The sequence below is a fragment of the Rhopalosiphum padi genome, chromosome 1, assembly GCF_020882245.1.
Source record: "Rhopalosiphum padi isolate XX-2018 chromosome 1, ASM2088224v1, whole genome shotgun sequence".
Taxonomy (NCBI): domain Eukaryota; kingdom Metazoa; phylum Arthropoda; class Insecta; order Hemiptera; family Aphididae; genus Rhopalosiphum; species Rhopalosiphum padi.
Genome location: NC_083597.1, coordinates 5,251,302 through 5,509,860, shown reverse-complemented (window position 1 = coordinate 5,509,860; position 258,559 = coordinate 5,251,302). Strand labels below are relative to the sequence as shown.

The following is a 258,559-nucleotide window of genomic DNA, read 5'->3' as shown; positions in this document are numbered from 1 at the left end:
ATAGTCCCACATGTGTCGGTCCAAACAAGACTACTATAAATATAAATATTAACATTAAAAATTAAGTTAAGATATTTTCATTTTAGAAGAAAGATACGTATATCTTGTACACACAATGACATTTTCAAATGTTATGATTTTATCGAAAATGCATCAACCTACCATATTACTACATCACTAATAACATAAATAATGCATCATAAAATATACTTTGGAAAAAAAGCTTGTCTATGTACATAAAGATAGTCTTCACTCATAATCGTTTTGTACGAAAAGATTTATCATTAAATTAAAATTAAAAACATACATTATAATGTCACTCGACACTAATTGTATAGCATAGCGGTTACTTACATTCACCATTTTTTTGATCAATTTTTAAAAATAATTTTATTTCTTATTAAATAATACCAATTAGAAAAATAATAATAATAATACCAAAATATGTAATTTAAATTGTACATAACATTAACTATATTTAATAAAATTTTACTTTTTTAAATTAAAATATTAATTTTATTTTTGTCTTCTTATTTTAGTTTGCCATGGTAAGACAATAATAAATGCTAGTAAAAGTGTGTAGACATAGACATTAATCAATTTATTATTAAGTGTATTAGGTTAGTTAAACCTAGATTAATCTATTGTTTTTAAAGAAAATTAAAATATTTTATTTATACTCTTAACAGATGCATTAATGACAGCTGATTTTGAAAGTAATTCATTTATTTCTGTGCTATTGTTAATATAATACATTGAAATATATAACGTTATTAGATAATTATTTCAAAAATATATAGGTATTATATTATATTATAGTGCTAATATATATTATTATACTTACCTATTGACTGTGAAACATATTTAATTTTCGTTTTTGATTTGTCCAAGTGAAAAAATATAATTTAATTACAATTTAGTAAAACCTAAAGGTCTAAACTAAACTAACCTAAAGGTTCACTGTTAAATTTATATGGTATCTAGAACTAAGAAGTGACCACATTTTCTTATGGCATTTAACTATGGTTATAATATTATTATATCTAATAATCGTTATTTTAGATGTATCAGCTGAAGAAAATATTGAAATAATAAATCTTCGTAAGAAAAGTATGTATATATTAGATGAAAAACTACTAATAGCATAACATTGTTCGAAATTCAGCATAGAATTGTAGTGGCTATATGTAGAAATCACATAATATGAATCTAATAAAATCAAAATACGAGTTCATAAATATAATACAATATGGATGTGACGTTGGAGATGTTAATTATTTTTTATCAATTGTTATTATCAATTTATTATTCTTAGCAATAAACAAAACGAATGATGGTAAGTCAATCTATTTTACGTTGGTCGTGATTCGTTGTGGCTATTACTTAATGCTTTACTGATAATGTAAATATATAAAGACGTAATATAGTGATATTAAATGTGTTTTGTGATTCTGGTCAAATTAAATTAAAAGAATCCAAATTTTTGATAGTCGAAAATGGCAAATTAAAACTTTTTACAAAAGTCATAAACATTTAACATAAAATACAAAAAACGAATTATGTAGATATAAAATATTACCATATTAAGTTATACATTACTTTAAAAAAATCAAATATATTATTTTAAGTCTAACCTCTAAAAGGAATACAATTACATTGGTTATATACTTATATACGTTATCAAATACCGATCACTGTGTAAATCTAGGCTGTAATATGATAAATGTAACTATTTACTAATTATAATAACTAAAAGCCAAAAAGCATAATTTTTTCTAGAGATGGTATTATAATAAATTAATAACCTGTACAACTGAGTCCTAGTGGCTATGATATAAAATGCACGTCAGAAAAAGCCAATTAATGCATACCTATCAGAAAAATAATATTATATTCATTTTTACTATGCTCCTTAGGTATATATGCATACCGTTTTTATGAATATATCAAAAAATTCAGTGAAAGACAAAGTATGTAACATTAAATTAATTGTGAATTATTTTTATAGCAAGAATTGAATTTGAAAACGTTCTGCATCAATAATGTTAACATTTATTAACACCGGACCTAATGAATTATAAACTTTAATTCTCTGTCACTGAAAAATCACTTAAATATTATAACTTACAATATTATTATTTATTTTATTTATTTATTAATTAATTAACGCCCGTTAGAGAAATATTATGACGAAGGTAAATATAAAAAAAAAATACATAATATTATTATTATTATTACAATACAGTTATTATATATAGTTGTTTACAAAATAATACACAGAACATAATGTATTTTGGATTAAGCAGTGTTGGTATTTTAGTAGACAGAACTATCCTACAAAAAGGGGTGGACTCATTTGCCAGACGCATTATACGGCCGATGGGGGCGATTGCGACAATAATTGGGGGTACGAAATGGGAAGACAAATGGGGAAATGCATGTAGAATGCCGGGGAACTCAAAATTGAACATATAGGAGAGACGATGCATCATATGTACCATAAATAATTCTCTGGAGGAATTTTATATTTATATTAGCTCTCCTATCAGCTAAGCCGCTAAGGTACAAGGACTGGGACGGTGAGCCGACGATGGGTATTATTATTACGATAAAGATATGATACTACGTGCCTATGTCTATTATAATTTCCATACAATAATAATAATAATAATATCGATATTTATCAAAGCAAATTATTATTTGAGATAATATATCCCACCAGTATTATACATTTGTGTTATGCTCTAATGTTATATTGAATCAGTGATGTTTGACGTTTGCGCCATCGTCGTATTTTATGTTATACCTAATAATGGAGTGTTTTATTGGAGTGTCAATATAAATAATAAAAAAAGCTATCATTGGAATTTTTATTTTTTTTAATTTTTAATTATTAAATTTAATATTTCTTAGACGATTTGATTAATAATACGAAACATGAATAATAAACTGTAATTTAGTAATACATTTTTTTATTTTTGAACATTAATACACATTATAATAATTTAGATACCCTTTCGGTCTACTATTATAGTTATCGGCACATCATCGCGATCCCTGTTAAAATACACAACCTTATCATTTTTTTTTCTTTCTTCTAACTTTTGATCATCACAATCATGCGGATTCTCAACATACACTCTGGTTAATTGGTCAGCTATGTACATTAGAGACCCCTTTTTTAAATTGTACATTGAATTCATAGAACTAAAGCCTAATTCTCATTCCCTGAAATATTAATGGTGTATCAACTTTAACGTGTTTTTGAACGTAAAACTCCAATAACTTGTGATCACATTCTATTATTATTTGCTCTCCGTGGATAAACTTATAAAAGTTGTGACCAACAACCCTAGACTATCACATATCATGTTACTTTTTCAGTTCAAGTTCATATAGTTTGTATCTCAGTTAATATTTTCGAAGTCAAATATACTGGTAAAGCGTACTGAAGTATAAAGTATTGTCCACAGACATTATTATTTCCTTGTTTGGGTTGATATATTGTAAAACTAGAATCTTACACAAGTCTTGTTTAACGTTTTTAAATATTTTCCTTAATGTGGTTGCACAGAAAACTGGAATTTCGTTTTAAAAATATCCTAATGGTTCAATATTATGTGTAATGTGTGTTGCATAAGGAATACATGTTTATGTAATATTATACATTTCTAAAAACTTTTTATCTTTTCTACACTTTGGTTGTGCCATTTCATTAATACGACGGATTGGTATCATACTGATACTAGTGATACTTGAAAACTCGTGACTAATGAATATTAATTTTCTAATTGCCTATTTACACTTGTCATTATTTAACTAGAGCAACTAAGAATTACTTTTTTCTAGACTTCTGTTTTTATCTTTCCCCAAAACAAATATGTCTTGATGTTTGTATTTTCTTTAAATAATTGTGAAAATGTTTTTGAAATATGTTTGTGGCTACGTTTTATAAATGGACTAAAAAAATATGCTCTGAGGGGTGTGTTAAAAGTTATCAATTTAACACTATTATATTTTAATAAAATTTGATAAAACCCTTTTTTTTGCATCCAAATTACTGTGTATAGTTACTCTCTAGTAAAACTACTCTTTTTGAATTAAATTTATTTGTAAAAAAAAATAATCACCTTACTACATTTAAAGAAAAAATATAATATTGTAAAATTAAAATAAGTTTTTCAGATGTGATTTAAAGATATATTATTATTTATTAATATGGATATAATGGTAGATTAGAATTCAAGAAAGTTATTTTTATTGTGTTAAAATATATATATTTAAGAATTAAAACTATAAGTGTTAAATAAATTCTGGTTTACCCCCATGAAACGATAGGTACTATACACAAAAATAAAAAAACAAAGACTGAACCAGTATTTTATGAGTTTATGATTGTCGATACATATTTTTATCATAATTGTTATTATCACGCTATTGATTCTGATTTTGATTATAGATTCAGAGGACAATATTTATAACATCGTAATACCTTATGACAGTAGTAAGTTATTATTGGGTTTATAGATTATTAAACTAGTGTGTAGGCAGTAGGTGAGTTATATGCAATAACATTTTGACGTAATATGAAATAAGTATGTTATAAAAAATTACTTTGATGCATGTATTTCGGATCTGTAGGAAGTTTGGATTACCAAGAGAAATTTTATCATAATTATGATTAATATACCATGTGTCCTCGGAAACAGGATACACTTATCACTCATTATCCTGTTTTTTCAATTCAGTTTAGAGGACATCAAACTATACTAATGGATCATAAATGATTAAAACCAACAATTTTTTTTTAATTCATGTATTTTGCACATGCGCAACACAACTTTAATTTTTTTAATGGTAACTCCCATTTTATATATCATTTTTGAATTAATAAATTTTTTCAAACAATTTTGATTTATCAACTTGTATTTTTTGTATTTTAAACCAAAATTAGTGAATTTGAGCTAGGTATGATTTAAAAAAAAATATGTTAAATTACAATTTTTTTTTAGTTGTATGTATTTTTTCGTTCTAAGCACCATAGTATTATATATTATACATGTATTATTAAAATAATAAATTATTTACCCAAGTAAATAATTAATTGTAAGTCATAAGAATTTATGATCCATTAATTTAGTTTGACGTCCCACAACCAGAATTGAAAAATATTTACATTATATTATTGTAATATATTATAATACCATATTAATGATTAATGAGTGATAAAGTGTTAGCATATATATTATATGTGAATCCCGTCGTTGGTAAACATGTGAGTGTGACACTCACATAGATGCGTTTTAAAGGTCAGACGTAATGTTTGTTGATTGGCTCGATTTTATTTATTAGTTATTGCCTTCAAATAATAACAAAAAAAATAAATAAATAACAAAGCTGTCTATATATCCTTGGCAGTTATTAGCGAGCAAAGTTGAACCTAACCGATACACAGTGAGTGCCGAGCTCACAGTTTATCCAGCTAAGTTTTATACGTTTATTTTGTTTTCATAATAATATGGCCTATAAACTTTTATCGTCGTTAAAGGAGACAGAGGAAGAGTTTTTGGAAGAATCGAACGATACTGAATGAGTGTTGATCCCGTCCAGTTATTTGAAAATCATTTTTTACTATAAAATTTTTATTTTTTTTTTTTATCTATTTTCTAATAATAGTAATTACAAAAAATATATTTCCGATTGGTAATGTGTAAAAATATACTTGTTTCTATGTATGATTCAACGGTTTAAGTTGATCGAATAATTAATAGCAATGGAAAAAGTGATGCGTGAATATCAAAAATTGTTTTACGTAATATAGGTTTACCAACTACGTGTTAAACTTGTAATTTGTAAGATACGCCTTTATTATATTATGAAGCTTATATAACTTTTCGATTTAGGAATTCTCAGTCAAAGTCAGTATCCAATAAATTGGTGCGGTATTAACGGTAAAAGCATTATTAAAGCATTTAGTTAACTAGTGTATCTTGCAAAGTTCTGTACCGAAATTAATTTTATATTATTAATATTACTATTTTTATATTATAAAATTTATTTTTTATTGGATTACGAATAAAAAAAGTTTTAATAATTTGTTTTTAATTAAAACTATTGGTCGGTGTTCGTGTTTTATTAGAACAACCGTTGGTAATAATAAGTAGATATAACTATTGTTCGCAATAGTATAATGTATACCTACGATAAACGTCTTACACTAGTTGTCTACTAAAATATAAATTGTCTATAATATATTACTAAAAGTTCGGTTCTAATAATTTTGCGTCCTTAACTTTCATCTGTATTTATGCTCATTTTTGGACATTCACTAACAAATTCAAGAAAATTTTGTATTGTAATATATAAAAATATATGTAATATACATGTGTTGACATTAGTGTTAAATTGTTGAAGTTACATGTTAAACTATGTAATTCCCCAAGTTGAATTTATCTACTGAAATTATAATGATTGCAAAACATTATTAATTAATAATAAAAAATTTTATGAATGTTTAAGGCCTTGTAAATGATTTTTATAAACTAAACTTGCATTGAAATTCGTAAAAAATAATTCTATATTGTTATAAATTATATGCAAATTCTACATAAAAATATATAAAATATAGGTATTATACATGTAAAATTGGAATAGCTAAGTATCTAAAAGAATTTGTTCGATTTAATTATAAGCCATACTTTTAAACTTGAAATAAATTTTATACACACATATACATATATTTTTTTTTATCGCAGTTTGTATCGGTAAGGTTTTATATTATATATATTATATATTATTGGTATAAGTAAATTACGTATATTTATATTTGTAAATACGCTTTAAAATTTGTTTAAGTGATTGGATTTTATTATTTATTGTAATATAATTGGTAATTATTAGATATCCCTTAGTTCTGCGTATTATAAAATATCATAAATCACTTAAAGCTTATTGAATAATTTATAATAGTAAACTTACAATTTTATTTGGTAAATTGACTGATATATGAAAATTTAAAGTCTTGAAATTAAGTATTCATTTGTTAGTTATTATAATTTTATTAATCTAATTATAGGACTATATAATGGATAATTTACTACGATTATATTATATTTATATTTATGTGGTGATATTAAAAAAATTATTATTTTGATAAATTTTTAGACGATTTAGCAGAGGCAGGTTTTGTATGTAAGTTTAATGGTTTATTGTTTTAAAATAAAATTGATTTTCTATTGCACGAAATTATTTATGTATCTATTTTGTATGGTGATTTTGATTAAAATATGTATGTGATATGTACGCATATAATTAAAAAATAGTACATATAACATAATATATATATGTATATAATTTATACCTAATAGTACTAATAGTATTAACTATTTTTCACTTTATATGTTTACAAACAAATATATGTTTGAGTATATTGTAAAAAAAAAATATTTAAGTTATATGTTCAAATAATGAAAATAAAAATAGCTATTGTTGTATAAATATTTAACCAATAACTAATAAGTACCCTTAATGATGCACCATAATTTTAAGAGCTGTATTTGTTGTAATATACTTAAACCATAATTAATGTTAAACAGGCTACAACTATTATATTACTTGATATAATTTAACAACAATGTTTTCATTGTTAGTGAATGTATATTTTATAGACAGTAAAAATTATAGTATGCCAACCTATATTAATTATTAACTTATAAAGGATAGCAAGACAAATACATTTGATGTGATCAATAGTATTCAATGCATCAATCAGTTATACTTAAAATGCATCATTGATCAGGTCTCTAAATACAAAATAGTATTTATAAAGTATTTAAATACCGGTATAAAGGTATTGAAATATTTCACAACACTAAAAAAAAAGTGATTGATTTTTGTGTTTACACTTCTTATAATAGCTAAAAAAATGTATTTTTAGATGAGTTTGCTTCGGATAATTACGTGCATGTATTCTCAGAAGTATGTAAGTTATTTATTATAATTAATAACGTTACGAAACAATTACAATATATTGTTAGCACATCTGAAATTTCCCTACATCATTTTAATGACAAGTCAAAATTTACTAATGAGTAAAGACTATATTATATAATATACAGAGAAGAAAATATTACATAACCATTCACTGTATTTTGAATTTATGATACCATATTAGATACGACGACAACGAAATACGGAGGACTACTGTTCCTCAATATAATCATAATATCGCCACATTAATAATATGCGTTTACATAATATAATATTTTATTTACCTTTTGTAAAAGAAAAATCTATTTTTAATAATGGACTAACTGGGCTTTTTGTAAACGAAACAATTTGTTTTATTTAATAGTTTTAATTTTAATTTGATTAATAGTCTAGAATATTGAGAAGTACTTATTTAGAAACTTATTATGTTATGCAATCGATGAAATACGTTTGAAGTCGGTTATCGAATACGATTTTGATGAAATAACCATGATTTAGGTGCCACCGGGGTATTTGGGGGTATTGGGTTCATCGGTGCTAAGTCTGAAATGGTTAAAGTTAAAGTTAAAATTGAAACTTAAACGGATATCATACTAATCATAAAATTTTCCGTACAAGAGATTTAACAAGGCCGTAATGATTATGCAGATCGTAACATTTGTTTTAATTTATCACGTCGTGCGTATAAGCATAATATGTGAGGCAATACGACGGAATATAAGATGCGACTTTATTGATGTGTACTTTATTCGAGTGTTTCACCAGTAGGTATTAATGTATTATATTATGTCGTTTGGGTTTCGTATTTTTCATATAAATAACTAGGGTATGTAAATATTGTTTTACAATTATTTTCGTATGTTTATTTGGATTATTTCGGGTATACAAAGCAATGGACCCTCAAAGTTAATAATTTTTTTTTACATTTTTATTTCTTGTAGTTGAAAGGTCACGAGAAAACAATCATCAAATTTTTTTTACACGCATAATTATTGTTGATGTTTTAAATTACTTCGTTTATATTTTTTTTCCAGTAGAAAATGAATATGTTAAATATTAAAATTTATAATTATTACCTAAATAAATCATTGTGATTAAAAAATGGAGTAAAATTTAACAATGCATCAATTAATAAAAACAATTATTGTGAACATTGTTTTGAATACTTATATTAATCTATTAAGATGATTAAATATTGATAATATTTACGATGAAAGTGTATTTTTAAAATAAATATATAGATTGATTCTTTTATCATTAAACACTTATTATTTAGTCGAATATATTTTTTTTCATGCTTTTCTCATACTGTATGACATTTTTATTTTTTTCACAATGTTTAATAGTGAAACCACTATTAGCTTTTGGTTTTAAAATGGCAACCTATATTTAAAATGTTCTAAGTTATTAGGGATATTTTTTCATGAATTTTAACGTTTGAATTATTATTTTCCGTATAAAATTTTTTAGCGAGATATAATATAGTTTTTCAAAGTTGGGTGGTTTTCAGTTTTTATAATAGTTCTTGTTTCTGAAAACCTGCAGTAGTCACATGAGTAATAAATAATAATAAGAAGTACTTACATATTTTCATATGCAATAAACTCGTTATTGACTATCGACGCAGTGATGAACTTTGTAGTTTGTAGTTACCATTTACCAACACCTCACAGCTGTAATAACCTGTGAGACGAATACTTAAAACCCTCAAACAAACCAACTTTGAGCAGCTGTAACTCACTAACGCTTAAATAAAAATAATAATCTTAACGTTAAAATTCACAAAGAAATAACCTAACAACTATTTTATGACATTTTTAATATATAGGTTGCCGTTTGAAAATCAAAAATGATAGTAATTTTACTACTAAATATACAAGAGTGAAAAAAATAAAAATGTTGTATAGTTTTAAAAAAGTATGAAACTAAAGATTTTGAAAAAAAATAGAAAAAAGTCAACACTTTTTGAAATAATGAGTGTTTAATGATAAAATAATCACCGTGTATATGCTATGCATACTATAGATTTAAAAAATTTAAGGCTTTATTTTATTTTATATATTTATTGCATAGCAATTGAAATTTTCTCGTAATCCTCATTAGGATATCATACTTTTATAAGTTGAAAATATTTTAAACCGTGATTATAACTATATTTTAACACGCTGTAATCAACTAAATAACATAATTTTTGAATTGCGTCATCAAAATGTTAGATTTAAAGTGTAGTAATGAATGTAGCAGGTATTGGTATTTTTATTTTGTGCCTGTATATACGATAAACAGTCGAAAAAATGATTCAACCTTCAACTTTGAGGGTAGTTTTGATTAGAAAATTGAATTTATAGTTTCTACTTTAAAAAAGTCAAAATTTACAATTAAATTAAAAATATTTTTATAAATACCGATTAAACAATTATTTGCTTGGTTTAAGCTTTTGTAATACAGGGTACATGAGTTAAATGTGTATAAAAATATTAAAAATGCATCGGCAAAATTTCTTTTTACAAATTACAAGTATTTTTAAGTATATTTACAAGTATATTTGAAATTTTAATACAATACTCATATTATTTAACTACAGTCGACTCTCGATAATTCAAACCTTCGATAATTCGAAGTAAATATTCGGTTCCTTGAAAACCACGCGGTAATTCGAACAAAAACAATGTATTTAGTTCATAGTGGGACTAAAATATACAGTGTATATCATTGAATTCAAATTTAACTTATCCATTAAAGATAGTAAACCGACACTATATATATATAGTAGAGTGGTACTCACTTACTTACCTGTTTTATTAATTGAATAAATACTTGTTTTGTTTTTTACTTATTATTGTACTACTGTAATATTATTATTACTTAATAATAAATATGAATTATAATCCAATAAATAGTCAGTACAATATTATAGAAACGTCAATACAAATAAAATGTGTATAATGTTTCTTGATATTTATAAAACAATTTTTATATATTTTATTTACAATTTTCCAGGCTTTGGTATAGAAGTTTCATATAATAGTATGTTTACAGCTTATTCATTTTAATAGAAAAGAACTACTAAAATGTGTGTTGATATTTTATAAACATAATATGATAGACTCGTAGCCAGGCGGGATGTTTTAGGTGTTACAATAAACCCTCCCTCCTCTCGGCGTTCTAAAATAAATATATATTCCAGAAATATATAACATGCTAAAAATGCATCAGGTTGGATTAGGATTGATTATATATTTTTCATATATTTTTTTAAAGTTTATATTCAAAAGTTAAACGTATTTTATTAGCATTACCTACCTATAATATAAAATATGATATATATTATATATACTATAAGAATTGGGAATTTTAAAATGTAAACAGTTTAAGACGTCTACTTAAGGAATGTAGTTTTTGAATTTTGCACAAACCAATTACACGTGTTTTCTTCGGATTATTGCTACTGTTAGGTATTTATACACAAGAAAATTACAATATTATTTCAGAACATTTCAATGGATATACGCTATTGAATAGTTGTAGTTCTATAATACATGAAATACGTTTTCTGCCCACAAATAGTCACAGTACGCAGGTTGTACTTTTTCGTATTATCAAAATAGAACTTATTTTTATACACCTGCAGAAAATATAAAATAATAGCGATCTCCGTACGTTTCGTGGTCCGAACAAAATGCATCCGTGTTAAATTTGGCTATCTATAGAATATATTCTAACATTGTTAACATTTTGAGGGTTTTACGAATTGGCCTCTTCCCCCTCAATCATGTCACTGATGTCAATTTTGTTTTCTTGTTTATTATATTTACTTATTGTTCTACTTTACAGATTGTAAACATTTTTTAACATTTAGCGTAACGCGTGTGGATAAATAATATTTTTGGTTTTCTGATGTGACGTATTTTCGACATATCAATTTTATACTTAACTGTCCCGTCCAGCAGCATTGCTTTTTTCACCATTTTGAAGTAGCATTTATTTTGCTGTTGAACGACCCAAATTTGATTTCCTTTTCATCCTGATTCAAAAACCAAAAACTCAAAAATCAATAGTATGAACAAAAAAACAAGTACTGTTATACGACATCAACTATTCATTAAAATACTAATTTATACTAATAACTAATAATGTTACCATCTATGAAAAAAATATATCTTTATATGTGTATTTCCCGATTATTTAAAAAATTAAAAACTCGACTTTTCTTTAACTTATAAAATCAGAAATAGGTTTAAAACCTTCTCCACGATGTACTTTTTCATGAAAAAAAAAAATGCAAGATAATTGTTTGAGTTTCAGATAGCATGAGTGAACAGAGATTTCCATTTTTACATTTATATATTTAGATTTTTGAAAACCAATATTTATTAGGAGTTTATTTACTCATTACTGCTCAGTTTAGTACTTAATTGAAAATAAATTATTTTTTTCGATTAAATTAATACATATAACTATTAATTAAATTTTATTTTTTAGAGTTTGCAATGGCTTACTGTGAACATTTCGCATATATTTTGAATTCGAAAAGTACGTATAAATATGTTATCAAAAATTAATAACTATAAAAGTAAAATAAACATTTATTAAATTTTACTTAAGATTATCACTGTTGTAGAATAAATAATTTACAATCAACACTAGCTGTGCAATTAAATACTATTTTCACGCGGTATTCACTTAGTTATTACCAAATATAAATAAAATATGATACGTTCATCCGAGAAAAATAAATTTGTTCATCTATATTCGATTTGATAAAATAGTTGTTAAAATTTTAAAATTTTACTCAAAACTAACACCTATAAATCTCTTACATTAGTCAAAACAGGTCTTGCGTAGTTTTTTAGTTTATAAGCTACAAATATATGAGCATTATTGTCTCTTGTATACGAAATATATAGAGAAGATAGAAGATTATAAATAAAGCCTCTTTTTTTTATTCTGTTCTTCAATAGGAGTACAAACTTTCGATAGTTTTTGTGATTTCCGAGATTACTAAGTGTTAACAAGTCTAAGTATTAGTATAATACTATACAAAGAAAGAAAAAAAATATGTAGGTATACATACATATATACATTATACTTGGATAGATACAAATAACTTTATATCATACGTATACATTTATTTTTATTTTTTAATGGCTAAATATGTTTTAATTGTGGACAAAATAAGCGCGTTATAATAGTATGTTCTTAAATGATCACAAAAATAAATATTTCTAATTCAATGATGATAAAAAAATCATACCGTTTAATATTTAAAAATTACATTTTTTGAAAAGTGTATTATATTGTTGTATATTTTTACCACGGAATTTAATCGAATCCAGTTATTAACACCGTAAATTACATTATTTGTGTTTTAGATAAATATGTGACGATAAATGATCAACCGAATAGCTATATACAGCATATTCCTGCAAGTTAGTTATTATATATTTATTTATTTATTATACTCGTATACCTATGTTAAGGAGAAAGTAGGAAATCGTAAATTGTACACAATGCTCAATTTTAGTGGTCAGCGTTGTCTTTTTCTCCAGAAATAAGTCACGATGACCAAATAAAAGTGGATAAAGTAAATTTAATATTGAAGTTAGTAAAGCCAAGTTTAATTGTACAAAGTAATATTATTTTTAATTTAAATAATCAAAATAAATTAAAATAGTAGTATTACGTATATACATATTTCACATTACTTATATATCATAATATACAAAAATATCGTCTCCATGTAAATTTAATATTTTTAAATTCAGCTGTTATAATTACAACTTATGAGGATTCTCGTAATCGATTTTCAAGGTTTTTTACTTGTAATTAAAATTAATCCAATGATGTGTCAAATTTCTTTGGATGAGTTGATACTAAAAAATATATTGTAGTTAAGAACTAAACATTTTTAGTGGTTCAAAAAGTGATGACAGACGGAAAAAAATTATACGCATCATTGTAAAATTAATACATTTTCCACTACGCTCATCAGAATCGAAAATAAATTACATAATATATAAATTATAACTATTATTATATTATCATTGATATTAGAAAATAAATATTAATATTTACGTTTTTTTTTTATTACAGATCTTACACCGAGGAATCCATGGGACTTTTGTACAAATACTGTTATAGATTTGGATAATCCACACGAGCGAGAGAAATATGATTAAATAAATACAAATTATATTCATTTACAAAAGTATATAAAATGTATAACGTGATGGAATTGCCCCCACGAAAGAGTATCTTGTGTTATTTATTTTTCATTATTTTATGTTACTCATCAATTTACCTTATTGTTCAGTAACACGTAATAGATTGCACGAATAAAAACTTCATGTTAATATCATTAAAAAAAATGTATAGCGTATTAAATTATAAATAATAATAGTTCCTAAAATCACATTTAAAATCCATTAGGTATATCGTGTAATACATATACTGTAATGTTATTATTATTATTATTATAATTATTATCTTAACTGTACGTATGCTTCGTAGTTCGTATACCAACCATAATGAATATAGGTATGATGTTGCGTCGAACCACAAATTATGCCACCGCGTGGTGTTGGGTTTTCTCGGGCTACGTCGGACGTTTCCGCACGTCGCCGCGTTATCGATGTGATATAGACGAGATCACGACTCTAAATACGGTCACGGTAGACTAAAGTTTACTGCCAACAGTGCCAACGGGAACTAAATCAACTCAAACAAACAAATTACAGACCGCTTAGAATCGAAAAGGACATTCATATCAACAGTAATAACACAATAACGTATAGACACGGTTCAATCGCGCGTAATTTCGTATTTGTTGTAAAAAGCCTAAACTCACGCGTAAAACGATAATGAATATTATGTAGAAGTGTGATGACATATGGTGTAATGCAGCGTTTCCCAAACTGTTTCTCTGCCGGACCCCTTCGAGATAATAAAAATGATCGCGGACCCCTCATTAAAAATAAAAATTTCCATGCACGTTATACGAATATATTAACATCAGTGTTTTCATTTTTTTTATAGATAGGTACTTTGTGTATTTTTAATTATTTCCGTTCGCGGACCCCCCCCCCCGGTATACGTGGGGACCGCTAGGGGTCCGCGGACCACAGTTTGGGAAACGCTGTAAATGAATGCCGTGATAGATCGATAGATATCTACGTTTTATCAGAAATCATATTAAACCGCACCAAACCACGTTTGGTAGGCATAGCACTTTTTTTTATTTAAAATTACAAGTGGAAATAAAAAAACTTTGCATCGCACAAGAACTGTGTTAATTTATAACATGACCCCCCAAGTGTTACCCGCACTGTACATACAAAGTACACCGCCTAATAGATCATAATATATTATTGATGTGTGCGGTATACAACCGGTGCAGACGGCGGTAAATAGAAAACACGACGGACGTCGATACGTAGACGGCGCGTCGTCGGTGATTGGCGACGACAACGAACGGGGGGGCATTACAGTGCGAAAACACCGTGAATTTTCAAACGCCAAGCGTAAATATTTGGCGAAAAAAGGCCAATCCACAAGTGTATAATATGATAGCTGGCGAATAAAGTATACGACGCACGAGCGCCGACCGACTAAAGAGTATATTAATATAGTGTGCGAAGTGAAATTAAAAACAATTGTGTGTGTGTGTGTGTGTGTAAGAGATTATTGTGAAAATTTCGCACGAGAAGCAGACGTGTAGTAACTATGAAACGATAAAAAAATAAATAGCGTTTCCGGCATAGATGATGTCAACGTGCAAAAATAGATAACGTCAAGTGATCGGCGATAAACACTTGTCGCAACATGCAAAACGATGATATTCTTAAATCGATTAAATTGATAAAAAATTATTTTTTTAAGTTTAAAGTTTTTTTTATTATCATATATTTATAAAGTAATTAGTCAAACATAATATGAATCGGTATTTTATGGTTTGATGTTTATTTTTACAAGTTTATCAATTTTAACAATGTCGTAGTAAAATACCTATATTATACCGAAAAAGTATATTATATACATAAAATATGTATTGCTAAGCGTTGAAGTCGTTAGGGAGCCTAACCCACTGGGGGGGGGGGGCGGCAATTCCCAGCACGTACGTTATAGAAATGGATGGGGGGGAGGGTCATTGCCGGTCACGTACGTCATTGGGAAGGCGGGGAGAGGGTGGCGAGGTCCAGTACGTACGTGATTGGAATGGACGGAGCTAGCGGCATCCGGGTCAGTTTGTTGTCTTGCCTGCAACTGCTTTCTTGCCTTCATCTTTTCTTTTGACTTTAACAGGTTTCTTCGGATGCGCGAATGCTGCGTCGGTAAGGGCCACCTGCTGTACACCTCCGTCCGAACCAACACCGCTGGTATGTATGGAAGAGAACAATATTACGTTACCATGGAATTTAAAAGTATATATTACTAGAATAATATGGGTTGATTTTCTTAAATAAAAATTAAATAATATTGCAGGAAACAAAAATCAAATATGTTCGTTAAACATAAACTGAATACTACTTTCGAACAATTAAGTACATGTGACTAATTGAAAATGGTAATAAGTCATGTATAATATTTAAGGCACCTTACAGTTTTAACGTTATACCTATAGCCGGACGACGCATCACGCCGAAATCGCGCGTACTCGCCGGCACATACGCCGGTCGGTCCCCAGTGCTTGAGTTGGGAGTGGACGTGGCCACGTGGGGAGACACTATGAAAAAAAAATTGGTTAATAATAATGGGTAATTAATATAATCAATCGTTAGACTGCGGTGACCACAACTAGGCCTTTTTTCTATACGACCGCTGCGATCCTAGATATTGTGAACGTGACTATTTTTCACGTTTTATTACGAGTATAATCATATAATATATAAGAAGAAGATGTCAAATCTATGAATGTTTTTTCGACAAATTTTACACTAATACACATTTAACAGTGATTGGCACAGTTGAGTTAATTGCTCATTTTTTATAGGAAATCTATAAAGAAAAATAAATTCATAACTATAGGTGCTTATAACTAATAAACTTGACTAAACGAACGTGGATATATATATTACTAAAAAAAAATTGTATAATAGACAATTATTATACGTTGAAATTTTACAAACACTAAAAAAAAAAAAAAAAAAGCACGTTATCGTAATGTGCACAATGTTTCGAACAGAGTCGTATGTCATTCAACGACGTCGCAGCCACCGAATAATCGGATCAGAATCGAATCGCACGCGTTGTCAGATCATTACAGTGGCACACGAGACGGGCAGCTCAAACGAGAGCGATACACCCGTAACGCGGAACTCTGACGAGTCACTGGAACTGTGCCGTCTGCTCACTAGATCCGACGTACGCGTGAATCGTCATTTCTGCGGAACGTAACCTGCCGTAGCTCAGCGCGTGTCGACAATGTCGAAAACGCACAGGGAAACGGGGTTTTTACGAATATACGTTCTGTTTGGGAAACTAACTTGAACACTCACGAATAATGTATTCCTACAAATGACTGTTTATCGCGTGATACGGAAATATAAAAAAAAAATAAAATAAAATACACAAATATTTAATACAGACGTGACGATCAGTGTTCCCGCAACCGGAACTCACCAAGCACTGGCAGTCTTGCGACCGAACTGTGCCAGACTTATATAAGCCACGGAACAAAGCCAAGGTCGAATTTTGTCTGTGCATACCAGAGCTTGAGCTACGAATTAGTTATGAATGAAAGCACTATTTAATAATTTTAGTAAAAGCGGTATAATGTGCAGGCAACATAAAATATGCTAAAAATCAAAAAATCTCTGACAAAAAATATAGACATCAGATGCCTTCCTTAATCGCGCAAGTCTGCCCGGGTGGGTCTTGCTACGACGGAGGGAAGACAGTGAATGTCAATGTTGGTCGTTTCACAGGGCCTTTTATACCTGGTTCTTTAGCGATAACACAGGACCGGTCCGGTGTTCTGTGGCAGATAACAAGAGACCGTCGAAACCCTAATAGTGCAATAGCCGATAATCGCACAATATAAATAAAAGTTGTTTTAAGAATAAAATAACTATAATAATAATAAGAAAAAAAATTGATTAACGATAGTAATTATTATAAGTTAATAATTCACGTTTTATTATACAAGAAGAAAATGTCAAATCTATGAGTGTTTTTTCAAACAATTTTACAATTCACTTTGTAACAGCGATTGGCCACGGTTGAGTCAATTGCTCAGCTTTTATAGGATATCTAAAAAAAAAAAATGTGTATAATGAATGAATACTAAAAGTTAAAATTTTACAAACACTAAAAAAAAAATTAACGTTTTCGTAATGTGCACAATGTTTCGAACAGAGTCGTATGTCATTCAACGACGTCGCAGCCACCGAATAATCGGATCAGAATCGAATCGCACGCGTTGTCAGATCATTACGGTGGCACACGAGACGGGCAGCTCAAACGAGAGCGATACACCCGTAACGCGGAACTCTGACGAGTCACTGGAACTGTGCCGTCTGCTCACTAGATCCGACGTACGCGCGAATCGTCATTTCTGCGGAACGTAACCTGCCATAGCTCAGCGCGTGTCGACAATGTCGAAAACGCACAGGGAAACGGGGTTTTTACGAATATACGTTCTGTTTGGGAAACTAACTTGAACACTCACGAATAATGTATTCCTACAAATGACTGTTTATCGCGCGATACGGGAATATAAAAAAAAATAAAATAAAATACAGACGTGACGATCAGTGTTCCCGCAACCGGAACTCACCAAACACTGGCAGTATTGCGACCGAACTGTGCCAGACTTATATAAGCCACGGAACAAAGCCAAGGTCGAATTTTGTTTGTGCATACCAGAGCTTGAGCTCAGGAAATGTTAGAGTTACGAATAGGCATTAATTTAATCACTATATTTAATAATTTGAGTAAAAGCGATATAATGTGCAGGCAACATAAAATATGCTAAAAATCAAAAAATCTGACTTAAAATATAGACATCAGATGCCTTCCTTAATCGCGCAAGTCTGCCCGGGTGGGTCTTGCTACGACGGAGGGAAGACAGCGAATGTCAATGCTGGTCGTTTCACAGGGCCTTTTATACCCGATTCATTAGTGATTACACAATATGCAGGACCGATAACGTGTTCTGTGACAGATAACAAGAAACCGTTGAAACCCCAATAGTGCAATCGTCGATAAACGCACAATTTAAATAAAAGTTATTATAAGAATAGAATAATTATAACAATAATAAAAATTGTAATATTAATAATAATAATAATAAGATTATAGGAATAAGAATAATAAAAAGTAAAAAAAGAATCTAGAACCTTAACCGTGCATCACCCCTCCGTGCACACCAAATGGGAAAACCCCCCCTCTCGGACAAAAAATTAAAAGTTAAAATATTAAACAATTATTTATTATGTACAAACTTTTCACGGGATTTTAATTTTTAAGACTTTTCCAGAGTTTTTTCCGACCCGTTCTTTTCGTATTCGCGTAATTTGCGTCTTTTGAAAGCCGTGCGTATATACGATTTTTTCGCCGTTTGCGTTTGTAGCGGTCGCGATCGCGGTAACGAGTAGGACCGCCGACGACAGTCCCCCGGACGTTTTTCTTCGTTCTTTTTTATTAACGCACATAGGAACGCGGACGCCGATCGACTCACGAGATATTTATTCTGCTGTTGCTTAAATTTCTACTTATATAATATACATTTGATTCGAAGTCCATTCGTCGATGTACTGTTTTTTTGATTCAATAAATTGCATTTTATCGTATTTATATATTTTTTTTCGTTCTTGGTAGCTAAACTTTTATGTCATATATCTTCAACCACGGGTTGTGCTGTATACCACAAAAGTGTTTCTCGACGACGTTTGTAGATGTATTGATGAGTTATCAATAACATGTTATATAATATCTTTATAAATCGTAATTTAAATTATAATGTCATTGGATGATGTGTAATAAATAAATAAGTGTTTCTTTATTTTAAAATATTATTTTTATACAATAAATTTAATGTTTTTTGGAGATTACGGGTGGCTGAAGGAGATGTGGGGGATTTGCACACCACAGTAATGTGACATTGAATTTTGTGTGAAACGCTCGTTCATCCAACATCCACTGAGTCCCCTTCTAGTTTTTTTCCAAATCAAGCACTGCCGGTCCCTTTGTAATTGTTACATTGTCCCGTACTATATTGTCGCGCATATTCTTATTGTTACGAACGGCGTAATATCACATGTGTTATATATAATATTGCCAATTCATATTAATACCGTCGTGGCTCATCTTAATATTATCGGCGCAGGCATTTTATGCGTTTTGGGCTATACCAAGCGCGTGCGGATGCTGTCGTTTTAAGTAGCTGTGTTCACGACTCGCGATATGAGTGAGCCGTCTCGTGCTGACAGTGGGTTATACATATTATAATATCACCACGGATGTAGTCTGATATTAGTCCGCGCTGGTGTCATAGATTTCCAAACATAATCTGACAAATCTAAAGAACTGAAAATATTTCAATAGACCTCCAATAATTAGACCTAGATAGACCATAGATATCTTCCACTGGATCGGGTTGTCAATCATATAATATTCATCGTTTCGCTCCGAAACTTTTAAATCGCTTGAACAACAACCTATGAGAAACCTTGTATGGCACTTTCAACTTTGCAAGCTTATTGGCTTGAAAAAAAATGTAATATTTTATCAACGCAATTAAATTTAAATAAGCATAAACATTATATAAATGACAAACAAAATCGTATTTAAATTTATTACGGCGCCCCGAGTATACGATATTGATACATGCACGCGTTTATTTTTAATTGATAAGTACCGTTAGAGTTAACTTTTAGTTAGAATATATTAATACAATTATTATTCTTTATGAATTTTTACCCAAGACGATTTAAATTAGTTATTGTTTTTATAGTTTCTTTATTAACCGATTATATCAATCTAATTAACAAATATTTGATTCATGTAATTTTAATTTTTGATATTTTACAAAATAGTATTTTTATATTTTTACACTAGTTTAATAACTTATGATGTTGAAGTGTTAAAGACTAACACCTAAAAATATTGTATAAAGTTTTTAGTATAAGTAACCTTATTATTACATTAAATAAGTAATATTCATTTATTTAGTTCAATTAATATACCTTCTCATTTACAGTATTCGTATCTATAATAATATGACAGTTGATGGTCGACTATAACTAAAATATTTTCATAAATTAGTCAATTTAATACAATTGTAATTAAAATCTAAAAATACCAAAAAATTGCATTTAAAACTTTTATGTTTCAGTTTGTACTTACATGACACAAATTTAAAACGTACTTGGCAATAAATTGAAAACGTTGTAAATGCAGCAACATCCGTGCCCTTACACTAGTGATGTATATTTGATATGTAAGTGGAAATAACATATCGATGTCCAGAATAGCCAGAATAGGCATATAACTAGTTTAGAATTTTAATTAAATTTGGACAAACAGTATTTTAGATGATATAATGGATTAGCGAAAAAAGAAATAACGTATTGATTTGACTGTAGTCTGTAATAGATTACAACACTTATTTTCATTTAAATAAAACAAACCAAAGAAAACACTAAAAAGTTTATTGACATTATTAACAATTAATATAATATATTATATAAGATCGGAACATAAAGAGTGGTGGTCATGGACTGTGATTATGGTGACTTTATTACTCTACTGACACGAGGGGTCGTCTCGTAACATGATTTAGTAATGCTTCACGATTCGTATCCTTATCCGCGGAACATCGAATTTCGACTTTTCCAAGAAGATACTTGTAAATTTACTTTAATGGTTAAACTAATTGTAGTTCACACTCTTCGTCCTGGCCTCAACATGATTGTGTTATTAATTATTTAATACAAATGTGTCGCCACACCATGCAATAATTATATATATATATAATATATTATTTGATTTATATACATTTTTGATATACTCGTATTATAGGGTCCGTAACAATATATTATACAATATGCTTATTTAATAAACCGTTTATTATTGGTACATCTACTCAAGTTAATTTTAACTAAGTACATCATCAAATATTTTATTTTTGAAAACTTTTAAATAATATTATTATGTTACCATATTTAAATTGTAATTGTATCACCTTGGTTTTTTGTTTGTTTGTGAGTAACTACATTTTTGTGTTATGGTCAATATAGACTATTACCATTATATTTATTTCACGTGATAAGGAATTTCGTAGTAGCACTAGCGATTTAAGTTGATCAACTTATAACTACTATGAATTATTTATACCATGCATTTTAGAACAGATTACATTCCACTATAATGATTAAAGTTCGATTATTATCAATATCTGATTAGTCAATTGTATCATGATTATAACCTATAGATGCTAAACACACTATCTATGTCCCAGTATTTATATGCACGTAACATATTATGTAAATATCATATTGCACTGTGTGTAAAATTCACTGGAAAAGAATTTTTAATTAAAAATTAATATTAATTAATACTTATTATGTATATATATTTTTTTAAATAAAATGACTAAAACAAAAATTGTATGAGAACACGTCGTATTATTCGTTTGAATAAACTCATATATTTACCATATTTGTGTAAAAATATAGAAATAAAAATATCGTCTGACAACGGTTTTAACAAATTTGTTGGTATTATAAGTATGGTTATTTAAAAATCCCGAAAATGTTTTCCTGTTCATTTTGTATACTTTGTTAATATTTTGAAAAATTGAGGAGACTGTTTGGATTTATGTTTACGAAAGTTAGAATTTAAATTTAGTAATAATTCTTTGCGATAAAATGTAACGTTAAAATACGGTTATATTTCTTTTTAATATTATGGCATAAATTGTACACTTTATTAATGTAGCTAATGCTAACCATATAAAAAAATAATTAAAACTATTTTAGTATTATATATTTATGAGACAAAAACCTTAAACTTAGTGAACGATTTAATGAATTATTACAATTCATTGTCATAAATTATAACTGGCTTCATAAAGTTTTCTGTGTAATAAAAACAGAAGATATTTACAATCTAAAACGACTTATATTAAATCGATGACACATTTTTTGTAAATTTTCCTGTAAATTACGCAAAATCTCTCAAATAAGTCTCTGAGCTAAATTTTTGAAATCCAATTAGAATTCATCAACGATGAATAACGAAAATTGTAAAATACATTTTTCCACCGCATATATTTTAAAAGAAAAAGCGTTTACCGGAGAAATAATAACATATATACTTTGTATGATATCATAATGTGTAAATCGTCATTGCGTACATTCATATTATAGTATTTATATTGTGTACTACAGGTGTACATTGTAAAACCACCTTAATCCGCTGAAATTCTTAAACTGTTACGGACGTAATATAAATGGATGTTGACCAGTACCGGATCAGCTATATCGTATTATTCGATACTAATATATTTTCTACCGACGCCAGTTACATAATGAATGAGGTAGGTAGTGGATGAGAACCATATATTTTAATATATAAACTGACTCGGTGCTCGTGCCACCGAAATTATATTCTACAATAGTAATAAAATAGTAATAGTCATAGTAATAGTATTAAATTATTATTTGGGAACACCACGTCGTGTTTGACATGATATTCGATTAGGTAAACGTCGTTTGAACGCGAATCCCACGACTATATTAATATATAATACATATATATATATACTAATATCCACTATGAATATAAATTATTGTGCTGCACGTACGCAGGGTATTCTTATTACCCACGACTTTTTTCGTTTTATTTTTTTTTTTATCCATTTTATAATGACAATATTATGATCGTATAATATGACGTAAATAATGAGAGTAATTGGTGGGCGGTACCATCAAATCATTATAATATTACCATAGCCTGCAGATACTATATCGAACAATACGACACATTATATTTGTTATCAATGGATTGTTTACGAAACTTAATGACTATATTGACTGGATGTCGGTATATTACTAACAAAAGTAAAATAATGATACTCGTATATATAGTATAATACATCGAAACGTATCCACGAGAAACACCGATGTTTATCGTTAAAACAGTTGAATAATTGTGACCTGTGCACGGTATGTACATTTAAAGCTCGCGATTTTGACCGGACATTAACTTACAAGTGCAAACGGATCCTGTGTACGCGGAATCGTATTAATATCCTTTAATATCCTTGTGATGAATTATACGCATAACTGAAATCCGGGTACACGTGCACTACGTGTACCTAACTCGGGTATCCGTGTATCTGAAATACACGTGTATTTGTAAATTTCGTTTAAAATAATCGATATATATTTAAAACTTAAAGGCTCCAAGTTAAAAATCAATAGTTGTTCTACCTATAAATTAACCATAATGTTATATATTATGTACAGTTGAACGATAAATCTCAAAACCCAATGTCACATATGAGTATATGAGTATGTAGGTGTAATAGGTGTATAAATAAATATTACACTATTTAGCATCATACAATACAGCTATATATAATTATATTATACCTCCGTTCAGCTTTTACTTCTATGTCACACAATTAACAGAGATGTACGGGATTCATCACACGAAAACAACATTCTCACCGAATTCTAAAACGTAATTTTTCACAACTGTGGAAATAGTTGGCTTAGTTTTCGGCATATTTGCAAAACAATAACAGAACACAACCACTACGGGTATCTGAAGAACAGATTGGAACAATATAACGCACAATTATTGTCAAATAGTCACATTTCACAAATTATTTTTGTGCTGTATTAAATACCTACCAACTTGAAATTATCTTTATTTCATAAGATAACATATATTATGTTAGGATTGGCGGTATTAAAATATAATCTTATCTATAATATGATGGTTGTGTATAACTAAAACAGTTGTATAAATGATTAAATTCGATAAAATTGAAATTAAAATTCCACAAATTCTAAAAAACTGCACTTAAAAGTTTTCGACTTAAAACATTTTTTATTTTTAAAGATATCGTCTTATAGTGCACAGAGAAAGTTATTTGAAATGTCAGCTTTTATTGGCACCAAGTGTCTACACTAACACATTTGAGATAGACAATCGCGTGTCTTTGGCGATATATAAAATTATTAATTTTGTAGTATTCTGGTTTGGTAGCTAACGTGTTTTAAACGTGCAACTGAAAATGGCTGCGCTAATAATTGCATAATGCATGTATATAATATTATAGTGACTGCTAATAACTTGCCGTTGGCATACGCAGTACAATATATTCAACCCGACTTGGTTTGATATAGCAGAACGAATCTAATATGTAGGTCGTGTATCTTAAACCGCAAAACGATTTCTAGTTTGAAAATAACGAAAATTATTTTCCGCATTTATATACTAATGATATAATGATAATATCGTGGGTAGGTACGCACGGCGTATCTCCTCGGGAATTATTATTTTACTACTGTGACAATAATGACTAAGAAGTCCTTTTCACGACAGCTACCCAAGTGGAAATGAACGAACTACCATATAATACATAATATAAAAATAATCAACGGTGATCTTCCTCCTACAAATGGTAAATGTGTATATGTGTGTGTGTGTGTGTGTGTGTGTGTGTGTGTGTGTGTGTGTGTAGATGATAACCGTTCCGACTCGATTCTATTGTTCGTAGGTTCATTGTTTATTGATTTTATATATTATATATTATATTGTCTCCTTTGATTCAACAGCCGTTCGTTTCAACGAACATTTTAACAGTTGATGTATTTAATAATATTACATTATCCAACAAAAAGATGCCAAAGCTTTTTATGTTTACGATAAACACTGATAGCAATATTATATATGCGTTGTTTAAGATAGGCACGACAAACAATAAACCAATTGAAAATAATAGCCTTGACAAATATTTATCTCGAATATTATATTTTATAATAAATTTGAAAAAATAAAAAAAAAAAACTAAAGAACGATAAATCCAATAGCACGAAAAATAATATTACAATGAACAATACGGACGGAGAGGCTGAAGTGTGCTGAATATCGAACACTTCACCGCAGTCGGCATTCGTCCTGTTATTTCGTTCACCTTGATACGATCCAGTGTTTTATTAATATTATACTATAAGTTTGAATGCAACGAGATAAATAATCGTATTCGAAAACCATTCGGTTTAAAGGAGTTTAAAAAAAGGTCGAAGTGCTCGTAAAAATAATTTATGAGCAAAGATTTTCAAAATGAATTGAATATGAATTGTTAATACTCCAGTGACCTTGTATGAAAATATTGCAAGTCTTGGTAAACCAATAAATCCTGTAGGTAGAAATAAATCTAAAAATAATTTCACTGTGAATAAATAAATAATAATTTAACATAAATGTTAAACTCGATATGGTTAGCGATTGAGGAAATATATTATATTATTAGTTTCACTCTCATTATAAGTTATAACACACTATATGATGTCCAAGTGTCAAATTTAAATGTAATTTGAATATAAATTTCCATGTGATTACTATTTACGATTGTCATATTAATAATATGTACTATTATATTAATCAAATAAATAAATTAATATAATATAATATTAGATACGGTACATCGATAAATGAGATTTTTATGTGGATAAAATATACGAACAACAATTTATTAACGTAATATACTAGTATGTCATACATTATAAATATAGTTTATAATTTATTCTTCGCTAATTCAAAGTTTCAACCAATAATGTAATTTTTTTCTATTATAATAAATTAACAATCGGTAAAATGTCGACATTTAGTAAATAACGGGAAATTTATGATCAAAATACATTTTTAGGTTGAGTATGAGAGTTGGTAATTCATTTAAAATATTCCAATAGAAACCCTCATATTTAAATTTCATTATTTTTTTTGGGCTTATATTTTTTAAGAGATTTGTTCATCAATTACATAATATAATAGTAGTTGTTATTGAAATTTTAAAAAGTTTGAATTATTTTTAGGGTTAAGGTCTATAAGTCTGTAATACAGAAGTAAATGTAAAATAGAAAGAAACATTTAAAAAAAGTAAAGTTAATTTAATTAATTTTATGATCAGAATTAAATAAATAAATAAATTCAATTAGTCGGAAATAACCTATAGTATAGTAAAATAAACCAGTCACCAACTCAAATACAGCCTTTTTATTACAATAATGCAAATTACAAATTATTGAATAATACGCACATCGTTAAGCTTACGGAGAAAATGCCATAGTTATTCATTTAATTTGCTTTAAATAATATTGAGTATAAAGTATATTATAAAATTCACATTTGTTCTCACGTTAGACAAAATGTATCGTATTGAATATAATATATATTTTGTGTTTAATATCGTTTTCAAATTCCATACGCGTATTGGTATGTAGGAGGCGTATGCCAGTATGCTACAATGCGGAATGTTATGACTTTATTTATTATATTACTTACTAATTTAAACATTGTATACTTATTTCACTAAAAAATCAATTTATACAAAACCAGAATATAATTTAGTGCTGTAGTAGTTGTAAGTATAATAACATATAAATCATTAAGTTAGCTCCGTTTTCAAAAAAAAGCAACAATCCAACTAAATTTAACAAATATATATAGCTTTAATTATGTATTATATTTTTGTGTGTATCGGTTCATTGTCATATTTGTATTTCACTTTTAGTATTTTAATATATTTTCTTCTGTTTCTATTTTCTTGATAAATATAATATAGCCTAATAATGTTATAACAACTTATATTATAACTTATTTCTAAATGTTTAATACCATTAAAGTAATTTATTATTTTAAATTATTTATATATTAATAAATCTAAAACTTTTAAAGACGTAAAATTATCATGGAATAAAAATTCTTTAGGTAGGCCAGTTCAAAAATTATAAAGTAGTAAAATTCAATTATTCATTCGCTTTATCTATTGAAGTGTATTATCAACCGCATATTATAAAGGGATTGATCATTAAAAAGCAATAATCATAATATTCCTGTTGAACTTACCCAATGATATCATTTATGAATAATATTAACTTTATTTAACTTGGTAAATTTTGTGGAGAGTATACCGAATGTCACAGCCTATATTATAACTAAACAGCCCCATAATGATGAACTGCCTTCCCCTAAGGTCTCAACAAAACTTTTTAAATAAAATAGCTAAAAAAAATTATTGTATTATTCTATTATTACACATATTATATAAATTATAATATATAAATATAATAATTACAGTATTAAATTATTCTAAAATATAAATAATGAACACAGCACACAGCAATGTACCTATTTTGCCCATACATTGCGCCGTCTCAGACAATTTAATATATTTTATTGTTGAGTATATTTGGTTCGATAACCCAATTATCATATTATTTAATAAATATTTATGGTTGTTGTTGAATTCATTATATTGATTTGACTACTCAAAGTTTCAAATAAATAAACACTATTAGGATTTGTTTTCATTATTATCATTTAATAATTGACCCGTTTTTAAATTGGCAGATGCGAGATAAAATAACATTTTATTAATCCGAAAAATTAAATTTCCAACGTAAATATACGATCACTCGTATTTTTTTTTCGTTTAATCGTACTTCATAGTTATATCGTTCCAAAAAAAAAAAAAAAATAAAGTAATGAGAAATCACAGCATTCAGAAAACGGTTGTGAGTGGGGATTATTTATATAATATACCACCTAATGCCTTGACGGAGTTGAAACGTGTTGCTTAGAATTCACTGACGTTATTTCGCTGCTTTTCACGTTTATCCGGGAACTACTGAGAAATTCGAAAATGACCTTTCTTAAGTACCTACCATCCGTGTTCAATTTCCAATCCATAGAGCTACAGCGTTTTACGATCCCAAAAAGTGTTTTCTGAAAAATAACTCGTAAAATGTAATAATAAAGTGCACACATCATTGTAAAAGTAAAACCAATACATTCCTCTCTTATTTTCAGAATCTAAAATGAAATGATTGAGAAATGTTCACGCGAATGTGTACATCGACTATAATATAAGAGATATCAACGATGTAGGTATGCATCACATATGATAATGCATAATGAAATATTTAAATATAATATTATATGCATTGAATAAATTATGAACACATTGTCTCCCTTCAATTTATTATAATATCAAATAATTATTTTTGCCAAGAGCGAAAAACATGTTTTATAAATATCAAGTATGTGCTGTGAGAATTATATAATATTATTCATTATTATATCAATTTTTATTACGAATATAAAGAAATTGTTTTTTTTTTTCATCAAATCTATTATATAATATTAATATATTCTGAATGTTTTAAAACAATGATGGGTAAATACATTATATTAAATTATAAATTTAATTACGTACATCATAATTAATCATTTAATTTAATCTATTTTGATTGATCAAATCAATAGCTATGTCGATGAAATCAAGCAATATATTTTTATTACATATTATTATTTATTATAACCTTATAATTTTAGTACAAATAATAAGTATGTTATATAAAGAATACTTTAAAATAATATTGATAATAATACATAATATTATATACCTAATAATTGGCACGCAGTATACAACGAATAAATAAGATACAATTAATTAATTGTATCGATCTTAATTAGAATTATATTATTAACTAATTGTTTGTACGCGATGCGGAGAATTGGTAATTACGTAGAATGGTAGGTATAAGGTACGTACTTAGAATTGTTTTCCTTCGCTTGCATTTATTTATTTTGCAATACTGCGTACGCGCACATCAATCATAGCTCTTTGCTCCTAAATCAAAGCAGGCGCGGGCTGGTGATATATTATATATACATATACATTTGTAATCCCCGTCTTGTTGCGCATTCGGCATATCAAATAAGATCGATTTGACACATCGAATTCATTTTCCAAGGAATAATTGGTTTAACCACCAATCATTTTTCTCACTGTACTTCCTTTTCTCTGACACGATTCGAAAAATTTAAATATGACATTATTGTTTATCTGGTTATATTTTTTATTTATTTCATATTCCATATACGATTTTTACGAACGTGCATACAAGACACAAATGCACTTCACGTAAAATAACTTTTCGTTATAATAATATAGGCATATGATTTTACACAACATATATTGTTCAGTTATTGACATAATTAAATTGTCGTCGTCTATCCATAGTATAGTCATTATATGTCATATTTCTTCATTAATTTTGAATAGGTTTTTTTTGCTCTTCATTTAGGTGTTTTAAATAATTAATTATTTTATAATATCTTAATTAACTAAGAAAAATATTGTTTATTTTTTCCACCTTAATTATTTTTGTTTTAAAGTTAATATAGTTTAAATTTAATTTTTTTAATTAATTTAAATAAGCGGTGATTAAAACAGACAACGTTCAATACATACTATATAGTATATACGTACTAAATGTCTTTAAAAGCACGAAATTTGATTGGTTAATAGAAATGATCAACAATTGTTCACATATCGTAGCTCGATTTATCAACATAATCATTACTTTTATCGATCAGATATACTCGATAGTTGATATGGACAAAAATTGGAAAACAATAATTCTATAATAATATAATAATAGATTAGATAAGATGGCCAAAGTTCAACAAGCTGCTAGTTCAAACTGTAAGTTTAACAAATCTACAGCAAAAACCAATTTACAATTTGTAAAGAATACTGTACAAAAAAAATAATTTATTTGTATTAGCAGTTCAAATTTCCTATGCAGGATCAAATTACTACACTGTCCATACTATAAATATGATGTTTTTTTAGATTTTAAGTGAACGATAAATTGATTTTGCATTGATGTGTGTGTGTGTGTCCTTTGAGTCTTTAACTTATACAAACAAAACGTAGTAGAAAAAAATGGTTTTAAATTTTAAAGGCGTTTTTTTGATAAAAAATTGGATCTATCATCTCTCTCTCTCTCTCTATATATATATATATATATATATTGGTTCTTTTGAGAAGGAAAAGTTTCAATTCACAGTAGATATTATTCAAAATAATTTGGAATAAAAAATAAAAAGTCAAAATGGGAATGTTTACGCAAACCCAGTTCTTGACGAAATAAATTTTGTTTGTTTGGTTTAACTCAGAAACGAATTACCTAGATATACCAACATTTTTCACCAAATGTTTGTAATAGTATTTTTTGTGTATGATAGAATTTTCAACATACTTTGAAGATTCTTCAAGCGATTTATAGACGTTTGAAAAGTGATATTTTCTTTAGATTTTTTTCCATACCCTGTTATTTCTAATATAAATAAAATTTGTTTTTTATCAAACAATATATATAAATAAGTGATAATACCCGTTCAATGTACATTGATGACCTGACTGATTTCTTTCTACGCACCTACGCACATAGTATCTGTACGGGTATAATACAATCGTTTTCAATGGTATTTAAAACGAGAATATGAGATATTACGTACGGATATGTCATTGCATAGCCGTAAGTATCAGAATAGTTGCTAAAATGAATAAATATCGTTTATACTATGTTCGGAATTCAACACGAGGCTTAAACGATGTGGCGGCCACGGCGTAGGTAGATATTTTACGTAGGCACGCGGTTTTTTTTTATAAAAGCGTTTGCACAAATTATTAATATACGTTGCACGAGGTCTGCAGAAAATAAATATTATAAATCGCCGTCAGCACGGTTTTTTTTTTTTTAAACATTATGGTGATGCGTTGTACTTGTATAATATGGTTTAGAGGAAATATTATAATCTTAAATCGCGCGTGTTATTACCTAAATTACCGTGTATATACCCGTGCAGATATAAAATAATACACGCTGGTCACATATCGACATCGGTCGGTGCACGCACTTTTTACAATTAAAACATTACGAAGTCCAGTGCCGTTGTTTTTTTTTTTTATTTGAGTACCACACACGCCAACGTTTTACCTATAATAACCTAACGTCAGGGACGACAAATGGGACCAAAGTCTCCTATACCTATTTCTATACTAAACTATATTACATCATCCCACACAGACGTTACATACGAGTACCGATTTAAACTCGACAAAGCTAGGTTTTAGTTATTGATTCTAAGTAGGGTATTAAATTCTGTGATTTGTAAAATCATATTATTCATATTTAGTGAAAGTTTAAAAGCACGATTTTATTCGGGATCTTACTAAAAACGTCTTCTATGTACGAATGTATATATTATTATCACGACAATACAATTCACTGATTGGTCCATAACAGAAAACTAATAGGATCGCATAAGGCGCCAGTAAAAACAATATTTGATAGAATATAAATCAAATCACCAATTATGTTACGGGTTTATTCATTACATTTATAATTTAAATGTGACATTAAATACAACAAAATAAAAACACTATGCATATATTTTATTGTAATTATTATTTATAAAAATACAAAGTTTTCAATTATGGCGAAAATTTAGTCAATTAGCAAATTTATAATGTAATAATAATTAATAACAATATAATACCTATACCTACAACAGAGGTTTCTGTTTTTGAAATTCCAATTCGTAAGATATAAATATATAATAATATATATACATTTTATGTTAAGGATAAATCAGCTTTTGCTGTCATGATTTATATATCCTATGGGGGATGTGCACAACGCTTTTAGTAAAAGCCCGAATTATGTTTTTCAGCGTTTATTGAGTACGATTAGTAAATCCTAGTAAAACCTAGCATTACATGCACAGTAATTGTGCTTTGTAGATAACATATAGACATTTGTGGATACGTCTGCCTGATTTAAAATTGCTACTTCATGGAGCTCAAATGAAGACAGTGACGGGTGCCCAAGAGATTTCGGTAATCTATAGTATTGTGAGCATTTATAATATATTATTATATACATGTATACTGATAAGCGGTCGTAAACTCGACAAAAAAAAATAAGGCTGATAGATATGCCAATGTCATGGTTTTTTTTATACTTACTTTCTTTTGATTACATCCCGTGTCTATGTTGATGAAAAGTGTTATAAAAAAAGAGCTTTTTCAAAACCATAAGAATAATGAGCTCAAAAAAAATAAACATAAAATACACGTCTGGTATACTGTTTACCGTTTACTACGCTCGCTAATGAGTAATAATATATTTCAGGATCTCCTCCGGGACGGTTTTTGGAGTTTAAACTGAAAAAAAAATATAATTAAACGGAATTTTGTGTGTTTTGTTTAATCAGTCTTCGCACTTTTCCCTCTAAAATTATTTAATATTAATTAATATTTCGATTAATTAAAAAAATATATTCGGTTTAAATTGTATAACGATTAACATTATAACTATTATGCGTTAGATTTCAAATATTAAAATAATTGATATTATTCTGTAGTATTACACTGATACTACATCTGTCGACTTTTACTTTTAGTTAATTATTTTTGTATCCAATTTACAATAAAATGTAAACTTTCACAACAAAAATAAATATTATCAACATTGATCTTTTGCTTCGTAGTTTTCCTATAAAAAAAAAAGTATTTGTCGTCACATTCTTTATTATTCAATTCTAACAATACGTTCAAAGTTTATAATTTTTAAATGGATGATGGAAATATGGTGTATAGTATTTTTAGGACCTTTTTTTATCGGAGGATTCAACGCCGAAACTAAACATCGAACGTAAAACAATCTGAACTACCTACCTACTTACCTAATTATTGCACATTCCCGTTCGTACAGCTAGTGACATTTTTAACTCCGCGTCGACGAGTAGAACTAATCTGATTGTTAGGTACAATTAAACTTTTCAGCGGGATAACGGTTAGCGATTGCGTACCTATAAATTATTTTGTCGAATAACAAACAATAACGACATAATATTGATATGATTGTGACAGTGGCGGACTGGCAGATCGGGAGATCGGGAAATTTCCCGATGGGCCGGTCAAATAATCGAATTATGGGGCCGGACAATTTGGTTGTACAAGTAACTAATTACAATTTTTAGATTATAATAAGAGTTTATCAGTTTTTGGTAAATTTAAAATCTATAGAATATAACATAAATAATACGTCAATACGATAATAATCGTACCTTAAATATAAATTTGCTTTTCTAAGAAACATACGAAACATAAGGTATTTATATAAATATAAATTACGCTGCCGCCTGCCGGCCGCCGTCGCCGTGTTGTTTATAATATACGATAACGATATATTATTAATTCGATGTATTATTGTTTTTAGTTGTTATATAATTTAAAAATATACTGTTTTCGTCCGCGACTAACAACACTGTCGTCTGTGATATTATATAAAATATAAATATTACTTATTACCTAGTTCATTTGTATTTTGTACTATAACTTCAGCTTTTTAAAGGTAAGTCAAATCAATTTTTAAATAATATATTATTATAATTTATTGTAAAAAAAATAAAGTTATTGTTATAAGGCCTATACATTTTAATCTATATTCAATCATTATTAAAAATTGGTTAAATGGTTTAAAATATAATAGAATTATTAGTTTTAGAGGCCTATCCTGCTATCCCCTATTAGCTATTTGAATTTTGTACCCCAACGAGTGTTGTTGTTTTGTCGTTTTTAAATTGAATTCTTCTTAATTCATATTGTTACGGTTCCCTAAGACCACATATTTTATACTTTTCTATAGTATTTGAATAAAAATGCTGATAAAAACCAAGGCTCTGCATCCAAACGTAATATTTTTAGATTATTATTAATAAATAATAATTTAACTCTACCTTTTGTTATTTATGTTATATTGTTATTCAATTATAATTTATGTATCTTAATTATAACTATAATATAAAATATAATTTTATTTACATGATAAATTACTATTGAGTTATATTATATATTGAGGTTCTTCAGTAATAAAAAGAGAAAAACTTTAAAGTTTATATAGAAAATTTCAAATATTTTTTACTCTTAAGTGTTTTATTTAAAATTATGGATAACTAAACATTATAAATAGTAAATGTTCAATATGGTTTTATTTAACACTATAAAAAGTAAAAAGAATTATGATACCTATGTAGCTTTTTAGTTTTTGTACGTCACAGAAGGAAAATATACTTTTGTTCTGGTTGACGATTACCGATTAATAATATAAAAGAAATATACCAACCTATTGATAGCAAATAGGGTGGACATCAAAGTTACAAAATTTTACATTTGCATTTTTTTCTATTCACCCTATTTTATGGTATTTAATTATCGTTAATTAATTATTAGAAATAACTATATAGAAAGATATAATAGTGGCAGTTTTTGAAAATTCATATAACATTCAATTTTAATAATTAAGGCTTGAAAATTGAGTAGAGGGTTTTAGCGTTTTACTGTATTTTAATAATCCTCATTTAACTTTTGGTTACATCAAACATCCCTAATTGTTATATTTTGTAAAAATTTTAGAACCAAATATCTACCCTGCAAATTAAAAAATTAAAAAAATTATTTTAAGAGAGCAATCATGAATATTGATGAAACAAAAAAACGTAAAGGAGGCGCGGAAAAACAACGGGATAAGAAGGCGAAATTATTAAACAAAGAAGCAAAAAGATGTGGCAACTTAAGAGACATGTTTATTAAAAAAATAAATCATAATATGGCAATGAACGAAAACGTTCTGAACGAATCAGTTACCCTCAAAAATCCAACTTTATCAATGATGAACCCAAATACAAGTACAAATGAGTTAGAATGTGAGCAGACTTCAATACAACTTATATGTAGTACTGAAACAAAACTAGACGATAATGAAGGAAGTATTGTGGATTTCCCTAATATAGACGATCCAGAAAAAATTAACCCAAATATAAGTACAAATAAGTTAGAATGTGAGCAAACTTCAATAAAACTTATATGTAGTACTGAAACAAAACAAGACAATAATCAAGAAACTATTGTGGATTTCGAAAATGCAACAAACATTATTGACAAATTCAAAAAACCAGAGAAGTATGAAGTTGATGCATTTTTTAAATTTCATCCATACCAACCTACTATTAATATTCCATTTAATCCACAAAAAGCATATAAACGTACAGACGGGATACATCGAAAATGGTTGACTTTTTCTGAAGCTGAGAGTAAATTATTCTGTTCAGTATGCATTGCATTTTGTGCGTCAACAGATAGCAACCCATTTACTTTGGGCATGAACAGTTGGAAACATGTTTATCAACGTATCGCGGAACACGAGGATACATTTTGCCATGTTAAATCAGTGGATGCTTTTCTTTATCATGAGCATAGAGCAAATATTCCACACATGTTGTTTTCATCAGCCAGGGAAATTCGACGTAAAGAAGTTATGGAACGACACCGAGTACTAGAAAGAATAATTGAAACTATTAAGTGTATCGGAAAAAATTGTATGAGTTACAGATCTCATACAAATGAATCTTCATATACTTTAGAAAATAATAATGTGAGTCATGGCAACTTTTTAGAAATATTATGTTTAATATCAAAATTTGACGATGTTTTAAGGCATCATTTAGAAAACGTAATTAATAAAAGCAAAAACAGACTTGAATCAAATTCTAGTATAACTAAAGGCAGAGGAAATCTTATCACCTTCATTTCAAAAACTACAGTTACATATATCATACAAATACTTAAATCATTAATACAAGAAAAAATTGTAGCAAACATAAAAGAAGCAGGAATATACTCCATTCAAATTGACAGCACTCAAGATGTATCAGTTAAAGATCAGCTATCAATAATTATACGCTACGTAACAGATCGAGTTGAAGAGCATCTATTATCAATGGTGGAAAGTCATTCAGGCGAGGGACGCAATTTATTTGAATTAACTGAAAAAACGTTATTATTACATGATCTTGACATAGCTAATTGCATTTCAGATAGCACAGATGGTGCATCAAACATGCAAGGTCAGTATGCAGGATTCACTACATGGCTTGAAAATAAATCTCCAGGACATATCCATACATGGTGTTACGCACACGTGCTGAATTTAGTTATGAAAGATACTAGTGAGACTAATGTGCCCTCCATTAGTTTATTTGGTCTGATAAATAAATGTGCTGTATTTTTTCGTGAATCATATCGTAGAATGGACACCTGGGTTAATCAATTAGAAAAATGTCATTCAAAACAAAATTCATTAAAACGTTTGATCAAAGCAAATTCAACACGATGGTGGTCAAAGAGTAATGCACTTAATAGAATTTTTGGCCAGTATGGAAATTCAGATACAGCACTGTTTGTAGATTTAGTTCATTCATTATATTTAATATCGTCTTCAGAAAAATTTAATAAAAACACTAGATCTGATGCTTTGACATTACTTAACAGCTTAACTAAATTTGAGATTATAATAACAGCCAATATTTATTTAAAAATATTTCAAACAACCAATCCTTTGTCCAACTATTTACAAACGTCTGGACTAGATTTTATGCAAGCTCATCGTTTAGTACGGTCGTCGATTGATACATTAAAAAAACAATCCAGATGTTTTGAAGATATATATGAAACTGCTAAAACTTTCGCAGTCATTCAAAACAGAAAGTTAGAAGAAATGGATTCTGAAGTTGAGGTAGAAACATCATTTTCGCTCACTAGATATCGTGGTAAAAAAGATAAATATAAAACTAAAACTACTGATGAATTACCAACTGACGCAGCCCAACGATATAAAATAAGTGGTTTTAATTGCATAATGGATTCTATTATTTCAAGCTTACAGGAACGATTTACTAAGCACAAGGACTTGTACACCGACATGTCATTGTTTGACCCTCGAAATTTTCCAATGAAACCTGAAAGTATTTCAGGAAAAAATATTTTTAAAAAAATAACTCAGCTTATATGTCAGCATTTGAGTGAAAATGAAAAGTCAGAGTTCGGTGATGATGAATCTCGTATGACAGAACGTATTGAAGTTTTATTACGAGATGAGTTAATAGATTTTTCACAAAAATGGCCCAATATTAAGAAAACTATTCAAGATGAATATGAACACGAAAACCTCGATAATCCAGATAAAATAATATACACTTAAGTATTCTGTAAATTAATAATTTATGGTTTTTATAGACAGTGGTGATGAAAATGATGAATCGGAGTCTGTAGTGAACGACGTATGCACTATAATTAAAAAGGAGTCTTGCAGAAATTGTTTGAGATGTTGTTTTACTTTATTACATAAGTATAATATGTATAGTAAAGCATATGTTATGCTATATAAAGCTTATAAAATATTATTAACTTTATCCATTACGCAAGTAGCTTGTGAACGATCCTTCTCAAAATTAAAGCAGGTACATTACATTTTTAAATAATAAAATAAATATAAATTTATTTATTGAATTTTGAATTGTTTATTATACTGTAAAAATGAATGCGATTTTATTTTTCAGGTGAAAACCGTTTATAGGAACAGTATGACACAGGACAACCTAGAAGCTTTTGTTTTAATGGCTACAGAAAAAAGTATTTTAAGTGATATACCATACCAAATTGTTATAGACCGTTTAGCCCAAAAAAGCAAAACACTCCATAAATTATTAATTCCTTGAGCTAATAAATAATCATTACCATGTATTTCTAAAATGTTTTATTTATCTTCTGTTAGTATTAATTATAATTTAAATATTCAACTGAGAAAATGTCTGGTATTTCAAACGTAAGTGCTGTAATAGTGTATTAGATTAGGCCTTAGACAATATGTCAATATAATGATTAAGTAGTTCCGGCAACGCCGTCGAAAAGACCTTAGACAATGGTTTATGGGCGATGGGCCGCTTGAAAAAAAATTCCCGGGCCGCTCTGAAGGAGCCAGTCCGCCCCTGGATTGTGACTAAATGTGCCACAACGTTGCAACACTTAGTTTATCATACCACTTTTAAAATTAAAATAAAATTACATTTTACGTTTCTCAATTATTAGTCGCATACCTATCAGTCTATAGTTCAAAAATAATTATTCATGAAAAATAAAACGTGTTTTTAGTATTTCGTATACGTGCAATATTATGGTTATATCAAAACTTTGCATAAATAATTTAAAATAAACATTTTCCTTGGAATATATTTTTATTATATTCTGTATTTTATTGGAGTTTGCTTAGGTTGATTTTAAATCGAATGGAGCCATTTTCTATGGATACCTTCCTAGTAATACTTGAGAGATATAATACATTTTTGTGATTGTCTGCTAAACGTTTTATGGTTATTATACTTGCTGTTCTATATTGTGTATAGTTTGGGCATAACACGATTACGTAGGTAGTATTTACGTTATGATTGTTTGTGTACGTTAGTAGTTTATGTTTTTTATGCCGTTACACATATTGAAAGCAGTGTTTTCCTATATTATATACCTACATGATATATCGGAATATATTTTTGATTAATTTCAGTGACTGGCCAATGGATGACGATCTCCGGACCATTCGAAGTATAGACACTCAACGTTATACTTACCCGAATCACACGAATTTTTTGCAAACCTAATTGCTCTTTTAGGTATAACTATATATATATATATGAAAAAAAATACTTCGACAACAGTTTGTTATAAAACAGCGTTAATCGTGATGATTATTATGTAAACAATACTGTGAACCATTGCAGCAGTCGGCACCTGTTTGCTACTGAAACAGTAGTTGATAATTAATATTGTAACACGGAAATATGTAAAACGACTGTCGTTACAATGCGACAAAATTAAATAAAAACAACAAAAGATAATATTGTAATTTTTTTTTATTATATGGATATACATTATTATAATGATTTTACAAAACAAAACAAAAAATAAAAATAAAAACAAAAACAAAACCATAATAAATTGACCCAATCGAAACATCGGGGCAAGTTACCGGGAAAAGCAAGTTGGACACTGTGTGTTATACATGTTATATAATATATTTATATATATTATTAAAATAAAATAATAAAGACAGACAAATCTTTTCTTAAACATTAAAATGAAATAATCATAATTTTTTTCTCAAGAAAAATTTGATTTAGGGTATTTGGGTAAAAAAGTGTTAATATTTTATAATAGATTTGTCCAACATTACTACATTTAAAAAATACGTAGTATACAAAAAAAAAATATATATTAGAAAAACGTACAAAATTCATAAAAAATAGGAGTGATGAAAAAAATGCACACAAATAATATATTTAGCATAGGCTATTTTTTTTTTTTAGCATTTATCTAAACTAGGTATACTACAAAAGAATATTTTATCATTTATTTTCCATCTCTATTATAGTAAATAATTAGGTAATTACGTTTATTTTAATTTTTTTTTTTTTAATATAAAGTTAACAAAAAGCAAAATTATTGAACTCAAGTCTCACTTTCCCTTCCAGCTGGCAATATGATATTATATTTTGTGTCTTTGAAATTAAAATATGTATTTTATATTGCATACATAAAAAACAAAATAAAAATAAATAAATAAAATAAATTAATAAAACAAACTAAAAAACGCTAGATAAAAGTTGTCAAAAAAAAAATAAATATAAATGATGTATGAATATAATAATAATAAATAAAAATCCCAGGTAAATAAAAAAAAAAACCAACTAATAAAATAAAAACCAAAAACAATTTAACATTTTTTTATTTTATTTTTATTTTTAACAAGATGTAAGTTACTTTTTTTATTTTTCTGGACAAGAGATCAATACGATCGACATTATTTAAAAACGTTTTACATAATTAATTAGACCATAAAGAAAATAATAAACAAACCAAACATATAGGTATCTGTTTTTACAATCATTCTTATTGATCATATCACAGTCCTGCCTATTTAAATATAAAAGAAAAAATTATATAACAAATTTCTGAATATGTGTGTGTATTTGGATTTTACAGAAATAAAATATCTGTTCAAAAAACACAATAATTATTAGCTTATAGATCCTACAACAACAGCACAATGGTAATCGTTGTTTATAACAAATTGTGGTAAAATATTAGTTAAACAAATTATACAATAAATTTTACTAAAGTTTGTCAAACAGTTTATAAAATAAATAACATAAATGGTTATTATTATATTTGATGTTTTGAAAAAAAAAAAAACAATAATAGTCATAATACTAAAACTAATTAAATAACAAAACTAAAACATGAACTCGAAGAATGATTATTTTTTGATTACAATGTTGTAATGATTAATGAAAAAGTGGGATTACCTATGTTTTATAAATTTTTAACCGTTAAATTAAATATGCGTTTGGCTTGCAGCAAATAGCTTATTTAATAAATCATTTGTATGGAAGAAAATATTGAGCCATAGGAAATAAAAAACCGTATAGGTACAAGTTTCAATTATTATTATTATTATTATCATCATCATTCGAACTGTAAGAGGAACGAGAATAATAAAACTTAAGATTATTGATCAATTAAAAAAATTATGGGAAAAACAAAACAATTTATTTACACAGAGAAGTAATTGCACTATTAAGAAATAAAAAACGAAATATATTAAGTGGTAACCGACCCTTACAGAAAACCGGACAAGTTATTGTAATTATTATAAATTTACATGAAAAAAAAAAGAAAAAGAAAAATATATATAGCCATTTTCATCCCATAAAAAGAGTAAAAGAAAAGATAAACGAGTCAACAATTCAATTAAACGAGCATTACGCAGTTAAAAAATAAAAGATGTACAAAATACTGTATCACAGCCAAATACATGTATGTCAGAATGGCCAGCGAAATAAAAACAAGTAATTACATAATATTAAAATTTGTAATAAAATTATAAAAGATTGTATTATTTTTAAAGAAAAATTAAAATTATTTCCCTACCGCAAAAACCACACAAGCCAAAACACTAAATGACAAACAGACATTATTATATTATATAAACACCGATGAACACTTAAAGTATAATGCTTTTTTTTCTTAGCATTTAATAGACAAAAAAGTTTAAAAAAAATACAACTATTTATTTATTTTTGTTATCTCAAAATAACTAAATCTAATTTTGAATAATATTTGTAATTTTAATTTTAATAATATATAAAATATCAGTTTGTCAGCATAAAAAGAAAAATTATTATTTTAAAAGTGGAAAATCTTTACTGTTAAAATTGTTTAATTGTTATAGTAATGAGCAATAGAAAAGAAAAGAAAAATAATTATCTACTTTTAATATTTGTATTATTAAATATGGCTCCTGTGCTTAGGAACATAATGGGCTAATGATAATTTGACTAGAAACTAGTAAAATCTGACTGCCAAAATATTTTAAAAATTATTTTTTTTTGTTTTTTTTTTTAAAAATTTTTTTTTTTTACATATTATCAATAAACCTAATGTATATAATGAAAAAATTCGCTATAAATAATTTATATATTTTAGGTGCGATTAAAAAACTTATCGATTCATAATAAAAATTACACTAAATTTTTCCCCCAAAAAAAGAAAACACAACAATTTGCCTAAACCATAATTATTTTGTTTTTTCTTATGTACATAGTGAAATTTATCATTACTCTCTAAATCAAGTGCAAGAAAACGCAGTATCATCTATTATTATAGTATAAATCACCATTCTTAAAAATGTATTATTATTTTATTATTTATTATCTTTTTTTATTTTTATTGAAAAATGTATAGTATATATTTTAACTTAAGTACAATGTATTTAAATTGCTTGTTTTTTGATTTTATCTTCTCAGCTTAACGTTACCAAATCAAATGACAATGAAAACTGAGGTACGATGTAAAGGAAAAGGAGGGCCAAATAATTGTTAAATACTGTGATATTGTTATATTGTATGTCGGTTAAATCGGTAGCACTGATGTCAAATGTTAAAAGGTAGAATGCCTTCGAATTTTTATATTAATTGTTTGCTTAACATCAATTATTGATATGATTTGATAAATTCAAACTTGATACTAATGTGACGTATACATAATGAACAGCACGAGACATTTACGTATAAATGATACATAATCATTCGGAACACAACTGGAGATAATTTAACAGTGACCAAAGGACTTTGAAAACATTTCTATCTAATTATTTTTAGAACATACATACAAATGCTACCGACCAATTCAAAAATATTAGTAATTCAAAGACAATTTATTAAAACCTTATATTACAGTTAATATATTTTTTTAAATCATTGATAATTTTAAACTTCCGGAACATTGTCAATTTCAATGGAAAAATAAGGGGTAAAGGGGCAGAAGACCTGCGTCAAGCATGCCTCAAAAATTGAGGTATTTTATAAAACCGATCGGGTTCCTAAGGGTATAGTAGAGTATATTAAAAATATAGAGAATTATTATAAAAAATAAAGGTAGGTTTTTAAAAACTAAATACTATCAATATCAAAAAACAAATAACGAAACATTAAAAACTTTTGAAACTAAATAACATTCAACAAACGTTATTCATTTTTTTTTTATTTAAAAAAAGGTAATACAAATTTTGATGAGAAAACACCAGTTTTCAGTTTTGTGTAGTTTTAAATATTATTTTCTTCTTATTTTTAACTTTTAACGTTTTAGAATTGGTAACTAGGCTAAGACGTAACGAAGCTGCCTAAAAAATATAAAAAAGAAGTAGAAAAATATATTTAATATCGTATTCTTTTTATTTCATATTGTAATTTAAAACTTAGGCGAAAAACCAGGAAAAGGGCACACCTATTGTTTGCATGGATGCATGCATACATTTAATTTACGAAACATTGCACATTGATAATTAATTAATTTATTAAAGAGTTTCGATTGCTATAGGTAACACCTGTGGTCCACGTCCGCAATATCGATTAGATATATTGGTTATTCTATACAATATTGCCCCCAAAAATATAAATAATTAATAATAAGATAATATTAAGAACAAAAATCATGGGAAAATAAAAGGTTTACATACCAAACTGATTTAACTTGCAAATTAATAATGTCAATATTTAATTTATTTATATATTTTATATATAAATATGTATATATGTATATATACATATAATATATTATTATATATATATATTAAATGTGTATATAAAAAAACCATTTTATCAAAACAAAAAAAAAAAAACAAAATTAAAACAATATCTATAAAAATGTATGATAAAAAGGTGGCAGTAGTCGAAACAATTTGTCTAAAAATAATAAACTTTAAAATAAAATAAAAACAAAACTCTTAAGTTAGGTTATTAAACAAAAAAATAAAATAAAATATTTTTGGAAGTTGCATATTATCTAAGTATAAAGAGAAAAACCAACAGTTGAAAAACAATAAAAATAAAATGAAAAATAGTTCTAACGAAACAAATCTAAGTTCTTTGGAAGGTTTGTGTAGTACTAATACAATTCGTTTGTAGTACTAATACAATTCGTTTTTGCTCGGTGTAAAGAGCCCTATCCATTGTGTTTACCCTGAATTATTTAAATAGTCCTAAAGAATAATTACAATAAAAAAAAAAAAACCATCAATTTCCCTAAGTCAGTAAAGGCTTAATTGTGTAATAAAGGTAGATTAAAAAAAATTGTAAAAAACAGTTCTCGCATTAAAAAACGACAGATTTTAAAAAGACTATTCAAAAACATTAAAAATTTTTTTATATCATTTGTATAAACATGCGTAAGAATAATAAAATAAAATAAAAAAAACAAAACAAATAAGTGGATTAATAAAATGTGACTACTCGTTTTGGAATCTTACGTTATGACCAACGGAATGGCACAGTTCTTGGACGTTCTGCGCCTTCTTTAACTAACGGCTTGTGAAATTCCCGGCCCGGTCTTGAGTGGATCGTTGCCCAGCATAGTTCGCAATAGTACTGAAAACATATGCATTTTTTTAAGAATTAAAATTACTCGTATGAATCTTAAAATTCCGAATAGAGTTGACCATATTATATTATAAATTATAATAAATAATGTTCAATAATGTAATGTAAAATAAAAATTTAAATATATATGAAAAGAAAAATAATTATACCTTGACGTATATAAATTAAATATATTCTATATACATTTAAAATATTAATTTTGATGTTCTTAACACGGTACAGTACGGGGCTTAATAACTTACAAAACGTTTTAAAAGTTTGAAAAGTTTAATTAATGTCTTCAAATCGTTTTGAAATTTACACTTCCAAACTTTATATGAATACATGTGTATATATATATATATGTATGTATAAAATAAATTTAACAAATCAAACCAAAATCAAAATAATAATACCAAACTAATAGAATTATTTTGACTCACGGCTCGCTTACTTGTAAACAAGTGACGTTGGCGCAAAAGAATGGTGCGAACTTGCCACCACATCTTTGTCCTTGGCACTCGTCGCACATCTGATCATCAAGTACGTACGGTTTAACTTCAACCTTGGCAAAATCATGTATATTAATAACCAAGTAAATAAAATCGTTAGATAACAGTTACGACGATAGTAAAGGTGGGAAACCACGCAAATTAATATCATAGATATATATGTAATACTGAACAGGGTACCTGCAAAGATCTTTAACTGTGGCGTATTTGAGGGTGTACATGATGGGCGGGACTCTTGTTCCTTTTATGATTTAGGTCTTGGCTTTCTTTAAGTATTTATAACAGTGTTATACGAATAATAATAATGTTAGAAGAAACATCTAATAAGTTAATCAATATGATGTGTTTTCCGTTTCGCTGTATATTAAAACATTTAGATTACCAACCCCTGACTCATAATCGATCTACAACAGACCATTGGGTACACGCTATACCAGAAGTAGACCGGAGAAGTTTCACCCCACTGCGTGGTAGGTTTAGTTGTTAAGCAGGTGACTATGCTATAGTCCAAATAGTAGAATATGATATATATTAATTATTATAACTAAGTGTATATTTTTCTCACAACGTCGATAGTTTATATTGCAGTAGAAATTTAAATTATTTAATTTTAATACGTATATGTTACACTTGATAAAAATTCAAAGTAACAACCATGACGCTGCTCTGGGGACATATTGTATAGTAGGACGACATTAAACTTTGCACCAACCCAATTACAGTATATAATTCATTTTAATTTCAAGCGACAATCGCGGTTCGGAACACCTCAAAACCTAACCTAACCTCTTATTTAGTAAATTTGTTCTACGCGTTGCGCTATCCATAGGATGGAAACAATACTCACTCTCTTGTCGATATCTCCATGCTGGAGCTGTACGAAACGGGCGCTAATAGCGGCAATATAGCTCTGTTGGTTGCTAAACGCTACTCGGCCAGCTCCTTTCGGATACTTAAGCTCTGGATCGGTATCTATACCAGCATAACACACTCCACCGTACAATCTGTCCATAATCATAGCCAATTCGACTAGAAATAAAAATATGATAGTGTCAAAAAAAAAAAAAAAACTAATTGTGAACCGCATACATAGGGTAATACTAAAATAATAGGGATCGAGTGTGGTGTTACACAATTTCAAATTTTTCGTATGCGTCGTGATAAAATAATATAATATTACATATATTATATATTATATATTTATTTAAAGTAGTAATATTTCTTCAGTGTTTATTTTGTATCAAAACTTACCGGCTTTCAACGGTCTGGGTACGCCACCCACGAACACAGTTTTTCGGGGATCTAACGGCATGGATGCGTCCAACACAAAATCAGCATCGGAAAGACGCCAAGGCCTAATTTGCACTGGTTTGTCTTTGATGGTCGGCGAAGACACGCACAAGTATAATTTGTCGTCATCCTGAATGCATGCATCGATCAATTGCTGTACCGAAGACTCGTCCTGCAGAAATATTTCGCGTAAGAAATATCCAAACGAACAATTGTTATAGGTATAGCTGATAGGTAAGTATATAATGTAATATACGACGATGATACAGTATAACTATATACTATATATACTATGCCATGATATATTGAAATTTGCCGTTTTGCAAAAAAATATTAACACAAAAACCATATATCTCTCTGCCACTTTTTCCTTTCGTTGTATTTTTAGTATGGCCGTGAAACGGGCGGGAAAATTTAAGTATTGGGCCAATTGGCAGTTGGCCAAATAATTTAAACACACACACAAACACAAAACGAATCAAATATATAAACGGAGAAGAGGGAAACGAGGATTTTTTTTTTTTAAACACCTTCAAGTTTTTAAAAAATAATTAATCAACGAGTTTATTTGTTTGTTTGTTTAATTAATTTTTTTTTTTTTTTATTTAATTCAATAATACAACATAAATGAGATTTTAAAGTAACTTTTTCCGTAGGGACAGACTTCTTAATTATTCACATATACAATTTAAGAGAATCAAAATTTAAATTTAATTTAACTTTAACGAATACGTTATAATTATAATCAAGAGTTGATATTTAATTTTTATTTTAAAAACATTTTTTTTCCATATACTTTTGACTTATATTAATCTTGTTTTTATAATTTTAAAAAACTTTTATAGGTCAATTTTGTTGGTTTGTTAAGTACTTGTAAAATAATTTAAGATATATTGCAACATTTACCTTGTACGACGATGGTTAAAACAGCCTATTTTATAAGTTATATAGACTTTATAGTGAGAGTAAGAAACATTAAAAAGTTTAAAAATAAGTACAAAGTTTAAAAACAAGAACTTCATATTTTTTAAAATTAAGGTCATGAGTCTAATTTTGTGTAATACATATAAGAATTACAATAAAAACGATATCTTCAAAAAACGTATTGATATCCAAGAGAAATTTATAAATTATTGAATAAAACTAATAATTAATTAGATTTTATACACTGCTGATAAATAAATAATCAAGTATTTCTTCTTAACAATAGATTGTTTATACGAGTAGACGGGTATCAATAACTGTCAAATTAATATTCCATACAATTATCTTATTATATGCGTATGTCATTCAACAACCGTAAATAAGATTTTCTTAAGGTTAATTTAAAGTAAAAAATAATTATTATTCTTGTGAGACGATTCTCATCTTTATACATTCATTAATTTAATACCATTTAGTTCAGATGAACCATAGTCTAAACAGTTAAATATAGTATTATAATATTTATTATATAACTAAAATATAATATAATTTATTAAATTACATTTAATCTGTTAAGTGACGGAAAGGTTTTTCTGTTTTTCAGGTGGTCTATTTAATATGTTTTATAATCTTATTTTGAAATTTTATCGATTGTAAATTATAACAATTACGTTAAATTAGAATATTATGAACACGACTTAAGACTTAAAAATCAGATAAATTATTCTAGTTAGTAGTTTGAAAAACAATATATTAGAAATACGTTAAGGAAATAATCAAAGAGTGCGTTTTTAGAATACTTGTATTAAATATTTGATTAAATACAATAAATACCTGAAATAAAAGAAAAGCGTATCCTTTTGGCGGAAAATAAGACTTGCTCTCAGCTTTGTGAGGCCAGTCGACCACCAGTTGACCGAATCTGCGGAAACTAGCCGTGATTTCATCTAGAAAATAAATGTAAAACGCAAATTAGCTTTTATCGACAAAAATATTGAAATAAAAATCCAATTAAATACAAATTTAATTTTTAAAAATTGGTGGCAAGGTATGAACTACGTTTAAACGAACCTTCGTCGATATCGGGTGGCAAACCGCCTACAAACACTTTCCTGGAAAACCTTTCGCTGCTTTCCGATCCTTGACTGTGGGGCGATGACCGAGATGGCGATGTCAGAGCTTGCACGGATGTATCGATCAAATGCGAACCAGGGTCGTCCAACAATCCCGTTTGATCTTCGAGTGTTTGAAAGAAAGGCGATTTACCTGGAAACGAAAATATTGATTACATTTCGTACACGCATACGTTCACGTATAATAAATTACGTATACGTAGTTAGTAAACAATTATGCTGGACATAAAAAAAAAAAAAAAAACGGGACGTTTTACGATTATAAGAGCAATCTGTTTGTCGGATATACGATGTGCCTATACCTACATTGCAGTAGTGTACGAATTGAGAGGGGGGGGGCGTGCATATATATAACACTAATCTCCGTGAGAACTGTATATAATATATAAATACTTATACGCGCACACATGAATTCATAAAAGTATTTTCGTAAGCGCAACGAGATAGAAAATGTGATCCAATTATTAGCTCAATGATGAAGGAAACGACGTATTATATTGCTATACATATCAAAAGCGCACAATAGTATTATAGGAAAGTGTATATAAAATATATATAATATATATACTTAAAAATATATACTAACCCTCGACTAAACGTATATACAAGACGTATCGGAGCACGGAATTTCATTCGCACAGCACACGGGTACGCGCGGTGGAATATTTACCTTTAGGATATATAATATTATATACCCACACCTTTAGCTATATAACGGTATATAATATGACATAATATAATACCTATAAAATATAATATTTATAGAGTTGTCGTAGTTTTCTATGCGAGACTTTTGGGGGTGTCGTCCCCTCCCCCGGGAAAAAGTTCAAATAGAAAATATTAATGATACACCCGACGTCATTCAACAACGTGCGAAGGATCAAGCGATATTTTTCTCTTTTCGCGCTCATATATACGACGCAGTGCGCGGAGAATAGGAATACATTACGTGGATTCGGATGTTGACAGGTCTCAAGGACAGAGTATAAGGGATATATTATGAGGACGACGAAGACGGGATATCATTCATTCATATATGTATATTGTATATAATATATATATATACATATATTGGTACAACAATGCGGTTGGTCCTAAATATATATAATAGTATATGTATATTCCTCGTCAACCTCTTCACAGCAGAGCTGGCGGAATAGTGTGACGAGTGAGAGATGACGTGTATAAAATATACACATATATATACGTATCGCGACGAAAAATATGATATTGCCACAAAATCAATATACGACGAACCGTATAATTTTATTAATGATCGTCTTACGTATGCGCTGCTACTCCAGTTGGTATACAAATAGGTACCGTTAAGACAATATGTATAGAACACTATATTCGACAAGACTCGAGTTGAAGTCCGGATTAAACTCGTAACACGTGTCCTGACTACGTAGAAAATAGAAGGCTTGTTTTGGAATAGTTATGTTTAGTTAATTTATTAGAGGTTTTATGATTTTAATTTCTGGATTATAATCCGGCCGCATATTTACTTGTTTACAGCTTGAGGAGGACTATAATATTATAGCTATCCAAAATAATACTTTGAATTCTGCGACAATAACAACTCGGATATTATCATTAGTCATACAAAACAATTTTTTTTTAGATAACAGTCAGTGAAACGGTGGAAATATTCGTAAAACCGCCGACGACGAGAGCTGACAATAATAATATACTGTTATTATAGTTTCTGTTTTAATGTTGTCCAAGATTAAAAACGAATCTTCTGATGATTACAATGTACAATATGGGGAACGTTTTCACGAATAATAACATTATAATAATCAACCACAATTCAATATCAACGATAAAGAAAAAAACTACACTAAAAATGTTGCCACCCCTCAAAATGTGTCACTGCTATATTATAGTGCTTGCACATATAGATACGCCACTGCGTACAATTCACTTAAGCCATGACGGCGGCACGGCACACCCCACAATCGAGTAATAAGAAATACGTCAAAACTATATACTACGCACGCATTTTAATCATCATTTGGCACACTGTTACTTCCACTACGCTTACGGCATGCCGTTACCACGTACGCATTATTTATATTGATTTCGTGTATTTTATGCGTACATTTTATTTTGATACTTGATTAATTACTTGATTAAAGTCGACCCAACAGATTTATGTTTAATTTAATTTAATATTATAAGTGACTCGCCTCTATCTCAGTAATAATAATAATAATAACGGGTAAATTACTATTGCGTAATTATTCAAGTTTAGATGGAATACGATATATATATTGTCATTTGAAAAAAAATATTCAAATGAATATAGAGTCAGCTTTTGTTCTGCAGTGTGCTTTAATTTAACGGATGGCAGAAGAATAATTATGCACATATGGGTATTAATAGTGCTTGTGTCCTACTACGATCGTTCGGTCGCCTTATGATATTATGATATACCTACTTTCAACGTGAAATAATACAGCGCAGGTCACCGTGTTATTCATATAAGGCTAACATAGAAAAAAAAAATGAGAGAACACGGTTACCCCTTTTCTGCATATAAATACACACAAAGCTCAGACTACTATAAATGTTTACCTGCGGTCTCTTATACGGAATTTCGCGACGTACACAAATCTTCTCTCTCTGTTTCTTTCTTTCTTTCTATCTATCTATATATTTATTATTTATATATATATATATATATATACGACCCTTGGCCCGAGTCCACAATGTCGCCTCAGGTTTTTTTTTTACCTTTTAAAGTGTTAAATCGTTTTGACGGGTGTTTTTGACGATGATTTTAAATTCTCTTTGGCGAGCGTCTTCTGCTCTATCTACATCCATTCTATACGCGCTGCACACAAAAGGACCGTATATTTGAATTTTAAATCGTAAACTTTCGCTTAAATCGATTTCGAAATTTTTATACATCTTAAAGTGAATCCCACTCATTGTAATATATACTATATATATTTTATGTTGTACTCGTATTGTGCATTGTATTTTACGTGAGTATATCGGGTTTGATGATGTAATTTTTCGTACTTATAATATAGGCATTAGGCATGGAATTCAGAGGAGCACAACTGTTGATGTGGCTGACTACTACCGCTGCAGTATAATATTTTAATTACATATCTAATAACCTATAATTTTATCTAGTTAGAGATTTCTTTTGTGTCTTACACGAAATATATAAATGTGTACAATCATATTTTCACCACAATTAAAAAATATATATATACCTATCTCCTTCTATACTTATACTCATACAAAAAGTAAAAATAAAAACGAAAAACCATTTCATTTCGAGGCTCGATAATATAAAGTATAGTAATATAATATGTAAATACGTGACACATCACAGTGCATTACACTCATCTGTTTACCAATGTTTTACGTTACAATGATAACGTGCGAACCGGGTCATTATAGATTGTGCGCATACGGCATTTAAGCGCTTTATATTTTCGCAATATAACCAAACCGAAAAAACTACACATAAAGTACGACTATATATATATATATAGTATACATTATTTGTACAATATGTAAACCATGTCCCAGACAGATGTTACATAATGTTCAGAAATAATTTTCATTTTCAAATCCCATTCGAATACTTTCGAGGAATTGTATTCCAATGCGTTCGATACTTTACACTTTAATATACATTATACAGTAAGCAGAAGGTATACACAATCTTCACGAGTTGTTTTGAGGGTCCTTACATAAAAAAAAAATTGATAATAAAGGGGAAAAAAATCTAAACATTTATGATAGTGCAAAATTATTATTCCATAAAAGATAAAATAAATAAATAAATATATTTTATGTATATATACATTATATTACAAGAAGACAATTAAATGCTCGATATACAATGTTTGCAATTGCCTAGTTCTATAACGGTTAAAAAAAATGTTAATTATTTCATTAAAAAAAATAAATAAAAAGCAATAAAAATAGAATATATAAAAATATTATCTTATTTATAGGTATATACTGTATACATACCTAAAATTAAAACCTACTTAAAGAAAAAGGTCAAAATTGTTCTTTATTTACGTTCAGATTGAACTCGAAGTAAATATTTCACAATAAATATTTATTATTTCATTAAGACGGAATTAGTTCTTTTTTTCGTCTCGCATCCGCATTATTATCGACGCAGCGGAAGGACAAAAATGTCTTCAAAAGATTCTTTTATTATAAAAAAAAAAAAAACACCATACAATGCCAGGTCAGCAGCAGTGGCGGCAGCATGGAAGCGTCAGTAGCGCGTGGAAAAAATTTAAAAGAAAGAAAAAAGTTTATTATATACTACGAAAACGATTGCTTCCGGTTCGGATATTATATAGCCGGATAATGCCGTATATCCAGGAGTTACAATGCTGCGCACTCATTACGGGGAAATAAGACGTTTTCTACGATGGACTTTTATTCACAGCCAACCCATATTCTAGCAGGGGTTTCCTCTCTACCGTATACTTATGTCGCAAGTTTTACGCATCAACCGTTAAGGTCATGCGTTTATAATTGTCAGTGTATTATTAACAGTAGGCGAGTTGCATCCAGGAGTATCTTATTTTAAATAGCCTAGTCGCGTCTCCGATTTTAATATCATAAGTTATATATTACATTATCAGTTATTATCACACATTTAAATAAAACAACCTATAGGTACATTTTTAATGTAATTAATAAATACAAATGTATCATATTTTATATTAAGAAATTATATTATATATTTTAAGTAGAACCCAAAATGGAAAGCGAATTAGTGTACCGGACTATAGTATGTACCTAATATGTATATATTTTTTAATTTATTATTATTATTTGAATTGCTCACAAAGTATTTTAAATTAAATGTACGTGATGCGTTCATCGCTGTAGTAACATTATATAGTTGCTGCGTTGTTTCCGGGCGTATGTATACTGCAACTTTTCCAATATGCATTGAAATTGACCAATAACAATGATAATAAATTAAATCTAATATTATATTCATATTTATATATGATATAAAAATATTATAATTAAAAGCAGATCGGCGAAATAATTTTTTTTTTTTTTGTTAAAACGTACCTACAATATAGAATAGGTCACTATTAAGTGTTTCGACATCAATGCACAAACATATTATTTATATTACAGTTACAGTTCGAAACGTAATAGGTACCCGTTAGCTATATTATATTGTATCAACACAGAAATATCATTATTGATTTTAGAGGTAAAAGTATGTGTAATCCTGTTTTTGACACTGAACAGCGTTATATAATATCTATTAATTACTTTTATGGAAAAAAATAATTATTATTTTAAGTGTAATGCAATTTTAAAACAATTGTAGACACACTGCTTATTTTATTTTGTAGATGTAATTTTCGAGTAGAATAATGTTAAACGTTAAAACAATGATCTATATACATATATATAGTCGAGGCGGAGAGTTTTTAATAAGTGGACGCGTAATAACAATTTACAATTCAACAATAGAATTTTAGTTCGAACTAATTAATTTCGAAGTCATTTTTAATACGGTAACAACAAAATAATAATAATATTGTTATGATCTCCGATGTAAATATATTGTATTACCTAGTACAAAATGCACTTATGTACCTACTAAGAAATTGTAGCTGCATCACTGATTCAAATTCAATCGACCGCACCGTGTATTCAAAAATTTTGAATCCATATAATACCGACTTACGTCCCCTTACGATCATTATAATATATAATGTATATCATACATTTTCGTATATAAGATGACCCACGAATATATATACGTCGTATTATATATATATAAGTGTTATTTTAAAGCACTGTGAGTAATAATAACGTAAACTCCATTACATAACACCACTTTATATTAGCAGTGAACCGTCAAGGGACATTCCGTTATATATTTTATAATATTTTGAACGTGATTAATTTAAAACGCGGTTATTTTTTTATATATATTTATAGGTAGGTAAGTATATATATATATATATACCCGTTGGAGTAATGAATTTTTCAAGCTCAAGATTTTACGACGTAATATCGCACACAGCGGCTGCAAACGTTTTAATCGAATTTGTATTACTCCTATCCGTAGACAAACTCAGAACATATATATATATATATAAATAAGCGACGCGTAATATATATAGTTGAGTATAAAACGCGCGTATTTGCCCGATAAAATATTAAGTACGTTCGTGGAGTGAATTATTATAACGTAATATTTATTTTTACACGTTTCGTTGCAGAGTACGTAATATAATATACGAACTGCGATTATAATCTCAGCGCGTCACTGCATATATAATATATATATATATATATATATATATGTATATGTATATACATGAATGTTGTAGCCAGAGGTATATATAATTTCAATAGTCCGCGTAGCCACCATGTACAACGCGTACATTGTATAGTATTATATACGATTATACAATTATTATGCACGCCGTACACCAGTGTACGATCGGGGAAAAGAAAATGCTGGACAGATTCCGTACATAAGGGTAGAATAAAACATAATATACATACACTATTTGTACACTTATTCACGAGATACAAGTGTACGAAACTTGTGCATAATAATGTAACCCATGTACGCGATGCACCTATATACAGACTGGTAAGGCGATAAAAACATAAAAAAGATATGAGGTATGTGGTATAATAGGTATATACACAAAAAGAAATATGTATAATAATACAAGAATGATTACATATTATCAGGCACTTTTTACAGCTGATAACGTAAAGGATGAAAAAATAACCGACTGACGTGTTATACCTGATGTGTTATAATTAAATGTGTGTATAAATAAATATACATAGAAATAGATATAGATATACGCACACCGGGTTATCCGTTTAACGTGAGATGTTCGTTCTTTAATTTTTAATTATTGTTTCAGTTTTTTATTGAAAGCACGCATCTTTTATTTCATTTTTAGGCAGAGCATATAATATTCAGAGTATTTCTATCTATATAAATCAAAATCTAGACGAGAAGTTTATTAGTTATAAATATTAAAACCGGAGTAGCGTGGTACAGGAATACTCCGTAAAATGCTGTTCCACTATGTTCTCCTCGTCTAAGCTTAAGACACTAATAATTAATAAACTTCGTGCTTAGAATTTTAATATAAAGCAAAGATTATATTTTTTGAAACGACATACAATAATTATGTAACAAAAATATTTTCAAAACGTAAGTATTTACTGAAATAATGAGTGTTTCGCGTTAAATAGATCACCTCGTATATATATAGAGAGAGAGAGAGAAGAGAGGAAGAGAGACAAACAGGGACGATCGCGTAAAGCTTCCGATTTTATTTTTTCCTACAAAAAGCTAATTCACATGCAGGCGACTGTGGAAGCTGCAGTGAGCCAGCGCAGGCAGACACGCGCTTGCGAGAGGAATGCAGAGGAAGAGCGCAGCCGATCGGGTCGTCTCCGGTCTCGTTTCGCCACCACCACCACCACCACCACCATCACCACTACCACCCTCCGACCGCAAAAGGCCGCCGACAACGACCAACCCACTCGCGCAAAAGCAGTCTACCGCCGCCGCCGACGTGCGCGCGGCCGTCAAAGACGACGGTATTGCGTGTGACCCACTCACGCGCGCGCACACCCCCTCCGACGGCCAGACGTAGCACCAGAGGTCAATGACACACGCACGTGCGTATGTATACTCTCTGCCACTGACGCGGCAACCCACACCACCCACACCGACTTCGTCACACCCCTGCACCCTCCCGATGGTGATGGAGCACGTGCCGCTGACGATCGTTTTCCCTCTCACTCGCGGCGCGCTCACTCTCTCTCGCTCTCTCGCGCGCAGAGACAAGCGCACACGCACACACACACACACAAGTCGCGTGTGGATGTATATATAACGTGTGTACTATGTCAACGCATCGTTAGTACCTGTGCCGAACACATACGCACACACACACACACACACACACACACACATACACAAGACTTTCCGGAAGAATAATACTCGCCATATATTATTATAACATGGGTACATTACTAATTAAAACGTAAAAAATTAGATTCAAGCACCGAAGACCACCTTTTGTATAGCTGTGGATTTTTAAACGGTTCAAGTGTTTTATCTTTTAAACCGTATAACCATTGTACCGTTTAAATTTCATATTCCGCAGCAGAATATTTTTACCGAAAACATCATTAATGAAACAGATATCGTCAATCATATAGAGCATAATATATACTGATGGATTTTCATAAGCGATTCGAGTCGAGAGACAGGGTAAAATATATTATGTATAAATGGCGATAATGATATTATACCCCCCATTACGCATTTTTGCAGAACGACGGATCATCTCGGCTTTGATCGATTTTGATGTATATATAATGAATCATAATATTAGGTATTGCTAGTTCAACATACCGTGAAAACAACAAAATGTTGAGAAAAATATATTGTCTCAAACACAAAATTAAAAAATATTGGTCTCCCTTATTACAATAAAACAAAGTACCTACATGGAAACATTTAATTTTTCCGGGAAAGTATATACATTATGGAATATATGCTAAATATATAGTGTTTACATTTAGGTAAGTACCTATATATAGAATCGATTTTATCAATAACAAAAATATGTACCAACAAAATAAGCGCGTTACGTAAATATAACATTACTGGCGTGTACACGTGGCCCAAAGTCGACCGAGCATTAAACAGCTATAAGTATACCTATTTTAAGTCATACCCCCGTGTAACGGCATGTGACTAACTTGTCAGAAACGTATATACCCTTCCACGGAGTAGAAAAAAGGGTCACTCATGACATGAAAACTAATTTCCAAAATCCTAACTATGTAGTTAGTTACAAGTGATAATAATTCTAAAAACGGATTGAAATTTAATTTTATGTTAATCTAATTAGATTTAAAAATTGTAATAATCAACTTAAATCTTTCAAAGAAATCTTAAGTTGACTAGTTTATCAATAATTTGTTACATGAAGGTAACAAATAGAAATTCATTTTTAGAATAATTATTATCGTTTATTATCACTGGTATACATGAATATACGTCGAAAATATGTTATCATGTCATAATCGAAACGAGATAAGTTATCTTTTATCAAAAACGTACATTTTGAATATCTAGAAAATAAAAAAAATTTTCACTCCGTAATATATTACGTATCCATTGGGGTAAAGTTTATTTAATTTTTTTTCGGTATACCACAAAATTTTAGTACAAAGACGGCTTGAACGTAACTCGCTCGAGAATTATGTCATAGAGATCGGTCGAGTTATTTTCAAGATATGCGCACGGCATGGCGTGCGCTTCTGAGGATCTTGGCGTAGTATTAATTTAAATAGTTTTGGTTTTTACTATACACAAAGTCGTTTAATCGTTCAACAACAAAGGGAGAGAAAATATATTTTACCGTCGGTAGTTTTTCGGCAATAACAATCAACGGTTTCTTTGATATACTTGCTGTATAAAAGTTTTCTACGAAATCCCCCGGATAATCCCTTTGCAGTAAAACGTTTGAAGACACCACGGAGGATTTCAGTAAAATTATTCTCGTTTTTAATAATAACTATAAAAATATTGCCACACAGTTCGGTAAACAATTCGCAATGAAAAGTTTTTCACTAGAACCGTTATCAACCGCAGACACGGTGTCACAATCGTAAATTATCGTTTTATTATGGTTATATATGCGTATACATTCAATAATTTATTCGTAATAGAAATCATAATAAATTAATGTCAGACTCGGTTAACTAAAATGAAAAAAAAAAACGGCAAATTAATTAACATGAGTTATTGTGTTCAACGATATGGTAACTTTCATAAAATATGCGAATGAAACAACAACAAATATAATGTTAATATACATTTTATATACAGGGTTATTTTTGTTAAATCGCATTTTGTGGTCAATTTGTGAAAGAAATTTGTTCATAACTTTTTTTCTGAAAATTTCGTTTTAAAATATATCAAATATTGAACAAACAATTAATTGTAATTTTAAACGTTTAATTTTTTTAAAATTGCAGCTTGTTGCAAATATTGCAGAACATATAGATACCCCTAACGATGAACGAACTTTTTGATATTCCATATACTATAATGTAATAAGCACTATAAGTTATGGTTATACATTAAAGATACATGATATAAATAAAATCGGTACAAACAATATGTAGTGAAATAATTTTTAATAACCAACCATTCAATATAATATATAAATATGTATACATATAAAAATATTTCGTTTTTGTCAAAAACATGAAAAATGATCGTAAAAAAAATGTGTTTCGCGTGAAAAAAAGAGCGCGCTACAATAATAGTCTCGCATGAACGACTATGCGCGGTGATGGTGTGTTCTTGCATCATAAATATTTTTATATAGTATTATCTGTTTATTGTACGAGAAAAACGTCAAACTGTTATATATGTCTTTTAGGAATAGCGTGGGCCAACAGAAAATGCCGAACGCGCATACTATCAAGAGAAGATCGAGCACAACAATCTTTAACCCCACGGATAAAGGTGTCTTCTGCATGTGTCGTATGTATGAGATATTATCGCTATTATTATAACTCTGTAACTTAGCCGAGCAATTTTCAAACCTTTATATACAAATAAGGAGAAAAAATGCGTATTTAAAATGCCTGGTGTATAGCGGACTTGCTCGCCTTCCTATAAACTCGTGTACCTATATAATAATAATGTAATATTATAATGTACCTATTGTAAAATCAGGTGCTAACCGATGTTGACAATATTGTTAATACGGCCAAACAAAGCGCTTTTCGTTAAATAAAAAAAAAACTTCCAGTACTTAAAACACACCCGCGCCGAAAATGTTGCTGTTCTTATGGTTATTATTTTTTTTTTTTATGATTAGTGATCAGGTTCAGGTGTTTATACTCGGAACGACCCATCATAAATCCAATTCACTGCTGTTTATGAAATTCGGTTACATTAATTTTATCGAACAGTGTATATATAGGTATATACACGCGGCGCTCTACTATGCTATTACAAAGACGCCTAGCGAGAAATAATTAAAAGAAAAAACATTAATCTTCCGACAGAGAAGAGAAGATTATATTATATTAAACGGAAGAAAATTAAACGATCACGCCATTTTCAGACGAATAAACTTTAAAAAAAATTCTAAAATTATCAGAGAATTGAAAAGAACTCGCACAAGGTTATAATACTATATATTATGTATCGTAAATATTCCGAGAACGATTAAGGATACACGTTGGGAAAATGAAAAATGCGATAATTAACCAAACTATTAATTAAAATAAAAAAGTTTTGCCAATAGTGATTTAATTGATTATACATTTCATTTGCCCCTCACTATTTGTCATTAGGTAAATTAAGCGCCATATAAAAAAAAATATTTTATCGTTTGATTCGTTCACCATTAAATTAATAAATTATTAAACTCACGAATGTACATAAATTCTACCTATACATTTTTGTACATAGAAAAAAAAAATTTAATGTCCCTCTAACGCAAACATCACATCTAAATACCAACTCATTATTAATAATATTTATATTTACATGTTATTATTTCTGCCAGCAAAAAAAGTAATGAATATGTGGTGGCGGCGCTTCCGTGCAGTGTATATACGCTGGATACTTAGAAACAATATTAATAAAAATATTATCACTATATGAGGCTGATGGTATTTCCTTTTCCTGTCATCCGAGATAATACATCAACCTAAACTTCGCTAAGTACCAGCATTCCCATTTGCATAATTGCTGGTACGTCGTTTGTGAAAGTTCAGACACTAACGACGCCATTACAGGGTTTGCAAGCATTAAAATGGCCGCTACACACACAAAAATTCTTGGACTCACAGATCGAGTGGTGGTTGGAGGGGATAATGGGGGATGATGTGTATATAGTTCGTTTTGTTTTCTTTTGATAACGTGCTAAATGTTCATCAAAGCAGACATGTTTTTTGTGCACATATATTAAAATGATCGGGAACAAAAAAATGTACCTACATCTGAGTAACATTTTAATCATATGGTAATATGCATTTGACAAATTAGATCGTCAAGGCGCACATAATAATACATAAAGTTATATGATTTTTAAGTCACGAAACGCGTAGTAGTTCATTAATCAAAGTAGTATTGTGTACGTTTGTGATTCGAATAACATAATACTTATAACAGTTGAAAACGTACAATTTTTGAAACGTTTCATTTATTTAAAAATCGAAACGTTTTAATACACAAACTACCTACATGAAAAATGCGATAATTTATATCTACTGTAAATTAAATGATAAACGAACGCTTTTACATAAACAAGTAATAGTATAGTATATTATATCATTATTACATGAATACTGTATGCTCTAACAAAATCATTCGAACTCCGTCGAGTTATCGAGAAACATTAATATATAAGTGAATAGTTTTGAAATGGTATTAAAACGAAGAGTTAAAATGTAGGTCAAACAGTTCTTATTACAGGACCCTCTTAATGACAGTGGCCTGCAAACAGTAGAAATTAGACCCAAAAGTTAAAAGTAACAACCCATTATCGAGTGTTTTGGGTTTCATAATATATATACCCAACATTATATAATATACGGCGCAGCACACACAACATGTGTACACATCATACCATTGCGATCAACACATATATCACGCTGTTATAGTTTCTTGTTTGTCTCCGCGAGTACCGAGCTAATAGCACACAATATATGTTATACATTAATGGTAATAATAATAAACGATAATTTATAATAAATAAATGAAAAGTAGAAATAATAAGCGTATTTAGCTGTGCTCATCGCCTGGCATCGCGGTCACTAGGATGATGCTGTTACACATATTCGTATATAAATCCAAAAAGCAATCATTGACATAAATCTCGTACCTATAACACGCGACCGAAAAAGTCAAATTATAAAATGCATTTTAAGTACTTGACGGTGCGCATATATGAATATATGATATATAGACATTATATTAAACGTGTGTATAAGCGCATACGTTATACTTGTAATTATATTATAATACAGTTGATTTATGTAGTAATAATGTATATTTTCTCAAGTTTTGCGAGCGCTGTATATTGCGGTCGTGAAATACATAAACACTTTTGAAGTCTATTTTTTTTTTAATAAACGACACGATAAATAATAAAAACTTTAAAAGCTCGCGTAAAGACACACAGAATTAAAAAGGACCACCGAATTTCCGGTTTTTAAGCTCCCGTCGTCTTCGTCGTAGGAGGTACGCGTACACACACATACATAAAAGTCGAGAGTTAAGTCTTAAAACCCTAAACTTAAAATCGACTCGACTACGTGCATATATATATATATATATATATATATATTATAAATCGGCATGGATTTTCTAAATATTGTAGTTTTTGTTTCGTCTATATCGCACCGGAGCTTACATAAGTTTTACAGACAGTATTTGCGTGGTTCGTCCTCCCGGTGGAGAAAAAACGATGATATACTTATAGGTAGTAAGTCTTGTCATAGGATATCAAAACGTTCCAAACAGTTAAGGGAATTGTAAATAATATATAGACTTTCCAAATACATAATGATTAATTGAAAACACTCTATTTTTTAGGTTACTGTTTATTACTTTTTGTTTTTTGTCGACAAAAAATATTGTCGGATACATGTAAAAAAAAAATCAAGTTCTTACATTATTTATATTGATTTGGTGAGTCGACTTTTTTAAGTCAACCATTATTTTTTATTTCATATACTGACAATGTTACCATACAATCGTGTATCGCATCCAGTAATCAGAGTTTAGATACAAGCTGAGTGGTAGAGATGTCTCGTGATTTGTCTTTTTTGGCGTTTCACTTCTTAGCTCATCTTAACTCTATATAAATGAGCATAAACGATACGCGATTATTAGAAGAATACCTATATTCTATATTCGTTCAAACGTTTCGAAAAAAAAAAAAATATTTTTGGAATTATTAAATAATCAATAATAGAGTCTTCGCGTTTATACTGTATATAAAAGGCTTTACGAGGGAATATTTTCGTGCGACTAATGAGCGTGACGATATAATAAATTAACAACGGTTGGATGCGTACGCGCCATTACACTATTATTTATTTTGTTTTTTTTTTCATTCACCCTTCTATATAGTAATATAATTATAATACACGACCATACAGTGTATACCGTGTGGCAGCAGCAGTGACTAATAATGCACCAAAATCAGCAGAAACGAGCGAATAGCGACGATATACCGGCCGATTAATCATGAATGATTTGGCATAATTATTATGATTTTCATTCGTTTATGGCGTGTCATACATAATAGTATATATAATATTATGATGTTGTATAGCCGTGTATATCCGTAAACACGAATAACGTGAAACATTACAATATATTAACTTTTTTTCAGGACAAACAAACAGCGAATATATCGCATATAAGATATATGCACATGTTTACATTCTACCTATATAATCTCTCTCTCTATATATATACATATAATATTTATAGGTATACTTTTTTTTTTTTGGTTTTGCCGTACCCAGCAAGCTTTATCGGAGCCACTAAAAAGATGGCCTTAGCTCGATGGCATCGTGAATTCGTTTATCGTTCTGACCCCAGAAGAGGAATTTGTGCTTTTTCTAACGTCATCGTCGATAATTTATGTAATACATTTAGAGGATAATAGTACATATATACATATATATATAATGTATTATATGCGTACCTATAACCCTTAACCTTTTATTTGTATTGGCAAATTTAACGAACGGAAGACCTAGTTACGCGTTTTGCATGAATCGATCATAAATTATTCAATGTCCATGTTTACCCCTAGAATTTCGTTGTTGCGTCTTCAGTGCGCGCATTTTTTTCCACGCAGCATAAACTGCAATAATATTATAATGGTGATGAAAAAAAAAAACTGAAAAACGATGCGAATTTTATCGTACCAGTTTATGTTTATGAGACGACTCATTCGGTATGCTCGCGTGTTCGGCGAACGAAAAGGTTTTAAATATAGGTTATTCGTATCGCCGCGGTATCGAGCGCGCGCGATGGTGATTTTATCACGCAATATACCTTCGGATGTATACAATATTATATTATAAATACATACAATTTACATACATATATTGTGTTTGCTTTTTTTTCCCCAGAACGTTTTCAAATAGTTTATTCACTTTAATTCTCTTTACATTTTACATAATACATATTCCCGAACGCAATTGTTAGTTTACGATCGGATACTACGGTTTGAAAATAGACATTTTCCCAGTTCGATTTGGTTACTATTATTATTATTATAAATCACTCACCAATAAACATAACACACACATACACACAACATATATATATATATATAACAACTGTAATAGTAACATGCTCGGTAATTGTCAGGATTTAACGCACAAACTAAGTAAACTTAATTTCGTTTCAATTACACACTGTTGATGAACAAATGTTTTACTTATGTGTATATATGCAATGAGTATTAAAAACATAAATATATGTTGTAGTTACACTATGGTGCTACGTTATAGAAATCCGTGATGATGGTTTATATTAAGAATTTTAATTTAAAGTTTTTATACGAAATCAATATCAGATCTACGGCAAATAATGCCATTTTTAGAGTTATTTTATGCGAGTGATGGACTTCACAGCATTTTGTAGCACAGTATCACATCATCATACAGCAACTGTATATCTTATAAATATATAGTCTACGGATATATACACGACGGTTATAATATGGTGGGTTGACATGTTATCCGAATATATTATATAATATTATACATACCGTCATAATATATCTTTGATACACCTATGAGTTGTCAAACTTTGGTAAGTTTGTGATGTACACGCACCTACCTATATAGTACGTATTTATTTGATGGATATATCGAGGTGCAGATACAATTTAATACATAAATATATATATAGTATATACTCGTGAAAGATTCATTAATAACTTTAAAGTTGCCGAAGCAACAAAACGCAAGAGAAGTTTTCATTTTCGTACAGTATCTACCTAATATATATATAGTATAGATTCTATATATATAAGACGATTTAACAAGTATGCTCACCTCCATTTTCTCTTTTCTCTTTAATAATGATTTTATTAAAATTATAATTTTTGGAATTTTTAATAGTATACTTAAAAATAATATTTTCAAATGGGTTCTTATAGATTTTTTTTATAGAATTTAATAAGGTGATACCGACCTATTTTTTTATGTTAGTTAATATTGTAACGATAATATAGAAATTCGAACGATAAATTTTTGACTTTTGAATAATTTGAATAAGTGTACCTAAGATTATTATTCTATACAAACTTATACTAATTAATTTTATTCTATTATTAACATTAGGTATATAATTTGTAAATATTATCATATATAAGTATAATTTTACTTTATACCTACATTTTAATTACTCAAATTCTTTAAATTTTGATTTGAATACATCAAAATGTTTATTAAAAGAAATATCTTTTTAATAATTGACAGTAAGTAAAAGAGTTCTTATTTGAAAATGTAGGTTTTTATAAAAACTTTACTATTTAAAAACATGTCAATAAATATGCTTAAAAATAGAAGGTGAGCATGCTTGACAAATTACCCTGTATATAATTATATTATTATATTATATCACTTTTGGCGTTTCTAAGTGATTATAAAAATATTTACAATTCATGATAAATATTATTGTATTTATTATTCGTGCGCTAGTAAAAACAAGCAAATGTTTTTCTTCCATAAAATGTTTACAATTTGTTGTTGTAATATGTTTTAATATATATATATTCACATCGACTTCTTATTTATGCGTACCTCAGTGGACCCAAGGCACGAAATAAAAGAAAAGTTTTATAGTTCACGTTAAAGTACCTATGTATTTACATTGAGTATATATAATATATAAACTTATTTATCTACCTACTTTAACAAACAGTATTTGTATTTATTTTTGTTTCCTAACGAAAATTTCCTTACGTTTATTTCAACAGAGATTAAACGTCTGGTACCTACTAACCGAAATATATGTTGGACACAAGCTGCTCATATCACAACACATGATATAATTATTTTTTTCATTAAATTAATCCACAATACCGAAACACTATATGATTTATACAATAGAAGTATAAGAATTTATTTTTCGTTTAACAGCTATGGAATAATCAATTGGACCAAGGCCCAAGGCATAACTCCTATTCAAATACGAGTGAAATACCTGACTTTAGTACTTTACATATAATTAGCTACGTATATTTAAAATACGACAACTAATAATTGTAAATCAGTTTTTCTATGCATTTCTGAATTTCTAAAATAGTAATTATGTATATGTTACAGTATTCGTACTTTTACCGTTACATATGTATACGTATATTATTCTGTCTGTAAATCAATAGAGTATTACAAAATAATTATTTACCTATATTTACTTTACATAGTCTATCTATACATATTATACAGCGATGAGATTTGTATAGTTTTCACATAGACTATACATACTCATTTATACCAATACCGAATTTAAATACATCATCATGATAAATCTTGTACTAAAGGTATGACGTGTGAATAAAAATGGTCGAGCTGCAGTGTTAATAATGAGCAGAAACGTATACAATTATTATTATGAACAGTGTAGATAATGAGAATATATTATACCTTCAGGGTATTTTATTTTGTTATATAATCATATTTTATATGCATTTTTTACGGTAGTAAAAAAATAAAATAAAAACCTTTTCGTATAAAATATGTATTAACCCGAACTGTTTATATATATATATATACATGATTTTGGGAAATCTTAACAGGAAATTCTGAAAAACAGACATTTTGAACAAGATATTAATTTTATTATTTTAAGCGACGGCAGAGGTCGAGTAAATAATGGCATGGCGGTTAGAGAATCGGTTAAAAAGAATGACATTGGTTAAAGAAACTTAATATAAAATATGATTGGTGGGCTAACATTCTCGACCGGACCACTGCTGTCGTTCTCTAAGCTTCGCGTTAATTCTTACTATATTCGACGCCTATCAATTTTAATCAAACGTCAGTTACTGCTGCAGCGAGTCTTTCTTTTAGATATAATTTATTTAACGATTAAAATTAAGAAGACGTCACACAAGATTTGTTGTCTTAATCTGCCGTTTACGAGTATAACGACGACGACGTTTCCTAATGACATTTTGTAAAATAAATCGATTCATCAAGAAGACGCATCAAAAGAACACAAAGATTCAGTGATTATTGCCACTATGGGTTTTTTTTCTTCTCTCGGCGATATTTCGAAGCTAACGCGCGAACTCGTGATATCTACGCGTTTATTGTGTAAAAACAAATTAAAGACAGCGTAAATACAGCGAACAAATACCAGACCCATTGCGTTCCAACTTAACGTCGTGTTTTAGGTGTGATCAAACAACGGATAATACGCCCAGATAGGTAGGGCTGGTTGACCAGGACCACTGCTTGGTTACACCAGTCAATTCCTATACTATAATTAGATCATTCGGTTGTAAGACCCACTCGGTTATACGCATTAAGTGTAGACAAATCGAACGCCGTACACTACGAATAATATTATAATACGAGGTAACTATAGCAACGGTGTACATGTTAAAAGTGTTATAGACCAATATATACACAAAGTTGAATATATTAACACAATATTGGTACCTATGAACAATTTAAATATATACTTAATAAACACAATAATCCGGTATATAATCCTTATGTGGTTATAGTGGTATACATTTACGCATATACATTATAAATACGTATAGGTACTAAAATTCAGTGATATAAATATACACTATATCTGACTAATAAATGTTGTTATCATTTATCAGCGGACTAGTGTAAATCACATACACTGGGCGATTCATTTATCGGACAACAATCGTTATTTCAAAACCTATTAACGTTTTTGATAAAAAAGATTTTACGTCGAAAGAAAACAATTTTATTTTAAAATGACAACGTACATTTTTAATTTCATAGTCTGAAGTAGAAAATTTTTTTGGAGTATTTTGATATATAAAGATCGAAATCCTGACGAGTGGGGTGTATGGGTTATAAATATAGTTTTGGTAAGCGGATCAGAGAGGTACGAGAATACCCCGGAAAATATTGGTGTATCATCAGTATATTAATTATAGTTATAGATAGTCAGTAACACTTTTCAAATCGAGTTAAAAGAGAGGTCATTGAGGATTAAAATAATCGTATTACATCGCGAATTATAGAAACTATATATGGTTACTGATTTCAATCAATTAAAATGCTGCACATTAATATACCTATATATATAAATAAGGTATAGGTCCACATACGCAAATTTGGTTTAAGATATAAACACTGTAATGATAAATGTATTAAAATTAAAATAACTAACCAAAACCAAATTAAAAGTATATACAAAATACGCATTCACACAAATATTATGTTTATATATTTATACATATAATATACTAAAAATAGTCGTACTGGCATTATATTTACGAAATGTGTGTAATATGGTTTTGTATAAACTTCAGTTGCAGATTAAATGTACCAATACGGTGAAAGATAATCAGACATTCGATGGGCTATAAAAACTTTGAAATAATAATAATATTTAAAGTTCTCGATTTCGTCAAATTTAGTGCATGATGAACAACAACACATAATATAGGCGAGCACGCCTGCGTCTTCATATCGCGCATTGATTACAACTTACTGCAAACCCAAACCAATAGAACAGACGAACGTTTTACGCGGTATATGCACTAAACACATAATCGTACTAACGCCACACCACAAATACAAAGTACACATACACTACCGAAAACGTTTGTCGGAGATCATCACCATTTCGTATTACTATAATATAATATAATATAATGTGTAGGGGAAATGTTATTAATTAAAATTATGAAAAATTGTGTAATTATTGAAGGGGAAAATGCGGAGAGAACGTTTGGTGAATTATCATGTATGTATAAACGTTGGACAGCAACTGTGAGAGCAATCATAATACATATTATTATCGCTACGTGTAAAAATTCGGCGTTCACAGTTGGAGAGGGTCGCACCGTATTCAGATTTGTTTCGCGAAGAAAACTATCGTTTTTCGTGCGTCCGATGTCGTTTGTCACCCGTGAAGGCCCGAGTAAACACGCGCCGACCACCCACCCATCCTTCGTGATCCATCGGTTCAGCGGATATTCGTAAGTACACAATACACAGTAGTATATGTATATATATACGCGTCTATACGTAGGTACATAGGTCCCTACTACGGAACAACAATAACAACAATTGGCGTGTGCCGCGTCCCCCGAGTCAGTGGTTAGACGGAAGAGTGTCGAAAAATAAACGATTGTTCGGGGGTCAAGACTCGAGAGTGTATTTTCGTTGGACGTATTATAGTGCACGTACATTTTTTATTCGCGGCACGTCCGCAGAAATTGTTCGGCGATTCACTACTGTCAAAACTGAACAGGATATATATATATTGAAACACAACATATGTATAAGCGCGAGAGCGCATGTGTACGTGTGTACAGTGTAGAGAGCCGTCGCATCGACGTCAATGGAAAATGATAATATTATTATTTCTTCGTAAAACCTCGTCGCACACAATATACAACTAAAGTGTTAATAAAACTTATACGTATATAAAACTATATTATATAATAATATATAGAATACACACACATACATACGACGCATAACATTCGTCTATCACACGGAATATAGAAATTGTGTTATTTTCGAGATGGAAAAACTACGTACCAACACATCACATAGTATATATGTACTGTACTATACGCACCATCATGCCCGTCAGAATAAATACCAATAGAAATATTAAATTCGGTAAACCAATATTATTCTAACGGAGGGATGAAAAATAAAATATAATAATAAAAATAACGCATTACACAATTCCGCATTATTAACAAAACGCATACGCGAATATTTTACGTATCATATTATCAAAATATTTTCAAAATAATACATCTAAAAACCGCTTAGGAACAAAATAAAAATGAAAAAAATCCACTTCTTACGTTTCCGGTACACCGATGAAGTCCGTCCGTACCGAACATTCGTATTATATATATATAAAAAAAAAAAAAAAAAAACGAACCCAGCAATAGTGATAATACATTTACGACACAATTTTATTCAATGGACGAGGTGGCGATGAAAGCGGTACGGAGGTGGCGATGGTATATGGAAGAACGAGAAAGAGATGAAAAACAGATACACTATAGGTCTTTGATACGAATTTCCGTCACCGCTGGAGTCGTATACACAGCATATACACAAATACTTTATATATATTCGGAAGCGGGCGCGCGTAAATCGAGAGCCGTTAATCTTGCCCCGAAAAGGAGACGCCCTTTAATTTGTTTTAGTAGATCGCGTCGCCCGGGGTTTGAAGGATGGGGAAAGACTTGTCTCTAAATAGACCCGAGATAAATCGTTTGTCGTATATGCGGCGGGCCACGAAAAACCGGATAAGACGTCGACGACACATCACAGAAGAGATTTTTTTTTTTTAATATCGGAAAATACATCGTCGGAATACACCTGCGCAAGATCGAAAATAATTCCTTCGTCGGTTCTGCAGTTACATAATATAATACATAAATGTGTATATAGTTTTACCAGCCAAAAACGCTATTTGTTTATACAAATCCTATAACCTCGTTTTATACGCTCTTATCGTCTAACCTGATACATATACGAACTACTATAATGCACATGATAAACTTTTTTTTGTTTTTAACTTTGTGTCGATTTTTTATATTATTTTGTTTATTATCTACGAGTGAAAACGAACGACCCTTTAATCTATGTATGTATGAGTATTAAATATATATCGATCGCTTTGACGGGTTAACGGAGTTTTAATATAATAACAATAATACGATTTTCTTTGGAAAAATACTTTCAATTCTAGGGGCGTTACATCCGATACTTTTGTATCTATATAATCAACTTAAATGGCTGGAGATTTAGTTAAAACTGTTAGTTTCACGTTCTAAGTGTAAAACATTTGTTTTTGTGACGTGGGGGGGGGGGGTACTTGGCGAATGATTAATAATGATGTATAGCTTTATTTCTTGACAAATTACAATAATTTGCTGGTGTAACTTTAAAAGTGTATATCAATGGTTCTAACAGCCACGAGTGTGCATTTTATTAGTTTTAATTTAAATTAAGCTTATAACGACTGTAAGATATACTGTATACAGTGAGAAAGTAAATGTCAAAAAGTTTACAATAAGGCAAGCTATTTAGGCGCCACGTATAATATATTAAGTAGATATCAGACAAAGTTAATATTCATATTTATAATAATTTAATTTCTCCAAAAAGTCTTTGAACTTATATACGAATAATGTTAATCCATTCGAGTTTGATTGATTAGATAATATAGTGTTAATTAAGTACTTATTTTATTATTGAGTACTATACTCTTACCACAATGAAATTTATATTAAAACAAAGAACTATAGCTGTACTGTAAAATGTACCTGTTTAAGCTGCAGGTTCCTGTAACGATTGTCCTAAATTTGAACTCAATGATAAGTCAATGTATACAAAATACCCAATTACGAAGAATTTAAACTTTTTACCTCTCAAAACACCTAGATAAACCTTCCAACAAAACCTACCATCAGTGTTAAAATTTTTTTCTAATAATAAACATTTACGAATTTAATGTGTATATCATATAGGAGATCGAACAAAATCGTATACAAATTTAATTATAATTAAACAATATTAATACAAATAATATTAGGGTCAAATTTCAATGAAGGTTTTTGTCTTTTTGTGTTGCGGTTGAATATTTACAAAAAAAACCTTTTCAGATTTACATCCGTATTGTTATTACTGAGTTGGTTTTGTCAGACAAGGTAATAAAATTAATAGTAGAAAAAAAATAATAAAAAATATACCAGACTCGGGGGGGTTGTTTGGTGCGAGTCTCGTCCATAGTAGTTACCCGCAGCCATCCAAGATGAAAAAATTTACAATTTTAATGGCCAAGTACCACTCGAGACGTATTCAACGAAAAAGGGTGGGAAACTCGCAGAAATCATGATACGTATCTCTACGGACGAGACGACGATGTAAACGAGAGAAGAGCAGACGTTGTTTTAAAACAAAACTATATATAATATACACACATAATATATACCTAGTGCATTTTTCAATACCCAGTCGACGTCATTAAGACGGCGGCAAAAGCTGTAGCTGTATATCCTATATATATATATATATTATATTTTGTGCTACACAACCGTACACACGCGCGAGAATTATAGATACGAAACCGGCAAAACTTGGAACACCGTTTGTATAATCGCCATGCAGATCATTTATCAAATCCCAACATTTCCATGGTTTCACTTTAAACCTTTTGTCTTACTCAGCTCTCACTATAGACACGAACGACGGGTATATACGGCGGCGTGGCGGCGGGTGGGCTCTAAAAGCCATTAGTTAACGCGGTAGGGTCTGTTTTTTTTTTCACATTTTTTTCTTTTATTTTTTTCCCCGTTGATGTTGTTGTTATTCCATCTCCTACGCCGCAGACAGACGACACTTGGGCGCAGCAGCATCAATTGTACATTTGTACTTGAACCCACACACCCGCGAAAGAGAGCGTATACTGTATACAATATAATACGATATATAGGCACCTCTCGAAATCGAAAACGAACCTTTTGTTTCCCGGATGAATCGATTTTTTAAAATTACTCGACAGAAATGTCCGCCATTATATTCGCGTAACATTCGCGCGCGAAAAACTCGGTCGTTCATATAGTGGAGCTACATATATATATATATATATATATATATATATATATCTTGTATAGGTGCAGACACATTAACTGTAAGCGTGCGCGCACACACACACACACACACACATATTATATATAGGACGCAGATACAATGGGGACGCATACGTTTTGTCCAGCCCGGTAGGGTGGACGCGCGTAGTTATATACAGATATAGCAAATGTATAGTACTGCTACTATACTACCACAGTATAGTCGGTGCGAATAATAACAGAGATTTATTATTAGAAAAAGAAATAAAGTACGAAACAACCAAATGGCATTATTCGAAACATTGTTCTCTCTCGCTTACCTTGTCTCTATACGGTATGTCTCTCTCTCTCCCTCTCTCTTTCTGCCTCCGTCGTATACTAAAAATAGAGAAACGACGACAACGTGTACTGCGGTAACTACATGTATTTATGTTTCAGTAGTATAAGGTGCAGAGTGACAATAAGCGTGTATCTTCAACACGTATATATATATATATATATATACACGTGAAAGCACACTCGTGGAAACAAAACATGAAAAAGCTGAAGAAAAACTAAATAGGAAAAAAGTCTACCCCCGCAATCGAGTTATACGACCTATTTTGTACGCCAACACACACACACCGGCGCACGTACACACACGTCGGTTTTTTCCAGCGGTTATAATTAAATTCCTGTGGGGACGGAGGTCCCCAGGGACCGGGCCGCCAGACGTTTACGACGGGGCGGCGATAGTGGCGAACGTTCAAAAAGCTCCGCCGAGTAATTTTTAACGTGCGTACAACTGGATGGAAAGAGATTTAAACGGGGAGACGGAGAGACGGAGAGGGAGTGGGAGTGAGAAGCATAGACCTGGCAGAGAAACGAGGGGGAGTAGACACTGCGTTTCACGGGCTTCTGACCCCGCGCGAAAACTGTGTCACGAACGCCGTCGACGCCACGTACGGTTTACGCCGCGCGCACTATCGACTTTTCCGATACGATTTTATAACTATTTTGTATATGCCGTGTTTTTTAACCACCATGTTTGTTTGTTGCGAATCATTGTTCTAATAATAAATTATTATAACATAGATGATATAGCATAGGTAAGCCATCACGTGGTGGCCGTGATGTCTGAACGAATAAATAATACAAGACTATAATGCCGGGTTCCGTAAACGACGGGCCCGGATTGAGCTGGCGAGCTACAGAGAGAATCTCGGTGCGCCAGTTTATGAGTGTTTCGTCGTAATTGATTTTTTTTTTTAGAATACTGATAAATTTGGAAAAATATTTATAGAACATATTATAATTGAATTGAATTATTAAACCGTAATATAAAACTCGGTAGTCCGATACCTTACCCATTATCCGGCATTGACAAACGATCACTAAACGTTTAATTAATCAATAGCGAGTTAATGATCCCTAAGACATGATTTAGTGCTCGTGTTGATCGGTTCATTAAATTTTAGTGAACCGTTAAAATAATATAATTTTTTTATGAAAAAAGATTATAATAAAATCAAAAACCGAATGATGTGTTCTCGGATTGCCTCTCCTCCAACATAGGTTTTTTTTTAGTGGCATATTATTTTTATATTCGAGACGAATTATTTACTACGCGGATGATATCTCGTAACACCATAATACCAACTGTGTATATATAAATGCGCAAATATTATGATAAAATTATTAAAAATTTCGATTTACTTTTTTTCTTGCCGATAATACGTGTTTTACTGTCTGCTTGAAATAGTATTTTAATACACAGATAACATGATACATTACATTCCTTCGATGAGTTTACTTTACAAAAATTCCACAAATTCATATTTATCATTTTTGAGTTTCTGACGTTGGTAAAAGATACCAACAAGTACGAGCTAAGAGTTCCAGGTTAGAGTACTACAACTTATTAATTATTAGACGATGGAAAATTAAAATTATTATTTAATATACACAGTTTTTTTGTTTTGAAAAAAATGTGTGTTTTATTCATATTAAAGCATTGTAAATATTCGACGAAATTATAATACATATAGGAAAAAATTATAGCATGTATATTAATAGACGAGTGTATACAACAGAGTTATCATACAGATAAAAAAAATTAAAAATGTGAATATCATAGTTTATATCAACCGATTTTCAAATAGTATTACCTACAATTGAAACTAGATTTATTGTAATCATTTATTTTTTTAAATTATTTAATGAAGATTAATGGAGTTATTCTTTATGTATGATTTTGGAGTTATTAGAGATAAGTATAACCTAAATATGAAGAGTTATGCTTATGAGTTATGACTAATTAGCTGTAGCTTATTATTATGATGGAATATCGGATTTTTATATTATATTTAGTTTCATGCTTTATCGTTCAATAATCGACTGTATAATAATGAAAAGAAGAGTGGTATAGTTAATTGAAGATTTATTGTAAAACAAGTATATTGTAGAATAATATAAATATATTAGAATAAAAAAAAAGTTCAATATAATTTTGTAAGGAATTAAGTAACGTAACTAAATAGACTGACCGTCAGTCACTGACGTGATGGTGTCAGGATTCAGCTGGGAACAAAATGCATCTGAAATTGGTACTCTTATCGTTAACTGTATATTCTTTTCCTGACCTTCCTGTGCCAGGTTATCACATAAATATATATTAGAAAGCACATTTTCCAAATCTTCTCTTGGCTATTATACATTATTTGTAATAAATACAGTATTCATACAATAGATGTCTCGGTGAATATATAATATATTTTCCATTTATATTAATATATAAAAATTAATCATTTCATTGGTAACTTAAATCATATAACTCTTATACTTTCATTCTATATTGACGATTACAACATAGTTACATTATATATGAATTGTTTCACAAATTTTCCACCTGTTATAAGCTAAACTATAAATTATAAAGTTGGTTATTGCAAGCGTAGGCTAGTACAACCCGTTCAATCATAAGTTCATTTATTCGAGTATATAGTTTCTGTCCACCATTCTGTTAAATTCGTGAGTCCGTAACATAATAATATTACACCTACGCCACGCCCGAATAATTCTGTTAACGTAGAACACTCATCATTTCAAAAACTATTAACGTTATACAAAACATAATTTTTAAGTAAAGTACCTATTTACGATTATAAATTACAACATACATTTTTAATGGCATATTCCAAAACAGAATATGTTTTCTAGTATTTCTCGAATATTTATGTTTAATAATCAAAAGCGTATACCACAAAATGTTAGTATATTAAAGTGAGTACTCGTTATTATTATCTAAACATTAAATACATATATTTAATTAATGACTCGTTTAAATTCGATTTACGTTCATTGAATACTTCGAAAAAATTTTACCTATTAAAAATAGAGAAAATGATAATATTTTTTAGAATAACAACAGATGAGATCAAAATCAAATTACCCAGTAATAGTTGGTTCATAAATTCATTACACTTTTCAATATGTTTTAGTTTTGATAGCAACTATACTATACATAGCAAGTTTAAGTACAAATAATCGACATTTTAATCTTTTCATTAAAACCATTAAAGGTTTTTCAGTTTGCTTTAAAAACAATAGTCAATAATGTAAAAAAAAAAAAAAAAAAAATACAATCGCGAAAATAATTATTTGCCAACCTATTAGACCTAACCATTATTGCTTATAGTTGATCCAGTTGTTAGAATTGCATTTACGTTAATTCTATTATGTATTTAACCCATAGAAAATCTAATCAAATATAAGTATATAAAGTACGTTTCAACTTCGTCAAGTACAATGCTTACACATTTTATACGTTGTAAATCTAGTACAAGCATTATTCTTAGAATATATACGAGTATATTCTAAAAATCAATGATATAAGTAACAAAACAACGGACCATGGACATTATACATAGTTGCCTACATCATACATAATCAAATTAATCACGTAATTATTTAATAAACACCAAAATATAATCATTCAAATGAAAAACAATCAGTTAAAACCACATCCAGCATGTGTATTATGTAATGGAAACAATTCGGAATGCTGTAAGTGAGTGTAGGTATAATAAAATATTTAGATTTAATTAATTAACTGCTGTGATGAAAAAAAAATACCATATTTTTATAAAACGTGTAGTGTGTATAAAAAACCATGTTGTATTGTGTATTATTATTTCAGCAAGTTTTGTCACATAAAATGGAACGTCAGTGAACCGTTGCTATTGGCAATGGCCGATTTTTTTTCCTAGTTAAATAAAGAACTCCCATGTTGTTTGAACAGTTATTTTTTCGAAACTCTGAATACTTGCGTCACTATTTGGTGGGTCCCGTTTGCTTTTATGACAAATGAAAAGAGTAAAGTACGTTAAATATATTTTTCAAAATAAACTGTACGTACACTAATGGATGGTGGTTTTAAAAAAAAATAAAATAATAATAATAATAATGATAAAAAAAAATAATAACGCCGAAAAAATGTGATTGTTCTCTACCCTTACACTTTAGAGTATTTGATTACTTAACTGTATTTATTATTTTCTGTATTCGAATATAAAATATCAAATGGAAAAATAAATTATGATTCATGAAACAACACTACCACACTTAACCTAATAAAATATTATTTACGTTTAGTATAATATGAGCTAAACCGTACAAATGTATTTTCGTATATTATATTATAAATGTATACAAATAATTTTTCACCACAAAATTCGTCAAGTTTTAGGCGTGGAGAATTGTTTTTCTATTAATAAATTGATCATTCATATAGTGTTAATGTATGCAATTGACCGCGATCACGATGTGTATTTATATGTTAAAGACACGAATAAATAGAAAAATATTTTTCATCATAAAAGATAATAAGAGACGAAAATCTCCCGTGTCGTATAATATCAAGACAAGAACACGCATGCGCATATATTATAATAATATCATGTGAATAGCTGGCTTAATTCGGTTAAAATGAATGGAGCACCTACCTAATATACATAACAATATGTTAATATGACAGCATTTTACGTACGGCTGTAACTTTAGAATATTGCCTAGGCTTGAAATCGATTTTAAATATTAAAATAAATAATTAGAAGAAACTCTAAACGATGAAAAATCTATAAAAATCTTAAATTTTTTCACACAAATTAAAATGTTGAACAATCTTAGACAACCCCAATATCAATATGTATATACACATAAAAACGTGTACCCTTTAGATTTAATTTTTTAACACGATGTAGCATTTACACAAGTCTAATAACCTTAGATGTTGCAAAGGCTTTTCTTTCTTTTAAATAAAATATTTACATACAGTTAGAAATATTTTAAGAAATAAAATGTAACATAAAAATTGATTTTTTTTTATGATATTCAAAACGTATATTTAAATATAAACAAATTTAAGTCAATATTTCTTATAAACTTAATCGTTCTACATTTTTTATAAATAAATCGATTTAAAATGTAAACAAATAATTAATTAAAATTTAAAATTAGCTTATTTTAGGCATACTATTCATCCAGAGTAGATATTAAGTTATAATAACTAATTTTTCGTTGTTTTTTTGGCCCGTTCCATAATAACAGTTTGTTTTTGAACGTATGAAACTCGCGAAAGATGACTATGTCATGTATGTACATATTTAAATATGTATCGTAAAAATGTAAGTAATTTTTTGTTGAAAGAAAAAAAAAATTATGTTTAAAATCAAAATACAAATCAGACGAAAATTAAATCGATATTATGCAATAATATAAAACACATAAGATTATAAAATCATTGAACTATTTTAAATTTTAATCAGAAAAAAACTAATATTGATAACCGAAATTAAATTAAAATCGAATAATTTTGTTCAAATTAAATTTAATATATATATCCGGATTTCAAAACAATAAATAATACTGGGAGAACAAAATAGATTAGATTTTGTGCTCCGACTCTATAAACAAGAGAAAACAGACATTCTACTAATCAAAGCAACAAACCGTTTCTTTCTAAATATATATAAATATATTTTTTACTCTATTTAAGATTATGCATCTCTTTAAACATACAGTGTTTCGGGTATTAATAAGTCTAGACTTATAAGGACATAAAACTCGTATACAGCATTGTGTGGTAATGTATTTTTAATGTGAAATATTAGATAATTTGTATAATTTTTTAAAGTTTATTTTACTTACTAAAAGTACCGTTAAATTTATGACAATTTGAGAAATGAACGCGTCATGTTTAAATATTAACTTACAGTATAAAAATGTTTAAAACGATTTTATGCATCATAACATCATACACAAAAATAAAATTAGTTCAAAGTTAACGATAAATCGAATTTCACAACATTACAGAAATAACTAAATTCAAATATTAGAATTCAATATTTTTGAATGTTGTAGCTAAATAAATTTATAATAAAAGTTATGAAAGAGAATTAAATATATGGTTATCATAAAATATATTTATTAAGGTATTTTAATTTGTTTGATTTAATAAATATTTATAAAGAATTTAACAAGGTCGGGTAAGAGAAATATGTCTTATTCAACTATTAATTTAAAAACTAAATGTTCATCCCATTTTTATAGTGGTTATATTAAAGAGTTAGAATCAAAATACGATTTATAAAAAAATATAAGCTAATTGGTTTTTTTTTTATTTTCTAATATTTTGAAATTATTGAAACAATTTTTACTTTATGAACTGTTGAACTATACATTTATTTAAAAAAAAAAATAGTAAACGAAATGTCATCAACTACACAAATTGTTCAATTAGTTTATAGAATTTCACAGCGTGTATCTTGCTGACATTCACTTATATACATCGATAAATTTAGAGAGAAAATACTTCCATTAGATACAACTTGGGATGTGGTCGGATTGAGTTTGCTCTGCTGGAGCGTGATGAATTTTATTTTTTATACATTTTTTTTTCTGGTAATGGGTCGTATAACGTGACGGCTACGGAAACGCCCAAACGCACAAAGTTCACTATAGTGTAAATACAGTGGTTGAGAGAGTGATAGAGTGAGGTAGGAGTGATAAGAGAGTGAGGGTGCGAGTTCAACGAATAATATCTCTTTCTACTATTTACACTATACTTCCGTTAGCTTCTTTTCTTCTCTTTCCGAGACCAGACAACAATTCGATGAAGAGAGCAAAATATAGACAGTTTTCATTTGAACTTACATAATCGACCAGCATGATGCAGCAGTCGTCAGAAGGGACAAAAACTAAAAAATGAATATTCTTGATGACAGCATAGAAGATAAGACAATGAATGTTAAGATTCACGTGATTGATTGTAGTCGAAAATGTATATAGGTATAATGTATATTCGTACAGAGTATGGCAACACTAAACAATATATTCTTCATCGCCACGTGATAATTTATTATAAATGTATAACGTTAAATATGGATCCGTTTTTAAAAAGTGTGAATTAAAATAATTAGTAACTACCTATATTAACTATATGTACTTTTTTTAGCATAATATTCAATATGAATAGTATGATCCCAAGCACTGACACAATCCATATGACATACATGATGAAATAATTAAATTAAATTAATGCTACAATAATTAAATAAAAAACAATTTTTTATTTTAGGTATATAGATTTTTTAAAACTGATTGCAATTATGTACTAAAAAAAATAATGACAATAGTAATAAATAAATACCGACATTGTAAAATTAATTTAATATTTAAAATTAAACAGAAATATTTTATTAAAAAAGAAGGCGTTATGTCATAAAGTTATAAAAAAGTTCCATGCAAATTTAAAATGTCAAAATTAAAGGTGCCCCTCCTCCTTTTCATTTTAATTTAGTTTGCCCGTTCTTGGTGTGGTTTCCTGTGTCTGCCTGGTAGCTTTAATGATTGCGCCTGGTTGCGTCTACTCAAAAACAGTCAAAGCGAATTATGAAGAAATGTTATGTGAAAAAAAGTCAACGATTAAAAAGAAGAACGAGATTTTACATGATTTTAAAGTTCACTTGTATACATATTTGTTTAAAATGTATATCGCATTTTTGAAAATTACTTTTCATGCATAAATGTATGTTGTTGACTAAAGTAAACTTAAAACAAACGCTTTGATTTTTGAATAATTAAGTAATCATGCGGTTCAATAAATAGCTGATTAATTAATAAATTCAGAACGAAAAAGTGTTGTTTTTCTGCATAAAACATAAGTAGAGTATTTTAAATTATATAATATTAAGAATGAAATGTGCTCAACATGAATTGATTTAAAAAGAATTCGTGACGCTGATAAATCAATGAAATGTTTTTGTTTTTTTATTTGTTTATATATTAAATGATTTTGATTGCAATATTGTACTTCCATCAAATAATTTTATAAATACACTTTTTTGAAAATTGTATGCTAAAAATTACAAATATACTGTTTTTATATCAATAATACAATAAGTATATTATACATTTATAACTACAGGATAGTTTTTAGTCGCAAATTATAGAACGAAAAATAATTGCAAAGAAAAATCTTGAATACGTTTTTAATCCAAATAGTTCATGTTTATTTTTTTATTATTATACCTACTCGCACTATATGAGTATAATAGCTAGTACAAATTGAAGTTAATTATAGTAGTTAAAATACAGCGATTAAGATCAAAACACGTTTTCAATATTATACTGCACAGTATAGCAAATAAATAACGTTTTGTTTTTTAAGTTAATTGTTAAAGGAAAAAGAACACAACGATAAAGCATTCAACCATTGTCCATAATATAATATCATAAACCTAGTGTTTTAAATTGTGTTTAAAAAAAAAAAAAATAAAAAATTGTCCCAACCTTTTTCAGCTAGTGGCGGCCAAGGTCATATTATATTATAATATGCCTCATCACTGTAGTGGTTGTAATATATATGACACTATTTTATACGCAATTACAATTACGCAGGTGTAGTGCGACGGCGTAAGGAATTTTTTTCATATATTTTACCATTAAAGTGTAAAACGCCGGAGAGTCTACGATACTCGGATTATAAACATATTATAATATCACAACCTGTCCCAATGCCCTCGTTTTCGCATCGGCTTCCGAAATACTGTAGCCGTTCAGGCGGCTGCTATATATTATATATTTTATACAAACGTATATATATATATATATGCATATTATTACACTATATAATATAAACACCGTCGTTTAGCGTAATAATCTCGTAAATCGGTCGAAAAGCTGCGCGCGCCCTGCTTCTTCCCCGGTAGCCGCGCCGTTTAACTGCGAATTATTGTGACTTTATCGTCCACCGACTACGCAGCTCGACCCCGCCTAGTCGCCCGATACTCGGTTGGACACGAATTTATGGCGCCCCCAGGCCATTGCCGCCGCCGGCAAACATTGCAGCTCCAAAATATACACCGAAATTCCGGCATGATAATATTAATACGTTATATGTATTATTGCATTATATTAAAATATGCACGTGTCCATATATACACCACGCTACGGGTTGACATCGGCACAACGACATTCATACGACAATATTATAGGTAGGTAAATTGTTTTTATTTTTATAAAAAAAAATAATAATAATAATGGCATAGAACACTTTGAATTGCATCAGCTGTGTTTTGCCTTTCGAATTCACTAGCCATCATCATACACCAGTGCGCGCACACACAACATTTATTAGTCTCGTCGTGATAATAATTTCTGTCGTAATAATAATAATTTAGCATGACTTTTCTACGTATAAAAATATTATTGTAATTAGCAAACTAAAAAAAAAATCATTCATATAATCATATATATATATATCCAAAGCCTAAGCTAGTGATAAACTCTCGAATAATATAATAGCTAGTATATTATGGTTAATGATTTTAATGACCAAGTTTGCAGAAAAAAAAAATAGACCAAATTAAGAATACTTCAGGCGACAATAAAACTCAACAACAATTAATTTTTCTACGACTCTTTTATAAAGATATTTTAGTATAATTGCAAAAATTGTAACTCATGCATAAAAGAAGCGTGTATTAATTTTATTTTATTATATTGTTCTAATAAAACGTGAGATACTGAAATGCCGTCTTAGATAGGACCTTTGGCCGATGCTCAAACTCTACCCGCGTACGGGTCGTATCTATAACGCGTTAAAACACGTATATACCCGGGGAGTCGCTGTTTGTCACCGTCGCCTGCACATAATATTATTGTTTCCCAATGCGATTACCTTAATTAAAATTATGCACGGCGGTATAACGTAATGATAATGTGGACACCATACAGTAGAGGTCAGAGCCCTCTAAATACAATAATTGACATATTTTTTTTTTTTTAAATGTTGTTTTAGATATAACAATATGTACACATATATAATAAAACGTTATGAAAATAACCATTCGAATAATACACGCCCAATTCCAGACAGAGTTGTTTAATGCCATTCAATTTTAATCAGCACACTATACGTAGAAACATATTTAATTACATTTTCATTTATCAATACCCGCACATAATTTCAAAGGAATTTTTTAAAACGGAAAAAATAAGCTTTGCACTGTATAGAAAAAAAAAGATGATTAAATTCTATACAAATGTATTGTTTTAATTTCAGAATTTATTGAGCGTATGTCCACGATTAAATTTAATTATACATATTTCAATGTAAAATAAAAAAAACCCTCTTATACAAATTCGCAAAACATTTTTAAAATTCAATATCTTATAAGCTGAGCTCCATTATGATTTTTAAATTTGTTAAGAATAGGAAATCCATTAAGAAGTATCTTGTAATAATACGAGTACAAACAATTAATTTTTTTGTTAGAACCACTTATTTTTACTGACAATTTTTAAGCAAATGATTTTAAGTAATAACAGTTTATGTACCTACTACCTACTAAGAATAATAGTTCTTACTTGTTTTACATAAAATATAAAACAGTTCTATTATATTTTAGTGTAGTATACTTATAATTATTATACTCTGAATTTTTTTACAAATGTATTATACAATATATTATATATTAATATTGGTTATGCAATAATTTTCATATCACAATAACCATCATCTTATATAATAGTGTAAATTTGTAATTGCAGGTATATATCGTAAATATTTTTAATTAAATCTAATTAAAATGGGTAGGTAACAAAACAGTTGAATAAACTATAGATGGTACCTGTGTAGTTAATTAACGACGAAGAATGTATATTAATAAACGCATTTTCTTTGAAATATTGTAATCTAAAAAGGGTTTCACAGGACAATTATTTTTTTTTTAACTTTTTAAAACAACGAATCCCCAATACAAAATAAAAAAAACGCACTTTATGTTAATTGAAACTGTTTTTGGTGTAAGTTTGTCACTGAATATATATTTTTTTTTAAATAGTTTCACGACGAACGGAAATTAAAAGTATGCTCGGGACAGGAAGTGTTGCTTCTCCGAGTTGTGTATATCATTAAAGCGATGTTTATCAATGTTAATTAGACGAAGGGAAAATAATTGATCATACAGAACACTTTATGGAATACAATTTATTATTATAGTAATCTACGTATTATTTACACACGACGACAACAGTTACATGGAGTCTAAAGGGGTCAGGGGGACACGGACGATAGGTCATACATAGGCAGCTATAAGTATATAATATTATGATATTATATTATTAATAGTAACTATGTAATATTATAATGTATTATGATTTCCGATCGCGGATTTTAATTACAACGAATACTCGTGGTAACACTATGTATATTCGTTGTTTTCGGTGTCATCATTGTACGATATTTCTCACACAGTGTAAATTACAATAAAATAATATTTACATCATGTCATTGCGACCCGTGTAAAACGCACAGCACAATGCTATGTTGTACATCGCATGAAAATATAATATAACATTATTGTATACATTTATATATTCAAACATGGGTAAGCACGGCTGTTAAAACCCCGCCGTATAATCAATTCATTCACGACGGTTGATTAACCACTTTGACCGTAACTAAACGGCTGTGAAACGGCAATCGTTATTAATATAATAATGGCTGATGGCATATATATTAAATAAAATGCTAGCGAATGGGAGGGTGACGGGGTAACAGCGGTGTGTCAGTACGTTTATACCAAAGCCTAGCTTTTAATAGAATAATTTAATATAATTTCTTAACGATGGAAATTCAAAATATTAAATAATAATATTATATAAAACTGGTAACGAACAGAAGCAGAGGAGGTACGTCAGAAAATCGAAGTCGCGTTCACTAGGATCCGATGATGGGCATGAGGAGGGGTTGCCGTAATCGAGCGCGACGGGGGGAGGGGAAAAATGAATAATGCATGACGGGCGACGTTTTCCCAGATTTATTCGTCTTTTTGGCGTACACGCACACACACACACAGGCGCGCATATATATAGGAGTTTATATGCACAAAAGTGTTTTGTCGGCCGACGGGTTGCGATGGGTCAAAAAGAGATTGATTCGAAAAGTCGCGTGCGTGCCACGGTTTGGTTTGGCCGGTCCGTGGAAATATATCTAAACAAATCTGTTGTCGGACGATCATCAAACGAATAATATATTACTTATTACGTTTTAGAACTCTCAACGCCTGTGCGTCAGGATTTGTTGAATAGTATAAGTTGGGTTTTTTTTTTTTTTATAAAAATATAATTTGATCAGAATACGTCATATAATATATGTATACATTATACAATGGGATTTATAATATGTTATGAGAGACGACGGGATGAGATCAGACCAACTACTAACCGCGATTTCATAGCAGTAACTTATGCAAAAGTTTTAAGTTTCCACGATTAATGTTTTTAAATTATAACAAATAATTAAAATCGTAATTTATCATCTAAATGAAGTTTTATCAAAATTTAAACTCATGATAACAGTCTATAAAAAAATAATTGTCTACATAGATTTCCAAGATTTTATAGTTTCAGTATAAACTATTCATAAGAAATCTTGTATTACATTTTCATAACTTAAAAAGAAAAAGAAAATTTGTTTTACATTTCTGTAACTATAAAGTTGTTTACATTATTTTGTGATTTTGACAAACTTCATCAAAATTTTAATTTCAAAAAAACTTACCTAGGTATTTTTATTATTTTTATACAGATATAAGAACAACTAATGATGTAAGATCTTGTAATACATTTTCAAAAATTTTGATCAAGCAAATAAATATTTTTTTATACATAGATTTATAGAAATAATACAAAAAAAACTAATACATTCGTCCCTCTGATCATAATCTAAAATAAACAGTCAAACAGTCAGAATGATCAAGTGGACGGTACCTAGATAAAGTTATTTAATTATCAGAAAAACAAAATATAGCACCGCCTTTACTTTTTTTACTAAATAATTACTTTTACAGACATAAGCATTACAAAATATTTTTAAAATTATAATTAATGTCTACATTAATCTCACACTCAAGATAATTATAAAATAATAATTTAAACTCTTTAAAAGTCAACAACGAAATGAAAAAAAAAAATGTTAAAAGGTGTAATACGATTATATTAAATTTGTATTCTGTTACTTTAATTACAGAAGTATATACAAATAATAATACTGTTTTTAATTATTATTACTATGTATATATTTATTTGAAATTCTAAACGATTATATATAATTACATTTTAAACATCATTTACTTTACTCGGTTAAAATTAATAACTGCAAATTGTTAACTTCAGTTTAGAATCACGTTGTTGTTCATGTCAAAAATAATGAAAATCCTTTTGGTAAAGATTTTTTCACCTAAGTATGCATAAGGTATTTAGATACAGTGAAGGAGTGTTTGACAAGCCTACATAATAGGTACGTTTTGCAATGGATAAAGGTTTTCTTTAACGTAAGCAGATTTTCATGGTCGTTGTATATGTGAAAAAAATGTCATGCTTGTCACAAATTTCCAACTCGGTAAAATACAAATTATATACATAAAGAAATATATAAAAGGCATTTGTATAGTATAAACACGAAACATTTTTTTTATTATTATTTTTTTGTTAAACAACATGTATAGGTAGGTGTACCTATGTAATACCTAGCTTTGGGCTACTTTTTATATTGTAATTATAACGAAAAATTAAGCAGTCATGACCTTAATAGCATAAGTACTTATATATTTCAAAAACTGATAAGATGAGTATGCAATGCAGTCAACAACGAAAGTGACTATTGAATAGATAATTTATATTAATTAAATATAATATAATAATAAGAATACTAATATATATATATATATATGTTAATATAATTATACTCATTCATAAAACAAATCAATGCTATACTATAATACTGCTAGCATAGTATATATATATACGACTAAATAGTTTAAAAAAAAAGTATGGCTAATATTTTTTTAAATTATAATTTCAAGTACTTATCGTAGAATATAACAAATATATAGGTAGGTAAAATTGAAATGAATATTTTATTGCGATAATTTTTATCGTTAGGTACTATAATGATTTAGCCAACACGGGGTGTCAATCATAATTATTATGTATGTATATGTGTATTATAAATAATGTTTGTAGGGTATATGTATATTGAAATAATACTAAATTATTTTTACCTATGGTCAATTAAAATTACATTATTTAAACAATATACGAATGTGTTTATAATTTGATTTAATTAAATCTCTCAAACTCGCGAGTGTTTCATCAAAATATTTTGCCACGTATTAAAACAAATTAAAATAATCAGCAAGCAAAAAAAAAAAAAATAATAATACTCTTCATTATAGAACTCGTCAGTCATTCAAAAATAGTTTATTAATACTTCATCATATAGATGTGGCCTTCGGTGTATAATAATACATATTCAAGACGAAAAATAAAAATAATTTAAATAAATCATTAATTGACGCATATAAAAAAAAAAAAACGAGGGAGAAAAATGCGTAGAATAAAACTCAGAGAGATGGTATAAAGATATTATGGTATATAATATAGTCGTATATTATTTTATAATAGGAGAACAATATTCGTTTAACTTGTATAGGGATTTTCAAGAGAGACAATATGTGTCAATTATAATTATATTTGACTGACGGCAGAGAAGTTCATTTTGTATCGTTAGCACGTAATAATTGAGACCTTGTCAAAAATCAACATGATTTACAACTGGAAAATCTATTTACTATAAAGCCGATGATTTGTGTTGATGATGTGCACGGATATATATGTATACAACACACTACGACATCGTCAATAAACAGGAGAAAAAGTGAAATCGTTAAAAATTGTTTATCCGACAAACTATATAAGTTTACTCAATTTTGTAGTTATATTTCTAAAAAAATACACTTACCGTGTAGGTGAGCTAGAGAGTGTAGAGTGTTCGAGTTGATAAAACCTGAAACAAAACATTATTGTTAGTCTATTATGTCAACCAATGATAAAATGATAATGAATTATAGCAAATTGTCTATACGAAAAGAATCAGTTCTCGTATATATAGTAATAATAAAACAATAATATAATAATTTAATATTGTTATTTAACAGTTAATATAAAATAATAATGTATATTGATTGTCGAAAAGGTTTAAACGTGACCTTTTTCACATTATTCGTCTGTATTTTTTTCCATTTTCTTTTTTGGATGTATGAAACACGTTTTTAAGAGAAATATTACTTACACACACTGATACGTATTATATATTGTTATAAAACGCACCTTTTTGTGCTGGCGTGTCACGTAATAAACAGTAAGTTTCGCAATGTGTTCGAACAATATAAAAGCTGTCGTGGAAAAAACGAAAGGGATTCGAAGTCTTATACGGGTATGAACGTTTTCGGCCAATACTATTGCATATCGATACACGGCGATTAAACTTTTGGTAGTAAATATAACGCAGCCACACAGGAATAATATAAAGCGTACATAATATTATATTTATAGAGTTTGTGAATTGTATTGTACCGTTTAGCGATGTATGTTTATATGCACACAGATTACATATGGTTTATCTGGAGTTGTCATTTTGACACTGAAATTATATTTAAATATGTCACATACTCGCATTTCCCGAAAATACACCACTATAGGGCCAAAGCTAAGAGGGTGTGCAACGGTCTCATGTTACCCATCACAATGGGCTTTTTAAAAGGGCGGATAGTCTTAAGTTTCCTGCGTCGTATTTCAACTTATCGAACTAAACAATTGCGTTATGATTTGTTTTATTCTTGTTTGCTAACGAATAAGTAATTGCACAAGTAAACAAGCAAATACGAACATTTTTTTTGTTTATTTTCATATTTTTGTCATATCCACAAAAAAAAAAAATAATAATAATAATAATAATAGAAATAAATAAATAACGAGACTCAGTTCTCCGTTGCTCGAACGGTCCGCAAAAGTCCGATACAGGCAAGTCATTCACCCGGTACAACATGCGAATATAAATATTATACGACGTCAAACAGCAGTCGAATGTTGTCAAAAATATTTCCTGTTTATGATGCGGACGAGTAATTGGGCACTGATATATAGTAGGAATTATAAGCCATAATATGGCGTGTGTTGTTGATACAGTCGGTTTGTTTAACATAATGTGACGTGCGGCGTTCTTGTGCACGTGTCTTAAACGACTTTAATAAAACAAAACAAATCTCGGCTATACGAGCAGAACGGCGGCAGCGGCGTCTGGACGACGACAATAACCGTACCACAACGATATAATAATAACAACGATGATAATAATTATGTAGTACTTAACACGGAAAATAAGAATAACGTTTTGGCCGACGGTATATCATCATTATATTATTATAATACTTTGATGACGCGGACGAAAGTCGGGACCGCCGCACGCGCGTAGCCCCGGCGGCCGTCATCGCAAACGGATCCGATAGGATTCAGGTACAATAACGTTCGTGTATACGGAATACCTGCGAGCACAATATTATGGCAAGCAAAGGACGGTGATTTACGACGTTTCCTCCGAAATAAATTAATCTGTATCGCGTGTGGTAATAATAATTGGAAACAACCGCTGATACGTTTCAAACATATATATAATAATACAATAATACTGCAATGCACGCATTGTATTATGCGACACGGAGAAAGTTTCCGAGTGCTTCGTAAATTATATGACATGTTTATTGTTCTCCGGGAAACTGCGAATACGCCCGTGTAATATATAATATACGCGGCGAGTCTTCTCGTGTACGATTGTTTGCGTACAAAATACTCGTTGTACACTGCACACACACACACACACACAGATCGATGACGTTTAAAAATAATAACAATAACGATGACGACCATGATGCTGATGATGATTATTTATTATTATTATTAATAATTGAATAAATCTAGTTTTTTCAGAGGAAGTCGACGCGAGTTCTAGGGATACGTGATCATAAATAATTGTTTGAATTAGTTATGCATTATCTGCGACCGCTTGATGTAGCGTTACGGACAGTATATTATTATTATTATTATTATTATTATTATTATTATTATTATTATTATTATTATTATTATTGTTGTTGTTGTTGTTGTTGTTGTTGTTGTTGTGTTGTACAGCTGCTATAGTTTCCGGTACGATCAGTAAATGTTTTACATGCATAATTAAAAACTCATCGATTTCAATTGAATCGGTTTGTCAAAAAGTCAAATGTAAAAAAAACCCCTTACACACTTAAGGCTCGAATCAATTGACTTTCTGCTACAGTGCGATCGAACAGTTATAATGTCATGCAAATATGCAATATGTTATAACATAATATTATTATATTATATAATGCAATATTGCTATAGGAAAACTTAATGCTGAATAATAACGTGTTTCGTATTTTATCCCAAATACAAAATAATGATTATTATAATTTATAATGTATTACTCATATAGCAGATTTAAATATGTATGATAGTAAAGCAAACATACAATAGTGTTATACTGTCGATAAAAGGTCGATTGATTTGTTGAGCAGTTGAAGGCAAATATAGTATGAATTATGAATACAATTTTGTTGGTGTGGTCGTATGGTTTTTATATTTAATCGCTGATTATTCATTATTATATAATTACCTCATATGAGTATAAACCAAATTTATCATAGATATAAAAAATAAAACATTAAATTTATCACGGGTTGTCAGACGAGGATCTATTGCCATAAACCATAAAGTTTAATACAACGTGGAATGTGATAACATCAAGAACAGCATTGATCACGATTTCAAATACATAAATATAAAATATAATTACAATTTTACGATGTATAATCGAGTGGACACTCGATACATTGCCTTTATTATAACATAAAATTCACTAAACTATATATCGTTTAACGTTTATATATTATTATGTACAAATTTCAATACGTCCGATTTATATATTATATGCGCATTATACGACGGTATGGTATATACGTATAGGTACAATAAGTACGTATTATATAGAACGAATTATAATATGTTACAAAAGAATTTTCAACGTTTATAGTATACATACACGGGGACTCGGTTCAATCTATACAATAATACAGCATTAGTATGTAAGTCCCAATGGTTTCGTCGTCCACTTTCAACATTTAAATCATACACGGTACGTTTGAGTCTTCTGGACGATGATGAGCTAAATTATTTGAGGTTTTATACAGAACCGGCCCCCTCCCCTTAAAAACCACAGACTGCAGACAATCCTATGTGTAACCCGACTCTATATAGGCGCTCGTTAAACGAATATGTTATTATTAACATTATTATATAATACAACGTAACACACTCGTATAGTCATATTATTAATATTATTACATATGGACGGCGAAGTGTGAAATAGAAAATAATAACGATATACGTATGTAATAAGTAATAACAAATAAGTAATAAGTGAGTATTTAATCGTTTCGCTATAATTAAAAATACATTAAACGCTTAATTGTTCAAATAGGCAGGCGGGTGAGCTTGGAAGTTATAAGAAAATATATTGAAAATATTCAATTTCTAACAAATATTTATATTATAAAAAAATCTTCTTAAAACCTAAAAAACTATCTATATTATATATTTTAGAACTCGAGTTTCTCGATTCGTTCGAGGATTATTAATATTTGTGGCACTGCATGATTAAAATTAAACTACAAACACGATTTTTTTTTTGATTTTCATTTGAAATACATTTTCATGAACGGACATAAAATAACCATTGGTCCAAGTATAGCCATTTGGATATGATATTTTTAGATTTTCTATAACGCTTATAATAAAATTATTCTAGACATTATTTCTTGTTTCCTACTTATAGCTCGCTGATCGCTTTTAATACAATTGAAATCAACTAATTTGAATCGATATAATTTCTGTACCGGTTGCGTATTGAGTATATGTATCTTTTTTAATTATTCCTAATAAAACATATAACTATCAAAACAAACATATAATTGCACAACAACCATATTATACATATATCTCTCTCTGACCAATGGGCAGAGACCGTCAACTGTAAATCGTATTACTGCAGTGATATACACATACGAATCGTGAATAGAATAATATTAAATCATTTTGCGTTTAAACACTGTACAACGCTGATAATAAATAATAATATATGTACCATTGCACCCGCCCACTATACGTATATATACTCAATACGCTGCTCACTACGCTGGTTGATTTTCACGATAGATCAATGTTTTAGTTATTTCAAAAGGAATCGTATTTTTAACTAAGTATTGTTATGCACTATTTGTAATTTTGTATAGGTACGACAAAATATCGTTTGTTTGATATTTTCGACAACTTCTAGAATGTTGAGGTTTTTGGATTCGATTTCAAGACGGGAAAAAAATACTACCTATACTAACTACAGCGTACAACGACGTCGTCAGCGGTTTATCATTTTGTCACCGAGGCATTAGCATTTACAGTCGATGACTTGTCGTTGATATACTAATATATGAAGAGTCGATAACCTCGTACTTCCTTTCTCGGGGCAATCTATATATATATATATATATATTATAATGCGTTTAATTCCATTGTTTGCTTGCGCTTGGAATTCATTTTCTGTAAATCGTTCACACTTTTCTCGAAACGAGACTACAGATAGCGTACATCGTCGATAGGCGTACGGCACACATAGATACATATGCGTACAAACGGCGTTTTAAACAACTTCAATAACAATTAAACCCGATAGTGAAGCATATGCCAGTTGTTTTTACCATCGATTATTATTTATCACCAGCTTAACTCGTTTTAATTGTCTATATGAGAATGCGCGTTAATGTTCTATACAACAGCAGTGATCACATTTACATATTATCATAGGATATTATACTGCACGTATCGAAACTGCAATGACAAATTAAAATAAATAATAACAAGATAACGCGGTAAACACCGTCACACACATAGGGTTTTTTTTAGACATGCATATTATAGTAATCATCTTGACACGATTTGTATTATCTGGGGTACAATGCCTGTGGACAATGACATTTGACTTTTTTTTATACCTTGTTTAGTTAACAGTTTGTCTCTATTGCACGAGATTATAATAATCGTTTAGCAATTATACAGCGGCTTTGAATTCACGTTCATACATGTTCTGTGTGGCTCATAAAGGTACTTACACTTGTACCTATATGCGAGATCTGAAGTTCGTTCACACATTGAAAAAAATTAAAATATTTGTTACACTTGTATTTTTATTCTATTTTTACAGCGCGAATTCGTGAAAGGTCATTTACCTTGGTTATTTATGGTGCCTATTAGATAAGTATACACATAGGAAATACATATCTAACGTATAGTACCAATAAAAGTCATAATCAGTTATCGCCAATTAATGTTTTTATAAAATTTCAGTAATATTATAAAAGTAGGTAAAGGTACCTATATGCAATATAATATAATATATAATACATTACACGCTGCTCGTCGGTTCATCGAGCTGCAATTAGGCATTAGCCACCCGACAGTTTTCTAAGCGTTTTGTTTCCACATTGCACTTATCTAGGTGAAGGCGATTAATACTATACTATACACTTCAATGGTGCGGTAAATTATCAAGTCATTTACAATAATTGCGTGGCTACACATAATCTTGACACGATATAATGTCTGCAGTATATTAGTTCTCCAAAGGCAAATAATATAATAGCAATATACGCCCGTTCGTCTGATGAATACGTCTACTGGCACGTGAACGGCAGATACAAACGATAAACTGACGCCGTGACGGGTGTGTATATATATTATAATATTGTGCTGCGACTGTGGCTAAATCTGACGGTTGTGATAAATCAACAAGGTCGGGAGCGTAATTCGTGGACACCCGAGTGGTCAAATCAGTCGAACGAAATCGCGGAAAACAAAAAAATATGACGATGAGTCTATAACGAGCGAAATGTCGAGAACAAGACCTAATGCCGTCTTCGACACACGCGGTAATAACACAATATCTTTGAAAACCGTTTCGCAGTCAGTAAATATAAATTACCTAATAAAGTAATAACCTTTAACGTGTGATACCACAACGATAGTATATGGCGGAAACTCTTCGGGCGGTAAAAAGAAAAAAAAAGAAGAGAACAAAACCATTATTTATCGATATTATAACGCGTGTGTTTACGGCGTACATAAGAATATCGTTCTTTCAATATATTCGGTTTCGCTTAGAGATATATTAATATTGCGAAATATTCTGACGGAGTAAAATAACCAGAACGCGAGCAGTGCACCTACCTACATTTCACACGTTGTAATCCGCGGTATACATAAAATAAAATTAAAAAAAAAAAAAATCATAAGCCCGCGAGTATTCAAAAACTTTCCCCGTTATTGCGGAAAGATAAGCTGTATAATATACTGTACGAAAAGATTTTAAAACAAGATTGTATAAATTAATAACAATAACAATTCTAGGTCGTTTGTGCATGCGGTTTTGCGGCCGCCCGTCGGCAACGTTTCGATATATAATAATATTATGCATATACGACGAGCGATGTCGTCTCACTATAATATTATACCCCACCACGGCCCACAATATTATTGCACGGCGCCGCGATACTCATTGTAGGTACCTACTTTAATTATTGTAAATTATTATACAGTTAATCAATATTGTGGGTCAATTTCCAAACACTCGATGCAGAATTGTTGGATTATTAAACGTTATCGTATTATTATGATTAAGTCAAAATATGAAATAACACAACGTAATTTATGCGTATAGGATCGAAGACGATTGGATCAAAAATATCATATTATATCTACACTCGCAACGGTATATTATAAATCGGTACAATTGATTTTTTCTATATACCTTTAAATATTATTATTTTCAGTAATCAAACATTATCAATTAGTTATATAAACTGAATACGTCGATTGTATAAACTCTACATAATATGTAAGCGATAGTGAATTAACTAGTTTAAAAACATCGTATATGATAGTGAAAGTAGCTAATTTACATTTTTTAACTACGTCCGACCACTTATTATAAATAAATACTATACAAATACAAAATACAAATACTCTCTGTCTAAATAATAAAATTAAAATCATATTAAATGTGACTAAAATGTTGTTGTTGTTTTTTAGGTATTTAACGAAACGATTTGTGAAAACGAGTATTTATATTAATTTAAAAAATAAAATCAAAGAAAATACATCAAACATTGAGAAAGAATATAATATTATAGCATTTAGTTTAAATAAAATTTTATATTTTAGTTCAACTATAACTAAAAGTATTACGCAGCGAGAATTTAAAATGTGTTTTTTCCTATATCTAGACAGTAGACATATACCGACTGTAAACATTAAACCTTGTCACATCAGCGCCTTAACAATTACAAATAATGATAACTAATTGGTTTTGACGGTATAATGACTAAAATGCGTGTATAACATGTACTTATATTATACCAATGTGTCTTGAAAATTTAAATATGAAGAAAAATTATGTTCCAGTCGTTGAGTAACGGTTGATTATGTGAATATATGAGAATAAAATAAAATACACACAAGTTGTCAATTATTACACTTGCAACAACGTGACGTGCACACGACTGACCTTGCACCGAATGTCCTTGGCCGAGGTACAGTTTCGTTTTTCTGCGTTCAATATAATTTATAAATATACATTTTTTTTTTTGTACAAACGCTTCAAATTTATAATGCCTCGTGTACATTGTTCTGAAAAAATGGTAATTTTTCCACTTAAAAGCCGAACAGAATGGTAAAAAAAAACCACGTAAACCGCAATAAAGAACGTATCACTTCTCCTGTATACGTACCAGTACCACCACTACTAATATTAAGAGCCTCTTTAAATAGTTATCGATCACAGCAAAATACGTATATATTAAGCGTTTTCACTAAGGTAGCATAATAACAATATACCTAATCTAAGCGCTAGGAAGGTTAATGTAGAAAAAGACGAATATTTTTAATCAGCAGCGCTTTGTAGACATGTTATAAAGATTGTACATACAAAGTGGATAGCACAATGACGATCAAACATCAGAATAACAAGGAATACGATACACAGTAGCTTGTAATACACAATTAATTCACAAAACATACTCACTACCATTTTTATTTGATAACGAATTTCTTCAAAATATGATTTTTGGAATTATTATATATATTTATAGACCATATTTTCAAATCCTCGAGAGTTTGCGCAAGTAGTATACTGCAGGTTTAATAATAATTAAAAGACTACACTTTCAAATTTTTATTTTGAATCATCCGACATGTTAAAAAAATAACCTGCTAAGTATTTTATTGTAGTAAAGGAAATCCTTTTTTGAAAAAAAGAATAGTTTGTTTCTCCACAAAATACAGTTTAAGTAATATAAAAATCTTAACAATTCGAAAACAATAAACATTGTCTTTAAGTACATATAATTAAAAATTCCAAAATATATATGTAAATTATAATTTAATATTATATATTGTACTAGTTTCAAGCAGAGTAAGCTGTACGCACATGTTTTTACATCACACGTTGAATGAAATTGAACGCGGAAGAATACTGTAAAATATCTAAGAACCATGACCAAATCGTTACTACCAGGCAGGGTTGTAGTTATAGAAACTGGCAAGAGAGCATTTGCCAAGGGCGCAATTTCATCGAGTGGCATTCTCAATTCAAATATGATAATTTACAAAAATAAAAATACATAATAAAACAATTTTTATAGTTAATAATAAAATAATAAAATAAATATAACTTGTGCTACACTCAACAGAGCGTTTTTTTTTAAATAATGAAAATTTTATATTTTTATGGTAGTAGAAAGAAAAATTGGATGAGCGGGACGCGGATTTGGTATTCTGCCAGGAGCGCTACTGGTTCTTGCTATGGCCCTGCTACCAGCTAGGGTACCTACTAAACCATACAAATTATAATATAAGAGAGCCTAGTGACAGAGGTATAACATCGTTCATATATATCTCAACCTGCAATGTTTCATAGGCATCTGACTTTCATAGATTCATTATTATAATTATTATAATTTTATTACTAAAAAATATTAAAATTATATGATATGATGCGAAAAGGTAAAATTTCTAAGGAGTTGTCTAAACCCAACACATGAGTATTTATTTAAATAGTACGCTCAGGATTTTTGGATTTTATTTATTTATTTATATATATATAGTATATACATATATATTTGTTAGGGTAAGTTGGATATTCGAAATGATATTTTAAATTACACGTGTGTGTGTGTATTATTATTTACGACACTTGGTAAAATATAATGATTACATTTATATATATTTAAAAAGACAATAATTATTGCACTTTTAGTATTTATCGACAATGCGTAATTCATATTAGTTAGTTTTAACTTGCTATATTTTCAAAGATGTATTAAGCTGAATACTGGACAAAGCCGGCTTAGTGAGATGTACTGAATTAAATTGTATATTATTTTAAACTCGATTTTAATTGATTTCCTATCCAATTAAAGTCAACAGTAGTTTGTGCGTCTTCAGTAAAGGTACACACTTAATTATATCAAAACGAGTTGGTATTGTTGATTTAAGATTATTTGTTTTGTTCCCTTGTACTCTCAAATATAGAAACGAACAATCTTTGTTTCCTAAAATGTTACCAAAAACCTATTGCAAAAACGTTAATATAAGCACTATGCATCTATATAGTGGTAAATATAATTTATAATTAAATATGAAAACATAAGAAAGAAATCACAATGTATGACAAAATTCATATACGTTAGGAACAACTTTTACCTACTCGGTAATTATGAGGTTGTTGTTTTTATTTTATTCTTTTTTTTTTAATTTCGTAATAGTTATTACATATTGCAGTGATTAGTGTTGGACGCAGGGGGACTCTGTCCCCCTATCTATGACTGGGCTAAAATGTGTCCCCTTCAACTAATTTTTCAAATGTTATGCAAGTATACTGATGCTTTGAAATTTAATCAAATAATTTCTCATCCGTTAAAAGTAATTTAGGTAATAACTTCTTTTCAAAAATATTTCTTTTTATATTTGTCAGTATTTTTAAGTTTATTTATACATCAACTTATGCTAAATGTTCCAAAAATCAAGAATAAATTATATTCGTATTTCCAATCATGATTTGAGCGAAACGAGAAAAAAATTGTTGGTTCTAAAAGTTAATTAACTATTACACGGGATGACACTGCATGGAACGCTCTAAATAAAATATGAACCATAGTACCCTTTACTATTTTGTGCTACTTTAAGACCTGCACCTTATTTGAGGCCAGTAGAGACGTTCAAATCACGTCAATTCATTAATAAAACTTTTCACTCAAGTCAGTATGGAACATGCACGCAAAATGTAATAAAACTATATATACACGCAGAGGTGAACATTAAAGTTATAACCATTATCATTTATTATATCAATGGGCATAAAAAAATTAAAAAAAAAAAAAAAAATTGTACTAAAATTAATTGGTTTGTGGAGTGCGGAACCGCGGAAAAAATGAAAATGATTTATTAATGTATACGCGAATGTGAAACTGTTGAAAACTGTAAACAAAACAAAAAAGTAAAAAGTCATATAGGCAGGCACATATATAAATGAATAATGATCGATCTTTTGAAATTCGCGAAAATGTTTTCACATATATACCCCGATACCCGTACCCGCGGCCCTTGGATCCGGAATCCAGATGGGGTTACATACTGCTGCTGTTCACGAGACAAATCTGAAGCCAATTCAGTATAATACATAAAGTTTTCCTATTGATTTTTCCCGCATTTCCATATCGCATTATGTGAAACAAGAAATACCTATATAACGTCATATTTCCGATTCAAAAACATTTGAGTATATATATATATAAATAAATCGAAACGATTGCAGATAATTGTACACTGTTCACTGTACCGCGACTGATGGGCAAACAAAATGTACATGCGAAAATGCTTACAGCGAACAAATATCAAATATCGCACAACACTATACTCACACACACACTATATTCTGCTGTATTATAGGAGGTGGTAACCGTGTCGTATTTAAACATATTATATTATTATAATATAGAGAAAAACCAACGGAATTTGATTTTAAAACGTTTCCGAGGTTATCGCTAAACCACACGTCGAAAACCACGCGGTGTCCTGGTTGTATGCGACACATCTGTATTATAACACAATGCGGCGGAGAGATAAAAATACAAAACTCTCACGGGAACACGATATTACATATGTATAATATTCCAAACAGAAAAATAAAAACAACATGATGGTTTGGGTGAAACCGGGACAAACCGTTTTTGTATTTTATTTCGACGTGGCGTAACTGCTCTACCGGGTCCGACCGGGTGTATAATATTATTATAATATGTCGTGGAATGAACACGAGATAGTGTGCGTTTTAAACCAAAGCGTCAAATTAATGTTCACTGATAACACATTATAAAGTATATTATATATCATTGCATACTCGCACAGAATGCGTAGCAAAAATATTTCTTTCAAATGAAACGTGCCGCAAACAAGTTGAAAAAAAAACCAAAATACTGTGTTAGGTATTATATCTAAAATATTTTAGGGCGTTTTCTTCAAAATAGCCACACAACACAATATTTGAATAAAAGTAACTCACTACCGTCATTATGATATTATATTATGGTACACATTTTAAGCGTATAACGCTAAAACGGTTTTTGAACATTACATTTTTTTTTTTTTTTGTTAAGCACTTAAGTACCCCGCATTACTAATAATAACGATTATTCTGCGCATAAATTATCTCGCTAATGATCCAAAAATATGAATTGGACTTAAGGAGAGAAATTTAAGCACAGACGGCAATTAACTCCGTGTGGTGTGGGTGGTAGTGGTGGGGAGCGGGGTATTTTTAAAATATTACGATACGGTAGGCAACTCCTAAAACATCCATAACGAAAAAGAACGATATTTTAAAGTATAGGTTTAGTAAATCTTTAGTATATTGTACACATTCACGGGTATGACGTCCTCTTGCTCATATTATAAGATTAATTATCATTTATCTTAATATCATTATCTTATCTACGCCCATTAATATGCATACTATAACGACTATAACGTTTTGTTTAATCTTTTTGTAACAGGACTTAGAGAAATTGAATATCGATAATAATTATATTAAGAACCTAATGCACTATAGAGTTTGAACCGGACGACGCACAATGAACACACAAAAACTGTTTGTAAGCAAAAAAAACGTGTTTTATTCGATTCTATTTCCACAGATTTGCGGGTATAATCGGTTATTCAACTAAAAATATATTTTTATTGTAATGTGCCGTGGAATAGCGTTGGTCACTAATAATATGAAATAAATTCTAAAGTCTCAAAATAGTATTATGATAGGTAGGTAGTAGGTAGTAGGTGCTAATATATTAACGCGCGCGCCTGATAAGTAATAATGCTAGTGAGTCAAATACCGAAATAATAGGTATTAAATTATAAATCCGACGACGAAAATCTGAGGCCTTTTGTAGGAGTTTTGTGTATAAATAATTATATTATGCTTGAGTATGCATTTCGTTTGCATAGCAAAACGGGTTTCCACCGGGCACCGAGAAAGTGGGAAAATTATCGCAATCATTGTGGGACGCCGGCACGCGATAATAATATTATTGCGGCCGACAACTCATGTGAACATCCTCTTTTCGATCTATTATTTACAATTGCACATTGTTGCGTTATCGTCTATGCATAGCAGATAATAAAGCAAATAATAATAACAGAATAAATAATAGTAACAATACAGTTAAAAAAAAAAGACTGAAACGCGAACGGCCGTTGTTAGAAATAGCGCGTGTTAGCCAACCACGACGTATGAATCACGCATGCCGAGTTTTTGTAACAGTTGTTCAATTCCTACTACCTAACCCCTAAAATACAGTGATAACATGGGTGACTACTATATTGTACTGGTATGCAAAGCAACCATTTCCACAATGATAGTATTTACTCCAGAAATGAATCGTCCGCATACGCTGTACAAAACCACTATTATCATAATAATAGTATTTAAACGTTATCCGGATTTTTGAGGGTGTAGAGTGAAAACGCGACCACAATAAACTAAGTTCGAAACGGACACGGGGCAGTTTTTTACAATTTTCATTGTTGGTTTTTTTAAATAAACCACGCTAAACGAACATGTAGGAGAAAAAATTTAAGATTTTCAACGAAAAAAATTCCACTGCGGTCGTTAGTTTAAAATAGAGGAATAGCGAAATTTTTTCAATACCTTTTTTACCGTGCAACACATTATGCCTGTATCATCTAAAATTGTATAACACTTATTATCTATAAAACCGCACACATAACGTGTCCGGCAAACCTTACACAAAACAATAAAGGTCAAATTTAAAAAAAAAAAAAACGACGAAAGCCGAAAGATATACAGTCCAATATCCGTTTCCAGCGTGTAAAAAGTGTTTCAGTAGATTATGATATCTTATTGCCTTTGGACAGAATAAGTCAGAATAACTCATATCCCAGTTCAAAACAAGAATATAACTGTTATTAATTGTACACGTTAACATTTATAAACGTAATGAAACTAATGAAATTATGATGATAAATAATAGTTATAACATTGACATTATTGATGTGATAAGATACTGATCCATGTTAAAAAAAAATTTACAATTCTAAAATGCTTGCTATTGCTATTGTTTGAAAATTAAAATTAAAATAAAAACCTTTCGAGGTGCCATAGATAAAATTCTTATAATTAAATTATAAGATAGGAAAATTTACTCTAATATTAAAAATAACAAACTAAAACGTTTTTGTCATATTATGTGCCAGTCACACGTGCGGGTAAACGTCCTCTTAAATTTTAATATATAATTTATCTCCATATTTATCTTGTATTAGTCACAATTATTTTTGATTAGATTATAAAAATCTAAACACTGTCAGTAATAGAATTTGATACTATATTAAAGTATATAAACTTTTGAACAAACACATCAGTAGACTTATTAAAAAATGGCTCCGCCAAACCAGAAGCCGTCCCCAGGGCCAGTCTGAAGACAGGGTAACCTATGCCGTTGTACGGAGCCAATCGGAATAAAAACAAAATTATTTGGAACTTATTGATGGTTGACAAATATATTTTAAAATAAATTAATAACAATTAATCAATTGGTCATAAAGGAAGTTGTATTAAGCGTTTAATAAAATATACATTAAAATATGTAATAATAAATGATATTTAGTAATGATAAATATGATATTATGATAAATAGAAAACGACCATAGGTAATAAGTGAAATTTCAAAATAATAACCAATAAGTTACAACATAAAAACATGCGAGTACCTATTACCATTTTAAGCACATTGTAGCTAGTATAATTCAATATTACAATAATTATTATAAGCAGCACAATTGTATGCATAGTTAATAATATAATTAGATTAAACATAAAATCAACGTTATGATATAATTAATATTTAAGGAAGATATGAACAGAGATAGGTGGTCAGTGGTGGTGTGACGCCGCGTGTTAATAAAGTATTTTACAATATTTGGTTGTTCATTTATTGTGTACGTTCGAGTGATCGACGTATACGACATAACTTATCAAATTTATCGAAATTATAAATTATAATTTATACGTTTAATAATAATTACTAATGTACATTACAATAACGGTTTCATTATGATATATATATATTATATACTTGTAGTTAATGAGGTGCATGAAAACATTACACCTGGGCACTGGGCTATAGTGTAATTATAATTTATAATAGTTATTATTATACGATTTTTATAATAATAATAATAATTGTAAACCTAGGGACTAGCGCTATAGTGGTGCGGTTACGCGGGGTGCGGTTGGTGGTTACCTCGGTGGAACACGTTGAAATTCCACGCGGCGGCGGCAGCGGCGTGCGGGTACACCAGGCTCAGGTCGCCCGGCACCGACACCATGTTGCGGTTAGCGCCGGTGTCCACGGCGGGCGCGGCGGCGGCAGTGGCGGCGGCGGTGTTGCCCTGGTGGTAGGCCCGGAACATGCTCATGGCCGACGGCGAGCGGACGGGTCGAGACGGAAAGAGCGTCGAACGAGCGGACGCCGTTTTCTCGTCAACGGGCAGGCGGGCGGACGGACGGACGGCGGTGGGTCGGACGCGAAATCCCGAACGGTCAACTATAACGCGCGCGACACATGTAGTAAAAACAAAAATAAAAACAGCGTATATAATATGGGGAAAAAAGAACGGATTTGTTTTTGAAAAAAAACACGAAACGGCGAGCGAAACCGTTAAATTAGATGTTATTATTGTTGCTGGTGTTGTCGTAGTGTCGATTACGCGTATGCGTCACGTACGCCGAGTTCGTATTATTATATTTTTAATCGAATATTTGAGGTTAAAACGTGTCTCGCGTGATATGGGCCCACCGGCACTCGGGAGATCCTTGAAAATCGATCTGGAAACGAGACGCATGCAAAACGAAGATTTCCCGAGCCGAATTCGGGGCACAAGCGACGACGGTCGGGCACGCGCGCACGCACTTACACACACACTCGCGCGCGACAACGAACAACACGATGGTGCGCCGAACTACCGTCGGTATAATACACAACAATATAGTGATAATGATAATATATTAATAAATACGACGAAAATCGACGTCGGCCTACGGACTGACTGACTGACTGACGACGTGCGGCGGCGGCGGCGGTGCAATGCGTGTGTGTAAAATACTAAAATACGTGTGCTTGCTTGCGGACTGCGGTGTGCCGATGGTGATTATGAAAAAAAAAAAAAAAACGCCGCCGCCTCCCCACCAAGACGCGCGACGTCGACGACGACGAGTGACGTAGAGCATTATCGGTCCCACCGCCGCCGCGCCCGGATAATAATAATTACTGTAGCGATGATAACGCGCGTGCTCGACCGCGTGTGTGTGTGTGTGTGTTTCGTACAACTATACGCGTGTTGTGTGTGCCCGAGCCGAACGAACGCCGGTGGCAAGCCGATCCGCAGCACTTGTTGTTTTTACTTTTCGTTATTACAATATATACATATTATATTTTTTTTTTCAATAATACACGCGTGTGTACTACGGGTACATCGCAGCTGGGCGATAATATAAAATATAATATATTATAATACGTATGCAACGCGACTACTACGAAAACGGTCGTTTGTGTGCACAGGACTATGACTAACACACAATATCGCTCGACTAATATTTAGTTTTCGACATTTTAATATGCAGTGTATTATTCGGTTGCCGCGCTATAGCGAGTCCGGTTCGGCACGGTATAACGGCGGTTCCGTAATTAATACGACCGAATGTACGATACAGAGAAAGAGAGATAGAATGTTTAACAGTGATTTATGGTCACCCATCCGCGTCCACGATGACAATAATAATTATTAACGACCTTATACGCACAGGCAGCGCTGAATCGAAACGAGATACACCTACCGTTTTGACGCAATCAAACATGTCAAAACGTGTATTTACCGCGAAAAAACGTCAAAAGCCTAAAACAGTAAAGTCATACACACTGTTTGGATTTCGAACCAAACTCCGATAGGAAAGGATGGTTTGGTTCGAATTTATGATCCGTGTACCAATATTATATTTAAAATAATAGTATTCTATTCACCATGTATTTTATGTCAACGAATTGATATTATAATAAATCGATAACCTAACGAAATTGAGTTATGTAACAATAAATATGAACAACGTAGATGAATTTTGTATTTTTTAATATTTTGATTTGGGCTAAAGTAAGAATCAGAAAAAAAACTCGGTAAAATTGTTATCAAGTTCTAGGAAATTGAATCTTTTTAAAAATTTTCTCAATTAAAATAATCCATGTTCGTTTTTGATTGAGCGTATTAAGGACGTATTTCTGGTAGTTGAGACAATCTATATCATCACATGGATAGAAAAGAAGGTCGGAAAATATGCAACGATATAGAAGCGAATAATAATAATATTATTCCAATAATAACGCGTCATTTGTATGTGCATTGCAGACAGTGCGTGCGCACTGTACAACTTGCACAAGTGTTGATGTTGTACTCGTAAGTATAATATACGATAACCTGCGTCAGTTAAAACGTTTGATTTTTTTGTATTTTTGTCGGGACGATACCGTAAAACTAAATCGACCGGATTAAACGACCACGCCGGCGACGACGTCTCCATTAAAAATAAGTAATAACTACTTTTTTTTTTTAATTCAAACATTTTTTTTTTTATATAATTAACAATGCATAACATGCAGTTAACAACCACTGTGTAAATACAGAATAAATACGTCATTGTACATAATAATATCATGGACCATAAAACACTGCAGTGTTTTGAAAGACGAAGTAATAAAATAGTCACTGATAACAATATAGTTATATTATTATAAGTAATAAAATAGATCTCTAACTCGTGATAATGAGTGCGAAGTCGATATATGCATAATTTAAACACATTTTTGTGTTTGCACATAAAACTTAGTAACTATTTTCACATATTCACGGTGAAATGTGTTTATAGGCTAATATTTAAGGTCTGTATAACCATTGAATATATATTAAATATCTCAGCTTGATATTATATATTATTAAAGTATTAACGGTAACAATAAGCCATATATATAAAAATGAAAAGTGAAAACTGATTGCAATACTCGTAAATAATTTGTAACTATAACTTTATATTAATATATACTTTTATACATGCATTTAATATTTAATGATAAAATTACTATTCATCTTTTTTTATTAAATTAATATTTATTATATAACATTAATAACTATTTTATATATTATGACCAATTTTCACATGTTTGGTTCGGCTCAAAATGTACTTGCATGTAACAAATTACATAGGTAAACAATCATTATTGTTATTAATTATTTTTAATTACTTAATACGAATGTAATATGCATTTACATAATATATATGATGTATATTGCAGGGGACTTACATTTTTTTTTATGAAAGCAATATTTAAGTATTTTTAAATTCTTTACCAAGTGATCAGTCATGCATTTACATCGAACATTCAAATTACGTGTATACTATTCAATTTTACATAAAAAAAAAATTCTTGTATTATGAAACTATACTCTAATAAGTATTTTATTTAAGTATTTTTTAGCGTAATGTAACATAACATATTTCACAGTTATTAAAATATTCTCAAAATAGATTTTAATAATGTAGATTGTATATATATTATATCGTAAGTAGATATATTATATGCTATTATGGCGAAATTATATTGATAAAAATGCACTGAAACATAAAAATATAGTACTTATATTCAACTACCTTATACATAATTGTTGCAATCAATGAGCAGAGAAATTTATTATATTTTAGTTTATTCTGCTGTAGCTAGATAATATATTTTTGTTAATTAAATAAAGGTACAGCATATTAATCATGTGATACAACAACCCAATTATTATTTCTTGCTAAAATCATAATAATCAGTATTTTAGTTGTACGTTGGTCGATTGACAAGAATATACCTTCCCTACCAACAGGTAATAATTATTAAGTAATAACTACAATAAACTGTATTTATATACGTACGAGTATGTCGTTTTAAATTATATAGAAACAAAACCATTCTGAATTTCAGACAATGTATATATATATATATGTATTTAAATGGTAGAGGATTTGGTATACGAAGAACAAGTTGTAGGTTAACTAATGGGTTTAGATAGTTTCTTAGACAGATTTTCTGAACTTGATATGGTTAACTTTCAAAACTCAATAATAGTTAAATGGTTAAAACTGCAGTGAACGGCTGTAGGTATCTAACTGAATACATTCTAAAAAAAATAACTATGCCATATTTCGGTGTAAATTTGCTTATGATGAAAAAGATTTGTGTTAATGCGCCACGGTACACCTCAAAATATAATATACATGTTTGAGTCACAATAAATTAAACAGTATCCAACGTAAACCAATTAATGCAAATTGAATTTAAATAATATAAACTGTGTTAGACATATTTTTTTAAACACAAACAAAAATGTCTGTGCATAGGTACAAAGTACTAATAATGTTTCTACAAAACGAAATTTTTTATTATTTTTATATTACGAATGCAAAATATCATAAAACATTTAAAGACATTATGCCTGTATAAATAACTGATAACAGTAAAAAATTAAACGGACTAAAAATTCAACTAGGTTTCATAAATAGTTTTATATATAGTTCATATAATAGTTTTTTTTTTTTAAAACGAAAGACCAAATTTAATATAATATGATCATAATATTGATCTATAATTTAAACTAAAATAAATACATTTAGACAGAACTTTAAAACCCATGACCACCATGAAAATATAGTAAAATGAAAAATAAAAAATTTAACTAAACAAGTTGACATTTTTTTTTCGGGAAAATCATTTTGAGCATAAATAATTTCTTCACCAAAAAAAGTTTGCTCAAGTCGGAACATGACGTGGACTTTATTGACTATATTGTCACGACCAAAGTAGATTTTTATCGTGTTTAAAGTAACTGACAATGTACGTGTCTAGCATTTATGTACAATACATAATAAATATATATGTGTGTGTGTGTGTTCTATATATATTTATAGAGCTTCTCAGTTTATAATGTTTTTATACTTTATATAGGACAATATAATATTTTGAATGTTGAAATTTCAAACCACGCCAATGTGTTGTTTAAACTTTTTTTTATTTAATTACTGACAGAAGAATATAAAGACCTCCATATGTGTATAGTTTAATTTTATTACTGATCAGTACAGACAGTGATCAATGATCTAATACCAAATAATATTACACATTAAATATACATTATACATGTATAGAAGTATATTATATTAATATGTATATTATAATTGTATTTTACGTACGTTAAATAAAATCAATATAATGATGCTTTCGATTTAACTATAATCGATGATTGTGCAATAATTAAATATCATACTATTTTAATAACATAGGAACTATAGATTTTAAAAGGAAACTCTCGACCTTGTGACAAACGCGCGTATTTTCGTTTACGTGAAAACAGTTAATTTTTTTGTGCATGTCCTTCCTTCTATTATTATACGTTTTATTTTTGTTTTTATTGAAAAAAAGCATAAAATACTACTATATGCGCAATGAAGGTTACTGATGATGACAGAAGTTTGCAAAACGTCGTTACATAATAATATAGATAGATACATTTAGTAATATAAAAACATAGAAACATAGAAAAAACAAAACGTAGTTAAACATTAATTATAATTGCAAATTTATCTTATGGGATAGGTAGATATAAACAATCCGCTGCAAGAAGTAAAATCAATATAACACTTAAAGCTTGAGGCTGAAGTATTTAGTCTATTTTATAACAATAGTACTTTGTATAATATGTAATATATTACGATACTGAATAAAAATATTGTTTAAAACTTTTTGTTGAGTATTCATTTTAAATTCACCAGTTTTTATTATGCGTATTAATATTGTTATGACTTTTAAGTTGTAACTGTATTGTAGTCTCTATATATATAGTACATATAGTAGTGTGACTATATACTTATTATACATATATACGTATATTATGTAATGCTGTATATTTCGAATAAAGTTAGCGTTAGGTTTAGTTTTGAATTTTAATAATTGAACTTATTATAATTTCTTTGTAAATTAATAATGAATATTTAGATTTTTACATTCAAAATTTTACACTTTATAATAAAAGTATAAAACTTGTAAATTACAAAATAGAGACTCTTAAATACAGACCTAACAGTATTACCAAAAATAAACTCATTAAAATGTTGTGTTCTGCAGTCAGTAACTATTCAAAAGCAGAAATAGCAGTATAGTAATATACATATATATATATTGTGGTGCTTAACATTATCTTACCGAAATCTGAAATATTATTAATGTGTACAAAGACTTAAACTGTGTTTTAATAATTTAACTGGCACACATTTTTTTATAACACTACCTCAACAGGTAGAGTTGATTTTTTTTTTGTTATTATTATTATTACACGCGGTCGATAAAAGTATAATATACAGCGAAATGAATACTTATATAAAGCGAATCGAAATGAAATTAGCTTTCATAGTGTATATACAAGAAACGAAACGCCAGCAAAACAAATAGAACAGCTTACTACATTGGATATACAGACTGCACGTAGCCTAACAGAGATTGTAGCAACGATTCGCATACGCACCGGATTTCCGTTTGCCGAGTTGGGGGAATCGTTGGTTTATCTTTCGTACCATATGCATGAATACGATTACATAACCTCTATCTCATATTCCAAGTTTATCCGACACCCCGTTGGCTAAGAAGTACGAATGCAAAATATTTATAAATAGCAATATGTACGAACGTATGTAGCTGAACGTAAAATATTATATAAACTTATTTCATATTTTATCAAGAGCGTAATATGACCATTATTCTTAGATGATTTATTTACCTGGTAAAATAAAGTTATAATTATTAAAATTATTCGTATATAATAATATTGAGAAATGTTTACAAAATTGGCCAGGTTGCACTGTGTTATAAAGACATGGTCACATGGACATTATAGTATCTCTGTACTTCTAAATTTATATTATATGCATACTACGTGCTTAATCAATTTATCAATCATTATTCATTATTAAGATAAATGTAAGTACGATTGTGGAAATTAAAGTGATTAGCATTTTAAAATTGAAAAATAAAACATTGTACTCGACAATTATTATAATTGAGCATTATTTGACCGTTATAGTACGGCAAAACATACAAATGCATAAATCCCCTGATCTAGATATTGATAAACGCTAATGGTGGTATTTGTATATTGTATAAAGTTGGCTTCACAAAATATGCCAATTAAACAATGCAATGAAAATAAAATCGTATTTTTAATTGACTAACAATAATGAATAATGAACATATTATAATAAATTATCGAATTTCGGTATAAATTGTAGATGTGTACAATAATAATGATGTGACGAAAATAAACGTTATTATACATTCCAAATGGCTTCTAATTGAAATATTGTCTTGCGTTCTGCAAGAATTTCTAGAGAGGAAAATCAGTATGTAAAATAATATATTTTACGTAATATTAAAAAAAATAATTGTGTTTTAAACAATTAAACGAAATCTATAGAATATAGATAAAATAAGTGAATAAAATGATATACTCAATTGTATCAGGATTTTCAATATATATATATCCATCAAGATTTTAAGTATTTAAATTTAAAATTTAAAAAAACGTAAGTACCTAATTAGAATAAAGTAAAACAAATTTGAAAAATAACTGAAGTTTAAGATTTATCATTAATTAATAATATTATTTGTGTAAAACACTTGATCAAATTCGATCGATAATAAAAATATTTAGAAATCAGATAAAATATATTAAAATATTCGCAATCGAACAGGATTATATAATAAATAATAAATAGCTTCGAGAGATAATCAATTAAATGCGTAATATATGCGTATAACGTGTACCTATACAATTTAGATATTAAGTAAGCTGTTAATATGTATGAAGTATGTATAAAAATAAACATGTTAATAAGTCTCACAGGTAGCACCAAAGTGGCAAAAAATGTATGACCATTATTAGTACACCATAGCGCAATTGAAAAGAAAATATTAAATCAAAAAACTAAAAATTATAATTATTTAACAAATAATTTTTATGTAGTTGGTTACTATATAGTTATCACTATATAACGAGTGCATGTAAATCGTATATTTAACTGTTCTAAAAACATACATTTATAATAATATTATGTTCGCTGCTATAATATTATATTGTAATTACTTATACCCTAAGGATATTGAAAGTAGACTGTATTATAATCAAGTTTGTTCTGTACTAAATATTAATTGCGATTACTAGTAATGTTGATAAAGTAAAAGCATATTATAATGTGTAACATAGGTAATAGGTATATATAGAAATGTATGGTGTGAGTGTGTGTATCAGTTTTTTTTTTTATCGACATGATATTGGACAAACTATACATCAGTTGCAGACACATGCAGGCCTATCGTAGCCAGACCTCCGCGGCAATTGGACGATCAATCACTGGACTTTATCCCTTAACACTGACAGAAAAACTAAACTTACAGAAATTTTAAAATTAGATAAAATGTCAGTTTGATCGACTGTTTGTGCATTTTATACAATGTATTGACCACTTCTGTTTACCTCTCAAAACGAGTTTATTTTCGTATTTATAGTTAATAGTATATAAATATGACTAGGTATATTATTATATCTATAACAATAAAGCCACTTACTTATTCAGTTATTGACATATTGCATGTATAATATACATATTTAAGCCTACCCTATATAATATAATATAACGGGGAAATGTTGTACGCTGTATACGCTGAATATTTAACACCAGAATGATAATCGTCTTAGTGACATTTATGTAACGGGTATAAAGTGAACCCACACGACACCTCAAATGTAACACCTGCTTTTACGGTATTATGTATAGGCTAAAAAAAAGCATGCGAAGACTATACAGGGTGATTCCCCAAGCATTATTTCTTCTCTAATGATGAACTTTTTCGAATTCCTATTCATTGATTTTTGAAGTTCCTATAAGTCCATATAGTTTTCAACTATGTATTAGTGTCTTATGCCGATACAAGCTTCTTTTTTTAAATGAAGATCACCATTTAGTCTTGTATATTTTTGAACAGATTATTGTGTTTTTGAGTTATTTAACTATAAGCATAATTTATAGGTCTATGATAATATAGGTTTGAAAAATAGGGGTAATGATTTGAAAATTATAGTGCCTATAAATTAATATGTATATGAATTATGAATAGCAATCTATCAAAATGGTTATGATTTGTAAAAATTGTCTACGTATATATAATAAAAATTTAAATTAAATAATTAATGAATTTTATTTTTATAAAACATTTTTCAATGGTTACTTTCTCTTTAGTATACAATTAAAATTAGTCGTTAAAATGTTAATAAAAAATTTAATTACATTAATATTTTCAAAATAATTATCTGCTTATTAACAATCTACAGTAAAAATTATTGTTTCTCATTTGAAATAATACTAACATTGCCAAAGAACAGCTTAGTCTCTAAACAGTATAATAAGAGTTTCACAATTGAGAACATGGTCATTATTAAGTATACTTAAAATTACCAAAAATCAGAATTTATAAAATGAATTGTTAATGGCAAAAACGGAGGTTAGCACATTGTGTATCAGTGTAATTCAATCAAGCTAATTTAAACAATTCTCTACAAGAACTGTATGTACATTTTTAAATTGTTTTCAAGCAATCTCAACTTTGTACAGACCATACATATTCATATAAATATTGGTTTACGATCCATTTTTATTTTTGGAACCAATAGACTATGAGAAGATTACAAAGATACATTATTCATAATGTTGAGTGGGAAAAAAAAAAGTATAACTATTATTGGGGCGTTTTCGATTATGTTCATGGTCTGATAATGTATTCAGTAATATATTATATATTTTATTACATATAAATCGAAAATTGATTTGTTTCATTTTATTCTATTTGAACAGCATACATTGAACTTTAATAACATTCATATACATTTTACATGATTATTTTTATAGAAAAAAACACATATAATATCAAAGTAAAACTAATATTATATGACAATAACACCTACCTACTCTAAACATATCAAACATTTTTTTTTACATATTAACGGAAAATAAAGAAAGGTTTAAATTAAAATTTCAAAAATTAAATTAAATAGTGAGGTTATCTAAAATTAAAACGTTGGTGTAATGATCAAGCAAAATATACGAACAATACTTATTGTACGTTTCATTTAATTAATATGGTAAATATAAAACAATTAAAAAATATTTTAATAATTATATTCTGGTACTTTGTATTTGGGATAGAATAAGAAAAAAAATACAACAATAGTTAAAAATGATTTTGACATCATTTAAATTCTGGAATCTAGAAATCAGATGTCGATAATAGTAATATGAAACTATAATCTATGCAGCTACCAGCAAACAAAATAATTTAACGACGTTGGACACGATAATTTCAAACAAATATAATGACATTTAGTTGTTTAGATAGATATGATATTTTTGAAATAAATATAACACAAGCTCTAGGAAAAAATATAATACGAAATCGTGAGCACTGTCGCAAACAATAGGATTAATAGGAATAAAACAGCATTCGTCTACGAAGTAACACGACGTTGATGCCATTATACATACATCCGCAGGCCGATTCTACAAGCTTCGTAGTTGTATCTCAGAGTTTACGGTTAAATAAGTTATCTTTTTCCTCTGGTGTTGTTCTTCTTTTGTTGAGGCTACTATCCCGATGAAAAATGATGGCGACAAAAATACGATATGATTTATGACGCAAAAATACTGCTCGAAACAACAAAATTCAAGAATAAGAAAAATATAAATACTTGACAAAGAGCTAAAATTTTATACGACCAATTTATTTTTAGTTAAAATGAAATGTGATTAAGAAAATATACACATTTTTAATGCAAATCAAAAAATGACTAACGCAAAGTGTATAACATAATATAGAATCAGTTATCGTAGATTCGTTTAACTAATACGATAAGGCTCATAATAATGATAATAACTATATATATATTAAATTATGTTATATAATTTTTTTAATAATTTTATTAGTAGATTAATATTTCAATAATGTTCCTGACTCCTTACTGAATAACGTTTAGAAAGAAAAAACAGGATTTATGTGACTGAACTCTTATGAGGTCGTTCAAATAAAATAACATCCATAAAATATGGCTCAATAAAAAATGTATTGACCAAATAGTTCATTAGATTAATATATAAGCACTTAATTAGAGTATATTATTTTTAAAACTATTAAGTTACTTGCCTATGTATAATATGATATTTTTATCAATATTATAACTATTTAATTTTAAATATATAGAAGAATAACAAGATATAAAATATGAAAAATTATTATTTTGAGAAATTAAGTTTTAAAAAATATATACCTACAAGTTTAGCATGACTATATAAACGGATCAACCACCATTATATTAAGTAATTTTACTATAAACGTTAATTTATATATTTTATATGCGTTTTTTTGATTGAAGTATCAAATGATTTAAAGTATAACAAGTGTTTTTGAATGTAATGAAAAATGTTAATATTTTGATTTAAGATTTATCATATTACTTTCTAGTGTAATGTCATTAATACAGTATAGTGTTTAATTAGTACTTAATATAGCAGAATATCATAAAAAATGTTAAGACATTTCATAGAATCACGGAATATGGAATAAATAATTGACAATTTTAAGCTTTATAATTTATAGCTTGGAAAACCTACAGAAATCATGCTGTGCACGTCTCAAATTGACGAACTAAATAGATGGACAAGAATGCCGATATGTAATAACTACTGGACAAAAATGAATTTTGTGGAGTGGATTTTGTTAAACATAATAATAATAAAAAAGTAACTTTCAAAGTCATGTCACAGAGCATAAAACTTTTTTATTGTAGAGGTGTGTAGGTGTGTTGAAAGAATATTTTTTTTCTTTTGAGAAAATAAAAAGCTATTTTGATGACCTTGTTTCTTTATATCGCGTAATTCAAGAAGATTTCAAAATCACTTAAATGACAAATATAAAAGGAAACACCACTCTTATTAAAAACATACCGACTCTTTTATGTACATACATAACAAATACAAAAGTTTTGATTTATAGGGAATACAGTATGAAAATATATTCACTGTTATTTTATTGTTAGATATTATAAAATCATTTTATCTACACACAAAATATTTAACTCTTAGTAACAATGATTATCAGATATTTTTTTTAATGATGGATGCATTAAATAATAAGTAACATAAAATGTAGTTTAACATAAAAAAATAATATTTTAATCAATACACTAAACACATATAATATTGTCTCACGTACTACAAGTAGAAATATTGTTTCTTGCTTACTACAAAAACGAGTTATTATTTATGATAATAATAATATAAGAATACGGCTACTCAAGTCATGAAAAATCGATTCAATAATATTTAATATTGAGTAATACGAGAACTTTACCCAAGTAAAACAATAATACGTAAGTGCATTTAAATTTCACTGAGGCACCTACTCAATTAATGAAAAAAAAAATAATTCATAACATGAAATTATACTTATGAGTTATAACAAATATAAACGTAGCAAAAATAAATAAATAAATATTATAGATAATGTTATTAAATAACGAGTTTTCGTTTATAAAAAACAATTTTTAAGAAAATTATAGTTTTAGTGTTTTTATTTTATTAATGCTCGCTTGCATGGCAGCATCTTTATTTCAAAGGTACATATAAAAAAAAAATCAATAAATGTTAAAGGTATAATATCTAAACTCGTAAAATACATATATTCCTAGACCTGAAAGAATAAAAAAAATCAATTACGATCAACCTCTATTGGCTCTTTTCCATTTCCTAATGAAAATTCAATTTAAACATTTTATATTTTTATATTATTGAAACATTTATTAAATCATTGGACAATGGATATAAAATATAATCACTAAAATATTATCAAGTCGATGGTAGTAGTTAATGCGTTAATAATGATTTATTATTCCTATATAATATATTTAAAAATTATTATTACAATTTAAATATTATGATATATCTAACTAGAACCAATAATGTGCATTATTTTTTTTTCATTTATAATTATAATGGTTGAATAGTAATAGACTCATAATACATGCATTGTAATAATAATTTTTAAAACAAAATAATTAGGTACTCTAAGACGCGTGAAACACATAAAAAAAAATACTAATGAAAAAACACGAATATATATTTAAATAAATAGATATACTGCCTAACTCTGATAAAGAAAGATAACAGAAATTCTCAAAATACAAAACAAAGTAATAATATAATCGAATTTAATTTACTAAGGGCATACGTCGTATGAGAATGGACTAAAATATTAAAATCATGCGATATTTGTTGAAAGAAGTGAAACAAAATATATGAGCTAATTTAGTATACAGTAATTTATTAATATTAATGTAATCTATTAAAAAAATGTATTTATTCAACTCCAAATAAAAAAAGGATATGAGATGATTGATTAAAAAAAAGTTAATGTATATAATATATTTATGTATGTATAATGCTTATATAATATATATATATAGATATAAATTGTTACATTGATGTATATTATCATCAATGAGAAACGATATTTGCAAGGCCTTTCAAACGAAAATTCAGACACAGTCGATAAATTCCGAATCCAGTTTGATTGATGTGAAACCTAAAAAAAAAGGCATCAATCTCTGTGAGTAAAAACGTTTTCAGTGTTATCCACTGTAACGGTCACCGCCCTTAAAATTTTCATTCCAGCAATATTCTTATATCGAAGACATTTCGCTGTTTTTCTGTACTTCAAAGAAACAACCAAGCTATATTTTACCAATTAATATGACCTAGTTTAACTCTAGTATTTTATATCTGCGCTAGTATTTATCGTGCACATTTCAGAATTTACAGCTGAACTTGCCATATACAACAAACAATTAATTTTAAGAAAACCATATTTATGTAATTTGATATTAGAAAACCACAATTACCCACGTAATTTATTAATGAAGATGAATATTGTGAAAAAAAATAGGAAAACCATCTATACGAAAATTTTATATTTATTACAACTTCCAAATAGAAAGTATGAACTAAAACATAGCATCATGTCCCCCACAGGGTCGCTTAAATGAAAGAATTATCAGTCACTAAAGAATTGATTGATAAAATCAATGGGTGGTAACAACAATATGTGAAGCAAAAATCGAATAAAAATAATTAAAAATAAACATAAACTACAGTAGTATAAATGTATATATTATAATCGTAAGTTTATAGTTTTCTAATTAATTAATATTTAACTATTAAGTAGAGTTGAATATGATAATGGTTTGTTAAAGGGTTAATACTAAGAAGTTTGGAACAAATAAATGTTTCATATTAATTATGCATATTATTGTTGTTTAGTTTTAATTCAAAGGCGTTCAAACAATAATATATTATTTTGCATATATCAATTAAGTTGGAACCTATGCCAAAAACTTAAAAATAACAATGTCATCAATAAATTTATATAAATTTATAATATCTATAAATATGTGCAGTATATTTGTATATAATATCGTCAACTAATCGAACTAATCGTTGGCTAAATGTTGTATAATATTATAAGCTGTTAAATTAGTTTTTATCTATATGCTTAATGTGTGTAATTTGTTCGTAAATAATATTGTTGACGATCGTTGATTGTCGTTTATATACTGTTGTATTGTAGAATAATATAATCTATTAAAGTAGTAACTGGTAGAAATATTAAAAAAAGAAAATATTAATGAATATATGTAAAGTAATCAAAACGTGTCTGTAAATAATATTATTTGAGTTATTATCTTTATAGATAATGCATAGATAAATTATATATTAATAGGTAGTTGACAACAAATAAAAAATGAAATAGGAAAAAAAAGTAAAATATGTTATTTTTATTCAATCATTACTAACGCAATATTCGAGCACAATATTAAAAGAATAATAACACAAAATTCAGGTATAAATAAAACCCAATTATCAATTAGGTATTCAAATGAATTTATGTTTTGTTGTTTGTTATACCTAGTGAATTCACATAATTACTCGTACGTATCACAATCACATCATATTTTTTTTTTACATTATATAATTATATATGTACATTGTACGAAAAGACCAGAAAAATCCAAATAATATTTTTTACTGAACTTTTAATTCGAGAGTAAACTATGAGTCACGGGTTTAGAGAAGGACAATGGTTAAAACCAAAGTAGATATTCGATCAGATTAATTGAAAATAATATAAAATAAAAGAAGGGAAAAAAGAAATCAATAACTGTATAAGGAAAAAAATTATTAATACAATCAATGAAATATTTAATATAATTCTATTATTGTATCCTAGCTTACCGGGTGGTGCAATTTTTATTCTGAGAATGTTTGGACATAAGACATATCATTTACTATTTGTAATAAAAATTACAACGATATTTGATTGTAAACTATAACATTATACTCTGAATAAAAAATCGATCGTCTGTAAAAATCATGAATATAAAATTCTCAATTAAAAATTTAAGCTAAGAATTTTAGTTTAAAAGATATTTGAGAAATGCGATTCATACAAATATTGTAATTAAAGTTATAATTTTCTATACTACATAGAAGTAAAGTTATTTTACAAAATAATTAAATAAAAAATAATATTACAATTTCAACAGATACCTATGTGAACAAATTTAACCATTAAAAGTTAAATTATGATTACTGTTATTAAACACTTCATAATCTTTAAACGATATATATTATCATGTCTTTAGTAATATTATTTATCCTTTAAACTAAAATCTTAATCAACTATACAAACTGTAAACTTTTTATAAGTTATAATCTAATCTGACCTTATTCTTAAAACCGAATTAATATTCCTTAAGAGTGTTTATTCTTTCATAATTGTATTTCGTTTTAATTAATTTTTAATATTCTAATCTCAGGTTATTATTATAATTCTATATAGTAGGTATATATTAAGCATAATATTATAGTAATAAATATAAACATATTTTCTATATAAATACTAGAAACTAATGGAATGGAATAGTTATGCATTTATATAAGATGAAGGTACTTATATGCATTTTGTTCGATAACTATATATTCATTATTCATTATACATAAAAAATTAATTTTTTTCCCAATAACACTTAAAAATACGAACGTAGTAACACTGTAATTGTAACTGAAGATTATTCAATTATATTTAAACATATTTTGTATCAAAAACCATCAATATTAATACAATAATAAGATAATAGGTTTAGAACATAATTCTACATTTTTGACCCGGCAACTTACATAAATCATTAAATTACTAGTAGTTCCATATAAAAACTATGTAACTTAATCTAATAAGATTTATAATAGTTATTTTGATAACTTAACTATGCCCAATACTAATTTACTTAAAAATTACTTTTAAATCTATTTTTGAATTTTAATACTGATATAGTGTAGTATAAGATAGAACACTACTGCAATATTTTGGGAATTACTGGCTAAATTTTAATGTAAGAAACAGCTTGTTTCTCTACTGAAGCTTAACGTATTTACTCATTTCTATAGTGGTGTTGCAACCACAATACTCACTCAAAATAGTTCTACGTACTTTGTTCAGTATAATTATATATACAACCTAGTTTTCTTGGTAAACAATGAGATAGCTCCAACTAAGAGAAAATAACACTTTGTTAACCAAAACGCATTTTTGGTTCTCAATTAATTGTATACAATATTAACCGAATATAATAATAATCCTAAAATGAATACACACCATAAGGTGTGGGGGCAATACTATAAAGCCATAAAACAATTATTATTCGAACCCCAACGTAACCAGCCGAGAGGGAGAAAGTTAAAATGTGAAAGACGTGGGGTGGTGGAATAGAGAAAGAGAGAATACGAGAGAAATAGAGAGGTAAGAAGGTCTAATCCTGGGGAACTAATAAAGTTGAAGTGAGTACGCACCGGAAACCAGGATTACCGAGTAAAGTCAGTATTTACGTAACGGTTTCAATTTACATAGCAAAAACTTAGCGTTGTCTCAAAATATGAATTTCAACGAGAAGCAAAAAATAGAGAATCGAATATTTCTATAGTGTAAAAAACAAACGCTGTAGACATAACTTTGGTAAAGTAGGAAAATATACAATGTTGAACAATGTTAGGAAATAGAAAAAATGCATCAAACTTCTATTGAAAAATTTAAACTCAACCTACTAGTTTATTTTTAAAGGTTTTTATTCTATAACATTAATATAACACTGTATGGCGTAGAAATTTTGTTTTGACTTTTTAAACTTTTCTTGGTAATTTACTTGTGAAAAATGTATTTTTTTCTGGCTACCAAGCTTAAAGTGGTTTTTAATTTATAGTATACGTATAACAGACATTGAATAATACATTTTTTATCGTTACAACTAAAATAATGGTAAAAAAAAAAAGAGATGGAGAAAATGATTATTAATACATTTGAAAAACTATATGATGCATTTATACGCGTAATTACGTATAGTTAAAAAATAATTCAGCTTACCTAATAAATATGAAATGTAATATTATTCTATACAATGGAAATTATATATACCAATATAGTATATGGTATAAATAATATATAGATATATAGATATGGCCTAATAATTAATAATAAGTATTAAACAATTCAAATATTTTATTTATGATTTATGATGTTATACGTAGGTAGTAAGTAAAAAGGTAATAAAAAAATTAAAGTTGACAATAATAATATTAATAAATAGTAAAATAACTAGTATACATGTAATTAAATAAAAAAGTGTAAGTATATAGAATATATATAATATATATACAATCCTAATTAGTAGAACAATGATTATTTATTTGCCTATAATGTAACTTATTTATTAGTAATTATATGGAATTATCACTTTTAATATAGAATGTATTATGTTCAATAGACATCTTATAAAATATAATTAAATGACAAATAATAGTGATTATTATTCTTTACAACCTATGTATTATATAGTAGTCATTTTAATACGGTCTATTCGATGAAAAAAAAATAAAAAATTTTAAGAATATAAATTTATGAAGATCTATATTTTTTTTTATTCCATATATTAATTTATTTGAAATTAATCTACATATGTACCATTCGTAGCGGTAATGATAATCATTGAGATTAATTTCTACACGGTTTATTATTTTTCTGTGACTTTGTTACATTTAAAAATTCAAAATAATCGAAAAAAAATATATATCATTCTTGAGAAAAACGACAATCAAATAAAATAAATATGTACCTAATCATAATTGAGCGATTTTTTTGTAACAATACAGTCGTTCATAGAGATTACATAATCAAAACAAAGCTATAAATTTAATTTATTATTTTTTTTTTTTAATTTTTAATGAAAACATAATTACACATCAATGTAAAATATGCATCTAAATAATAATGTATAAAATCAGAATATCATTATACTTACTAATAAAAAAAGTTATATTCGACGTTTAGAATTCAGTTATAACTATATAGTTACCTACTAGAACTTTTAAGAACTCACTTTGTTCAAAATTATACAAAGATTTCAACTTTAAACATCAATGAAAACTTTTTTTACGTTAAATTAATTTAATAAAACCATATAACGATTACAAGTTTTTTTTTTACAATTTTCAATTAATAAAAATTATAATTTAAATATTAAACAAATAATATGAATAGAACACCTTAAATTAAAATGTCAACTGTATTTAATTTTGGGATTATATAATATTACTCCAGAAATAATATTAAATTGGCACAAATAAAAATTAATTTTCAATAATGAAATAAACGATTTTTTAATCTTTTATTTTACTTTGATTGAAAAAAAAATTATTAAACACTTGTCGACTTTTAAAAAGGTATATAATTAATAATTATTAATTATACCAATTGTGATAACAAGAAAAATAAACTTTAATAATTATGTTAAAATTAAAATCAAAGATGTACGTTAAAAATTATAATATTTTGATTTTATAGGATAGGTAAAATATATATAAAAATAGATTAGTGTTCAGTTCAATTGTTTTTAGCAAGTTTTTATCAAACAATAAACTTGTGTAGTATATCATTATTAATGATGCGTGTTTTATTTGATATATCAGCTAAACATATCAAATTAAAAATTAACTTAAGTGACACTAATTTTGGACGGCCAATAAAATCCTATGTCCACTAAATCTGTGACAACCTGATGGCACAATTGCGTAGACAAACTGTTTTGCATGAGCCATAAAGGGCTGATGGGATCTGCAGGCTTAACGGTTTACATACAAAATCAATGGCCAGTGACCCGAATTCGAGGTAGGTACGCTACATCTGCTGATTCGCACACATCAGTGCGTACAATGTACAAAACACATTAATTTGTACAAATAATATTTTTGTATTACATAATTTTTACTACATCATATCATACGAATGTTATTTTGAAAAATCGGATTAAAATTGAATGTATTATTAAACACAACAATAATTCAGTAATGATAGTAAACAAACCAATTTGAAACTTAATTACATTTTTGTTCATAATGTGTAGAGTAAATATGGATATGGTAACAAATTAGAGAAAATGCAAAACAAATAAATGTATGAACGGTAGTTACAGGAATTTTTATATTGAGTCTCGGTTCACTCATCCAGACACTAGACAGTGTTGCATTATTATTTTAATTTCAAAAACAATGATAGCCGTTGTAGGATAACCAAAGTAGTAAAATGATATTGAACGGAAACTTGGTAAACTGAAACGGTGTTTATACTGTTAATTGGGAATTCTAAGTGCTCATAAAACAAAAGTTATGACTTTATGAGTAACGTTCTATTAATATCATTGTAACATTTGAAATACTAATAACTTAATTTAATACATTTCTGATTAAATAAAAAGTAAAATAGTAATATTTATAGAACGAAAGGGCAATAGAAGATGTTTGTAAAAAATTGGATATACTTAGAATTTTAAATAAGTTCTACAGTTTTATGAAATTAAATTATAGATTTTATGAGGTGCACTTGACTATATTTATTTGTGGTGAAATAAATATATTCAAAAATGTATTAAAATAAATATACCTATTTACCTTAAAAACAACCGTAAGAGATATGATGAAAAAATATTAAACAAAATAAATGGCTAGGTTTTATTGTTTATTATGCACAATGCACGATACGATTTTTAATTTATAAAATAATCTTTTTATTTGATATAAAAAAAAAATAAATACTTATGTTATTAGCGTTTCATCGAACTCCAAATAAAATTCATATTGAATACGAGTATACTATTTCACTATTTCAATTTAAAACAATGAATAATTCAATTTACTGTAAACAACAACTATTCTAAGAGATCTGACCTAAATTCAATTTCTCAACAATCAATGTTTGATGTTGTACGCATTGGAGTAAATAACATAACTATTCGTCTACACACAGTAGGTTATTAAATGTAAAATGTAATATTCGAATTGAAAAATTATACAACGATTGATTTGACGGTTTGCAGAAAATCAACAGTAAAATATCGTACTCGGTCATTCGTTAAGCGCACATACATAATATAATTATGTTTGTGTATACCAATAAGGCAGTTATAAGTCCCGAAAGTACGATTTGCATTTTCCAAAGGTAATTTTAAACGTAATTCCACTTGTTATTCATTATCCGGCCAAAATAGGACGTGCTGGGTTTAACGATTATGAGAAGCCCAGGCAGGATTTGTACGCCACCACATCTAAAAGGGACAGACAGGGGGGCACATACACGGTATGGTTCATAGTTTTAGTTCATCAAGTTATTTTATAATAGGAGAAACCAACTTGTTATTCGGTGTGACAAAATCGATGGAACCGCAAGAACAATATTATTATTACGACTCGGAAACATCGTCACGGGACGTAGCCTGTCGAGGATTTAAATAATTGTTTTAAGGAAAATACGACACCACCATAATAGTGCCGATTGTAAATCAAGATGGTTCTTCATTATTTGGACAATAAAAAACCAGACATAACTGTAGAAGAGTAAGGTAGAAACCCCCAGGGCACGACAAAAATATTTACAGTCCGGACAAAACTCTCTACTATAACGTTTATTCTTTCACGACTCCATTTTATATTATATTACGTCAAATAAATATGGTGGGTGTATGTATTATTATTTGCACCTTTTTTTCCATAGTTTTATGCGAAATATACGATATTTACAAAATTCATATTGACAAATATTTATATTGAGTGTCAAGAATATTTTTAAAAACAAATTTTCAATTAAGTTAGCTTTAAATGATATATAAGAGAGTATATCCAGAACCAGGAAAAAAAAATATTTTATTAAAATTAATATATTGTTATAATTTAATTAATAAAATTGTTTTATTTGTTAGCCTATTTGGTAATTATATATTAAAACGAAAATAATATAAGTTTATTTATATCAAAAAATCTACTCAAATACTCTTAAATTATAATATTTTTATTATATTAACAACGTAGCGGTTTTAGATGCGATTAAGTTATATTTCCATTAGACACGCATCTCAACTCTTAATTACAAGTAAAGTTATTGAAATATTATACTACAATATACACATGCTACATATACATGCATTTTATCATATAGATAATAGATAAAATAATGTAAATTATATACATCGCATATTTATTTTTACATTTCATTAAACTTTGGTTAATACAAGTTTTTTCTACTGATAATATAACAATAATAGTGTTAGCGCAAAATATATAGAAATTTACGACGAAGCACTATATAATTATAAATATGATAAAGTTTTCAATGCCTAATTTATCAACGCTGTCATAAGTTAAATATGAAATAGGTTTAAATCGACTTGAATAGTTTCCAAGAGAACTTTACATTTAATATTGGGTATTGAGGATTAAATGAGATTTTCTACAGGATTTGAAGGGGTTTTGAAGAAGTGAAAGTCTATAATTATGATTGAAGAACGTTTGAACATAATATAAATGAATAATCCGGATTAGAGGTATTTCATATACCCATCACACGCATTTTTAATAAATAATTATGTAGATTTTAAAATAATGGTGATTTAATTTTTTTTTTATTATTATTACATTACTAGATAAATATATATTACACTAAAATTTATTTTTACATTTTAAAATAATTCAGAAAAATGTTTATTCATAGTATAGCATTTCATAAATATTAAGTTATTTTCAGTTTTTAATTAATCGTATACATTGTATAATATACAATTAATATTATATATATATATATAGGTATAATATATGCAACATTTCATGGAATAATTGAAATTTGAATCAAGACATAAATAAATTATACAGGTAAATATTAATTACTAATATTAAAACCCCATTATTAATTATACTTAATTCATCTGCAAGACTAAATTATAGTTTTAAGACATTTTTCATCTAATGAAAATACATTTAGCAAGAAATATGATTTACATTATATCACAGAGTCATAAGTTCGAAACAATTTAATTAGCAAGGATAGCTAATGTTTATATACATTTATTATTAACGTTATATATTTAAGACCAAGTAATTTCAATAAAATATCGTACAATATGGAATTTATTATGACACACCATATATTATGCATTCAATATGTCAACAGATTTCTTAAGACGTCCAATAACGTAATAAATATGAATGAAAATATATCATATCACAAATTATAAGAGCTTTGCAGCTGATCAACCTGTCACACACGATTATTTCACACGACAGATCATGGTGAATAAATTTAAGATTTTTTTTTCATTTCATTCATATATGCATCGATTAAATATTAAAAATCAAATGTTAGTTACGTTTCAAATACAAAAATTATAATAGTATAAATAATAAAACTAATTTTTGTTCACAACTTTTTAAGATATAATCAGATATTATCATTAAATAATTAAACCACAGTTAAATGGCAAAAACAACAATAGCGTGTGTAAATTAACATTTAACACCTAAATAATGTAATAAAATCAAACACGTTGAACATAACGTTTAATATTATATGTTAAAATACGGCTAAGACCATAATTCATATTGTAAAAACTCAACATGACTAATTTATATTTTGTATAAATATTTAAATCTAATAAAAAAAATGATAAAATAATCGATCATAATATTATCAAGATGTAGTAAATTTTATTTATCTACATATTCTCAACACTGACTATATGTTTATTGCTACAGCCAATTTATTATTTTATTATATTCTTTCGGGGCATATACAATGTTGAACGTGTTATGTTCGAGACTTCTATGTACCACAATTGCCTATACAGTAACGCCTGGTAAAACACGCGGATATACGTATGAGCTAATAATAGTAAACCACGTTCAAAAACAAGAGAAAAGTTAAACCTGTCATCGTGTGACACTGATGAATGAAAAAGAAAGGAGGTGGAGGCAGGTTTTGGTCTTCGAATCCGGGTCAAACTATTCGCACATAAAATCAGACCAAGGGGTGAGCGCCCGGGAAAAGCATTTGTCCTTGTCGCCCTCCTCTCATACATATTCCGCACTATTAGACCCGACATAAATTACCAAATGTCCCCCTCACCCACCAGCCACAAATTCTAAAAGCGTACAGACCGAAACCTTATGATAAATATCTTGTGGAGAGCTGGAAATAAAAAAAAAACCTCGACTGTCATTACATGATTGTGACGTCACTAAAAAAGGGTAAACAAATCGAATACGGTATATATAAGTACAAAAAAAAATATAATATAATATAAAATATTTCATCTAAAAACGAAATTTAATATTAAATACAATACAGAAAAAAAATACCCAGCTATGGTAGGAAAGCGCAAAAAAACGGATACATTGGGTACTCGTATCTCCTTATTTCACTCACCATGAACATGATCTTAGTGTATTATGAGTTACTCATAAAAAACAATAACAATTGATAACTAGCAAATTAAAAGGATTCTAAAATTCAACCTTCTTTTAAAATAAAATAAATTATGATTATTAATTATAAAACCGTTTTTATTTTTATGTTGAACACGTAGATGCAGATTCACTAAAAAAATGCATGTTTACTTCTAATTTATTATTTTATTAACTATATTATAGTCAAAGGCATATCATTATATTATTAAAGAACCATTCACTGAATCTATCAAAGACTCAATAGTTGTATTCGATAAATAAAATTAATATTTATATGTTACCGTCTGAATTCAATAAAAATTGATCAAACAAACTTGAATATTTATAATACAGAAATGTGTGAATCACAGTATTAATATAGGTACAGAATTTGTTTTATTATTTTTTTTTTTTTTATTAAGCTAACATGGAATATTTGCAAGGGTAGGTAATTGTAGTTATTTACACTTCATAAGCCGTCTATTGAATCAATGAATACAGACTGCATAGTAGGTAATTTTTTTTTTAGATCACATAACTTTTTAACTGTTGTATTTCTCTAGTAAGCGTTACAACCCTCTACATGTAGTTTCATTGTTTTAAAAAAAAAACCCCTCTCACTATAATAATTTTTGCCATTTCTCTTATACTTTTATTATTATTTTTTTGTCTTTATTGTTGCGACGACTCTTTTGTACATCCGGGTCGAGGGGTTGCCCTTGTTTCATTTTCTTTACAATTCTTTTTTGTGAAAAGTGCAGAGAAGAAAATATCCCTGCCTCTTATGGCGTATTATTGCGGAAAAAATCTGAACGACAGGTGGTATGACACACAAATAACTTCCAAGAGAAAATTTAACAAAAAAAATAATATTATGTAGATTAACAAAGAAAAAATAGTCTGATTATGAAATGAGTATTACAAAATAAAATCATGTTCAGATCGCGACACTCAAAAAAAATTAAGTTACATTGTGACTCGAGAAGGTTTATCATGTTTATACGAAGACTTTTATTTGACTGTTCAACAGCTTATTAAATTACAAAAAAATAACAACTAAAAACTATCTATAAATCTAAAACACAAAAATTAAATATATTAAAAACGTATACTTAACGATAATATTATTTTTTAAATTAAAAATTACATATTATAATATGATATTTATTTATATGAAAAGAAAAAAATATTTTGTATCCGTTCAATTGTATATATTTTAATTAAATTAAAATAATTAAGTATTATGTTTATAACTACGAAAATTAAAATCGTTTAAACATTATACATTCTAATTTGTATTTGAAACGCTACTTTAACTCAAGGATATGCAATTGATAAAATGTCACGAAAATATCTTAAGAAAATAATAATAATAGTAAATATCTGAATCGTACTTTGGTGTATTTAAGTATATGTTTATAAAATCAATATCGAATAATAAAATGCATGAAAAAACCCTAGATGTGACATAATGTAACTCAAAACAGACACGAGACGGTAATGTGCCTAAATTGCCTATTTAAAACGCCGTGTTATAAAAATCTAAAAAAGTTTAGTAGTGTTAACAGCATACGCAGAGTGAATTGTCACGAATATACAATGTTTGGTACAATAACATTTAGCTAGGCTGAACTAACTATAAAAAACAATTAGTACAATTTATATAGTTTATTATAAATAATGACCTATTTTATTTATTTATTATACATGGACCCCAACATAATAATATATAATCATCTTTTTTATTTTTATGAAGCTTCCATTATGGCATATCAATTGTCAGTGTCTTTAGTATTATGTTACGGATCGTTTGAGTGTTTTATAATGCGTGTCAATGGTCAATCCACATCTATATTCACTCACCAATAAATATTTTAATCGGCTAAACATTTTGATATATATAAATATTTTTTAATTATTATTATAGTTTATTATAGTTAAAACTTTTTATACATGGTTATTACGACCCGACAAATTTGATGATCAAAATAAATGTAAAATTAATGATGAGTCGAATTAAAATTGCTAAATTATATTGTTAAAATTTAAAAAAAATAAAAGAATAATTAAAAAGTTGTAGAGTTAAGTGGAATGAGACCGTGTATTTTTTTTTTAAATATACATATAATTATAAATTATATATTCAAACGTGTATTATTCGAAAATAATGAAACATTAGCAAAACATTTTGTTTAAAACACATTTTATAATTCTTTATGTCATTTCTATTATAATCAAGTAGATGCTAAGTAATATAAGCATTGAGCGAGGATAAAATAATATCAGTAGTATTCTGTCAGTTCAGATATTGTCCTACACGACGTCCTCTGGGAAAACTAGTACTAATCAGGCGATGACGCAACACAGCTGCTTTTAACTAGAATAATTCAGTTTAGTTCCAAGAACATAACTCAAATATTATACTTACACAAATATAAATAAACCATGATAAACAATAGTATTCAGAATAATTATTAAATTGTGTAGTTCATTTATAAATTCAAAACAATCAAACAAAACGTGTATCACTGAAGAAAAAAATTAAATCTTATTTACATTATATTTAATGTACAAAATAAAATTAATTATATCAATGTTGATATTTATCAATTCTCCAATTGTTATTAAATAAAGATCAAGATTGTAAGTGTGTTAAGAGAAAAACTTTTAAAATACTCGATGAAAGAATGATAAATATTAATTTTATATTCCACAGATATTTTAAAAAAAAACACGAAATAATTACAATTAATTTACTTTATTAAATCTTATTGCTGATATTAAATTGAGAAAAAAAATCTATCCTTTATTTTGTGGGCGGCTGATGTATAGTCAAAATTAAATAAATATCAATAATAATGAATTCGAATTTTATAGAGAAATATGTATCTGACTTTAATATCTAATATCTACGAGACTCAAAAATAAGCTATAAAAAAAATAGTTTTTAAAGAAAATTCTAAATCTATAAATTATTTAACTAAAGAAATTTATTTAATTTCAATACTATCGAACTTAGTAGCGAACAATCATAAGTGACAAAGAGAAGAAAATAAATTACATTTTTATTCAAACCAATAACACTGCGTCATTGCACAAAATGCAATCAATCCATTACAAACTAGTATTTTTTTTTCAAGTGTTAATTTTTTTTTGTTTTTTGGATATTTTATTAGTTGGAACATAAATCCAATCTTTAAATCTATTGGAGGCTAAGAAAAAAAATGTCAAAAGAACACAAAAAAAAAACTGTCGCCAAACCGTTTTTTTTTTTTTAATGAGGTTTCTTAAACTATTTACCATATTTATAAAGATACTTTGTAAAAGGTACCTACTGCTTTTAAATGTGAGTATATTACAACATGATAAGACCTTGTAGACACGATTTCGTTATTGTTAGAAAAATAGAATCAATTGAAAATTCATATTATAATATATAATAAATTATGCAACAAGGTTAAAAATGTGTATGATCGATACAATATATGGTGGCGTTGGTAAACAACACACAGTAGACGATTATACGTCGACAACAACGGCATCAACCATTATTCAAATCATTCTGGGAAACATTAAATTTAACGTTTATTGTTCCAGAACTAATAGACGTTTAGACAGGTTATTAATTACTGGCAGCTGGCATTGTACATTGCTGGCGAACACGGTAAAGGTGTACGGGAAAAACGCACACGGAACCAGCAAAGGCTGCGCGCGCGCGGTGGGGGGATGCCAGATAGAAAAGGACCATAACAGCCAGGACGAAGTTCCGTTTGGGGATTCGATCGTGACGCGTTTACAGTGGTCTATATATGTGTGTGCGTGTGTGTAAAGCACTATTGTGCTAAATCCCCTCTCTTGCCACCGTCCTTATTGGCGGTTTCGACGAGCCGTTATTAATGTCAACCATGCGCGGGTGTAAGTGAACAGGACGGACAGGTGAAGGGGATTTAACCAACCACCTTTGGACCCAATTCCGTTATAGGTTCTACATTACCACCCCGTGTCTTTCCTGTTGGCATTATTGGATTTTCGCCAATATCGAATACACATACACCAGACACACATACACTAGATAGATAAATGAAAGGATGGATAGATAGAGCATTGATAGAAAACTGCGTGTGCTCAGAATGAATGGAAAAAACACGAAAAGGAAATAGAATACGATATATACTATATATAATATTATCTATTCGTAATTGTGTATTATATAATGGTTTCACCACGTTGTGCGCATTATACATTCATAAAACGGTTGTATTTATAATGGAAAAATAACGCCATGGAAAATCACGTCTCAAATAGACTAATGGTATAATCAATATATACTTCAGTTTCATTTACCATTATATTACAAAATATATTTCTCACGAGTTACAAAACACAAATCGATAGCAAAACAATATATATTGTGCCCGTGATAAACACAAAGAAAAGGTGTAAATATCACGATGGGAATTTGTGTACAAACACGCTCGTTTAAATTAACAATATACTCATATATCTACGTATATGATGGATTGATTTTTGGTAACATTTTAAAATCGTTTGCTAACATTGTTTTAATATAATATTAATATGCAGCATTAGAATAGTACATTTTTCATATGACAAATTATGTGCAGTAACCTTACCTTTCGCGTGTTCTGGATTTTCCGTACCAGAACGCATGATATCATTTAAATAGTGTTCAAGATTGCGCATGTTGTCCAAAGGTCCGGTACCGTTTCCGCATCGTTCCTGAAACATATCAAATACATCAAATTCGTATATTAGGATATTAGAACATATCATTGGTTATATACTTAGTGAATTTATTTGTTACTTATTCTAAAAAATATAAATACATAAACTAAACATATTTTTACATAAATAAATGAATAAATCATGTTTTTAAATTTGAAAGAGAAAAAACAAAAACAATTCTATACATAATGTTATATATAATACGAATAGCTAATTACTTCATGAAAATTTCAATTTCGTATTGAAATACAAAGGTTACTTTAAACCTGAATAATTAAACTTATTATGATAAAGAGTAATGAATATTTTAATTTTGAATAACTCTTTAATTGTAAATTGTTAATTAAATTTTCATTGAAACCCAAATGCTATTTTATAAAGCTTCTATTGTTCATAATTTATAATTTATAATTTTTGTTTTTTAAGTTTTTAAATACAAATATAATTTCATTGATCATTCAATGCATAGTTAAACATAATAATTGATTGCAATTAATTTAATGTATCAATATTATTGTATATAGAATGTGGATTTTTTTACATACATATACCAAAAGTATAATAAAAAAATAAAAAAACTGTTTTAATACGTTTAATGACTTCTAAACGATATTCATAGTTATAATAAAGTAAAATTACTAAAATAACCAAAAATGCAAGAATATCAAATTATTTAGTTAGTCAACTACATAAATGTAATAGATAGAGTTTTTGGTTTGACTAATAATACAAGTATAATGTAAGCTGGTTTCTAACGCATAACTCTGCCTCTGTCTACGTATCTTCTTAACACGTCATTAAACGTAAAATGTTAAGAAACGTTAATATTTAATAATTAACATCTGAAAATGTTCACTACTATATGCTGTATAACTATAATGAAAATAATTCTTGTTGGTTTAAATAAATAATATACGATCTTTGTTCTAGGTAGTGGATTCATTCAAAATTGTATTAATTATTCAAGTATAAAAAGGATAATTCACATAAAATTAAAAAATACATAACACATTATGTCAATGTATTGTGATTTGGTACAAAAAATATTGGTTAAGAAACAAGACCGCAACTAAATTTTCAATGTGACTTAAATATATATATATATATATATACATATCCTTATAAATAATTTGTATTTTATATTATTATCAGAAGAGAATTTTGGACCTTTTCGTATAAATTTATTAAAATATTATTATCGATTCAAAACATCAACATCATGTATAGCACCTACATAATATGTTTTCGTTTGATCATAACTCATAGTGCATAATATTTAATCATATATATGCATATATTATGAGCCTAAAATTAAATTATATTTAATGGGAACTAAAATTGATCAGTTAAAAACCTTTTAATTACATTAAACCTTGATTATCATTTGGTCCCTTTTGTTTTTACACTTCATAATGATACTTGGATTAATATCATCCAATAATAATAATAGCTTTTAGTTATATATAAATAAAATATGTATATCTATATAATTTATTGGATTACCTATATAATTTCTTTATGATTTTTTAGGGTTCGTAAAATTTTATTAAAAACAACTTGGAGTCCCAAATAACATCCTGTGCCAAACCGAAATTCCTACTGTTTTTATTATAACATAATAGTTTGAGAAGGGTGCACAAGGTTTCACCAACAAATCCAATTTTTTGTTTTCATCGCCATAGGGTTTTGTATTAATTGGCAAAATTAGAAAATATACACCATTCATTAGGCTGATGTCCATTAGTATAGAGTTTATAAGTTTACTCTTCTTAATGGCTAATGGGTAGCTATTATCAAAGACCCTCTCAAACTGCCTACTATGTATGATGATAGTAGTGTATTATTTTTTTTAAAACAAAATCATATAAAGTAAATTACAATAGTCTTGTATAAAAACAGTGAAAATTAAAAAAAATGAATATTTTTTGGAACCAAATAGTAGTAGTTAAGTAGTACTATACAATATTTCAATAGTTTAAAATATATAGAGATAAGTTTGTTGTCAGTTTTTCCAAGTCACTCAATAAAATTTAAACATAACAAAGAATTTTATTTTAAAATTTAATTTCATTATATGCCTGTTATTGTATGTTAGTTGGGACAAAATTTGATTACTTGTGTTTAAAATATTAAGGACAGACAGTATACATTATACACCACAAAACACCTTAATATAATTTCACAATAATATCAAATACAATAACATGTCAGATTTTTGGCATCAATCATATAAAAAATAATATAGAATTAAAATCATATGTTATAATATATTGTACATTATGCTTCTGAATATAAAACTAATCAAAATTATTAAAATTGTTGCAATCATAACTTAGTATACTACGAGAATCTATAGTGACTGTAATAGTCTGTAAACTGAATAATATTATTATTTGTTTTAAATTATATGTAGATATGACGAAAATAAAATAAATTTGATACCTACAATTATATTATTAATATTATTTAAGAGTAATTTTAATTAATGTTAATTAATTGTTGGAGTTCATTTAAATTTTTATAAAATTCAACAATATATTTTTCTAGATGACGTCAAATTTTATAAAAAAAACAAATAAATAAATAAGGTACACCTTGTACAAAAAATCGACAAAATAAAAACTTAAAATACAAATTTTGATATCAGATTAAGGAACTTTATGTATACTTCAAGCTATTAATTAGTGTTGATTAAATTTGAAAAATCAACAACCTACATAATTTATTTAATTAATTGTGATATGGATTTTATGTGAATAAAAATAAAATAAGTACCCTATTATATTATTATATATATAATGTGTAGTTTTTTATTTTAAAAATTAATATATTTTAATGGTTTTACTAAGATGTGTAATTGTTTTTATAAAGTACGCATACGGCCATCTACTCTATCCTTCGAAAAATTATGTAAACGTGCAATATAATATATATCCACTTTAATCTGTTAAACTTTGACACATGTTATATTGTATATTTAAGAAGTAATTTTAGAAATAGTCTTGTGTATTTTTTTAAGAAAAATATATAATAAATATATAATTTTTAAAACGGTTAAAATATTTTTTTTTTAACATTTAAATATGAAGAACTTATCAGAATTACATTTTAAATGTGAATGTTATACAATATTCTTACTTATAAATTATCATTATTATAGTATATCTAAATTATAATAATATTGTATACCTAACGCAATATTACCTTGCACTAAAAATATGCAATCGAGGCGAGTTTCAAACACATTGTATAAGTGTATACACCAATCGTATTTATTGTATATGCATTAAAAGTTTAGAAGGTCTATTATCTATTTATTTATAAATATCAAGATGTTTAACAAATTAATTATTAACAGGTCAACAATTAGTTTTTTTTTTAATTTACGTTGGTAAGAATATAATTTAGATTTCAATAGCCTTACTCATATTTTGTTATAACAAAGTGTTTATCCAAAAATATATAAGAATAAGTTAAGATATATGCAAATGTTGCTTTTCTAATATTTTAACAAAAAAATATTAAAATATACATATTACATATATCTAATTCATGACGTTCTGCATTTAAAATACATAATTATAATACAACTAAAATATAATTGATGATTAAATAAATAACAAGTCCATAATAAAATCCTATTATCTAATATTATTTCATTTATGATTGATGACAAAGTTCAGTAACACGATCAATCTAACTAATAGATCCCATTTGTTAAAATAATAAGTTTTTACATTAGAAATATATTAATTAATAATTATAGTACTGAATTCGTTTCTATATATATTGAAAAACTTTGGTTGATTTAGAAATGAAATAAATTTTACAAAAATAGTTAGAAGTTGACATATCTGTAAAAATGTATACATGTTACAAAACACATTACAGCAATCAATAAGATAGGTGTTGAAGATAATGACAGGTCATCTTTCAGCATTGAATTAGTCCTCACTCAATTACTTGAATTAGCTGTGGATGATTATCTTGTAACGATCTAGCGTACATGTAGCACTTTCAGGACCTAACCTTTCAAGAATTGGTACAATATTTTATGATTTAATGTATACTTGTTTAATTTTATAATTTAAAATTTTTCTATTATTCATATTATGTCGTCTCCTTAATTCTACGATACGGATATATATTTTTAATAATGCAAAACATTAAAATAAACTAAAATCCTTAAAATTCACAACGTCGTCCTATAATAATAATGTTAAATCTATATTCAGTTACTGAAAAGTTGTATCCTAAAAAATGTATATTGATATACAATAGTATAAGCGTATTATGAAACATATAATCATTTTAAAAACCACCAGCTTAGGGTTTTTATATATACCTTAATAAAATAGCAGATTTTTAGAGTATACTATGATAAAATAAAATGTAAATTGGTTTTCTTCTGTTGTAGACAGTCGACAGAGTAAGCGGAATAAATAAAATGCAAAGATACAAAAGGTTCCTTGACGAAATTAGTTTTCAAACTATTTTCGTACCCATCGGATTGGGATGAAAGAATTATTAAATTATAGTTGAAAACGGTCCATTTAAATCTTATTCTGAGCTTTAAATTGTGATAAAAATTTCTCTGATGATCTATTTTAAGAATACAATATGTATACTTAAAATGTGATAGTTAATAATGAACTTCATTGAATTAAACTTAATTTTCGTACCTAACTTTCATACTTTTTTTAAATCAAATTCTCGCATACAATCTCATAAGTTTTAGTTTAAGTTTTTGATTACTAGATTCGATTATCATTATTTCGATGACGAGTTTCACAAACAGTACAACAAGTAAAATTATTGAGTTAAATTTAATAATAGTATTAGAGTAGGCATTAAATTAAATTGTATATGCCTATATATATTTTTTTCATATGCTGCAATGATATTGATGGAAATATCAATTTGAATTCATTCACCAAGTAAACCAACTAAATTGTATGAAAATAGATGATGAACTTTAATATTTATAATAATTGAAATAACAACATACAGTGAAAAAGTATTCAAAAAGGGTTTTTTTTTCTTTATTATCCTTATAATTGAATATTTAAAATTTAAATTGCATAGAGAACAATAGAAAGTTTTACATATAATTGTGTTATTATTTTTTCCTGTTATAATATTATCATCAACTATACAACTTGTGTTATTTAAACTAAATCTTTTTCAATTATGGTCAAAGGTTCTTTAACCTGGAGTTGACTAATTTATTTATGAATTTAACCACGATTTTAAACAAAAAATACTATGTACTATCTGATTTCATAAATTTAATATTAGGGACATTCTCAATTTAAATTTTAATGTCAGTGATGATTTCTGCTAAAGATTTTCTTAATAAAATGTTTCTAATTTAATTTGATAATATAATTTTCTTGAATAGAGGATAATTCTAAAAAAACAATACAAATAAAATGTATGAGCAAATAAGAAATTCAGGTTACAAAAATAGAAGATGTATTAAACGAAATTAATGTAACATACATTTCTAAACAATTCATAAACAGGATGATCATTTTATCATGGAACAGTTTCAAATCAAAGTTTAAGGTATTTTTAAAAATATATATAATATTCATACATATATTTATATAGATGAAAACATAATCAAAATAAATATTATATATTATACATTTATTATGATCATGTTTTTTTTTACTTCATTAAAGTTCTTAAGTTAATTAAAAAAATCATATTTTCATTACAAAAATTAAAAATATATATTACCAATATTTAACTATAATTTCATCGATGTGACCGATATGTTATAACTTTATACGGAAACATTTTTTAACAAACATGTTCTTTTTTTTCCGAATTAGTTTTAAATACAGATAGTGAAAAAAAGAACTATTCAATAACCAGCTAGCTAAATAAAAAAAATTAATTAATATTTTTCAATGATATGTATATGGTTAAAGTAATCTCTTTAGTATGAAAATAATAAATACAAAACATACAATAATTTAATAGAGTATTGAGAATTCTATTTTAAAATAATCTTCTTGAGTAAAAAGTATTATAGGTTCAACTAATCTACTAGTATGATTTTGAAATATCTATTGTAATTTATAAATAACAGTAACATTATGTTTATAAAGTTGAAATATAATTATGAAATAATAAAAAATGTATTTGACCTAGTTATGATAGAGATCCATATAAGTATAATAGTATAGTTAATAAATAATGATTCCACAAAAGCATAGTAAAAAGAATGGGCAACATAATGAAAAATATAAATGATTTTTACATATTTTTTTTTTTTTTAATCATCACAAGTTATTATTTGATTAAAAACCTGTTAACACATTCGTTACCATAATAAATGGTAGGTACCAACCTTAAGACAAAATAACATATCTGTTGAAAAAACAATTTTTTTTAATGATCGTACAAACTAGGTGCCTATTATAAATACCAATATACATTTACTTTTACTATGTATATTGGACCGATTTATATGATATGCATAATATATAAGTAATTTTTGGATAATTATTACTTTTATATTATAATGTGCCTATTTACCAACAAATAATATCAAATTCTACACTATTGGTAATGCTATCGACTCACTTATAGTCGTGGAGAGTATAAAAAATGTAAGTTTAATATCTAACATTGAATTATGAAATTGGATTTTTATAAGTTTTCAAGAATATAATTTGCTTTATTATATAGATAAGTTGTGTTGCAATCATAGAATTATTTTTATAGATAATTTCGCTTAGAAACGTATTAAAATCATATAGTGTACAAGACACAGCTATAGGTACCTACTAATTTTAGAACGTATTTAAATTAATTCCCAAATTATATTAAACATCAATAAAAATATAGATTATGTTATAGGTACACACCGTTATTTTCGTTGAAAATAATATTTCGATTTACAATGATTGAAAGGATTATATAAAGTTTAATTATATTCATGTTTCCTATGCACATTATGCATATACACGTTTTTATTTACAATTTCAGTTGATAAAAAGTAATAGTTACACAGGAGTAAGAGAAAACAGTGCTAATGGTCCACGGTATATACTAAGCTCAATAAATATCACAGATCTTTTAAACCATAACCCTAGCGACAGAAATACTGCTTCTATATGCTTTTAGTACACGTCATAATATATTATGCGTCCTTATTTAATTACTATTTTCACACCAAAAATGCATACAAAATTGCAATAGTTAAAAAAACATAAATTAAATACTATCCTATAGGCGTAAGCAATAACATAGTTTTTATTACAATGTGCATATTATTACAATAGAAAAATATCAAATGTTAATGGATTTCAATTTAAGTATATCAATTTTTACGCACAGTAATGTACTAATGTTGAACGGTGAAAGATATACGCAAGCATATATCACGAGGGAGAAGAGAGTGTTCTGGCGAGACATGCGCCCGTCACCGCTCCCATCGTACTGTATTATAATACACACATCCGAACTACGTTTCCGGAAACTATATTAGGGGACGTAAGTAGTTAAATAATTAATGCCGGCACACAATGCCAGAAGGCAACCATGTTGCACAGCACACGGTGAGTGTATAATAGTATCTATACAGAGTGTTCGCGTCATGAGGTGCCTACCTCATCGGAATAGACGCGATGACTGAATCGAAATATTGTCGGACCTCGTCTAACTACCATAATAATAAAATATTATTTAAAATATTGTAAACTATTCTTCGGAAACATCGCTCACCGCTCATAACACGACAATCTTTAGATGGTAGGTAAGTATATACGTAATTATATAGGTAGTTATTATATCGCGTTTCAGATATGCGCCACCATTTGTTTCCGGTCTGACCCTAATCTATTCTATCTACCATACCAGCATACAAAAGTTGTGGAGTTGTGCAACGCGCATTTAAACTGTGCTAAAAATACGAAGTACGGGAGCAGAAAAGACAAACTTCGTTGTAACGTGTGTCGTATGTGTGTATGGCAACAAAAAGTTTCTAGCTTGCAGCATGCAAAAATCGCGGCGGAACGAATACTGTGACATTTAATTTAACATTTTTTATTGCGCATGAAAAAACAAAAAATAAAATCTCGACGCACCGACACCAGAAAAATAACTATGTGGCATCATCATATATAAAACGTTGACAGAATAGGAAAACGAAAGACACGACGATGTATTTACAAGACGCTTTTCTTCAGATCATGTTATACGTGGATGTTTTTGAGACTTTTTCCCGCCAACGGACAAAAGCCCTACGCGGTTCTACGATAAAGAAAAAAATCCACAGAGTATGTTTTATACACAACTATATAGCTTAGCTTTAATTCCGTACACTCATAGCGTATGGATGCGTTCGCTATAGGTCGTCAGTCGTTGCAAACAAAAAATAGTGGAAAAATATTTATCAATAAATGAATTTCAGGCCTCCCCAGCTATGCTCAAATCACTAAATAAACACACAACGCGAAAATACAAATAATTACGCATGCGTTATAAACCTGTATAGAAACATATTATACATACCATATGGCATATAAAAAAAAAATTTAACGACAACGATTCCAGGTCAGACGATGAAAAAACTCTGCCAACGTAGCCGTCGTAGTTGTTGCGAAGGGTGTATTTATTTTCATTCGAGAATTATCATCATCGCCGCTGGTAATTAATAGTGCAAAGCGGGAAGACGAAAACTTTGTTTCCAAACCGGAGGAAAGACTATTTATCACTGCCCGTCGACAAAACGCGAGCACACACGATATTATATAAAATTATTTTACTTAATAATTATTATATACGTGACACGTATCACCAAATAATTATGACAAACCGCGGGACGATCCCCTCACTTAGAAAAATTATAAATATTTAGTAAGGTGACTTAAACCAGACATGAATGATTTTGAATGAAAAATTCAGCAACTCCCTCATAAAGTTAATTTCTGTTGTCTCGATTTTATAAATCCAAAAATTCGTTTAAAACTACGATAAAACAAAATATATAAAAACCCTCTGAATTCAATCTGAGAAAAGAATTCATAAATTAGCAATTTGTATTCTATTTTTCATTATTAAATGAAGGTGTATAAGTACCTATATACATAGTTCTGATAAATGATTAAGTTACATATCATATATAGCGTATTTTTGAGCTTATGTTTTATTTATTTAAAATATTAATTAATATAATCATTGTTACAATGTATTACAAAATGAATATTAAATATGAAATAACGAAGTGTATCTATATTATAGGAGGTTTTAGGGATGGGGTGATTTTTCGGACTGAGGAAACGTCACAGTATCGTTACCTTCATATTGTATTCACATGTATACCATAATATGGTCCACGCGAGTAATATGCGTTTTAATAATATAATGCGTCATCCCACGCCCGAACGTGGCATACCCAACCTTCTGAATAAATAATAAAACATTCGTTTCAAAGGCCGTCGCCATATATTATATTATACTATAAGACACACCATAAAATATTATAATATTTTAAGAGGACGCTACGTTGTCTCAGTCTTACACGCGCATATAACATAGCAAATCAACGTACCGAATTCTTACACCGGTTTAATCATAATTAATATTAGTGTACATTTACATACTATCAAACTTGTAGAGTAGAATATATTGTAAAATGCACCCAAGTGAAAAGTTTTTTTCCATATATTTAATTTAAAACGAGTAATATACATTTTTTTTTTAAATGAATTATATAAGTACTTACTTCAACTTATTTAAAATATATATATATATGATAAACATCTTATGTGTATTCGTTAAGGGACAGTTAATAACATTCTCCTCTAAAATTCAAAAATTCGTTGAATCTAATCAAAATTGAATATGGTTAATAATATAAATAATATATGGGTTATAAATACATGAACAGTATAAATATAATATAATTTGATAAAATATGTATTTGTTGAATGCAACAAAATAACTTATAAACGTTGAATCAATTTAATCTAATAAAAATTTAATAAAGACAATAATATAAAAAAATAAATAAATATATGATACAATTATAACCATGAATCAATAAAATAATTATCTTAGTAAAACGTTACTTTTATACTTTTTTGACAAACTCTAAGCATGTTATGATATTATTTCCATTTAATTTTCTAATCAGATATTCAATAAATAAAATATTGTTTCAGTGGGGTTCCCTGAATGTGTGTACATATACATATTAGCTAGCTTTTAATTAACATTAAAGTATCAATATGAATTATTTTTAAAACATATAGAAATAGAAATATGTACATATTTTTATAACAACTACTAAATTACTTAATTTGTTATGAAAAAAAACTCGAACTTGTTCATGTATAGTTCACTGTAAGTATGATCTTTTATTTGCACACATTGATAAAAAAAGAATAATTCATCTAGAATATTATTTTTGATCCAACATCAGCTAAATCTATAACTCTAAAATCAATAAGTTGTGTTTCTGATAGAAAAAATGAAAAAAAAATCACAAACGTTGTGTAGACGACTCAAAAAGAATATTCTAAAAATATATGACAAATATAATATAATATAATATTTGCAACCTTTTCATTCGTCTCATATTCTTTAACTAATTCTAGGTCATAAATTATTCATTACCAATAATTTCCTTGATGAATCTTCCGAAATTAATAACTTTAAGTGCCGCAGTAATGTGATTGTAATTCTTGTTTTTGTATTTTTTTTTAATATACTAAAGACACGAAATAATTATTAAAAAGGTCGTAAACTATAAATAATTGGCAAGAAAATTGTGTAAGTAAATTATTCAAAAGTGCCATCAACACAGATTTAATTTAACTTAAAAATTCTAAATTAGTTTGTCTTATGTAACTTTTCGTTAAAAAAATTACCAACAATTTGTCGATTTATTATTGCTTTAAATAATGTATCACGGTCGTGTTGAATGTCGCCAATGTTCATTAAAATGTCATCATTTACGTTGATTTTAAAATTTACTTAACATGTTTTCACGCTGCATTTCCAACGTTTTATAATATTTATAGCCAAAAATTTTTAAAAACAGACTCATGCCCATCAATTATTTTCAAATGCTTTTGATTTTCACTTATAATATTTTGCACTTTCATCATAAAAATGTAAAAACAAATCAGTAGTAACACCTTATCACATACAAAATACTTAGCAAGAACTACGATTTAACATTTTAACATAAAAGAAATACTTATCAGTATTAACAGTAGGTAACAATATCGGTTAATACTATTTTTTATTAAACGATACAATATATATTTTTTTATATCAGCTTGGTAAATTTGAAACAGTGTGAGAAACTAAATTATAAAATACTATACTCAATATACATTACTAGTGATATTATCAGATTTTGGCTGAGTTAAAATTAATCTCTATCGCTTTCCGTTTTGCTTCAATTTAAATAAATAATACAAACAACGCAATCAAAATGAATAATTTTCCTCATCTTGATTTCAGACATACCTTTGATGTAAATACAAAACAAATAGGTACAGATTCAACAAATGCTTAAAGACTGACGTAAATCCAATATCGTTAAGACACTAGTATTCGTTTTTATTAGTTTACACCAAAAATATGTCCAGAATTAAGAAAACAAATCATGGTTGCAAATAATAAAAGTAACCATTGTAATATTGTTCATAAAAGAATTTAAAATTTGTTTTTAAATATATTTTCTGAAATTTTTATATGCCTTATTTTTACTAATTATAATAGTGATATTATAATCTATAACCGAAACTAAATTCATGTGTGAGCTATCATATAACAACCTATAGGGGTTAAGAAATTAAGCTATAAGCACCGAGTCCCAAACAATTTATTGATAAAACTAGTTGAAAACAATCAAATCATTCAGATATTACGTAATTTCAATAGACGTACAGAAAAATTAAATACACAGAAAGATATTCGTATGCATTATATAATATATTTGTACATATAAGCAGCTTTGTCGTGACTGACAGGAAATCAACGTAGATCCCGAACTATAATAAGTAGTGACTTGGAATTTTGACAGCACCTACATTTCATAATGTAAGTGCACACTAAAAAAGATTTTACAAAATTCGCATTTTAAAGAAGGACTCACACAGGAATTGGTTGACTTACGAAAAACGATTATTATTTTATTTTTTTTTGTATATAGTTGTCATTGGTTAAAGAATATAAAATAGTTATTATAATAATTGGTTCTAAAATATTTTAGACCTGTATGGCAGCATTTTAAAACTGGTCGAACCTACCCATTTAACGTCACGCTGAACACATTTGTATTTAACGTGTGCATAGCTATTGTCGTGTTTATTTTTATTCAATTACAATTCGGATGTTTAAATAGTTTAATACGGTATTTGATGAACATCTAGGTTAACGGTTTTAATCCCAACAATAAAATCGCTGCATGGACAGATAAATATCAGACTTTCATCTACCACTGAAATTATAAATTAATATTTTTAATTTATTACTAAATTATAAGCATTTAATTATTTGAATATAAATTATAAGACATTCTTTTATAAAAAAAATGTTGAGTGTTATTACACTGAGTATTAAATAATGAATTTGACAAAGTATGAATCACATAAGAGGTGTCATTTTTAACGGCAAACTATGTCTAGTATAATAATATAGTCCAATATACCACGGCTATCCGTGAATTCATCCACATCTAAATCTTCGTGGTGCATCAAAGGTGACCAACGGTTTATTATAACATTAACATCTAGGTACCCTATTTAAAAGGTGTACCTGGAGCATCCAGATCTTCTCAAAGGAGTCTATTTTATAATTCCTGCAACTCACTCTGTCCGTAACCAGATTTCTTTCCCTACTAACCCCAGTCACACCAACTCATTAGATCATAATCACCCTCTTATAACTACTGAATGAACATTCCACTCCCCGATTAAATGTATATTATGTTCAACTGTATTGTTATATTTAGATTTAAATTGTATTAACACCTCTGGAAACTACCGTTTGTCGTTTATATATTGTAATAAAATAAATACATAATACAAATCACCAATAGTATAGTAAGAGGTCAAGTTATTATTAACCAAGATGACGATAAACGACAACTAGCTTATTATACTATCCAAGAACTCGGAACAAAATCTATTCATATTTATCGTAAATTATAATTGTATACGTTATAATATATTGCAACATATTTTCAGAACCCATGAATCTTAAAAATACATCACGGAGAACTCATGAAAAAAAAAAATACCTAACGACATACTCGTAATGGAATGCAATTCGTATACACCTTTTTTTTTATGAAACATAACTATTATCTTCTCGAGATGTTATTGGATACCAATCGTAACAAGTGCGCACGCTGAAGTAGGGTAGTATTTTGGTGAGTTTTCAATATTTATGTTGTTATTATATTATTAGGTATTGTTATTTTTTATATTACATTGTCGTTTGAGTTCTCAAACAATTACGCTGACTAAAAACGATTTATCGACGACCGGTTTACTTATATACTGCACCGTATATTATACACAAACATTGATATCGTGCGTTACACACGCATTTTTTAAATTATATAGAGCGATTCAATATAAACACGCTTAACCTTTAATCGTACATTTTATGTTCTTATTTTTTGAATCTTTTAAAGTATACCTGTTAATCTGCTATAAGTCTAAAGGCCAAATTACCAAATTATAAAATTCTTAAATATTTTATACAATACGTGTCCCGAGGCGAAATAAACTTCTTTTTAATTATTATAACTTCCTTCCAAGACATGAAAATATTTTTTTTTTTAAATGGGATAAGCGTAATTTAATTTAAAAAAAAAACTAGAATAAAAACAAAAATACGTAGTTATAATATAAAAAACAGTGATCGCAGAGAGAATAACCCTAAAATGGATAAGGGCATTATTACTATATCGGCACAGTTACTTGCGATATTTTTCGTATTTACCGAACTCCCCATGAGTACATATGAATTAGTAATATGTATTAAAACGGACATAGCGGCGGACTGTTATTTATTTTAATATTATACTGTTGTGTTATTTCGAGATTTCTATATAACTTAATCACGGTTAAAGGGACTATATTATAAAGTAGACAATATAATAAACGATGTAATATACAAAAACGTTCGGAATAAAAAAAAGTTCACATTACTTTGTAATGAACATTAAACATCCGGGTGAACTTTTTGCAGGGTAAATAATTATTGAACAACACAAAAAAGCAAAGATTTGTTAATGCATTTTTAACGTACAAAAAGGTCTCTGGCGCCGGTGCTTCAGATATTACATAATTTAATATTTTAAGTTCAAAATCGTATTCTGTTATTACATTTTACTTATAAATATAAAAATATGTAGGTATATAGTATATACTATTATACTAAATTATTCTAAATATGGATCCATTGGACGTGCTACTCAATGTTTTTAGTTAAAATATTTCTATTCAATTTTTCAAACATAAATAGCTATTATTTATCTTTAACTATTTTTAATTTACCATAAATTATTATAAAATAAGACATTTATGAAAAAAATCACACTGTATTTTATTGTTATCCTTATAATATTTAATTGTTCTTATTTTTTTCTAAACGGCAAAATAAATTTTAGATTTCCACCTGAGTTTTAAAATAATTATATTAATATAACATTATATTTATTTTGTCTGTGTATATTATTTTAAATAGATTATAGAATGAATACATCAAAAGTTGCGTATAATAATAATTTATGAAATCAAAAATTGCTTCCAAATATTAATATTTATTTATTTTGTTTTTAATTTAATGTACTTCATTGAGTTTCTAATTTTAGTTTCAAAATAATATGAAATGACATTGATTAGAAAAAAATGTATAAACATTACAACTTTTGACCCTAATAAAGTTATTTTATTTTGCTTATTTTAATTATAATATCAATAATTAATTTATCAAACCCGTTGTGGGTAAAATGAAATATGATTGAACCACCAAATTGTATACAAAAATAAACGTATCCAAATACCAGAATTCCATTTATATAAATTATGTTTACATTGAATAAAGGTTCATTCAAATATGTGGAAACTGAAACAATTATAAACATTTAAATTTGAGCTTCAAAACAATATCTATGTGTTATCCAAGTAATAAGGTATTTTTTATAATTATTAAAATTGTGCATTCCACCATAAATAAAAAATGCTACAACATACAAAAAAATTAGTTGAATATTAAGTATCATCATATTTATCATAAATTCTTCCAAAAAAATCAAACGATTTATACTTGATGATTAACTTATTTTTTATTATAATTAAATAATACTGGCTTGTAAATTTATTTTTAAACATATTGATCTTTCTATTTTTACTATTCAATGAAAACGTTGGAGTATCTATATATATTAATTAACAAGTTACTTTCCAAAGGAAATTGTTTCATAATTGTTTATAGGTATATACGTATAATGTGTAAAGAAAAAATAAAATTGTTATAAATTAAATATAAATAACGATTAGTTTTTTAAATAAATAAAATGATTAGAAATTAGTTAAATAATGAATAATCGTAATAAAACGTATCACTGATTAATTATTAACAAATATATAATATGCATGTACAGAATATTATAACAATACGTGTAAATTTTAAATGTAATGAATAGGAATCTAAAGGGAAAATTAATTTTAAAATAGTTATAGGTACCTATAAGTCAACATGTTCGTAACTGCGTTCTAAATTCATTAAATTAAATGCGTCGTGCTTGAAGAAGAATCGCGTCACTAAACAAGAATTTATAGTTGTAGTAATATGGGCACATCAATGGACACATACGTATCGTTTAAAATAACCAACAAGTAAAGAACGCAACTAGGGAAATGTAATTTTAAAAAAAACCATTACGTACGGAAAGGGACATATGCAATACCATCAATATACAGTTTGAATAATGAATATTATATAAATAAAGTTTTTAAATTAAATCATTTATTTAATATTATTTTATATTACCTATATAATATATTTGTCTAAATGAAAAGGACATATTATAAATGTTTATCGTAAAATTTTTACAATTTTAACCATAATTATAATTTAAACACTTTAAAAGTTTTGTACACTGCAGTTATTTGCTCCCTTTTGACCCATATTGAACTTTAGAAATTGAAAAATTCCTTTGGGAAGTAAATGCTTATAAATATTTTCGTATGAACTGCACTCAGTGTAACATACTTAAATATCCTAAAGCTTCAATTAAAAGTATTAAATCAAATATAAGAACAAACATAACAAATAAGCTAATACGCATATTGTGAAAGAATAAACAAGATAATATAAACATAAACAATAAATACTTACAACTTACAATATGATTGCACTACTGATATATTGAATTTTTCTTAATTTAAGTGAAATTTATGAATTTCTTATGTATGCTGCAGTGATTTAATTTGTAATTTTCAATAGTTAATTATTTTTTGGTCAGATTGACAACACTGACTTTACATTAGTATTTATATTAACTTATAACATGAAGTTAAGAATTTCCTCATTGGAATAGAATATTCTTAAAATAAATTAACTCTTGCAAAATTAAAGATAACTATCCCTGTGGCACTAAATTTATTATTGAAATACGCGGACACGATAAATCACATTTTCAATTTCCCTTACCTTTTTATTTTAATGTTGGATAGATATAGTAGTTAAACCGGATACAACACAACATATTTGAATGAGAATATTATTTAAATTTTTATCAAAATAAAACTACCACAAGACCGTCAACGGAAAATATTTTTTCACTATAATATTTATAAATACCTTACTACATACATTATATAATGCATGTAATATATATATTATATAAATATTTATTGGTACCATTTAAATTTTACATTTCTAGAAGATAGTGATGATTGCGTTATAGTTTAAGGTAACCGCTTCTATTTCTGAGAAGTAAAATTTGAATTATCACATATATTATATAATTATTGAGTATATGTGCAATATTCATGTATAAATACAGTGCAGTTTGTATACAGTATTATTTATATTTCAAAACATATATAAATAACATTGCATTTTAGATTAAAAAAAATATATATATATATTATGAATTAATATAGTAGTCGACTTCATATAAATATGAGTTTTGTACAAAACTCCCCATGCAGCTATGCAATTTCTAAAATTGTATAAACTTTTAGATAACCTTATTCGATAAGTTATAGATTAATATATAGCTTTAGCTTAAAATACACAAAATTAAAAGACAAATATATAAGTACTCAAAGATGGGTCCGATAAAAATAAAATACTTATTAATAAGCTTGATCAAAATATAATAAAATCTTATTTTCTTGAACCAGTAATATCTCGCAGCAATTTATCAATATAATCTATAGTCGATCTTACGAAAGAAAGGTAACTTCCGCGTTTTGACGAAAATTAGATATTTTTGCGCATCCCCATACCGGCCGGTGCTTCACACCTAATCGCACTACATTTGGCCAGGCAACAGTTCATAACTCAGTCTACATGCGCGAAACGATACCTTTCTTTCATTAAACAAACTATGGAATAATTTAATCGATACAATTAATTGATGGTAATATTTTTACCTTCCACATCGATAAATTCGAATTACAATTAATTAGAGTAGATGTATCGTAACGATGATCTGCAATGTACATTTTACTTGAAAACAAATACGTTATAACAGTATTTACTTTAATACCAATGAACATGAATGTGATTGAAACCAAATGCAAAATAAAATAAAAACATTTCTGTGGTTATAGATTTAAAAATATTTATTCATACCTATTAATTTTCATAGTAAACATTATCATATTGCATATTGTCTAAGGTAAAATAACACAAATACACCATGTGTATACTGGCACGCACTTAAGTACATTAAGTAGGGTTGTATTACTTGTACTAAGCCATAGGGATAAAGCCAGGAAATTTCTCGGTAGGCCAATGGTTAAACACGAAACAAATGCACAACGATATTTAATGCATTTTATATTTTGTTTATGCAGTGATGGGTATTTGAATATATCGACCAAGTGTGTGTTTTTAATTTTCCCAATTACCTACGAGTACAAAAACAACCGTATAAGCGATCAATAAAACTAAAATGTAATTTTGAAAACGGTGGTTTAAAATCGCAATAGTTTTTTTTGCGTGTTTTTATTAATTTATTAAAATTAAATGTCAACGAAAATATACCAAAACTTGTAATAACTAAAATTGTGGGAAATAAATAACAACAATAATACATTAATTTTGTTTTTGCATATCTGTTGTTTTTTTTCACCCCAGATTAATTTATGGAAAAAATATAATATACACATGAAATATATTTTAAATATAAGACCAATACAAAATGGTAGTTTATGAGAAAATAATAATTTATGAGCAATAATCATTATGCTACATTTAGATACTAAATAGTAAATCAAGCTTAGTATAATATGTAATTAAAATGTAAATTAAGAAAAATATTTCAATTTTATATTCTTAGATGAACAACAATCATATTTGAATTGTTTTTAATAAAAGATTAAGAGTGTTATTTTTTAAATAAAGACACTTCAGAAATTAATAAATAAAATATAGTTAATTATAAAAATAACAAATTATAGCAAAATATAGAAATTTTACCTTCAAGGTGAATAAATTGGTAAACTAATAAAAATTGTATTCACTGTCTTATTTTAGTAGCCGTATAAGTCTGAGTAATAGTATTATTTTGACCAATAGAATTCTACCTTTATAAATTTAAATTGTAAAATTATACATTTTTTAGTTATGCTATCTTATTTTAATTATACCGGACCAAGAACCGGAATTATATGTATATAACATTTTTAAGATATACAATTTTAATTTTTAAGACAAAATCGACATTATAGAGCTGATTTCTCAGATTTTCTCATAATTTTTGAAATAAAATTTCCAACAAATTTATCTACAACTATATATAAACACTAGTTAGAAAAATAACCTTGCCCATTTTTGAATCAATCGTTTTTTTCTTAATTTTCCTCGAATGCACAATAGTTCCATACTTATCGCGTACAAAATATTTGAATTTATATCGTCCCATTAGTAATACAATAATATTGAAATTGAGTTTGGTATTTACGTATATAGTAATAACTAATATTGGTAAAATCAATATTATTTAAGTTAGACGCCACACAAAAATATCGTTTATTAAATTCTAATATTTATTTTCGGATAGATGATATTTTGTAAATACTAAGTATTAAGTAGTTAAGGAGTAGTGTCGAAGAAAATATCATTACCTATAATACCTATTAATTGAATTTTAAAAGAAAAATATTTCCTGCGATATATCTTCTAAAATTAGTTGATTTGTCTTATAATTTTAATAATATGTATTAGCGGTGTAGAAAAATGAATGGATTTGTCTAAATCGGTAGAGATCAGACGCGTAATACAAATTATATAGTCATTGGATATAGATAACCATTAAAGGAAATATAATATGAACATAGTACCTACATAGTTATCATAGAGGAGGACAATAAGTAATCGTGGTTATATACATACTCTTCCATAATCCATACCAGATAATAATAATCTACGGATATTAAACAAACATTTTTAAAATGTTCCATCAACTAAATAAGATATAAATAAGATATAAAAATTTATAAAAAAAAAAATACACACACACAAGAACATAAAAAAATATTGTTGTGTTCCAATATAAATATAGAATTGTATAATAATTATTAATAAGAATCCAATTATAATTGGCTCTAGTTTAAAGGAATTTGCTAAATTGAAGACAAAAATAAGAAATATTAATTTAACACTTAGAACAACTCACATTTAATCACTGATTAAAAATAAAATACCAATTGCATTACCTATATGAGTTGCCGATTTAAAGCACTACGATGTTAGAGTAATACTACATTAGAGTAATATTTATAAAATGAATAAATTCCATTCTTATAAGTAATAAACTAATAACAGATTGATTTAAAAAGGATTATTATTCGTCTTAAATTAATTTTAGGAATTTAATGATAATAATAATAATAATAATAATAAAAGCACAAACATTTATAGTTACAGTAGGAAGTAGGGAACAAAAAAATAGTTTTAATTTCGAATTTATAATACGTAATTTATAGTCCAAGAAAAAAACCTTTAAAATATTTATGTATACAAGCGAAACGTTTGAAATAAATTTGAAATTTAAATCTCATCCAGCCGGTTTCACAATATCAAAATATAAATTCAATTAGTGGCAGTCCTGCAGGAGGATTAAAATATTTCTGTGCGACCAACTCCATCAATCTACCCCAGATATTATCGAAATCTTACGGTGTTCAGGATTCGTTCTTATTGACCCCATTACGTCGAGTTTCGACTGTTCGTCCCGTTGATTAAATACAGCCACCGGACGGAATGTATTAATATTTAATGAACCACATTAAAGAGCAGTAGGAATGGCAGGAAATAATCGTTTAATTAGTCATAACACTCATACTAAGACACGTCAAAATGCACATCAAGTTACTGACTAACGTACTATGTTAACTCCAGATAACTAGAAAACCAATCTCTGAAGTCAGTATATATTTCATCAAATTGGTTAACTGCACGCAAAACCGGTGCAATGATGATAACACACTATAATATCCGCGAGACTAAGTAGTTAGTATACACTATACAGTATACCTAATCAATTATCATCAAAATTAAAATTATGTATACAAAACAATATGACATATTAATTATTTTGCGTGCGTGCGTCACAACTAATAGAGGAAGGAGAGAATCAATAGGTAATTTCGTTAAAATATACAATACAAATATTGAAATATAAATGACAAAAAATGTCTATAATAACTTTAAAATTAGTTGAATGTAATAACAAGAGGACACTAAAGCTGCATATGTGTATTGTTTCCGTACTACGCACTACAATTTTAAAAGGCTCATAACTCGCTTTAAAATTTAAATATCAATAAAATCATGAGATTCTAATTAAATAATATTCTAACCTTTAAATTTAATATGTTAAACATTTATGAAACAGAGACAGTACATGCGCGTGTATGCGGCATTCTCATAAATTATTATGTTTTATATTAATTGTTTATTAATGATCATATGATTAATTTTAAGAAAAATGACGTACTAAAAGTCTGATAAAAAATATTATTTGAAAACGCATACTAATTTTACAATAGAGAAGAATTTAAGAAGCATTTACTATAATAATTTTAGAACCTAAAAGAAGTAAAATTGGGCTTGTGTAACCTTAACCTACACAAACATACTTATAACATGCCCGCTACCACCTTACCATGGTCATAGTAAATCGAAAATCATTGAAATTCAGGCAAATGGAAAATCGAAACAATTGTCTGATAACGTCAACTGCCATTTATTACGTTTTGGGATAAATTCGAGAAGCAGTAACGTAAACCCCTCCCATCCAATGGTCCCGCGAAACAAAAAAGCTATTGCAGAAACTCTTCCCAAAGTGTCAGCAGATTATACGTAGAATGAAAAAAAATAACTGCGTGCGCAGTGTATCCGATTTTCCGTGATTCGACGGCGGCGACGCATACCATTTAAACACATCGCTATGAGCTTTCGCGTTGAATAAATTTTGTTTACGCGTATTATAACACAAACACTGTCGTGGTTGCGAATGTGTTAGAAACGTGAAATTTATATTTATATTTTTTTCATGATAACGATGGAATTGTGTATTTCGTTCACTGGGCTATTGTAGCAAAGAACTAGATTACATAACAGATTGTATTTTATAGTGTATATTATAATATACGCACGATATACTTACATATAGGTACATATAATATTAATATTATGTTGCTAAACAGTTTCGATACGATCACAATAAATGCACGGCAACGCGTATATATATACAATTAAGGAAAATAATTAATTAATATGTGCGACATCTTTTTATTATTTATTAATTTATTTGCGTTCTCTAGCGACCATATCCCTAATATATGAATATGCGGTCGTGCAAACAACTAGTCCCAACCAATCTTCGAGCGAGAAAAAATGCATTATATGATGTACACAGAAACTATATTTCACTGTGATTTTATACCATTCAAAATTGACGGAGATATATATAATTTGTGTGCATTTATATATATATATACATATCCAAGTCGTAAAATATAAGGACACGGCATTTAATTAAAACGTATATCACGTGCGCGGGAACGGTCAGCGGAATAGGATACTTGCATATGTATACGTATAAAATATATTTAGGTAGTCGTAGACAATTCAAAAGTACACAACTCGTGTGTACGTCAGAACGTAAGTGCAAAATTTAATTTAAAAACAAACGAACTTTTTCGTCTACCTATAACATAAACACACCGCAAGTGTAGACATTGTGGAGGCATGACCGTATGGGACTTGACAAAACACATATATACATTCGGTAAACACTGGAAAGACAAAAATAAATAAAATTGGTGTATGTACCTATAATATGAAAGTTTATGTTTAAAAAAACACATATTTCAAGTGAAAGTTGCAAATACTATGAAAACAATACAACTTATAACATGATGGTCACCTATATACTCTTAGTGCTTAAATAAGCCGTATATTATTGCCAATTCGATAATTATAGGTCTGTTCAATCCTTGAGTAGTATATAGATACATGTAACATCCTGCAGGCATCGTAAAGAAAATGAACTATACCCACCTAACGCCATATACCTACATATTATTATAGTGCGTTAATGCAAAGATAAATATTTACACTTAGTGTTACGTATATAATTGGTAAGCACGTTTTATCGGAGAAGAAACTTTACCAATATCAGTTACAAAGAAATTATTTTCGCAGAGTACGTGGAAACCTTTCGAAAATTGCAATTTAATCAGCCTCATATAATGGGAATAAACTAACACATCAATCATAATATGTGGACGATAAAAATTCACCCGTTAGATACGAAATGAATTTTCTTATTAATAATTATACTCACGAGTTATTTGATATAATGCTATAACACCAAAAGAAACTCACCTGTAACAAAATAAAAAACAAAATTATAAATAAACAATGCATTTTTAACACTAAAATAAAAATACTAATTTAAAATATATTCGATATTAAAATGATTAAAGTAGTGACGATACGAATAATGGAATAACGGAGTAAAATACAAAATTAAATAACAACTGTTATCAGCATAACATTAAATGTAAGTACACAATATTACATTATTATTAAAACTTATTTCACGCCACATAAATAAAATACTTTTATCATTCAAATAACAAAAGCACTTTGCATATTTATGTGTAAAATAAATAAATTGTTAAAGGTGAAAGAAATATTTTTATAAATAAACACTAATACTCTAAACTTAAATATAATTTAATATAATACTTTCAAATGCTTATTTTATGGAAGACATACTCGTAAAATGAAGTAATTAAATGTCCGCGTACTCAGCTATAAAAAACTTAGGTACTTTGGTCTATGGGAGATATATTTATTATACGACGCCAATAGTTGCTATATGAGGGCAAGTTTTTATTTGTGACACACTAGCCTCAAAACACTTGTTCGATATTGACTACACTTTGCGCAGGGTATATGACCTAGTTTTACGTCATTTGTAAATGATTGTACCTATATAATATTCAACAATATGTTATTAACATTACCAATCGGATATGAAATAGTTTATATGATTTGACGTATGACGATTAATTTAAGATAATAAGATCAAAATAAAACACAAAAACATATTTAAAATTTATTTTATCAAACAAAAATTATACCAGGGCAGTACAACAGCTTTTCCCGACCTATAGGTCGTAACCGGACGTTGGGTTTCGCATTTTTTTAATGGGTTAAAAGCATATTATTCTAAGATAAAAAATAAAATAATTATATAATTATGGCAGTATTTAGTATTTATTTCAGTAAATGTATAACAATACAACTAAAATTTATTTTATAGGTCACGTGGCAGAATGAAGGTTAAATAGTGGGTCACCACATCAAAAAGGTTGGGAAACACTGCTGTACAGGGTATCTTACCAGGTGTTTGTCTATAATATATTCACCTACCACCCACTTCAACTTAGAACTTACTTAATCATTTAAATATTGAACGGAATTTAATAATTTAACTTAAAATAAGTAGATAAATTGTATCTTTAAATTGGTTATTTCAGATATTTAAATAACACAAAAACCACAATTTTAATATTTTTATTTCGAATTTTAAAAAAATAAATAAATACATACATTGATAACATAAACGTAAATATTTTTTTTTTATAATGTAAAATGTAATATAATATATTAGCAACTAGATTCATTTTCGGACAGATTGAACGCCACCAATAAAACCTCAAACATCTACTACATATAACTATACTACGAACATAAAATATATATCATCAGGTTTTTATCAGTGTTTTTGAACCACAAACACATAATGGACCGTGCACGTATTTCCGCACACTGGGTTTCCTGTTTGAGTTTTGTTGGTTGGGGAGGGGGTTTAAAGGCAAAAATGGCGTTTTATTTATACGCAACGGAAATCATGAGTTTTCGCACACGCACACCCACGAATATACACAAAAGTTTATATACATTTATAATATACATATTTAACACTCACAACCACATTCCGATACAAATACATATGTACATAATATATACCGGTGTACCGGACGTTTCATAGTTTTCAATACAAAACTAGGCTGACCTGTTACATATGTTTATCAATCCGTCGCTGCAACCTGCGCTCAGGACGATCTATGGTCAATCATACGGGCCAGTCGCGGCATTTACTCAAAGGAAGCTTTAATCGCAGCCCATAAAAATACGTGCGTGTAAACGAGTGGTTAGTATGTGTGAGTAAGGGGTAGATCGCGAAAGAGCAGCTGAAGGGGTGAGACCTCACGCGCGCGGTCGGCGATGGCCGAGAAAGATTTAAAGGTTGGAATTTTGCCCGGAAACGTATATTGTATAAGGGATGAGTCGACTGAGCGGGATCGTCTTCAGCTTCATCGTCGGCGTAGTCGCCGGCATCGTCGCCATCGCTGCAGTCGTCGGTGGAACCCGGCCAACAGATTTGCCCTACTGCGTCCGGGCTGGGATTATATTTGGCAATTTCCGGAGATAAAGTTTTCGATATAGAACTAGATAAAAAGGCATTTTTAAACGGTTTTACGCACGTTCGTGTTTGCCGAACAAATTTCATCGAATTATGTCAGTCTTTCGCACGTATATAAATATAAATACGTATATTTTTTATACATACATTATGTATGTGTGTATATAGGTATACAAGATGACACTAAGGCTAAAAGGTATACGAGAGCGCAAACATATATATATATATAGTTTTACATACATTCGTACATTGCCGCTAGATCCATTGGATTGTTTTGTTTCTAGAAAAGTGCCGTTCTGGTCTATGTGTCTATGTATAAATAGCAACGGTAAGAAAACGTAATTTTTTATATTTAGACACTCGGCAAAATAATTGCGATCAGAAAAGTATTTATATACTAGGTGGGAGGAAGACGCGTGTGTGACAGTAACACGAGTACAATTAGTTATAACATCATATTATACTGCAGCTGGTGCGAAACATACCAATCAACATAAAATGGGAAACAGTATAATATTACTGCCTCTGTCTGCGTTTTAGTTTAATGAACAATCAACAAATAAATTAACAATAATACGGTCCGAACGATAGTGAATTGTTAATTTATAAATCGTATTACGTACATTAACGAGAGAAATGCTTCGTTCCTATCGCGTGGATTGTCGAGAAACATTTGGCGGCCGGCTTGCGGAGATCCATTTGTCTGTTATCAGTTTCCACCAGACTAACTGGCAAAATTATAATATTTATTCATAGGTAACGATTGTGCCGAGAATGGCGGCGCGAGGATAACAGTTATGCGAATAGAACGCCATTGCAGAATGCTTTGATTTAACAAATTTACCTATCGTCTACGCGCGGTTCTATGTATGCACGCACTATAGAATTAGAGACAATAATACATATTAATTCGTTAAAAAATGTTCCAACAACATATTTGTATTATAGGTTTAAAAAAAAAACGACGTTATTCAGAAACATAACAAAAATATTGTAGGTGACAATTTATGCAACAGTATGTACGCACAATTATTATCCAGTCCACACGAAAGCTCCGACGAATCTGTTTGCACACAAAAATGAATAACTAATTATTATTTTTTACTCTAAGGCAAGTCTAGACCGATAATAATATCTCCAAAGGTATTCGCCAGACAAACAACTGCAGCTATATACAAATACTATATAAGTGTATGTATGAATATAAAACGTCAGAAAGATACCATTGGCGACTTTGCTTTGAAGTAACCATGCATGAACACGAATGGCACGAAAAAAGCAATAATATTTGAAAAATGTGTTTATATACACGGGTAGCTACACTATATCGCCGTTGCAAATTGAAAAGTCAAAAGTTGGATAGATAAATTGTATACACCTCACAATAACTCACTAACCCACTAAACGTCTAAGCTTTGGATGGGAACAAATGCATCACCTTAACACCCAAGTTCGTACATTCAGTATGTCCGTTTGGCTGCATGCACTGATATAAATAGCTTATAAATCGCATTTACGACGACTGTAAAGGTATCGCCGTCGTGATACGTATTTATCGACAACCATATGCTTACGTTTGTGTACGTTCCGTATGGTACTTCGGCACAGCTAACGCTGTATTCCTTACATTACATCGTTTATCGTACGATTATCACTATTGCGTTTATAAAATTATGATTTTATTTTTTTATTAATATTTAATATTTATTGGTTATATCAATACAAATTATTTTATATATTTGCATTACCACCGATATAGATTCGATTCATTATTATTTCGATTCAATAATGATGCATTATTTACTCGTACCTACTCGTATTACACGTTGTGAAGTTGTACTCGTCATATTATACCTATACTCGTATTTTTCGGCAAGGTTAGGTCTGCACATTTTGTACTGCGTTTCGGCGTGAGACATGAGACACATTCACTTTCTTATTAAACGATTTTAATACATTATATTTTATAAAAAAAACTCGTCTTAAAATTAAAAAGATCTAGAGAATTTCTAAACCCGATATAATATTACACCAAAACTTCACTTATCCTTTGCCTAGAAAACGATTATAAGATAAACAGATGATAAGCGAGTAGCATTAGTTGCAGTTGATAAGTAAAAAAAAACCTAAGTAACATTATTGTACGAGTTTTAATCAAAATCAGTAGTTCCCTCTATATTGTGCCGTGCGGATTTTTTTATTTTTTAAACGAGCTCGGAACTTTGTCAAACCTTTTTTGGTAATAAATCACAAACCAAGCGTTTCCGGCCGACAATAAATGTTACGCGTGTGCCGTCAAAAAAAAAATAAAATAAAATAACGTAAAAGATAACATATTATTATATATTTTTATGGTGGAAGGGAAGTGTAAAAAAATGTGTCGGGTCCGGTCGCGCGGACCGAATTTGTTTTTATAAATCGTTTAGACGTTGTCTGCACAATTCGCGCGCGCGTGCGCACACGCAATAATAATAATAAGACCTACGAAAACTTATAACCTACACGACGGCGGTAAGAGAAGCGGGTCATACATCATATTAATATAGCAGTTCGAGGCGGCCTTACAAGACTCGTGTGTACCGAACCATGCACACGCGTATAATATGTATACATATATGTTTATATAATATATTTAGGTATATATAGTTTATATAATATATATTATATTATACGAGCTCTGAGCACGTGCCGTGAAATACGTCGTCGTCGCCATCGCCTCCTTTCCAAAAGCTCGAGACTGTGGGTTATTATTTCGACGCTATATATGTATAGATACAACTTCAGCTTTAGAAAACGCAACGACGGACGTGAAATACATTCGTTCGCACAGTAACGGAAAATGGAGGACCCAGATGGGTCGAGGGGTACGAATAATAAGGTGGCGTTTGTCGACCACACACCCTCCTCGCATCACCACCAACACACATCCAACATAATTATTGATGCTAGGTATTAATTTCGTTTTATTTTATTAATTTGGTGATTAGTAAATTATGCGTTTATATAGTTTACCGTCATAATATTATATACAGACTAGCGGTGCCTGTTTCAGCTGCGATATTCGAAAGGTTAGTTAAAATCATTAGCCGTACTGGTTATACGGATGAATGACCTTAAATTAAATATTTATATTCATAATTTTACTCTAGTCCTACGCCTCTTTGTTGTACTAATGAATACGATTTTTTCTTTGAGAACTTGATGACATATATAATATTTAAACGCAATATTAATAAAGGGGAGTAAAGCCCATCACAAATCACTTCAAGCATTAAACTTATCGATTAATTCTATATGTATACCAACATCTTTAATAATGTTTTGTGGAACTCACCCCGCACTCTTACTGCTAAAAAATTCTAGTTCCCGATCCACAACTGCAGTGACGAACTTAACCAGAAAACTGTATAATATGATGTATATTATGTATGTACCTAGTACCTACTGAAATTTCAAAACAAAACTACACGGTACATAGGTACGCAGATGACATTGCAAAGCGGACTTGGTGCACATAAAGCACGTACAGTGTGGTGTGTGCTATAAATAATATTATATACAGTTTGTTTTTTATTTTTTATCGGAAAAAACCCGAATGCTTCGATACCGGAAATTACAGTGTCTCTCAAAATGAAAAAAGCAAAACGATCGACGAAAAAAAATATATTTATATAAAAGGACGGTAGTCGCCGGAATCGACCACCACGGCGTCGCGATTCGTCCAATAACATATTGTGTACGGACAGCAAACACTTTAATGAAACTTTTTGAACGCGTCGAGTTTATTTTGTATACAATATAATATACGCAAACTAAGCTTACCCGCTACCACGAAATGGTATATGTATAACGAAAACGTTGTTGTTGTTTTTTTAACGTTTTGTGTATGTAAAAGTGGAGGCGTCACTAGCTTATATGACGTATTATATACAGAGTGATTCTTTTAAATTGGACATTGGTCGTTCAGACTACAATATTTCATAAAGTTATCTTAAAAATTAATTAAATAATGACGATGAATTTATTTCAAAATAAAATGCCTTTATAAAGATACCTAATAATTTCGAATAAAAATGCTGTAGAAAATAAAAAAAAAATTCAATGAAATTATTTATAATATATTATATAAAAACGTCAAACTATCTTTAAAAAAAAATTAGAGATTTACATAAAAAAATAGACTTGGTAAATTACCATCATGATCAATTGTAAGAAAAAACAGAATTTTTAAAAATACAATATGAACTGTATTAAAAATGCTAACTTTAACAAAAAGATACCGTTATAAAATAATTATTATGTATAAACTGATAAATTTTAGGGCACTACGTGGTGATATAATTATTTTTTTTACGAGAAACACGCATGTCGTTGGTGTCGGTTGACAGACGGTTTCCATAACAGCGGTGATGGAGGAGAATCGACAGATATTTTGATCGATCCAAAGATTGTTGTACTTTAATATATAATTAACGCGGATAAGTTTAAAGTACATATATAGATATTACCACATCAAACGCGATCCATGTTTTCTTCAGAATTTACATGTGTAATAATTTCCTTGAATATAATAACAGGGGGGTTGTACCTAACAATGGGGTAAAAATGTTGATACATATTACAACTTTAAAACTTAAAAAAAAAAACTAAATGCAAAATATTCTAAACATATAGATTACATTTAAAAGTAAATATTATATACATATGAATCTATACATTATTTATTTCATGAAAAATTAATTAACACAACAAATTAAAGTTATGAATCAGTCCATAAAATGTTATATATATATATATATATATCACCAATGTTAACTAACAATTATTAATTTTCATAATATAGATGGTAATACAATTTATTTATTGTATTAGGTACATATAAGAAACTTTAAATCTGTTAACTTTGTACCAGCTTCTCTCGTTTTTCATAAAAATCGTTTTGGGCTGGGCGTTTACAAAAACCAATTTAGACGCAAATGGGTTGCACCCGATATGGTTCCTACCCAATTATTAATTTATCATGCATACCTATACACTATACAGTTGAAGATCACTGATGGTTTCTATATTCATTTTATTCCATGGTGTATAAATATAAATAGGGAGTAGAAATGACGATGTTTTTCGATGAAATTCAATAGGTCCATTACAATGTTACTATCCTAATTTGCATATTTAAATCATTTAATAGCTCGCAAACGTACGTGACTCGGTAATTTGTATTAAATAGCACGCAGCTTAATCACACTTTGGAAACAAAACAAACTTTTGTTTTCACATAAAACATTCAAATGTAAAACTGAAATATAATTTTCTATTGCTTTCGCGCGTTTTTTTCCGTAACGTCCTGTATAGGCAACACCGTGACCGGGATTTTACTTAGGGCGAGTAGAATCGTGGAACGCATAAACCGACTGCGATTTCAAAGGTGTGCCTGCAGGTGCCCGCCACAATATAGCCTTTTAGGTAAGTATACAATATGTATTATATACACCGTAAAATATAAATGAACGATATTATTAATACGCGTTTAATGATATATTATTATAATTGCTGTAAACATAATTTATTAGAGGTAAAATAAATATATATGTTCTTATATTAACGGTGCGAATCCGGTAGGTATGTATATTATTTTCTTTCTTTTTTTAATCGTTAAAATTATTCTAAATCCCCGATATAATTATAATTAATAAAAAGCGTGTTCTTAAAAACGTTTCAATTTGCTTTAATTAAAAAAACAACAGCAAAATACTGTGTACGCGTGTAAAATACATATATCTCATAATAAACAAAAAAAAACAACGGCACGATGACGTCGAAGTGTAAACTACTAATAATAAAATTAATAATAATATTATACACATTTGTTATAAAGCACACTAACGCTGATTAAAATCGTGATCTTACTTAATATACTATAAAGTTATAATTATTATTGGTATCAATGTAGATATTTATTTTACGTAAAGTATAGGTACACTTTAGTCTACAACGCTGCTCCATCATTCACATTGCTTGCAGCACACGCACACGCGGCAATGATCGACGACATCACCCGACCCTCGTGACCCACTAGCCGATCTATTTTTATCTGGCGGCAGTCTGGTAATATTTTTAATTCGAAAATAACATAATAATATTATATAGGTATCTATATATATATATATATATATATATAAGTAAAACCATGTAGTGCGCGTCGGTCAGTGCACAGCTGTGCAGTTACAGCGGCGTTCAGGGGTTCGTTATTGATATCACTACAACGCGGGTCGCGTGAGGATTAAAATCGATATCTGTCGAAGTGAAAAAAAAATTGAGTGTGAGCGTGACGTGGCGAACAGGGTGGTAAGGAATGATAGGATGGAACGGGATCGTATATTAATTCGAAAAACGAAGTGTGAGTGCGCGCAACGGAAAACACTACATAAATGAAGATCTAAAAACCAAAGCATCGATAGTAAACCGTAAAGTGTAATATGTTATTAATTTATAATTTATTAATAACTGTAATTATTGCTATGCTCTTACTTAGCCAAGGTAATATTAGAGCTACTGAATTATTTTAAAATTACAAATCGTTCGGTACTCAAAGCGCTCAACCAAAAGTTAAACGTCTATTTTATATATTGGTATTAAAATAGTATAAATATAAAATTAATACATATCTTGTCCAATTGTATACATATTAAATCCTAGTATTAAAGAAAAGAAGTAACCTGTAGTGAGAGCGCACAAAGCCTCTTATTTTTAAGATTCATATAAACTTGTATATTTTTTTTATCCTAATTAATCGACATCCACGTATTATGCGTCTAGACCACTACAACTTTTACAAAGAAAAGTTGTTAGGATATATATTTTAGTAAAAATACGTTAACTGATTCAACTAAAGAAAATTTTAAGTTATTAAATGTGTTACCATTTAAGTGTTTATAGGAAAATAGTTATTGTACGTATATACAATTAAAAACTTCAAACCTTACCTGAATATGTAAAAGGTAATAGTTAAAAGAGAAAATAGAGCATTTGATGTGAAAATGGAATATTTTAGAAAAGCGTTTGGTCAAAAATTCATAAACTATCTAGGTCCAAAAACTTCAACTTCATGCCAGTAAATATAAAAAGGGAATCGTATAACTATAGGACTAAAAAAAAAAATCAAGATTTGGTTATTTTTAATACTTGATTAAATAATAAGGAACTATATTTAACTATTGTAATTTATTATTAGTTATAAGTATTCAAATTTATGTATTACTTCTTTTATTCTATTCTATTTTTTTTATTTTTTTTATATATATTACGTTTATTCTTTATATTGCTCAATTCTTGTCAGCTTTTTCTACTTATAATTAAATTGTTCACAATATTTTATGTAACTCTCTACCACCACCACAAGCATGTGCTTAAAGGTGGTAGATATTTTATTTAAATATTATTTAAACAAAATTACTTACTAAAAAAAAAAGTCATTTTAAGTTTCGGAACTGGAAATTTAATATGATATGTATGCACGATGACGTGTTGTTATTTCATTTTCCCAACGCAAAGTACATCATCAACGAACTGGAAGCAACCACCAACCCCACATTCGCCACCAATGCTACTGACACTAACAAAATATCTTAAATTTTAGATTTATTTTCACACACAAATATCATAATACCTATCGCTCCAGTACAAGACGTATACTAGCCCTATAGAGACATACAAGAGCAGGTCGTTCTCGGTAGTAACTGTCGGTGACCATATTATAATAAACCTAGGTAAAAAAATAAAGAAATAAGAAAACACTGACAAAAAGGAAAAAAGATTGACCTGATGACGGAGGAACGGATGCTGCTACTTCAGATGGGGTAAAATGATACAGGAAAATGTAAATAAATATAAAACCGTTCGTCATCGGTCCTAGACACGACGACGACGATGAAAATGATAATATTATCCGTCGTATAAATATATACGCACTACACGGCACGAGCGAATTGCATATTAAACACGCGCACACATATACCCACGCACACGCACCCCCGGCGGACGCGTTTCGAGAGAATTTTCCCTAGGCCTGGGCCGTCGCCACTGCCGACGCCGCCGCCGCTGCCGCCGTTGCAATGAATAAATCAATACGGCAACACGCGCACACCGCAACACCGTCGGTTGCATAGTTGGCCCCGTTATATTATATAACAGAGCCGCGCGTGTACACCCTCCTGCCGAGCCACCACGCAGTTACCGACGTCGCTGCCGACTCTTCTCTTTCGGTTCGGCGACGAATATTATATTATTATTGTGACGCGCTTAGGATAACAAACACATTATTATCATAATATTATTATTATTATTATTATTATTATTATTATTATTATTACTATCATAACTATACGAACCTATAACATATAATATAATTATGTATAATATACTATTATATATACATAGGAAACTGCAGTATAAGTAACCCGTATAGGTTAGGATAAGTCCTTTTTAAATACCTGAGACATTTGTGGTGTCGGATAACACGTAGAACACGAATTACTCTGTCTCCGTCGTTCGAACGACGTTATACATTTTCAAAGACAACTATATAGTAGAAATATAATACCTCTTTTGCGAATTTCTATACATATCTCTGAACACGTAAAGAATGCGTTAACTGCGTTAATTATATATATTAACCACAACCATAAAGTTATAAAAAGTATCCCGGAGGTATCTGACCTATATCATGTATTGATATATGTAATGTTTAATATTATATACATTTTTCTAAATTTCTAGACTCCAAACGGTCATAGGAAAAATTAAATAATAAATTTTAACTCAACATAAGTATATTATACTTATATGGCAAAATAATTCAACCGGTACCTTATATTGATAAAAAGCAATGTTTGCGTGTTAAGCAATCCACAACATAGCCAAATCTATCGTACTCATGGCTTTGAAATTTGGTAGGAATATAGCCCTTAATATGTAATCTTATACTCAAGGATGTATATGCCTCGAAGCCAATCGTTTAAATTTTGCAACCATACCCTATGATGTACAGGGATTTTTTGGCTCACGAAAAATTAATATTTTTTTGTCCTTATATTCAGTTGCAATTGGTTATATGTAAATGAAATAGTTATTATAATTGTACATAGGATTTTAGACTTTTATTTTATGTTTGGTCCAAACCAACTAAATGACCGAGTTAAAAATATGTGAAGTTAACATTTACCGACATTTAAAACAAATTAAATCCATTAGAATTATTTAATTTATAGACAACGTCGTGCAAGATTAGATAATGTTGAATAAAAAAATATATTTTATATTTTTTCAAAAACAAAATCAATTGTAGTGTAGTAATTATAGTAATTATAGTAATATACTTTTGCGCCAGTATTTTACACACTAACCAGTTGTCGGCAGTAACCTATACGTTAACGAAACCCTTTCTACTGAAAGTACCTATTTTAGTCCAATTTTAAATTGCAATTTAGTACTTACCAATACGCTGTATAAGCCGTATTAGTGAGAGCTGTTTAACAATTACATTAAAAAATTTTTCCAAAAAAGTAATTTAGTTTGAAACAGTTTTATTTTTTTTGTTTAGCGATCAATATATATAACGTCATAACGTGTTACAGTTTATAAGTAATACTTATACCCAACACTGCGGCTTTGCAGAGACTATATTCATTTATACATTTTTCAAAACTGTCAAAAATCAAACGTGCAAGGTATATACCGATGCATGGTAGTCAAGTACCTAAAATGAAGATACACAAGGACAAGGTGAACTATATACGTGTGTCAATACTCAATATCACGCACCACCGAACAAAATGGTAATATCGCGGGCGTCCAATTAAAACACGTCCAGAAACATTAATGTTCGAAATTCTGTAATTTATTCTCGTCCGCAACACCATTGTCAATCGGCCTGCAGCCTATGATTCAGAATTCAATATTTCAATGTAACATATGTAATGTATATGAGTTGGCGTGTTTTATATATTTCTTCTATTACATACAATAAAAAATGTTACAATTTCAAAAAAAGTGTCTTTAACGAATTGAACACACGCCCAGGATACGCGTCTTTTTTCCTCGCCTTTCGACTAGATAACAGTCTATTGTTTTTATTTACACACACATACGCTATACACATTATACAGTATACACACATGGGAATCGCTGCCGAACTACTCGAAATCGTCGCAATAGCACTGTAATATATGTATATATATATATTATACTATGTAATATTCTAATGACGTGTAACGTTGTAAATATTAATCTACACGTTCCTCGCGGTGAGTACCTGCACTAAATGCGAATAAAACAAATAAAAAAAATACTGTATCCGACTATTGTTTTCTCATGTTTGCTACGACGCCATTAAATTATACATACATATAGGCGACGAAATTAATCCAAATTAATATACCGCGTATGTGCGTTATGCACGTTTCTCGATCGTTATTATTGCCGATGATGTATACGTAAGGCTATCGACAGAACGATCCAAAACATATTTCAAATAATTAATTGCTGAAAACGTTGCCTCCGTCATTAATATGCATGAACATAAATTCGGACGAAACATATACAAATAATATAGTAATGTACAAATAAACACTTATACCTCTATGCGTATAATCTGTAATAATTGAAATTGGTAAAATTTTAACACATTTCTTGTATTTATTGTGCCTAATTTTATAATATTATTAATATTTATTTCGTTTTGATCAAATATTATTTCAATTATTAATCGAATCGATTGTAATATTTTAATAAATAAACATTATTTTTAACGTTCGAATAAAATTTTATTTTATTATCCTTTAATATTATGTTATCACTTATCAATAAGCACACATATATTTTATACAAATAAAAATCCATCGTCGAATTTCTACTGATATACACAGAATAAAACTTTATTCCACTACACCAACAAACACGTACCCTATATCATATACAATTTTATGAATTGCACTCGAACCTTTGATACATTCATCAGTCAGACGATTTTACAACTTGCTCGCAAATTGAACTTTATCAAGTATAGATCCTAACCATATGCGATCCCTGAGGACATAACCTTCTACATAGAACAGGAGAAATAAAAAAAAAGAAAGAAATCTTAAAAGCAAAGATGCGTTGGAAAAACATCTATAAAAGAAAAGTCAACACTTTACGACATGTGAGACCGAAAGCAATCGGTGCCAAGTTTCAAATTAAACGTTATATTGTATTTGTGGAAGCAATTGTACTATTTTCCTTGGAACAAAAAAATCATAGAAATGTTAAGTATTTTGCTGGAAATTCGTTTTAGTTAAATTATCCATATAACTTATGTAAAACAATGAAAATCTTTAATACCCTATACTTTATAGGTATAACCATAATTAAACACCAGATTCGAAATATTGCAACAACACTTTTTAATTTTTTTAGTTTAACAAACGTACAAAACCTTCATAGACAACTTTGTACTACATATAAGTATCTTATTTTATAATAATCTATGCATATAAGTGGGAAAATGTATTATTTATTATATAACTCAACAAGATTCAAAATATGTAGAATAAATGTATAACTAATATTATAAGGAAATTGTAATTTTGACTCTCTCAAAGTAAAATCTGCATATAATATTTTATCAAATACCATACTATATATATATATGTGAAACGTGTAGAATAACACTCTTATTAAACTTTACTTTAAAAAATGTTCTTACAAAAAGAAATAAATTATTACTGTAAATCTATTAACTTTCTTTGCTTCACTTAGTAATAATAATCTACAAATTACTTGAATTTTTTGTTACATGTATAAATATTGTTCCAAACTTACTACGCAGTGTTACATGCCAGAATATTTTAAAACACTTTTTAATATAAATAATTCGTACAGTAAATTACATTAATGATAGAAATGCATTTATATATTTATAAAAATATTAAAATAAGATAAGCGACGTCTAAAAACTGTACCTATATTTAAATTGTAATACAGTTTAAGTTATTTTTAGTCTAATAAAAAAAAATATATATTATTAATGTCCATTAATATATTTTTCGGTTAAAATATGACACGAAAAAATTATTTCCAAAACAATACATGTATATGCTTAAGTGATATAAATTAAATAATATTACAATTTAACATAGCACCACTTTATTCATAGATAATGAAGTTTTAATAATTTATACAGTTATCTTTTCAAGTGCAATGACAATTATATAAATAAGGAGTACATAGAAAACGACAATAATATTAATGGCGTAGTTTCTCAATCAAAATCCTATATCTTATAATTATTATAAGTAGCTATATTATATAATAATAAAACATAATTAATAACACTATACGTGTATACACCTTATAAAAAATAATTATAAATTTAGTAAATTAATCAATTTTTTCCAATTATATTGTGTAATATAGTCTGTATATATTATAGGCAATAAAATGAACCAATGATTATCATCATTTATTCTGTATAGTAGATTTTTCAAAGAAAAATAATTAATTGACAATACAATCGCATGCGGTACTCCCTTAGTTTCTTTAATTAGTCAATTTTTAAAAATCCCATCAAGTTTCAAAGATAAATATACCACGGGGTTAATAGCCATTAAATTAATCACTACCAAAAATGATTTAAAAGTTTATTTTTTTTAACTATAGTAAAAAATCATAAATTATGCGTTCTGAAATAACAGTTCTCCAGAGAGATGTCCAGCAAATTATACATATAGACAACGAGAAGGGGGGAAGAATGAGGTTTATGCTCGCAAAATCTTTATAATTGGCTCCCCAACGGGCACAGAGTCAATCCCCTAAAGTGCTGGCAGAACATCCTTTACATCCTTATCATATATATTACACGAAAAACACAAAACACGTACGAAATTTTATTTATTAATGTGTCGTAACTGCGAATATGATATTGACATGGACATTTGGACGTATAAGAGGACAAACTAATATACGATCACACTGTCAATCAATTCAATTTAAGTGTTTCGGGATTATCCACGTATTACACGAACTATCATTTCTAAGCGAATAACAACGACACAACGCTATACAAAATAAATTCTAATAAATTGATCAACGCCATACAAAATAAACTAATATATTGCATCGAACCCGTTGACAGCCTGGTAGCCCCAGAGGTTTTTAGATTTCTGGTAAGTTTCATTACGAACAATGAATCTGTCATCGCGTCAGCAAAACGGGCCTAAATCGACAGTTTCATTTAGCCATTTGATTATTATGTGGAGGGGATTTACCCTTGGATGGTCGCCATGGTTACGGTTTAAGAGTTTCAGTGAGAAATCCATTCAAGAGCCTCAGGCCTATACATTGTAGTTTCCTATAGAATATTATTTGCACTTATGTACATGTTATACAATTTATGATATGATATTTATATCAAAAATAAAATAATAAACAATTATTAAAAATACTTTTTGTTGACTATGGAAATATTGGAAATATATAAACCACAACACAAATACTTGGTATTTTGAATATACTTGATAAAAAATGGTTTATGATAGATACGAACACCAAAATCATATTTTTCACAATATTCACGAGATGTAATAATGTGTAAAATAGCAATAAATTTGCATTCTGAAGAAAGCAGTTGTGCCATATCACTTTGTGGAGGAGTGACCAATGGCCTGCAAACTTACATATTAAATTGGTCGTATTCAAATAAAACGATAGTTCTTGGAATATGTTATCTATAAACTGTACTCCAAATTTTAAATTTATATCAACACCGCTATGTATTCATATTAATGTTATTTATTGAAACAAATAATAAAAAATAAACATAGAAAAGAACAAATACAAATCAAACATTCTAAACATGCAATAGACATACTACAGCGGTATTAATGCAAATGAAAAGCAATCAACTATAACAAAAATAGATTAAGTATATTAAGCCTATATAATATTTAAAAAGAATAAAGAAAATATTCTATTAAGCCAATTATTTTAATGATATAAATGAATAAAAACAAAGTTAAAATTACCCTATAAACCAACTTAAATATTTTTTTGTACAACTTATATATAAATACATTTTAATAACTCGGATTAAAAAATATATATGATCTCTAAATCCCTAGTAAATTGATATGAATAAAAAAAATAAATTTGATCCTTAGATTATCCGAGCATATTATATATTATTGTAACAACTGCTGTCAAGTTTATTAAATTAAAAAACATGTTTTTAATATTTATGCCCTCAAATTGTTCAGCCTCTGATTTTATATTTATTTACTTAAGCTTCTAATCCTTTATTATTTTTCAAAGACTTTGTAATATAATGTATTTTTACGGATTTTTTTATTTTAGGTTTCACTGATTTTTATTTATTATTTAAATTGTTGTGGTAAATGTTTTTTACTACTAAATCTCGTAAAGAAAAAAACAAAATTAATAATTTCCATATTTTCATAATCATAAAAGTATTTATTGACACACTATGTAACAATTATATATTATATTCATGTTTTAATCTTCACAAAGAGTTTTAAAATATTATAAAAATTGATTAATAAAGTATATATATATATATTTTAATCTAAAACAGATGACACCAAAATCTGAGAATAAAAACATGACACGATAGGTATATTATATGAAAGGAAAAATTTTAAATAATCACTTTATTATTATTTTAAGTTTAAATATATATCAAAATGCATAAAATGTTATTTTATTTCAAAGCTTTAAATGCTGAAACTTTTTGTCGTTCCACAAAAAAAATGTAATACATTCTTTTGAAGAACTAAATAACAAATCAAGCTTATTAGTTAGATAAATCATACAAATAATAAAAACATTAAAAGAGAATAAGCAAATATTTTAAAAATAATAATAGGTAAGTAAGAACATAAAACTAAATTTAGATTAAATTAATTTAACTGACAATCTTTTGTTGACGCACATTTTATTAATACAATCATAAAAATAATGATAGAGATTTATTTTACAAGAATCCAAGGACCCTTTTGTAACCAAGAGTATTATTATTCAGTCTACATATTTTATATATATGATATATTTTTATCTACATATATATCATGTATGCACACATCTTATAATAATGATTATAATTTATAAGCTATTTTAGAAATGTAAATAATGTTTATTTTGAGAATTTGCATCAACACTAAATATATTTTAGTTTAACAAAACTATTTATATATAAAATCAATATAATCAAGTAATGTAATAAATTGGCCAAGGAAGAATTATCTACAGAGTACAGGAATATAGTATACAATTAGAACACGCAGCCCCAACGCCGGAATACCTTATATATGTATAACAATTGATGGGCGAAGCCTTAACATTAAAGGTACAGTGCCAAACCACAAAAATAAAAGTTGGTACACAAAACAACATCCTAAAAAATTAACCGGAAGTGATTCCACCGGGAGATGATTCGTGCCAGGCCAAGAAATAGTTTGTTTCACTACATAAAGCATAGTATATATATATTATATCCACGTCTTATACTGAGTGCGACGAAAGTTCAAATTATATTTGGGATCGCGACCACTTCAACGAAATTTTAAGAATCCAGCAGTAAAATGTAAAGAAACAAGAGAACAAAAGCAAAAATAAACGATGAATATACTTTTTACCAACACAACCTCTAGCAGACCAACGTCAAAAATATTGTGGGCCTAGAAAAAAAATAGTCGACATAGATGAAACAATGATGGTAGCGAAACACCAACAATGTACAGCACAACATCCCCATTAATATCAATATAATAATTACCACCAGAAAATATAGGCGATAGTATACAGAGAAGTGTGGAAAACAATAAACCTATCGAGGACGGAAGTTTCCCAAACTATGTCTACACACACCTGCTCAAATAAATAGAGATACATTGATGACGAACAGACTGCGGAACACGACAAACGGTGAGACATGCAATACATATACTAAGTTATTCACAAAACATTTGCACAACCTTTTAACCCGTAGACCGTAGTGTGTAATAGGTACATTTATTCAAATTCAGATTTTTGGCATTTTTAAATCGATACACTTAATAAAGACCATATTTTCAAATACTTATATTTTTTTTATACTATTTAAAAGCTACATTTGGCGATATAAACTTCCTTATTAAAAAAAAAAACTACTCTTTTAACTGTAAATCAATAATACAATTAATTTTAGAACTTTTTAAGAATCAAAATCGAAATTTAAACGAGTATTTCAAAATAATTAAACTTTATATACTAAAGATATAAGTTTTAGATCAACTATAATGTATATGTAATATTTAGTCTATAGTAAGAAACTGTTTACATACTATACAATTTAAATAATTTATGTTTATAACTATTAGTTTCAGTCATAGACCTTATACTTACTTTAGTATAAGGTCTATGGTTTCAATTCATCGTAGTTCCATAAATTCTAAACCTATCATCGAGTTTAATAATTTCGATTTATAAATATTTTCAAAAAAAATGCTCTCCTTAAAAATGTATATTAAAAACCCGTGTTACACATTTACAATAAGTTCCGCATCCCTATATAGAACACTATTTAAATTACATACAAATTCAAGTATTTAAAATATGGTCTCCAGATTGAATTTAAAATTGTAAAAATTAAAATTTAAATGAGTGTTAAAGGGGAAAATTAATATGCACGATTAGTGAATCCCACTGTATGCTATGTATATAGTATATACCTTGCTATGTAGATTGTAGAAACTATTTCTTTATGTGCATATCCGTGTTATCCGAGTCCTGAAAGCTATGCAAACACACACATACGCATCCACAGACAAAAAAAGCGTCCTATTGTATATAGTGTGGGCAAGACACAGGAGCGAAAACTTGGACGCGCCTTTAACAACAGCCACGATAAGAAGAAGAGCGATTGATATTGTATAGAACTATTATAAAGTAAATTTATAATCTGTGTATATTTAATTAAATGTTGTATATACCGGCTTGGGTTTATATTAAAATAAAATATTGGCGTAACAACAAACAATGGATTTTAAATAAGATATTCATGTCATAGTTTAAGTTTTATTCTCTTTCTGAAAAAGTTTTCTTTTTAAAATTATAAACAAACATTTGGTTCTAGTTAAAACTTATCTTTTATATCATATCAGACAACTATATTATAATAAACAGTGTATTATACACAATCAAAATAGTATTTATTTTTCATAAAAATTTCGTCAAAACTTGCAAGACAACTAATGCTTTAACATATTATACAAAATTAAAAGTTAAAATGGTTTTTTTTGTTACTACAGAAAAACATTCCCCGAGGAAACGCAATGAGAGCAAATTTTACTTGAGTAATCATTTACAGTCAAAAACAGAGGAAACTGGATCTTCTTGGTTCTTTTTTTTTAGAAATTGCGCAAAATATACGAAATGATTAACATCCCTAAGTTTAAGTCAGCTTTTAAGCCCTAAGGCACAAGAAATTTCATAAAGAACGGAACTCTAATTCAATCGTCGTAACGTCTTAAAGTGTCTCAAAGGTTTTCATAAACATCATATCATGTTATAAAATCGTTAGTTCATATCATTATACTTTTCTAAATGTTTATTATTATATTGTCCATTTGCGTTCAATAGTATATAGACTATAGATATTAAACTATAAAAATAAAAAATAATAATAATAATGACACGCAAATTTAACACAAATATATGTTTCGATGTCTTACATGCACACTACAAACAACCAATATTTTGTTCAGTGAACAAATATATTCTTAGCATACACAGGTAAAATACAGACATACAAACATGCACACATAAAATGACAATACCACGTACGTAATATCTCGAAACGTTGAAAATGTGTACTAATCAAACCTAACCTGGAAAACGCAATATCGATTGTAAAACTACATGTGTTCTATGGTCTTAAAAACCAACATTCACTGTCTTATATTCTAAGCTATGTTTACAAATTACAACTATAGTGAATTTAATAAAACCCAAATAAATATCATTATTATTATTATTAAATATATGTATTATGTATATTCAACAAAACTACACTAAAACGATAAATACGCTGTGTGTTATAAATTCGAGTAACCTAATACGTTCAAACTATGTTAGAGACGGGAACGTTAACACTAAAATACTAATAAAAAACCAAAACAAAAATATCATGATAATCGTTGCATACGCATTATGTAATATATAAAACATTTGAGTTTTTGTTTTTAATTTATGAATTATTGCAATACCTATACCTATACCTATATAGTAATTGATAAACAGTTAGCTAATTATATTAATGGACTTATTATTATTTATTTATTTATTATATAAGGTAGATAAAAAATAATTGATAAATATAAAAAAAATAATTAATATCAATCTAATTGTATATGCATAAGGTTATGAGTATGAAAGTTGTATGAGAGTTTAATTTACAAAAACAAAAAGTACAAACATAACAGACAATTTACGTACTGTTCATATTATGATTTTTAAAAATAATTAGATACAATGAAATCATTGTAGTGTAAATGCACAAAACAGGATCCTCCAGTCAGTTAATCATGAAGGACGAAAAAAAATGCTTTTAAACTAAATTATACCTATAATTAATTTTTATTCAAACGTATTACTAAATGTTTCCGCTAACTTTAAGAAAATTCGTATATTTTCGAAACGTATCTATATTTTAAAAATTAGGCTTACAAATTCTTTGTATTGTATTTTAGCGAAGAATAATGGTTTGGTTGATATTGTACCATGGATATCGAACGATTAAAGTAGTTCTTCAGGTCGGTGTTATAATACGGCAGTATTGTATGTTATATGATTACTCGCAATCGCATACGGTAAACTTAAGCGAGTTACGAAACGACCATGAAGCGATGAGCACAATATGTTGTTTGCTGTCTGGATGAAATTGATTGTGTGATGATAAAACACATCAAGGACTGATCATAAGCGGAAAGAGGGAAAGGAGGGACCGGAAAGCCTAATAGGCGTCTATATACGACGTCAATGCTGATGTCGGACACAGGCACAAAAATATTCTCTCCTCAGTCCACACCGCGGAATTCAGTGATGACTGATGATAAACACCGGAAAGGACTTATACGTACGTAAACACACGAAAACAAACATAGGTTTTAAAAATACTAGGCCACAAACAATAAACATTACACTATGTTTTGAACAGCATAAAATAATCCATGTGATAAGAGGACATGATACCCACCGAATACACCATCTCATCCGTCATACTGACACATAGCAAAATGTCACAACGCAAAATCGAAATTGTTGCATTTATAATTTAATATTATAATATAGTTTAAACACATAATAATACTAAATTAAAAAAAAATTATATTTTGGAGATAACGTCATATCGTTTTTGTAAAATATTTTCCAACGAAGAATATACATTCACTGTATCTGGTTATAATAGTATTAGGAAATGTAAAACGCATCATTAAATCCTTCGTTAGACAATATTTTACAACACTATTATTATTTCGAAAATATCTTCTTTTTTAAATGTTATAATGAATATTTAAACTAGATTATAACCTAGACGTTAGAATTTCAATCGTTTTTAGTAGATCAAGCTACTATATATATATATATATATATATATGCATATACGTGTATCAAGCAGTCCTATCAAGAAATAGTTATATTAGTTTGGAATCCAAAAATCCTTGCGCGAAGTTACATTTAATTCGATTTTTTAAATTTTTTTAGGTATAATGTCATATTGATTATATTATATAATTCGATGGAAATATACAAGACGACATGGTAATCTTTATTCGAACATCTAAATTAAATTATGTATAATGCCACAGTATTCTATACATTATAAGAATACAAATAATCCAATTCACACATTATAACATACAATCATTGTATACTGAAATGCGTAAACTTAAACTGAGAATAACTGTTATAACAATTTTTAAAAAAAAATGTATTTATTCAAGTGTATTCTAGTTGTACGTAGGCTTTATAGTTAATTACATACGTAACTAAGTTATAGAAAATACTTTCGTATGTCGTTTCCTTTAAAAAACGCCATTTAAACTACATAGGTATTTGAAAATTTAAAGCACACTGTATATTATTTTGTGTACTGTGTTAGCTATTGGTCACTAAAAGCTTAAACGGTTCTATATCGAAACCAGAAAATTAAATGTCCCAAAGTTATAGAAATATAATTGAAACTACATAATATAGATCATAAAACATTAAGCCAACAATCATTATATTATGTTTAACATTATTTCATAAACTATAGTTTAATTAAAGACGTAAATTTAGATTTATTTTTATGATAAAATATTTGAAAATGTTAGAATCTATTAAATAACGCCAGTATACTCGTAAAGCCATAATACATCAATAATTATATATTGTACTAAATGTTGTTGAGCCTTAAAAAATCTTAATAGGACTAGATTACACTATAGAAGTATAATTATTATATACTATATATATATTATATTATTCTGTATCTATTATTATACTATTTATTTATTAAAACATGCGTAATGCATATTTCAAACAAATATAATTTTTTTTCAATCATATTAATTATTAATTACTATTGCACCGTTACTACTTACACACGATCTGCATACAATGTTTATGTTAAGTGCAATTAAAGTGTTATTCATTATTCTAAAAACTCCATTATTAAAATAACCATGTACAATAATGTACCTATAACAAAAAAATACAAATTTATCTATAAATAACTATCATATTTTAATAATGTAAAATATTTCACCACTTGTATTTACTATTTAAGTTTTTTATATAATATATAAGGCCTACACAGATTGCATCAGTTGACAACGAAAACGTGACGCTGCAACGGTACTATAATCAGGGATGTTTAATTAAAACATTTTTTTCTATTAAACTTTTGATAGTGGAACTGAAAATGTTTAGGACTTACGTGACTCAGTGTGTAGCTCGAATAATGCAAACAAAAAACGTGTTTCGCAGACATATTTTAATAATTGAAGTAAAAAATTCAGAGAATAATAATACTGTTCGGATGTTTGGTAGAGATGAAAACTGTTCATTGGCATAATATAAACATAGGAAACAGGAAAGTAGTTAAATACTGAATACCTACAGTGACAAATAATATCTGAATATACAATTTTTACTATCAATTAAAACTTAAAAATAATTCCATGCAGTATAAATTAATAACATGAGTAGGTAACTACATTTAAAATTTCTATTCCAATTTATGCCTATTGCCTACCTATTAAAATAGATCATGATCAATCATCAATTCAATTCATTTTTTAAAGTATTAACGCTATTAAAAGAGTAAAGCCTTGAACATTTTGTATAGCATTATCTCTTTTAAAGAAAAATAATACATCGAAAATGTTAATAAGCAAAAAATAACAAATGTTATTTAAAAAAAAAAAAGTATAGGTATACAGAGCATCTGGGACACTTGTCACGCTTCGCTTACTTCAGCATAAGATACTATTACATTATTATTTTTAATTTAAAAGCAATGGTAAACCGTTGCATTTGAAAAACGATTCAAAAAGTGTTTTCCGGTACAAAACACATAGTTGTTAAAACCAATACCCAAATCCTTACAACTGTGCTTGCGGAATCTAAAACTAAAACAAACTCCATATTTCCAAATACAATATTTTTTTTATTGATTTTATCTCACCTTAAATAAAATACATAAACGTCAAACGTATTCAAATATTTCATTGATTCATAAAATAATAAATATGGTATAATAACGCCTATAATTAGGGTTACCATTCATTCGCAATTTTGTCCAGACAGCCCAGATTTCAAACACTCGTGTAAATCTAGATTTTACAAAGGTAAACGGAAAACACAGCTATATTGGTACAAAAAGTTATATCAAGAGTCAGATTACCAATTATCATCGTTGTTGATTTAAACCAACGATTAACAAATCACTTAATTTAATTCTACTAATATTATTTTTATCCACGTGTTGATTTGTTCACATTTAATACCTAGCGCTGGTCCGTGGTCTTACCCCCGCCCCCTGAAACAGGACTTTGGTCTAACAACATTATGGTAACCCACCAATCTATAATATTACATTTTTTGTACCATTATAATAGGATAGTTTTGGAAAAAAATAATATAATATGGTTTTTACAATTAGTTAACGCCAGCTAATTTTTGAATTTAAAAAGTATAATGCATACTTATGTTTACTAAGTTTACATTAATAAACACTTTAATCTTCATATTTTATGCAAAGTTCAATTATAATAAACAATTAAACCAGTTCATTATCTAATCAAATAATAAAACATAATAAAAATTTATTAAATTTTTAAATTATTATACTGTTATATTATATTCAATATAAGTATGGTACTACAAAACCTAAATAGTACGTTCGAAAAACAATTTTTTAGATTTATCCTAAATAGTTTTATTTTTGAAAAATCTATACATAGAGTTGAATTTATTTACATAGCACAAAAATCAAAACAAATAATAATAATATGACTTTTAAGAATCAACATTTGTTCATTATTTTTTTCAAATTAATATTTAACACAATGTATTTTTTAATGTTATCTATCAAATACATGAATATAAATTTCAAATGCTTAATTAATCAGATTTGAACTGTTTTCTGAATAAATAATTCATTTTATACGTGGGTCAAAACATTAATTTTTATGAATATCTGACAAATGACAAATTAAAAGATTTAAGGAAAAAATAATATGTACCTAATATAACATACATTTTCGAAATTTAAAATCCAATAAATATAATAGTTATTAAAATAAAAAAGCTATTTAGTATTAAATAATTTAGAATCATACAGGAGTCCTTTATCAATGAAAAGTATTTTAGTAAATAATATAATTTAAATAAATTTAATATAATTTAATTCCATACGATGAAAGAAATTATATCATATATATACATAGGAATACCACAAGAAATAAGAAGACGTGTCGGTCGATTATACTACGGTGATACACCAATCGGATTACAGTCGCTTCTCTGTTGTCATATACATCATTATTAAACGTCTGATGTCCTTGGGGATGTCCGGTTCCCTAGATTTACTTGGAACTATCCGACTATCCCTCTCTATAATAACTACTATATAAATACTCCAATGACTTACTAACTTTTAAGAGAACCAACAAATTCGATTTTGACACATAAGAAATATCATATGGAACTTCCTAAGTCTGCAATATTATATTGAAAATAGATAGTATACTTTGATATTAATATATTAGTATTTTTTTAAATAACAGATAATGCGACTATATAGTAAATAATATAATTTATAATCATAATTATTTCCTTTTTAAGATTTTTTTTTTTTTAAATTATAATATAATACTAAATTAAAATAACATTTATGTAGAATATTACTAAAATAAATCAAAAACAATAAAATATAATAATAGGAGTGAAATGTAATTAAAATTTTATTATAGCTAGAAAATATCCGTTCATATTTAGAACTTGTTATTATGTTAAATTATTTAATTGTATAAATTGAGTTGATTTATTTATTTTTTATATTTCTCAAAAACTATTGTAACATTTTTACTAAATGATCGCACAAACAAAACATTGTAATTAAATAAAACCACAAATTATTAATGTGATACCAGTGAGTCTATCACTTCACATAAAATATATAAAATGGAACGTACATAAATTAATTTTTATAAGAAGATATAAAATTTAAATTTGTGGTTACATGCGTGAACTATATTTTGGAACATTTAAAGATAAACTTAATTATAAAACATTATCCAACTTTATAGAATAATTGTAAATCAAATGAGTCTATACTACTTTTTAATATTAATAGCTATATCACTATATCAAAGGAACGGATGAGGTGTTATTATAAAATAGCCTATTCTCTGTGTTGGCTTAATCCTAAAACATTGAATTCTGTGCGCCCACTCCTATTCGAAAAATCGTTAAACTACGAGTGCGTGTCCACAGCGCTTGACCCTTTACTTCTGGACGACCACTAATTACGTCCACCCTCAGTATGGTCTTGCATTATTAATTCAACCCAGGACGCATATAATCGTTTGCATGTAAACTGCTCTCCGTTTCTAGGATTATCTTCAAACTACTAGGTCTACTTCTCTATACCACCCGAAATATATACACAAACCTTGATAAAAACTATATATGAAAATGAATTTTAATAAATTAAATCAAGAAATTGATAAAATAAATTTTAACAAATAAATAAATACCTGATAATTTATTATTGAATATTTACTCAAATTTATATTTGTTATAAATATATGAGTTATTAAATAATTAAAACAAAGGTTTAAATTTGATTTAATCAAGTTTTACAAACAGAAACAAAATAATTAAACTAAAAAGATCTTTTTCCAAACAAAAATTTATTTTAGAACGTGTTTACATAATTTAAACTAATATAAACTAATATCATAATAAATTAAAATGAGTAGGTAGTTGAAAAATTAATTGAAAATAAATAGATTGGTATAAAGAAGTAACAAAAAAAGAACTAAAGTAAAAAGTGTATTAACTTTAAAGAAATAAAGTTCTTTTCACATTTAAAAAAAAATTGTTTAATAGTCGATATAACTGAAATTTAAAATGTAGTAGGAGTTACTACTTATTAGTTTGATTAAAAAAATAGAACAATTTACCTATTTCAAAATAAATAATGAATAATTTTTTATTTAAAGAACATTTTTCTCATATAATAATAATTGAAAATTATGCTTATGAATTATTATAAGTGATTATTAAATGACAATAAAATACTAGTAATATATCAACATTTTTTTTAATATAAAGATCTGTTTAGTTATATTTGAAATTGTACAGTTAATATTACAACATAATAAAGATAAGAGTTTAACGAACATGATAAGATCGAAATTAGTCTAAAACCAACAACGTATATAACCAAGCTTATTGAGCAATAAATTAAATTGCTTAATAATTATGTTTTACTCGAATTACGTATTAAGTAGTATACCACTACTACTATATTTTTTAAACCACAAAAACCATAATAATAAAATAATTATAAATAAATATTTTAGTGTTTTATATGAATATATCATAAACTAGTTGATAAAATTATTTAATCACGAATAAAAGAAATAATTTATATATGAAAACACATTAAATCTAAGTATACATCATTAAAATATTTGATTTACAACCACTATCTAAGGTACCATGTATAATTGTTAAATGAATATTTGACATTTTTTAATATACATTTGAACAATTAATACCATTTAAAAATATATAATGAAGTGAAAAATCAAGAACTTATAGTCGGAAATCAGAATTTGATAAATTTATCAATGCCACATATCCCAATAATAGATCCGTAACTTCACTAGTTAAACCTAAATATTATGTAGGCCTGAGCACATAAAATATAAAATACAATAGCACGTGGCGATATAGTCTTCAAGCAATTGATTACATGATTAATGGCCATTTCCTATAACAGAACTAATGGACTGTAAATAAATCAGTACGTTTCCACCAACAATCATAGTTTGATGTCTAAGGTCATTACAGCCGTTATTACTTACGAATTTTATTGTTTTCATAAGATAGCGCTGTAGCCTGTAAGTGATACCTAATGTATTATACACAGGACATGAAATAACCGAAATCAAATGTTTTGATATGCATACTGCATAATGTAGCTAGGACCTATCCTATCTACTAAGTGTATACTGTACCAACATACACAAATATATTATAAGGGTAAGTAGTATACATAAAAATACCTTTAACATTTATTCTTCATAATTCATAAAACTATAGAATATCTTATACTCAAGCATTCTAACACTAACAGTTAGAATTATAATAAGTGAATATAAAATAACTTTAAACCATTAAAAAATAAACTCAAACAAATATTATCAGCATTTTTAAATTATGAAGCCATACACAAATGAAAAGCAATACAAGCCAAATATATAATATATAAATGAAAAATCGTCTACAAACAAGTTAGAAAATCTGACTCATTTCCGTCACGTTATGTTTAGAATAAAAAAAAAACCGGGGAAGTTGGCCTACTATAGTCTATAATACTCTATAATACATTTTATGTGTATCTTATCATTGAGTAAATCACTGTTATAAATGTGTTTTGTTTAAATTTAAATTTAATGATAAATTATTACATACGAAGAAACAATACTTAGTGGTAACGGAAGTGTCAACCAACATTTCTAAGGGTATTTTATAATTTATTTTTCTATTAGTAATTACAGTATTTTGAACTAATTTTTGCATAAAATATTTTTAGCATACAATAAAATAGTACGTACTGTCGAATGAAATAAATATTATGGTTATTATATTCATGGTATAAAAATTAGCATACAATTGGTCAAAATATTTTTTAAATTATTATTAGTGTGTAAAAATAATTATAAAATATATAAAATGGCAAAAAGTTTCAAGTCCCTATAATTAATAAATTTTAAATTACAACATAATAACTAAAATTGTTTGAAAAAGAATCGTTATTATACGTTTGAATATCCAATTTAATCAAAATTTGTACTTCAAACGTTCATAAAAAATATATTATATGGCTTTACGTTATAAACTTTTTTTTTTAAATTCCAGTAAGAAAACTTATGAAAATCTTATATAAAATTTTCAAGCTTTTGGTATAAAAAAATAAAATCTAAATGAAATGCATTTTTAAATACAAAATAATTTACACATTTTCGTAATTTTGACAAATTTCATCAATAAACAATAGGTAATAATTTTAAACGATTATTAAAAAAATTGTAAAATATTTTCAATACTTTTTAGTAGACAAATGAACAAATTATAAGGAACTTTGTTGTATTAATTGTCCATCTTTTTTAACTCTCTATTAAAATCCATAAAAAAAAAAAATAATATCTTAAATGATAATTAATAATTAGCTTCAAAAGTTCTAAAAAGTTTTTGAAAATAATATCTTCTCTAGAAAATGCTAAAATAAATATTTGGCAAACATTTCAAATATTTGAATGTAACAAAATCACTAAATAAATCCAATTTGCTTCCAGAAACCATGTTCAAAGTCAAAGATTAAAGCATTTTTCTATACTTTTTTATAGACGTATGTCAGACCATAGAGTAATATCATTCAAGCAAATAAAAAAAAAGTATCATATTGATTTAAACCAATACGTTCATTGCCTCGAGAAATGATGTTAGATAAACTATTATTTTAAATAGACAACTACTAGTAATTTTAGCTTAACTAAAATACAAAAAAAAAATGTATAACATAATATTGAATGATATACGAATACATTGATGTTCAATATTATCATTAAGTACATGTTTCATTATTTATAAAATTACATGACTCTAAAAAACAACACTTAAAAGTTACATAACTAGAATATTAAACTTATTATCGGTTTTTTTTTTTTTTTACAGTCTCATATTGTAGCATTGCTTTATTGATATTGTATAGAATAATACACAAAAGTAAACGAAGATTTGGTGTATAAAATAAAAAAACGTTACACTACTTTAAAGTAAAGAACTATTTTATGTCCAAGTTCAATAATTTGATATATTTATGTACATTTTCATTAGTGACATAATTAGGGTAGAGGAAATTAAATGAAGTCGGGTAGGTTGAAGTATATTCTGCATAGTTTTGGCATTCTTTGAGGTATACAGTTTAGGGGTAATATTTGAATAAATTAATTATTTAACATCACATATTATTTAAACTTTAATTTCGCCATTTGACTTACATCTTTCAACTAACCGTGTAACGATATCTTAAATATTATGCGCAGATAATAAATAAACACAAAGATTTGTGTATTATGTATTCTAAAAAGTAAAAAAATAAACAATATAAAGACAATAACAAAAGCTTATAATATTTAATTAAATATCTATAGGAAATCATAAACATTTTTGTATAATAAATGTTGTAAATATGATAATAGATTTAATTTTAAAGTCATTAAACTTACAAGATTATCTATTGAATATTTCCATGTAGCTTTAAATTTACCATTTATAATATTATTTTACTTTTGAACAAACTTGAAAAACCTTAATTATTTTAAGTGAAATAATATTATATATTATCTTATAACATAATAAATTATATGTTTTGAAATCTAAGTTCAATTTAAAAATATTTACATTAGAAAACATACATATCAAGTATTGTATATATAAGTTAACGATCATTACGATCATATGCTGCATCGATAACGATGACTGCTATTACTCGTATACTACTTATTAAAAGAAATTTACTTATAGCTTTTATTAAATAGTAAATTAATGTTGATACCGTAAAATAAAATAAAATATAATATAAAACTAGGCATAGAATTAAAACATTAATATAATAAGGCTAAAAATATAATTCAAAGTTTTATAACTCTAGGGATGAATTTTTATGTGTAAAAAAACTTACAACATCGCATATATAGTATTATATACAACTTGAACCAGAAAACAAAAACTAGAAACGAAATTTCCATAAATATTAATACAAATATTATGTATATACCCATTACCCACACATTGGTTAAATATTTTAACTATGTCAAACGAAAACAGTTTCAAATAAATACATGTTTTATTAGAAACTATATTATTTTAAGGTTGAATTTTATTTTGACTAGCTAGCGAAATGTCCTAGTTGAACGGCCGCCAGCACCAAATACGTTCATACGTCTAGTATGTCCAGGCGTATAATAATAGCTATTGCCGAGAAAAACTTGAGTAAATGAAAAATTTCATCCCCACACTTGGCACAAGAGTCACATGGTTTTTTTTTTTTACAAAAACCCCCTCCTGATTAAGTCTCAAGCAGTGCAATCGGATTTGGCATAAACAGCGCGTAGAAAAAAATGTGTAGCCAACATTGGAATCTAGAAGCCACCACTGTTCTATTTATATACTCGGCCGACATAAGGATTTTAAGAAGTTTCTTTGACCGCTACTTATGACACACAGCCTACCAATCTACGGTTACTATATAGTTAATTTTTTAGCCAACCTATTTAAAGGAAATTTATCAATTACGAATTAAATAGTAATATGAATTTTTATAATTTATTTTACGCTAAACAATATTATTGTTTTAAATTAAAATATCAGCTCTACTACGTTACTAAATAACTTTTATATTGAGTAATAATGTAGTATATTATGTACAAAATTATAAAAAAATTGACGCAATTAAATTCATGACAATAAAACAGTACAAATTTTATACTAATGATACGCCATATGCTCCGTAGAGTGTAAACTTAAAAATAACGTCAAACAACAATTGTATAAAGTTAATAACAACGAAAGTTGCAGTGAATACACAGACCTATGTCGTGCGCATTATGTATTTTATACGTATCATATTATAGATTCTATAATATTTTACGCAATTTTAGGTTTCTATTATATAGAAACCTAAATTACGTAAAAGTCCTACCTAGACAAAAAAACATGAAATACTATACTAAAATCCAATGATTTAGTTTAATAAAAATAATTTCAAATAATCTAGCGAACATTTTAACAACATAATTATAATTACCTATATGACGTATAAATACACTAAAAATTATTTTTGTATAAAGTAAAAATAAAATATACCTCAAATTCTACTCATAATTAGACAAGAATAATATAAAGAAATTGAACTATAAAAGTCGATTCCCCGAGCCCAATATAAGCATATTTTTTAGTTAAAAAGCTTTGTAAGTTGGATTTTTATAAAAAAAAAAATAAATAAATAAGGAAGCTATAAATAATTAGAATAAAAGTATTTTTTACTTAATAATTAATAAAGCAGACAAGATAAACACTGATCATTGGGTTGTTTAAGATAATATATATATATCACTGTCCAATAGGTACCTCCGGCCGACACTCAATTCGGAATTTAAAATGTGAGTTATTATATATGATTTAATCATAAAAATAGTAAGTACAATATACCAATGATGTGTAAAGATAATTAAAATTTAAGATGTAAATGCTCACATGAACCCACATGGTTTCTAGAAGCATTATTACCACTATACAAATTGCGTTTTACCAGTAATTAACTAGGTCTCTCTTTTATATTAGATCACTTTCACATCGTTTTTGTCCTTTTTAGGACAAACTGCTCATATAATAGACAACAATATGATGTGTTAAACCTAACAAAGCTAACATAGAAGTGACAATTCTAGGTAAAAAGTTAAGCAGGACTTTTATTTATAAAAAAAAGTATCAATTATTCATGTATAAAACTTTAGATACTAGATTATGATACTCTAAAATAGGTATAAGAGAAGTACCTCTTGCTCTTTATATACTTCTTAAAATCAAGTATAAGAAACAAATATTTAATTTATTAAGTACTTCGCAATACATGATTAACTTCACAAATTTCAACTTTTTATCATATTTCAATTAAAAATTAATAGAATGTTTAGAATTAATTAAGTATTTAATTATTGATACCTTACGAGACACATTTTATTGAAATATAATAAACAAAAAAATTAATTAATTTTATATAAGCACAAAAAAAAAACAATAACTTTCAGTAAGTTAAGCAAAATTTTAAAATAAACATAATTTATCATTTAACAAAAAAAAAAAAAATTAAAAAAAAAGTCTTTACAAGGTGTTTAACCAAATAAAAAACACACTATATTATATACATATATATATATATATATATATATATATATATATCACCAAAATCAACGATCAAGACGGAAAGACATATTTTATAGTTCATCAACAAGTTTTTGAAATGAAAATATTATATATGATAATACCTATATAATAAACAAAATAAATATTGAACATCACAACTGTACAATTAATTGAGACCTTATATTGTAAATTAAAATACGTATATGAATAAATCCTCAAAAAACGATTTTTTTGGGAGGTTTACATACGAATTGACCTTTTAGTATTATTAATATTTTCTTTTGACATGCATGAGTTAGTACCTTCTATATATCTATGGTTTGTACTCTGTACACCCGCCAGTCGGCATACAGCCCTGTGTCATTTACCAAGCGCGCGTGTATGTGCTCATTGCAACGTGGCGAACCTGAGAGGTTATTCGTAGTAAAGCCGCCCGTCGTCCACGCGCCGCCGGCGGGGCCACTATTTTTATTGACCGTACAGCCGGAGGGTCTTCTTAACGCCTGCGTCGGCTACCTTTTGAAACAATGTATCAAAAAAAAAAGACAACAACGACAACGAAAAAACACTATATCAATGTGACAACCTGGTTTTCGGTTTTAGATTTGATTAAAAATAAAAATATTTTAAATTATATTTATACAATATTTAAATACTATTGAATACAACCAAACTATTTGGATTACTTAAAAAATTTAATTTTTTTGTTTATTTATTGCTATATAATTTATAACACATTTCACGAAAACAATTGGAAAATAATGGATTCTACTTCAGCGAATAATAAATAGTTTCAAAATAAATTGAAATTCAGAGACGTGGCTATTGTAATAAGACTACAAACATTTAAAGAGGTAAATCCTCTTAAGAGAACTTTTATATGAAACTTTCTGAATAGAATTCAGTTCAGTTTATAAAGGTCTAGTATGGTTTTACTTTAGCACGCAATTATTACACAAATTACTACACTCTTTAGGAGAAGAAAAGTACAGAAAACGTGAAGGAATGACTGTTGTGAATATGTGATCATTTTAACAAAACACTATATGTAGCAGTAAAGCCTCAATTGAAGTAGACAAATAATTTAATATTGACTGGTGTACATTTTAAATAATATACAATATTATTAATACATAGAAATATTTTGGTAAAAAAAACTGAAATGGAAAACTCAGATTATTTAGATGGCATGTTTTTAGTTGAAGAAATATAAACCAAATAATTTAACTTTTATTAAAAACGAAAAGCATTAAAAACATTGGAATTTGAGTTATTTAAGGACCAATATAATTATTTCATTTTGGCTAGGTATTTGAGTTTTGATGATTTTAAATTTAACATTTACATCGTATAACAATGCAATATTGGTAATTTAGTAGTTATTATAGGTACGCTTACGTAAAAATTTAAATATACGAGTATATTATGCATAATAACCTAACCTATATATTGAACAAAAACCATATTTGTATACCTAATCTTTTTTCTTAACATAGTAAAATATGTTTTTATTTTTTTTTTTATTATTATACTGATATTTTACGTAAATACATTTTGAATTAATGGTATATAATTCATACAATAAATGTTAAAAATAATAACAGACAACAGTAGTAAGCATGTCATTCATTTTACCAATATCCCGCAGGGATTCCTGATAATGGTATGAAGGATTTAATATGGTGGTGGTTTAAATAAGCAAGAAAAACGTGTTTAATCGGCAGTGCCAAAGGAGTATTCACAAAAGATAGAAAAGAGCGGAAGAGGGTTCGTTAATAAAACAACAGACTTGGCATAATGCCGCCATTACTCATAAGAATTGTTTTCCTAAGTTTTCCTTAGAGTAACAAATAAAACAACAGCACAGGATAATGCTTGGGCAGTTGGACCTTCCTAATCGGTCTACCAATTAATTAAACGGAAATAATTCTATTTCAAAAATACTAAATTAATTTTCACTAAAAAAAACAAATAAATGTATTCGTTTTATCAATAAGTTAAAAAACGATAATACTAAACTTTGTTTTAGAGTTTTATAAATGTTTAATATCTGTTTATCACAATTTCTGACATCTTAAAAACATAGATATTAAAATTATTCATAAACATATCAGACTCTTTTAAAATTGTATAATTAATATATCTTTTGTGTTGTCTATTAGACTTGGAACAGTAATACACATTTTAAATAATTTATAGGAAATATGTATGATACCCATCATTATTAAACTACCTCTATCGAGTATTATACATAAATGTAAGATATTTATACCTGAAATTTAAAAAAATATTGTAGGCCTTGTGTTTAAAATAAGTTAGGCGAATTAATTGTTATTGAAAAAGAACACTACAAAAGTATTTTGGTACAAAACACAGGTCGTAGAGTACATAATTTGACAATAATAACTTATATTTGTGCTCTAAACTACATTAAAGATATGTTTATTTAAAAGTTGTTATCTATATGATTAAAGTTTAAAGTTATGAAAACAACTTTTATATAATAATTGAAAACTATAAATTTAATTGTATAATACAATTGGAAAATGGTTTGAATGTTACTCAGTGTAGCATTTTTCTACATATTGTTAAAGTAATTTTATCATATTGATAACATATTGTACCTAAGTATATTATATATTGATGCCTATGTCAAAATCTTAATAAAAAAATAACTGGATACATAATCAAATTAATGATGAAATTTACATACTATATATGTAAGAGTCACATGAAGGTTCACTAACCTAAAGGTGATAGTGTTATAAATGTTGCATTACTAAAACAATTTTAACATAGTAAGTCCTCTTGAAACTTTATACATGTAAACAATATTATACATTTGCTGGAATTTATAAATTAATATGTAACCACTGATAGATGCTAATATATCATATGACATTTTCATTAAACAAACACAATAGAATGAATCTTTATTTGAATTGCTTTAACTCTTTGAAGTCATCTCAGTGCAAGATAATGGTGTGTATTAATAAAAATTAATAAGGCAAATAATTCATATAATGAAGCATTGTAATAAAAAATAATTCTGAACATAGCTGCACTCAATGAAAATGTTTTAAATGTTTTCTAACAATTAGAAAAACTACAAAAAATGAAATCACATACATATTCAAAATATCAACATCTAGCTTGATCTCCAACAGATTATGTACATGACTACTTGAAACACTTAAGAGTACTCTTTCTATTCAAAAATATATTAAAAAATATCATTGTAAAACTAATACATTTATTGAAAATCTAAAATATATTTATTACTTGATACTCCTAAGTTATAACTTATTAATTATTAATTAATCATACCCATGTATAAAATTAAATATATATTATAAGTATGAAATTATTTACAGATATTTACTAAAAACTATATAACATCAATGTACTTTGATTTAATAAAGAAAATTACTAAATAAATATCCATAACATAGCAATTTTGTCACTAATGAGGACAATTTGTTATTGTTTTTTAATAGAGACGTGCTTTAAATATATTAATAATTTGCTTAATTGTTAATTTCTTATTAGCTAACTATAATTATCAAAATTTAAAAACTTCTTATTAACAAACAAAGCAATAATATAGAAAAGTAAAAAGCAAACAAATATATTTTAAATTATGATATATTATAAAAACATACTGATGTTTTTAAATATAAATAACAGATTCTTCTCCTAATTCCTGATACTCTAACCCTGACAATAAACACTTTTACTGTCCAAGTACTAAAATTATTTATAACTCATAATGATTTTAAAAATCTTACCTGATAACTCATTGCGTCTGTCTCATCGATGTTGTTAATATCAAAAGTTGTAGAATTTTGATTGAATAATCCTTTTCCCGGGTATGAAGTACTACGTCTAAATTTTGATGAATTCATAGGAGTAGATTGATGTTGGTGATGATTGTAATTAGTATTTGGCTTACGACCAGCTAAAGCATGCATTGGATTCAAATTAGGTACAGAACGACCACGATTCCATGACGAACCAGCTATACCACTTTGATTTTGACTAGAGTTAAGCCACGAGTTCTGATGAGACTGTGACCAAGAATATCCCTTACTGGCCATGTACAGGTTCTGCGGATGAGCTGACTGTTGCAGTTGCCTAGACAGATTGTGAGGGAAATTATGTGTGGCGCCAGATGCTTGACGTCTATGATGATGTTGCTGTGGTTGCTGTTGCTGTTGCGGATGATGAGGTCCCAAGCCAGTATTGTACAAAGTATTTGGGAAATTCTAAAAACATTAAATATTTAAATTTTTCAGTTGAAAATTAATCACGCATCAATTCAAATAACTATAAACAACTTAGAACTAAATTTAAAATTATGTCGAATATAAATTTAATTTATCATTTTATTAAGTATTAAGAAAATTCTCATGTCTAACAAAAGTTTATAATAAATAGGTATTGTTTAACTTTTAAATGAGACTGGAAATAACAATAACAATCGTTTAGAATAAGTAGAACTTTCTCAAAAAAGCCTCTTATTAAATATTACAATCATTGTAATACAATGATTGGTACTTATTTTTCATATTTCATAGATAATAAAAAATATTCATGAAAACTTTATAGGTTAAATAGTTATGATAAAAACAGCTTTAATTTCTTACTGTAATTTATAAAAATTTAAAAATATTATTAAAAACTAATATTTGGTCTGGTATATATACATTGCTTATAATTGTGTAACATTTTAAACTGTATAAAAAAATAAATAATAATTTTCAGTTTATAAATTAGGTAAGTAGATAAAAAGGTAAAAAATATCAATTAAAATTAATGATTTGAAATATAATATTTAATATACTTATTAATGGTTTATGTATTGTGCTATTCAAATTAGACAACTACTTATTACATTTAAATCAATATAAATCCTAAGTAAATCAATCAAATAATTACAAATATAACATCAAATATTGTTATTTGTAAAATCTTTAAGTTGTTTTTAAGTTATATGTACCATGTACCTACAAAATTAAGTGTAAAGCATACACTCACTATTAGTCATAGGTATTTATCTAAATTTACAGCTTTTCTTACAAGTTTAATACATGGTTAAAAAATAGAGATCGGTTAAATATAATAAGTACCTATACTTAATATTATATTTTCCAGATTTTGTTTAAGTTAGCCCAGTAAATAGTAAATACTTGGTAAAAATAAATATTTATTAAATTCATGATTTCCATTTTTCCTTTAATTTAAATTAATATTTTTTAATATTGTTAATAACATTTTGGATTCTCTAAAATAATATAATAAAGTTATCTACTAAAAACTTACATCAAACATACAAATAATGATTATGGAGCTAGAAAGTTTGGAGGCTTAAATAAAGTATTGTAAATTATGTACTTCCGAATGGTCAAGCTAATTTTACAACTGACGCCTAAATAAAATTTTAAATTAAAAACAAAACTATACAACTGGGAATAATTTATAATTTTATACTTTATATTTTTAAAGAATATTAAAATACCAAATAAATATCTTAATATTTTACTTTATTTAGTACCAAAATAAATGTTTTTCAAAAATGTGTGTATACATAATGCATAATTACTAATTGCATTGTACATACAATATACACATAATTTTGTAAAATATTAACTAAAAAATTACTAAGTATAGGTAACTTATGTAGATAATACATTAAAATAATTCTTAAATAAATAAGTAATCCCTGGTCAAAAATCATAAACATTGAGCATTGAGCATTAAAAAAAAAATAAGTAAAATAAATGTATTAGTAAATATATTTTTTGTTTGTTTTATCATGAAGACAAGAAGACAAGTGAAAAATAAATGTTAAATTAAAAACATAGGTACAGAACAATGTCTCAACTTTTGGTTGGTGAGAATACATAAACATAAACATTAGCTTTTTACATAATTTACACAATCATTATATTTTTTAATGCATAACTTACAACGTTGTTTGCAGCCGCAGAAGCATTTAACCCATGTATTAACGTATCATCAACAGATGCTGACCATAGACTAGACGTAGACGAGTTGGTCGACGAGTTTATCACATTAAGACTAGCTTCATTGTTATAAGATGATGGTAACTGCATTTGTGGGCCGCCCGATGATTTATCACCTCCACCACCACCACCTAACGCTGCCAACACGGAATCTTCTTTGACAGAGCCTTTGGTGGAGGGCAGCTGTTGGTGATCGCCGTTGACCGGTGACGGTGAGATCTGCTGTTTGACGGCAACGTCCTGCAACTGCTGTGGGCCGTCGTCGGCAAAATACGACTGTGACGACGACGACGACGACGGCAACCCGGACGTGTTCACCGACGATTGGTACTCGATTGAACTTAAACTAGAATTTACACTAAATTTGTACTCCCCCATTTATACAATATCACGAACGGTCCCGTGCGGAATAATGATATGCCGCGCGCGAACCTCTCCTGCTCGAAACGCACACGTCTGAATATTATATTATATTAAATAGTGTAACGAATTTCGAAAACCGACAACAGAAGACCGCTGCGGAATATTATTTATATATAAATATATATATATATATATTATATATATATAAAATATATTTATAATTGGGAATATAATACAATATTATATTATATAATATTTTTTGTATAATATAATAATATACGGTGTTTTGCGCTTGAAATTTTGATTTAAAAAAAAAAAAAAAAAAATTTAACTAGAGCTGCGGCTGCAAACGGGCACGTTGGCCACCCGCTGATAACACGACTGCACGAGCCGAAACGCGATAGCAGCGGCGGCAGCAGCTTGTCGGCAACTCCCCCACCCCTCCGCACAACAACCGACGCGCCGTGCGTTCCACACCGCCAACAGAAAGCCGCCAATCATATGTTTATTGGCAATTTTCGGATTCGACGCACTTCGCCGCTATCGTCGTCAACACTCGGATTTTCTCGACTTGGCGTCGGAATGATGTATTATTATTATTATTATTATTATTATTATTATTGTTATGACATATTATTATTAAATTTACTATTTAGGTAACTCCGTCGCCTTGTCAATTGTTCATTTGTCAAGTTGCGCTTATTATTTTAATATTACAATTGCAATACAAATTATGATTATTGTTTTTTAAATAAAATAATAATAATAAAAACAAGATGTCAAGACAAACAAGTACCGTGATAATATAATTATTATACAATTATATACACCATTATGCGCGCCAGTGGTGTGTTCATATGTATATTAAATTTAATTAAATACCTACCTACTATACTGCTATTTTGTGTGAGATAATTATACCTTTACGGCTTTATTTATTCGGGTACCTACTACTATAATAATAGTCCAATGTCTGTAACAGTAGATATATATAGTCTCCAATAGGCAATACTCACAGTTAACACCTATTGACTATTGATACGTTAATGTTAAACTACTGGAGTAATACCTATCCATAAATAATTATTAAGACTACCTGTGATATATTATTATATTACAATAAATATGAATAAAAATTCACCACATTCTAAAGATCTATAGCAATAATAAGAATAAAAATAACTAATAAGTACATAGGTACTATAGTTCTATACCAGGTGATCCATTTAACGTAATACTCATAGTTTTAAGCATTAGGTAAAAACAACATTTTTAAAAAATATATGTATTTGTATCTCTTTTTTAAAAATTTAATTTTTTATGATAACACATTTTTAATTTCTTTTTCAAAAACAAAATATTTTTTGGAGTACTTGTAAAAATCAAATTTTACATGAATAGTTTAATGAAATGACAAATATTAAATATTTTAACGAGCGGAGTAGTACAACAAAATCACAAACGCCTTATCCTTAATTTATTTTTATAAGTAAAAAACCCAAGTAATATTCTGCTTTAAAGTATGAAATCATACATTTATATATTTATAAAAGTAAAAAAAATTAAAAACGATAAAAAAAAAAGTATTTTCTTGAAATGTTATTGTTTTTTTTTAATTAATGAGTGTCCAACGATATATAAATCAGTAAATCACCCCGTTAAATACCTATTAACCTATAGCCTATAACTTACTATGATAATAATAATAATTTAGTAATATAATTTGAAATAGGTATATAGTGCACTATTAACACGTTAACAGTTTTATTTTTATTATGGTATATTATTATGGTTTTACTTATAGTTTATACAATTATAAAGTTACACTTAACAAGACACTGTATATAGCTTTTCGTTATAATTATCAGTAACAGTTTTAGATACCTAGCTATGTTATACATCACCTACTCGTAAAGTGGCATAAACTTATTCTATTTAAATTATTTTGGTTTATGTTATTCACATCTAACAGATTTTAAAATGATTATTTAATAGTATAACTTTTATATTCTTTAATTCTTATAATAATAATATAGTAATTGGCAAGGATTTTTTATTTTAAGTTCTATAGGAAAATCAAAAAAATCCAGAAGCATCGAAAAATAGTATTCTGAATATTAGTATAAAAAAACCATTTACAATTGTTTAGCTTGATTTAAAATTTACTTAATATTAAACTTACCTAATATATAATTGATATTTCACATATTTTATTATGTATAATACATTGGTCGCAGGGGCAAATGGCTATACACAAATTTAATAGGTACCTACTAATCAGTCGTGACTCGTGAACTCGTAACTGCATAACTGAATAAGTACAACGTAGGTAGGTACCTAAAGTGTACCTATAAGTATATTACAAATATATAGGAAAATATAATAAATCTAATTGCCGATCTCTCGAAAACTTTTTAAGCTGTATCGCAATAAAACACAATACGCATTATGTAGTTACTAATAGCCATCACTGAATCATGGACTAAAATAAGATGTTTAGATGTATTATAGATATATAGCTTATGGTATAACCATGTAGGTACCTTGTACCTATATTACCTATGTACTACAGCCTGGGCTTAAAGCGGGAAAAAATTCCAGGGGGACTAATGTAGTAATGTCTTCATATAGTTTTAAACGTCACTCTATCACTTTAACCCCTAGGCCCAGACTACAACTAAAATCACAATTCGTGGTTGCAATTATTGTAATATAACAAATCAACAACTAATATCTTGGTAGATTAATGATAGAAACTGTTACCGCGAGAACAAAATGAAATTTGTTATCAAAACATGAGTATTTTTATAATACACATTGCAATAGTTATACATTTATAATGCATTTTCAATATATTTTCACTGTTCATTTTATTTTTATTAATTTTTTTAGAGAAGATGTGTATATTTTTCGCATATAGGTACGTATAAATAAATAAATATATAATATGCAGTGGCGCAACCAGGGAGTGGGGGTTAAGGGGTTGTAACTCCTCCCGAAATTTCTCCGAGGCCTAGTATAATAACCTATGTACGTATCTTATGTATATGCTAAGTACTTATATAAAATTTAGTGATCAATTTTCTAAATATATTATGACTTGTGATAATAACTTAAAACTAAATTATATAATCAAAATTACTAATAATCCTAGGTATAAATTAGGAGGGTACTTAGCCTTAAGCTAAGTATAATAAACTATATTAATTATTAATACACATTAATTTAAATTTTAAGTTCTCAAATTTTTAACCCCTTTTATACCTATGTAAATAACTAATAAGATACCTAGGTTAAATTAAATAAAAATGTTTATAACCTTATTTTGTTATAGGTAGGTATTACTATAAATTATGAATTCTAATAAATAATAAGGTACCTACTTTACTTATACGATAAATTCTGTTCTTAGCACAATTAGTCATTTAACCCCTTCTACCTCCACTCAAATTTTTGCATTAGTTATATTGGTAGGTTTATCAGCAGTGGCGGATTTAAGGAGGGGGCCAGAGGGGCCTGGGCCCCCCCCATGGCCCCTAAAATGTTTAAAAATATAACTATGACATGAAACTTATAATCACAATTCACGAAAAATTCCGGTTATATTTATAAGTCATCCTTAAAAGTTGAAACTAAATAGGCTGTAGCTATACTATAAGATAAGACGTTACATTATGCTATAGCTGCTATAATGTAACGTCTTATCTGATCGCCTATTAGATTGACGTAAAACGACATAACTTGCAGAAAGTGTCAAATATCTTATCTGAAATGAACAATTATTAGTAATAGCTAGGTTAATATATTGTATGATTTGGTTTAGTTTACTTTTGTCGTATTTACACGTATGAGTATCGTCTTGTCTTCGTAGTTCGTTATATCATGTCACAAAAACGTCAAAGTGAAATATTTACTTCTTTCTTTAAGAAAAAAAAAGTTGATGACAATAGTACACTTACAAATGAAAATATTTTGAATGAAACTGCTTCACAACAAGAACCAGCTGTTTACACTAATTTGTCGGAAATAAATGATACTAAAGAATATGATATAGGATTTGCAGTTGAAGAGGATTCTAATGTTAAAATACGAAAAGAGATAAGTCAACTTTATAATTATTTATGTAAAACGTGGACTCCAAATAAAAAGTATGTTTTTCCAGTAACAAAAGATAAAAATGGTCATAGTAGAAGTTTTCGTATTGAATGGATAGATAAATACAATTGGTTAGCTTATAGTAATTTAAGTAAGGGAGCTTTTTGCAAAGTGTGTGTACTTTTTGGACCAAAGGTGGGTGGAATTGGGGGACAAAGGCTTGGAATTTGTTTGCCAAACAACATTCGAGACGTTTACAATTTTGTCTATAAAACACTACTTTTAATTATATTTTTTTTTATATACAAATATTTTTAATTTTAATACTTTTTTATGTGCATACATTTATATAATACATTATACATAATTATACATTTTAAAATACTATTATACTAATACAAGTGTTTTTATAAAAATATGTACTAATGTAAAAAAAAATAATGGGCCCCCCCCAAAAAAAAATCCTAGATCCGCCACTGTTTATCAGCATACCTATGTATTATTAAAAATTTGAATTACTAGCTAAATATCATTGAATTATTAATTAGACAATCAATATTAATATCTACACAGTAAAGGTACATAATAAAATACATATATATATATATATATTTTTTTTTTTTTGGTTATTAGTAAAGTAAAGTTATTACTAACAACTAACAGTACTAATGTTCAACCTATGTCACAAGAACTTCACCCCAAGGGCTGTATACTTTCTGTTCGATTCATCATGCATTCATGCAGGTGGTATTATTTACCAACTTAAGTTATAAGTTATAACTTTTAAAATTGACTGAGTACTGACAAAACCAGAGTAATGTACATAATAAATAATTAAATTTCTCCAGTGTTAAAATATCAATAGGATTGTTTGAGTAAAATCTAGAAATGTATGGTTAATTATTATGTATCAACATATATACACTTATAGGTATGTATACTGAACCTAATACATGTTAAAAAATTTTGATTTTTGTATTTTATAAATAATATTCAAAATTAAAACAATAATTTTGAAGCCAAAAATAAGTAGACCTACTACAAGTAATAATAAAACTATAACAACTATTATTTTTAAATATTTTATAATTTGTTTTGTATAGCAACATACTTACTCACGTTAGTACATCTCACTTAATGTGTTGGAATTATAAGGATGGAACTTATAACTTGTATCCAACAAAGTATAATATAACTAATATCACTTACTAGTATAAGTATTACCATTGATTCATTCACTGTTGATTAAGTAAGAATAATATGAATGGGCAATTTATAATAGGATATTATAGAAAAAAATATGTATCTAATAAAAAAAATATAATAACATACAATTTTTAATAAAATATATAACAAAAGTTTATGAATATAAAAAATATTACAATAATTATATTCAAAAATAAATAAATTTTATTTCTTTGGTGGATGTGTTCCTTTAATAGTAGTTCTATGTAGAACTCTGAGACCAACTTCACTTCTGGGTGCCTGTGTACTTGAGTGAGCAAAATGTCCAACAGCTAAGTTATCAGATATAATGAAATCCCCTGGTTCCCACTAAACAGAATAAAATAAAATAAATATATAATTAATAAAGTTTTTAACATAAAATGTTTAAACTAACGTTAAAAACAATGTATTATCAATAAACAAATGACATTATGTTTGAAATGAATATTGTATTATATACATAAAATAATTCATTTTAACTTTGTATTTTTCTTTACATATGTCAACAATATAAACAATGGATCAACAATTAATGTGTGTATTGTTAGATCACATTAATTCAGAAGTTTTTTTTGGAGGGGAAATCAAAATAATTTTAAAATATTAATTTATTATCTACAGATAAAATTTGTCTGAAAATAATCATTGGGTGACCCATTTAAACTTAACAATTTAAATTAATGAAACTGAAAATCTCATGAAATAATTAAAAAAAAATCTAAAATGTCAGGTAATAAAATAGATTTTTTAAAGTAACCTCAACATAATACATTAGTGTGAAAATACATAAGTTCTAAGTTCTAAATTTAACTAAATATTTATTGATAATAATTCGTTTTTTATACACTATGCCTATTACCAAAATAAAAAATAAAGCCAGAATATATTTTTATAATTAATATACTATAACTTAAAAGTATCCACACTTTTTAGATATTATACTTAATAATTTGTTATAATTTTTTAACAATAATAGTGAATAATTTAAGAAATGTATAAATGGTAAAAATCAATAATTGCCCTTTAAAATTATTATTCTGTTTAAGTTTAAAATAAAAAATATACCTTGTGTACATATATATACTTTCCATTATCTTGATTGATTTTACTGTTTATTGAATCTAAAAGTTCTTTGTACTCTTCATGGCTAGCAATTGATTCTGAGGGAAGTTTATAATTCCAAATAAATTCAGTAGTCATTCCCAAATGAAAACATAATACCTATAGTTATGATTGCTATTAATATTACAATTAATTATAAATAATAAATATTATAACTTTAAATAGTTATCAATTATACACACTGGTTTGCCTGTTAGAGGATGACTATATATCAGTGGATGGATGGGTGATGATCTTCTATCACTAACCATCCAAGCTCGGTTCCAAGTGTCATAAGTATCTTTATCCAAACTTTGAATTAGTTCTGTGAGTGGAATAAATAACGTATGTCCTTCTTTGGGTACAGACTCCATGTGATATAAAGAATAACTAAATGGTGCTGGTTGAAATGTCCCATCTATGTGCCAACCTGATCGTCCAACACCTTAAATAATATATATATAATTACAAAATTATATTATTTTGATATTAATTTAGTTGGACAGAGGTTATATTTAGATAAACTCAAATGTCAAATAAATTTAATTTTAGTAAATTTTGATATTTTCCAGTAAGCTTAAAATAAAAACCTTATAACACTTGAGAACTGTTAATTCTATTAACATATCCACATATAGACCATTTATAAATATAGGTATTAATTATTTTCACATTTAGAAATGTTATTAAAATGTATGGTTTAATGAAGTACTTATTTTAATACAGGTAAATATTACATTTAAGTTTGTACATTCATAAAATAAGAAAGTACAAACAACTATGTAGTATTATAAAAATAAGATTTTCATAAAATGTAAATAGTTAAATATTGATACACTAATAGATACCTACTTAACAAGAATAATTACTAAATCAAGATTTGATTAAAAAAACAATTTAAATGCCTACATAAAAAAATGGATTTAGTTATTATTTATAGACATATTTACCAGTGCATCCTTCATTTTTATCATTAGATACTCGAAACACATCAGGGTGAGGTGATTTTCGATGTTTGTAGAATGTAGATTCTAATTCTCCAAACCAACGACTAATCTCAACATGCCTATCACCACTTATGATACCTTGATCTTTAAATATTAAGATTCTATGTTTTGTAACATCTTCCTGTATCTGTTTAATAACTGAAAATGAATTGAAAATTCATAAAAATAATATTATAATATAATTAAATTACAATTTAACTAGATATATATTGTAAATATATAATCAATTAACTGTTAAATAATGCATATGTGAAACGCGGTTATTATTAATTAAATTATAAAACATAAACATTACTTTCAGGTCTATTTTCAGTTTTTAAGTCAATTCCACGAACTTCGCATCCTAATGGCTTCAAAATTTTTTCCATCTTATAAAAAATATTTCTAAACATAAATTTGACAACAGACTAATTCTTATTATACTATTAGTTATTACAATTGTATTATTAAAATAAATTATGAATAAACTATTATTAAATGAATCATGTGCAAAAGAAATTAAATAAATTACAACAAAACTACTTTGTTATTATCTATACTCAAACATAAAATCACAGAATAAATTATTCTGTGATAATATTATGTGATACAAATGATAAGAATTATCAAAATGTAAACAGAATGAAAAATCATATTTCCGCCCAAAAATAAAAGTTTTTGAATATTTTATAATGTGACTAGGTATGAGAGTGATAATTGACAATACCTATTATATACTTTTAATACTTTAAATACCTAATGCGTCTAGGATTATTATTTTTTAATCAAAATAGGTACCTATAGGTACCTAGGTATGTAATACCTAACGATTAACGAAGAAACATAGTACTTATCTTTGTAACCTAAGGTGTTGGACTATGCCACCAGTGGCGGCTTGAGTCTTCATAATTCAAGGAGCAAATTTTTAAACAAAAAATATGTTAAAGTTTAGTGAAAATTGGATATACATAGGCCACCTATGATAGGCGTTACAAGTGAGGGAGGCTTTGGGTTGGCCGTGGGCTTAAGCCCCCCCCCCAGAATTTGTGTGTAAATGTATATACTTATAAACATGTTATAGTATTAACTTTATTTTCGCCTACATTCTATAATATAAAAAAATATAAAGTTTCAATGTTTCATATAAACGAATAATCATTCAATTCAGTTGTTAACACCAATAGAAACAAAAAATAATAACCTAATTAAAAGAATTTGCTGTAAAAATTTTTAAGAATCAAGCCCCCCTAACTTAAAGGACTAGAAAACATTCAAAATGTGTTTTTCTCCCAACAAAAAACAGTCTTTACCTAATAGGTAACATATTTTATCAGCCTTCAACCAAATACCTTATCATTTAGCTATAATATAGCCAATATAGGTAGTTATATACTTACATTAATATTATGTAGATAATTCGTGTTGTTTAAATTTTCCAATTTAATATATATTTATTATATTTTTAATTTATGTGATGATCATGCATCTAAAATCTAAATGTTAATTTCTGTGACTTATTGTTACACTAAATAATAAAAAGCTAAGTTATTAAATTAATTTTTTTATCTTTTTTACTTCGCTATAGAAATTTAGTTCTAGTAACTTAACTTCATAACTCGATTATTTGATATTTCAAGTATTCATTTTAATAACCGAGTTTTTCCAATTTAACTGAAAAATAATAATTAATGTCTTATTTATACATAATATTCAATATTCTATCTCTTTATAATTAAAACGAATTAATTAATTAATTATTTATTTGTTTAGTATTACTGTATTGTAGGTAGATACCTGCACTCTATACAGGCTACAATGTTTTTAAATACAAATAAACAAAGTGCATACAAATATGTTTTGATTTGATAATGATATTAACATAAGTGTAATAATCGATTTAACTATTCAGCTCACAACCTCACGTTCCTACGTGCAACATAATTATGTATAAGAAGGAATATACGAGTAATACATATTATGAGATGTACAATGTTAAATAGCAATACCGACGGTACCTACATAAAAAAATTGATATATAAATGAATTAATAATGATGACAATAATTAGAATTATTTTTTAATCATCAACCAATGATTGCTATTTAGTTGCTAATTTTGTAATTCATATAAAATTAAAATATTATTTTATTATTTGCGTATTACCTACGGTATAATCATTGAATTATAATTTATATAATCTACGCGTGTGCAACAGCATAACATATAGTGACATCTAGCGGCTTGACGTGCAAGTTCATTATCATTAAATTTAGAATCAAATACCGTTAGCTCTACAATGTGGCGGTTCCTGCTAGAACGCAATGTATTTATACGGTCAGTGGATTCCAATGTATGTGGAGGTTTGGAACATGCCAAAGGGATCGGTACCGCAATCGTTAAGATGAACACCGGAGTTCTGGGATTGGGGAGGTATTCGTGAAGGATAAATGCAGTCCTCACCTCCCGTTTACTTTTTGTCATTGATGAGATTAACCTAATAAATACAATTTTATACATATTAATTTACAAATAATTTTTCTAATTTTAAGAAATTTTGATAAAATATTTAATACTTTTAAATAATAATCAAGAATAATTATTGTTGTAAGTTTATTACATAAAATTTTAAGTTATAATTTTATTTATTTATGGGTGGATCTTGTATTGAAATTAATAAATTAAATTTATAATAATTTTAACTCGTAAACAAATGGGGACGTCTCTCAGCTGTATTGATGATGGCGTGTGTATCTCATCAATCATCACTGAATAAATTAGTGTAATCTGTAACGGTTGTATTACTTGTATTACATTTTAATTCAAACATAAATCATTATCCATTATTACAAACAAGCAGTCAATAATTTATCGGCGTATTTACTGTGGTCTGTAGAATAGTCTGAATTGATGCATGATGGTATGAATACCTATAGTTGGATCCAAATAATTAAAAAGTATTTATTTTGTATAGTGCGTATAGCGTATTAATTTATAATCATGTATATATATTTTAACGGAAATTAAATAACTGTCGAAAAATGTTTACAACATATCAACATTCATCGTATGATTATCTATCAATGTAATTATTATAATTAATTAATATATTATCTACGATGTAGAAAAGATTCTTCTTTATATTTATGAAATTTAGCCGTATACCATCTGCAACTTCCTGCGCAAAGTGCTACAAAATAAGTAGAAATAAAAACAACGACAGTATAGCACCGTCGATAAGTTAAGTCTTCTATATTATAAGCTGAAAGACCGATCACTTAGAGTAGTTTGATGTCCCATTTATTTTGATTTTATTAAATATTATTTTATTTTTTCTCGTTGTATATGTTAATAATAATAAACGACGGAGGCTAACGTCAATAATACCATAATTAGCCTTCGATTTCAAATGTAAAAAAAAAGCTGTAAGTACCAATTCACTGATAATATAGCAACGTCTATCTTATTTTAATTTTGTGACATGTTAATCTGCCGTTGAATTGTGTATGATTACACATTATATAAAGAAGTTTCACATCAAATGTGCTATTGTATTTTAGAGATTTTTAGGTTTCAATAAGAACTTTAAAAGGAAAATAAGAACGTTGCATTACATTTTATACATTTTTAACTACAAAATGAATTGCAAATTTTTGTAATTTTGACGAAGTTTTTTAACTTTAAACATTATATTATGACTAATGAAAATTAACTATTTTTTTAAGTATAAGTTTGTAAAATAATTTTTATTGTTGTATATAGATAGTAAAGTTATGTTGTTATGGTTATCAAAATATAATATAAACTAAGTGAATCCCGAGCGACCCGAGCGATGCAAGTGGTTTTGCAATACCTAGTAATATATAGATAATAGTCTCTAGTGACCCATAGGGCCATAGACCATAATAGTACCTCAGTACTAAAATTCTGAGTAATAGTATATCTTAATTTATTTTAACTACAGAATAGAAGGGGCGTGGTATGTAGTGTTCCTTTACCTAAGTCTTAGTGGTTTTATTCAATATTACTACTTATCATTATATTAAATGTATATTCCTATTATTCACTAATTATAATATAAACTAAATAATTAATATAATTATATACCATTGGTACAGTTAAATTCCTTGGCGTATAATTTTCTATTGTATGTAAAATAGCTAATAGGTAGACAAATTATAGACAGTAGCCGCATCATGTATTTATGAAATTTCTAATAAAAACTAAAGAGTGGGTTTTAAAATGGCAAGTACCCACCTAAACGCACCACACTCTAAAAGTTCATATAAGAAATATGTTATTAGTATATACTGTAAACTGCATATATACCTATGCAAATACTTTATGTATTATTATTATTTATATATGTTTTATTATTATAACATTAATCATGCTCCATTAGACTAATCAAGTTAATTTTACCTATTTTTTTCGTTTAAAAGTATAATACTACGTTTTGTAATATTTTATAATATATTATTTGAATAAAAAAAATAAATAGTAAATGTATGTAAATAAAAAGTAAAGTTTGTTAATTATTATAAACTTTAACAGTAAGTTGTGTAACAATAATATATTATACAATATGTCAAAGTAGAATAAAATAGCCAATTTCTAACAAAATTGTATAATATATTAAATGCCCATTGTGGCATGGTTAATGTTCACAACCAACAGATCTGTCATATAAATTACTATACAATAAAATCTGTCCAAAACAGACCCAAGAGAGCTGGAAAATTGTTTAGGTTGGAATTAATTTTGTTCTCGGCATATAAGTTACAAAGTGTCATTAAAGATATAAATAAACATTTGATATTTACTACCAGGGTCGTCTCTAGACCCATTTTTAGGAGTGGAAAAAAGGCTTAAACAGTATTTTCATTTAATTTTAAATTATTTATTAAAAAATATACATTTATTTTTTATTAAGACCTCGTATATATATATCTCTGTCTTACTAACGCATAACATAGGAAATTATATAGTCACATTTAGAATACTTAAATTGTACTATAATATTTTTAATTTTATATTAAATTTAATGATAAGAAGATGATAAAAGCCCTACTTTAGGAATTTTTGTATATTTTAATTACTAAGCAAATTGTGATTATTTTAAAGTTTACAAAAAAACGTAAGATTTAAAAATGCCAATTACTTGTTTTAAAATTAAATTATAATAAAAGCCTATCTAGAATACTTATTTTTGGCTATAGACCAAATTACTCCAAAATTAAAAATAACAGGATGAAATTGATTATTTTTAACGTACAATTTACTATGTTATTCGTCAGTTAAACGTATTTAACATTCGGGATGATTGTTTTGTCTATCAGAAATCCGTGTTAGCGTTGTATGCCCAATTCTCGGTCAATTTAATTTTTATTTTCATTTGCGATGCTGATATTTTTGTTTCTATTCCATATTATAACAGAATATTTTATTTGACTTAACTTAGGTGTTAAACTATATGAATATCAGAGTATATGACGTATATTCTGTCATAATAAAGAGACGGGACATTTTGTTTAATTTGTTTTTTAATATTGGTGTATAATGGTGTACAGGGAGATGCCCATGAATCTTGTGTCAGATGAAAAAATGTTTATTTAGCTTGTTTATCTGCTATTTTGTTACGGACTATGCCAGTGTGTCCAGATATTAAAAAATAAATAGTTATAGTAAAGAGTGAAGTATAGATACGAGTATACTACAACTTAATGTGCACACATCATACTCATGCTTTTACCGTGTTACGTAAATACAACTATAAATACGTATGTATATAATATAATATAATAAACATCGAAATATTATTAGCACTTTAGAGCAATATATATTGCCGGCGAACCATCAATATGTTAATATATCTATTACGTATTTCGTGTGGTTCCGGAAAACGAACTAATCGAGTAAAACATTGCATATCTACGACGCCGTGTAATGATGGAAATTTTACGATTGGTACTTGTCTTATTGAAATAATTTACAATAATATTATCGAAATATTACCATTATTACACTTGATACCAGACAAAATGGATAAAAGACTTTTATTGCGACTTTAGTAGTTTAGTAGCTTATTATATGACGACCACATAAGTCTTAGAAATTTGATTTAAAAAAAAAACACCTTCACGCAACCATTGATTTTATTTATCGGTGTATACGAGACACGAGTAATTATTAATGTATGTAGTTTGACTGCAGTCACTAGTCTTTGACAATAATTATTGAAGGTGATTTATTATTGATTTTTAGATTCAATAATAATTTCTATGTCGATTATTCTCTGTTTAAGTTTATAAATCAATCGTCAGTCTTATCACTCTTGTCGCGTATAATTCATATCATTATGTTATTACGAACACTACTTAAACACGATACTAAAGCATGAAAATAATTGTACGATTTTCAACGAACTGAACAAAAAAAAATTCAAACTGCTGATGCTTGTAAGTACCGTTGAATATAATATAAAATATCTTAAAGCAAATCGATTTTACATAATACACTGACCGTTACTATTGCGGCGCAAGATGAATGTAACTATTTTAGTTACCTGGTTTACAAAACCTATATTTATATGCCATATTATCCATGTCGTATTGTATATTATATATTATATACATTACAATATTACACATAGGTACAAATAAAACGAGAATTTTGTTTTATTATACATATATATCATACACGAGTTTGGATAATTTTCAAAGAGTGATACTAACCAACAGCCAAATGTGATTCTAATGACCATCGACCGCTACTAACAAGTTGTGCTAATGCAACAAATACTTAGAAATTATTAGTGAAATTTGTCAATTAAAATTGTTAGGTGAATAGTTCATATTGTGCGTAGATAAAATAATATACCATTTTAATATGAACTCGTATATTATATCGTATGTATTATTATAGATTATGATAAAACTAACAACGATGTTGTTTGTAATACTAAACAAAAATAATTGTAAAAAATCAGTTTTTATTGTTGTTTCTAGTTGTTTGTTTATAAAGTATAACTGATCAAATAGTTGGTCACCGATGACGAACCAAATTTTAATACGATTTTTTTAAATATATTTAGTAGGTTTTATCATAAATGCGTAACATCATAATATTAATATCGTATACCTAATATGACCATGATTCGAATATTGTGTTACGTCACCCACTGTAAAAATATTAAACATCTATTGAGTTTGCGGAGTCGTAATACTCATTATACAATTAACTGAGAATCGAAACGATATTTTTACAAGGAAATGGATAATTATATAATATATTATATTATAATATTATATATGCATAAGAAAACGGCTAAGGCGCCTGCACAAAAAAAATATTCATACATAATATATTCATATTACATATTACTATTATCATTGCCCATCGTCCGTTACCGTAGATAAGTACAGTAGTCAAATATCCTATAAAAGCATAAAAATTAGTGTGTATATCTACGTATATAGATACCATCTATATCATGATGTCTTAATTATTTTTTATTTACCAGTTTACCATAACAAAGCATATAATAATGATAATATTAATATTTAAACATAAATACATCATGTCCATTGTGAAATCTTTTAATCACTGAATCGCCTAAGTATAGACTATAGATCCCATTGGTCAGCAAACACAATCTTTAAAGTTTAAGATTGAAGTAGTTTTACTTCTCTACAAAATTAGGCACAATATTAGGTATAGAACTTAAAATTTTTAAAGTTATTCGAACATTTATTATGTATAAGACCACCCAGGTGATAATTGAAAAAAAATATTAACCGACTTTTTTTAAACTCAGTTGAGTTATATTTTTATCCAAATTACTTAACGTTTATTTAATGTATTAGGTTGACTGCACCAAGGCCCTATATCATTTGTTCATTAAATTTCCCATATTTTGTGGCACAAATGCCTATTTCGAAACCTCTAGATTTATGTTTATGCCATCATCCACGAAATCGTCTACCAGTAAATAAAAAATTTATAATAGTCATACATAAGTGAACAATTAAGAAAAAGTTGTGGTATACATATTATTATTAGACCATGTTCAACGTATAATATAATATTATGAACTGAGGTAATAATAATAATAACAATTATTTTATACTTACACGGCGACTACTGCGGATAATGTACTCTGCTACCTCCAGTCACCACCTCCACGAGTGTATTATATTAGTATATAATATTATGTAGTCACCGTAAGTGCTGTGACCGTGACATACGGGGATGGTGGGATTACGAGTCGATCGTTAAGGGGGGGGGGGCGGACAAATAGGTTTGACGTTGATTCTGGAACGGCCCCATCGATCTTCGGTCCAGTCTCGATCTATTTTGACCGAGTTCATAGTGCGTATTATTATGACAACAATACGCCGTATAGGTATTATACGTCGTGATTGTAACAATAATATTATTATACCTACTGTTTATGCGGACGCGGCGGTCTTCTGTTGATGATAAATGATAATATGATATAAGTATTCGCCGGGCGTGCGACACTCGTAGATACACGCATATATTATTTGGTACGTATAAAATAAGTATACATTTACAGGGCTTTTACGAAAGACTTTTTGAGGGGAAAAGCCGTCGCTGCGCAGTATTGTTTATATTGTTGAACATTAATTAAGCCATTATTGATATACTGCTATTGGTTATTAAATTAAGTAATAAATTATGATTGTAAGTGTATAACATAACGAGTATTTTAGTTTATTTTTTTCAAGAACATTTTTATGACGTTTTAATAATATACGACCGACGAGCATGTTACGAGTATATTCGCGTAACGATGTCAGTGGCGGCGGTTGCGTTCGAGTTTTCGCCGCATCGACCGCGTCGAGTTAAAAATAATAATAATATAATGATTATTAAATAACCGCGCCGACTGAACTGCAAATATAATATCGTCTTTTGACTGGCCGGCCAGATCGGAGTCCGGAGTGGTGCCGTCGCGGTGTCCGTCCGCTGCAACGCGTTTCCGTCTATAATAAATAATTATATTATTATTTTTAAATACCGTAGAAAAACGCAAGAGGGACGCGCACCCTCGAGCCGGGGCACGCATGCTGTTGACTTGTCGTCGTTGTCGTCGTCATAACTTACAGGTATCTATATATTGTCATTTGCTATGCACTCATACACGTGAATTATCTGCGACGGCAAAGTCAAATGTAAATCGTCGAAGCTCGAATTGCTTAACTACTAGTTTATTATAACCGTAAATTAATGGGTGATTGAAGTTCAGAAAAAATGTGTAAACAACACAAAAACAAATTAAATTTCTATTTTATTTCATTATATTATTGGTCTTAGGTACTGAGTTTATACGTTATATATAGCCGAGAACAAATCATAAACTTTTATTGAGTTAATCTTTTTCCAATAGCATTTTAAACTTTTAGTTTTCGATCAACATTTTGAAGCAACTTTTAACTGAATGAATATATATATATTAACTATACTAACTATATCCTAACTTAGCTTAAACTTTAATAGGGAGTTCAAATAAAAAAACTTACAGAATATACTCAGCCTTGCGCAGTAGCATGTTTATACAATTTATTAAATACTAATTAGGTTTGGGTATAACCGATTCTGTCTATCACAATATATCACGTTGTGTATTTTTCCCGATTCTGTTTACCAGCTGTGCGATGATGACATTATTATTTTTGAGAAACGAATTTTAATAAGTATAGTAAATAGTTGTTAGGCACTAAATATTTGACTATTTTAGTAAAAGTAATTTTCAGTTGAAACTTCAACTTCAAATTTAATTTGTATAACCATTTGGAGTTATTTTATAAATTTATTATATAAATGCGATGAAAACTATTATTTCAATGTAAAGTTTAAGGTTAACTGTTTGTTGTATACAATACGGTATTGTTGTACCTATACAATATCATTACTTAATAAAATATGGAATTTGTATAAATCACATTAAATATTTTAATCGTACAATAATTAGGTATTTAACTTATAATCAGTTCGTAATTTATTTATGACAATAAATATGATAAACCATTTACTATTATAGTACTTATTTATTATTATACTATACTGACAGTTAAACGCTAAACAACAGTACATGCAGCTTAAATGGATTCTAAGGAAATGAAGTTATACAGCTACTTATAAGTCATGTTATGTATTTAGTGAATTTGAATTTTAAGCGTCTACTGCAGTCTAAGCAATTTATACACTTTTCAAATTCAAAACATTATTATAAGTTTAGAGAGTAAACAACTTCAGTCTCCACTAGTAAATGTTTTTTAAACGCGATAATACGTCATACTGGTTTCTAATTTAGTGCAATCCTACATTAAAAATACATTTACAAAAAATATTAAATTTCTTTAAACTCGTAAACTTAAATTAGTCTAAAAAAGAAAAAAATGTCTAATTACTTACTAAACATTTAAATATTTATTTAATCTAAAAGTTTTTGGCTTTTATAATATAAAATAATGGTCTTATTAAGAGTATAATATAAGTACCTATGTATTAAAAATATGTATATTAAAAACATGATTACATAATAAACGCACGTTTCTTAAAATAAATAAAAAAAAATAACTATTAGTTTTGAATAACAAATTTTCTGAATAATTTATTTTTACCTTTCCCTTTTAGTATACAATCTTAAAAACTGAATACTTAAATTATAATATGTATACATGTATAATATAATAATAATATATTTATTTTAACTTAAAATATTATTAAATTATACCTATGCGTATTATAATTTGTTCATAGGTACGTTCAGATTAAACCCACTCAGACGCCATAAAAAAAATTTGTTTAATATTTGCTTAAGTAGTTTAAAAATTATTTAAAATAGTTGCCATGTTACGTGCCTATACGATTGCTAGTTATAATAAGGCTTCTTTACAATATAGTTAATGCTATTTAAGCAGAATACTACTTTTTTATATAACAAAATATATTTTTTTTTATAAATTACAACAGTATAACTTTGGACCTATTTAACAAGTAGGTGTAATATTGCATGTATCAATACGTATTTTTTTACAAAAATAAAAAACTAATAAAAAAAATACATTTGAAATTTCGTTAAAATAATTATAATACGATATTACGATATGGTATATTGGCATACATCGTTATTTTATAAAATTAAGCTTGAATTAGAAAAAAAAATTATTTATGTGGAGATCCTATAGTGTGAAAAATTTATAAACGGTTTTCATTGAAATTATATTATATGGATATTAAATAGAGCAAGGTAGACAAATCTAATAATGCACGTTATTAAGTATGTTGAAAATAATAAACGTATCACGTTGAGTTTTTTTACTGTTAGTCCGGACTATCTAATGTTAGGGTTCTTTAGTGATAAACATTAAACAACACGCATCGGTCAAAAAAACAAAAATAGACACCAACGTAGCTGGCTTGCGTTCCGTTGACCTACACACATGGCTATTCTACTAAATGTGTAATTGATTCGTGTGTGTGTGTGTGTGTTCACGGATATAGTGACTATAATATATCTTAATTGTTTTTTGTTTCGTGGGAAACATAGTCAAATAAGCCTCGTTAAGTTACCTATTTTTTTTTCAATACGCCATCTAAAAGCACAACAGTTACAAATTAACTTTCATGTCAGCATACTCGTGAGCTATTGAATAGTTGAATTTCATACTTATGTGATATATATAAAAGTATAATAAATTACAGTTTGACAAGCATTTTATTATAAATACGCGTTATTATTCATTATTTTTTTTATACACTGTTAATTAATTACAATTGCGTAGTACATAATATATAAAATTCTAGATAGTTAAAAACTTATACATTACCTATAATAAGGTCAAATAAAATATGTATTAAAAATTCATAGTAATACCTAAATATTACTATAAATTGATAATACAAATAGTAATTTGTAAGGAAATAAATAATATGCTATGATCTGAACAAAACAGATAATAGTTTAACAAAGATGTTGGATTATTTTTATAGTAAACATTTTATACAGAACTTCTAATTTAAATATATTTTACTATATTGACAAATACTTCACTAGCTCATCTAACTTACTTATTCAATTATTTTATATAATTTTAAAGACCATTAAAAAAAAACCAAATGATTTTTTACTAGATAATTATTTATGTAAATGATGTATACTCGAATAATTCTGACTACCATCGAGTATAATATTATAATATGATATGTTTAAACTGTTGCCTAATTATTATTTTAAAGGAGTTATAATACCTATATTAATAAAGTAAAGTGATTTATTTTAGTGAAATGTACTTGAACTCACAAGAAACAGAAACTTACATTTAAATTATTAGCATGGATAATTTATTTGCCGTAAATTGTAAATATAATATTTTCAACAAGAACTGATCATATAAAAAATAATTCTTTTACAAAATAAGTATGCTATTCAAATTGTATGAAAAATAGTTAAAACTTATAATTTTACATTAAATAGAAAAAATAACTGAGTTTTATGAATGCTGTTTTTAATGGTTTTATTTCATAAAGTAGTTCAATTTCAAGTTTAATCTAGTGGTCTATTTTTTTTCTAAATCAGGTATTAATAAATAATAATATATCTATGGAATGCTTTTATTACTAACAAACATATTATTTATTACACATATATATTTAAAAAAAATTCAGTCCAATACCTAGCAGCCCAGCATAATAATAACCAATATAATAATTATATTTCACAGATATCTATAAAAATCTGAAACTTAAATTTTGTTTATATATTATTACTATACATGTATGGTTTATACACGTTCCTGACTTAACGTACATTAAATCGTAAGTACATATACTATACAATTTACATTTGAAATTATATTAGATAAATTAAAATTGAATTCTACCTTTAAAGGCTAAGTTTATGTAATTACAAACAATCTTGTATCTTTTAAAAGGTAAATTTATAAATTATAATCCAACTTGTAAATTATTATTATTATTATTAAATAATTATGGCATTTAAAATCAATTAAAAGTGATTAAGGAAAATATAAATATATAATAATAGCTGATAACTTGTTTTATTATATTTTATTTATATAATATAATATAATGTAATGGTTAATTGTATGATAAATGGATTATTAAAAAAATTATATTTTTGTGGGCGTTTATTGACTATTGTTTTTATAATTATTTAATTAATAGTTACTAGTACCTATTTTAAATTGAGTAAACATAAAGTGTAGAATTAAGATTTAAGTAACTAGCTATTAGGCACGTAGGTATCACAAGTCTATAATTATGTAATTTATTCTAAATTCGGTTTTCAACATTACTAGTTATCTCTTTCTTTCTATATTATGACTTTTAATACCTACTATAATAATAGTGAAATCCGTATTTGTTAGCAACAGCCAATAAATAAAATAAATTATAAATATAAATTAATTCAAGTTTAAGTATTGAAATTTATATTTTAAAATTAACTATATTTCGGTTTTAACGTAAATATGGTGAAGAACAGCGTGAGTTTTACTACTGTTGTATTTGCTGTGAAAGTGTGAACAATATATTATATAACATACAAAATATTATACATAAATTATACCGATAATAAATTATATTTAATATTTATTATATTATAATTATTCATGTTAAATTAAAGAATACAATTTTTGATGTAGTACGAATATGCACCTAGGTACTCAAAATTGTTAAATACATCAATAATTTGTTTAAATAAATTGTTGATTTATTGCGTGATTAAAATATTTTATATTCTTGATTTTCTTAAATAATTTCTTTATTCAAAATTGCATCGATAAAGTTCAATTGTGTATAAGACATACGATTACATTTTTTTGTTAAATTACTGAAACTATTGAGCACGATATTTTCCTATAATTATTTTCTCATGGAAGTAATGGTGAAAGTATTGTCAAATAAAATTATATATTGTACTAATATAAAAATATAATTTCATTATTTATATAAAATAATAATTATTTTTAGTGCTTAAATTGAAAAATATGGTGCACTGATATAGAACTAATGTTTCTTTTAAGTGTATAATGCTATTATATAATTAGTAAAATTTATTAGAACATGTTAAATTGCTGAAATATCATTAAAGTTCTGGGGGGCTGATAGGGTTCTCTCAGTACAGCGTGCATATTAGATAATCAGACTAATCGAACTTAAATTGCTTATGTTGTATTTTACAAATTAGTAAGTTACTTCATAAGTCATAACTGTTGTTCAATTATTGAATATTATTTTCAACTTCGCAAAATATAATAGCAAGATAATGTTAAGTATTATCGTTAGTAGGTATCTATTTTTTTTTATATAAACATACTTTAATATATGATTATTTTATTAATTATAATTAATTTAAATAAGGATTAAGTATGTAGATTCTACAAATTGATTCATGTTTTTATGTTATACTTAATTGTTTAATTATTATTATTTTTATATTATGTATATTTCTTATACCAGATATTAAACCATGTTAAAATAGTAAAAAATATATGTACCGTTGTAAATAATCGTAGATTTAAATATAAACTAACTTATTGGTTAGGAATGTCTTATTTTATTATTAATCAAAATATTATTATTATAATAGGTAGGTATATTAATGAACATCAAACGAGTTAAAATATTTCTACAATATTGTGAATAATGATTTAAAATATAGAGATAAAAACATATTCAATAGAATTTAAAAATTATTTTTAAAATATGATTGCATAAAAGTTCACAATTTTAATAAAAATGTTCATCAATATCAAGGTATTTAAATTTTCGTTAGTAATTGAATTTTAACTTATAAAACTGATGAACACTTTCAATTTAAAATAAAAAAATATTTAAAATTTTATTTTTATTCTATTATTTGACATACCTTTTTAACACGTTTAGATAAATGATTATTTTACATAGTTAACTAATATAATGAAATAATATTATGTAAGTTAAGTTTTAAGTGTTTGTAAATAGAAAATCATATAAATTTATATTAACCAAATCGCTTATTTCAGACATAGAATTAAAATTGTATAGTATACATATTTTTTTAATAAATAAAACATATCTTTTGATTCATACCGTCGTGTGAACTGTGTAAACTGTCAACAAAATCTACATAATACTGACACTAAACCATATTAATTGACCCTGTGGCCTGCACTTGGCATGTACCCGATCGGATAAAGTTAGCAGCACCGTAAACCGCTACAATAACATTAAATGCTTTTTTTTCGTCCCTTTGCCTCGCCAACTACGTATATAGATGGAAAAAAAACCTGTATGACGAAAAAATATAGACATAATGCCCTTCCCTACATTCTCTCTCCGTCGTCAATGAAAAATGTTGACTTACATTTAAGTCTCGATCACACACAACATTATATTATTATATTATACGAATATATATAATAATATATTATATTATTATGTTATTGTACATATTACTATATATATATATATATATATATATATAATGTATATGTTACGCCAGGAAAAGTATCTATATAATAGTGTGTATTACGTGTATGGTCAGCTATGCACGCCGACGTGGGAGGGCCGCGCGGTCGATGACAAAAATGAAATGTTATCGGGAGGGCTCACGATTTTTAAAACCTCAAAAGAATGTTAATACTCCGAAACGTTTATGGTCCGGTGCAATATTTTTTTATTTCTACCGCGGTGTCCATAAAAAACACACACACACACACACGCGCGCGAACGCGCGCGCGCTGCACCGGTGTGTAAGCCGGTGCACGGCGGGACAGTGTGAAAGAGAGGACGGAACGTAATAATGTATAATGACTGTTTTATTTCGAACGCGCGGAAGAGACATTAACGCGTCTTGTCTATATATCGCCGCACCGCACGCTGGTTAACCCTCTCTGAACTGCTCCGGTCCATCGCACAGTCAATTTAACGCAATGAATACGATGACCGTCTTATAATAATAATAATAATAATAATGATAATAATGATGACACCGGTCTGTCGTACCTATACCCATATAATGCATATATATATATATATATATTATAGTTATAGTTCTCGTCAGTCTCAACGGGTGTTGTTTTCTGCTGCCGCTATCGATAGTTAATATTATGTCCTTGTGGCGCGCGCCACCGACGAAGCCGATTACCGTTCATCTATAGCCGTCGTAAAATACGACCAATTTAACAAATTTACACACATATGTGCGTAGTATTTTTTTTTTTTTTTTTATTACCATTACGTTTTTAAACCTGTAAATAAATGCGACGAATTTGTGCCGGTGGTCGTTATTAGCGGTAATTTTCCTTGACAAAATAATGGGACTGCTTTTGCGATTAAGTCTTTTTGGTTTTATTATGGGATTTACTATACGTAACATTCGAACGTGTATATACATATTTGATTGTTTTTATGTCGAGATGTCGATAAATTACACGTTTTGTAGAATGTTTGCAAGTTAACGTGGTACATGGTCACATGGCTACATATAGAGTCTTATCAATTTTATTGCTTGAAAGGAACAACGATTTAAATTGCTCATTAGATTGATTATTACAGTTTTCAGCAACCTTATGAATATTACTTATTTTTAAATCGTTATTGTAAAAATAACTGCTTATATATTTACGTATAACAATTATTAATATACATTAAAATTGTATACATTTTTGATTTTAATGAACTTAATACGATCATCAGTTTGGAAAACTGTTGCAAACTGTTATAAAACCAGAAAAAGAAAATTGGTTTTATTTTTTAAGTTGTCAGATTATAACTATATTAGTAATATATTATACATTTTTGAATTTTTCTTTGAATTATTATCATGCCCAAAAAACATCCAATCATCGGCATGTTAAACAATAATTTAAAGCTTAAATATTTACTTGTTTTAAATTAAAATATATTATTACGGTTCCAAGTGCATCTTGCAAACAATCTCTCGCAATGGTCTATCGATATTTTATTTTACTTTGAATTCTTAACCGCCCGAAGGTTTTCGTGCATTTGATTTTTTTTTCATTCGAACAGTCGATGAAACGTGTATTCTTCACGGTTCACTAATCATTTTTAAATTACATACACAAAGCGCGGGACGGTATGTACTCAGTTGGCTACCCATAAGCGAGTGAGACACTAAATCTCAAAAAAAAAAAAAGAAGTAGGTAAGAATAATAATATTATTGGTTCACCAAACCTACTGTTTCAAAATCCTTGAATTTCCGGTTAAAGACCTGAGGATTTCTGGTTCAATAGACCCCAGTCTTTCTAGTGATGGACTGTCAAAAATTACGATTTAAATCTCGTACAAATTTACAATAGGTTCATATTATGCATAAAATATTATTATTATAGCTGTATCGTGTAATAATGTTATAGGCACGATAATAGCAGGATGTGGCCATACATACGGAAAACAGAGAGCGTTGCAGAGCTTAAGATGAAATTCACCGGTAACCAAAATGTCAAGAACGGCATTGGGGTTTCGGATAAACCAACCAGGATACCGCAGACGAGCACAAGTATTACGGTAACAAAAAATGGTGTGAAGCAGAAAATTCCGGTTGTTAACTCCAAAAAAGTAAGTATCTATACTATTTATAATTTAAATTTTTAAGTTATAAGGTAATATTTTATTATATTTGCAATCAATTATTATGCAATAATAATATAAATATATTATACTACTATTATAGATATCAAATCTATAAAATAATTAATAATAAAATTGAGGATAACTTGGAAATTTTAATATTAAAAATGTAGGTAACAATAATAATGATTTTTAAATTATATTATGTTATATTTTTTTCTCATGAAAGATAAATAAAAAAATTTTAAACCATACAATATTTTGTGAAAGAAAACTTTATTAAACATAGATTTGGTATATGATTTTTAAATAATCTGTGATCATATCTAGAAAATTAAGGAAACCTATGGGCTATAATACTTATTTATGATTTGTAAGAAATTCCTTAATGATAGTTTTAGTTTGTATTACGATATTTGATCATATTATGAGCAAATATTTTTTTCATAATGTTGTATAATTACTAATTAAGTTATAATCTATAACAAAGATATTTGTAAAATTCTTAATTATATTATAATCTTCTCACAATTGAGTTAATAGTAATAATAATAATAATGAATATAAAAAAAACACTATTATGTTATAAAATCATTGGATTTAAAAAAAATATAATAATCTACAAGTATAATTTGAATAAGTTTCGTTTCTATTGATAAATATGTTTTCAAATGTTGCTATAAATTACATCTATTGCAAGATTAATTTCTAATTCAAATTTCTAGTTCTTTCATAGACATCTCCACATCGGTTCTATACTCATATTTTCGTTCTAACAAAGATAGTCAGGGATATAATACAGTATCAATTTTATTGGCATTAAAAATATTTTATAATATTTGATCACGAAAAACAAGAGGCGCACTAGCGGCCATCGACCGGTTGTAACACAGTGACCGGTTCTATCTGGTTTTAATGGTACATACACATACAGATCCAAGACAAGATACGCAATACATAATATATATGTATAGACGTATAGTGTATACGCATATGAACGTATTCGTGTTATTCCGTTTACTTCCGGTTCCAATTCCCATTTCGTTAGTAAAAGACAAAAAAGCAAAATACAAGATTCTGAATGCTAAGCACAATGTATACGGAATATATTACAGTTTAATATCGCGATATATTCTACATTTAAAATGTATATTCATTTAAATATGTTAACCACATTGTCAAACTTATCAAAAAAATAATAATTTAGACATCATGGTAATGCGCGACCCATGTATCATTGTTACTGTGACTATTATTGTTCACAAAATGCAATATATTACATTATACTAAATTCCAACTAGGAGGTAATAAATCAATTGCTTTATTTAGAAAAAAAATTAAAATAGTGGTGATTTCTTTACCACTATTTTGATTACCGATGTTTAGTGGTCCAGTGAATGCATATGACAATATAGTATAATGCACCATAGACAAGAGATACTAATGTTTTAAATCATATTCGTGTCTCTATACTCTTGTAAATGAATTATGAATAGTCGTATAGTTTGTACTTCTGTATGCATATTTCAATAAATCATTTCAAAATTGAATAAAATATAGATTAGAGTATACAGCAATGTATCTAAAACACGATTTTAGTATTTTTACAAATTTGATTATTCTTTTTTATTATTATTATTATTATTAAGATGTATAGTATTTTATAGATAGACTTAAAAATTGCATTCTAATGTTATAACTTTTATTGCAAGATACTATGATTTACTTATTTTTATTATAGTATAGAATTCCTTTTATGTATCGATTCGTATTATAATACGAGTATTATAAATAAGTACCTAGTGAAAAGTATTTAAAATTATTTATTTTTTGGTAATTTATGTAATACTAAATATCACGGTTTATTTTATGTTCTTGTAATATCTTGATGTACTCATATAATTTAAGATATTTAATGTTGGAGATATAATATATATAGTGAATAATCAGTATAAGTGAATTAAATTATCATTAAGTACCCAAGTATAATACAAGTTATTTATTGATATTATCATAAGTATAATATTATGTATTGTAAAAAAAATTAGAATACATTTAAAAAATATATTAAAACGGATTATGTACACTTTCTAAAAATCACATTTCAAACAATGTATAGTCCCTAGTCCCTGAATTTATAATAACAGGTTTTGACAACTGACGAAAGTAACAGAGTTGAGTTCCATCAAACTGACCTCCCTTGGCGATCAATAATCTTCAACTGTTTTTTATTTATTTATCTGTGCTGAATCTTCTGAAAAATTGGTGCCTTGACTATACTGTATTAGTGTATTATGTAAATTATAACCATTAAGACGTCGGTAATGTACTTTCGTACCGTGTGAACCAAGTGTAAGCTGTCGTCAATCAGTCCGTACAAGTGCGGTCCCTGGTTACATTGACGTGTATTGGTTTACTCTGTAAGAGTTTCGATAACCGGTATTTGCTCTGTTTCCAAAAGTAATTGTAGAATGATCGCCTATTTTTTATACTTTATATGCAAATGTTGTCATGTTGATAGGTATTTGGTAATTTGTTACATTATTCCAAGTATGAAGAAAACAAAAATTTTACCTAACACGAAAAATTAAATCGTAGTTTTAACAATATTTCAAATCGTCTATGTATATTATTATTATATGTAACTGGTTTTGAATTAGAATTCGTATTAAGACATTAATGACGCGTTTTTCTATAAAATGTTTAAAATACAGTAGTTAATTTTTTTTTCTTATATATAATTTAATCTTAGATTCTGAGCAAAGTGTTGAATGTATTGATTATACAATGATGTGTGTTTTTGTACATTACCTACATATAATCATATATATATATATATATTTGTAATTGTCATTACCGTTATAAACAGTAAAATGGTTCAATCATTAAATTTGATGGTAGTTAGGTTTTTGGTATCAAATTAGATAGTTGGTACTTAACTATTATGAAATATCAAAAGCATCAAAAAAATGACCAGTAACTTTTCAAAATAATAGGTACATACATAAATAAATTAAAATAATTCAAAAATAACTGTAGATTTGAAAAATTCTAAAAATATTCACATTAAAGTTGTGTAGACGTAATAAAATTTTAAAATTATTTTGGTTCTTTCAGTGAAATTTAGAGACATTTTAAATTTTCGATTTCTGTTTTTTTAGTTTTCTTTTGTTTTGTGTATGATAAAAAGTTTTTTTATGAATTTAACTAATACATTTAGGTAAATGCTAAATCGACTTTTTATTAATATTTTAAGCTAAAATCGTGAAAATTGCAAATTATTTTATAGTTAAATTAATTTTAACTGTAACTGAATATAATATAATGTTCCACACCCACATCAGTCTTAGAGTATTTTAAAAATATCGATGATTTTATGAATGATTCATCATTGTATTCAAATTTAACACATCCTCTACTGTGACCTACTCAATGATGAGACACACAAGAAACGCTACTAGGTATATACAACAGATTCACTTTCCAAGTTTTAAATATATTTTTAACTAATTAGTTAATGTTATTTACTTTATTTATAATCTAATATGGAAATCTTTATATCTTAAATGTTGATGGTAGTTTCTTATATTAAAATAGTTATGTAATATTATGTTCGATATGAATTCAAGTCACATCCAAAATATATAAAAATTAATATTCATACAGACAAAAAGTTACTGGAACAACGTTATAACAGTTTTGTTTGTTAGGATAGGTGAGTTAACCACTATAAACGCAATTAATAAACGGAGCATGCTAAAACAACGGTATCTAAGGAACACACTTGAAATTTGTTAACCTACCGGCACATGGTTTCGGTCATAACACTTACGCAAAATTACATACCGTTAAACGTGCACACAACAATGTTATTGCTTTTATTTTTTAATTCATAATTTGTTTTATATATATCTAAATATACAACTTCCAGAATTACAATGGCAATTTATGCACATAACGATAACGGCGCCGCGTGTATATACATTGAATATCCTATTCAATTGTTATGTTTAGTATGTAGTACATGTTATGGGGGGTATATAAATGATATAATTAGAATCTTAATTTACATGGGAAACGAACAAAGTTCATTTTTTCTTTGGGTCCGTCCCATAAATCTGAGATCTTACAGTAACATACCGAAAATAATGGAATCCACATAGGTATAACTAATTTTAAGACGTTTCGTTGGTGGTCCACTATACGCGTGCATAATAATATGTAGGCCTGTTCTGATTATAGCCCACGGGATGGAACAATAATAATCAACCATTGATACAAACATTTGTGATCTGTTCGCTATTCAACATTTAAAATATTGTTCATCTAAAAGAAAAGAAATGTTATAATTATTTTCTACACCTACTACTCAGCCGCGGGATTCTTCGATTCAGTTATTCTAAGCCAAGTTTTTTCACTAGGATTTGTTTAGTTATAAGAAACAATGTTGGATATTACTAAGATGATACTATGTTTATCCCTGTAAATTTATTATGTTTTTGTAGTATACTTAGAAGTTATGCCTATTTAATATTAAACTATAAACTTCTACTTCATAATCGTAAAAAATAAAGTTTAGATAATTTGTACAAATAGTTACATTGAAAACTATTTGAAGATATTTACCGTTGAATATAAAGAAATAGTTAAATATATCAACTATTGTAAAAAACTGATTTTTTAAATTACAAAACCAATTTATATTACGATATTTATTTAATTTTAGTAATATATTAAAATGCGGAGTTAGAACTTTTGTATTAAATTTTAAATCATATCATCGACCATATAATAAGGATAATGCCTATACTGTATAATATGATTTATAGTTCTAATTAGTTAGATAATCCACATAATATAATATCACAATAATTAGAAATTTTCTTTATTATTAATTTAATAAACTTGAATAAATTCACGAGTTCCTCTTCAACTGTAAATTTAAAATCAAGCTTAGAATAATATAGTTGTATAATATTTAATATTTTAAATAAAAAATAAATAAAAAATTAGAGTTATTAATTTATTTATATATATGCATCATTAGATTACCATAACGATTTTTTTATTTGGCTTAAAGTCTATAACTTAAATAAATAAATTGTTAAGACAACATGGTCAGTGCATTAAACAAGAGAAAAGTAGATTTAACTGTTTGTTTATTTTTCTCTCTATTTTTATTCTCTCATCTAAACCCTAAGGAAATAGGAAACGTTAACATTCATATACGCTTACATGCGAAAACGATCGACTCACGAACAATATGCTGCATGTAAACGAGTGGGTATCGTGTGTATGAATCTTGTTTAACAGTAACTCAGCCGTCGTAAGTACAAAACAGCAGCGCGACGGGCCATAATATTGAAAATTAAATATCTTGTTGAATTTTTTTATTACATACTTATGTACAAAAAATATGTTGCCCGTATGCAATTTAAAAAAACCTAAATGATTTAGTATGGAAATTCCAAAAATAATAGTAGATAATCATATTGTAACTTGCTTTCTGCGAGCAAATAAAAAATGTATAATATATAATGTTTAGTTAAAAATGTAACGTGTTAGTCAAATACTGTATTGTGTATTAAGTTTAAATAACATTTTAAGTACGTTGACCTTTTTTTCAATTATTAAGATTTATTAAAAAAAATTTAAATTACGAGAACTGAAATATAGTATCGAAAACCCAGCTATAATATTATATACTTAAAGTCCTTTAATTTATAATCTTGAATGTAAAATACAATAAAGTTGTTTACATGTTTATTGCCATTATTACACTAAATTTATGTTTAAAATATCAAAATTTTCGAGGTTAACTTATCGAATGAACTCTATTATTTCTATATTTATTTAAGGTTTGAAAAATAATGCGTTTATTATACTTACTAATTGTCTTGTATTATAAATTATGCTAGATAGTATTACACCAATTGCAATATAAAAAATAAGAATATATTGTTTTTTTTAATATAATAATCATTGTCATCTTTTAAAAAAAGTTAATTTTAGTTAGGTACTCATCAATACATCCATTTTGTATACATATCGAATCAATAATTTTACTTAGATATATTTATTATCAATATCAATTATTCTTCGTTATTATTTACAATCATTAATTAATTCGACTAATATTCCAAAATTCTGAATATGATATTATTAAATAATTTTAAATATAAGTATTAAGTATATATATATTTTTTTTTCTATATAAAACGTAATTTTATTTTATAAAATAGAATTTCTGAAATTTAACTACAATTTATTTCTAATTCTTAATATTTATGATGTATTATTATTTAGGTACATTTGAGTACGATAAAGTCCTTACACCATATAAATGATATCCATTCATTAAGTTAACAATTTCTTTTAAAACAACTAAATAAACTGTGTACGATAACATTTCACTTCTGATATCGTTTTTCTAACATTATATTATATTTAAATACTAACACCATTTTTATATTCTAAATTTTCATGAATAACTTACATATTATTTATAGCTATATAGTATATATTTTAATAGCTATGTGAAAGTTTAGATTGTTTAGAATAGAGAGTTTAGCATAAAAACAATCCTTTAACATCGTTGATCTAAATTGAAAATGTAATAAAAATGCATAGTGTTAGCCGTTAGGTATTGGATTTAGTATTAGTATGATATATTATTCGTTCGTTAAGCTGCCAGATAGTTAGTGTCTGTTCTGTTCTTTAGTATTTACTATAATATGTAATACAATTTTCTGGCAGGTTTAATGTCAATGACTATCGACTAACACTTTTAATTTAATGATATTATAAAAAGTCGGAAAATTAATCGTTAAGTGTATAATGACTATAATGTATATACATAGTTTTGTGGTGGAATTGTTTTCAATATGTCTATTGTTATAATATATTTTTTTATTATTTTCAAATCAATTACAATATTTCAATATCGCAATTTCGTCTTCATTTTTTATGATTTATAATGATTGAAAATATATTAAAAATCAATAGAGCAGGACGGAGAAACCACCGAAGGTTTTCATGTTTGACGATTTTTGTAGAGGATTGAGCTTCTGAAACATGTTATATTATAAAAATTTCAAACCATCTTAACAGTCAATAAGAAAGTAATAAATTACATAAATACATAACTAAAAAAAACCCCAAAAACAATACTCGATTGTAAAAACAACGTCTTAATCGCTTTGAGCTAAAAATTTACACAGTCATTTTGCTCAAGATGTTTAATACGTTATTGTATATTATCTACACCACGAAACATTTGTTGACTCCAAAAAGTAAAAATACTCAACAAAACCACAAATTGATGTCGTTGAACCACAATATATACACGCCATAATAATGGTCTGTAAATGGAAGAATCTGTATGCTCGGTGTACAGAGCTGTGTCAATTTCCTTTCTTTTCGCCGCCGCCATATATCCAATGTGTATGTAGACGTCTGCACTGGGGTTATGATGGAGAACGATAGTCGGAGCAACAGGTGCTTTGCTAGTGCACTCAGTTCGGTCTCACGTTCCAACGGTGAAACGTGTTTTGATTGTTGCGTCTGTGCGCGTGTTCGGGAATAATGCCGGTGCCGTCGTTATCGGTCGAGTGTCGTCCACAAGGCTTGTTATATATTTATTATTATTATTAATTTCTCATTGATACACCTACACCTTCCGATGGATCTTATAAACACGCCACTCCATCTTGACGCTGCCATGCAGGTAAACAGATATTTTGAAATTTTTCTTGACGTGCACTCCGATATAGACTTGAACGCGTGCACTGCAGTTATTTACCCTATTTAGTATTTTAGATGACAGATTTCGTTTTAAGGTTTGTTAATTCCGTTGCTTCATGTATTAAAGTTCAATATTTTTTTCCCAAAAAAATATCAATAAAATATGTATTTAGAGTTAACTGTATAATCCAACATCCTAACAAAATATTAACCATTTTTGTTGAAATTCCAATGGTTATACTTAATAAAAAATAAAACATTTGATAATATTTTAAAACAAGTTGTAACGGTATAATCAATTTAATTATTACAAACTATTAAAGTTATCTTCATTTGATTAATGTTATAAAAAAATGTATTTATTTTTACAATCATACTGATATTTGTTTATAATATACTGTATTTACTTACATCACTTGCACTGTATACACACATTTCTCATATCTAAAATAGGTTTAATTTACAATCAACTCATTTTTATATGTTGTTAATAAAATTATTATTTAATATTTCGTTGTTAATATTTTATTAGTGCATACATTAAAATTTTAAATAGCTATAGTTTTAACTAAATATTTTTTACGAGTTGCAAAAATTAATGTCTAAAAGATAATAACGAATAATTATTTATTTTTTATACAAAAATATTATAAATAAAAACTATGGAGTGCCTAATTAAATCAAATGTATCTGTAATGTTGATTTAATTTTGAATACTTAAATTTTTAGATAATTAAAGACTTCAATAATTTAAAATTATGAATGATTAATGATATTACTATTATATTATTAGACATTAGTTATAAATTTATAAGTGTTATTTTTTTAACAAAACATTATGTATCTGATATTTTTATATTTTATATTTAAAAATAATTTTAAAATGTATATACTAAAGAACAATTAAGTGTGATTTATACATTCATTATGCGTAACTGATAGTTGCATAGGTACTAAAATACCTCTAGTAAAAAAGTTAAAACATTTTATAATATATATATTTTTTTATTATAAAATAAGTGGGTAATTAATAAAATGAAACTGTATTTTTAACCATTATTTCTAATTATACGAGTTGATCATGTTATTTTATTTTTATCAAATAATGATAATGAAGGTTTAGTGAATTTATATTTGAATTTTACAGCCAGTATCTCTCACGACTTTTATTAATTGGAAAATGCAACAAATAAAAGTAGATACCTACCTACGAGTTGTAACATATTATACAATACACTTTTTACTTGTTGCCTGATTACCATAGTAGTTTGTGTAATGTGTTACTTATCTTAATACAAATATAATTGATAATTATTATTTTTATTTACATTTAAATAGCTATGGTTTAATTTTCAATAAAAATCGTACTTCTACTCAATTAAAGACAACAGTTAAATGTTTAAAAACAAAATATTTAAAATTTAAAATTTAAAATAAAGTTAATATTTAAACTATATAATATTTTTATTTAACTTTAATTATCTTATAATAATTATAAATATCATTTAAAATCTCTATTAATTAACAAAAATTTAAATTTAAAATTAAAATACATAATTTATTTTTACAAATTTTGTAAATGACATTGATTTTGAACTATCATAATAATAGTTATATTTTAGTAAAATTATTTACTAAATAGGTATGATATTTTATAGTCTTATTGAAAACATAATTTTACCATGATGGATTATAAGTGTACATTTCTTTCGAAATAAAACATTTATTTTATAAATAATTTAGTCTGGAATAGATAACATTGGCATCTCTTATACGTTATTGGTAAGTTATATTATAACGTAAAAAACTTATCGGCCTCGACCTATAGTGTCGTATAAATCGGCCTAAGTCACCACACATAAAGCCCTCAGGAATCATGGCGATTGACCACAAATCGATATTGGCCTTAACCTCCTGTACATTCACCTCTGATCTAACCAATTGTGATTTTCGGTCACGAATTCAATTTTAATTCGTTCCTTTTAAATCGTTCATTACGTACGACGATGGAAGACGATTTCAAGTTAAGCTTGCGAATAATAATTTTAAATTTGATACCGTACTAGACAATGGTTTTCCAAATAGGGTTTGTAGGGGAAACTCAAATTCATTAATGTGCATACACTTATCTAAAGCTTGAGAAATATTGTTTGAAATAATCCATGTATGAAATTCAATTATAAGGACAAATATAAAATCTTTAATAGTACGTGTGTTTTTATACAAGCTAATAGCGAAGAACAATCTTTGTTTAAGCAGCATTTTTAGTTTTTATTATATTTTTTGGTCTATACAAAATTATAGGTAAGTACTTTGAACTAATAGTTATTAAATAAAAAAATAAATATTAAGTGTCTACAATTGAATTGAATGTGATAATAATACATTTTAACATATTGTCATAATTAATTGTTATTATATTTATATATACATATTACATATATATAAATTATTTACAAATTATATTAATCACTATAATATAATACAAATGATAAAATAATAATATTCATTATTCATAATAATATACAATTTAAATTGTTTTGTAGTATTTTTTTTTTAATTTATACGAAAGATATTGCTGTATTAATGTATACAATTTACAAAGATTATATAGAAATATAAAAATAATAACAAATAGATGAAGCAAAATTGTATTATATCTTCAAAATTTTTTAATCTATTATTTTCGTAATTGTTTATTTTATTAATTATTATTACTATTAGGTTTGACTAATCACCCAAAAACATAAAAAGCAACTACATTTGTTACTGTTGAGCTAGGATTATCGGGCCATTTTTAAATTGGATTAAACTGCCATTTATAGACCAAGTTATTTGGCGTGTTATTCAATATATTACGATGAAAACTGTGTAGTCATGTATGTTTTTATTCTTCGCAAATTACAAGTTAAATTTTAAGACTAAGCTAACGGAAATGTAACTCTTCTATTACGATGATATTTTAATCAAAATAACATTTGTTTTACTTAAACGTGCGTTCTATAAATTTATATATTTTTTAATATTCTTATTTATTAATATGTTTATGTATAATATTATCAATATTATAATATTATACTAGGTACACATCGTTACACTATACGGTACAGTTTTTGACCGACTATTTTGCTTATACCTGTTGCCAATTATTAGATTACCTATACGTTTATAATATGATAATATACATTGTGTTTATGTATTTTTGTTTTCCGGAAATAGCGATTTATTGTTGTCGTAATAACCACTGCGCATGCATTTGACTGCAGTGATTTCATTCACTAAAATAATCGGGGGAAGATGTCGGTCATTTAATTATTATTCGGTGTTCCAAACGAACGGACTGGGAACTCGTTTTTTTTAGCGACTTCCTTTCCTACATGTTCCACATAATAAATTATTTACCTATCGTTCGAAATTTCATCAGCCGGTTTGAGATATTCTCTCGACGAGTAGCGGCGGCGGCGGCACAGCGTCTAAGAGGGAGGGGTGGAATGAGTAACCAGTCTTCCGATTTAGCCAATTGTTCTTTGACATTTAAGAACAATCTGGGACATCGGGTGCCCTTATAAGGTAAATGGGCCAATTGTCCAGTGGAAATTTGGGGCGCTCTTCCTGTATATACCTACCTATATAAATATATATATATCTACGGATCAATAGTTGATAGAGGCCATCGGTAGCTATAGAATACGTTTATTAATAATATATACAGCGCGCTGTGCATTATATATTAAATCGTTTGTCGTTGTTACGTAAACGATTTGAATAGTAAATAATAATTCCTCTCGTTACCTGTAAGGGGTAGGTGGATCCAGGGAAAAAGAAAGGAAAAATTGACAACCCAGTAACGGGAGATTCAGGTAACAGGTGGGTCAGTGGACCAAGCGGCTGGTTATAATAACTTGGGGCCCCCGTGCGGCGTGCAAGAGTAATATGTGATAAGTGGCACATCCTCCTCGTGTGAAACGACGTTTGGCTATCGCGGGAACGTGACCTCGGCATTTACAATTTTTCGTATGTTATATATCCGTATTGGCATTGTTTTCCCACCACGAGTGAAAATTTATTTTAAATTTCATATTTGAACACATCGTTGTTTAGTTCCGAATTATTTTTAAAACATTTTATTTTATATTCGTCAAGTGGGCGGGAAACATTAATAAAAATTGATATTATTATTATTATTTTTTCAATAAACATACTTTTAATTAACTCCATGATCATCATAATACTATAATCGTAAATGTCAATGTCTCCACAAAATAATATTTATTTTCGAGTTATGGCATAATATTATATACGTTATTAAAATAAAATAATTTAATGTGACATAATTATTTGAATAATTTACAGTGGATTATCGCAATAGATTATAAAACGTAATAATATGTGTATGTTTACGTTGTATGTATGTCCATAAATACAATAATACACTGACGCGTAACCTATATAAAAGTATACTATCAAACATAAATAAAAATTATTGCTTATTATACGGTAGTTATTTGCCTAATATATTTCCTTCAAACTCGTATTTTTTATGTTAACATTGTTAACTAAAAATTACTTAAGACAATGTGTTAAGAACAACCTCAAATTGAACTTAATTTAACTTAGTACAAAAATGTTAATCGGCACAATAATATAGCTCATAACTCTATTAATGTTTTTAATAATGTTTTATTAAAACGATTAGTGTGAATAATGAAATGTAAAATATTTTATTATAAATTGTGATACAGCCGTGTACTCAGTGTATATTTTGAAAAATATAAAATGTTTAAAAGTTGTAATATAATGTTAAATACAACATTGATTTTTTTTTAGTAAACAAACGAATTTTTAGTTGAATATTATTGATTTTTGATATGTCATTATGTTATTTTTAAAAATTATAACTCTTGACTAACTAATAATCTTTTGACATCTGATGGCATTAGAAAGTCGAATACGCAAGGGGAAAGCTCAGACTATGTGACATTATGAAATAATGAGAACTGTTAACATACCTGCGGCACTTCCTGTGCCCGAGGACAGTAAAACATGCTAAAACTATAAATAGTAACTGTTATGGATATAAAAGAACCCGATATCCGTAATGACGTGATATATTAACGTATTATGTAGTAGAAACAAAATGAAATATATCCTCGAAGCACAATTTTCGAATATTAAAATTTTTTATATCAATCTATCGCGATACAAGTCATAGTCTACAATATAATTATATCACGGTCCTCTATACAAACACAAATATTTAAATTAATGAGATAATCAAATTAAACGATTTCACTTTCAGCTTTGAGCGTAAATTACCTTTATAAGGCATCTTTTGTCGGTATATTTTTTTGGAAGGTATTTCATTTTCCGTGTACCTATTAGAAGTGATAATATTTCTAATCGATGCAAAATGTGAATATTGGTTATCTATATCTCATAACATATTGAGCAGTTGATGTGCCCACTTAACAGCATTGTGTTCTAAAATCAATTTATAGTGAAGCAGTTATTACTGTTTTTTTTATGTGTCCTTAAGCTAACAAAGCGACTGAAATGTTATAATTTATAACTGCAGAGTATTACAACTATTTAAAAATGTACTTAACTTATATGTTTCCTATGCCAAGCAGTTTAAATGTTTAATCCATCTAATTCTATATTCAAAAGTTATGAAACCTTATATTTTATATTACCTAGTTATTATTTATACTAACATTTAAAGTGTACTTCGACAAATTCGCAATAAAATTGTTATTAAGCTACATTTTTTTTTTTTTTTTTGATGACCTATGTTATGATTGTGTGTTTATATCTAATGGTCAACGACAATGTTTGTAGTACATAATTCGTACGTAGTATACCTTTGTATTGACCAAATAGTATAATATATCGTGTGTTCATGTTCGAAATATAATATGATGCTTCCGCCCTTAGACATCTAATATATATTTAATCAAAGTAAAAATAAGAAATAATGCCGCCACTGTGTGTATTATAAGCACAGTAGACTATAGTGTATATTGATCTTAGACTTTTTAATAAACTTCAAAGAAATAATATGTAATAGAATAAAACATTATCCACCATTAATAGCAATTTAATCATTATCGGAAACGCGTTTACGATAGCTTCGTGTCGTTACCTCGTTAATTACGCTCCATCACGAGAACGTGCCCTTAATTGGTTGTAATGTTTAATTACTCATTAACCACTGTGTACCGTCATTATCGTCCGGTGAACTTTTTTCTCTCCAAACACGCACAAGTGTGATTTCTACATTTCCCTTGTCACTGTTTAAAAAAAATATATATATATATCAAATATAATATAACATAATTCATTCCATTCAAATAATCATTAAACATTTTTTCTCTTAAATACATACAGAATTAGTAATAAATATAATAAAATTACAGACAATTAATTAAAAGTATAAATTAGATTTACAAAAACATTTTTAGTTGTATAGCATTAGAAAGAATATAGTTGTCCGTGTATTCAACGTAGATATATCTATTACATAAATATATAGATATATATATATATAAATCACAATAACTGTAAACAAATAAGATGTATTGTAGCGTGCTTTGGAGAAACATGAATATATGATCATGTTTAAGGAATCATTAATATTTAAAAGAGTTTCAAGTTTCATATCATATTATAATTTTTAACCAATATTTGTTGTATTTTTTAATAATAAATTAAACACATCATAATATTATACGATTAAGTTTGCTTATACTCGTATCATTCATAATATACTAACATTACCGTTATACGTAATAGGTATACCTATTATGTTAAAAAACTTAAAATAATTATACATATATAATATGATATTAAACAATACATATATTTATATACCTATAAATGTATAATTCTTATATATATATATATATATATATATATATATGTATGGGGTTATGTTGATAAGACGTTAAAGAGTATAAGCTATTGAAAATAATTAATTTTAATTTTATTCAAAATAACGATCTTTGTTTGATATTAAAAGCTAATATACTTTGTATAATAAACCATTATTTTTTCTCAATCTCATAGAATAAAGTAAAGCTATTTATTTAATAAATGTTAATAAACTTATATAATTTGAAAAGGGTTTTCAATCGATTATAAAATAATATTTCTTCAAAATCTACATAATCTATTTTAACCCTCCATGAATTCAATAAACTAAAAACTCACTTAGTCCGTAAACAAAAGAATACTTATATTAATTCTTATAAAATAAATTAAGTTATTTAAATTTCTAATTTATGCAAAATATTCGTTAAAAATCTGAAAGGGAATTTTTTTCTGTTTATCGACACAAACATTGTAATGATTCTGAGGAATCTTTTAAAACAATAATACATAATGATTATTGTAATATTTATTTAATTAAAGATTATAAATTTATCCATATTAAATATTTAATCCATAAAAAAGTCAGGAACAATTTATTCTCTGATGTTAAAATTATATAGATGATATTATTTGATACGACTGTAATCAGTAATTATTAGTAATTAATAATTACCAATCCGTCCAAACATGAGCACGTGCGTCGTGCTCTAATATGTGTCAATCATATTTTGACAAGTTTCATGTAATTATTATCTCTAGTTGCTCACAATTTTAAAATGTTTTATCATATTTTATTTTAAACCTTATTAAATTTAATGATATATTTGTTTTTAATTATCTATTTAGCTGTGCGATGTATAAATTAAAAATAATTATTTAAATATGTGGTATAATATACCTTACCACCTATATAATATAATAACTAGATTAAACATTTATTTGATTTTTTTGTTTATAGATGATCAAAGATTCAGTTGAAGATTTGACGCTTACGAGTAAAAACTCGAGTAGAGTCAAAGACCTGGTAAGTAACTTTTTTTATCTTTAAACTAAAGGGAGAATATTATTTGGACTACATAGGTTACAACAATAAGTCGTTGGCTCATATGCTTCCGGTGATTTTTAATTAAAACCCGTTTTTTTACAAGCATTATTATGTTGGTTGGATTTATTAAAACTGATAAAAGATAACGCTAGAAGGTCTGTTCCCGATAAGAACAATAAAATAGAACAACAACCGCAGTCGGTATAAACTACAAATATAATTGTGTCAGTGTACTGGTTTTTATTTAGTCACATATTTTAATCAAGAATAATAATAATTAAAAATTAATACATTGTAAGTGCATTCATATTGTTAAATGCACTGGATTTACAATACAATAACATTGGTATTATGGTATATAGGCGTATATTATAACTATTCTTACTATATGTACGTACCTATTATAGTTATTAGTTATAAAATAACGATAATATAATATGGTATCTAAACAACTGAATCTGAAGTATATTTCCGTGCACTCAATAGTCATATACTCATACTCTATACAATAATTAAAGACGATGAAAGGCTTAAATTTACCGTCAATGAATTAAATTTATTCACATTGTATTATGTAGGTACTTTTACCATACTTTCATAATGGGTGTATTTGACTCGTCGTACGTGTCAACACATCACACAATATGGTAAAAGTGAACAACGGGTGTATATTACCATAATACCTATTAATATATTATTATATTTTTATTCGTAAATTTTAATTTTATTCATACATTTCTTGATTACATAATAATAAGACAGTACCTACTTGAAGCTTTCCGTGTATGTTCATTAAATAATAAAACTGACAAACTGTTTCAATCATTTCAACCTTGATAAATTGAAATTTATAATTTATAGTAGCTAGATGTCAAACTGAAATAATATAGATAGGTTTAAACATCCAGCTTATTCTGTTAACATTGTTATATTATAACTCACAATCCTCCATAACTGAGATACATAGAAAATACAAATTACCTACCCATTTCAACGATTTATTATTATTACTTGTTACTTATTAATTTTTACTATAATAAAAAAAAAAATAGTAACTAGTTCATTTCAATCAATATGAAAAAAATTAAATAATACATTTGATACAATAACAAAAAAAAAATTAAGAATTAATAACTATCATTTGTTATAACTTTATTGCATAATATGATTAATATGAGTGATAATTTATTAAGTCTTTGTCAGTTTGGAATTTATATTAATCAATAATTTATTATACATGCTTTCTAGTTTTTGTCATATTTATAGATTAGTATTGTACACAACAATATAATATTTTTATTATTTATTCGTGTTAAATAAATATTAAAGGAGTTTTATCATTAAATGTAGTTATTATGTTCAAGATAAAACATATAATTATTGAATTCAAAAATTAAAACAAATCAATTAAAACTCGGATTTATTAATAATTTAGTTAAATATATTAAAAAAAATATTATGTGTAATATGTACCTATATAATGGTATTTCATGTATATTAAAATATCACAAAAGCTCCATAATTTGATATGTATTAAATTTATTTATTTATTAATTAATTAATTATTTATATTAATATTATTAATTTTCTCTAAGACATTTATTTTTAATAAAATAAAGGCATTTACTTATTAAGTTTGAATATATTTCAATAATCTGAACTAGCAAAGCCGAGGAATCAAAATATTTATAGAATAATTTTTTTCAAAGTCCCGAATTAATAAGAAAAGTGAAGGAAATTCAATTTCTGTGTAACGAAATACTTCATTAAATCCACTCTACTCAATACTTACAAGATTTCTACATAGTTACATAAATTCAATTACAACTAAATTAAAAAAATAATAATAATTATAAATGGCATAAATTTATTTTAAGAGCCACATTGATATAATATTAACTTACTATAGAAATGTATATTTTATATACAAGTTTAAAATTGATGTTTAATATTAAAAAAGTGTATTACTATTTATAGCATTAAAAAATATTTCATAAGTTCTAATTTATTATTTATATACATTAGTTATATACATTTATATATTTATGAACTATTATATTCAATCATTACTACGTAACTTAAAAATAACAGCCCGACCCACGATTTCTATGTTTTATTTCTGTGTATAAAATCATTTATAAGTAAGTATATCAATTTTAAATAGATATATAAAAATTACATTGTATTACTAAACATATAACAATAGTATTAGTTGCAATGAACATTCAAAATTATTAATATTATTTTTTATGTTTGCATGAGTTTAATTTTGCATAAAAAACTGTTATGTCATTATAATTTATAGTATAGGATAGGTAGGTATAGTAGGTACGATGTATGCGAGTACATTAAATATTTACAGATGTCAAATATATTATATTTAAATGACAGTTTAGTTTATGTAATTTGGAAATCAAAATTGTAGTTTTGAATATAATCAATTAAACTACTTTATAATTATAATATTTGTCTTGTACCTATTTTAAAGTATTTATATGCAATTAATATTCTATTTATTAATTATTAACAAAATTCAACAACAAAATAAATTAAAATATGCTAAACAATAATTTTATCAAAAAATTCAAGTTTGTATTAATTTAAATATAGTTGTTATTTTAATACAATTAGCAAAAAGAATTTATAACTGTAATGAACAAATCATGAATATTTTCTACCATAAAATTTAAACATCAACGTGAAGTATTTATAATACGATGATCTCTTACCAAAATTTTATATTTTGGTAGAGGTCTTATTTAAATAAAAAATGATTTATCTATTAAGGTTTGACAACATCATTAAAATAATTTGGGAATACCTAATACTACTTTCAGTAATTTGTCTGCGTTCAAAAACATTGAATAAACTAACTACCTACAATTGTATTTGTATCGACTTTCAAGTGGATAGTCGGTGTATGACAATAAACATTATAATATTTAGGTGTACCTATATATTTACGTATTTTATGGTGTTTCTCTAGTACCTACACTAGTATACTAATTCCATATTACCCATTTAACGAGGACCCATATCTGAATAAGGCCTATTTTTTCGGAGACTTGTGCAATACAAAAAACAATTGTTATTCGTTACACCATCATAACTCATACCCATTGTTGTTTTAATAGTCACTTGCAAGCATATTATAGCAATGTTTGGAGACTTCACGTCTACGTTTACACATTATATTTAACTATAATCTATTATGTTCTTGGCGTCACGAAATATTCGTCCGGCTACCGTTTATAATACTACTTCGTGTATATAGACGTAAGTACGTAACGCCACAACGGCAATTATTATTATAATATACAAATACCAAAATTATATATTAATAAAATTATTGTTAGGTTTTAGGTATTACTATGTTATATATACAATATACATTATACATATGCATAACACAATTATTTACTCTCGTGACTATCAGACTATTATATTATAAAATATATAATATATAAATATGTATTATGTATGCTTTGAGTATTTGTGTGAAAGGTGAAGGTTATAATATTACGGACACTGAATATTATTTTGAAAGTCATTAACGGTATTGGAAGTTTACGAATGCATATTATTGTATCGCCTGTGTGCCTATAAACCGTCATGCGCGTGCGGGTTGTAAATTTTTGTTTATAACAATAAAATTTTGTCAGTAGTAGGAACTAGAAAATTATGTACGATAACAATAATAATAAACACATATACACACACACACGTACGTATAAGCCTGCTTATAATATTATTTCTTCCCGCGTGTACTCCGGAACGGGCCAAAGCTACTTTCTCCCGCCGCCGCAGTTTGTACTTTCACTGATACGCACACACACACGCCATCCGCACACCCAGTCGTATACGTTCGGCGCGTTGCGCATATTATTATTATTATTATTATATACACGCACGTACTAAAACATTCGTACATACGAACGGTTTAATAACAATAATGTAATTATGACGATAACTTTACCGGGGTCCCTAAAGCGCATGCTTACGACGAACCGGTTACGTTTGAGCCTACGGCCGCTGTTGTTAAAAATAAAATAATATAATATATAAATACGTGTTTTTTTATTATTATATTAATATTTATTACGAAGGGAGTACTTGCGATGTTATAACGCATCAAACGCGATAATTATTCGATTTGAACACACAGATTGAAGTTCGTTCAACCGAAATGCATCGTTCTACCGTTATAATATTATTTGTTTGTGTGTGATTATTGGTTAGGTATTATGTTATTATTAACTAACAAGACGAAACAACAACAACAACAACAGTAACAAATACGTGAACAAATTAATTAGTTTTCTCTCTAAATAATAATAATATCACCTTTCGGACCAATATCCCGGGTTATAGACAATGTACTAATAAGTGCCTACTTGAAACTCTACGTGAGTTATTACAACTTGTAAACCTATTGATTTTATGGTCAGAGCATAGTGTTGTAGACGATATTATAGTGCACATTTATAATGCAATAATTATTAGTCGATCTATTCTAAGATATAGCACTTCATATTTATACAGCAACTTTTTTAGTATGTATAATATAACTTGTGAATGCACTCGTGCACTTATTATAAAACTAATAATAATATGTTCTACGTTGAACATTTTTTATATATACAATAAAAAGCCAACTATTTGTCTATTTGGATTATTATATAACTCTGTTATAATATAACAGTTATCTATTATTTACAATACAATTCAACGTTCCATTGTTCTAATTCTGTATTATAAAATAAAATCATAATAAATACGTAACACAATTAAAGTCGTAAAACATCGTTATAAACTATTGTACTTACTATTTAACTAGGTGACTGTTGATGTAAACATTATAATTTTTCTGAATTTTATTACCACAGAGTTAGAGAATATTAATTGATTTTGATATTTTATTCAGTATCACATTGAAATAAATAAGAGTTGTTACGAAATATCTAAATACATTAAAAAATTAAATAATATATACGTATTAATTATTCCAGTATAGAATACATAATTTATTTTAAATTAATCAAAATGTATATTAAACTTTTAATATAATTTTAGTTAAGCATATAATATTAAGAATACATTCTTTGCTTTTAATTTTTTGTTTAAAATACATAATTTTTATGCTTATAGCAGATTTTATAATTGTGAAATATTAGAAATTTATACGTAGTTTTGAGATGAAATTTCTCTAATTATTACATTTTTCAAAGTATAAAAACATATCAAATTTTTGAATGTTTAGTTTCATAAATAATGTATTTAGAGGAGCCATATCACTACCAACAGTAGTTTTTAATTCTTAATGGGTTACACTGACTCACCATAATTTTGTAATGGCTTCCATTGAGTTTGAGTAAAAATTGTTTAGTGTTTTCATTAAATTATTACATTAATGAATAACCAAACACAAATATCCAAACACTTATTTAAATCAAAATACATAACTTAGTATTATAATATAATATTGTTTCCAAAAATAGTTGATTGCATATACTACATATTTATACTATTCTAATATTTATTTTTACTTGGAATCTTATTAAAAAATAAATTATCGTGGTTTTAAGAAATCCTAAATAGTATTAATTTTTATTTTTAATTTACTGATTAAAAAAATTAATATAATATATATACATAATGGTACTCTCATTAGGTAATAACCGTTAGGATTGTCTTCGGGTATAAAAATTTCTTTAATCTTTTGGCTTAAGATTTAAAACCATAATGATTATTAATAAAATCATAAATAAATGAAAATTTGTCTTTTTGTTTAAATCTTAATTATTCTTATACTATAAATCACTATGACCAAATAAAATAAAATATATATATTTTATTAAGTAGGTTAAGGAAATCTAAAATCTATTGTTTTTATCTTAAATCGTATTTATAATACTAAAATATTTTAACAAATCGATATACTGTTATTATTTTATGCACATTATATTTTATGTTAGCTTTATTTACTAGGTAATACTATTTCATATGACTTTGGAATTAACCTTTTAGAATAATAATATAATAGACATTTTCCACATCTTTAGGTCACACGTGGTTGTGCCAGGCCATTACATTATACACGGTATATTATGACATTTACAAATTACAACTTTAAATTATTATCATTTATTGCATTTTACCCATAATCCAGTATTACTAGTATTCTTGTAACGATTGTAAACCTTGTAGTGTATATAATAATCTAAATCACTTTATTACGTAATTTTAATAGTTAACATCCATAATATATATAATAAATATATTTTAAATATTCTTTTAAGTAAAAATAAAAATATATAAAAAATTGTAATTTTGATTTTACTCATTTAAAAAATAAAATATTATACATAAATAATTATTATGTTGGTTTTGTTACGTTTATGTATTTATTAATTCTTACTAAATTAATTGTTAATATTACCTTATTTCGACTACAATATTCTTATAGTAGTGTAATATACAGGTTAACAGTTTTCGAATTCGTCAATGATTTGTAATATTATCATGTGATTACTTCACAAAACTTTGAAAAATGTTGCTAAAAATTACGGAATATGCGGTCAATCATACATTAAATGACACGTGAGAAAATTTGATTATTAAAGTATTAATATAAGCTATAAAATGTTTCAACTAATATTATACCTAGTTATTCATTTTTATTAAATTTTTATGTATATTATACAAGTATAGGTATACTTAAATATTCTATATTGAAACTGAGTGTATTCAAGCGTGTATAGTACACCTACATTTAATAGCAATGTATGTTCATTTTTTTTCTTTTCAACTATAATAATATGTAATATACGTTTTAGACGTTATCAAAGCATGTTATGAATTAAAAATAAAAATAAAATAGTTGACAATCTTAACATAAAATAATAATGAATTACAACAGTATATGCACCGATATAAATATAAATACCGACGTGTGACATAACATAAATCTTATATTTTATGATTCATTTTTAAAAACAATCAACGAATTATTAGCACTCTGCTCAAGACGTTCATATAATTTCCACCCATATCAGTATAATATGTAGTACCTACTTAGATTTTTTTCTAGTGGTAGATATTTATTGCTTTGACCTCCTTCGTTTGTTTTCTCGGAGTGTATATAGCATACATATGGCACTGTCCATTAATCAGTCGAAACGAATTGGCGGATTTCCTGTGGGGAATAGGCGTGTTCACCTGTCAAATTTGTGTGATTTCATACATGACTCATCTGCTTATGAATAAAGGCCAACAAATGTCAAATCCTAGTAGGATAAATTGTGAACGTTATTTTTTTTTTATCCCTGCAGCTCGAAGACGTATTTCAATTCATATTCGAATCCATTAGTCATTACTCATTACCATAAACTTTTATCCAGAAAAAAAAATCCAATGTTCTTACTGATTTTAGTGACACAATATGTAAATTGACAAATTAAATAGCATATACGTATATACCTTACGGATCATCAATCCCGATTGTAAGTTATCGTAAGATTTATAATTCAACTTAAACGAAAAATTATTATGATTATATAATATTATAATATAGAACCCATTATATTTACCTACTTTATTTTTGTCCGTATTTTTTCTCAAAGGTTAATATAAAGAATAAATATTATTATATTTTTTATTATACACAAGAATTATTCATTAATAAAATAATAGCATGTGGTCCATGATATACGTATAATATATATATAATAAAGTAAGTGTACACAATATACATTAACAAGTATAATTTAGGTGTCCAACACTATCTAATGCATCAACATTTCAAAGTTTTATTATTACAAGAATAGTGGGGCGGGGGGTATAAATCTAATTTTCATAACCTTCTACAATTTTCTGTGGCAAGAATTGAAGTATTTTGATTAAAAATTATGAAATGATAAACGGTACATTAAACAGGCTGACATGCAGCCATGCAGGTGGGTTGATCGACCGCCGTAAACAGGTGTCGAAATTAATTAGTTGGTTCAATTTGACCGTGCGCCGGGTGCCAAATATATAGGTATAGTAAAATTAAGGCGGAGGTAAAACGTGATCCGGTCGGAGGTGAAAGTGTATTTGTACGAGTGAGCCGCTCGCAACAACGACTAGTTTGAAGCACCCACGACATCACGAGCGATCCAAGGTACCATTTTGGCGGGATCACGATCTGCTGCGGAATCGCATGTGCAAAAAATAATACATTAATGATGATGATGAAAAAATAATAATGTAAATCGCTGAAGACAGCGAAAAAATGAAAGTGAACTATATTAAAAATTGAAACGTTTAGAACGTTATTTCGCATCGAGCTTATACGCGTCATCACCTATTATTACTATAGTATTTCTATTATTGTTAATCGCTATCATTGATATATATATTTTATTTTTTTTTAGATTAAAAAGTTAAATGAAGGTTCCCAACAGTCAAGTTTTAAAAAAAAAGGACCCGTGCATAAGGTAAGACTGATTACATTTTTAACTTTCAACAACAGTTGTTATGTAACCGTTGAAAGTTAATGATTATGTTTACAAAAAAATAACCTTCTAACTTCTAAGTCACAACAGTCTTTTTGTAGATCATTATTTCTATAAATTATAATAGAAAATAACTCGCATGATCTATGGATATCGAAATCTATAGGTAAATCGAATATATACCATGTTTTCAATAAATCTGCAGATAGCAATAAAATAAATTAGGTAATGGACTAATATTATATTATGTTATTTTATAGTTTACAATTACAAACATTTTAAAATTATTTGAACGAAACTCGAGATATCGTTTAATGTATGCAATGTATGATATTGTCATACTGTACAGTTACGGATTTAGACTAATAAATAGCTAAACCTAACCTAACATAAAGTAACGTAAGCTATTGACACGAAAACCACTGCGTTGTTAAATGCAAGCTAGCTTGAGAAGACGTTGAAATGTCACACTCGAATGTCGTCCATCGATTTCTGCGAACGTTTATATGGTTACGGCCGATATAATATTATTATATGCATGTGCATACATGCATCGTAAAAATGTTAAACACGCGTAACGGATGTTTTACTATTATTATAAATATATTTCGAAATGCTTTCTCCCCATCGTTGCTGTATATAATAAATCTAAGGACTGCAAGAGTGCGTGCGGCGCTCGCAATGTACGAATGATCGCAATAATGGTGAAAAAAAAATGAGAAATATTAATATAATACGGTGCCTTTAATCTGTACACGACTGTACGAAAGATGGATATTCGTGATGCCCGACCAAAACGATATTCGTAATCATATCATTATTTTTGATATTGTTTTTCAACCTGAGTGTATACCGTAATGATGGGTTTGTTGTATACGGGACTTTTCAATACCCGTTCTCAATGTCTGTTCAATAAGAATAAACCTTTCTAATGAAATTGTAAAACATCGTAGCGTATTTTAATGTTCACTTCCTCATACGTCATTATAATGCGAATATGTTACATGAGTAAATTATAATTAGAATGTAACATTGTTATTTTTATGATTATAAAATTAATTGTACATTTTAAAGTAAATAACAATAATAAATTATGAAACATTTTTAACAAATAATATTATAATTTAAAATCGTTAGCGTACTTTCCATTTAGGTATATTGTATAAAAGTTAATCATTTTAATTTTACTACCTAAGTATTTAATGTTATGTTATTTCAAATATATATAATTTTTAAAGTAGTTTGTACTCAATTTATGTGTTGTTTAATAATAATTTGATCAAAACGAATTATATTACATGGGAGCGTTTAACACATTTAATACACTTACATTTCCAGTAAATTAAATCGGAAAATGAAATGTTGGCATTTCAGAATATTGCATTGAAGAATTAAATTATATATTCGTGACAACGTATAATTGGATTTAATTTTATGTTCCACATTTTTGTATTCAAATATGACAGTAATTATTATGTAAAAATAGTAATATTATACAAAACTAAATAAATAATAATTAAAATCGTTTAATTTTAATTCATTTAAAGAAAAAAAGAAAATAGTTGTTTTTTTTTTATAAATCTCGTATATTTTATTAATTATTGATTGGATATGTTTATCATATAACCGGTAAAATTAGGAAGTAATTTAGTTATGTAGATATATACCTATTAAAAATTATAGCGAGAACATCTTTGGATTTAAGAACTACTTTTCATAATCAATTCATACTTTATTTATTATTATTTTCGAAATAAGTAAAAATTGTTTAGTAAGTTTTATTATATAAAAACTTTAAAAATACAAGTAATATATAGTTAATTGTCCATACAAATATAGGTATTATTAAATTATTACTTATTTACTATATAAATTGTACATCACATCTTACATCGTGAACTAAATATACTATGTTATTAAAATAAAACTAAACTAATATACTATTTTCTAATATAAAGACATAAAAAGTAATGAGTAATTAATTATAAATCCTACTTCCAAATTCAAAAAATTATCTTAATATTTTTTATCCGTAAAATTTGGTAATTTGTACAATTGTCAAAAACATAATAAATATTCACTGAACATACAGCTTATTGAAATAAAATATGAATATAGTATAATATAATTCGGTTTAAGTATATAATTATTATTTAGTAATTTTAAGTATGTTTTTAATTGTGAACATTTTAAATCTTATAAGTTTAATAATTTAAATTAAAATTATTAAATAAAAGAAAAGGAAAATTTAGCAGTTACAAATGTAATTTATTTTCTAACTATTTTTTATTGACTTATAATTATATAATATACTCGTATTAAGAAAGGAATTCAACTTATTTATAATTGTTGATTTGTACCTAAGTGACTTAAGTTTTTTACATTTATATAACGGTATACCTATCTAAGTTATAATAATTATTAATTACATACAATTAAATAATAATTCTTTCAGATATTAAAAACAAGTAAAATTAAACTTTCCAAAACCATTAGTGCTCAGTCATGTCTTCTTGTTTTCGAATAATATAAAAAAAACTAATAAGTAATATAATGAAGAAAAGTACATTTTTATTTTCATTGAAAATAATACTTATAAAAATATAAAATATAACTAATAATAATGTATTAATCTAAATTTCTTTGTATAATAAATTGGTATAATTTATATTTAATTAGTACTTGGTAGCTGGCATCTACTTAATATTAATCTTTGTATGAATAATAGACAAATCTATAGTATAGTTTCGTACGATTAATGAAACCTATATAAAAAATATTTGTACATTACAACTACATTATTTATTTATTTTTCTTGAGATTTATATCTTATGTCACTACACTAATTTATTATTTTGAAAATTACCTACACATAAGTAGATAAGTGTAATGTATATTGATAAAATCATTTTTACGAATGAAATTTGATAAAAATCTAGGTAGGTACTTCGCATATATTAATCATTGTTAAAGTGATGAAATGCGTTAATGTTGATAGTGCCTTCTAATTAAAATAACCATTTAGGCTCATAAAAAAAAAATTATTTAATACCTACTACACATTTTTTTTTTTAATGAAAACTTAAAATAACGCCTCTTCGGAAACTGGCTCACCAAAACTTACTGTCCAAATCACTAACATTAGTAATATTAAAGTAATTTACTATATCGCTGAACCTATTATTATTAGAAAACACGTACAGTTTTTAAACTATATTAATAATTTTAAACTCACAAAAGCTTCAACTATTTCACGTGGGAGTCTGTACAAAATGAATAATTATATACATATTTTTGTTTTGTAGTCCACTCTACTGTGGCAATGCTGTTTTTAATATGCCATAAAAATTATTTTTAATCTGTATAGGTACAAAAAATATTAACAAATACGTCAAAAGAGACCATTCAAGATGTTCTCGACGTACGGAAAAAAACTGTCGAAGTCAATAACCGCGTGGGAGGAAACACAACCAATCCGATAATTTTAGACAATGAAAATCAATTACCACAGGTAGGTACATTAAAATAATTAAAGATTTTTTTTTTAATTATGCGTGAAACAATTGTTTTAAATCTATTTTGTCACTATACGTGTATTATATGCTGTATAATTATAAAATTATAAGTAAATAAAATAATGGTAAATATAATAATTTAAGACGTGCACATGATGATACCTCATTTTTTACAAGAAAAATAAGAACTTTGTAATAAAAATTCAATCTTGCAACTTATGTAATTCGCATTAATACAATAATGCGATGTCTCAAAAATTATATTTCGAAAAATTTGCACTAAAGTTTTTAATTTTTAAAGTATTTTTATTAATGTTAAAAATACGATATATATATATATATTAACATAAAATATTTAAATATGAAATATGTGCTAACTAAAATCAAGGAAACCACTTTAAACAGGAATGACAATTTAAAATAAAAAAACACAAATATTTTAATTACTTTTACCTCACAGGTAAATATAGAACTGTTTCTTATGAGAGTTTTATTTACAGATGGTAGACTTGGAAACTATGTTTTCATTACTTTCTGAAAAACATTCAGAATTATTGCGTGCATACAATTGCATGCAAATGCAACAACTCAAAGACTCGACGTTGCGTAAAGATAAACGAGAAATCCAACGATTGTCAAATATAAATTCTGACCTTTTAGCTGAAGTGAATAAATTGCAAACTCAACTTAAAGAAACATCAGAACACAACGAACTACTCGAGTTCAGGCTTTTGGAGTTGGAAGATATCGAAACAACGACCAAGGTAATATTAAAAATATAATTAAAAATCATATTATTTGATTTTAAAAATTATACATTTAAAATTTAAATAGTATGTTCTTATAATTTATATCGTTCTTTACTATTTGATTACAAAATTTAATCTTTGAATTATATAATTATATGTTATGCATGTATGTATTCAATATTTATCACGCTCTGTATAATGGATTTTTTTGTCATTGAATATGAAATGTGTCTTGTGTGGTTGCAAAACATTTTAATACTTCGAACGAATTGTTTTTATAGTTAAAAAGTCAAAACCGTGAAACCACCGAAGACATGAGCGACTCTGGTGTTATGTCACTGGCCACCAGTGATGATTTTTGCAGTGACGGAGACCAACACGAAAATGAATTAGTAAGTAATCTATGAAAATTATCATAAGTAGGATCTACAACATTGTATGAATAATGTGTCACATAATAAATTAGTCTTTGAGAAGCAAGGTCGTGGTTTTGTATAGCTTAATAAAGAGTAATTTAAAATGGGTGTTTTTCCTATTGTATATTAAAACTAAATGTTTTTGGCTTGATTTTTTTTGTCCTTGTAATGACAAAATTATTTTTATCTTTATTGTGAGAACAAGGTGTTAGCGTTCAAAAACCAACCAGGATTTGAGTGTTGAACCCAAAGAGATATCGTTTCCGGAAGTAGATATAAAACGAAAAATAATTTATTTTTTATTTGGTATTTCAATTATTACAAAATATCATAGTACTTAAAATATATTTTATCATTAGCATATTCTTAAATTTTACTAGGAAGAAAACAGACATATTTTGTTATAAATAAAAATATATTGATTAACAAAAAAAAAAAATATATATATATTAATACAATAGCCAAAATATATGATGTTGTAAATTATATACAAATACAGGAACTTAAAATAATAATTACCAAATAAATTCACGATTTTTTTTAATGGCTAACACAACATAATAGTAGGTAACAAAAATAATACTGCCAACTATAGGGTAAAATTTGTATGCAACGCTCGTAATACTTTGTTGTTAATATTCTAAACAAAGCCAATATTCAAAATCACTCTCGTGTGATTGTTATTCGTTTATTTGATTACCAATTTATATTATTCTAGCCATTATGTCATCGAAATCTATAGGTGTGCCGTTATATCAACGAACCCTCTAGTCTTTATTAGAATTACGATTACCTATTACCTACCACTCCTACTGTAAAAATAATATCACAATATTATAAATACCATATATTCATGTATGAGATAGAATGTTTTAAATACAATAAGGCCAGGTTTCGAATGGCAACGCCTAAAGTGTATATTATAGCACCATGTGACAACCTTGTAATAGGAATTTTATACTTACGACGAATCGTGATCTGATTTAAGATTTAGTACATAATAATATAATATATATCACAAATATTAAATGCACTTATTTAATAATAGTTGTGTCTACTTTTTAATGGCTTTCCGATTTAGTACTCCACTCGTTATCTATAGGTCGTTTTAGTAATAAAATTATATTTTTACGGCATCCATAATGCATGGACAAGGTTATTACAGGTTTCGATTTTTACCTCGGGGGATGTAACCGAGAGGGTTCGATGAGAATTTTCGACATACCAAACAGGCATTCCTGCGGTAACAACCGCCACCGTAGAATGTAAAGGTTAACTATATTGTTATTATTTTTAATTCTTCACGTACCACGTGCACGACTGGATGACTGACATTCGTATATTACGTACAATCAATAAATATTAAACACATGTTTTAAATACCACGTCATAAACAACTTATTTTATAAGTTTTAATTTTAATTATATTTTAGGATGTAAGACGATGCGATAACATTAAACAACGACTGATGGAAATGTATAACAGTGTATGTTATTGTGTAGAAGATAGATCCACAATTAATCAAGTGCTAGCTCTCATACGACATTTCGAGTGCCGTTTAATAGATGTAAATCAAAATGATCGCCATAAACAGGCCTACACGGACTGCCTTCAAGAAAGTGGTATTTTTGAAGAGGATATTTATTCAGAAGCTATATCAGAAGCAACTCAAACGGAAAGTCCTATTGAAAAAACCATAGGTATTCTTTCTACCGATTTAACCGAAGAACTTAGAAAATTATCTAGAATTCGTGAAAAAATCGAAGAACGCAAAGTGCCATTAGTTGATGATCGAGTTGCTAAAGAATTGTCGTTTTACAAAGAACACTGGCGAACTTTAGAAAGGAAAATCGAAGCTTATGAAAGCGACGGAGACGATAGAGTGAAACTTTTAACAAAAACTATCGATAGAGAATCAAGACTGGCCAGTGAAATAAAACTTTTGTATACCACTATAGATAAACTAAAAGAACAAAATCGATTGGTAGAAGAAGAAAAATGTGAATTCGAAGAGGCAGAAAACGACACCAGACTTAGATTCCAAAAGTATGTTAATGTTTAAACTACTAAAAATGTGTTATGTTTGTTTAATAACGGTTTGTTAATTTTTCTTATTTTTAGGTTGGAAAATAAATATATGATATTGACTGAAAAAAAAAATACTCTACAGACAGAACTGATTGCCAAGGCTCAAGAAATTGAAGCACTTCGTCAAGAGTTATCTGAAGTAAATGCAAAAAAATGCGAAGCCCGTAAGCATGCAGCCTCTATGGAAGCATTGATCAATAAATACGAGCAGAGAAATTTCGAACTTGAAGAATCCGAAATGGAAACAAAATGTAAATTACAAATTTTGGAAAATGCATGGCCGGCAATAGTGTTATGGAATATATGGCGTATTGTGTGTAAACATTATCGCAAATCCAAATCAATGAAGACTATTGAGTACAAACAGTCCACAGAACTGGACATAGATTATTTAGAGAAACTACAGATCATAACTAAAGAACGAATGGAAATGGAAAAACGGATCCAAGACCTTGAATTTAAAGAAAATGTGTATCAACAGACATTACAACAGGCAGATAACATTTTGGCGAACGTCGAGGAAGGGTATAAGCGGCAAATTGAAGAACTTAACTCAGAACTGGCAGAAAAACAAAAACAGTTAACAGATCGTGAGAACCGAATGCGGTTATCAACTGATTCTAGAGATAGGGAACCAGAACTTCTTGATAGAATACATGGACTCGAAACGGAAATACGAGAACTTGTGCACAAATTGAAAGCTAAAGATGTCGAAAAGCAGTCATGGATCCGCCGTGAAACACAACTTAGAAACGACATGGAACAGTTCGTCAATGAAGTGTGCCAAATAAAATCTGAAAATGCCGTACTTAGAAACCAATTAGATTGCGAGAAAATGAAATTTAAGGACCTACAGAAAGATATTAGTTTTAAACAGTCAGTGTACGCTGAACTTGAGGAGAAATCTAACGTTGAAGTAAACACTTTAATATATTTTCCGTAGAATAAAAATGTAATTATGTTTAAATATCTTACAGGCAAAAAATTACCAATCTACTATATTAAAATTATCGAAACAAATTGATGAGTATGACGTCACAAACGGAGAACTCAAAGAAGAAGTCGAAACCCTTGAGGTAATTTTTAATTTATTGCTTTTATAATAATTACAATTACATTTTTATTGGGATAATTGTTTAACGATAATATATTTATTTTTTAAATTAATTTTATGGGCACTATTACTATTTATATCAAAATAAAACTTCGTATAAATATAAAATATAATACACAATATGCGGGGTAATTTTTATAGAGACAGGAAAGTCCGAGGTGTCCCTAGAACTCGTGTTAAAAAAAATATGAAAATTATTTTTGGTAATTATATTATTCCATTAAAAATTTTATGTTTCATAGAGAAATAACGAAGAATTTCTTAGATATTAAGTAGTGATATATTTAATATATAATAAATATAACTGTTGTGTTTACTGTTTAAGAATATGATATTAATTTATGATTTTTGTACCATGCCACTGATTATGAGCCTTAATTTACTTCTTTGAAATATCAAATATGGAACCGTCCATACCAGTAGTTGCTATGACTATTTTGGTTTAATTTAATGACTACACTATTTTTTCTGCTATCAAAAGAGACAGTTTTTCTGCGGCTCGTTAATTTTGAATCAATTAATATAAATAGTAAAAAGAAGGTATTTCAAAAAAACATTTGTAAATAGAAATTTATATTAGTCTTTACAATAATTTGAAATTTTACACCGACCCTCAAAGTTAGTTTTAGACTTAGAAAATATGTGTATAATATACTTATTATGTAACATTTACGACACATACATTTTTTAAATTTTATCTTTAAATTTTAAATTTCATATTTAAATAAAGGACAGACTGAATTTCAAGGTACCCGTTTGCTTAAGTAGCTATTACTTATTAGGGCCCGGAATTGAATCTATTAATATTATATTTTAGAAGATTTATCTTTTTAGTTAAAATAGTTGTATCAATTCAACTTTTTTATGCTTTTATACTTTATACAATTATACAAAAAAGCAATCTATTTATAATACAAACTTAATTCAAACATAAAATTATAAAATTAATGCTTTACTTAGCTCTATTGAATATTTATGACTACGTAAAAGTCCCATTGATCATTATTCATTACATTACGCAGCGAGCTATTTGTTATTATTGTATTTTATATATAGAATACTGAATAATATAAATGGTATAATTTTTATTCTGTCATATTTGATTTTAATAAAAATTAAAAATAATAAATATATACCTCTGATATAGTATAAGTTATTAAAAAGGATAAATTATTTTTTAATAACTAATATATTATATATATACTGTTATAATGTCCAAGATTTTCAAGAAGAAAATGTAAGTTTAGTAATCAAAATTAAAATTATTGTAAAATAACTAATATATATAGCTTATATTAACATAATTTATTGTATGTAGTATACCATATTATAAATAAACTTAGGATTAGACATTTAGTGAATAATTTGAAAATAGCAGTTAATTTTATAGAGTGTAGATACTTAATTGTATGTACGCGTGAATTAAAGTATTACGTTGTATGACACGAACGCGTCTCATAAAATTATATTAATTTGTACAACGAGCATTATAAGAGCGTCGTTTATCGTAATATCGTTAATAGTGTAAAAAAAAAAAATAATAAAAAAATATTTTAACCGTAATATTCAATTTATAGTATTCTTAGTTCTTCGAGTTTAAAGCAACATTATTGTACAATTGTACAATTCTTGTATATTCAATTATCATTCTTAAAGTTAATAGTGTTTACTATTATAATTATATCATTTTTACTATAACAAATTATTATTATTTTTAATTTTTAATCGAGGACCCAGAAGACAAATATCCACTCACCTCCCTAGCCAGTCTGCCCCCGATTTAAATCGAAATGAAATAATGTTTAAAACGTTTATTAATTTTATATTTGATAAAAATATAATTTATGGATGTATTAAAACTGAACAGGCTATATACATACCTACTGGACGTATACTATTTGTTTAATTATATAATTGTTAATTTGTTTTAACTTTATGAATGTTCTGTTTAAACATTTTCAATATAATATTTCAACTATAAAGTTTTTTTTTTTAGTAATTATTACACACGATTGTTTGTTATATTTCCATAGGCGCACGTCAAACTTTTAAGAAATGCACTAGCAGAAGAAAAGGAAATCAAAGAAAATATAACTGTCGAATTGAATCAAGAACTGTCACAGAAACAAGAAATTATCGATAGTTTGGAAAGACACATGTCGTACAATGGATCGAAAAATGCTGCCGAAGAGCTGCAGTGTGAAAACTTAAAAGTACATAATGAATTTCATATTTTCTTTAATTTATAATTTAATCTCAATTATTATGTTGTTATCAGACTAACAATGTAGGAAAATTAAACTTGGAACAAATCAATGTTAACGATCAGCACATAACGACGCAACATCTACCAAACTTAACACAATTACAGGTAATACACTAATGCATTATAATTTATTATATTGTTATTTAAAATCATAAGTAAAAATAAACTCATTAACAAAATAGTACTAGTCTTATATATAATCGTTCTAATGAGTACACCCAAAAATATTTTTCTTTAGCGAAAAAAAAATGGAAAAATTAATTAAAATCTATTACTTGCTTATACCAAAAAATTATTTTATTATACCTATAATAATATATTTTTAGACGTGCGATGCCTGTTTTAAACATTTTGAACCAATTTTACAAAAAGTTATGAACAATTTCAACAACGTTATATCTACATTAGACTCGAACAGCAATTTAAATTTATCGGATGTCTCAACTACAACGTCCGATGGTAATTTATAATATATAAATATTTTTTTTTTTCATGTATTGATACACATTGACCTACATTCAATATTTGTATATTTGTTTCAGAACACCTAAAATCTGTGAAACCCGTAAGTATATGATTTATACCCGGAGTTTAATACTTATTATTTTTTTTAAGAAATGTTTGTGCTGAGTACCGACAATGGGTTTGTTTAGGTACAATACAAATGTCCGCCTAAGATTAAACAAACAGTTTGTCACCTAACCAAACAAGCAGCCATGCTGGAGGCTAAGAATTTCGAAAAAAACAAGATAATTATGATGCTGGCTGACGAACTGCTATATTTATCTGAGCACGACAAGTGGAGTAGGCGATTAGAATTCACAAGAGGTCTCGATTCCGTACCATCCACTCGATACGCTCCCGACTTTAATTGCACGACCGTAGAAAAATACTTGAACGGTGGCACTGAGTGCACTTCGGATGAAAAGGTTAGCTCATTGTAAAATATAAATTTCATAACACCGTTCGATTCGTACTACAATAGTCTTAAGGCCATCTATATATACCTGCACATGCGCTGCAGAGGTTTTTGTTCGAAACGATTATAAAAATAATAAATACACTGGTAATGTTTGCGCTAAGTCATCGATATTATTGCGTTCGAACGTTTTTGTGGTATATTATTACGGCATACGACCCAATTGAGTAATACAGTTAAACACACATGGTATTTTGAATAGACGTGTTACAATTATTATACAATTTAGTTTTTTTTTTTTACATTCCAAACCACCCAAAGAGAGCACAGTCATTTTTAACGTCCGTCAGTATTAATTCTTAAAGAGTATGTGGGACAATATTTTATATCCCTCGTATTTATTTTTTCGATAATTTGTATCCCCAAAAATGGAAATGAACTAATTAAAAATATTTGAATATTATACCTTTTTAATAATGTACTTTTGTATCCTTCCCACCATAAATAATAAAATACCTAAAATGAGATATATATTTTTTTAATTTTATTATTGAAACACAAAATGTGTGTAATATTTTCTAAAACATTTTTGTTAAACTCAATATTATTTACGCATACTATTACTATTAAAAATGAGTTAATGTCACAAATACACAATGAAGTTTTATTAGAGGTGCTTTATCGTCTTATTAAAAATTCTTTAGAACTTCATTACAAACTTTCATTACATATCTGTGACATTAAAATAAATATTGTTAGCTATAATAATATGACAGATAGTACCTAAAGAGTAATAAAAATGAGATTTTATCGTGCTTAAAAGAAAGTTTTATAAATGTCAATCAAAATCCTACTATAATTTATTTTAAAAATAATTAAATTTTATGTACTTAAGCTAGACGCAACTATATAATAGCCTTTACCTTTTTTGGGGACGCAATTTATTCACTCACAAAAAGGTATATATGGTACGTAATTAGTATTGCCCTGCCCATTCGAAAACAGTGAGGTGAACTCATTAAATCAATAGAAAACTTGTATACGAAATCATGGGACGCAATCAATCTATGAAAATAATTTACTTGAACAGTATTTTTTATCTTGCGATCAATTGTTGTTTGTCTAATTATCAATCGTATGTGCAATTATTTGTTATTATCGTTTGAAACATTGTTTGTTCACGTGTGGTGTAACTTTGAGGTTGAGTTGTACGGGATGGTAATCCCTGAAAAATCATTAGACCCTCTACTAAATACCTAAGTTCAGAAACTAGTTTTTATAATAATATTAATTTCATAGGACGGCGTTATTATTTCGCGGTGAATTTCAAACAAAAATGATTCTGTTTTTAGAGTGACGACCGTAAATACTTGTGTCTGATCGGACCGGATAATCCAATCGGTCTGCACGTCGTTAGGCAAATCGGACCAGACGGCATCATTCTGGCGTGGAAATCACCACAACCCAATCCGGTTGACTCGTACGAGGTAGGTCGATAACCGTACCCGTGAAAATTCAGTACTTGACTTGTAGTGGTGAAGGAAAGACAGGTGGACCGAGTATTCCAACTAATTTTCTGATATTTTAGTGTGCATCTGTATTCTGTACTTATTTTTTCATGTGGAACAAACAGAACAGTATCCTGTTCATCCTTGGATTAAGTTAATAATGATTCTTCCCTTCTTAGATGCATAAAATAAATCCAGAAACATCCTTTCTGTTTGCTATTCTATGTAATCTTTTCAATAGGTAAAGATAATAATTGGAGCGGTGTAATAACAATTTATGGCACTATACAATATGTATACTGTCCACACTATTTTTGCCGTGTCAATCACTGCGCTGGGCTCCGTGTGATTTTTTTAATATTGAATAATGATGACGTTGACGATTTGATTTTTGTTTAAAGCTGCGGCTGAACGGGAAGTTTGCGCAGAGGATCCCGTGCACGGAACGCTCGACGACCGTGTTGTGTCCGGTCAACCTGCAGGAACCTCTCACAATCACGATGAGCGCGGCGAACGACGAAGACGGAACGGCAATGCTGCCTATCACCGTATACCATCCGTTCGTTATATGAACCCCGTTAGCCACCCGTCGTCGTTTCTCTAGTCTTCAGTATTACTGCAAAAAAATCAATCAAAACCGTCCAGCTGTGTAACGCGTTATATTATTTAATATAATAACCGTCATAATATATATGACACATCAAGTTATGATACACTGCGTCGCATATTACGATCGTTATTGATTATATCAACATTTTGTATTTTGTTTACTTTTAATATTTTGTACCTAATAGTGGAAACATTATTATTTTTTTTTCTATGTTATCAAATGATTAGAAAATTATATATATATATTATATTATTTATACAAAAAAAAACTGTTTTGATGAAACAAAATATCACAATATCAAAAATACCACCGTATGCATAAATGTGTATACTGTATACCGTATATACATATAGGTACCATAATCGTGTACTCCCATTTTCCTGACCGACACCGTTTGCGGTTACCAAACGTATTCCAATTATAACGCCACGGACGGCTATTAAAATGCATACGCAATGTATAATATCGTAGCATGTTTGGTATATTATATTTTAATACTATGGTTCACACCTCTTATTCGGACTGCTTAGTCGTTGTAATATATTATCGTTATTATTATAATGCGTGTATGTGTGTGTGATATCGACACGAAGTATTCGAGTACCTATATATACATAAACTTATATTATTTTCATATTATATCCCATTACCGGCAAGGTTATGGATTCGATTAAGCGGCTAAAATAATTGCTTCACCCCTTTCACCATTGTCTCTCCTATGTATACAAAAGCGAAGGACGCGGCGACCCGTCAAAACGTGCTTTGAATCCGAATTATCTCCGGGGGTCTTCGAGACATCCGATTATCCGCGCACTCATTTGGAATAAAAAAAAAATGTTCTCGTAAACCGTTGACGTCCGTCACTATATATGTCTAAAACGTTTATACGCTTTAAAAAACACAGTGGCTAATATTTGACACCAATGAAGGGTGTGAGGAGGTGGAAGGAGGGGATTAGATTTTTTTGACACAAATAATATTGATATAGAAGATCCTACTCTACGACCCATTATCTATTAATCATCTTCTCAAAGTTTTTTTAATCATAAGATGGATTTATTACTTTATTTAAAATGATAATTTATAATTGTTTTATTATAGATAAATATAATTTAAATACTTACATAAGAAAAATCAAGGCCTAACATGTAAAAAGTTTAAAGTTCAACACGATTGAAATAATAGTTTATATAATATGTTTCTTAATAAACTTTGTTCAATATCTATAAAAAAAAAAAAAGTACATACTAAGAATTTTTTTATGATAAAAATGGTTAATAATTTGATTGAAAAACTTCTCATTTCCATGAATGGTAAGCGTTAATGCGACAATTTGATATTGAACATAGATTACTATGACAAAATATATTTTGTCATGGATTAAACAAACAAATAAAACAAAATACGAGTAATTGTTCTGTGGTAATAATAATAATAATAATAAAATATTTCTATGATATATTATCTGTTATGAAATTGTAGAAACGTTTTTTTCAAAAATACATTTTCATCGTATTTAGATAGTTGTTATTTTAAAATGTAAAGCCCCTACAATCGTACTAGAATTCCACCAATAGAAATGACCAGATATCGCGTCTACCCGTACTCGGGTAGTTTTCAATTAAGACTAGCCAATCTTAACTATTGACACGATATTACAAGTTACGACTGCAGCAGCAGTTGTCTAGAAAAGGAAAAAAAAACCAAACAACAAAAACAGAAATTGAGACTGCCGCGGCGATGGCTGTTCGCAAATAAACACCGTTTTATTACCCCAAAACAAACCGACATAATTTTACAACTTGCAGGCGAGGCAGTTTATTACAAAAAAGTAATATCTAATAACATTTTATTTTGTTTTCGCGCGCGATGCTCATATGATAATCAACAGAGAAAGTGCCCGTTTCCAACGTAAGTAGGTAGGTACCTACTTAGGCATGGCGTTGTTTACACGAAAGAAAACCAAATGATATCTGTTTAGGTACACATGTGCGCACGACTTGTGAGTTGCGACTGATGTAGTCGTAAATTCCGCGATTTTGTGAAACACGTTCAAACTCGTTTCTTTTTTTTCTTTCAGTATTCACTGCAGTTTTCCGGTCGTCGAAACCGCGCGTGTGACTTTCATTCACGATAATATTATTATTATTATTACTATATAAATTACATTACGATGTGCAAGGGCAA

The 258,559-nt window shown here is 27.6% G+C and overlaps 3 protein-coding genes and 1 long non-coding RNA gene across 9 annotated transcripts; 2 read left to right on the top strand and 2 right to left on the bottom strand.

Moving 5' to 3' along the window:
* Positions 1-6,744: 6,744 nt before the first annotated feature.
* On the top strand, positions 6,745-14,357 carry LOC132932368 (uncharacterized). Its single transcript, XR_009662862.1, has 7 exons — positions 6,745-6,764; positions 7,165-7,191; positions 7,937-7,981; positions 10,990-11,016; positions 12,472-12,522; positions 13,362-13,418; positions 14,083-14,357. It is a non-coding gene; the product is annotated as an uncharacterized LOC132932368 (long non-coding RNA).
* Positions 14,358-39,807: 25,450 nt separating this feature from the next.
* Positions 39,808-194,175, bottom strand: LOC132918409 (cytoplasmic polyadenylation element-binding protein 2-like). 3 transcript variants are annotated; one of them, XM_060979623.1, is made up of 11 exons: positions 193,583-194,174; positions 191,638-191,878; positions 191,402-191,571; positions 131,473-131,578; positions 87,998-88,042; positions 48,684-48,878; positions 48,447-48,559; positions 46,650-46,860; positions 46,246-46,427; positions 45,341-45,451; positions 39,808-44,895 (listed from the first exon to the last, which is right to left on the bottom strand). In XM_060979623.1, exons 1-11 carry the CDS (start codon positions 194,015-194,017, stop codon positions 44,779-44,781), a joined length of 1,926 nt encoding a protein of 641 aa, XP_060835606.1. In that variant the 5' UTR covers positions 194,018-194,174; the 3' UTR covers positions 39,808-44,778. The 3 variants fall into 3 exon arrangements, with proteins under 3 accessions (XP_060835606.1, XP_060835605.1, XP_060835604.1); XM_060979622.1 differs by having other exon boundaries at positions 45,330-45,451; positions 191,402-191,878; positions 193,583-194,175; XM_060979621.1 differs by having other exon boundaries at positions 191,402-191,878.
* Positions 194,176-199,402: 5,227 nt separating this feature from the next.
* Positions 199,403-201,971, bottom strand: LOC132918130 (alpha-ketoglutarate-dependent taurine dioxygenase-like). The gene is made up of 5 exons (XM_060979238.1): positions 201,728-201,971; positions 201,376-201,570; positions 200,629-200,870; positions 200,390-200,545; positions 199,403-199,651 (listed from the first exon to the last, which is right to left on the bottom strand). The coding sequence occupies exons 1-5, from the start codon at positions 201,822-201,824 to the stop codon at positions 199,508-199,510; spliced, it is 834 nt and encodes a 277-aa protein (XP_060835221.1). The 5' UTR covers positions 201,825-201,971; the 3' UTR covers positions 199,403-199,507.
* Positions 201,972-209,935: 7,964 nt separating this feature from the next.
* On the top strand, positions 209,936-256,686 carry LOC132921403 (uncharacterized). Of its 4 annotated transcripts, none has more exons than XM_060984425.1 (17): positions 209,936-209,956; positions 218,820-219,021; positions 234,605-234,670; positions 243,106-243,168; positions 246,554-246,697; positions 247,202-247,465; positions 247,732-247,842; positions 249,300-249,913; positions 249,989-250,871; positions 250,933-251,031; positions 253,103-253,282; positions 253,348-253,440; positions 253,662-253,794; positions 253,878-253,900; positions 253,989-254,264; positions 255,607-255,741; positions 256,164-256,686. In XM_060984425.1, the coding sequence occupies exons 2-17, from the start codon at positions 218,836-218,838 to the stop codon at positions 256,332-256,334; spliced, it is 3,441 nt and encodes a 1,146-aa protein (XP_060840408.1). In that variant the 5' UTR covers positions 209,936-209,956; positions 218,820-218,835; the 3' UTR covers positions 256,335-256,686. The 4 variants fall into 4 exon arrangements, with proteins under 4 accessions (XP_060840408.1, XP_060840398.1, XP_060840416.1 ...); XM_060984415.1 differs by lacking the exon at positions 209,936-209,956 and adding an exon at positions 210,345-210,538; XM_060984433.1 differs by lacking the exons at positions 209,936-209,956; positions 255,607-255,741 and adding an exon at positions 210,345-210,538.
* The last annotated feature ends 1,873 nt before the right edge of the window (positions 256,687-258,559 follow it).

Bases quoted from the DNA above. Each gene is read 5' to 3' on its own strand.
- LOC132918409 (XM_060979621.1), bottom strand. From the start codon at position 194,017: ATGGGGGAGTACAAATTTAGTGTAAATTCTAGTTTAAGTTCAATCGAG. The intron at 191,879-193,582 runs GTAAGTTATGCA...TAATGTTTTTAG, and splicing joins CTGCGGCTGCAAACAACGTT to AATTTCCCAAATACTTTGTA. The intron at 88,043-131,472 runs GTAAGGTTACTG...GTTTTGTTTCAG, and splicing joins AAATCCAGAACACGCGAAAG to GTTTTATCAACTCGAACACT.
- LOC132918130 (XM_060979238.1), bottom strand. From the start codon at position 201,824: ATGTTTAGAAATATTTTTTATAAGATGGAAAAAATTTTGAAGCCATTA. The intron at 200,871-201,375 runs GTAAATATGTCT...ATATTATTTAAG, and splicing joins TAAAAATGAAGGATGCACTG to GTGTTGGACGATCAGGTTGG. The intron at 199,652-200,389 runs GTATATTTTTTA...TATTCTGTTTAG, and splicing joins AGTATATATATGTACACAAG to TGGGAACCAGGGGATTTCAT.
- LOC132921403 (XM_060984425.1), top strand. From the start codon at position 218,836: ATGTGGCCATACATACGGAAAACAGAGAGCGTTGCAGAGCTTAAGATG. The intron at 243,169-246,553 runs GTAAGACTGATT...TAATCTGTATAG, and splicing joins AAAAAGGACCCGTGCATAAG to GTACAAAAAATATTAACAAA. The intron at 253,441-253,661 runs GTAATACACTAA...ATATATTTTTAG, and splicing joins CAAACTTAACACAATTACAG to ACGTGCGATGCCTGTTTTAA.